The sequence below is a fragment of the Numenius arquata genome, chromosome 6 (assembly GCF_964106895.1).
Source record: "Numenius arquata chromosome 6, bNumArq3.hap1.1, whole genome shotgun sequence".
NCBI lineage: Eukaryota > Metazoa > Chordata > Aves > Charadriiformes > Scolopacidae > Numenius > Numenius arquata.
In genome coordinates, this window is record NC_133581.1 from 14,758,147 (window position 1) to 15,043,562 (window position 285,416).

A 285,416-nucleotide genomic window follows, 5' to 3' on the forward strand; every position below is an offset into this window, starting at 1 on the left:
ATTGAAATTACTGTGACTTCGAACTGCATAAGGAAGGTACTAACATGAAAAAATCAAACAGCTAACAACATAGCTTGTCATTGCTTAATTTTCTACCAGCTTCAGGGAAAGATATCTTACTGGTCTCTCCCCTGACATTTTATATTGACTTACCTTCTCAGAGGACAGCAAGATGCAGAGGGTCCAGCAATATTAAATTTGCTGGACATAATCTGATGGATTTCTTTATTCTCTTTGGTTACAATCAGCAGTTGTTTGAGAGGTCTCTGTCTTAAACTTTGATCAGATGGCATCAACTTGTCCATTTTATTTCTTGTCGAAAAAATTTCAGAAAATATTTTCAAATCTAACAGCATCCCAGCTATGTTGGTCTATTTTCAATGACTCTGAATTCAGGAGCTTTAAAAGAAATTTCTGTGGTTTTATTTTTCTCTGAATTTTATCAGATACCAACAATCACGTCTGTACGGCAAATCAGAAAAGGTTCTTTATTGGGAAAAAAATGCAAGTTTAATACAGATATGATATAAATTACAAAAAAGGTTGTAAAAATCACCTCTCCGGGATACCCAAATTAATTGAAGGTGGAGTCTCAGTGAAGCAAATAAAGTCTTTCCCAGATCATCTCTTATTTTAAAGCAGGTCATAAAAATAATCCAGGCCTTGTCCCAGTTCCCAGATGGATATTCCAGTGCCCAATTCTTTTGCAAGATCTAAGCGCAACTGGATGGACTAAGACAAAGACACATAAAGCAATTACCTTTTAGTCAGAGACATTTGACACTCCGTGCTGCCAACTCTTCATCCTACTATCAGACTTTTTAAAAGCATCTATCCTTGAATCAAATACTGAAAAATTTAGTCTGTATTTCAAATACTCTCTGGTTAGCAAGCAATCATTCAGTAAGAGACAGTTAATTGCAATAGTTAATTCAATGACCTAATAAAAGATAACCAGCTAAATAGACAAAATGCCACAGAAATAAATCAGATTTATGAACTATGCAAAGGACTACTCTAATATAGGCTATCATTTCACAATGTACAGAAATTCTAACTCTTCCCAGAAATGTCTCAGGGGTAAAGTAAAACTGTATCACTGAAGACAATTAGAACAACTTGTCAAATACCATCAAGATTTCTTAGCTACCCTTGCCTTCTCCCAGGACAGATTCACAATTCTCATTATCATATTCTATTGTAAAGAGATTCTGGAAGATTAATATTTAAAAGTATCCTTATGCTCAATGAGCTCCAGCCATTGATTTAATTTTGTCATTGGTTTACAAGGGAAGCAATGCCACAATTTGTGCTCTGCACTTCTTTAAGTCAGACAATAAAAATAATTATTTTTCAATCTTTTAGTTTCAGGTTTTCTTACTTTGAAGTGCAGTACTGCAGTGTTGTGCAGTCACATGGGGGATGTGTCTAAAACTCATTTCCATAGAAAACAGAACAAAGTATCAAAGCATCCATTAGGCGTGGCATTCATGACTGCTTTTAACTAATCATAAACAAACCAATGTTGAGCAACCTGCCAATGATTATAACATTAAAAAGGGGAAGAAACACATTTGTCATCGGGTAATAAAATTAAGTGCTCCCCGACCATCTTGATCCCCATTACGTGACCAACTCTTTGATTTGCCCTGGCATACAAATCTCAAAATATTTCATTACTAGCTTGTTGAAATTGGAAAGAAACTGTTTCCATAAATTCACCAACCACCACAGTTGAGTATCTGTTAGAGAAGAATTAATGAAAGAAATGTATAGGAATGAGTGTTCTTAACCTGGTTAGTACTGACAATAGAAGGGTGAAATCCTTCCACAAGGCCAAAGAGAATGTAGCATAACAACCTGCAGCACAATCGATCTTTTCTCTGACAGGTTTTCAATGAAACTTTCTAACATTCTAAGACAGGTACTACTAGCAAGAACACGGTAAGATGTGGTAATTAATATCCCATATGTGCTAGTACTTCCACCAATATTAGATTAATGAAGGAAATATCCTTATATGAGTGGAGCTTAAGATAACAATTCTGTTCAGAAAAATAGAGCCTTGGTTAACCATACAAAATGCCTCTGTTCTCTGTAAACATGATATAATTTCACTACAGATGCAATTCCGTTCCAATATTAAAAGCCAGCAGAGGCTAACATACTACCTTTAGCTTAATCTGAGAAAATATAAAGAAAGCTTCCAAGGAACTAAAGCTGCAAGTAACCATTTTATCCTGTATTCTGGTATATTGCAGACTATTGTGTGGACAGAAATTCTATATCCTGCCAAAGGACAAATGCTTAAGTTTTCAAAACACTAAAATATGTTCCAGGGAAATGGAACTGAAGAAAACCGGGTGATGCAGGCTGACAGAAAGAATCAGGACCTCATTACAGAGGAAGGCAAAAGTTCCCCAAGCTTCCAGCCAACATGATCAGAAGCAAAATTTCTTCGGTCTCTTGTCTGACAATCAGCATGTCTGTTAGCACGTGAACTCTGCACTTGAACAGATCCTCTCAGAGCACTGGTTTGCCCTGGTGAGTCTTATCTCTAGACATGGCTAATCTTCAAAGATTCCAAGACCCCAATCTTCTTGTACAGGCAGTTGAAGCTTTGAATCGTAACAACTACATCAGGGTAAACTGCTTTCACAAAAGCCTAAACCCAGTTCAAGATTTTCTGAAGTGTCTCAATAATGCAACAAGTTGAGTAAACATCTTTCCTTTTACAGCCCTCTGACCTGAAAAAGTGGCACCTACCTTCAGTGTTGGGTAAAAGATGGCATGTTTTCCTCCTTTATTCCTGCAAAACAGGAAAATCAAAGTCACAATAGCTGTGATTGATTCCCATAGGATTTTTAGCTGATATTAGAATTCAAAACCAGTTTTATTCCTTCCCACTAAAAGGAAACAAAGACAGTGCTGAAGAAAACAGCCAATTTTATTTTGAAGAACTTATTGCTATTAAAAATAAGATATGCTAGTATGTTCAGCACATGAGCATTAATATGCCCATATAAAAGACAGAGACTACTTTCCATTTAGTGGCTTGTGTCTTTCAGACTTTTTACCCAGTGTCCGTTCCACTCCAGAAGCTGAGGCACTCTGTCTCTGAAATCAGACACTTTTGCGACCAACTTCCATTCATTCCATACTTGCAGTCTGGCTACTCTATCTACTGACAGCAGGGTAGGGCCAAAATCTTCTCTACTTCTCTTCCTTTTCTACTGCAGGTAAGAACTTCTACTCCTGCCCCTTTTCTACTGTAGATACAAACATATCACAGCACATAAATCCGAAGTGGTGGGGAAAGAAAAGCCATTAAGAGAAGGTACACAACATACCTAAAAGTCAAGTATGCAACTGTGTCACTGTCCTACAGATATCAGTTACAGGAATCTCTGTCAGAAAGGTCCTCCTGACAAAATCATCCAGCTTAAGTGGGCTTTGACTACTCTAGCAGCTCAAAAGTTAGAAAGTTCAAAACATGACTATATAGAGTCAAAGACCTGCTAGAGGAATCTTTTCATAGCAATTGCATCATGCCACAACTACAACAAGAATCCCTGGTTATCTAAAATGATTCCTTAAAAGGCTTCAGGATAAGGCCTTTGAAAACATCTATAGAACAGAGCAGAGTTTCCTAATAACTAACACAACTTCTGGGAAAAAATCAGGTAACTTTTATGATTAAGATGAAAGTTCCAAACTTCTTTGGGCATAACACTTTGTCCAAGAACTGGTTACAATGAAATACAATGCGGGCAGTCAGACAGGATACTTAATTTACCCAGTACTAGTGGCCTTTAAGGAAAACAACTCTTAAAAGAGGTGAAAACGCTGACAGCAAAGATAGAGGATCCAAGAAGAGATCTCACAAGAGGGATGGTCTGATACTAGATCTAAGTAAACAAACTGAGATACCTTGTTGCAACTGGATTATAAAACTGTGATAGTAGGCACAACTGCCTTTTACTAAATGCACATCTGAAAAAGATGAAGACATTTAGTTGTCAGATGCAGACTGTGAAAGATTTTCCCCAGTTCCCAAAATTACTGTCTTTCAGGTTAAATTAAATGCTAGCAGTATAAAATATACGGACAGAACAAGCTACACTGGGCACAGATAACAAGGCTGCATTTTAAACCACTAATAATGAGAAGGATAAGTTACAAGTGGTCTCACAGCACCACTTAACCAGTTAGGCTAGGAGGAAATGCAGAGCACGTGGACTGACCAAGTAGGCATTGCTCCTAAAATCTCCCAACTGACGTAAATGAATACTTACCTGTGAAGTGCACTGGGACAAGCACTCAGAGACAACAGATTTCTGTAACTATTTGTAATATTTAGTCTCTGCCTGCTACAAAGCTGTGCTTTGCTTAAAGATTCATGATTTGATTTCCTAGCAACTGCAGACACGCAAGATTTCCAGGCAAGATGTGAACCAGTGAAGCATATTTCAGGCCTGGCTGCCATCCCCATCAGTGTAACTGAACCTTTGCAAACCAAAGTGGTAACGGAAAAAAAGTTCCCTTAAAATAACCCTCCCCTGCAACCGATGGAACCACTGCAGCCATGCTGAGCTACATGGCTGCCTGCGAAGCACAGCGCAGCAAGCGAAGTTTTGATTGATTTTCAGATCCAGTGCGCTTTATGCATCAAAAATTCCTCCAGGAAGCCCACAAACAAGGATCTCCAAAGATTGGCTTTCAAAGGCAAATGATGTAGTACTACTGACAAGCTATCCCTTTCCCACATGTTCAGTTTGCAAGGAGATGTTTAGGAAATATTTTTCTGAAGCATGCCATTCAAACTGAGCCCTCAGATCTACTCTTTTAAGAGCAAGTTTTCATCCAGTGGTCATTGTGTCTCCAATTGGATTGTGCATTAAAGATCACTAAAACAAAGCTTCTGATTTTGATTTATTCCTCTTTAGTTAATACAAAAAACATTGGAATTGTTAGGCACAAAGCAATTTTGCAACAGAATACCAAAGAATTAAATATGAAGGAACAAAGATCCCAGTCCTTTCATACAGAAAATAAATTAAAACACTGCTAATCAACAGGTAAATATTTTTTTTATGATAAGAAATACATGTTGCTGAGAAGTCAGGAGAAAATTACAGGCTGAAAGAAACCCTGAAAATTAAACTAAAAATATAAAAGTAGGAAAGTAGGACTTTTTCTTTTTTTTTTTTTTACATTTAAAAATATTTAAACCAAGAAGGTATTTTGGAAATAACAAACAAGTTCTGATTTTTTTTTTCTTAAAGCACCCTAGAATGTGATTTCCTCGTTTTCAGTGATGTACCTCCTTCACATTACCAATGCATTGACTAATATACAAGACACAGTTTTATAGAACTAGTAGGATTTTGTTTGCATAATTTTACCGTATTTTTGTATATTTACATACAAAAATAGCAAATTATCACTGAGGCTTAATAAGATGTTGCTCGGATTTTTTTTTTAAAACCTGTTTTAATTGGACTTTTCCTACCATCAGGACTTCTCTTGTCATTTCATGATGAAAAAGGGAGGACAAAGAAAGTTATTACCCTTTCCCTTCATGCTCTCAGTCCTTTAAAACACTTTATCTGGAAGTCACTTGTTATTATTCTCATTACACTTCTCTTGAGTCCATTCCATTTAGTGGAAGGGTGTTGCTTGACCAATAGGACTAGTAAAACCAGGCTCTTGTACCAGAACTATTTTTGGCCAAGTTATTGGTAATCACCCAACAGCTCACAGTACTAACCTCAGAGCACCTGATTAACAGACACTCAGCAGATAACTTTGATGAATAACTTGTAAAGATATGACTCATCAGAGTTCCCTTCTAAAGATATTTTTAGCTTATGTTATTTCATTAAACCTTCTCTGATTTACTTTTCTCACCTGAAGCACTCTTTTATGCTGCAGTTCAGTGTTGATGTACAGATCACGAACAGCAGAATTTCCATTTGCTGAATTCAGTTGCATACTATAGTTAACTAGTAATTCATTGTGTACTGGACCATGCCCAAAAATACTTGCAGAATGGTAAGTTAATAAATGTAACTCACTTTTTGTATTCAAAGTAGTGTTCAGCAATTTGTTCATCCCAGACAATTTTTGGTTTGTGCTCCTTCAAGGTTTCAATGTACCTACAAATTAAAAACATAGATAAGGAATTAACTTTTCTAAAAAAGCAGTTGTGAAATTACATTGCATAAATTTCTGAAAAAAGGCAGTTTTACCATGTTTAGGTGTTGAATACCATATCAAAAATATCTTCTTGCTGACAACTGATTTCCTCAGCCACTTTAAAATTTGCCGTGTTTGCATTTTTAGGCTTTTTTTTTAATGCAATGAATTAATTAACATTCATCAATTGACAAATCCATGAAGGCATATGAAGGCAGTGCTTCAGTATTTCTACAGTCTAACTCCTATATGCTGAAAAAGAGGAACTAAAGTAAACCCTAGGCTGTACTTAATTGTGTCCTTTGAGGCTAATCAATGCGATTCTTAATTATAAGCCACTATTATGTGATCAGAAAAGTTTTTCAATAAAAGGGGCTTAGGTAATCTTCTAAAAGTGAAATTTGAAAAGAGCTTGTTCTCAAGAAAAAGTTACTGCTAAATAATTCTGTATATGAATTTTCTCCACCGCTAGCTTCTTGGCCTTACTCTCTTGCATGGACATTTTGAATGTGGGATGACTTACCTCCTACCTACTTGTCACAAAGTGAGGACAGAATACTACTTGCACCCAAAAAACTGCATAGGGAACTGGTATGGAAGAGTTAATGTGCTGTAAATTCATGTCCTTGGTTAGCTCGCTATCCTCTCAGTGTAGAGACAGTGTCTCCTTGTGTTTGCATTTCTGACTGCACAACAGAAACAAAGCTGCTTTGCTGCCTCAGGTAGCAAGACCAGAAGATGGCAAGCTACTGCCAATGACAGAGGCCACACAGGTGTCACAGAAATGAGAGAAGTCTCTATCACATGTCTCTGTATCTTCTGCATCTTTGGCCAGCAAGAAGGCTGAACTTAACTCTGCTGAAAACCTTCCTGACTAGACATTAGGGGATTTCTCCAGCCACAGGGCAAGCACTATCAGTTTCTTTTTTTTTCCTTGGGGATTGTATTGAGAATTTGAATTCAAAGTCCCATTACTCTATCATGATTATATAAAGCTACCACAGGCACACACATAGGGTAGCATTAAAATTATTTTTGTGGTTTTGCAATATCTATCAAAACCATCTCTTCCACAATATGTCTCATTCTTGTAATAAAGTCTCTGCTCATGACAGGATTTGCATGGAGAAATTTGCCTTCAAATTATCTTATTTTTAAATAAGAAATTTCCATCTCCTATGCAAAAGATTTTATAACTGATTTCCATCAGCCACTATCCTGACTCCATCAGTGCTGAAATTCCACCTCACAATATACTTCCAAAAAAAGAGAGAAGTTTGTATTTCTTAGTTTGAAAAGATTTATTTTCTCCTTTGGTATTACTCTAAATGCACTTACAACATTCAGCATTGCAGGGAATATCTTCTCTCTTTTGCTGTGCAAAGGGATCTAGTTTTGTATACCTAAAATTTAAGGATAGTTTTTAACACCTTGCCCCATTCCAGAATGGCAACTTCAGTAATGACAGGAGACAAGACTCATGTAGAACATGGGACAAAAATGTTACAGCCCAGAAAACAAGAATTACAAGCCAAGACATCCTGGCACGCAGTTTTATTTCTGAATGTATGTTTTTAGATGAGAAATCCTAATTTTGCTTGCTAAAAATCCCAAAACAATTAAAGAGTGTTCAACATACATACAAACAAGCTTTAAAATTAGAAATGCAACTTGAAGCAATTATTATAGCCTTTTATATATAAGGTATATTATTATTTTAAAGCTGTTCAGGTATGGAGTGTATTTAATGAGAACTCGTCTTCACCAGGCACAGAAAATTTATTTCCCTTTCTCCTGCCTATACGCATTTATCACCACGGCACATAACAGCAAAAATGAACAAGTTCATCTTCAAATCACATCTATAATGATAAGACTAGTTCCAACCTTGAGTTGGGAAAAAAAAAAAATTAGGTTCAAAATTGTCACTACTATCCATTAATTTTGGAGGACCTATTTGAAATGTATTAACTCAGTTTTCGCATTGTCTCTATTAAGGACAACAAAAATTCAAAGTACAATGTTCAAAACAATAAGCTCCCATTTACTACAATTGCAACTGCGTACTCAATGCTTCTGAAAGGCAAGTTTTATGTTTTTCAACCAGACAACAAGTTTGCTGTGAAGGGTTTGGAAGAAGTGCAGCAACAAACCAGAGCTGTTTCACATAGGCTTTCCATTGCCCTAACCTGGGATCAATCCATTCCCTTCCTGTAGTCATGTGCCCCCATCACTATTCATTTTCTTGCAGTAAAACATACAGGGGCTTTACAGGCAACATCTCCCAGATACGCCACATTTCCTATTATCTCTGAGCTATCTTACTACGTGCATCAGAAACAGAAGGGTTCCTGTGTAAAACTGTAGCACCTGTAACACAACAAACTTGTTGTGTTGACTCAACACAATACATTAGCTTGACTCAAACTAATGCTTATCCAGACATTCTTAACATATTATCTCCTAGCCTAGGCAGTACTTGACTCAACAAATACTTGATACGTAGTTATTAAAAAAAAAAAAAATAAAATTGAGAAGAGAAATTTTCCATCACACTGAACCAGACAAGCATGGGATACCAGTATGCCTGGGGTACAAGAAATCTAGATTCATTTCCAGGTTCTCAAAGAGGAAGAGGGATGGGCAGGGAGCTCATCACAGCCAGCCTTCATTCTTCTTTCCACCTTTCACCTCACTTGTCTCCTTTCAGCTCATGCTTATTGCTATTTTTCTCTCCTCTCTTTCTAATTTATCCCTCTTTCTACTGCCATTGTCCCAGTTCACATCTGCTTTTATATTCCTATCCAGACTAATTTATTTGCTTCTTCATCTGTCAGCTCCTAACGTACTAGCCTTCTTTTTTTACCAAGCTGCCTCAGCAGTTAAGAGTATGATAAACACTGAAAACTCAGCTTCACTGCCTTCCAATACATATTTCCTGGGACGTTTGTGACCATTTGCAGAGAAAGTCATGCTGTTTCTCTGGTCCTAGCCTGAAAGGAGGTCCGCACAATGAAGACGGGAGTGTTGATGCTAGTCTCTATCTAATGAAGCACCAATGCAGCATGCATAAATGATAAATTTGCATGGATTATCAGGAATAGTAAAAAAAGGCAGATGTCACCTGCATGTCCATCTTGCAAATACTTGTTCTCAAGCAGAACTGCCATTCTGGTTCATTTAAATAAGTCTTGTTTTAACTTACCTAAAGCAACATTTTTATTCTCCAAAACATTCCTTCTTGATAATAGCTAAGCAGCTAAAGTACAAATTCTGCTGTCACAGCTGGGTTTTGAAAGTTTAAAAGTTACGATGTAGTAAAAACATGGCTACAGAGCACAAAAGTCTCTGGAAATTATTTTAAGTCTGCTGGCCACCTTTCATACAAGACTTCAAATCTGCAGTGTTTCACTGCAATTTACTGCCATAACTCTGTCAAAAAGGACGCTTCTTGGTCTACAGACACTGACTGTTACTCTTATGACTCTGATACTCCTGGTTACAAACCCACTGGACAGGGTTGGACTAAAACAAGCACTTCCTTCCACAGAGTAAATGAGAACCCAAAATGTACATATGATGGAGTACCTGTAAAGTCAGTCCTGCCAAAGATGCGTACCTAGGAACAACACTAATATGGCTACACCTAGACACTATTGCACTTTGCTGCACATTCAACTAATAACTAAAGGATCCAGAAGAAACCTTCTCAGGATTTATGACTGATGTTCCTTTTCTAAGATACTTTTCTTCCAAACCATGAAAAATGATATGGCAGTGTAAAATGCTAGGGTAAAACCCACGATCTATAGTCTCCCTGAAGAAGGTATTTATCTTCATGGATAGTGCTTTTTCAGCAAAAATATAAAGAAACAATCTCTAGTAAATCTTTTGCAACAAGAATATACATTCTAGGAAAACATGTAGCTTCATATATAATTTTTGGGCTACAGTTTATTTTCGAAGGTTAACTTTTTTAATCCTCTGGTGCTTTGCTTTACTAGTCCTTAGTCGCTCTTCAACAGAAAAGCTTTATTGAAAAGGAAACTGCTACTGAGTATACATCCCATTTTGATGCTCTTTCCTAACACTACATTTTCTCCTCAATTCTCACATGAACAAAACTGTGACTAGAAGCAACAGGTCTCTAATCAGAAGGAAGGATAATTTGCTCCTGCTGCAGCAAACTAAGCTTATCTTCCACTATAGCAAATTTGAGTGATTCAGTCAAAGGATAAAAAATACTATTCAGGTTGAAAATCTATACCACACGTTTTCTTTTCAGTCTGCTTCAGTCACAATAAACTTAACTTAGTTATTAAACCCTGAACCTACCAGGAATTTCATCTCCATAACTGTGACCATCATCAGTGCCTACACATGGCAACAGATGTTTGAGACTCAACTAGATAGGGTAAATCTTCCCCCTTTTCAGGAAGCTGTATCTCTTAATAAAAGTAAGAGAAATCAGATAAAAAGGCCATATTCTAAAGCTCAGGAGTTTAGTTTTCTGATGCAAACCAAATACACAGAAATACCTCCAAAACAGTTTTCACAGTAGTACTCCTAAGGACATTCCCTGTCTTGGTACATTTGACCAGTGGAACCATTGCTACTCCTACCATACTAAGGTTGCCTCCACTGTAATCCAGGATAAGAATCATCTCAACACCAAAGAATTTAGCACATGAATTTCCACTGGATAATAAATAAATAATCGTGCTGTCAAAATTAAATATACATAATGTATAAGTTACATAACAAGTATCTACTATGTGGAAGAGAAGAAGCTTAGTCACAGAAATGTTATCCTTACAGAATTCTGAAATACTTAAAAGTGCTGCCAGGCTTCTACGAGAATGACTATGTCTAAAAGAGATTTGAAAATATGCATTGTTGATAGCCAGTAGGTGACTCTTTCCTCAGTCAGGGTCAAACCACCACGCTGACATTACTGCACCTCAATGTCCATCCTTCGTAGAAGAAACACAGGTCCTAATAAATTCTTATAAGGCGATTTATCATCATGTAACAGTAGAAGTATTAGTCTTTCATAAATCGCACACCATAAAAGCTTAAATTCTGCTCCAACTTCCCCAATAATCTGGTTACTTAGAGTCTGAGACCAGACATAGTCTCTCTGCTTAAAACAACTTTTCAATATGATGAAAACTAATGCTTGTTTATGTCTACAGGCTTGTTTCAAGAATCAGCAGGTTCATCCTAAAAAATATCTTTGAACATATAACTGCTGGTTTAAGGGTACGTTTTCTGAAATGCTTAAGTAACACTCAATTGAGGTTGAAGCATTTTCAAATATATTACTCTAAGCACAATGTACTGATGCAATTGCCAAGCCACTCTACATGACATTTAAAAAGTCATGGCAGTCAGGTGAAGTCCCTGAAAAAAGCAAAACAGAAACATTGCACCCATTGTTAAAAAGGGTAGAAAGGAGGGGCCTGGGAACTACCGAGCTGTCAGCCTCACCTCTGTGCCTGGGAAGATCATGGAACAGATCCTCCTAGAAGCTATGTTAAGGCACATGGAGAACAGGGAGGTGATTCAAGACAGCCAGCATGGCTTCACCAAGAACAAGTCCTGCCTGACCAACCTCGTGGCCTTCTGTGATGGAGCGACTACATCAGTAGACAAGGGAAGAGCTAAGGTTATCATTTATCTGGACTTCTGTAAGGCCTTTGACATGGTCCCCCACAACATCCTTCTCTTCAAATTGGAGAGAGATGGATTTGATGGGTGGACTGTTTAGTGGATGAGGAATTGGTTGGATGATTGCATCCAGAGGGTAGTGGTCAACAGCTCGATGTCCAGATGGAGATCAGTGACAAGTGGTGTCCCTCAGGGTTCCGGTATTGGGCCCAGTACTGTTTAATATCTTCAATGACATAGACAGTGGGATCAAGTGCACCCTCAGCAAGTTTGTGGACAACAAGCTGAGTGGTGTGGTTGACATGCCTGAGGGCCAGGAGGCTGTCCAGCAGGACCTGGACAAGCTCAAGAAGTGGGCCCATGTGAACCCTGGGAGGCCCAACAAGGCCAAGTGCGGAGTCTGGATCAGGGCAATCCCCAGTATCAATACAGGTTTGGGGAAGAAGGGATTGAGAGCAGCCCTGCTGAGAAGGACTTGGGGGTACTGGTGGGTTAAAAGCTGGACATGACCCGGCAACATGTGCTTGCAGCCCAGAAGGCCAGTTGTATCCTGGACTGCATCAAAAGAAGTGTGGTCAATGGAGGTGATTCTGCCTCTCTGGTGAGACCCCACCTGGGGTATTGCATCCAGCTCTGGAGTCCTCAGCACAGGAAAGACATGGAAGTGTTGGAGCAAGTCCAGAAGAAGGCCACAAAAATGGCCAGAGGGAAGAACACCTCTCCTCTGAGGGAAGGCTGTAAGAGTTGGGGTTGTTCAACCTGGAGAAGGCTCCAGGGAGACCTTATTGCAGCCTTTCAGTACTTGAAGGGGTCTTAAAAGAAAGATGGGGACAGACTTTTTAGTAGGGCCTGTAGCGATAGGGTAAGGGGTAATGGTTTTAGACTAAAAGAAGGTAGATTTAAACTAGATACAAGGAAGAAATTTTTTATGCTGAGGGTGGTGAAACACTGGAAGAGGTTACCCAGAGAGGTGGTAGATGTGCTATCCCTGGAAACATTCAAGGTCAGGTTGGACAGGGCTTTGAGCAACCTCCTCTAGTTGAAGATGTGTCTGCTCATTGCATGGTGGTTGGACTAGTGACCTTTAAAGGTCCATTCCAATCCAAACTATTCTATGATTCTACATTACAGTTCTCCATTCTTTCAAGGACTGACTTAATAGGCAACGCATATGAAAAAATAAGGCTGTGTCTTTGTATGTAAGGCTCAACAAAGTTCAGATACACTCATATATCTGCTGTTCAGCTTCAGCTCTAAATAACAAAACCTAAAACATTGCTAGTTCTGTTGCATGTCAGGTTGGGTTTGTTGGGTTTTTTTTACGCGCATCATAAAAGCTTTCCAGACTTTCTTCTTGTTCAAAATATACAAATCAACTATATTCATGCAATGCTTCACAGATTAGCTATGAAAACTGTGTTATACTGGATTTGGAGCCTGATCAGATTTTGATTATCTTAATTCAGCGTATAGGAGATGAAATTTGACCCACTCCGGCTATGAAAAAGAAGGTTGAGTGCACAGTCACCTACTTTGATATTAATTGTTCTGTACCTACTTCATTAGAACAGATAGATATAAAAAAATTACATTTCTTTTCCATCCTTGCCTAAAAGATCAGATGATCTTAATGCCAGTGAACATCACTACTAGCTCTTCCAGTTGCTTCTTGCATCTGTCTTCAACCACTCCTGAATTAAAATCATCCCAATACAAACACAAGGTCAATATCAATATCACCCATAAGATTTAACAGCCACAAAAGCCAGCAGGAACATCTTCTCCTCACCCTGTGTCAGGAAAGGAGTAGCACAGTTCTTCCAAGCTCCTCACCTCAGCCTTGTCTGACCTGGGTCTGGGGTAAAGGAGGACAACCATTGTGCTTGCTGGGAGGCCTGTGCCAGGTAGGTGCTCAAGCCCACTATTTCCGTACGGTTTCTAGGAGGCCCGTGCTGAGACAGATGGGCAGGGGCCAAGCCCCATGAAGGGCATGGTTATGGAAAGGTTGCACTTGGTAGCAAAGGAGAATGAAAGGGAACATATGTTGGGTGCAAGCAGCTGAAGGCACCAAGGATTGGAGAAGGATGCTCCCAGATGACCTTCTCTGGTCAGGCAGAGCACAAAACCTGTAGGCTGCAGGACTCTGGGTATCTAAAATTAACCCACGTCAGCAACAGCCTTGGGGGAGAAATTCTGGCTCTGTTCTCTCTCCAGAAATAGGAGAAATAGTTTAGGCTAGACAGAAGCAGTACTGACTGCAAGGAACCAGAACTTGAGGTGATGAACAAAAGCAACTACAGTAGGAGATTGTAGCCTCAGAAAGCTGACTGCTATTTGGATTCCATCTGCTCCACAAAATGCTGAGAATGAGACACAGAAATAGATCTCCACTTCCAAGTAGCCTCAGAAGAGTGTTCAGATTCAATGATGCAATGTCCACTACCAGTATCTCTGCCTGCTTCTCCCTCGCCGCATGACTAGTGGATTTTCAGTAAAACATGACCTGTGAAAGCAAAGTTGATACAAAATACTACACTGTAACAGTGATCCAGTTGTTGAACAGCCCCTCTCCCTTCCAAGCAGTGGGAATATCCATATCCTTCAAATCTCTTTAAGGCAGACTCTGCTACAGTGGCCCTGCATTTCGGTGTATAAGACATTAATTCTTAAACTACAGGAAGAACAGTTCAAGAAGCAAGGAGGCAGCATTCACCACTGTCTTGTGCAGCTCTGCTGCAGATCCTTAAGATCCCAAGCATCCTGCTGAATGCATCAAATCAAATGCCTTTGACAATGGTCTTAATGTCAGCACAACAAACAAATTCATGGTATTATCTCCTCCACCTAGGACACTGGCATACTCCCAGCTATCAGAGCCCTAGGATTGTAATTTTAAGTGCTGCTATGACAAACAAGGACAAAATATTCACTACGTAATTGTACCTATTTCTGTTCACTTGAAAAATCATAGTAAAATGCCTTCAAAATGCAAGAATTCTTATTAAAATAGTAGTAGCTAAGTAATTCCTTACCAAAAAAAAAAAAAAAAAGATTCCATAAGAGCAACTGTGATAAACTATCTCAAAGAAGCGATGAAATTATAGAGTTGTGCAAGTTTTGTGTATCTTACTGCGTTGCTCTAGTTTGCTGATAAATGTTACCCGTGGTCTCCTAAAAGTAATGCATTCAAAAAACTATTTCAGGTTATGTTCCTAAATAAAAGCATATTGTAGTATTCTCTGACATTTAGAGGCAGCAAAGACCAAAACCCAGCAAGTTTTGCTATTACAACTGAGCTTAATCTGCCAAATTCTCATTGCTCAGAAATCTGACTAAAATAGGACTTCCAGGTTAACACACATATAGTTTTTGAAAATTTTCAGGGTTCTTTTGTTCCAATTTTTACTGTAATTACCTGGCATGTCAATTAAATTTTGGTATTTCAACCTAGCTCTCACAAAGCAGAAAAACATTTCAAAGCTACTCCATGTCTTTTAATTATCATCTGTCCTGTCTCAAGTTCAACCTCTGAAGACCGGAATACCAAACATTTTCTATAAAATAAAAGAAACACAGTTCAAGGATATTTTTTTGGCATGAAGTAGTTACAGATGTGCAGTAATAAATTTAAATGAACTATCTGCTGCAATAGAGCAGATAGTTTCACCTTCATGTGAAAGAAGTCATAAATTCAATCCCTGACTGGGAGGATTATAACTAAAGAAGGTGAGTACACTAAAGGAAAATCTATGGCAGATCAGTAAACTCTACAAACCTCCAGTGTCCTATGAAGTTATGAACTATATACTCCTTTGCATCTTTTGGGGCCAAGTTAAGAACGAAGAACATTTCTGCTGACTTTCAAGTTCATTTTTCATACTTGGCAGAGGGATTTTTCTCCTCTCAATTGACCATGTTTTAGTCACAGTTATATAGATTTATTCTGGATTTACACCAATAGAACTAATACAAGACTTTCAGCTTTGTTTTTTGAAAAGATAGAGTGACGACAAACTCATGCAAATGACTATTAATCTCTCATAAATAATGCAAATCTTCAAGGGTTAGTACTTTTTTAACATGCCTTAGAATAATCTAGATGGCATATAATTCCTCCATTTTTGGTATGACTTGAATTGAAGATGGGCTATTAAGTAATAAACTATATTTTATCCAATGAGAATGGATTTATGCCCTTGTAAGAAACTATCTTCATCAGGGCAGTTAAGTAAATACTTGAGAACATGGATTTTAAATCTTTTGATATTTAGTTAAACTAATACATATTCATGTGGCAGTGGTCAGTTTTAAAGAAAAGTCTGGCAATTTTAATCATGAAAAACAGCAGAACATCTGTATCTTTGCTGTAACTGATAAATATTTCTGTATTTTTATCTGTTTAGTTTCTGCTGAACAAACATATCAGAGCATGCTGCTAAAATTTGTTAAGACTAGATTTTAAAGCAAAAAAAAAATGCATATATTTATTAAAAATGGCTTCCAAAAGAACTGTTACTTAAATCAAATGGTAATACTTGAAGTGCAAATCAAGGGATAAAATGATGGCCACTACATTTTTTTCCCTTTAAATTGACTGGAAATTTCAAAATGGAATACTATTTTACTTCTAACAGGTATGTATATACATTTTTTTAATCTTTAAATAAAACAGCACTACTAATATTAACCATAACTACAGCCCTCTACCAGGTATACAGCACTCTGTCAACAAAGTATCTTTGTTTTGCTGAAGAAATTGTTGATTCAAAGGAACAGTGTAAAGGGGAATTATACTCACAGCATATGCAGGATCTGTGTACATTCTATAATTTTGTTAACATCTGGGGAAGTTAGAAAATAAATCCTTTTGCTGTGTTGAAATGATAGAAGTTTGCCTTTTGCAATTATTTGAGCAAATTCAGACAGTAAATGTTCACAATTTATCGTAGTACACTGTCAAAGGTAAAACAGTAGGGCATTTATGTATCTAAAGTGGTTCCATATGCAAACATATTAAATTGCAATAACACTTTCAAAATACTACCACTTTGCATTCCCTACACAAGTCATCCAACACATGGAGTAATCACCAGTACAGCTGTGTAATTAATAGAAGAAGAATGTCCTTTAAACACTTACTAAATGTAAATCTAAACAAGTTAAACATTAACAAACTCTATGATATGCATGTAACAGAAGGTGAATCCAGAAAGCCCAAAGCAAAGTTAAAGAGCAGAAATCCCACAAGCCATCAATTACTAAAAGCATTGTGGAAGAGAGACTCATACAATATGAAATAAAGAAGCAATGTCTTTTTTTTTGGTTTTGGTGGCTTTGTTTGTTTGTTTGTTTGCTTTTTGTTTGTTTAGGTTTTTTTGTTGTTTTTTTTTTTAAAGTACAATTTAGAAACAACTGTTGGGGAAAAAACGTTATCATCTCCTTTTTTCTCCTGATTTTATCAGAGATTATTGCTTTTTGCAAAGACTCAAGAAAAGCATTTGCTTGTTTTAATTAAAAAAATGGATTCCATTCAATTAAGGCTGGCAAAATACTGAATAGGTTCATTGCCACAAGTGAGTCAACTTTTTTACCTTAAGGAAAGCCTGAGGGGAGTAGTAAAGCTTTACCTCTCATTCCAAAGAGCCATTTCAAAGCCATATGGCAGAGGTGCCACCTGGGAATAGTTCCCTGTGCCCCACATCCCTAATTATCACAAGCTTCTGCTACAGTTGTACGCACAGAGATGAGGTATGAATGACCTTGTTAAGTAAAGAAAACATAACAGGATGATAGTGAAGCTAGAAGAGAAACAGATGGGACTGTCAACTGTATAATGCAAAGCCCTACAATGCAAGAACATAAATAACATGGAGAATAGTGCTTGGATTAGATGAAAAAGTTCCATCTGCAGTCACTGAAGGATTTACTGAGCTGTTCGGGATTGGAAGGCCTTTGCTGGGTATTATTTTAATTGTATTTACTTTCACAAAAGGTGGAGGGCTGTAATCCTTTCCTCTTAATATTCCATTGCAGCTATTGCAATAAACCTCAGTACTGCTTTATACACATTGTAGTCTACTACACAGCTATTGCACCACTTCAGAAGCTCTTCTATTTCAGCCCCTCCCTTCAGGATGGCAGTTTTTTCTTTAAACTGTCATTATTACCAGACGACGATTCTGTACTCAGCATCAAGAAACGGTTAGTGAACCAAATCCAGAAATTCTGAAGAGAAATAAAAATTACCTGCTCAGACCATGAAAAAAGTGCAGGTTCTTGACTTTTCAGTAAGCTCTGATTCCATAACTGGTTGAACTAGTTTTTCTGACTGATCTTGGCACTTGCTGACTTGAAATCCCAGATATTATGTTGTGAGAAATCTTTTTTCCCCGCAAAGCTCTACATTTGTGGATTATGATGATTACTCTCTTTGATCAAATGCTCAGAAAGTTTCCATGAAGAGGACCAAACTAGGAGGAAAAACAAAAGAACCTGCAGCAACACACAACTGACAGCCCAAATACAGAGAAACACACTGAAAAGGCCAAAACAGATTTTATTGGGCCATTTGTTTATGTGGATATCACATCAGGGACATTCTAAATATGTCACACACGTTATAGATTTGTTTAGCTGACAAGAGACAAAGGGGGGAAAAAAAAGAAGAGTAGGGCCAAGAGATAATTTTTACCAGTAATGTTTCTGAGCAAGCAACAGCAATTCAAATATGCTGGATACTTTTTTTGAATGAGGAATGAAGAGACAGATTATTAGACCTATTAATTCATATTCACGAAATATATTCTGATTACAAGTAGTTTCTGAGCCTTTCTGGCCCCATAGCCATTGCAAGAACCTCTTTAATTACTTGCCTCTTTTGCAATAAAATACAATTAGGCAGTACTAATTATTTGACACAAGATATTTTAAGTATGGAACAGGCTAGCCAGTTGCTATAACAACATAATTTAATGAACTTGTCTGGCAGTACTACAGATTCTTCTCCCATGGCAAAACAGTTTTGAACTGCATCCCCGCTTTCAAACCTATCACCTTTGTTGCAATTTGGTATCCACAATACAGTAAGAACATATTGAAAAGTAGAGTGCTGAAAGAATTCATAAAACCATCAACTTGTCACAGGATTTCACACTTAAGGATGATGTGTAAACATTAAGCAGTTAAGATAGAGGTGGGAAGGCTACTGATAAAAATAAAGAATCTATTTGGAAACAAGTTCTTTCTCTGAAAGACAGAAGTCTGCGATAATGTTATAAATTAAACGAGACAAAAACAATACCAATTTAGTCAGTAATTGTGGGGATTTTGTATAATAGAACAGTGACTTCTCCCTACAAGGGCAGCAATGAACTATTCCACGATATGTAAATATTTCTTCAGAAATATTGCAACGGCAATAGCAGATATAGAGAAAAATATAATTTAAGACAGATATCAGAAAATTATAAAAGCTCTTGAAATTTCTTTACATGATTCCAGATAATCTCCATTGTGTCCCCAAAAGGAAGCCTGGTCACAGAGGGAAAGTGGAAGCTAAAATGTTACCAAGTTAACAGAAGAGCAGTTTAAGGGAAGTTTATTATAAGGCAAGATTGTGTGACTTCAGGAGCACTTTGCTGTAGCTTATAGCTAATTCAAATGATACTGTTCACCATTTGAATTTGGTCAATCAGATTAAAATTTTATTTTTAACACAATGAAAGCATGAGTAATTCAAAAGGAATTCAGAAAGGTGCTCAATTTTTACAGATACAGAAACATCATTCTGTAAAGAATTGGTTCTATAATTTTGAGTGCAGAACAACAGTACACAAATTTCACAGAACCACAGATACTGTTTCATTCCAGCAAATATATCTATACTGTTTACAATAAAATTCAAGTAACATATCCAAGTTTTCTTACCTTTATATTTGAGTTACTGGATACTCTAAATGTAAAGCTAACACAGGATATTCGTGTTTGCTTTTACCCAGTGGCTAAATCATTTCTTGAAAAGGTTGAGCTCTAATAATTAAAATTGATGGAAATCACTAGAATTTTTTAACCGTATTAACTGTCACTAATGACAACCTCAAACGTAACAGAAGAAAAAAATTCTTGACTGATTTCTGATATTCACCTTCACCACCAAACCTTCCTTCTTGACCTTATATGACTTCCTTAGCAAGTTAAATCAACTTGTGACTCAAACCAAGACTCACAAGTGCTTTAGAAAGCCACCATTTTGCCAGCATCAAATCAATCACATTTCTCCTTCCTCGAACAAATATGCAAAACATACCTCTGCTCCTCTGCTAGTCAGTGTTAGCTGAACAGAAATGCTTGCATTTAGTTCCACAAATATTTCCAAAAGAATTTAGCTAAGTCATAAATTAAGAAATTACTCAAAACATTAAGATATTTCAGTAACATTAAACACAAAAATATAGGAATAAACCCAAAAAGTTTATTTAGCTGTCAAAATTAGTTATTTTTCACTGTGTAAACAGCAACAGCGGGGGTTTTTTTGCTGTTTAATTTGATTTTCAGATGCATCCCAGTGAATTTACAAGTAAAATGGTGTGACTACTATTAAGCATAATATTCTGATTTTATAACAAAAAACACGTTCACAGTTTTGCTTTGTTTTCAAAACATTTTAACCTTACATAAATTTAAGTGTATTTTATTCTTAAAATGTATTTGGAGTTTTAAAGATTCATATCTTAAAGTCTATGAAATATTTCAGTAAAACAGACTTGAATATTTTTGCTTGAAAGCTCTTAGGAGGACATATAGTATGAACTTCCGGGGATAAAAAATAGAACAGTATCACCATCTTTATCACCCCAGCATTAATATGACAATAGCTGATACAAGAAGTGCATCAGAATTAATCACAGGATTCATACACATATATCATATTTAAAGAAAGGAAAAGAAATTAAAATAATCAAAGTAGTGTTTTAAAAGGACAGAAATACATTATGGTTATAAACAACTTATATGCACAAAACAGATTTTGCTAGAAACAGATGTATATGGGACACTACATTTTACCTCCAACGTTACTGCCATTCTACTGAAAGGTAAGACAGTATAATACAAATACTATATACTGCATGTAATAGAAACATCTTCAATTTTTCCACACAGTACTGAAGTCTACTGGCTTAGGAATTCCATGACTATTTAAACAAGCATCAACTACTATTTGACTTGCCTCTTAAAGTATATTCAAAGGGGAGTAGAAGACTATGTGGTCTGCTGTTTCGTTTGATTTTCACAGCTACTAAAGAAACAGTACATTCATTAGTCAAGAATGGAAAGTCACATCTCAGAGGTGAGATCTGTTAGACTGTAAGATGCTACTATTAATAGTATTCCACTCCACCCCCACATACACTAAACATTTGTTTCTTATGTATGGGACAAATCTTTCTGCATGGGCCAGTACTGAAAAAATTGAAACTGGAGCTTTACATCTTTTTCTGAAAATAGCTAAGATGATGATTTTCATTAACCAAGTAAACACAGAATAATATAACTTCAGCACCTCTTAAACTTGACTAATTGGCTGCTTAACTTTGACTCCACTGAAAGTGTATTTTAATATATCTATGCAATCACTGTATGCAAAACATACTAATAACTTCCATAATTTATGTATTCCAAAGCATTACAGAGGCTAATGAACCTTGCTGTTTTGATTTATCATGCAAGAAAACTTAGTTAGACAGTTAGTCATTAAGAAGTTGCTTTCTCATAACACAAAATAGAAGAAGTCTTTGCAAATGGAGAAAATACTATAAAATACATCTTACAGGTACATAAAGACTACTTCACCCATTCCAGAATTTTCCATAAAATTATGAAAAATTCAGAAGCATGAACAATTATTTCTCAAAAATCTCCTCAGATTTTTTCAAAAACAGATAGAATAACTGTTATTTTCATAATGCTCTGGCATCATCCAATTAATCTTCTGAGCATCTCACCTTCCATATGGAGGAAAAGGCAGAGATGCTAACTTATGTCACCAGCAAAAGCTATGTTTTCAAAATCATCATAGGAACAGAATTCTGCCAATTTGGTAAAAATTGGTGGGTCTGTATTGGTAAATGACTGATTATTATCAAAATAGTTTTCTGAAGCAGATTTAATTGAAAATTTTAATACAATTTTCAAAAAAAAAAAGTAACCACCCACTTGATTAAGATTTTCCCTTCTCAATATGAGTAAACAATGTGCTGCTGTGGCAAAGAAAGTCAATAGGATGCTAGGTTGCATCAACAAGGGCATCACCAACAGAGATAAAGAAGTCATTATCCCACTCTACTCAGTGCTTTTCAGGCCACACCTGGAATGCTGTGTTCCGTTTTGGTCCCCGGTATGCAACAAAAAATGTGGACAGGCGTAAGAGGGTCCAGAGAAGGGCCACAAAGCTGATCAAAGGACTGGGAAGCCTGACATATGAGGAAAGACTGAGAGAACTGGGTCAGTTCAGCCTTGAGAAAAGAAGGTGGTGGGGCGGGGGGGGCAGGGGCAGAACTTATCACCTTTTTCCAGTATTTAAAGGTTCGTTATAAAGAAGACGGAGTCACATGGAAAAGATGAGGGATAATGGGTGCAAGTTACTCCAGGGCAGATTCCGATTGGATTCAAGAGGAAAATTTTTCACAATGAGAACAGCCATTGGAATAAGCTCCCCATGGAAGTGGTGGATTCCTCAACATCAGACACTTTTAAGATTCAGCTGGACAGGGTGCTGGGCCATCTTGTCTAGACCATGCTTTTGCCAAGAAAAGTTGGACCAGATGATCCTTGAGGTCCCTTTCAACCTGGTATTCTATGATTCTATAAATAGAAGCACAACTCTTGATAAACCCTCTGTTTGCTTACCAGTTTGAGTATCACATCAGAAGCCAAGGTTGTAACTAGGTTCCACCTTAGAGAACAAGTTTAATTCCTTCAGTTGAAACTACATGAAGATGAAATTTAGTTGGTGCCATGAAAATTTCAAGAGTCTGTAGTTAGGTTGGCATGTTCTATAGATAAAGTTACAGGTGGATTTCAATTTAAACAACAAAGTTGCTTTGTCTTGTGTAAGTTTGAGAGCGTTGATGATAACTTGTAAATACATTTAGTAAAAATAAATAGACATTGTGAGGCAAATTTGCTGCAGAAGCCAAAACTAGAAAGCATTTGGAGTTTTTGCTTTATAGGTAGAGAGGGCTCTAAATTTGAAGTCAGTTATTTGAGCCATATTTTACTTTTCTTTGGAATCCTGTTTTAAGGGGAGGGAGGGGAATAAGACATACAAATCTTCAAATTACTTGGAATCTGTGAGCCTCAAATGGCTAACTTGCTTTGATATATATAGAAGATTACTGTGAAGTAATTTGGTATTTTATCTACCATGTTCCAGAGCACAGCTGTGATAGATGCCAAGTGCCTTGCAACCTTGTTGCTGTCATGAATTCAGAGGCAAAGAGCCTCAGACCAGAGCTCTGGCCTTGTATCCACGCACACTCCCAGAAATTGAAGGCAATTTCTAGGAAACTTAAAACATCCAGGGCAGGGGTGGTAGTATATATTTTAGATATGCTCTATTGTAAAATAAATGAGTGCGTACCCCACTGATTTAGAAATTAAGTTTACCCGCTCATGGATAGAACTAATGTGGCCTAAATGTATTAGTTACTAACTTCATTCTGTAAATTAACTTCATTTGATAAAGGCCTTAACACAGGCTTGCTTTCATGCATCTTTCTTTAATATACCTTGCGTTCTTAAGATTCCTGCAGTTTCCAGTTACCCAGTTCTACCTTTGCAATGCTTAAATATTTTTGCTGAATTTAGAACTCCTGTTTATTTCTGCAAATCAACTGGGTATTTAGATGAGTTGCTATTTTCTGGTACTTAGTCTGAGTCTTCTGCAAAAAAACAAAGTGAAATATGGCAGGGTACAGATGTTACTGTAATGGTACACTCCTCTATCTCTCCCGATCCTTCTGCCTGTTTTTAAACAAAATCACAGAATCATACAGAACCACAGAATATATGGGGATGGAAGGAACCCCTGGAAATCATCTAGTCCAAACCCCCTGCCAAAGCAGGTCCACCTAAAGCAGGTTGCACACTAACATGTCCAGGTGGGTTTTGAATGTCTTCAGAGAGAGAGACTCCACCACCTCTCTGGCAGCCAATCAAGTTTGATTCTCACAATTCCAGCTACATTTTAAAGTATTCTGTTAAATTTTAGCTTCTTCTCATAAGAATTTTGTTAAATCTCTTAAGGATTTTTCTCAAAGTGTTTTTCTAGTCTTAAAGAAAACATATTTTCTAGTTCTAAGAATGTGTGTGATATTTCAACTTTATGCTTTAAATGATTGTATTTTTAATGCTAAAATTCACAAATCACTAAGCATGTCCTGAGAAACCTCTGGAAGAATTTCAGAAATGAAGTAAACCAAGCATGTATTAGAAAACAGTGTAATTTTGAAAAAAATGTGTACTCTTAGAAACAAACACAGAGAAAAGCACAGTACAAACCCAAGGTCATTACATTTGCAGTAATCTAGGAGGGATTGCTAGCCTGTGATCAAGGAGAAAAGAAACGCATGGAGGTAGATTATGTACAGCAGAAGAAGGAGGGAAAAGAGATCAGGAAAGGATAGAACTGGGAGATTCAAAATTGTAAGAATCTTCAGAACTCATAATAGATACAGGAAAGATGAACTGTATATAAGACTTAAGGACCAACATAGAAACATTAGGATTGAAAAATAATTAAAATACCAGTAAGCATGGTTATTAAAATATCAGAACTAAAAAAGGCAATATTCATACCTGCATGTATCAAAAATAGAATACAAACCAAAATCATCACTCTTCAAATTCTGTTTCATATCAGATGTGAACAAAAAGGACTCAATTTACATTGTGGATTATGTGTGTAGAGATAGAAGAATAAAATGTCTTTTTCACTGTACTACTCATAAAAAACTTTAATACTTAGTTTGTTTGCTGAAACTTGCTGAAGTTCCTGTTGATTGTGCAATGCTGAACTAGATGTTGAAAGCAAGTTTTGCTCAAATCAATTTAGTAAATCTTGAGGGACCAGTACTTAGGAGTTAGCACATAGGACAGCCATCAGAGTTAAACACTTTGTTGCTGGTTTGCTACTCCTATCTCTCTTTTATGGTTACAGGCAATTCATTTATGAACATGGAATATCCCCATCATAAAACAAGGTTATACCTGCTTTTACTAGACATGCTGAAACTTCAGACTGAATGTCATACCCATATGAAGTCCTTCCAAAGTTCTTGAAGAAGCTTACATAAAAAGACTCAGGTCTAACTTGTATGTACATATATAACCTGTTCATAATGAAATTCTGGAACTGTTTTAATGTAGAAAAGGACTACGAATGATTCAGCAGCAATCCTTGATTGCAGAAGTCTGATTTCACCCTCTTCTTCTATACGTATAAGCCCAATAATTTAAAAATCCTTGGAGTATGTAAATAGCAAGCGGGCAACCATTAGAAAATACTCTTAACTATAAAAGCAATGTGACTGATACTGATCTTTATACCAAGGGTTTGGTTGTTTGGGTTTTTTTGTTACATTGTTGCAGGTGTTCATTGATATTTACATTTCAATAAATCTATGACTTAGTATCTTGAAATACCAGCTACCTCCTTGAAACTTGGGAAAAATTCCAAAGGTAAAATAAGGCATTGGAAAAGTTAACAGTCAGGAAAGTCATGCTGTTGAATGAACATCAGCACTGCCATCTCCCGTTAGAAAGAACTGAGCACACAAACATTTGGAAGACAAAGATCAACACCGGACACAGCAGTACTAAGATCAGTCTTCCCAGTTATAAGCACATTATAATATTACTCTGAAGTCTAGTTGAGCCAATAACTGAGATATAGGAATTATTTTTGGCTAAAATTCTGAAACAGAATCCCAGTGTAGAGGGTTTAACAGAAAATAAAAATTAAATCTAACAATTTATCTGCTTGCACTGTGCTACTTCTATCTTCTTTTCAAAGGCATTAGGAATAGGTTAAATACCCTATCTAAGGGCAAAAAAGAGCAAAAATTCTGAGGCACCTTAGGTAATGCCTAAGAGTAAAATACTTGATGGTCGTAAAGTTTTTCTGTTTTTCTTTGGCCACAAATAGCCAACTAGAGAATCTCTAAAATTAGCATTCAAGAAAAAGCTACCAGTTGTTGATCAAGCCTTTCACAGCTGGAGTTGAACAGGAAAGGGATCTCGTTTAGCACACTTTCACAGCTGAGGGAAGGAAGTCTGATCCTCAGCAAGCCTCCTAGATAATACAAAATATTTGAACAGCAAGAGCCTTGTTACAGAACCTCAAAGTCGCCCCCAAGATGTTCATTATGCACTGAATGTCAAACTCAGCTTTAATTCACTAACAGAACATTAAATACATCCAAAAAACACTAAGTGACATTCTGGGATTGGCTGTCCCAGTGAGGCATGTGAACAAAGAGAATTAATTAATTTGTGGAACACTCTCTAGCTGAACCAGGTCAAATGCAGAAGAGGACCTTGTAAAAGTAAATATGTGGTCTGTTAAGAGTGATGTGTCAGACAGGACAATGGTTGAATTTAAATATGATTTCAGGGGAAATAAGAAACTACTTGGGAAGGCACATCATAGCCTAGTGGTTACACTGTGTTAAACACTCGTTCCATGACAGCATCAGTTGCTGCATTTGTACTATCTGCTCATCAAAATACTGGGCAGCTCCCTCCCTACAGTGACATCCCTACAGTACACTGAGTTAAAGGAACATCACTGAAATTTTTAACAAGAGAAAAAGAAAGATTTTGTTTTATATTTCTTTGCGTCATAAAATCAGATGTACAGGGGTAAGTGAACAAAGAAATCCACAACTGTATGGGTTCACAAAGCCCAGAGAGCAGTCCCACAGAGCAGAGGAAGGAACCTAAGCATGCTAGAACAGTCTTGGTAACTGAGGAGTGCACAGTCGCAACTTTGAATCAGAAAACAATATAACCTTGTTAATACCAGTAAGTAACAATGTTAAAGGACAGTCTTATCCCTCTAAATCCCGCAAAATGTCTTGCTAAGTTATTTCAGGCAGATGTACTGTAATCATCATGGATAAGTCTCAGATGAGTGGTTGTTAGAAGTGTATGCATGGTCAAGCTGCTTCATTTTAGGAAAAAGAGAGCAGGCCTCAAGAGTTCCAAATCTATCATATTTTATTTGAAGTGTAGGTAAGGAACAGGGTGGACATCTATCATGTCATTTAAATATACCTACAAACTTAAAAAACCCATTGACATGAATAATTAAGAAGATCATAAATTTTGCACTACCTACAAAATGAATGTACTTTACATTTTTCAAATATAAAAGAAATGCATATTTCATTACAAAACAACATGGATTGTCGGTGGCAGTAAGAGCTGGATTTATGCATTATTCACTCATGAAAAAATTAATTAATTCAAAGATTGCCTGATGCTGTTCATGCCCTTCTGCAATGCTAAGCCTGAGGAGGAGTGAAGGTGTTCCCAACTCAAAACTTGCACTTGCTTTTGTCGGCAGTGGAACACTGGGAAATACCTGCACACCATCCAGTTACTTCCAGCTACACACTGGTCTGCAGTCTACACAGAGAGATCAAGAGGAAGAGTATGGCAAAGCTACGACTGGTGGGCAGTGTTTCTCCAAGGCTGTCAGCCTGGCTCATACACAGGAAAGAGCTGCATAACCATTTTGCAAGATCTGAGAATTCCCAGGTTCAGCACCCAGGCGGGTACGCAATGTCACTTGCAAAGAACCGTAACGCGTGGGTCCGTCAACCTGCAATTTTCTGCTATTCATTGTCTGTCAGCAGGTAAATGGGAGCAGAGCATGGTGTGTAGATTTAATACAGAATTGGAAGGCAACAACTGCTTTGGCATAAGGAGGCTAATCTGTGTGACCAAAGGACATAGGCATACATCTCCTACTAAGGGCAGTGGAAAGGCAGACTGCAAGTAATATTGGGCATACTGAGGCATTGCCGAAGAGAGAACATCTGTTGTATGAACTTTTGCCATAATTTTATATTCCTGACATCTCAGAAGCCCAGGTTTTTCTGACTTCAAACCCTGTCAAGATGGAAAGAAGGTACCAGTAGGAATCCATAGCTCTGCTCTGAATAGGCTTTTTCATCACATTAGTAGACATACGGACTTTTTATCTGGCAATAGTAAGTGGTTGATTTTACAACAGAGAGAAGTAAGCTACAGCATTTCACAAATATCTGTGTTGTGACCTTTGCTGTTCAATCTATATTCATAAAAATCTCAAAAAGGAGTGCAAAATTTTTCAGTAAGAAAGACAGTAGGAGTGCAAAATTTGCTGATGATACAAAAATATTCAGTCAATTAAAACCAAGTTTGACTGAAATAAGTTGCAGAAGTTCACATCAATGAATTATGTGGCAGTAAAATGGCACCCAAAATCTCATGCCAATAAACACAAAATAATAACTATGAGAAAAGTAAAGTACTGGTTCTGGATATGTTGCTAACACCCAGAAAAATGACCTTAGTGTTTCTATAGGTGTTTCTTTGTTAGCATCAGTCTAACACAGAAAAGTTGTCAAGAGGTCAAACAGAATATTAGAAATTGGTAAGAAAGGACTGCAGAAACATGAACTACAAGTGATAAACTGTTTCGCTCACTTTATAAAGCATTCTGAATGTAGTTCCCAGTTCTGGTACTTGGAAGCCTACGAATAGTATCAAGTACATTATAATAAATTACACAGCAACATTCATCTAAGGGCCACATTCAACCAGACTCTGACCAATCTCCAGCCAATGCCATTGTCTGCTACACATCCCCTTGAACTAAGTAACAAACCAGAAATCATTTGTATTTCCTTGCCCATACATGCCGCAATCAGTTAGGTGAATGTAAAAGCCTATCTTGGTTTGAGCACCTATTTCAGTTTTGTTTTTCCATGGGGCAAGTAGGTGCCATTGCAGCAGATGAGGGAGACATCTAGGAAATGAAAACGTTTGGGGCATAGTTCCATTAGTCATGATTTAATCTTCATATGGGAACAAGCACTAATAGAACCTGTCAATCACCAGAAAAGTTTGTGGGCCAGGAAAAATTAGAAAAGAGGAGATGAGATACTGAACTATTTCAACAAGTGCTGATTTGGTGCATAAACCATGCCAGGAGACATCCAAGGTAAATCTAAGGAAGCATGTTAACTATACAGTATTTTACAGAGCATTAGAAATAGAACCAGGTTCTGAATTTTAATTACAGCAGACCTGGAATCTTAATGATACAATCTGCCAACTTGATTGTACGATATACTTGAAGGATCAAGGATTTTGAAATTTTGTATAACATTTGCTTTTTAGAAACACACACCATGCAGATATGCTCAGAAACACCTTAAAAGAGAATATTTTTTATGCTATTTTTTTCACTTCTCCCATTGTGAGCATTACCAAGTTTCAAAATAGACTGGTTACCACTGAAAACTGACTCTAAAAAAGTTGTGCCAATGTAATGTCAGTTAATACATAAATAGGTTCGATACAACGATTTAAACTTCTCTCTTCTTCATTAAAATGAAACAGCAACATCAAAATTATTTTCTAATTGGTATGACAAAGAAGCAGCAAATACATTATTTGCAAAACTCCAAACATAGTTTGAAGAATGTAACTGTAGCACACTAAAACTTTATTTTGCAACCCAATATCATAAATGGAGGCAGTATTATGATGGTACCATGGTGGAACATTATGGCTGTAACTTCATTGTGATATGCTTCAGAGATTTCACATTTGCAAGACCATGAGCATGAGTGATAATACGTAAGATGATGCTGTGAAATCTGAGGTTTCAAAAAAGATGTTAGACTGATCAAAATTCTGGAAATTTGCAAGAGAGACTGAAAGATGGGAAATCTTTACTTTTGAAATGAAAATAACAGAAACTCCATAAATTACAAGCACTTTAGAGATCACAAAGCACACATATTTCTTGCTTCTTTGAAGTTTTGGAGTGTAGCATAGGATAATCATGATGTTTCTGTAAATGTACAGTCCCATGAAGTTTCAGCTCACTGTAACTCTTAATGCCAGCAACATTTCTGGATGAGACATAAAACCATAGAGTATTGTGTTCTCCTTGTCATGACAACCAGGCTAATCTATCAAATGGTACATGGCTAAATACTCAAAGTAACTAACATGTCATGATTTAACCCCACTTTGTCACTCCTCCAAAATGAAAACACACCTGTAGGACTGACAGTTTTTACTGGCAGTACCTAAATCAGTTACTCATTTAGAATAAGTAAAATAAGCAAAACCATAAAGGAATCTGCACTACAGGTCTGTCAGCATAAAGCTTTGCTGGTTAAGAGCATAATTTTCATCACTCTTCTTCCTAATATTTTAGGCAAATACCAGCCCAAACATTCTACATCTTAAACTTCACCTGGAGTAACAATTTTTGCATCAGTGCTATCTAACTTGTGTAGATTGCACAACATAGAATAGGAAAAAGAACAAACTCAAACTATGTCTTATCTGTAAAACTGAAAGATTTCGATGCAATTATTTTCTCCATTTCACTGGAGAGGTGTAAAAAACCCCCAGAGTTTTGAAACTACTTGTCATTTTGTGCAAGGGAAAAGAATAACAAAATAGTTAACTACGTAAACATAGAAAATGAAGATTTTTTTTGAAGTTGGAGAATCCAGTGCGCTTCATATTTCTTTTTTGCTTTTGAAAGCACATTTTTTGCAGCTTAATAGCAATTTAAAAACTATGATGCATGCAGTCTATCTCCACATAATGGAGTGCAATATTTATAGACTTAAATAGAAATGGATTCCAGAATTCTTGCATTGACAAACATTTTTTTGTGAAAGTAATCAACAGACATGTCTTCATTTGTTTCTTTCACATCCACGCCTTTACAAATACCATATTACTTTCACTTGCATTAACAAGCCTTTGCATTGCCATTCCATCCATATTCTATCCAAAAGCAACATCACAATAAGCTTTTCAGAACATTCTCTCATTACTTCTGCAGGTCACAGAATGTACCCCCCAGTAAATCTTTTAAATTTCATTTCTTCAAGACGCATTTCCATCAACTACCTCTGACAATTCAGAGAATGTCACTAAGTTATGAATTTTGCTTAAGGTTATGCAACTGTTGCATCACTTACGGTCTCAGGGCATACACACTCTGCAGTTTTCTGTCAGAGCGGCATCTAGTCTCCCAGGTCAGATGCAATAAAGAATCGTTTCCTGACCAGCTATTCAGGGGGAGCAACCTTGGAGGAGGGCTTGCTACACAAGACAAAAATAATTTTATGTTTAAATTCTAACAAGCTTTAAACATACAAATGAACTTTGATCCACAGACAAGGCTGACTGGGAAAGAGACACGAAGAGACAAGGGATTATAAAAGGAAGGGTTGCGTAATGGCTCTTTATGGAGAAAATAACAAAGGAACAATTATTTTTTTCTGAGCAGAAGAGCAAAAACTATGTGCAGGAGGGGAATAATAAACTCTTAGAGGCTCTAATGTTAACTTCAAATAATACTTAATGAGGAAAGAAAAAGATATGAAATGCATTGAAGTTTAATTATTTTGCCCGCTGTGTATTTCTTTTTCTAGTTAAAGTGAAGAGTGTTTGTTTTCTTGGACCCATTAGCAAGTCCCAGTGGGTATTTGTATTTCCTGTAAGTATCACAAATCTCTTATAAGACAAACTGCAAAATGAAACTGTACAATACGAGCTGACAGAAAGCGTGTGCTAACAGTGAATTTGCAGGATCCATGCTCATCTGGGAATTTAGAGAAGCCAGTCACAAAAGTACAGTCCGTTACCGGGGAACAAACAAGGATCTGCCTCCAAGAAAACTATCAGGGAGGCAAGAAAAATGACAGCTCTGTAACCAACTGAGACCTAGCAAAGGGATGAGCACGAGGATAATGGTGAACTTCAAACCCAGCAATACCAACACATGCAGCAACAGAACCACGTGGTGTCTGTGCCATCATTTCCATTGCTTGCCAAGCTTTTTGTTTCCAGCTCCTGCAAAAAGTTTCCTAGGTAAGTCTGAACTGTAGAAACATATTTTTTCTGTCAAATCCCTGAGGAAATCTCACCACATTAACAGCATTAATTACATTAATTAGAACTGCTGCATGTGGAAAATAAACATCTCAACTTATCTGAAACAGTTCAGTGAGCTGTTCTGGAGAACTTATCTGTATACTCATTCTATTTCATAGGAACAGGCGACTGCAGATGTATTTTTCATTTGCTCCACCTAGTCACTCATTCCAGTACTTCTTGGAACACATGCACCAGATAAAAGATTTGGTTATGGCTCACGTCAAAAAGTTTAATTACTTGACTGCACAGCAGATGGAACTATAATTACCACCAAGTGTAATTTTACATGCTTTACTGTTTTGAATTTAGACTGCATTTATTATGACTTCGGAAAGACCTGCTGGTCAACTGAAGCCAACACTTCATTGGTTTACATACAGCCTCTGTATTGGTTCTGTTCTTCCTGCAGATAAGTCTTAAGTTGCTTTTATTTTACATTTATACCTTCAATTAACTCTTAAAGTATGGGTTTGATGTTACATTGAGGTGAGTGCTTCTCATAATAGAGCTGAAAAGAGGAGATGAATTAAGCAAATTATTTTCCTTCTTTAAGTGCATAATCGGACATACAAACATGCCCACACATTTCCCTGAAAAACAATTTGAATTTTCAGCTGAAATTACATTTCCATAATAGTATCACTGAAGTTACAGTGCTGGACGAACCACAAGTACATGTGACATCAGAAATTAAAAAATGTGAACTATTAAAATTGACACTGTTCAGAAATTTGAAAAGTACCTCCCAAGAATTCACAGTTACATCTTGTATCAGTCACCCACTTGGAATTCTAGGAATCCCTATAACAGTAAGACTGATGGAATACTTCTTGAGCTTTTTACTACATATGGTGTTTTTAAACTTTAAGCAATATCTTATCTATTAACACTATACTTTCTACAATTTCTTAATCCTCACATATCTCCCCATTAGACTTCAATTTAATTATACTTAAAAAACCTAAAAGTCATTGTGTAACATCAAATAACTATTTTGGTTGAGAAAAATAACATTCAGCCAATCAGATAAAAATATATCACCAGGCAAGTAGTTACTAAAGTTACTTAAGCCCTGAGTTTTTGAATGGTTTTTCTCCTAAAGATAGTTTTGTGTCATATAGAACTATAGAAAACACACACACTCTCCCACTCCCCTCAAACTTGTCTGGTTTTCTTTATCAGCTTTTCTGTGATTGTGCTGTGACTCCATGGCTGGAAGTCTCATCCTGGGCTTAATGACACAGAAAGCTAAAAAGATGCCCCCAAACCCTGCTTTTCAAAGATTGCTTTATCTATTGAAGTAAATTATAAAAATTCCCTGATCTACCAGAATTTATTTGGAATGATGTCTCCACTCTTACTTTTGGCATACAGTCCACTTACTCGTTCCATTTCCAAACAATAATGTTAGTTAGAATTAATAAGTATTGGTTATGATCCAGCCTCTTACTAGCAAGATTGATCCATGGGGTGTTTTCTAGCTTGTTAAAAGTTTATTATCTATTGCAGAGCATCACTAAAAACTGTTTAACTGGCTAATTGCTACAGCTGCTGCTGTCAGTAGTGCTTGTGATTCTTCCCATGTCTACAGCAGTATCTACTCCTGGACACCACCTGTCTGATATTCCTTTTACAGGAGACTCTTATTGCAGTTTTGTACTCTGTGATAACACAGCAGTTTTTACCTCTTAACAGTTCCTGTGAGAAACAATAGATTAGGTTACAGCTGCAGTCAGAAGAATCTTTTTAAAATGTGTGGAAAAATTTAAAAATTAAAAGCCTTTATCAAGTACCTTTGATAAATAGTAACTTCAGAAAGTCAGTGCTCTGGTGGGCTGGCTAGCAATTACTACAGCATCTTTGTTCAAGCCTTCATTGCAGCTGTTTCACAATCTCACATGGCTAAGCAAGCATTTGCACTGAAAAACATCTAGCAATCAAACATTTGGCCAGCTGGAATTATAAGAATGATGATATTTCAGAATTTTTATTAGATATGATGTCATTTTATTTGAATTATATTTCAAAAGATCAAATTATTATGTTTGATGTGCAGAAAATTTTCATTTTCTCAGTAAAGAACTTATTCTAATTGCTTGTAATATGAAAATTGTGTTTAAATACATCAAGAGTGTATTTTTGCTCACTAAAATGGCTCTTAACTGTTCCATATGAACAGCTGACTGCCATGCTGTACTGCAGATGTCTGTATAAGATTATCAACTCTTTCAGGGCTCTCAGAGCAGCCCAGGAAGTCAAAATGACGTAAGGAATATCATCAAGATTTTGCTTGTTATAATCTGTTAAATACTGTATACATTCCAGGATTTCAAACCTACACTAACCAAGTACAGCTATTTTATCATTCTGGGCATTCTGCATTCTGGGCAGCAGTGCCAAGGCTTTCACCAGTGAAGAGCACAGGCCAAGTATTTTTCTGAAACAGGGTTATAGTTGCAGAAATTCCTAAGCAGCAAATGCATATAGTGTTTATTTATTTACTTATTTATTCATCTATTCCTTCTGTAGCCATTCAAACACTATATGCCCTCAAATACTGCTCTAAAGCAGGTATTTCTACAGTACTCTTCCTTAAAGGTTCTGAGTGAAGAGCAGTAGCACAGCAGCTGAGAACAGCTTGCTATGCCTGCAAATCTATTTGTTAATAAATTTGCAAGCTGAATAAAGGGAGGGGGGATGTTTCTAGCAACAAGTCCCTCTAGACTTTCCAATTATCCTGCTACGGAAGGGTATTGTAAGACAGCAAATTACACACACAGGCAAAAGAGGGATCTAAATTCAGTTATTTTTATAGATCATCTAAGGTTCATTTTAAAACTATATGTCCCTTATGCAGCACAGCTATGCATTCCTGACATTCAAATCCTAAAGTCAGTGTTATACATAGCATATTCCATTTTACTTTGCCTTCCAGTACCAACTTGAAATTGATAACAAATACTACACTCTGAAATTCAGCAACACATTATCTTCGCTTGTTGAACAAGAACAGTGCAGTTAAGACAATATTTCTCTTGTGGCCTCTCTCTGCCCTGGATTTTGTGAGATATGAGCACAATAGTTATGCAACAGAGAGTATTGTCCTAGCAGATTGTTAAATCTGCTTGCTAATTATACATTAAGCGTTGATCAATGCTGAAAGTGAATTAATGCATCACAAATACATGACATGTATCTTAAGTTACTATTAAGTCTACAGTCTTCTGAATAATGAATGAAGTAACAAAGAATTTTAACCACAGTTCAGCAGGATAATCATATTTCAGAATAATAGTTTATGGTACGAAAGCCTGAGTGATTTCAAAGCCAGTATGAGCTTATCAAGTTGTGAAAAACTAGGTCATCTGCAATTTGTATTACTGTTTCAGTCTTACACATACTACTTTAGATCATCTCTACCAATAAACATAAGTACTCAATTTTTAATAGTGTTCAAACATTTCTTACCCTTCAAAAAGGCATCTTTTAAAGCCTACTTACATAGAAGGGCAAGGGAAGAGGAAGAAAAGATGTAATAATTAGATGTATGATTAGCACTGCCACCTATAAGTTGTAGTTAAAAAAAATAGATTAATTTCTCAGTGCTGAGCTGCTGCTTCTACTCCAGGCCCTCTTATACTTTCACTTGTTTTCTGACAATTTCCTAGAATACCACCAGTGTACAAATTCAGAAAGATCCTTACAAAACTAATTCTACATAGAGACAATGTATCATAGTCTGGGAAGAAAACATTGTCTACAGTTCTGCCTCTCTGAGATTTGAGAGAATTCCCATTCCTGGATTTCAATTCCATGTTTGAGATAAACAGAAACTCTCGAAGCTCCTAGAAGCTGCGTGCAGTGGCTAGATGTAATTCATCCCATGCATGGTACCAATGTCATGAGGCACTTCTAGACAGCTTTTCGGATATTCCAGCCAATCGACATCCTCTGTTCTACCCAACTAAAATAACTGATGTTATATAAGAGAATTTAAAACAGTATACAAAATAAATATTAAGATAAGACTTATCCTCAAGTTTCCTTTCAACATATGCTTTGTTTTGAAGCCTCAGAAGTCTCCTGAATATTCAGAAATATGCAAAGCTTCAAAAAAAAAAAAAAAAAAAAAAAATTGAGTCTTAGCTCCTGACTATAGTACATCAGTAATGGGATGCAAATAATAAATAAACTCCAAAGCAATGTGATGGTCAACAGAGCATTCCTAAAGCCAAAGGAAAGGTCACAGGAGATATACAGCTATACAACAAGGGTGAATTCAGAAAACATCTAATTGCTTTCTGGGGAAAACTGAAGGAGAACAAAATTTGAGAAAAAGATGTAACATCTATTGGAAGTTTTTCTTCTAAGACAGAATCAAGAAGACATGCCTGCTGTGCATCCAAGACTATGGGTAAGCTCAGAGCAGAGCAGCCACTGACTGTGTTGGTTACATTGCAGTCTATCACCTGTCCTTTTAGGGCAAAACCCCCAGAAAGCTTTGTGATTTCCAAAATCTTCTACCAGGGAACAGAAATCTAAAAACAAGAATCCTGGCAGATGGCATCTTGAGGCAGAATAGACAGCCTTATGGTATGTGTCAGAATCATGGTTTTGTCAGACTTCAATTTCTAAGTCAAATTTCTTAAGAACAAGTTTTGCCAAATAGGAAACTAAGCAGGGAAAATTTTCTTCTAAAATAGAGTTAGCAAGTCTTATGGAAGACCATACTGAAGCCATTCTAATATCATGTTAATATCAGATGAAGATCTGAGTGCTGGGTTTACGCTGGCAATCATTAGTATGTTTTCAGTTGTACCTTGATAAACCCCGCTTGTTAGTTAATGATACAGACTATCTGCAGAGTACTGAGTAAGTTCAGCTGGACTGATTTAGAAAAACGAGATGGTTTGTACCATTATAGGTTTTAAAAGGCTACCATTTTCCCTTAATGCAAAAACTAAAAGACCTAACACAATTGGAAACATAAGCAAACCCACAAGCCAGTATGGAGCAAAGATGCAATCAAATGCATCAAGGTTTTGCTCTGATTCACTGAAAGACAGTTCTCATCTAAACCACAAGATGGCTGTTCATACAGTCTTTTACCAAGAACTTGACCCATTATTAAGGTAATAAACAGCAGCTCTTCCTGGTGACTATCTGAACTGGGAAATAGTATCTCTCTCTCAAATTTAATGAATATAGCACTGTTGGCTGGTAGAAAAAGTAACAATGCATCCAGTATGACTAGACAAGAAGTAGAATCCATGGGTTTTGGAATAACTTTTAAACTATTAACTCCTGATACAAGAAGTTACTTGCTAATACCAACCTTTATCTAGTGAAAGAGAATAAACTGTTACCCACTGTGGGACTGTCAGTGTTCTTCCTGTAAAATGCTTATCATGCTACTGAAGATAATCATTAACCTCACTGGCACCTTTACAACTTCTCAACATCGTGACAAATGGAGCCTAGGACATACAATTCATTCAACCCCTTGTGAACAATCCTTTTGGCAATGACAGTAGATCTGATACCAACCATTCAGTTAGAAATGTTAATGCAATATGAAAATTGAGTATAGTTATAATGAATAGTGATTTTGTGAGCAAATTCTCCATGTATCAGTCTAGTAGCATTTAAAACAAAAGTTTAAGGTATGATACTTAGGTGCTGAATATTAAGTAATTAAAAAAAGATTACAGTGTGAGATGACCACTGTCATCCTTGACTATCAACATAAAATGTGTATAGGCTACAAAAAGTTCATTGAGGCACTGTATAAACTTCCAAATTAACCAGAACTTTATTATATAGCCTCAGGATAGAATCAGCACAAATCATTTAATCACCTTGATCTAAAACACAGATGAACTTGCATGATCTGCTCATAAAACCAACCAACCTCATATGAATCAAGTTTGAATCCGTATTTTTTAGTCTGTAGTACTGCAACGGTTTTTGTTAGAATGCAAAACTATACTTTTGCTTAACCGAAAACAGTCAAGCTGATATTTTTCAGTTCATCAATCAAAGAGGTTGGGTAAGAGATGAAATTACATTATACCAGTCATTATCTGCACCCCAAACGTTTTTATTTGTCGTACTCTTAACTTTGGCATTTCTGAAACCCTTCCACCTTAAAAAGCCTTGACATCCTACATAGTAGGACACTACCATCACTGCTAAATGGTCATTGTGCAACAGTGCTGCCAGCAGCTTTGCGATACCCTTGCATGATAGAATGTCAAAGTCTTCACATCTAAACAAACATTTCAGGGTGCTGGTTTTTCTTGGTTTTGTTTTTGCACTGAGGGAGTGATGGGGAACTCAACTTCATGTTCAGATGTCAAGTTCATAGCTGGAGCATGAATTTCACAAATTAAAGTAATTTGAGTTGGTTACAATTCCCTGTGCAAGCATATAATTAATAAAATGGGAATAAACCTTGCTGTACAATTCATGCCAGCACTTGCTCTAATTTCCCAGACAGCCACAGCCTCATTACCTCCAGATTTGTGCATCTCATTATGATGCTGACACTCACACGCTTGTGTGATTAGTGCTGAAATTACAGATTCATCCTGATTTAGTGTAGCCTTTATTGCTGTTAATTAGGCAACAAAATGTGAAAACTGTTACGGCATTTTAATTACCTGAATGCAATGAGATTTGTATACTAAGACAAAAAAGAAAAACAGAGAGAATGTAATCTTTTTCTTCGAAATGGTTGCTGGTTTTGATGGAAACAGCTGATTGACAGAAATTGGACAAGTTATTTTGCTGCTAGTTGATGTGACCCCTCCTGTCTGTATCTGCCATGTACAGTTTTATTTTTTGCAAAAAGACAGATCAAAAATGCCCTCTTAATAAAAGGGCATCAAAATGTGCAGTAATAAAAACTGGAAATAAATACAGACAGATGAATTGCTTAATCTAGGTAAAATTTTTGTATTATTTTGGCCAAGATCCTTCCAAAAAGAACTGGAGGAACACCCACCAGTAGGCACAACTTATGAGCAGAAACACAGCCTCAAGGGATACAGTATCAAAACCCCAAGGGAAGAAGCACTGGAGTCTCACCCTTGTCACTGGACCTAGGTCGAAGTAATTTTATACACACTGTGCCCTGAGTGGTCAACATGACCCCATCCTTACCAGTTATCTCTACCAAGATGGGTGGTCTCCTGCAGTCAGCTGTCATGGAAGGTGCATGGGAGGACAAATTCTCTAGTGTAGCCATGGCATGGGCTATACACAGCACATCACTGTAATAAGTCATGTGGGAGTGAGGTTATGTGCCTTATCGTGTCTCCTACTGTTTGATCTTCTCACTGTTTAAATAAATATTTCATTGAGCATTATTGATTTGCTTCACTAGTTTTAGTTATTACCGGTTTATTAATTTTTGCTAACATACAGTAAGTGATTGTAGCACATTGTGAAAGAATTTGGTTCATGAGCACAAGGCGGCATTAAAGAGATGAAGAGCCACATATGCTTGCTTACTGGCACCATGGCTGCCCTATAACAGCTTGCTGGAGAAGGTAGGTAGCAGAAGGCTGCCCCTCAGACAGAGGACTATCTCACTAGTAATCCTCCAGTAGCTGCGTACCTCCAGGCTTCACTTAATAAAGTGGTATTTTAGGTGCACAGATCACATACAGACACCCATACATGTACAAGTCTGAATCCTGAACTATACCGCACCTCGTGTGTCTATTTCGGTAAATACTCCGTTACATCAGAGTCTGTCTTTATAGGCCCTTATAAGAATGCAGAGCCTGGCAAGCCTGCAGACAGCTGTTGCTAACACACATGTGGAAGCTGTAGAAAAGCAGTGTCATCCCAAACTTTTTATCACAGACTCAAAGTTGTAGGGTATTATTCTCTCTATACCTATTTGAATCATTCTTCAACATTGTAATCTATGTAAGTGTAAACTTACCTGATTATAAATAACTTTCTATATGTAATACTTTCATTTTGATAATTCTGATTAAGGTCTCTTAAACCTGTCCACTCCTTTCATCATATATTGCACAGAATTTTGTAGTTTTACAAGATCACATGCATACAAAATATTTGTATTATGTTTATTTGTGAAAAGGAAATTGAATTGGTGTTCCAGCTTTTCAATAGACATGAGATTTCAAATAGGTTTTAAACACACAAGCATCAGGAAATTTGAAAAGGAAGGCTTTCAAAGAAATGTTAAATTTAATAGATTTTATGCATATATATAGCACATATGCATCTATCAGTAGTCCATAACACTAAAATATAATTGGCATGGTGCTGCACTGGGAACTTCTCTGATCTCTCACTTAAATTCTCATCACAGTTTATGCACATTATACATTTTTAGTTTGGTAATTTTTTAATGAAATAGTCAAGGAAAATATTCTCAAGTAAGACTATATTTTACTGTTCTGTGTACCTCTAGTGAAACTAAATTCATAACACTATAGTGAAAATACTGAAGTACTTGCATTATTACTACTACAGACCCACTAACTTTCATGATGCAAAAACCCAGCATGCCTTTATGCAGGTATTTATTGTTGAGAAAGCATAGAAAACTGAGTGTTTCAGAGATATTTCATCCATTGTTTCTCTTATGTACATAAAATGACCCGTGTCTTTTTCAGCAAAGAAGTCAGTTGCTTTCCAGGAATGCTGATTAGGCAAGGGGACTGAATTGTACTTCAATTAAAAATCAAAAGCCATTACTTCAATATTTTGTTTCAAATCCTCCTTGAAAAATGGTATTCTCTTACTTTCAAGCCAATATATTGCCCAGTGTATTTCTGGAGTCATAACACACGATCTTTTCCTTCCATTGCCACATGCCTGTCTGGACATTCTGATATAAAACAGAAGTACCACTGTATTTAGAAATAAATTCTGCTCTAATGGAGGTCAAAGTATGAATATGTGGAAAAAATAGGCAATTCCAAGTCTTCTACCTCCTCTCTACTTTCAATACCACAATCAGTCCCCTGAAAATCATTCTGTACCAGAAAGAAGATATTATTGAATTGAGCATCTGCCTGAGGAATTAAATATGGAACAAAACCTAGACTGATGGCTTTAATATATAGAAATAAACATGAGTTTATCCAGCAATTTTTCAATCTAAAGCTAGCTTCCCCCAGAAGCATTATACAAGAATATGTACCAACATTTTTCAAATACTAGAAATGCAAGTATTAGGCAATTTGCCAAAGGCTACACAAGTCAATAAGAGAATCATGAGTCCAGTTCCTCTCTGAATTCATTAAACTGCTAATCAGTAAAGTCCATAAAGTCAGAGCAAGCAAAACATATTACTAATATAAGCACAGAAAATATGTTGACAGAACACACATAAATACATGCACACAGTGTGACAGTACTGCAGCCCCTTAAGCTTCTTGAAAAAGCAGACATCAAAACCCATAAAAGTAGATCTTTCTCTTATTTTTTACTCAAAGATACTGCATAGTCTCCTGTTCCACTTAAGAATAGTTTCATAGGATTTATCTTCCAAATATCTTCTCAAGGGGTGGTATTGGGACTGGTGCTGTTTGGTGACATGGACAGTGGGATTCAGTGCACCCTCTGCAAGTTTGCCAGTGACACCAAACTGTGTCTTTGGAGGGATGCCACTCTGGAGGGATGCCATTCAGAGGGACCTGAACAAGGTTGAAAGGGGGCCTGTGCAAACCCCAGGAAGTTCAACAAGGCCGAATGCAAGGTTCTGCACCTGGGAAAGGGCAGTCCCAAGCACAAATACAGGCTGTGCAGAGAATAGACTGAGAACAGCCCTGAGGAGAAGGACTTCGGGGCATTGGTGGACGAGAAGCTCACATGAGCCATCAATGTGCACTTGCAGGCCAAAAGGCCAACTGCATCCTGGGCTGCATCAAAAGAATTGGGGCCAGCAGGTCAAGGGGAGATGATTCTGCCCCCTTACTCTGCTCTTGTGAGACCCCACCTGGAGTACTGAATCCAGCTCTGAGGCCCCCAACATAAGAAGGACATGGACGTGCTGGAGCAAGTCCAGAGGAAGACCACGAAGATGATGAGAGGGCTGGAGCACCTCTCCTATGACGACAGCATAAGAGAGTTGGGGTTGTTCAGCCTGGAGAGGAGAGGGCTCCGGGGAGACCTTATAGCAGGCTGCCAGTACCTAAAAGGGGCCTACAGGAAAGGTGGAGAGGGACTTTATCAGGGAGTGCAGTGATAGGACGATGGGTAACTGTTTTAAGCTGAAAGAGGGGAGATTTAGATTAGATATTAGGAAGAAATTCTTTACTGTGAGGGTGGTGAGACACTGGAACAGGTTGCCCAGAGAAGTTGTTGATGCCCCATCCCTGGAAGTGTTCAAGGCCAGGTTAGATGGGGCTTTGAGTAACCTGGTCTAATGGGAGGTGTCCCTGCCCATGGCAAAGGCCCTTCCAACCAAAACCATCTCAAGATTCTATGAATCCCAGAAAGTAGACAAACTTGGTGCATGCAGTCTTAATAAACATCTTTTTCCCCTTGCCCTTTAAGCATTACTACCTTGGAATTATTTTACTTGTCAGCCGACCCTTCCTTTTTTTTTTGACGATTCATTGCCACACAAATAATGAAAAATCTCCAGCTGGAGAAAGGGAAAATTTTACAACTGTCACAGTACAGTAGAAGGGATGATACTGGCTCCAGTAGGCCAGCTGACTGTCCCAGCTCAGTGCACATGTTCCCAGTAAAAAGGATACCTCTTCCTGTGCATATGATCTCGGCACAGAAGGAGGAGTGCAGCCAATGAGTGTAAAGTAGTAAGACAGACTCCCAAATGGGAAGTCAAACATATCAGGAGGTCCACCCTGACCAGTTTCATTAAACCAGCTCAGAATAATGGAAATCTTTAAACCAAAAGACAAATTAACACTAAATAATTAATAAAGTATATTTTACCCGTAACTTCATACAGCCTTTTTCAATGGCATCTAAAGAGAAAAAGCAATAAAGTTATTCCTGCCCATCCCCTAATTTTTTGGCGCTGTGTGGAGAATGAGGCAGTGAGCTGTTATTTTTCTGGCTTAAAATCAAAAGGTTGATGTGTTACACTGAAGTCTAGAAGATGCTTCCCTCAATAAATTTGCAAGTTAATGGCCTACATTTCGTAATCCAGCAGACTACTATACAAGCATATTTTCCATACAATAGTATCTAACTGGTACAAAACGGGTCATTTCATTAAAATTTTTAAGTGATGCAAAAATGGGGGCACACACATGAATTCTAAAATAAGCACAGTGAAATATTGAACACTTGGAAAAAAAAAACCAACCCACTGCACTACCTGGCAAAATTACACATATTATCATAAAAATGTATTCAGCACCTTAAATGTCTCAGTCACACCTGAAACAGACATTTGCTATACGAACATTCAACTTACCTCTTTCACAAATTCTGTCTTTGCACTGAAAATATGCAATATTTCAGGTACAGAATATACACAAAGTTCTCATCTAATACACACATAATAAACAATTCAATAATATCTTTTGGCAAGAAAATCATTTTGTGAAGCAATTTTCCAGTAAGGGTTCCAGAGGGTTCATGACAGCCAGCTTGGGTTAATAATGTAAGAGTGGATTGTCACTAATGAACACTCCCTTCATGAGCTGTATTTCTTATATTAACCGATATGAGGTCTCCTCCATATTCTTTGCTTGTTCAGACTCACTGATTATGACAGTATTTGGTTTAAAGGAAGATGGACAAGAGAGATGTTGTACAGGAAATTTGTATGATAGAAAAAGTCAACTTTGCTAAAGAAACATCATGAAGTATTTAACTACAGTCTTCCGCTTAGTAAGAGGGACTGTGTCTGTCTTTTGCAATAGCTCACAGAACTACAAGACAGTGGAACACTAACTTGACCCGAGAGTACAAAAAGCTCTGCAGATAGCTGAAATACAGCAATGTCACAGCACTCCAACAGAAGTATTAAAAAAGGGAAGGAAGCTACGTGCACTACACTCCCCTGATACTGCAACTGAACACTGAAACAGTTCAAATTTAGTGTAGAGCAGTGCACTTTTAAGAATGGCTGTAAAAAGATGGTGTATACCTCTCTCCCTTCCCTCAGCCCTTCAACATTATGGTTCAGCATCATCAGTAGAGCACACTCATGCATGGCTAACAGAGTACGTATCATTCCAGCATCCCTGTACCCAGCTTACATTTCCTCAGAGAGGAAGGCTGCTTAAGAATCTGTTTAAATCCTAGGCATACATTTTCTGCCACTTGTCCTCAGCCCCAAGACGACTGCTACATCTTTCATTGGATCTATGAAACTGAAAAGAAAAGGAAAGAGAGGAAGGAAAGAGAGGAAGGAAAGAGAGGAAGGAAAGAGAGGAAGGAAAGAGAGGAAGGAAAGAGAGGAAGGAAAGAGAGGAAGGAAAGAGAGGAAGGAAAGAGAGGAAGGAAAGAGAGGAAGGAAAGAGAGGAAGGAAAGAGAGGAAGGAAAGAGAGGAAAGGCATTAAAGCCTGTGATATAAAAAGAAAACACCCAGGAGCAGAAGAGATGGGGATGCTGGTGAAGCGTAGTCAAGCATCAGTGCATTCTGCAATAGTTGCCAAAGCAGCCGAGAGGGCCCTGAGAATACTGATAGACCACAACAACTACAGGGATGTAGTACACATGAATTCTTTGTAGGTGGTAAGCATCGCCCTTAGATCATAAAGCAATGGATAATTGTCTCCTGACTCTTTTTATGAGCACACTAAGTTACAAAGATTGACTTCCAGAAATCACCGTGTGACCACATAAAACACTTTGAATACCTAACAAGCATCTCAGATACATGAACAATGAAAGTCAAAACATCCTAACACATACAAAGTTTACATAAAATTTTGTGGCCAACGTTATTCAAGATGGTGGTTCAGATACAAGAACTTGCTGTCTTCTGTAAAGCACTTGTCATGTGAAAGCAAGCTAATTCTTGCTTTACTAAAGTCAAAATATTATGCCTTAATAATATGTCTCGGCTCTTGAAATACTCTCTTGATGTGAGACAGTTTTGCTTCTGTTGGTTCATGAGAAGGATTATGCCTTTCCATCTAGTACTGGCTCTTTGGCACCACTCAAGGACCATCTGCTTAACGTCATTTAAGAAATGTTGACCCACCTTTCCCTGGAAACCACTTCCAAAATTGCATTATCTTGGAATAACACATAAAATGCCAAGTATACTCTCTGCTAATAGCCACTGTTAAAGAAAGTACAAGCTTCTGAATGTCAATTCACCACACAAGGAAGAATGACAGGAGAGGAACAGTCAGCTTGACCACTAAGGTCTTTATGAATTACAGACATTAGCAAATCTCAGTAAGAAAATGCCCCGAAGTGTGCATTTGCAATTTCACTGCTATTAGAGGGTATTAAAAAGTTATTCATATGCCACAGTTAGAATGAGACAAAAATAGAAATCTTACATAAGCTTCTATTATGAAGAATGAGTATTGGATGTAAAAGTAATTGAAAATGGGGTTGTAGGTAGCCACTGGAAGGCTAGACATAGCTCTAAAAATGCACAATAATGTATTTGCTGGTTAGTGACTGTAAAGGACACACAGATGATCCGCATCAATTTATAAACACTGCACGTGACCTGGTTACTGAGATAGTTACTGTATGCATATATGAATTTGGCTTAGTAAAAGAGCTCTTCAGAAACTATACAGAACCATGAGATGAGCAACAATTGCCAGGTTATGAATCAATCACCCAGTAAACATCACTGGTGGAAATACTGGATGTCTTAAAGCTCCAAAGTTGCAAGACTTATTTTGCCAAAGTTGGAAAGCAAAGATCTAAAGGACAGTAAACAACAAGGAAGTATTTTTCAACCTTCAGCTTGACAAAAGACATTGCAGGGGCCTGCTAAGCAATCACAGTACTCAGCACTCGCTTTAAAAGCAAGTTCTCCTGCAGGTGAAGGAAGCAAGACTAAATTTAGCAGAATCACTCAGTAAGACCAGAAATGGAAACAGGAAAGCAGCTCACACACAAGTCCTTACTGTTATTTCAGGTAGAATGTTAAGTAACCTGAAGTTTCCCTTAGGAAACCTCTTTGCTCTAGCATTAAGTACTTCCAATGTCCAGTACAGTATATGGATTCACTAGCATAGATCACTCACAAAGTGACTTGAAATGTTTTGTGCAACTGTCATGCCTGTTAAGATCAACATGTTCTAGGCTTGCCTAATACTTACGAGAGTATGTATGTAAAGAAAACATTCATCTAACAATTGCTTAAACTAAAATAGTATTTCCAGAGGACAACTCTTCTTTCTCAAACCTTTCAAAATAATTGTTATATAAGGGGTTGTGATGCCCACTCACATGTATGTAAAGCAGACACAGCTCTCACGGAAATTAATAACAGCAGATACAATGTATGATCAGCAACCTACACTTTCACCAAATTACGCTGCTCATCGTTTCACTATCATCAGTTAAAAAAACTTCCTAGCTGCAACTAAATGCCAGTAAAAGAATGGGGTGCTAGAAGGAGAAAGAAAATTATGTGGCCCTGTGATATTCAGAGGTCATGGCAAATTTAATCAGCATGTGTTGTCATCAGTGCTATATCCAGGAGTCCAAGCTATCTGGAGGTGGGAGGATATAAAATTAAAGCTGAACTGTGACTGAGCAGAGAGGTCAGGAACAGCCTCCTTTCATCTTCAACCGGCCTCTTAGGCAATTTTTAATATATATATTTTTTTTTTTTTCTTTTTTTACAGAATACATTAAGGAACCCAGTCATTTACTGCATCTTTTTAAGTGTAACACTAGTAGACACTGCCCCTTGTGAGAATACTTATTGCAATTTAGGAAACAAGTTATGTATTAATCAGTGATGGGTTTGTTTCGTATGAAAAAGGAAAAACCCTAAGCCTCTAAAATACAACAGAGAAGACCACCAACTTCCAAAATATCTCTTCAGTGCCAAAAAAGCAGAAGTAGAGCACCAGCAGGTGTTTACGGTTACAGACTTTTGAGGCTTAAGGTCCTTAAAACCATATTAGTGATAATGTCATTCAACATCAACTCTCAAGGAGCTTTAAAAAATATTACTCTGAAATGGCAGCAAATGAACATCTCTGCAAATGAACACATTCAGAATAATATATATGATGTCAACCCTGGGGAAAAACCACTGTCTACATAATGCCACAGGATACTCTGTATGAGTGGAAAGCAGCTCTGCTTTTCAGGTCCTATGGAAGCTCCTGGTAAACTACATATACTAGAAAGTTACAAAATAAACCAAAGTTTCTATTTGTACATAAAAGTAGACCAGTATTATTATAGTGTAGACAAGGATTTTAGATTTTAAAATTTATTTAATTAGTTTTAGTCATTAGTTTTAACCAGTATACTACATTACCTCTGGTATTTAGCACAAGAGAAAGCAAAAATATTTTTAATTAAAACACATCACAAATGTTTTGGTAGTTCCACTTGGGCCTACAAAGGCACATCTCACAGGTGACTGAAATTGTGCAGGTCAGGAATCCAACAAACTGAAAGGCATACATGCAATTAAGAACCACCAGCAGACAGAAGAGAGCTGTTCCTTTATAGCTATTCTACCAAACAGCTACTCTTCAGTTTAATATTCTAGGAAAAACTTTCTTGACTTTTTGTAAAGAATAATACTAAAGTTACCCTTAAAAAACACAAGCCAAAACAAACCCACCCCAAAAAAACCCAAAACACCAAACCACAAGAAACCCCAAAGTACTGAACAAAGAATTCTATAGGTTGTTCACAATAGAACCCAAGTGTGTCTCAACAACCAAGGCAACTGAGACGCATTTTCATACTTTGCTTCACTGGGACAAGTGCAACTTCCTGTTGCAGAAATCAACTCTGTGTTGCTTGATGAAATCTTTAAAACAAAATGAATCCTTACCCTGTATTTTCTTTGGAGAAAGCTTTTCTAATATTTTAACTCTAAACATAGCCCAAACTTCTAATATTCTAACATCCACCTCTTCAAAATTAAATATTAATTTATTTAGACAACAAAAACCTAAAATTATACTGACAACAATGTGTAACTGAAAGACACACACAAAAAACGTTTTTTCTCTGAATGTGACTCTTGAATCACTCAAACTTTTTAAAAAAGTATTTTCAAGAAATCACGCTGCTGATAACTTCTTAGTTCATACATGGATCATTTTGTTCTTATTACATGAGTGACTGCCATTATACATAACAAGGACAGTTGAACTTCTCTACCACTATGTTTCTTTATTGATACTTTGAGGCAATTTGTCAGATACTTTCTAAAAGAACAAAAAAAAAATTCAAATACATACCAAATTGTTACTTGTAACATACCCCTTTCAAACACTCCAGCAGGCAATAGGTCACCGCTTACTCTTACAGAAACCCTTTTGTATTTTGCAAATCTATTTTTCTGGTGATGCTGATACATTTAATTACCATGGAAAACACTTTCATAAATCCACTACTCTTATGTTTTCCATTCAGGTGGTTGATTCAGTCTTGCCCGTCCAAAGATATACCCTACTCTGTAATCTCACTGAAATATACCGGCTATATTGCCAGTAACTGAAGATAAAACTTCCTCAGAGCAAACCGCAGTGGTCTTGTTCTGATGTGACTAAACCACACACTATCACAAGACTGACATCCAGAAGGAGACCAACACAACCTCTGGGATCAAGTACCAGAGGCCAAAAGACTTATTGAAATACAATGATACAACACACTAGAAAGAGCCTATGTGCCATCAGTTGTACCAATGCTTGATAAACAGCACCCCATAAATTCTACTAACGGATACTGAAGTACTGACATAATCTCGTATTGTTCCCTTTTGTTGTCCATTCTTCATCCTCTTCTATATTCAGTGCCTGTTGGTTTGCTCCCATTTACTCCATAACCTCAAGAAGACACACCAAGACTCTCAGCTGCCTCAGAGCTGACAGTCACAGGGAAGTTAAGCATTACCAGCACACAAGACGTGCCCATCCCAATAACATCTGATTCTCCTAAACAGTATTTACAAATATGATGAATATGAGGCACTGAAAGAGTCATGGAGAGCTCTTTATTTGAATATGAACACAAAAAGAAAAGGCTATCTTGAGACAGAAATTTATGGTGATGTCACATTTCTCTAGAAAACCAGGGAAAAAACCAGTGCTCATGGATGTGCAAAAATACATCTGTTTATGAAAAGGTGTGAATGAAAATAATTGCAAATCAGTAGTGTTTAATTACCTTAGTCAAAACTTTGAAAGTCTACATTGTCCTACAACTCTTCACCATATTTCAAAGATGACATCTGTTAGAAGTTTAATTTTCTAAGTTAACAGGAATGTCAAAAATACTTCCTGGTATGGTGAAATCCTGGTAAGTAATGCTGAAATCTCTAGGGCAGTCTGATGAGCTTGCTTACAGGCAAAAACCCCAAAACTTTCAGAAAAACCTTCAGTGCCTTTAAAATATTGTTCTGCCATCTCATTCATGTTTAAATTGACAAATTATAGATTCTGAGTCAAAAAAAATATATATATACCTCCATACCTAATGGTTAATTAAATACATCAATCATGTAGATGTGGTGCTTAGGGACATGGTTTAGTGGTGGCCTTGGCAGTGTCAGGTTTATGGTTGGATCTTAAGGGTCTGTTCCAACCTAAATGATTCTATGTTTCTACATACCCACATACCAGTTACTTCAAAGAAGCGAAGAACCCCAAGGATCTGAGCATGTCTTTAAAACTAAAAGTTTCACTTCATTCACTTCATTTTGCAACTAAGACAAGAGGCCCTAATTGATTAAAATATTAACCGGATTTGATTCTTATCAGGGTTTTGGTGTTTATTATTTTATTTCTTAATGACTCTGAAAAATCCCAGGAACCCCAAATACAAAAATCAGTCTTAACACCTAAACTTGACAGCACAGAAATACATCTGCTTATTTTATAAAACAGACTTCGAGAGTGATATAAGCAAATAAATGCAAATTCAAGGTTCCTCAGCCATTTTATAAATGACTTATTAAACAAATTTCACAGGTGTTTTTTTAAGAATACTACTTTTCATGTCTTAGTTTGAACTATGAAAACAATACACTTCCAGTTTGATATACGGTCTCTTTTGCTCTGTGGCCCTCTGCAATAAAGTTTGTTAACAGAAAACATAAAACGGTATTTAAGGTTGTTTAGCAACTTCAGTGGAAACAAAACATCCAGGGGTGCAACTTTCATTTGCCCTTCTGTTTTACAGGGGATGTGAAAAGGCTACATCACCAGTCAAATATAACTTTACTATATCCTGCCTAAAGAGGGTGGTGGAAATTGTCTGAAGTGCTACAGACTAGAAAAAAGGATGTCGTGGGGGACTGTGTCAAAAGCGTTACAGAAGTCCAGAGAGATGACATCCATAGCTCTTCCCTCATCCACTAATGTATTCACCCCATCATAGAAGACCACAAGGTTGGTCAGACAGGACTTGCCCTTGGTGAAGCCATGCTGGCTGTCTCAAATCACCTCCCTGTCCTCCATATTCCCTTAACATAGCTTCTGGGAGGTTCTGTTCCATGATCTACCCACGCCCAGAGGTGAGGCTGGAAGGTCAGTAGTTCCCAGGGTCCTCATTTCCATCCTCTTTAAAAATGGGTGCAACGTTTCCCTTTTTCCACTCACCAGGCACTTAACCTGACTGCCATGACTTTTCAAATATCATGGAGAGTGGCTTGGCAACTACAGTCAACTCCCTCAGGACTCTGGGATGCATCTCATCAACTCCCATAGATTGCTACGTCTCAGAGCAATAGGCTGAGGGCTCTCGCTAGCACCCTAACCCTCTTAAACTTGCCGTCCCATAGCTTGTTCCCCTCCCCCTTCAAATCTGGTTTCAAGGTCCATCAATCAGCCCTGCTAGCTCATAAGCAAAGACCCTCTCTTTGAGAAACATGAATCCCATCTGACACCAGTAGTCCATCCCATTATCAAAAAATCCAAAATTGTAGTGGTGACACCAGCCACAGAGACATGTATTTTTAGACTGGGTCTGTCTGTTTCTTCAAACATTGCTGCCTGCAACTAGAAGGACAGAGGAAAAATCTATCTGTGCTCTGGATTCCCTTACCAATCATCCCAAGGCCCCAAAGTCTCTTTTAACTGCCCCTGGGCTACATGTCGTGGCTTCATCGCCACCCACATGGAAAGGTAATAATGGATAATAACCCAAGGGCTATACCAGGAAGTTTTCTAGTGATGTCATAAACCTGGGCTCCAGGGAGGCAGCAGACTTCCCTAAGAGAAGGGTCTGTCTAGCATATTGGGAGAAGGGAGTCACCTAACTCTATAACCTGTCTTTTCTTCCTCGTGATATGGGGGCTAGTCCTTTTTGACCTTGGGAACACCTCTGGTGTAAATGGGCCATCATCCACATCATCCATTGACTCACCTTCCGCATCCAGAGACTCATACCTGTTGTACAGAAGAACCTGGGAAGGCAACGGGGGCAAAAAGGGGGCTCACCTGCCGCTCCAAGCATGGACTTGCCTCCATTCACTCCTTTCCTTTAAGTTACTGCCTTCTGTCTGGTGAGAGGAGGATATAGGATCCCCTTGATCTTGTGTTTTTTTTCTGGTGGCTGTTCCCATTTCTGTCTCAGGGAGGGCAGAGTATAGTTCTGCCACTCTCTTTCTCATTTCCCTACTAATGACCCTGTGTTCAACTCCTACCTGCTTTGAAATAGCAGCAAAATGTCCTAACAACAGTGACTGTTATGCAGAGCCACACTTATCACAGTACAATGTCTTTGAAAATACTGTTTTCCATTACAAGCAATGACATGAACTGATTCAAAAGCATTATTTCATGCTGCTTATAACCACCACACAAAATGGAAATTTCTTTTTTTGCTCACAGTAGCAGGTGAATACACACAAAAATGTATTGCTAGTAAAAGGTCATTTGCTATTTGCTTTATGGATTTTAACTGGCACTCGCATCAAGCTTGAGCAGAAGCTATGTAATATGACTGATGAAGAATGAATTCCATTTTACTCTAATTATTTTGCAGTGCTTATTCTCATTAGAGGAGAAAGCTCCCTAGGTCAAAAGGCAATGTAAAAGATGTTTCATTCCACTTCATATTCTGAACTCTACCTGGAATTAAACACAGTGCTTTAATATCTGGATGCATTTGGATCTACTCAAATAGGATTTAATATCCTTTTATAAATAGCAAGTTCTGTCTAAGTTAAGATATGACCGGTACAGAGATAACTCTTGCAAGTGTTATTATAAGTAAAATACATACCATATTCTATACACATATGTAGAAAATGTAATAATGAAATAAACATTTTTATACTGCAAATGCTTGTATTTCCACTATGATAAAAGCTTTTTTATCAATCAGTTCTCTCTGGCTTAATAAAATTGCTGCTAATTCTAATGAAAAAAGCACCTAGCAAGTTTTCGTATCAATTAAATGGAACAGAGCCAAATAAGGAATCTACTATTAACTTCTGGAATAAGAAATGTTAATTCTTTTATGTTAACTGGCCTTTTGGGATTTCTAATAGGCTGAAGCTAGCATAATGTGGGATTTTAGCATTGACATGTTTCTAATGAGAGGTTAATGAATCTAATCTCTCATACCATGGTAAAACACAAGACTGGGATTCAGGGAGCCAGTTCTGATAGCGTTTGGCTGTGTTCCAGTTGAGTTCACTTATTTATGAAGAAGTTTCCATCAGATGCTCCACTTCTTACCAAAACATGAAGTAAGTTTGTAAAGAAAGGTCCCCATGGTGTAGAAGGAACTGTCAGCAACCCAAGGAAAAGGCCAAATTAAAATTAAAATCCATTAACCTTAGCATCTGTCAAACAGTTTTGAAAGGAAGATGGAAAAAAGCAAAAAAGAAGGGTGAATACAGTAGCCCGAGACAAACAGGATTACCACTTTTTACCTGTTTCCCAGAAAACTACCTACATAATAGCCTTAATTATCTGAGAACAGTATATTTGATACACAGAAATTGTGTAATCTGGCTAAGTACTATTTTTCATTGACAACCCTTTTTGATGAGGGGAAACCTCATCACTCTCTACAACTACTTGAAAGGACATTGTAGAGAGGTTGGTGCTGGTCTCTTCTCACAGGTTATTAGCAATAGAACGAGAGGGAATGGCTTCAAGCTGCAACAGGGTAGGCTTAGACTGGACATTAGGAAACAATTCTTCACAGATAGAGTGGTCAGACACTGGAACAGGCTGCCCAGGGAGGTGGTTGAGTTACCATCCCTGAATGTGTTTAAGTCATTTAGATGCAGTGTTGGGGGATATGGTGTAGGGGAGAACTTTGTAGAGTAGGGTTGATGGTTGGACTCGATGATCCCAAGCATCTTTTCCAACCTGAATGATTCTATGATTCTGTGATCTACCTGGCATTTGAATGTGAGAAGAACATCTTTTTCAGTCTTCCTTTCCCTGTTTTCTTGCTTCCTCAAAAACCTGCTTTTTCCAAATCCTTTATTTAAAGAATGTAAAATCCAGTAATAGCTTACAGTCATGCAAGATAGAGACCTTGTGGGAAAAACCATGGAAAAAACCTGAAAGATTACTTCGGGCTAATGAAGCATCTATACAGGACCAAAATCTCTACAGGTGAGACAGTGCATTTCTAATTTGTACCATGCTTATGGAGTCCACATGTGGATTTCCTACATGCTACTGCAGTGCAAAAAATGTATGATAGGAGTCTGGCAAAAAAAAATATCTTTTGCTCTGTTCAGAAATAATTTTTTTTAAGTTTTTGTGGGCTTTAAAGATGAAAGACTATGAGGAAAAAAGCAAGACTTGGTGCTTGTTGAGAGAAAAATGAAATAAGACCAGCGCTACCAATGCAAGAGAAAAACAAAAGGCAGGCATAAACATAAAATGTTTCCTCTGAAATACACTGTTTATTAGATATCTACCTAATATTAGATCTGTATCTGTCAAATACATCTGTATCTATGAAATAAGCCATTTTAAAGACCTAGTTCCCAAATGTGAGAGTAATAGTACATGAACAACAAGCTTTATAATTTAAAAACAGCTTTGTAAAATTACTTGGCTTGTTTTGAGCAGAATTGTTAATACTGAATAAAATTTTATTTTCATTCCCTATTGAAACTTTCATGTGGATAAACTAATTCTGCTCTGCTTTTGTACCAGGAACAGCCAACAGAAGTAACATACAGGAACTTTCTTCCTCAGGAGGCAGAACAAGTTAGTGATAGACATTGAAAGATGAAATATCTGATACAGCAGCTAATACAGGAGGTTTCTGAAGTCATCTTAAATGTGATTACTGACACCAGTTACCATTTAGACAGGCTTGCAGATTTGGGTATCATTCCTGTCAGTTTAAATAGTATTAAGAAAATAAAAGTTTACATATCTTGTTTCCAGCAGAATATTGCTTGCTGTGCAAATTGACAGCAAATAATGCTTTTATCACCTTTTTGTGTCTCAGATCAGTGTAAAGAAAATAAGGGTTTTTTTCCCAAATTTATATATGGTCAAGCAGAACGCATCTCATCAGCCAAGTCTACCCATCAAAATCCACATCCAAAGAATCACAGTGTGAAATGCACAGACATAAACCTACTCTAGCTCGACCAAGTACACAGTTCATAACATACAGCAGGAGACCCTAAGACCCTACTGAAAACAGTGAAGTTTCCTACAACTTTTCCATGCACAGCACAACTCATGAAATCTGATTTCCCATCTCTAGCTGGATTTCTGTCTACCTAATCCAGTGCAAACTTTTCCCAGTTGAGCTTTACATGGATTGTCTGTCAACCAGCAACCAGTTTATAGTAGAGAGGCTTACTCTCTTCACAGCCATAATTTATAATTTACAGCTCCACTAAACCACCTATATTCAGAAAAGTTTTCATATCTTTGAGAACTTCAGTCTTTGTCAACTTTGGTTTAAAGTAGTTCATATATCCAAAAAGCACTGCAGAGAACAACTGTATGGAAAAGCTGACCAACAGAGACAACATGAGTCATGAAACTTATTTCTTAAGACATTAAGAAAAATAATAATAATCTGGATGACAGCATAGAATATTCAAGGTACGAAGTTTATCAAAGAAAACCAACCAATGCTTTGAACACTAATATATATGGCACATGTATAAAAACCTCAAAAGCAAATAGAACTCAGTGAAACTTCAAGAAGTTTGTAAAGAGATATTTTTCATTGCTAGTTCAAAAATCACTCCTTGGCATCAATACATAATTTACTTCTTTTGCAGACTACTCTAATGAATACTTGGAAATTTTTTAGTATGTTTTACATTTCCTAGCAATCAGAAGCACAACTCTGCAATTTAACAGTGCCATAACATGGGTAAATGAATAAATACATTTTATGCAAGTTATTCAGACAGTTTTACCGCTTTTCAAATGTTGTTATATTTCTACTATGCAACTGTGAATGATTAGCATCCCTCCCTCACCCCTCTCTACTTAGCTTCCTTTTAAGTTTGTTCTTGCCTAAAATAAAGGTTTTTATCAATATAAGCAGGTCAAGGTGATCTAAAGCCCTGTGATACTTCAAATATTTGATTTATATTTACAATTTATTTTAAGATTAACACACTCTTTTGCTCCCCTCACCAGATCTTGAGTTGAATTTCAGATATTAATCTAATTAACTTTCTTTGGGAACTCTGATTCCTTATTTGAGTTAGGTAAATTCCAACTCTGGCACCAGGCATGTTCCTTTTTGGTGCTGAAACAACGGGAGAAGGTTTAAGCTGCTCTGAAAGCAACACACTCAATATACCAGCTTGAAACATACTTATCTGAGAATGTTTTATTTTAATATGTCAAAGTTTGTAAAATACATTGAATTTGGAATTATAAACAGAATCATTTTTTAAAAAATATGCTTCAGCACGGTGTAGGATAAGACATCATGTGTGGGTATGGCGAACTTGCCATGATGTGAACATATAAATTAAAAATATGTAGTAGAAGAATTAAAGATTTGGAATAAATAGCTGAAAAACTGCACATCAAATAACAAGCTTAAATAGAACAACATGGCAAGTATAATGAGATTTACAGCACTGGTAATGCTATTGGACTGTTAATTGTTTCTGGCATAGAAGAAACACACTACAATGGGCCTCCAGTACTGCTACAAGACAGTATTACATATCCTTCTCTGACAAAGATTATTCTTTCTTGAACGGACAACATTCAAAACTTTTACTTTGTACGCTAACATAGAGAGGGAAAAAAACCCAACAAAACAAAACAATTTGGAATCTCCTCAAAATAATTTCAAAGTAGGTGAAGAAATTATAACATCCTCAGACTATCCTTGAACATACAGTTTCAAGACAGTCTTCTCCTTCTACTACAAAGAGGACATTATAAAATTACCTTCCTTGTTTAGCTATAAGGAAGGAAAACGTTGCCAGTTAATATTGTGAAGGAAGAGAAAATATCAAATGTCAACATTTTCAAAAACATGTTTTCAAAATCCAAACCAACCAAGTTCCTTTGTTGCACAATATGCCAGGTTTATTCTTAGTAGAGGACAAAAAACTCCCCACCACAAGGCAATGCACTTGTCAACCTCTAAACTTATTTCATCTTTTAAAGACTGTAAAAAATGTAAACCCTTCACCAGGCCATTAAATAAGGCAGAATATTCTATAACTTCCCGATATTTATTCTCTCCCAGTAGCTCTGGCAACCATAAAAAGAAGGGAATGGAGGGCAGAATCGTTATCCACTGGAGGGCTGAGGAAGGCTGAGTTTTCTGGCTCATTTCATTAGGTGATTCTTGCACTGTCACTTGCACGATAAAATTATTTACTTGAACCATTGTTAGTATGAAACATGTTTAGGAAACAAAAGTTCAGCTTATTTTCCATGACAGTGAATTTTTTTTCCCCCAACTTTACAGCAATCCTGGAGGAGGTTTTTCTTGTTTAATAGACTCCCCATTTACCATTTACCATTGTCTGGATAGAAAAGGCAAAGTGACCCCATTCATGAAGATTATATTTACCAATAAACTAAGACAAACAACTAGCAAGAGTTTGAAGGTGCAGGATACGAGGCAGTAAGTGATGGTAACGGGAAGAGCCTTTCAGAGAAATCAGAAGAATAAGGAATCAAGAAGAAAAAGACATAATACCTAAGACTCATTAAATAACTGATTAAATTTGTATAATTAATGCAATTTAAAAAACCGGAAAATATGAAAAGCTATTATTGAGTAAGGCAAAAAACATCTTTGCTTTCATTGAAAAGATCAGGTCTTCCTTCTAACACCTCAAAAAACCCCAAAACAAAACACAAGCATAGCCCAGTTAAGGTCTCTAGCTGATACCCAAATCTTTATTATGCTATTACCGCCTAGTGTTGTTGAATTTTACGTTACCTAAATTCACCATTACTCTGAAAAAATGTACCACAGTCTTTTTATATTAAGTGGTATCTTTCCAGTTTTACATACAGAATTGCTACAAAACTAGAAACTGCATATTGAAATTAATTCCAAGGTGTTTCATCTATACTAAAAATCTCAATTATTTGCCAAAGTTCAAATACAGATCTCTTACCAGCAATACTCCTAGAATTAAAATACATAGTTGTTTGCTTTTCTGATAGTTCAAATAAAGGGGTAGAGGTTAAATAAACTGCTAAGGTTTCACAGCAAAGTCAACAGCATAACTGAGAAAGAAAATGAAGCTGTATTAAAACATCACATCCCTTTCCTTTCTGTTCAAAAATATAACCTTGAATTTTTGTCTTGCTAGCCAAAAGAAAGAGGGTCTCTCTCCACGGACGCCTGAGTGTTTTGAATAAGCTTTCCTATCATTTGCCTTCCAAACTCCACAACAGTTCTAATCTTATATTACAGTTTGCTTTGGAGAGGGTGGGGGGGCTTTGTTCCCCCCAGTATACCATAGTTAGTAACGAGGCATGGTGACTAGCAAAAATACAGACAAAGGAAAGGAAAACATTTACACAGCGCTCTTCTCCTCAGATATCATGTTGGCAGTAGTCAGTAGTAGAAAATGCGGGCCTCAGTCTGACAGTCCCAGCAAAAAAACATTCTGAAGGTGGAAAGTCCTAAGTCACAAGGCCAGGCTGTTTAAACGGCTTGAACTTAGAATAACAGAAGCTGTATTTAAACAAAAAGAGAAACCGTTCAATGCAGGTGCAAAAGGCAAGGCAGGTCATCCAGCTAAAAGCATGGCTGTAGATGACGGGATTCGAAAGGTCTGGGTGAAGGTCACAAATGCATCCCTTAAATTAGATGGCTACTTCAGGACAAACTGACTATTTGAATCTGTTCGTTTTTGTTAAAACAGTGGAACAATAATTCCAGATAAAGATTCCATTGACCGATGATTGTTTTATTGTTGTATTAAATCTGGAATGTGGCTACAGAAAAGCAGTCAGTACATTATAATGATTAAAATGGGAAAACACTAAGGGAAAGAGAACAAGGGAAACCAAGAACATTTTGTGCACTAGAGCATTAAAACATGGTCAGCCATGATGCATGTTACACTTAATAAGCTAATACAAAAACTACTTGGGTTTTATGCAGCCTTAAAAAGAAAATCGCATTAAATGGCAAGATGTTCCAACCTCTAACAGCTATGAAAGAGGTTACATACAGAGACTCTTTGCTCCACATACTGAAACGAGCAGCTTTATAAAGAAGTTAAATTCAGAATTTGAGCATTTTCCAGTAAATAAGTATGTAATTCTATCACCTATGCCACAATTTTATCATTTTTATTTCTTTCTTCAAGGCCCCACACCTGCATTGAAACAGTCAACCTACTTTTTTTTTTTTAATTATTATTATTTTTTAAAAATATAGAATAATAGAATGGTTTGGGTTGGAAGGGACCTGAAAGATCATCTAGTTCCAGCCCCGCTGACATTTCCAGGGACACCTTCCAGGCTGCTCAAAGCCCCATTCAACCTGTTACCATTACCCCCTGTCCTATCGCTACACTCCTTGGTAAAGAGTTCATCCCCATCTCTCCTGTAGGCCCCCTTCAGGTACTGAAAGGCTGCTATAAGGTCTCCCTGGAGCCTCCTCTTCCCCAGGCTGAACAATCCCAACTCTCTCAGCCTGTCTTCATAGGAGAGGTGCTCCAGCCCTCTGATCATCTTCATGGCCCTCCCTGGACCCATTCCAACAGGTCCATGTCCTTCTTATGCTGGGGGCCCCAGAGCTGGTTGCTGTACTCCAGGGGGGGTCTCACGAGATATGACTCATATTGCTTCTGCAAGGATTTTTGTCCCATATTTCTATAAATATTGCTAGTTCAACTTATCTATTACTGGCTACCAGAGAATACAATTAGACTGTGGAAAGTAAAATCAGCTTTAAAACTGTCATAAAAGTAATTAACAAATAAATATACCAACATTTTTCATATTATGCATTTACATCAATGAGGGAAAGCTGGTTTCCAAAGCCCTCTCTCTACCATAACTCTTCTTGCCTTTATGCCTGTTTTTGTGCCAGCTCGGGACTCATTTTGCAGTAGTCTTTCCATGGATATGGATTATTTGAGCTGCAGGCTTTATGTGTAGAACACGCTAAAATAGATAAATGTTAAAATGTGTTTCTCATTCCTAATAACAACCAAAACAAAGATTTCAAGCTGAAAATTTAATGTGAAAATAAGCTCTAAAATAAATTTATTATCCTGTGAACAGAAAGTTTTTATTGTATGTATCAGCAGCTTTTTTAAAATTTTCAGCTCAACAAACATCCTATTACTAAAATTCAGATACCAATGAAATTAAAGCTGCCAAAATATTTTAATTGCAGGTATTTCCAAACTCATGCAAGGAGGAACAGAAACATTTAAACAGTAGATAAATAAATGTCAGGATCCAAGCAAGATTCAGAAGAGCGGTCAAAACCTAAACAGCCAAGGAGAAGATATGACCTAGCTAATACTACTCTAGTAGTCTGCAAGCACATTTTGGAATACAGGATATTAAGGAGGTAGAAAAAAAGATATTTTGGAAATAACTCATTTTTAAAATTTTAAACCCTCTGTAAGTATCAGAATGAATTACACTAGACTGCTTCTTTGCTTTTTCTACACAGAATGTACAGGAACAACAGTGTTAAAGCTCCAAAAATAACTTCCTATCAGACCCATGTGAATAGAAATACTCTAATTTCAAATGAGAAGCTGTCAACATGGAGTAGAGCAGAGTGGGTGATCTTAAATTGTGCCTATTGCTAAAAAGGGAAATCTAGTAACTAACTGCAGTGAACTTTGAGAAAGTGAATGGAAAAAAAGTTATTTAGAATGTAATTCTGAACAGCACATGTCAAAATATACACATTAATGTCATTTGAAACAAATGGTTCCATGTCAGCTCTAGAAAACCAATTTTTTTCCATGCTCCAAAACTATTTTTGAAGACATTTACTTTTCCATACTGCATCTAAAAGATCACTTTTTTTCCTATTCAAGTACAAGATTACTGAAGAGTCCTTCAGAACAAATTGTTTCACCTGTTGCCACAGACTTCCTACTGCTTAAATCTATCTACTAATGAATTTGAAGATTTTAAGTTTATGTTCCTAATACACTCCTATTTATACATCTCTTTTTCATAATACCATGAAACAGATTCTAAAAAAATATTACTTATCCTGCAAGATATAACTGGACATAGTAAGACGTAATCACTCCTTTATTACACAGCTTGATAATGACCATTTCACAAAAGACTAATGGCAAATTTTTTTTTTTCAAATTATCAGCTCATGATTCAATATTACATTTTTGCTTTAAAAACCCACAGATTTTCAATTATTCTTAATACTGTTGCTAAATAAATGGTGCCAAGTCAACTATACGGTTATAGGCATCTTATGCTTAATATTCCTTTTATGGATTTCCTCAAGGAAAATTCTAGGGCTAAGGAGCAGGAAGAAAACTCTTCATTTTCAGAGAGGTTTTCAGACTTGATTGAAATTTATTGATGGGACTTCTCTGTAAGCTTGACATATTACCACCAGTGGTATGGGGCTTGGTTTCTCTGGGGAGAGACTAAATTTACTTTACGCTTATTAAGCACCGTAGTTTCTCTTGACTTAAATTTTAATTGATTTTCTTTAGACAAAGCTGGTTTTGGTTGACAATTTCCATCATCAGACTGATGAGTTTTCTTTCATTATTAGATTTGTATGGAAGAATAAAAGAACAGCTAAAATATTGTTGAGTATAATTTTTTCTAAATCAGAAAAAGTATCACACAGATACTGCAATACTTGGCTATGCTTTTAAATAGAAGCCCTGTGTCTGCTGCCCTTATGAACTCATAGTTCTAAAAATCTTAAAATTCGCATCTTCAAGAAAGGCTTAGGGAGACACTGACACTTAAGATTTAAACCTTTGCGACATGATAGCCGTTTTACACACACGGATACTTATAATATTGGTTTCCGGCATCAAACATAAGAGCAATTAAAAATGACAAACAATTTACCATTCATCTTTAACTATTCTACCCATTCTTCTAATTCATTTTCCCAAGGATACATACACCAGCAAAAAAAGAATTGTTCAGGAGGCCTTCAATATGCAAACTCAAGTTCACACTGGGTTTGCTTCTGTACAACACTTCAGAATGCCCAGACCCAGCTAAGACTTAATGTCCAAACAAACAAAAAAAATTAAAAACTGCAATCCCGATACAGAAGAAACTACCTTTTTAATTTGTAAGCAAAGTGATGAGAGACAAGCACCTATATTTATAACTCAAAATTTCAGGCAACTACAGACACATTACGCTCCCCATGATGTTTTCATCATGTATTCACTGGGTAACGAGGGCTCAGCAATGCCAGTTTGCAATCATCATAGTGCTTTCCCAAGTTTGGAACATAAAGGTCTCCCTAAGGATGCATGTCTCATTGATTTCTCTCCATATACTTATAGTCCACAAATGCTAAAATCTAGGACCAATTCTATAGATTATTATTCCCAATAGCAATCATAACTTTTCACTTGCACTGTCAATACTAAAATATATTCCACTTCTATATTGAGTTCTCTCAAACGGACTAGTGCCTCATTACTATAAAATGTAGAATCCAGTGAAATGTAACTATATCTAAGGCCACTAAAACTAATTCAAAGCAGTGCAAGAATACAGAAAGTGACAGCTTTATTGACTTTTACCTTTCCAGGTTTACGGCTCCAAGTGATCAGCATATTAAGCACAGACCTCTAACCCAGAACTACTCCTCAGCTGGAAACACCTTAAGAAAATAAGTTTCTGGTACACAAAGCCCAGGACTCAGGGAAATTTTGCTTTCACTCAAACAGGAAAAAATTAATCTGTAAAAGACTAATGTCTCTAAATTTTGGTAAATATAAGGAAACATTGATGATAAGATGACCTCCTCTGGGTTTAAACCATTGTAGCAGGTAATTTTATATTCAAGATCACAAGCACCGCCTGCCATCTACACACCCATCCTGTATTTTAGATTAGCAGTAGGACTATCCCCAATCCTAGAGAAACTGGGTTGCAGAATTTACAGGCTCCATTTGAACCCTCTCACCCTGCTCAACATCCTCACTCACAAACAGAGAAGTGCATGTACCTGCTCTAAGCCTGGCAATGCAGCTACCTTGAACTTTACATGACATAGTGTTCTAGAGGAGTCTTCTTCCCCTTCCTCAACCTTAAGGGCATGTAAATAACAAAAGGCAGAAGCTATTTGCAAAAGGTTTACAAAGATGTGGCATATGGAGAGATTTTTAGTTTTTTTCAAAGAGGTAACAATTTAGGATATATGGATATATTTTGGGCATAATCTTGTACATTTCATTCAGTTTCCAAATAATTAATTTGTAGTAATTTTCATAATATTGTGTTTTTTCCTAAAAGTAGATTAATTATCACAGTTTGTCTTGATTTCCATTTTAGCCATAAACAACACTACATTCCAGTAACGTTCTGAAATGCAACTCTCCTATTTTTAGAGCACGAAATCAAAAAATTATTTTAGCTAAAATTTATTACTCAACATTTCTAGATTCATTTTCCTAAAATAGGAATTAACTAATTGGGGGGGAGGGGGAGGGAGGGGACACCCCACCTCCATTTACTTCCTGGTGTTAATAATGTACTGAAATATCTCATAAAAATGTAAAGAAAAAAAACCTTATTGGACCTTATACTGCTACTGAATGTTATCAGCAGAAACCTCATTCAATCAGTCACTGTATAACTCCAAGTGTAAATAAGCTGTTTGCACAAATCAAAATCTGTTAATGTTGTGGAACACACTTGCACTTCTATTACTTCAAAGACTGTGTAGCTATACGCTCCATTACTATTTTCTGTAAGTATTACTTCAATGCTTCAAGCCTGTTCCTAAGTCTTACATATTTCCATGCTGGCTCTTGCCTCGGTTATCAAGTCCTTCCCTCTGGAATTATATCACTCTGCCTACTTTGTTGCTGCGATTGCTACTTTTCTTGAGAATTGCAACAAACATGCACATTTATTCTTGCCCTCTGAAATGACTGTGCACAAAAAAACAGTCTTGAGACATGTTGAAATATTTTTACACCATTTTTTCCACTGCCTTATACAAAGAGTAATCAATGTGTTTTGTAACTTATCCTTTTCTTTTTTTTTTTTCAATTATATTGTTTAAAAGCTTTGTGTCAAAATGAAAAGAGGCATTTAGATTGTATGATTCTGTCTACATGAAACTTCTAGTTCACATTAAGTCTGAGCTTTTACAAGAAAAAGTAACATCATACTTTGGTCTGCATCATGGAGCAGTCTCAAGAGTGCATGAAATGGATGCCTTTTTTGGATGACAGAACAGCAGAAGAGGCACTCTAACTGCCAATGAGTTTCAGTCCATAGGACCAGACTAGAGTCATCCCAAAGAAAAAAGCCCCGAAGACTCATTGTGTAAGCACTGGGTCCCCAGCAACACTTGTGCCAGCCTGCTTGACAGCATACACATAGCCAAGCAATGAAGACATCACTTTAGCAGATCAGAAAAAAATGTAAAGAACTGTGCTTTACCAGGATTTACCCTAAGTTTCACTTTGCTAAATAAAGCTTTGAAAGTGGTTCTCTTTAGCAAATGAGGGAGTATATAATTGCCTTCCTATAAATTCAACCAGCTGAACTTATATTTGAGTTACCAAGAAAGTTCATTCAAACTTCAAAATCTATACTTGCGACATTCAGATTAGTTTCAACAGGCCTAAAGAAAGTCGTATCTTGGTTCTAATTCTGACTGCTTCCCCAACAAACAAGGCAATTCCATTCACTGAATGGACTAATGTACAAATTAGGTAATGAGGATTGCAAAATCAGTTTAAGATTAGAAAAACTCCAAGCTGCTTTCTTTTAAGACTTAAAAGAAAAGCCTGCCTGTTAAAAAAACAAGCATACACTACACATCAAACAATGGTCCTCTTTCACAAAATACAAATGATCTCATTACTGTCAATTTACTAGTGAAGAGAATAGACAATCAGAATCTGACTCTATTCAAGTTGCAAGATAAACAAGCCCTGTCTTACAGTATCTGTATTCAGGAACATATATTCCATTATTTTTCAAGCCAGCCCAATTTTTCAATCATCAGACACACTAATCAACCAAAAAAAGTGTTCCACCTCATCAAAACCAATGGGGGAAGTAACTTAGACATGAAACAGTCAGGGGTGGAGGCTGGCCAGACAACAAGAAAAACTAAACAACAAATCAACCACAAATCAAACAACCAAAAAAACCCCCGGATGCATTTTTCTCAGGAAAAGGCCAAAAACTCTCCCATGTTAGAAACACAAGAAAAATATACAGCTACCTGGAACCAACACTTTAGTCCATAAATCCCTGACAGTGGTGGCTAGGTTCCAGGGTGACTGATAAACAACACCTAGAATCCTGCCTTTTGGCTCAAAAAGAGGAGGACTTCCTGCCTTCAGAATTACAAGCTTCCCAGAGGAACCTACACTGCACACGATCCAACAAGTTAGCACAGTGTACTTAGCCAGCTCTAGGCTAACTCATATATAGACACCAAGCATTTTCAGGAGGTCCTTTTCACCCTCATCCCCAATTGATTTGCAATGGAACTGGACAGAACAAGTATCTTGTGGGAGACTGTCAACACCAGGCAAAAATTAGTCACTATCTTTTCAGCCCTGAGCATGCAAGAGGATAGGGCAATGGGAGCTAAGCGATTGATAGCAGAGGAATCTGGATACACACATAGTGTTACCTGTTCTATGCTGCTTGTTAATCACCATATATCTGAAGAGATTAAATCAGGACTAGAAGTGGTTTTAGGTGATCTCACAAGCCCAAATAAGGGTTTCAAAGCAATGAGCTTTTTTCCCTTTACAGTGGGTACAGACACTCACATGCAAATCTATGAACGTAAGTAAAATTAACTTAAAGTAAAACTTTCTGGCTCTTCCCTTTGTTTTAAGCCACAGAAGCATTTTTCCCAATTCCATTATGCTATCTTCTAATGGTTAGAGTACAACGAGACAGTAAAGAACTCTATCATTATTATTTTGTCAACATTTGTCTTCCTAAATATTGCCTGTAGCAAATTCAGTATTAAAAAAGATCCTGAGAGACAGAGAAGAGCACATTTCACAGCAATATGGCCACCATTTAAAGTGTACACCACAACTGACTACATTTTTTTTAAAACAGATGCACTGAGATATAGACAGTCACCCACAGCCAATATGCCACTGTACAACCGAACTTCAGAACCAATCATTTGCCTAATAAACACAAGACACTTTTCCCTCATTTCGAAAGAAGGAAGGGATGTGTTTTACATAAAAAACAATTATAACAGCTTTACATTTAACATCATATTTACAATTTGGGCAAGCTGAGATATGACAATAATTTTACTTCATAAGACGTTTTATCTACTTTATATGAATTAACTGGTCTTTCACTTTCAGTGAACAGCTAATGCTCACCGTATACTCCAAAAGGGAGGGAGGGACAGATACACCACAGAAGCCACACAGAACATCCCAGAGGGAATTTAATAGAATAAGCCTCTCAAAAAAACCTGAATTATTTAGATATTTGTAATATAGAAATAACTTCTTTCTGATTCCAGGTCCAATTGTAACTTTGTCCTTTCACTGCCATGATTTTACCATCTGACCCAGCAGTACAATTTAAGAAGAAAGAGCTTAACAGTTTCTCCAATGAAGCAAAGAGGTGGACACAGATCAAAAGAACGTTCAGTTCTACAGACCTATTGGTCCATCCATTTATTTTAAATATTAGTATCTCCCCAATGTTACACAAACTATGAGCAATCAAGATACAGAATCCTGTACACATGGAAATAATGGAAATCCAGAGGGAATTACAGCATGAAGAGCAATGTGGCAAAAGCCTTGAAGCTTGAAGAAGAAAAGACTCCCTTGCACAAGTTCTTTGCTACATTCTGTAAGACAAAATCATGAGTCACAGTTAGTAGCAATTTAAGAAGACTTGAGCCAATAAAGACCTGGAGCACTGAGTCCAGTTCTGGGGCCCCCAGCATAAGAAGGACATGGACCTGTTGGAAGAGGTCCAGAGGAGGGCCACAAAGATCATTGGGGGGCTGGAGCACCTATGCTATAAGGAAAAGCTGAGAGAGCTGGGGTTGTTCAACCTGGAAAAGAGAAGGCTCCAGGGAGACCTCAAAGCAGCCTTTCAGTATCTAAACGGTGCACACAGGAAAGATGGGGAGGGACTCTTTATCAGGGAGTGTAGCAATAGGATAAAGGGCAAAGGTTTTAAACTGAAAGAGGGTAGATTTAATGTTAGAAAGAAATTCTTTACTGTGAGGGTGGTGAGACACCAGAACAGGTTGCCCAGAGAAGTTCTGGATGCCCCACCCCTGGAGGTGTTCAAGGGCACGTTGGATGGGCCTTTGAGCAACCTGGTCTAGTGGGACATGTCCCTGCCCATGGAAAGGGGATTGGAACTAGATGATCTTTAAGGTCCCTTTCAATTCTAACCATTCTATGATTCTAATTCAGAGAAAAAACTCACCTCTAACTGTTTAAGTACCACGTTTTATTACCTGCTATTTACAGAATGGCAGGCAGCCAATAAAATTCTCAGTAGAATTCTGCATCCTCACATAGTTTGCAAATCATCTTATTTTCTATCTCTGAATAGTACAATGCATTGTCAAATTAGTTTCTCCCTTCCTTCAACTGGAAATTTATTATATCAATCCTCTTAAGTGTTTAAAAATTAACATAAAAATCCCTATTTGGATTCCTTTAAATAAAAGGTAAGCACACACAGCATTGTCTCACAACAATGGAGTTAATCACATATCTATTTTCAACAGCTACATTTGGAACAAAAGCAGCTTTGATGCAGAATATATTCAAAAGTTATATACAGTCAGGTGGAATATCAGAGATGTATCTTCACTCTTTCAGCACCACATAAAAAAAAGACAAAATGTCTTTAACACATTAAACTTTGCAGGAATTTGCTCAATAAAGAACACTGACTTATTAAACGTAAGCGGCACCATTGCCACTTGGTAGCCTTTGATTTACATTGCTTTTAATTCACAGCTAGCAATGAAATATATCAGTTCCCTTTTGGCCCAGATCATAAACGCTACAGATTTTTGATGGTATGGTATGGAAAACACCAGTGCACTGCTGTCTAACCTCCCATGAGAAGGCAAAAAAATCCCAATGGGTATTACTGCAACTGAAATATAATGTCCCAATGATTAAGGGAGATTCTGAAGAGCAGATAGCTAGAGGCAAAAAAAGTACATCGGAAGTAAGAACCTCTTGAGATTGAGGGGCTTGCTGATCTACTACACGTCTCAAAAAGGACTCAAAGGTAAAGACTGCAGCAAGTCAGCAACAGCAGATGGTTATATTCTGACAGGATTTTAATACAGTGGTAAGTTTTAATCACTGCATCTTAGCAGTTCACACACCTGATTCTTGACAGCCAGAGGGCAGAAAACATTGCCAGAAGCACTAGAGGTGATTTGGGGAACCATAGGCACACCAGCTTTATTTCAGGCTTAGCATTTCATACAAATTACATCAGAACTAAATATACACTGGAATGTAGCTTCCCTGCAGCTAAACAACAATGGTACTCGGTTGATTAAAGCACCAGAATGTGCTATAATCTTTGAGATTGACTCGTATTAAAAAATACTACTTGTGAGGGAGCTGCAAGATGAACACACTGTTACTGTAAATATAAGCTGCAGTTCCTACTGCAACAACACCCAAAAACTAACTACATTGTGCTGTAAAAGAAAAGTTGGTTTTGTTTCATTTTATCCTGATATATATACATACAGAAGTACAAACACACATATATATTACTTTTTATGGAGTGTATGAAGGAAAGGTTGTATATTTTTTCAGCAAAATGGTAACCAAACACTTCTAGCTTTAGATTGCATTCTGCAATAAAAAAAAAACACAGGCAGATAATATTTTATGCAAATAGGAATTCTATTACATATTATTTTATGAACTTCTGGATTGAAAAAATATTCAGTGAATAAAATATACCTATGTTCAGAAACTCTTTCCATCACATAATTCCTATCCTAAAGAAAAACACAAACATGAGACCAGCAAAGGTTTATGCACTATGCATGTAATCCTATGTATAAGATACGCTAATAATCAATTTAAGTGCAGACTAAATATACATCAAAACCTGAGAATATACAGTTTGCCACTGAAGCTTACAATTCTCCAGCTCTCTAATGAAAGATGATCAGATTCTAATGAATATGCTTCAACAAGACAGTGTGCACTTTACAGTGTGACAAGGAGCACTGGCATGTTGGAGACCTGTACATGCAGTAAATTTCAGATGCAAAAACCTGAAGAGAAACATACAACAAAAAAGTTGATACCCACCATACTGCTCTTAACTGAGTAGATTTTGAATTCATTTTAATACCAGTATGTTCGCTTAACAGCACTATCACTACAACGTATGGAGAGTGCCTTAAAGGAGCCATGACTCAAACCTTCAACACTTTTTACTGGTCATGAGTAACACTGGATTACAGTCACCAAAAAACAGGAAGCTCAAATTCACTAAGGAGCCAAGGTGAGAAAAATAAATAATCAAGCCATCCACTTCTAGGCTGGACACAGCTTCTGAGCAGTCTTTTTATGTAGTATGAAGCAGATACTAAAAAGGGGAAGGAATAGGATCAGCCTCAGTCATGTGTTGCCTTAGAGAATGAAAAAAACGTATGTAGCCAGAGTATTAATAATGGAATAAGAGGGAAGCGGAAAAAGTATCTCTGAACAAGCTGTGCCCATTGTGGTATTCAATTGGATGTGACAGTGATAGTTTTCAGAAACTCACAGATGCTAGGAACTAGAACTTCCTTACAAACAGCATGTCACCAATTAAATGGCAGAAAGCTTATTTTACACTAATAACCTTTTTTCTGCTTTCTTTATGCCAGAAGATTGGCCTATTTTGAAGTTGGTTTACATTGAACCTATTTTAGTTTTACATTACTACACATGAAATATACAGCAAAGACTAACACGTAACTATGCACACTCAAAAATATACTTCTGGGAAAATAAACTTAATCATTGACCAATGTTTAATAGATAAGGCAGCAAAGTGGAAATTAATATGTTTCATGTATAAACGCAATGTTTCTTAAAGTCTAGAATCTAGCTTCTGGTAGATATCTGGAAAAATTACAATATTATGGTCTGTCAATGAAGAATATGTTAACAGGACCATTCTCTGTATAAAACATATTATCCCATACTGTGTGCCACTGCCCTACACACAGGTAAACATAGCCTCTTTCAGTAAACCTTATATTAATCATACATGACTCTTAGCTAGGATATCTTTGCCATTAGTTAAAAAGCAACATGAATTAATACTATAATATAGTCCAGAAGAAGCTATGAAAAGTAAAAGTAGATGCCATCCTAGTGTGCAGTATGCTTTCAAGTGGAAACTTCATTACAAAACTTGCAGTTCAGAAAAAAGCAAGATCCTTTTGTTCTGCTAGATAATGCAATACTCCTGCCTGCAAAAGGAACTGTAAATATTACAGTGGAGCTACATTAATTGTGCTGAACTTATATAATTAGGTTTGTAAATCAAAAATGCTTTGACTATTTAGTATTTTTTGTGCCTAACCACTACAACTAACTTTACAGAAGATACTCTGATACACTCACTATATACCTTTCATTGTAGGCAATAGCCTTATTTTCTTCACCCTGTGTTTTCTGTTATTCATCAAGATTCAGACGCAATTCAGCTCTGGGAGAAAACTGTGTCTACATTATTATACTCCTGCAAACAGCCAAGGTGAAGCAGGAAGACAGTAGAGGCAAGTGCAATGATGACAAAGTATTTGTGTAACTGAAGGCACAGACAAAAAAAGTTCAGGCCATTACCTTATACAATCCATCTCAGATAATATTTCAATGCCTAACAAGCAATCTGTTACTATATTGAAATATCCTGGTGTAATGAACTTAGCAACCTGTGAAAGTGAGAACAGTCACCTCTTGTGCTTTAGGTTTGTTTCCACTTGGCTTGGTTCTATTTTATAAAGTAATTACAAACTTCTGAACAAACCTGATTTTTCTGCCAAATTCACCCTCTTTTTATTGTTTTGGGTTTGGGTTTTTTTTTTGTTTGTTTGTTTGGTTTTTTTCTGGCTTGATGTACTATACTCTGACTGCATTTCTACAATATGAACTGTAAATATTACAGTAAACATTGCAGTTATTATAGGTCATTATTACTGAAAACTAAAACAACCATTTTCCTCTGAGAATCAATAAAAAATTTCTGGCTGCCTTTGGAATACTTCCCTTTATCTTGTTATAGATTTTTGTCTCCAGGTGAGCTTATTGCAGCTTTTTATACTCTAAAGGAACTTGGTGGCATATTGCTGTTTGAAACTAATATCAAATTTCAAAGTAACAGGTAACAACTTCAGGGGTTGAGAGAAACAATCTTTAGGTCAACTGCATGAACCCCCAAAATGATACACAACATAAGAGAATACTGTAGAACATTTTCACCCAAGGATGGCAAACTGCACGTACAAACATGGATAGAGGAAAGAGGGAAAATTACATAAACTGTTTTTCCACAGGAGTTCTGACAGGATAACTGTGCCATCTCTCCGCACTTCTGTACAGCAAAGAGAAGTTACAGGTCTTAATCTAACTGTTAACCTACTATTCCACGTGCAGATTTATCACTTTTGCCATTTCTACGTTACCATCACATCCACATGTTATTTCTAATCAAGAATACTTGTTAATTTCTGAGTTTTGTGGGACTACATAATACATAAGCACTTACTATCCAGAGAAGTCTTACCTGCTACCAAGGATTGGCTCCCCAGAGGCTCCCAAAGCAGAATAGTCCATGCCATAGAAATTCAGCCCTAGAAGTATTTTATTCCTCCATTTTGAATCAGGATCCAGTACTTGAACACAGGCTCGTACCCAGGGAAGAGGGGAATTCGGACCGGGTCTGTCAAGTTAACAAAAATCAAACAGGTTGTCAGAAACAGTAGACAATCATTCTCAACCTTCTCTTTTTGACTAGTGTAATTGTAAAGAGGAAAATATAGCACACAAAAATCAGTGGTTAACCTACAATCCTATGAAGGTTCAATGCACATTCTTCAGTGACTTTAAGTACTGATGCACAAAACATACTTGCTCCACTCTTAACTTGTGATTCATTTCTAAGGTAAAGGGACACAAAACTACTTATAGTTGGTAAGAAAAGGTTTTGACCTAGCACATTTTCTCTGTCAATAGGCCTGGCAGAATGCCCACACAGTAATTCAAAACTCTGTATAACTTCAGTTCTTTTTCAATACTTTCCTCAATGTTTTTACCATAAATTGGCACAACATACTAGGACAAAATCCACCATTTACTTATAGAAAGAACTATAAAACCAGTGACTGGGTAAGCAATATGGGTTTCAGTGATTGTTTAACATTTATGGATAAAACCCTAAATAGGCTATTACCTAACAAAAAGCTACATTAAGAAAAAGAGTAGAGCCTTAATACACAGAGTAACTGAATAATCATATATACAGTATCAGTATATCATGTTATATCATTCCATTCCTATCTCATCAGAGAGGAGAGCACATTTTATCGCAAGAATAAGGAAAAGCATATTCTAATCTTACAAATATGAACATCTACTCCCTACTAATTACCTGCCTCAAAGCATTTGGGATATGTGCGCCGTTAAAACTCAATATGCTGATACAGTATAGAAATGTTGCTGGAAATTGTATTCATATTTAAAGGCAAAAAAATTGTGAGAAAACATACGTATTATCTTGATTTTCATATACTCAGACCAATCAATGCAAATTCAAGCAAAAATGATTTGAATTTTTTTATCAAGTCCCTTCTCAGACTAAAAGTATAACATCTCAGAAACCACACTTATTCCAAATACAATGGGTGTGTTAACTTCCTTCCTTCTTTCAAGTAAAAAAGATTAACAGGTCCAAGTCAGACCTAAGTAACTTAAAGTGCCAGTGAAAGCATAAAGATGTGACTGTACCATAACACATCCTGTGTGGTGTAGTTTCGCCACACAGGAGAGATGCAGCCTACAGCACAGTATTTCAAAATTCCAGATGGGTTTGTATAGCCTGTACAAAAGCCCTTAGCACCTCATCTTCATAGATGTCAGATTTACCTAGAGGAAAGCTAAACTTAATACACCTATGCTGCATATTCCAGCAGAGAGTAATAAAAATAACCTGTTCTAACTTCAGTGCGCATTACTGCCTATGTTCGTTCTCACCTAGGGTATTAGGCTTGAAGATGTAGAGACAGGCCTGGGGAGAGATAGGAAGGAAGTATATAAATTCTTTTCACAAGAGACAAAAGTTCCTTTCTTTTAAATCTGTCTAGATGTTATCAAAATGCTAATATACTACAGGTGAGGAAGGTTTTAGTGATGTAATAAACACAAAAACAATAGCATTACTAAATCTGCCAGTTTACCACAAATATTAACTGTGGACAGCCACCTTGAAGCAAGATACACAGAATCTCCCAGGAATTCCAAAAGCATATCCTTAAATGCAATTTGGAGGTGAAATGAACCACTCTTTTGGAGAACAGTAACATAAAGAGACTCTGTAGAGTTCACGGACATCTCAACTACACTGCTGTTCCACTTTCACACAGTTAAAAACACTAAGTTTCTGAAAATCAATATTCATGTACAAAAGTGGGATTTTGTGTTATTTTTCAGTCAGATCAGCTCCCTGGTCTGGTTTGATGAGCTGCTGCACAAGCAGCTGTATCAGTACAAGGGAGGGAGTAGTGGAAGAATGGAAAGACATGTTTAAGCATGTCCACATTAGCAGTGTTGCCAAAAGGCAGTCTGCTGCCTCAGGTTGAAGCAAATAAGTTGTCCATTTTGCTTTAAAGCTAACCTTTTCGACAATGATATGTACTAGATTATTAGTGTACCGATCCTGCAGAACTGTGCTAAATAACTAAAAAAAAAAGAACCTGGCCTGGAAAAGAAGAAGCTTCACAGTACTAGTAAAAGGATAACCTTTCAGTTTGAGTACAAAGCCTTTCACAATATCTGGGTGCCAATTCTACACTGCTGTTAAACAATGTCCTGAGATATTGGGTTGTTCAAAAATCAACTATCCTAATTACTAATTCAAAACTTCAGTAGCCAATGCAGTTAAAACACACTGTCCACTTTACTAAAAAAAAATGAACTCATGCTGTAGATTTAATAGTGACTTAACTGGGAATCAGTTCCTTCAGCAATCTTTTCCTAATGTTAGACCGCGTCTTACCGTTGTGGTGTTGAATAGTCATATGTCATGAGACTGAAGCTGTCTATTGCTGAGGCCAACTGATCAAATTCTTTCTTTGTGAACATTCCCGGCTGGTTAGTCCTTTTAAAAAAAGAGCAAAACAAAAATAACACAAAGAGATAAATTACTACAGTAACCTGGCTTAGTCTCTCTTTCGAGTTTCATTGCATTTGATCAGGTAAGAAAAATCTTTCATTCTGAGGTGGCAAAAGAAGATATTTCCATGGCATTCTTAAATGCCTAAGAGAAACAAATATTCAATGCTACTTATGCTGCCAGTGGGAAGAATCAGACTTCCACAGCATACTTACCAAAAAAAGTATTTCCATCATGGCTACAGTAGTGATTATAAGGGCTGTGGACTAATCAAATTGCCTTAGGTAGCAATTAACTGAGCTCTAAAAGCTTTTACAAAACCTTCAATTGCTTGGCCTGTCAAACTGTTTTTGGTATTTATAAAACTAAGTTATCTGAGCCATACTTAAATAAATGGATGGGTGCAGCTGTTGATACAAAAACATAAACCAAAGGTAATTTTTTTATTAATCTCAAAATGAGTGGTAATTTCAGCTTGTACTGTACTTAAGATATTTTCTCTCACTGGTGAGAAACACTTTAGTGTCTTTTCATTCCCTTACAAAAAAAGTCCTAAAAAGCAGAAAGCCTATGCAACTGCCTGATTTTAGCAAAAGACTATACAAACCTTTTTTCTTTCTCTCTTCTTTTGGGGAGAAGAAGAAATACATTCTATGACCTTCTCTAGACAAAAGTCTAGTTACACCTTCAGCATATCTTTGTATGAAATATATAACACAATTGTTACTTCCACCTTTTCTTGCTTATTCTTCATTTACAAAATCTAGCACTGGGTTAATATCTACCACGCATCATGGATGAGGCACATTAATGCACATTAAGATGAGACAGAGAGATAGGGAAATAGCGTATTGTCCTAAATAGCCTGGGAGAGCAGGGTTCATAGGTGAACATTACAAAAGAAAAGAAAAAGGAAAAAAAAAAATTCTTTAACAGATACAAACTCTGTGGTACGACTCTGCCATTCAAGAGCTGGACTTAGAGGATTGTACAAGACTCCTTTAGAGAGTGGGGGAGATAGACTAAAGAAACCAGACCTTCCCATTAATATCAGAAACTGCTACTTGACTAGAAATCAGTAGGCAACTCCTGTCCAAATAGGATACACATTAAACCCACTCATGTTCCATCTAAAAAGTAAAAACAAAAAGATGCTCAGTGACAGATGCAAGTAATAAACTGAAAAATCACTTCTTTTGACCTTTATCACTTTTGGATCAGTGTGCAAATTCTCCATCCAACAATATGCGCCAAGTGGATCACCAGAGCATAACAGTGTTCATTCATCAGTTTACAAGGACACTGTCTGCTCCATCACATTAGGATAGAGGTTAACAGAATACAGGTTACAAAGTGAGGCAAAATAAATCATTTAGCACGCCTGTCATGTTACAAGGGAGCAAAGCATAAATGGTATTTGCAAGTCAGGTCAATGAACTTGACCAAACATACACTGGATTATGTAGCTGTAATTTGTATGAAGCGTAGTGGTGTTCTGGAAGTTTCAGGTTTTCAGAATCAGTGATATACTTGTCATATTAGGGAGAAATCCCATCCCTTTCCTTTTGGGGCTTTAACAAATTAAAACAAATCTTCACTTTTGGAACCTATTGCTGGACCTCAGTTTTTTTGAGAGTTATCTGCTTGTCATTTACTGCAATTGCAAACTCTAGTTTTTCCACAAGAATACAGAAAATGAAAGACACCTTTGAAACAATGTCACGGCAACTTGGATGTCTGTAGGGAACACAATTCCCCAACGCAAACTCCTGCAAAACACAATTTCAGTAAATTGATTTTGATTACTCATGAAGGGAAAAGCATAACAAGTAATTATAATGTGTATTAGACATTAGGGCAAGTTGGATTGCTTTATAGATTAAGCTGAGTAGTACTTTAGTGAAACTTGTATATGTAACTTGTCCTCTACATCCATTCTTCATATATACTGTCAAGGAATACGGAGGGGAAAAAAAAAAAAAAAAGAGAGAAAAAAAAAAACCCCACAACCAAAACTAAAGACAAATAAACCCCCCCAAGTTAAAATGGATATTGTCATAATTTTCTCCAAAGCAAACTTGTAACTGAACTCCTTCAGCTACAGAGGAATGCCACCTGAGGAGCAAAGTCATAAATTTCCGACTTGGAACAAACCCAGCAGCAACGAATACATTTTTTCATTCATAGATAGCGTTAAAACACCACCATCCTTCAACAGAAAGCACCACACACCAGCTCAATCAGCACAACCAGTCAATTCTGCTCTAGTCAAGCACTTTGGGAAACTGTCCACTGGAGCAAAAACAAGACTATTTGATTCACGCCTTGAGAATTGTTCTGACTCAAGAAAATTCGCTCTCAAGGATAAAACCTAAATATTTTTCAATAGCTATTATGCTTCTCATTTGAGGTTTCCCAATCATTCTGATATTTAATCGTAAACTTAACTCAAGGGCAGGTATGTTTACTGCCTACATCGTTGAGAAAACCAGCACAGAGAAAGTCAAAAGGAGGCACAGAATATGCAAAGTCCATGAGAATAAAAGTTTCCAACTCTAAGCAAAAAGCCTCTCATTCCTCTAAGCCTTGAATAGTGTTTGCAAAATATTCAGTAAAGTGGCAGAAACTTCATCGTAATTTATCAGCACTGTAAAATATACATACTGAAGACAGCTTTTTATTAAATCGTCAGATAACTCAAACCTTGATGATTTTTTCTGCTCACTACGAACATGACAAATGTGAAGGAGCAGAAGCCAGGTGTATGAACATGAATAATAGAAAAGGCAAATTATTTGATATATCTGAAAAGTTTCTTTACGTGGAATTAAACCTGAACTCTGAACTGCTTCATTTGCTTTGAGTTCACCTTAAGACACAGTTCAAGAATTACATCTCATTTGGTGTCTAACAAATGTACTTCCTAGAAGAGTGAAGTTGAACACTGAATACAAGAGAAATCTGCTGTTTAAAGAAACCTGCTCCTACTAGCCTGAAAATATACTGAAATTATGCAAAATGCACTATAAATATGAAATAATTTGGATTGAAGAAGTAAAATTAAGCAGAAAAGGGTATTCTTTTTATGTTAGCTTATACTACATTCTCTTTATTGCTGTTCTAAGAGCCAGACACTTCATATGATATTTGCATTTGTATTTTTCTATCTCAATACCTTAAGCAAATGTCATTCAGTTTCCTTAACATTCTGCTCAAATGCACTAGTGTTCTTATGTGATTCTTATATCACTGTTCAACATAGTTAACTCTGAAACTTATTAAATATGAGCAAACCCCCCAACTATTCAGATTTGGAAACAGCCACCCAATCTCAGCCAAATTTGCATCTATATGGACTGTAGAAGTTGCTCCATGAGGAGAAATTCACCACAGAGATGAAATTTATGGCACTTTAACTGCAGTAAAAACCACCTCTGATACTATATATACAACAAATCATTTGTTTCATCTGAGGTCTTGATATAATGGCCATCATGATGTGTATAGGACATTATCCCCGGTGCTTATGCTGGTCAACAGCAGATTCAACGTGAGTCAGCAGTGTGCCCTGGCAGCCAAGAGGGCAAGCAACATCCCGGGCTGTATCAAACACAGTACGGCCAGCTGGTCAAAAGAGATGATTATCCCACTCACCTTGAGTACTGTGTGCAGTTATGGGGTCCACAATTTAATGCATCCAGAGGAGGGCAATGAAGCTGATAAAAGGGCTGGAAAGAATGTCATGGGAGGAGCAGCTGCAGACTTTGGGTTTGTCTAGTTTGGAGGACAGGAGGCTGGGTCGTGCCCTCATTGCTCTCTACAGCTTCCTGAAGAGGGGAAGTGGAGAGGGAGGTGCTGATGTCTTCTCCCTGGTATCCAGTGATAGGATGCATTGGAATGGTTCAAAGCTGCACCAGGGGAGGTTTAGAGGACATTAGGAACCATTTCTTTACCAAGAGAGTGATCAAACAGTGATCAAAACCTGGAACAGGTTTCCTAGAGAAGTGGTTGATGCCCAATGACTGTCAGCATTTAAGAGGCATTTGAGCAATGCCCTTAATAATACGCTTTAACTTTTGGTCCACCTTGAAGTGATCAGGCAGTTATACCAGATGATCGTCATAGGTCCTTTCCAATGGAAAAATACTCTATTCTATCTTTTCTGTTCTTTTGCAGGGAACCACTGAGTTACTGAGAGAAAAATCACTCTACTTTTTGAACATAATGTTCAAGACACAGAAATATTTCTAGTAAGTGACAGTCCTTTTCTTATACAGACAACAGCTGTCCCTGAGACACATCAATATTTTTGCTTTAGGCCATCCTTGAGAGGTGATGAGGCTTCCCCCACACGCTTTTAAGAGATGCATTTTCTTGGATAAAATACTGACTTTCCTACTGAAACTTTGTTTACATGGCCCAGTATTCATTTCTTCCCATTCTTAGTTATGTCACTTTTGACATGACTAGGAAGCTCCTTTACTTTGTTGAGAGATTTGCTGTTTCCATTTATAGGCTCCTGACTCAACTTTCTGCTAGAAAACACAGCAAGAGAGGAACAACTATTCCCCTGAGAGCATAGGTCTTATTTGCACATATTCCCGACAATTTGTCAGTATTTCTCAATGGCACACTGCTATATGTATATACAGAAACAATTACAGGGGCAACATCACAGACTTAAAAGAAGAAATCACCTGTTTTCCTTGGTATTTCTGTATACACAGTTTAAAATTTTACAGTCTCTTTTTACCATTCCATACTTCCAAATCTAAAATAAGTGCAGGGGAGTTAGTTTCATAGTCTAGAATGTCTATTACCTGACTCTTCCAAATAGCATATGGCCATATTCCCATTAGTGCTTTACTTGTAAGTATTCCTCTAAGGTTTTGACTTTGTAGCCTTTCATACTAAAAGACTGGAAAAAATACTTCAACCATGCAAGCCACTTTTATTTACTTTCAAATGAATCTACATTCTCAATTACTTCTTGTCTCACTATGATTACTCTCAAGATGAAAAAAGATAAGAAAAAAAAAGTCTTGTAACTGGCTACTACTCCCTGGAAGTTCAAACTGCATTCTCATTTGTTACCTCACCTTCTCCCTCCCTTATAAAAGACGAGTTTTCTATATCCTCACGTCTTTGAATAGTCCTTCATAATGGAAAACTGATTGATTTTCTGTTTCCTGTGTATTTCTATTTCAGAAGTCATCTTCTCAGTAATGACTTTATTTTCTTGTTGTGTATAATTCTGTTTTCTCTGTAAAGCAACAGTTTGCGAATCTTCCCTTCTCCTATCTTTCTTCACCATCAGATATTATTGGTTTTCATAGCTCCTTGCAGTTAGCTGCACTAAAGTATAATGCTATTGCATTTTATGAACAGAGACTCCTGAATTTAGTTAATGCACAATCACTCAATAAAAATACACCATTTCTTCCTGCATCCAGTCTGTTCTACAGCAAATAGGAGAAAGAGTTAAAATCTACCCTGTGCATCAGACAATTATAGGCATTGATAATGAAGTAGTCAAATCCATAAACAAGTTAAAATTCGAAACCATTTTCTTTTCAGGAAAAAACCTCTTGGCAGTTTTGTAACTACCCTATCTCTTTTTAGGTTCTCCAAAACTCTATAAGGATGACAGCTCACTGAAGTAATCCTCCACCATCAGTATGTAGAAAACAGTTTTATATGGATCTTAGTTTCCGTGGATGCTTTGTGACTAGATTCTCTGGTGTCTTACAGATGTTCCATTTATAATGACCTCTCACTCCTGGGTCTTGGGAAAAAAAGATGGGTCATCTTCATCTGTCCACCTGCCTACTTTCATGAAGTGGCAGGGACTTGACTATTAAAACTCTATGTCTACATCAATTTTGTTTGAAACTGGTCAAATGCTAAAACACCTTCTGAAGAGAGATGAAGAATGGAAGAGAGAAAGCTTACAGACACCTTGCTTCCTCAGTAATCATGCTAAAAATAAAGTTCTGTTTGCAATAGTATTGGATGAAGCAGACAAGTCAACAACAGGACCTTGACACAATATCACTGTTCAACGCCATGAATGATAATTACAGATCTAATCCTTGCTGTCAGAAAAAGAACGTGACGAAACTGAATGATCAACCAAAAAAAAGAGAGATTCTGAGTCAGATGAAAATAGACTCAAGACATAGCGGGGACTGAATTCCATGCAGTTTATTGGAGATTTTAAAAAGCACAGTACGATCTCCATCTTTGACCTTTCTCCCTCAGTCAGCACATCCTTGCAAACAACATATCAAGGCTTTTACAGGGATGCATGTTACTCATTAAGCATTTCGGAAAATGCACATGCTTAGTATTCAAATACTTTCACAGGCATTTGTAATACAGCATTCTTTTCCTCTATTTCCTTTTTAAGGACAAAAAGTTGCAAGAGCTGAAGAACTGTGTGTAACGATACAATCTAAATCTCAGTTAAATCAGAGCTTAAACACAGTATCTGATTTTGCGGCCTACAAATCCAAATCAATATGACAAATCAGGGACTATACATTGCAAAACCAAAAATGTCAGTCCATTGAACCATAGTATTGAGGTCAGTCCATTGCAGGAGAAAAAAGTAACACAAATTTCAAGTTAGTATAAATTTCTTCCTTTTTTTTTTTTTTATAATCTGTATGAAAGTCCCAAATAAAAATCAAAGCGAAAGGTAACTCCATAAAACCAGTGCAATCACCACTGCTTTCCTCCAGTCGTGACTTTTCATCTGGTTCTACTCTTAGAACACTCTCCCAATTTCACACACTAAAAGTGTTGGGACAGATAGAGGCAGAGACAAAACCAAGAGGTTCCTCCCTCTCCCAACTGACCCCCATCTTCGTGATATCTCCAAAACACGTCTCGCTCATGTAATATGAAAGACTACCTTACTGTTAATAAGTCAGAAAAGCATCATCCCAAGAGATAAAAATTGTGAAAGAATGAGCAAATGAAAAAAGAGGAATTTTAATGGAAACATGACAATTTAGCACTTTATTTCTAATGAGTTGGAACAGCTTGAATATCCCAAGATAATTACTTTAGCAAGTCTAGGCTAGGCATCAGGGAGAACCTTCTAATGGTGCAGGTAGCCTGGGAGCATTGAAATAACATTCATTCAATTCAATGGTAGATTTTAACTATTTGTTAGATAAACTTCTATCAAAAGTCACATAATTATAGTTTGTTGTGCCTTAGGATAGTGCACCTTCCAATACTATTTTCTACTATTCAGCACAGTAACTAAAATTCCAAAATAAAAACCTGCAACCCTCTTGTGCACTGTCTTTGGCTGCTGCACTGATTTCATGATAGCAATGGTAAAATTCAGATGCCTTCAAAGAACGTAAGGGATATCTGTCAGTTGTGCACAAAAAAATCACAATTCAAAATAAAAAATATCTCTACCAAGTGCATCCTAAAAACACAAACCTGACTTTCCCTGATTTTATTAGCATTATGTTCAAGTTTTCTTAATGGCAAGAACATCTTTACTGATTTCTCAGATTAAATTAGGGTAGGCATTTAAAAACAACAACAAAACCTAGCCAGCTTGACAACCAAGAAGATTGTAACTGAGTGCTATAGATCCACAAAACAAAAGAGCTGGGAGTGGTTACTTCACATAATGTAAGTGCTTCACATCACTAGGGGACTGTAAAGCATAACAGACTGACAAGTAAAAACTTGCTGTATTTTCATCAGGAAACAAAATGGTATTTATGTACCAAATGAAATTTTTGCAGAACACTGAGGGCTGGCACTCTTCCTTAATGTACATATCCCATCCCAGCTGTTGCTTTTGCAGTACTTGCTCTTCAATAGCGAAAAAAACAAGATCTGCTCTTGTCATGGAGTAGCCTACACAGTTTTCATGAAGCCAAACTAATTACCTGTGGCCCATCTGGTTTAAACCAGTACAGAAGTCAAGAAGGAGAAACATGACAACAATTATATGACCTGAAAAGAATGCATGAAATCCCAGCAGACACCTAGAGACAAATGAGCCTGAAAACTGCTGTCCTCAGAGCTGAAGCATACCGGCAGACTAGTCTGCATCACTTACACCGTGTTTTTCAAGTAACTTAAGAATTTTTATCTGAAACTCTTAAGCCAACATAAGAAATACATCTGTTTGACAAAAACAGATGATCTGAATACCAAAGAAGAAAAAGTTTCTTTCGATACTTGTATTTAGTGTTTCCATTTTTGGGGAGGTTAACTGTTCTCCTTTAATGCTGTTTCTGTTATGTTGCTTCAGCTTCTTCAGAGGAGTCATTTAAGCAAGACTATGCATAAATGAACATCCACTACATCACCATTTGGTTCTCCTAATTGCCAAACTATTCTAGTACCTTCCATGCCAGGGCTTAATGCCCAGGCAAGCCATGCTCCAATAACAGAACATCATGCAAAACAAGCTTGTACCCTGAAGCATATGAGCCCAATTTAAAAGCTCTAACACATCAAATGTAGGCTTAATTCCTCCTTGCAAAGATTAAAATGCTTACCATTTTTTTTTTTCTTTTTTTCTGGGTTGGGGTTTTTGGTTTTTTTTTTGGAAAGTTTTCCAACTTCACACTGAAACTTATGCAGTAATTGCTCTACACCAGCTGGCTCAGAATTGGTAGAGCTACAAGTGTCGGGCATGGTGAGGAATACATTTCACTCTTTCTTCTCTTTGACCATCATTAGTTGACCTACAGATTATTTTAATGATTCTCGCTAGTGGAAATACAAAAACTGATGTGTACACCTGCTTCAACACACGTCACAGTGCAGTCAGACCTTGGCTGCATTAATTTTATACAGTGAGGCATGGTCTTTAAAAAGCCACTTCTAAGGAAAGATTTATTCCTCTCAAGTCCTTTCTGAACCTGTACAAAATGCATTGAACCTTTCATGGTTGCAGTTGGAGCCATGCTGTGCTGAGCTGGCAGCCCAACAAACAGCAGCAAAAACAGGGGAGTCATCAGTGAAGGAAACAGATGTAGTTTAGAGTTGTTAACAAGCATCCAGATTTACTGCAGCTAATAGAATTCAGTTTAAAAAGAGATGTGACTGAGACACCTATACTTAAGCCTTTATACAGGGAAGAAACAAAACCCATGAGCCCAACGGCATGCCTCTAAGTATGATTCAAAAGTATTACTATAATCTGAAGAGGTTATTAAAGTTTCTCCAATAACTGTTACCCACAAGTAGTCAGGAATTGTCTCCTACCTGGTTTTCTGCTCCCCTCATTATAAACTCATATCTCAAGCTGTATCTTGCAATCCAAGTCACACATATTTTATAGGTTCTCTCATATGCAATGAAAACTATCGTGCCAGTCAGCTAGCCTTGACAGCCCACTGAAGAGTCATTTCTATGCCTTCTTAAATGCTGAAATTTATGTACAGAGCCCAATTTCAAAATCTCTTCATAGGCAACCGTACTCTCCATATTCCTGACAGTGCCTTTTTTTAATTTTAGGATACTCAGAGGAAGATTGACGACTACAGGAACGATGGAGGGCAATGTGTTATTATCAACCAGGCACAACAAATGGGGAAGAAAATCTGAAAACTATGAACAGTTTTCTAATTCCCACTTCTGTATATTGCTTGTCCAAAGAGATTGTCTTTCAGCATCAAATTTCTTTGTTAGCAACAGCAAGCATGGTGCTTGGTGTATACGCTAGCTAATTCTACGATGAATACACACTGATCATTTTTAGACTTGCTTGCTACGCTTTTATGACCTCGTTTGTCAAATTGGAAGGAAAAGTAAGAAAGATAATCAGACATGTAGAAAGATCAGAAAAGTGCAGCAAGAGTATTATTGATTCCAACAAAATAAGATTATAAGGACCAAGTTTCTCACAAACATTTTAACCTTTCACACTGTTAAATGTAAGTATTGGTAAAACAGAATTCTCCTTAATAAACACTACTCTACAAAGTTATTTTTCTAATATGTTGCTACTTTACATAATCCGGTAATTTAAAACTCCGTCTGAAACAAGCGATAGGTTTCCTGCTGTTTTGATCCCTGGCATTATTTACTTACCAAAATTTCAAGGCTTTACATTCTGGCCTGCAAAGTCCTACCCGAGAATGATTTTAAAAGTAAGTGATGATACGTATTTCACTCTAAAACAGAGACATCTTATAATTTAATTGAATTTATTTACCATACATTATTACAAAAATTACCCTGTCATTTACTTGCGTATTCTGCATCAGAATTACGACTTGCTAGAAAAGCTTCTAAGGAAAACATTGCATATCCTGGAATAGTGAAGCCAAAAACATATCATTCTGTATACACAAATCTATGGCAAGGCAATTGAATTTTTATCTTCTAAAGATGACAGACTCCTAGTGAAAAACACATATTACTTTATTAATTAAAAATATCCGTTCATAATCAACTTCTAAGAGACTAAAACAACTGTTTCCTTTATCACATCTGCAAAACAGTGATCAATTGTGGCATCATTGAGCTGAACAACTGTGAGGGCAACCAGCAATTTTCATCATGTACTCTTCCCACTTTTCAGCCAAGTATGTACGTATGTATATATAGGAGAAAGGAGGAAAAGAGCATGACAGCACAAAGCAAAAGGAGGGACAAGTTGGCTGCCATGCTGCCAATCCTTCCCAAGAGGCAGCGCAGCAAAACTAAGCTGATATCCATTGCTACTGGATAGCAGTAATGAAGAATACATAGATTCTGCTAATTTTCATTGCACAGCAGCTCTGGAAAGAAAGACCTGAAGCTACTTTAGACAGTCCTTCATATCTGCAAGGTTTTTGCAGCAGAATAAACTGAGTAGCTAAAACCTTAACTTTGGAGAAGTGAGTCTCCACTTCTCCAAAATTATGTGGAAAATTATTAGGTGGAAAATACTGACAGTATGTACATAGAGAAGCTTCAACTAACAGGGGGAGAGGCTGTCGATTTTTTTTTTTTTTTTCATTCTTAAATATTCAAATATGAACATCCGAAGTTAGGGATGCTTATCGTATTTTGAATGAGAAGCATATATTATATTCAAATCTTTGATGAGAGAAGTGGGTTGGGTTCCTGCAGCTTTGAAATGAATGCAGCTGCACTACTGCTGTGCAGCTCAAGAAGCCAATAAAGACAGACATATTTTATATAGATTATTTGCCAAGACTGCAGTAGCTTTAATATGCTCTTTTCAAAGCCTAGAACCTAAAAAAGTGAAAAACTAAAGACATGCTCAATTACAGATTTAACTGCACATGTTTCACTAGCAAGTAACAAGTTGTGAGCAGAACTTCTGCATGGCAGAGAAGTATTTTGCAAGATACTGTTATAAGACCAAAGTGGTATTAACACAGCATTACTGTGCATTAAGCTGAAGAAGCTAAATATCAAAACTGTGGTTTGCAGGCTGTTTTGGCACAAATTTGAAATCCTGCTTTTCAGCCATCTCTGGTTCCAGCTGCTTAACAAGTAACTTTCATTAATTCAGTTGCCTGGCTTTCTTTTAAAGTTCAGAGAGCAAATGTATATTGTTTGAGCATTTTCTTCTTGTATTTCTCTTAAGAGATTATATTAAGCTTAGCATAACAAAGGTAGTAATAACTTGAACTTTAGCAATAACATTTTAAAGAGATAAATCACTTCAAAATGCTGAGGGGTGTCCATCCCCTAAATCCATCATTACATACCTTGCTGACAGCATACACAACAATTCTAGGATTTCTCCTAATACAATGGTGGATCTTGATCTATAAAACTTATTGTGAGGTCTAAGAGACAGCTGATTCTCACAACAAATGAAAAACACAATGAAACATCCACCTATTCTGAACAATGGCCTAAAGGTGGAAAACTCTGTTACATAAATATTTCTTCGTAAATGGCAGTGACACTAGAAAAAGCTTCCCAACTTCTCCAGAAAAGTTTTCACTTTCTACTCCACCAAAAGAACTGCTTTTAACAAGATAACATCTTGTTTTCCTGGAAATACAATTTCTTCCTTCCTAAAGAAAGGATCAGTATACTCTAACTTTTACAGTCCCCATACAGTCCTGGAAGGATTTCAGCTATATGTTTTTAGAAAAATATTTTCACAAATTACTATCAATCTTGGAACAATTCTGCCTAAACAGCATGATACTAAATAGGAATCTGTGTTAACTCTCTTTTTTTTTTTCTTTTTCCCCACGAATCTCCTAAAAGAAGATTCTCTTCTTTTTTTACATCTCACCGTAGCAAAACTTACTGTTCAATGAGTGAAGAATGCCGTTTCAAAGCTACCAAACAAGATAGCTAGTCTTTTTATGACAAAAATACTTCATTTAGAATCAGTCTTGCCTACCCTCTGCCCCCACTACTGCAAAACCAGTACAGAACATTCCCCCTGATCTTGTTCAGGAATGTCAACAGATCCATCTCCTAGAACAATGAAGATTTTCAAAATAGTACTAAGCGCCATTTGAACATAAAATGCTTTCTCTTCAATGGCTTAAGTCAAAAGCACTTTGAGGCTGAAAAGAGGAAAATTGCTGAATCACAGTAAAACACTGTCAAGGCTTTATAATCTCCATACTCTAAAACCAATGATACAGTAATGGCTCTTAAGATACTAATAATGTATAAGTAAACCAAAAATACCCTCTGCCAGCAACTTCTCATTGCTTCTTAAAAGATGTAGTGTCACTTAACCTTAACATAAACTAAATCAGTTACAAATCTTAAGACTTCAGACTGTTTGAAATGTAAGAAGTGCTATGAATTTCAACTTTTTTTCCAATCAAATGATGTCAGCCACAGTAAGAAGCAGCAGTTAAAAATGACGGTTGGGATATAACTGCATTTAGCTGAGAATGAATGGGAAGCAGAAATACACTTTGAGATGTTGTGCTTGACATATAGATGTGGCAAACTCTTCAGAACAATGAGAAAACAGCCAGCACAGTACCTGACAGGAAGTGTTTTGTCATAGACTTGTTTCGTCAATTTTAAACAACTCATGAAAATTCACATCAGGTCACAGTATGAGCCTCTTCAGTGTTTTAGACATTATTTTGGAAATGTTTACCTGTCATTTTAATTCACTGAGACTAAAAGAAAGCCTATAAAGTCTCAGTTTAAGAACAGATGGCCAAAATCTGACTTACGTTATTTTCAGCTCTCTCTATTCCTTTACTGGGTCTGCCCCATCCACTCTTTTTTAATCACAACTAAAAGAAAAAAACATTCTAGACTTCTAACTTACCTAAAACTTTAGCAGGAAGGCTTAACAAAGAAAGCCTTCAAAAGTATCTATTCAAAAAGAATAAGGCTAGCTTGAGTCCCAGATGTATCCCCTGCACAGCTCTTCAAAAGAAACAGAGGGAAGGTGTATTTGTGAATGTTTGCTTTGTTCCTGGGATAGAGGAAGAAAGTTTCACAACAGAGCATACTCTTTTTCTTTTTTCTTCCACTGGCTCAGCTCTGCTTCCTTTCACTTTTCTGCCAAACAGACACATATGGAGCATTAATTCTGCCACCCAAAGAAATTAATAAAGGTGCTGCCCTCCCTTTTTTCTTCATACAGCTGCACATAACCTGCTGCCTAGATATATCATCAAGTTCAAAATGCATATGAACATTCCAAAATTTTCCTACTGTGTTTCTACAGTGTTTCGCCGTCTGATGTTATTTTTTTTAGTGTTCAACGTGAGAATTCTTTATCATGAACTAAAAGCATTTTTGTCCTTTTCTTCCAAGCTGATGTAAAAACTAATGTATCACTGTCACTTATACAGCCCCTGTTGACATATTTGAAGACGTATTATATCTCTCGACACTCTTCTCTTTTTAATATACTAAATACAGTTCTTCAAACTTTCCTCAAAGGAGACATTACCTATATCTCTAGCCATTTTTCTTGCTTTTCTCTAAACACTCTCATATTTTTACATCCTCCTACATGTACCCCAGACTCAGTTTTCCATGAGACCTGCCTAGCACTGAGGGCAGAATAATTACTTTTTGTCACCCTAAAAGCTCCCTGCCAATCATCTCAAACTGAAAAGTGTCCCTTTCCCTACATCTCCCAGCGCTGTTGCCTCAGCATTTTGAAATTGCCCAATTCTCTTCCAAGACCGGTCTGCCCAGAAAGTTTCCATGCATTTCCATGTTTTACTTCTCCCTCCTTAAAATAGTATTTTATTTCCATCTTTACTTAATCCCAGATAATTTTATATGTTTCTGGAATAACTGGTTAAATGTTTACCTACCAATCTGGTATCTTCTGCAAACTTAAAAACAATCCACTGGCCTCACTGGTTTAGGAAAATGCTTTAGGTCACTTTCATACGGCATATATTGCCCTACCACTTCTTTGGCCCAGATTTTACAGAGGTCCAGCAGCCTTTGCAGAAGACCAGCAAGACTGATTTTTATACTGCATATATAACAGGTCTAATGTATCCAGAACATTACTAGATTTGCTAGGCTTGTGCCACACAGTTGATCTGTGCTGTTCTATACATTCTGCTCTACGCCATATGGATACATATTTCTTCCTGGAAATCTGAGGGCCCCAGCTTAAAATATATGGTTTGGGGAACCATATATTAAGGAAAATGTAGGAGATTTAGAGAGTCTGGAGAAGAATGATCCATGGTCTAGAAAATATAACCCCTGCTAAAATATAGCAGACTTTGGTTTATTTATTCCATACAAAGTGTGCTGACAGGTCCCACCTGAAATGTCATCTCAGTCTGACAGTCATACATCTGCAGAGTGGACTATTTTAAGAAAGCTGGCACTTACATCAAATTCATACCAAGAGTTTTTGTTTTAGAGACAAGGAGCCATACTTCATATTTCTACTAATGTCTCCCAGTCCTTCTGCTAGATGTGAAAGTAAGGTTAAGTGCACCTTTCATTGGAGACAAACATCCTTGTTTTTAATTTTAAATACTACTTTGACAGACACTGTCAGAAACTTGCCAGAAGATAACAATTTATTCTAGCTAAACTGTATGCATTTACCAGTAGTAGCATTTTTGAGAACTTCATGAGGTGAAGTGATAGCTCCAATGATTTGTTTACAATATGCTTCATTTTTGCTATTAAACCCAAACACCATTCTCATAAGGTTAAATGAAAACATACCCTCTGCTTTGTACTGGTAAGCATGTTATTAAGACATGGGTAAGATCAGCAGCTATTTTGCATACTGTTACTTAAACCAAGGATCAGGGTCTGATATATATCTAGTATTATCATGCTAGACTTGATAAAATTACTAAGGTATAAAGCTGCCTCGTGTTACCTGGGGTTTCTTAAACAATTGAAACAATCTGTTTTTAAATGTCTTCCATACATTTTAATTATGATTGATACATACAAAACTCCAAAGTTTTGGAGGTTTTCAGCAGATTTTTTTTTTCAGAAATGCAGCAGGCTTTTCATTTGTAATTCTAAAACTCTTAATAGCAACAAAGTAACCAGTACTTTTTTGTAGCTTCATCATATACTCAGGGTATGACAAACCAAGCTCTTATATCTTAAATGTGATCTGCCTCTAAAAAAGACCCCAAAAGACTTCTTAATGGCATGTCAAATAAATCAGGATACTTCACTTGTTTACTTGAGATTTTACTGTTTCTCATTTACAGATTCCATACAACTTCAAGAGATAAAGAATCTGCTATGCAAGGAGCACCTACTGTCTTGTAACCTAAAGACAGGTGTTTTAAAAGGATATCCATCACACAGGACAAACTTATTGGTGCATACCCTAACTGTACATGCATATCCTAACCATGCATATCAAAATGCAAGTAAAGAGCACAGTGTTATATTAAAAAGTGACACAGCCAATGCAGTGTTTTATTGCTACTTTGTGCAAAGGATTATACTTCAGGGGACAATGAAAGTCCAAGAAAAGTGACCACTAACAACCTGTCTGTAGATATGGAACTATTTAACACTGTGTTTAGCAAAACTAGCAGCTTTTAATGACCAAGCTGATCCTTAAAACAGTTATACCATATGTCTAATGTCTGTAATAAACATTAAACATAAATATAATAATAAACAATAAACATAAAGGCCATGGTTATGCAACCATGGCTAGATTCAGAATCCCTGTGAAGGCAGCATCTTATCTACAGCTCCTGAGAGCTTTTTGTCTACCTTTGCTCTTTCTCAAGACAGCAGGAAACAGGAGTATTACTGATACTCTATCTGGTGATAGCTCATCTAAATAAACTTAAGAATTTTCTTTACTCATGGTTTTCTTTACAGTAAATGGGAAAAACCATGGATAAAAATGGTTGCTGGAGCTGGACAAAATATGTAATAATCTAGTCAGATTAAATTCAATTTTCTTGCAGACAGGAAAGAGTTACTATGCAAATTCAAAGCCTCACTTTTTGCCTTTGAAAAAGCATCCCTAACATATCATAAGGCATGTAAGTATAGAGAAAAAAAAATCAACTTAGTCCCTGTGATTTACAGACTTAAGAGAACAGTTACAACCAAATTTTGCCATTTTTTTTTTCCAACAGCATATTTAGGCATAAAGGTAGTTCACTATGGCACAGCTCTCCTATTTAGAAAGAGGCTTGTGATATCCATATAAAACATCCACACAGCTTTCACCAGCATGATTTCTGCAGTACAATAATGACTGAAGTGCACATATTTAAGCCAGGAATTTAACCAAGCCCAGGATTAGTCAGCACAAATGGAATTACCCACGATCACCAACGGGTAGAATATGCCTGGCTACCCATTGCCATTTTAGAAATGGTACTCATATAGTTTATACATGCATCTATACCCATGCATGTTAAAAGCAGTAACACTAACATTTTGAGACAATCTGTTGAAAGACAGGCTGCAAGTCTTCAGCAAGCCATCTGCTCTAGCAGCCATTTACATAACACAGCAATCCTAGTGCCTCGCTTCGGACACAGACAACCGCAAGTTTCCCATTCCAAAGGACAGTCACAGTATAACACATACACTTTTTAGAGCATGGCTTTGGTTCCTGCTGTTCCTCTCTCTTGCAAATCACTTATGTTTGCAGGAAAATCATGCAATTCCTGCACATCAGGTGGATGGAAATACTACCTTAATCTGTGTTTGCCACAATAATACCTCTACATGCATTCTCTGTGACAGCAAAGCTTGCTAGAGATTTCTGTCTCCCAATCAGCCTCCACACACATTCCAACCCCTTGGTTATGCCAGTGCAACTGTCTCTGAACAATGCTGTAAACAGATACAAAAAAATGTTATAAAGGAGTATATATATTGTCTGGATTTAAAAAAAAAAAAATAAAGAAAAATTCAAGTGAAGTTTTCTTTTTGCCCAGAACATTTCACAAGCAAACCAAACCCCAAAAGCTTCACTGGATCCTTTAGTTATGAAAGCAAGATTCAGCTAGAGGATCAGTCTCACTTAGTCTTTGCAAAAGCTGAATTTGAGAAGTTAAACAGATGACCCAATGTTTCCTTCCTGCATCATGCACTTGATCTCATGTGCGATGCTGCATTTTCCAGAGTGTTTGTCCCTAAGCAAACCAGTATTTTTAGCTCTTAAAAGTGTCTCCTTTCAGATAGCATTTGCTGCCAGACTGCTTTGATCTTAATGCATATCAAAGAAGTCTAAATTACGAATTCCTAAATAAACTGCTTACATTTAACTATGCTCTCTCTTTAAATGTTAATCAGGGTAGAACACAAAAGGAACAATGTTTCAGCTCCTAGCATCCCAGCTAGTTAGGGTATTCCACGTACAGCTCATGTCTCCTTTATCAGTCTTTTGCCAGCTGCTGAACTCTAAAATATTATTTGATTCTTGATGTTACTTATTTCCATGCCTTTTGCTGTATTTTTGATGATCAGTCAACAGCGATTCCAACAAACAAAGACTATAAGATGCATTAAAGCACACTTTCAACCATGTGTAAGTTCTGAAACCCAAAGTGAGTTTCAAGACACAAAGGATTTGATAACAGGAGGTATTTAATACACAACGGTAAGCACTTTTCAGTTGAAGCCTTGTTATCCTATAAATGAAAAATTTTCAAGTACAGCTACTATCTAAGAAGTCAAGCAGGGCAGAAAGAAAATTTCAGGATTCTGCTTATTGATATCATTAAATCCAATGTACTTCTAAGCTTTAAAGCATGCATGGACGTTGTGAATGTTTTAGGATGGTTCCTTAACTGGTGAACATAGTTTCAGCTACCTGTTTACTCAGGGAGTTAAAAGTGTTTTTTCTAGTTAAAGCAATAGGAAGACACAGACAGGTGGCTTATATAACAGTATTAATTGAAAAGAATGTGACTAATGCATTCTCCTCGGCAATATAGGTCTATGAATAAATCCTAGAAACCTTAGGAAAACATAAAAGAAACAAAATAATTGGCTTAGAGGAATGAGACTTTTGGATTCTTTCATACAAACTGTGGGTGTTATTTCCCACAGCTAGAAAACAGCTACACCGCTCCTCTACAGATGAGGCCATTTAGGGACAAGGATGTAATACATATTTCAGGTTAAAAATTGCACTTCAGATAGACAGCTCTTCCCAGCTCTAATAGGGCATCTCTATCCCAGTTCAGAAAGATTTTTGAACTATGAACCCACTACCCTGTCAATATGCAGGACAGCAGCAGGAGGGGCAATGACAATACAAGGTCCAAACCTCAGTGTGGTGTTTGACTGCAAAGAGTCCTGAAAGATACAGTTAACCATAACAAAGCAAACTCTGGTCAAGGCAAAATGCGTTTAAGAATCCAGAGGGCTTATAGTGGCTTCAACTCTTATTTCAGGAGTTAGAAAAAACAGACTGTAGAGCCCCATGTGCTTGTATATAAACAAAACAGATTTGGGGCCCTCTGGCTATGAGACTGAATGTGGTAATGTCAATAGGCATCACGATGCATAAGAATCTTAAGGTTTGTACTACTCTCCACTTTCTCTGTACCACCAAAAGGAGCAAATGCACTTTAATGTGAACACTGTTTACAGCAATTACTTAAATTCTACCAGAGCATGCATTAGCATTTTAAAAAGCATCTGTGTGATGAACTGACTGATAAAGCATTTTAGAAAAATGTTTTAAAGTGTTCGCCTTTGCTTTATCTGTACTAGACTACAATTAATAGCAATGGAAAATTGCTTTAAAAAGGAGCTATCAATTGGGATGAAATGTAGATCATAAGAGGGCAAAATGAAAGATTGGAATAAATGACAGACAGGAGAGAAGACATAGTAATTTCTCATTATTTTTGATAACCAAAGCATGAGAATCCCAAAGTATTTGTTATCACCACTGAACATCTATGCAACATAAAGGCATACCAGCCCACAATTTTCCAGAGAAGTCTGCAAGAAATGAGAGTATTAATGGTCTGTGAATGTGGCAAAGGTTATCTCATGAGCCAGAAATACATTTTTAAGCACTTAGTTTCCATGTCTTTAATTTTAAAGAAGTACTGCAGTTATTGGTTTTTGGTGCAATGAGTTAATACAACAAGGCATATAACACTTCAGCTTACTGGGAACCACGTAAGAGGACAATAGCCAAAAGCATAGCTCAGCTCCTGAAACCTTCTCTATAGCAGAAAGTTTTACCAGCAAAGCCATCCATTCATCAGGAGAAGCTCCTAAGCATTTATATTCTGAAGCAAATCTGAATGACTCTCAACCTTCATTTGACAGAGAGCTGGCTTCCTAAGACAAATATTACCAACCACAAAAGCAGCTTTCAACAGCCACGCAGACATCCATGACAGTAAGGAACAACATACGTGCCCTGTACGTCTGATTACTTACAACACATGGGATGCCTCATCCTGAAAAACAGTGCTGATTAAAAGCTGCTTCTTTTTTAAAATCCTCTGTATCTTATGGCTTGAACTTTCTTTCAAATAATTGTGTGGTGGTCAAGTGACCACTGCCTCCAGCTCTGGGAATACCACATACAGAAAGGAAGGCTCTGCATAACAGTTGTAGCTGTAATGTTAATGAGGCTTTTCTGTATCAGCTAGATAATTTGGACTATCAGACCATTAAAACATTAAGTGGATGAAAAATAAATTCTTGAGCCCATTTATATAGTGCATTCCTTTTTGCACATTACAAGATTTGGAGTGCAGCAGCGTGTCAAACTGCCTTGGTATTATAGGGTGTGTGTTCTGACATGGGAAGACCAGGGAACAAGCCACATCACATCTAGAGAAAAAGAAACAACAGCGTAAGTCTAGTGCTGTCCTGAGACTTGGATCTACTTTCTTAATGCTGTAATGCACTAGAAACTAATACTGTTTTACAAATAAAGTGTCTCACAAAACATGATGCAAAAACCACCAGAACTGAGGTAGAAACATAAGGGCCTGAGTGATAGGAAGGAATCTCCTCAAAATGCAGCAAGACTGCCAGAGCCCTTCAGTCCCAAACGAAAAGGCTCTGCGCAGGTATTATTTTACAGGAATGTCTATTTTACCGGTTTACATGGAATTTATTTTGTTTGCTTTTCTCCTAGTCTTCAATGCATTGCTTCTCCCTCTCTGCCTATCAAAATTTGGTGGCCAGCCACACACAGAAGCACAGGGATTTTTGCATTAAACTAGCTACTTCATTTTAAGGATATAAACCAGTTATATTGTGCAACAGAGGAAAATATAAAGCAACAAAAACCATCCTGAAGAACATAGTTTTACAGAAAACAAACTGCAATCAGATTTCATGCAGCTATTAAAGAACAAAATCAGAGGTAGATATTATTCCAGGCTTACGGTCTTATGATGGTAGAAAGTACATATCCTATATTCAGGAATCGATTTGAACAGAGTTACATCACTAACCTACAGAGGAGGTGACATCACAGTTACAGTGCAGATGCTAACTGATCTCAGCACATAGACAACTTTTTAGTCACCTACTACAGAGTCCCTGAACCTTTTCAGCAGGCAGCATTTAAGCTGAAGATATGTGTAGGCAGAAATGCTTTGTTTCTCCCTGGTGTTATTGGACCTCCGCACAAAACTCAACAAAAACTTGACACTATTGCGGAGAGAAGTCCAGCAGCAGAAGAGACATTTACAAATCTGCTCAGGCATTCAATTTTCTAAGCCTTTTTCGTACCTTGAAAAGGAATATACACTGAAAGATTGTGACAGCCTACAAGAAATTTAGGAGGTTGTACAACACCATCCTGAAACTGTGCTGTTAAACTGTCATAAACTGTAGTGGCTGTGAGCCTGTCCATACTGTTACACACCCCAAGGTGAGAGAAATAAGACACTGTAATATTTTTCTTCAGCTGTCTCCTCTCATATGAAAAATACCTAATCATGGCTCTATATTTAAGAGTGACTGACATCATTGAATCTTCACGTGCAGGCATAAGGTTGCTGAACAGACTGAAGAAAAAACAAAACCTGGAAAAAAATAATCTTGCATTGCCAACTATGGAAATATCACAAGTCTTCCCCAGGTATCATGATCAGCAAGGCAAGCCCAGTAAGCCAAAAATATCTGCATAACCAGGAGGAGGTACCTCCTGGTAAAATTCAGAGATAAGGAACAAGCACAACGTAGGATTAGCATGTGCCTCCCGTATGTCACCTATTCTGCAGTTAGTAGAACACACTGGAACATACTCAATTACTTTATGAAGGCAGTTTCTTGTATGTAATCCTCTACAACAGGTTACGCTTCATTATACTGCAGTCCCATATGACGAGAGCCCCCACCAAACCTCTTAAAAACAACTAATAGGGATTTGGAGTTTCTCACTCTGACAGTACCAATGACTTGTACATAACTTTAACATTTCGCCTATCCACAGTGTAACAGGACAAGCCTAGGGTCCTGCACCTAGGGAGGAATAACCCCATGCACCAGTACAGGTTAGGGGCTGAGCTGCTGGAAAGCAGCTCTGCAGAGAGGGACCTGGGAGTCCTGGTGGACAAAAAGTTGACCATGAGTCAGCAATGTGCCCTTATGGCCAAGATGACCAACAGTCTCCTGGGGTACATGAAAAAGAGCACAGCCAGCAGGTTGAGGGACATCATCCTCCCCCTCTACTCTGCCCTGGTGAGGCCACATCTGGAATACTGTGTCCAGTTCTGGGCTCCCCATTTCAAGAAAGACAAGGAACTACTGCAGAAAGTCCAGCAGAAGGCTATGAAGATGATCAAGGGAATGGAGCACCTCTCTTATGAGGAAAGGCTGAGAGACCTGAGCCTTTTTAGCCTGGAGAAGACTGAGAGGGGTTCTCATCAATGCTTATAAATATCTAAAGGGTGGGTGTCAAGAGGATCGGGTCAGGCTCATCTCAGTGGTGCCCAGTGACAGGAAAAGAGGCAACAAGCACAAACTGGAACACAGGAAATTCTGTCTGAACATGAGGAAAAATTCTTTACTTTTAGGGTGCCAGAGCACTGGAAGAGGCTGCCCAGAGAGGTTGTGGGGTCTCCTTCCTTGAAGATATTCAAAACCTGCCTGTATGTGTTCCTGTCCAACCTGCTCTAGGTGAACCTGCTTTGGCAGGGGGCTTGGACTAGATGATCTCCAAAGGTACCTTCCAATCCCTACCATTCTGTGATCACCTTTGAGAAGCAAGGAAAGGCAAGAGTGGAATACAGAGATTCAGAACCTGGTAGTTTTTAGGATAAGATAACCCTTATTACCACAAGTCTCTGAAAGGCATGATGTATTCCTTGCATATCCTTGTAGCACTATTGTATACCATAAACAGTCTTCCACAAGGTAGCAGAGCAGATAGCTGTGCTAATGATTCAAGAATACCATGCATCTTTTTTTAATCTGGAAGGGCATCCAAATGTGAACTAATGTTACGAAATGGCAGATGGATACTGGCAACACTCTTGCTAATAAAGCTTTATAGCATTGGCATAGCCCACATTTCAATTTGAAATCACAATAACGAAGTCACATCACTCTGCTGATATTCTGAATCACCTTCCACCCTTGACTTCAGTTCTGTCTGCTCACTCTCACATGGATGTACTCACTGATTGATCACACAAAACCATGAAGGACCAGGTACAATCTCCCTGAAATACCAAAATACTGGAGTGCCATTTTCTTTCCAGAGACTAGAGATATTGTAAAACTGTGATTTTTCAGTTTTACTATAGATCACCTGGAGACAATACAGAATCTTTTCCTAAAAGTGTAAAAACTTTAAGAGGATTCAAATTCCTTCCACATATAATGAAATTACATTCTCATTTTCCACATGGGTTTTGTTTTTTCAACAAATACAATCTTAGGAAGTAAGTATCTCTCTGCTATAAACACTGAAAGATAAGAATTGCTTACTGCTGTTGAGCCAGAAGAGCATATAAACTGTTACATTCATCAGATTCAAATCATTGCACAAATAAACAGAATCATTAACAATTCTAAATATTATCCTCTTACTAAATGCATTTTCTGTACATATGAACTACCAAGTCAAAATAAATAATTTTAAAACCCCACAGCCCTATTATAGATACAATTCCTTCCCGTAGCTCTGTTTTTCTTACTTGAAGAATAAGTGCTGTCTATCATAGCTGAAATCGTGCCCAGAAGCTCAGAAAGATTTTTTTATATGCTACCTCTATGATACCCTTTTCACTCCTTGGCAACAAGTCAGTAAGTTCCACAACTGTTCCTGCTCTTGCTCTCCTGGAAGTTCTTACCATTCATTTTGGTTTAACACCACAATAGCAGGCCCCTCTGCAAGTTATCTCAACATCAAAAGTTATGAGGTATATATGAATGCACACAGTTGTTAAGACTATTCAGTGCAACATGCATGAAGACATGACTACCAATCAAATTCAAATAATTTCTTACTCATTTAGGCTGCACAGCTACACACAAAGCTTTGAATTTATTGTGTTTCGGACAAGAAAGTATCTCCTCTGGAACCTGACACCTAAACAGGAATACTTACCCTGCTGCAACTGCAGGAGGGATGACCAATATGAGTTTAAGCTGTGCTTCATGTAGAGCTTCAGAAAGGTGAATGAGCAAGTGAATCAACTCCCTGAAATATAAATATATTGTTAGAGCAAAAGGCAGTAAAACTGGTGCTATATATTGGCAAGAGCAAGCTAACAAGTAACTGTAGAAATAATTGAAAATATGCAGCTGGCAAGAGAGCAAAACATACTTTGTCGTGAATAACCATAGCAGAGAAAAAAATGAGGAAGACTGATCAGAGGTTTACCCTCTTCCAGGACTAAGAACGCTGAACTGCTGGAGATGGTCTTAGTTTTATTGGAACTGGTGATCACCTTGGGGCTCAAACACTTCCTAGCTGTATTTTAATCTAATTATGCATTGTTAGCATGTAAAACCAGCATATATTATCAGAGCAGGTTACCTCTTGAGGTCATATTCAGTAAAAAGAATTAAATCAATAGAAGAATCAAACACAGTTCTGAGACACGCAGCTATTGAATAGATTCAAGTTGTCAATCTATTACTACACACGAGGTCTGAGAACTTGTAAAGATGCTTTTACAGCAAGACATGCAATCTTCAAAGGATATTTCTGAAGCCTGTATTTAGAAACATTTCTGCTGCTGTTTTTTTCTGTATAAATAATCCTCTTGTTTCTCAATACATTATAGCTACAAAATAAATGTTTGACAATGTCATATCTGGAAGTATCACCTTCCATATGCATCATTTAAAGGCTTTCACAAAAGCTGATTTTCATATCCAAATTCTAAACATTTCAATGGGAAAATAAACTCCAAAATTCTCAAACTGTTTTTGGTCTTCCTGATTTGAAGGGTGATATTAATAGAAAATCCTTCAGAGACAGACTGCAGATACAAAAAAGTTTAATGACTATTGTTATCTTAAGAAGAGTCCAATATTACCTTCAATTTGCAATATAAATATGGCCCTTCTGTGTGCCTTCCTTAAGTGATTAGATTTTTCAGAACAAAGTCAAGTTTTGTACTTATCCACTGACAGGTTGGATACACAAAGGCAGTCAGACATGATATCAGCACAGAATTCTAGATCTGTTCAGAACTATGCTTAAACCTGAACTGAATAGAAAGCAACTTTGCGACCCATTACAGTAGGCTTAAAGTGCTAAAGCAGGAAAGGCAAAATATACATAAGCGATCATCCAAGTTGTTTGCCCCACTTAAACTGAATTAGACCTGAACTCTCAGAAACAACTTTTGGTACTGTCATGCCTTTCAAGGCAGTATCATCCTCGAGATATTCTTCTGAAATCATTGATCTTCAATATAATTATCCATCACAGTAATGATGCTTGACTTGCACAATGTAGAAACTATTCAAAGGTAACAAAGTATTTTAATTCTCTCTGAAATGGTTTGATGCCTGATGAAAACTTCCTAAGGACGGTACGAAAGCCATTACTCTCAAAATCCTGGCAAAGCAAGTTTTATCACTTTCTCAATACTATCAGTATTTTGTGCTTACAATTTGAGAGCTGGCAGTGCTGAATAGCTTTTGACAATGAACTGTCACACTGCCACCTATGTTTCTCTTTTGGGGGGAGACATGAGATTACAGGAATCAGCTTTTGGTCTGTCTGCAACACGTACTTCTACCATTCTTGCTCTGGGAAAGTAACAGCTTTCCCTCCCATTTCCTTATCATATGCATTCCACATCAAGAGTGTCATGATTCAGACAAATCAATTATAGCAAAGAAGAATCCTTTTCTATAGGAACACTTTAAAAAATTACAGCACTAAACTAAACAGACATTTATTGATTCCAACATACACATCACAGCTCCCACATGACACAGTCTGATCAAAAACTATAATCAGTATTAGAACAAGCTAAGCCTTCTTTCCCACTGATTTGTGTCTCATGGCTAAGTGACCTTTTTAACAAATTATGCCCAAACCGCAGTATGAGTGCACCCTTTATTAGATGTCAGAGATGCTACATACAAGATAAATTTCACCAAGATTCAATTCCTCTGGCTCTGAGATGATTCTACACTGTTTATCAGCAGGGATCTCTATTCTCTGCCAGCCTGCCTTTTCCAGCTGTAGGAACTTTGAGACTTCTACAGCACGCAAAACACTTGCTGACTTTAAATTTAATGCTTTATAAGGTGAAGGGACAGAAGGAGGGGCAGAATAGGATAAAAGAACCTAACATAAGTGCAAAGCAAGATAACGTCTTTTCTCTTCATTTAGAAACAAGGCCAACACCCCCACACCCACTCTGCATCTTCACATATCTGCCCCAGCTCCTAAAACTTTGCTATCCAGGTAGAAATGCTTTGAAGCATAAGAAGAAAAGCAGTTGGGATTATTTTGAACAAGATGCAGAGAAAAAAATAATCACGTGAATATTGAATTCAAGGTTTCCCCTTTCTTGGCAATGTCAGACACTGGTGATTAGCCAGCAGAGGTAAAAATGTATCCACAAAAGCAGTGATGTGCACATAAAAACAGTGACTGCACAAAAGCAGTCATATTTTAAAACTAGAAAGGCATAGAGCGTAGAACCACAACCTACACCTGTAAATGAAGGACAGAGATTTTTGGCCTGATAAAGGGGCAGGAGTGCAGTTTGGATTGCTGGTTTTATTTTGTAGCTAACAGACAGGACTCAAACTAAAACCAGACTCTATCAAAACAGCCACTTCTCTCCTCCCACCACCAAATCTGTGCAGAATAGCTCTGGCCAAAAAATAACTAGTTTCAACTTGAAGGAGGTCAGGAGGAAAAGGGGTAGCTGGACAACTGCAGATTCTTGCTCAAGAAACCCAGATTAACATCTGCTCACTAACCTGTCAAACCAGGTCTCTGGGCTCTTAAAACTTTTTAGCAAATCAGACAGGATTAATGGTTGAAGACTTAATTTAGGCTCCCTTCCATTTGTCAGCCAAGACAGATTATGTAAATCAAATGTACACTCTTCCCCTCTCCCCCAAACAGCAAGAGCAGAATGCTCATTTATCTTGTGCTACAAATTAAAACTTTACTGTGTTGCAACAGTGCTTTCCAGTGTTTGAAGCACAATATTCTCCCATATTACCACTGGTAATTTTGAAAGAAAAGTTACTGACATTTTAAACATTATAATGAGGTGCAGAAAAGTGGGAATAGAATCAGTCTTCCTGAAAAGGCTTCATTAAATATTTACCAGAGACTTCACCATTGTCAAATTTAACTTCAGAGTAGCTACTAAAACATTGGCAGCTTTAAGGCTGTATCTTGAGTTAATTAAGGTCTACTTCATTCCTACTATTTCAGGCCTTCTGTTATCACTACTATATGGTAGGTCAATTTTCCAAGTGTTCATGATTTCAAAGTATCTTGTTCCCTATAAAGTATTGCAGGCCTCCAAATTTTCATCACCCAAAGCGTGAAGGAAGCTTATTTTTTCAGAAGTCGCTTCTTCCAGCGTTGCTGGTCTATTTCGTTTGGGACACCTTGTACTACAGTTTACTTTATGCACAAGAGTGTGTGTAGGTGTATTCGAAAAGTCTTGTAAAAGACATGTAAAGCTGTTGTAGCCTTCCCTTCAGTCACATGACCCTTCAGAACTCTGCAATTTTCCAACTTCAGCCGCTTTTTTGCACAAGTTGGTAGTCAATACTCCCTAAAATTTATGCCTTGTCAAGAAAATTGGACAGAATAAAGCTGTCTATTTCAAGAAGAAATTGCCCTTTTGTGCTATTTCATTGCCTAGTTAATACTAAGAAACTGGAGTGAATTATGGCAAATCTTTGATTAATAGATTAATTTTTCAGGGACTAACATGAAGGATAGAACTGCCAGAAGAGCTTTTTGCTCCTATACTCCTACCAACATTAATAAGATGTCTGAAGGTCATCTTCTGCATGATACCAAGTGCCTGCAGCACGTGATGACAAAAAAAATTAAAAAATCATTTTTTCAGATTGAGTCTGTGTGATGGCAGTGCCATCTGTCAGCTAATGCCAGACTGATCAGAATAATGCGTGCACTTTTATGTACGCTGTGAGATTCTGATGGGTACATTCATGTCTTTTTCACAACATGACCCACGTCTCTGGAGAAAAAAACCACTTGATAAACCCCCAAGTAAGATTAACAGGAGAGACATGGTCCTGTCTAGCTGTTAACTGAGAAAGCAAGCAAAGGTTTGCCTGCTTATTTAGTTATCTCAATATTTCTGCCATGTACATTTCTAAACTTAAATCAGAATCACAAAATCCTCATGGTTGGAAGGGACTTTTGAGATCGAGTCCAACCACCAAAAAAAACCCAACAAAAAAACACCACACAAACAAACCACAAACTGACAGAAACCAACAATCTCAGGCACTAGAGCATTCCCTGAAGTGCCATGTCTACACGTTTCTTAAATACCTCCAGGGATGGCGACTCCACCACCTCCCTGGGCAGGCTGGTCCAGTGCCTGACCACTCTCTCAGTAAAGTAATTCTTCCTAGTATCTAATCTAAACTTCCCCTGCTGCAACTTCAGACCAGACCATTTCTTCTGGTCCTGTTATTATTCCACAGGATTAATAACTTGGAATATTTTATTGCAAAATTAATCAATAAAGTTCTAGATAAAAGACAGTTACTTACTTAAGAAGCAGGTTTAAACTACAGGAAGCAGCAAAACACGTTAGAATTGAGCTATCGTCTGCAAAGGATATCTTGGCTAATTTCGATTTTTGTTAGGAGACTGATTTCTTATGTGTTAAAATAAAAGATGGAAAGCTGAATCCTTTTTCACTGTGCAATGACTGTCAGCACGAGAGGAGGCAGCATCAGTTAGCTGCAGTCTTTCACCTCACATTAAATTTGACCACATTGCGATTTGTATATCAGTAATTCTATTCCCAGAAATCATAGGAAAGATGTACCAGTACTATAGAGGGTACTGTATTAGAGGTCTACAGGAGCCCAAACTGGTCAGTATAACCCCCCTAAAACCTAGGTCCACGCACACATCAAGACAATTCAGTTTCTTGGGAGAGAACAGGTGGTATTTCAGCATCTAAATATAAGAACCTAATGCCATTTTATACATCCGGAGGTATATAAAGCATGCATACATTACACATGCTGTGTAAGACTCAAGGCATCTAGGACCCTACATGAACAGCCAGAGACCAGGCTGCTTAGGATATCTAACATGAAACAAGGCTGCTATATTTAGGCAAATAATTATCTTAAATAAAATTTATACTGTTGGTAAAAATCAATATTTAAATGAATATGCAAAAGAAAGCAGTACAACGGATAGATATAATTTTAGATAATAATATAATTTAACACTTTAGTATGCTAAGCATTACAGAGCAATTCAAACCCCAAACCAGAATGAATTGGAAATTTTTCGTTCTTGAAAACAAGCAAAACCAGATTACGTTAGTTCTGCTTAAGATGTAAAACAAAAGATATTGGTGAGCCTTAAACCACAGAATTTCACGTCTTAGCGGATGCCAGCAACATAACATCTTAGCAACATTTTACCTCATCTGTAATGCCAGCTAGGATAGACAGGAAACTGAAGGCTCTTTTTAGATAACTTAGGCCTTGCAGGAAGAATTTTCATTCATTTCTAATGTTGAAGTGAGTACACAAAAACTCAAGATCTTCTAGAAACATGCACAGTGCTGACAGAGAAGTGTCTGAATTTGACTCATTTTAAAAATACTCAGTGATTATAGGTTCTTGAAGAGGCTGGTCACAGGATTTATGGGTTACAAAAGCTTTGCACAGTTAACCCTGTTACCTGGTTGCAAGTATCTCCATACAAAATTTAATTGTCAAAAGGTCTTTAGACAATTCAGTGTTTCAAGCCACAACATCAAGACAATGAGGAGAGCTTGTGTTATGAAGATGTCATCATGCCTCTCTAACCCAACCAAAATTCATGTTCAGCTATTGGAAAAAAGGTATCTCATGGAGACACTTGCTGAGCTGAGATCTACTGAGAAGAGAGCTTCACCTGCAATTAATCCAGCTTTCTGATACATGTAGTGCTTAAATCATAACCCAATTTATTAGTGAGTTAGGACACTAATTTGCAGGTTTTGAGATTCTTTTGCAGACTCACTTGACTCAAGAAATATTGGTGTACTCTGCTAAAAAGTATCACTTATGAGAGTGGACATATTAAGCACAAATGTTCCATAAGCAAATCCCACTCTGATAATTTTAAGTCTGATAAAGAAATTTTGTGCTATATTAAGTGTTCCTGCACCACTAAGGTAGCACACTGGATCGGATCATGGATCTTTTCCATAAGACCATTAAAAAAATAACAGGAATCATTTCCTCAGCTTTCCCCTCAACACAGATACACAAAAGGATGCACTAGAATAACTGAGTGCCATTTTATTATTTATCAATTTAATAGCTAGGTATACACCTACTTTATGTTTTGAAGAATGAAAACCATAATGATTCTAAGTGAAATATTTTTTACCTAGATCCACACCACTGCTCTGTCATTTCATAAGGCAAGCTGGCAGCTGCAGCATACCCCCAGGTATTTTTTATGCACCTGTGTTGTGTCTCAATAACATGTTGCTAACTGCTTACGTGAGACCACTCCTTGCATTTCAGAAAAAAAAAAAACAACGCAACTTTTTTTAAATTTTCTTTTTAAACTAAAACATTTTCACACTAAATAATAGGAATGAAATGTATTAGCTAGGCAAGTCTACTTGTATTGTCAGACAGCTCTGAAAGTAATTTGAAGGCAGACTGTGAGCATCATTATGATCTTTTGTTCCTTTACCTAGAAGTAGGTTAAGCTAATTTCAGGTGTTTGACCTTGAAGGATCTGAATCAGGAAAGCCTAGACTATATACCTAAGAGTTCATACAGATGCTTTATATGGAGCATACACAATTGCTGTTCTATGAATGCTTCACATCTCCGAAGGATTTGGGTTCATCTCTGTGTTGACATCTACCTGTCAACTGACCCCCACCCTTCCAAGACTAAGAACACCGTTTACTACTGGTGTTTGTCACTTTCGAAAGACGCAATGTGACAAGGAAGATCAGGTTTGACTCACGTTACAATACTGCCACTCTGTGGGCTAAAGAGGTCATGGGCTGCTCTAATACTTTTCTGGCAGGGACAAGCGGAGCAAAAGATTGTCTGTGCTTACCCATTTATCATTAATAACTCCACTTTGCTATTCCAGAGGAAATTACAAGATCCCAAAGTAACAGCACCCAATGTGCAATAAAAATACAGGCTTGCCAAGCTGCTATGTTCACTTAATTCTGCCCCTCAAGATCTATTCAAAGCACCTATACACTCCAAAAAACATTGGTAGGGAAAACCCCTTGGAGCACTGGATACACAAGCCATCCAGTTTTACAGCAAGTGATAGACAAACCAACTTAATCTCAAAATGAAGTCACTGGTCCCATAACTTATAAGCATCATGAGATAAAATTTTAATGTAATGATGTGCTTTTACTTTCACAAAACAACCGTAATTCCACACACAAGCCTAGCTTCAGCTTGCTGCCTAGATTAGCCTTATTCAGAAAGCCTAACACAAGGTATTTTGCAACTTAAACACTCTAACCATTTCTAAGAGAGTGGCAATAAAGGGAGGAAAAAAAAACAGAGATGAGTTTAAAATGAAGCACTTAAATCAAAACTGGTATTGAAGAGGAGGAAAATCTGCAGTTCATAACTTTTGTTTCTGTTCACGTTTTTCTGCCAAACACCATCTTTCACATTTTTAGTTAGAATAATCCTAAAGTCTTTTCCACAGGTGGCCACATATGATCAAACATTACTGACTCAGAGCAAAGGAGGCAGTTACCATTCTACTCTATGAGAATAGCCTTTCCTTCTCTGAAGTTATGGAAAATACTTCCCACTCCTGTCTATCCAAACAGACGGACAGTGAATGTGTAAGTGGGGCTGCTATTACTTCACCTAAATAACACTCAGACACTGAAGGCTACAGCAACCAAAGAGCAGCACCTCCTCTAGTACAAACAGATCTTATCACACAAGATGGGACAAGCAATGCTGTTTTGAACCAGTGTTACACCTGGCAAAGCATAACATTTGTACCATGCCACAAGTAAACTCCCCTTGGAGCTAATAGAAAAGCATGCTTTGTTCATGTGTGTCATTTACAATACAGCACTTTGGGGCTAGCGTGCTTAAACTGGTGTTCAGTGAGTCTTAAAATCACAGTAATACGCTCTGTCTTACATTCATGTAAGTTAACTAATAGGAAAAGCATCAATAAGCACAGTAGATAAACTGTCCACTACAGCCAACTTCTGTTTGGCAGTTACTATTGCTCAAATGACCTTGTTGGTTGTCTTACTAAGATATTGCCACAGCTTCAGATCTCAGTATAGAGATCAAATCTTAGGAACAACCTGGCAAATCACCTAGTTATGTGCAAGAGCATCTAAGGATCATTAGCTTAAGGATTATTTGTTTCAGTGCAAATGGTGGAGCCACTGACAAGGCTACAAAGATTCTGCAGTTTCAATTCTTTGTTCCCAAGTGTTGATTTTATAGGGAAAACACAGAACTCCGTTAATAGTTATTTCTAGAACTGTGTGTACTATTATATGCCATCAGTCAATAACATTTGCCCTAAACAGAATAACCTGAAATAACCCTTTTTGAAAGGTGAAAGTCTTCCATAATGAAGTGTTCATTCTGTGGAGCTCTCTTTTAAGCTATTTTCCCCCCAGACATTTTAGGCAGTAGAGAGATGGTCGGAATATTGTGCTTTAGGAAATGGACGCCTGAATTTCCTGAGAGAACTAACACAAAATCTTAAGATTGCTGCACTGAATTATTCATTTCAACACACGTTCTGTTCTGCCTTTTCCTCCTGAAGCAGCAGTTTGGAACTTGCCTTACTTTGACTCTGTCCAAGATGTTAAGACAGCCAAGGGGCTTTTGCTCAAGGATTATTTTTTTTTGCAATGGATTAGAACATGTCAGGAAACAGCTTAATATGGGTAAGCCCTTTAGTCTTAGCAGCTACAATAAATTCAGACTCACTGAAACTTCATAGTGAACCTACCAAAAGGTAGATCAACTACCCCAAAGTTTCAAATATACTGTGCTTGCATGAACTGGAAGGCAGTTTTTCCCTAGATTTGCTTCAGGTTGGGGATTTTGGTTTTAGTTTCAATACGTCTAGAAGAACTTTATATAAAGAGTCCAGTCCTGGTCCAGTCCTGTTCAACATATTCATCAGCAACCTGGACGAGGGGACCGAATGTATCCTCAGCAAGTTTGCTGATGATACCAAACTGGGAGGAGTGGCTGACACCCCAGAGGGCCGTGCTGCCATCCAGCAAGACCTGGACAGGCTGGAGAGCTGGGCAAGGAAGAACCTCATGAGGTTCAACAGGGAAAAGTGTAGGGTCCTGCACCTGGGGAAGAAGAACGTTAGGCACCAATACAGGTTAGGTGTGGACCTGTTGGAGTCAAGTTCTGAAGAGAAAGATCTGAGGGTCCTGGTAGACAGCAAAATGACAATGAGCAAGCAGTGTGCTCTTGTGGCCAGGAAGGCCAATGGAATCCTGGGCTGCATAGGGAGGAGTGTGGCTAGTAGGTCGAGGGAAGTCATTCTCCCCCTCTACTCTGCACTGGTGAGGCCACAACTGGAATACTGCATCCAGTTCTGGGCTCCCCAATTCAAGAGGGATAGGGAACTACTGGAAAGAGTCCAGCAAAGGGCAACGAGGATGATTCAAGGATTGGAGCATCTCCCTTATGAAGAAAGGCTGAGAGAGCTGGGACTCTTCAGCCTGGAGAAGAGAAGGCTGAGGGGAGACCTTATCAATGCTTATAAGTATCTCAAGGGTGGGTTGAAGGAGGAGGGAGCCAGACTCTTTTCAGTGGTTGCCAGTGAGAGGACGAGGGACAATGGGCACAAGTTGGAACATAGGAGGTTCCACTCAAATATGAGAAAAAACTTCTTCACAGTGAGGGTGACAGAGCCCTGGAACAGGCTGCCCAGGGAGGTTGTGGAGTCCCCTTCTCTGGAGATTTTCGAGACCCGCCTGAATGCAATCCTGAGTAACATGCTCTAACATGCTCTGGGCAATCCTGCTTCAGCAGAGGAGTTGGACTAGATGATCTTTATGGTCCCTTCCAACTCTAAAAATTCAGTGAATTCAGTGAATGAGTTTGGAAGGTTTCCTTACTCACTCAAATTTGGTGGTCTTGAAAGCATCCCATGATTCCAAGCTTCACCCAGTAACCCAAAACAATGTTATAATAAAGGCCAGGGCCAACGTCTGAATAAGCATGCAACTGAGGTATCCTCTTAACCCGTGTACAACATCTTCCAGAACTCAAGTATGAAAGGCTAATGTCTGTCAGGCCCACTATGAAGATTATTATGTAATCTTGGAGCTCATGTAGAGTTCTCAAGGAGAACTCAGAGAGAACTTCATTCTACAGTAAGTGGAACAATCTTCAGTTGTCCTAGAATGTGCATTTATTTATAATGACAAAATCAAATCAAGATGGGCAAATTAAAAAGATGCTTTAAAAGTGCTGATTTTTAGGAATTGCATCCTAAAGATTTATACTCACGTTTGCTTTTGATTTCCCAGCTGACTCCAAACTTCAACTACAAAACCATCAAAATTTTCATTCTAAATAAATGGAATTGACAACAACATACAGTTAATCACCATGCTTATTCATTAGGCTTGTGCCACAGATGATAGTACAGTATTAAAGCACACAATTACTGAAGTTTTACTTGTCCTAGTGCACATTGAACATGCTTTGTATTCTTTTACCAGCTTTGTCTTTAACATAGCATTTCATTAAGAAGTCAAAGAAAAGTACAAATCATTTAACAAACATGCAAAAGATGAAAACCTCATATTAGTTGTCCATGACTTCTACTCTTACAGGATAAACCAGTATTGGATTGGGAAAATGCAGCTATTAATGGAAGTTGGTTGTTAAGCAAATTATTTGACACACATTTACATGTATATTGGGAAAAAACTCATGAGCTCTCGAGTCTAAAGATGTAAATGCTAGCTTGGCATATGCATGACTCCAAACATCTCCCACAATTAATCTCACTTGTGATAATTTATGTTTAGCATGATCAAGGATACTGTCGTACTTGAGTACCCTTTCCTTAAGAGGCCAACTGTTACTGAGGACCTAGAACTGATGTATCAGTTACAAATTTTAAGAAACTATTCAGTTTACCTCTACTTATGATCCATCTTTCTCTAGAGGACACTAAGATTTCTTTACATCATGTAGCAAGTGAGAAAACTTATTCTGACAATAATTAAGCAGGCTGTCATGAATCAACCACTGAAAGCTGAATGTCTTTTGGGTGCAACTTGTCTACTCCTACAGATGCATAGCTCTGAAGTCATTAGCTAAAGGGCTGCCCAGAAAACCTTAGCAAACAGTAGCCATTCCTTAACGGAAATCCTCTTCTCTTCTACCCAGCCTCTTAACATTTTAGGGAAACTGGTTTTTCAGACCTAAACAAAACTGTACAGCAACAGACATCCAGTGAGTTATTCTTGGTATTAAAAGTGGCTCATCAGCTTTAGCACGCTGAGCCTGAAGGTACTCCTGTAACACAGAAAACAGCACTGATTGCACTCATGATCCTTCTTCTGCCTATCAAAAAATGCCACTAATTAGTATAGTCCATGCTTAACAGATTTATTTTTTTAATAGAAATTAAAAAGAAAGCAGTCTTCTCACTAGGCAAGCTCCATGAGAAGTTTATCAGGTATCCACTATTGCCTATATAACATTCAGCCTGTCAGCTGTTTGGAACAGGTTTTATCAATCAGAGTTTATAGCAGGCAAAAGTCACCAGTGTCGCTGCCAACGATAACTTAACAAGGCTATGTCGATCAGACTTACATAGTCTCACTTTAGACTTGTAGTTAACTGCACTTAAGTGTTGCTATACTTCATATTTACAGGAATTGGGCACATACTAGGACACACTCTTAAGAATCCTGCCTCATTATTGTTTGGAGCAAAATTTTATTTTGTAGAAAAACTCTTTTTACCTTGGCTAGTAGAGCCATGCTCTTGGAAAGTTCCTCTATCTCATCCTCGCTGCCAAACACACTCTCGAAGTCCTGATAAGTCCAGCCATCAAACAAAATTCGAGGCACTATCAAGCAAAGTCAACGATCAGTACTGAAAATTAAGAATTTATTATCTACACTGGAATATTTCTGCAGAAACAGAATACATCAGATACAAGCACAGTCCAGCATGGTATTATCTCTATAGCAATATTTGCGATTTTCCCTAGAGACAAACACTGTAGCACATCCCTTGAATTTCCAGCTTCAAGGGGAGAAGAGCCAAAGGAGGACTTTCTACTATCATGGAGGAAAGTCTGACTGACTCAGATTTGGATATTTATTTATTTTTTTCAACTAGCAGAACCCCTGAGCAACAAGTTTGGAAACTGCTCACCCAGGTAAGCATATAGTGCTGTATACAAAGCACCCTTCCAGAGAGGGCCCTGTGACCCAGGATTTATTCAGAGACAGGAGGTTTATGCAAAACATTAGGGCACCAACCGAATCAACACTTCAGTTACTTAGCTATCTATAGATAACAGCTTTTATTTTTCTTCTCTGACTTCTTCCTTCATACAGCTATGCTAAGGTAACCTCCTTTTCTCCCATAAACACCTGGAACAAAGCTAGCAGTTAAAGAAGATGAAAAACAAACAAACATAAAACAGAGGCTCACCTATTTTGATGGTTTTGGAGGTTTTTCTGACATCTTTCATCCAGCCTGTCAAACAGTATTATCAAGTAAGAGAACAACTGTTAAAATATAAATGATGTTGACAACGACAACATTTTTTCATGCATTCTTCAAATAATGTGGGACAATTTCATTATATCTGTCTTCCTGCCACAGGCTACTAGTCCACAACCAACACAGATAAAACATCCTCTGATACACAGAATTTGAAGCTATTCACCTACACCACAGCATAATGAGCATTTACTACAATCTTACAATAGTCCCTAAGCAGCCCCTCCCTGCTGCTTCCAGTTCTGCCTCATCAGGGAAACTATCTTACTGCCTACTCAGAACAACAATTCTGTAGTCACCAAGCATCACTTGATCACTTGGGAGGAACCTTTTTTTTTTTGGGGGGTGGGGGGGGCAGGGCATGGTAAGATGGTACTTTCAAATGTCCCATCCACTCTTCTCAGTGGTCACTGCGCTAGAATTAATTTGTGAGCAGGTATTAACATGGTAAGAATCATAGCTGTTTGAAATGAGATTCCACAGACAAATGTTTCAATCAAGTTCAAAACCATAAACTACTTAGCTATTATTTAAAAACACATTAGCTGAAATCTGAACTTGTTGCCAGTTTCTTGACAGCAAAGGAAAAAATTCTCTGAAATTATCTTCTATTCCCAAAACATATTCACCCACATGTTTTTGCAGAGGGAAAAACACCACAACAGGTAAACAACTGCACACTGCAAACACCAAAGACAGATGGTCTCTATGCCTGTACAGATTCTTTGTCCCTTCCTTTAAGAGGGGCTTTGCAGACAGCCTGTTTGAAGAGCCAATCTTTCACTTATTCTTTGGACAGATCAACTATGTACACATGTGGAAGGAGGTGGGGACAGAAAAAAGCTCACTCTGAAGAAAATTCCCCAAAAAACGTAACAGATGAAAGTACTTCACCACGAGGCAGAGCCAGAAAAACCCACATGCATATATTGCCAAAGCTACCAGACAAATAATCAACAAGACCAAATCTTACTTGCAAAGCATATTCAAAGAAAAAGGAAATAACACCTTTATCAGCATCATGGAGCCCAGTGAACTGGAACCTTTCCTTCCCTCTCCTTTTCACTTGTAACCAGACTGGTGAGATTAGTGTAAATTTGTTTCCAAATATCTTAGCAATGTCATAGCCATGGCTGTTCCACTTGCAAAAGAAAGGAGAAAAAAAAGTGAGAGGCTGAAAAGCAAGATACACAGTTCAGTTTACTTATGACCAATACAAATTCTTTAACATAAATGTAATCATTTTCTAGACCCCTATTTGTTAGTTTGAGGAAACCTTCTGAGATGTTATTTTTATAGCTGATATCTACATGAAGGGCAATCTTCAAATTGTGCAAATTCACCTGAACTACAGGAATTTGTGTGTAGATTCCAACACAGTTTTGAATTTACAGACTCTGCAATTATGTTCAAGAGAATTTGAGAAAGGTGAAAATTTATAGGGCACCTATTTCTCTTTTGAGCAGCGTAAGACTGAAAAACGTGAAAAGCATCCTCTAAACAAAAGGAAGAAACATTTATTATTCAAGAAAAGGTGCTTTGAATAATAGTAAGACTGGATAGCAAAAGAGATCAGTTTGACAGCAGCAAAAATTTTTTACTGTTTATTTAGAAAGTTCAAGGTGGTAGCTGCATGGTATAAGGACACTTAGTAGCCCTCCTGGTCTTTACTGTAACTTCACATGACTCAAAGACAAGCGAATACTATCATCTCTGTTTTACCAACAAGCTAGATGGATGGGAGAACAAGGGTTTGAGACCACCTGAATTCCAATCCAGCTATCAAACAATCCTCTGATTATTTGACTGTATTTGACCAGAAGTTCCCATTATTATAAAAATACTTTTAAAGCAGTAATGCAAGATTGCAGGTTTTATTAACTTTATTATTAATTTTACATTAACTTATATTAATTATATTAACTTATTGTTAATTTTTTAAATAAAATATTAATTTTATTAACTTACAGGAGTAATGTATCCCAGAACATCTCCCAAGAAATGTCTTTCCTTCGTCTCCTTGGAGCAATAACTTCTGTGTTCCAGTATAATATCCTTTGCCTTTGGATCCACAACTACAAGTCCCCGGTCTTGCACATTTTTATCAGAATGCAGCATCTCGGGGGAGAAGACAGTTTTTAGAACCAGCTATATAAAGCAGCTACTTTAAATAGCAACAGACTTCAAAAAGAAAAAATCATAATAAAAAAATCACATCATTAAACTGAGTACTTTTAAATGATGCAGAGCGGTTTGATTTAAAACTGAAACAGGAAAGTGCTCAGAAATGATTTTTCATCATCAGTAAACTCACTTTGTTTGGAAGGCAAAAAGCATATAAACAAAAAAATAAATCAAGAAGTGATAATCAGAAAGAACATCATTCATCAGAGCTGATGGTATTTTGCTCTCTAGTCAATGCTTTCTGGCATGTTACCCCAGAAATGATAAAAAGGGGTTAGAAGTTCTTAACAAATAACTTGAAGACGACTTTTAAACTGGATATATCTTAGACTGAGTATGCTGCATTGTGGTTACTGAAGGCCAAGGTTCTGAACAGCTTCCTTCAAGGAAGATCTGCTTCAACTAAAACAGCACAGATAGTTTTAGCAGACAGAAATAGAGTGAGAAGGCCTATCAAAGTGTGCATGGTGAGTACACAGAAACCATCTATTGATTCAGCATAAGGACTTTAAAGATAAGGCCTGTCTTAACATTTTGTATTATCCTCACTACCTGCAGACTAGATCTTCTTCCTGGTAGACGTTGAGCAAGCAAGCAATTCAATGAGAGATGTATCTGCATAATGAAGGATTAACTAGACTTCTAATTTAAGGAGAGGATTTTGAACATGCCTGGCTTTTTACCTAATGTGCTTAGCAACACTAAGTACATATACTTGGTACATGCACTGGTAAATACATTTCCTCTCCATACACACCCTTTCTCTTGCATTGCTGTGCCCTCTTGCAGTTTTGAAAGAAAACAGGTGGGAAACAAGAACATGCTCAGCAGGTTAAGACAGACTTCAGCATGTTGGCTTCGCTTGCTCAGATTATTACAGGACTCTCAACCATTTCTGCCTGCAAAGAAACTGCTGGTTAGAAGGCTCTTCAGACTCTTCTGTAAGGATACATTGGCAAGGCTGAGAACAACTTCCCCTCCACCAGTAAATGACCTAGCGCTCTTGGTCCAAACTACTGCTCCTTACCGCTCCTTGCCAAAGGGATGGAAGCATATCTCCATTCACTATGCAAGAGGGACAAAACCCTCCTGCTTCTGTACATGGGGGATAAAGCTCCAGAAGTCTAGATCACATTTGTTCAAGGAGTGAACCATTTGTGACACTCATAAAGGTGAAGGAAAGGACAGTTTCAGGTAGTCTTATGTGTGAGCATAAGCTTCAATGGAAATGCATGGTTGCTTTTAAGATTGTTTTGACAGAATGAGAGTTCCTTTTTACCAAAGTTCAATTAGTTCACTGGACATGTTAGATAAGATAAGCATTTCATTTATTTCTCTTACTTTTTCTTCCAGGTTTTTTGTAGAACTTTTCTTTGCATCTGTTTTTGACAAGGTACCTTCAGCTAGCCAGCAAATCATGGCAAGAGAAAGTGAAGTACAGAGAAGCCGCATGGTGTTCTTTCCCATGTCAAGATTCTTCTGCCCAGAAAACATTAGGGCTCAAATCTCTGTAAACAGAAGAACATTACAGTTTAATTCAGTTTTCTTGTCTAAGAAAAGTCAAGCAATTGTCTTGTCTTCTGTCCCTTAGAATCAGACTTATTAAGGCAGTACTGTTTTAATAGTGTTTTTGCTCTGGTAGCAAAATAGCACAGTATTTTAAGAGACTCCTAGGGTTGAACATGTTTTATTTGTCCCTTGTTTTAGGAGACGTATCACAGAGAAAGTGGGTTGGGCACTTGCAGCTTCCCATTTAAAGAATCCTAGAGCAGTGTTACAGTTTCGACCTGAAATTGAAATAAATTTCTGCTGCGCAGAACAATTATAGTATCACCTTACGTTTTCTATAGCAAATAGAGATACTATTTGGTTTTGCTCCTGCCTAACCCAGTCAGAAAGTGACAAATTAATTGAGACAGAAAGAATTATAACTATATGCCTTTACTCTAAAAGGTAAAAACTTTGCTTTCAATTCCTTGCCAAGTCAGTGATACACACAGAATTGAAAAAAATAAAAAAAATAAAAAATAGGGGTCCTTTTGCTCTAGAAGAATGACTTTGACATTTTGTCCCAGCTCCAGATGGAAAGAATTGAGAATTAATAGAGAACAGTTCTGTTCAGTGCTATTTATCTATCACACCTTAGTCCTGCCAGAGGAAAGACTTTACAAAAAAATTTCAAATACAGCCAGAGACTGTTTTTCACCCTCTACCCATTCGTGAGTCACATTGGTTTTCCAGCCTAGTTCCCAGAAGTGGGTAAGAAGAAAACAGAGAAAAAATATTTAGCCTTAGGGGAACCAGGGTGAAAGGAAGTAAAATACCAGAATGAAGAAAAGCAACTGGAAGTCCTAATTATCAAGCTGGGGGCCTAGCTTTCATCTATAATAAACTAGTGGCTCCAGATGTGCATCAGGCTGCTTCTTATAATTATGAGATCCTAATGGAGAAGAAAAAAAGGTTACCTTTCCCATAATTTTCTGAAGTTTTGTCAAACTTAAAAAAATTATTGTGCTTCCTGTGTTACTCTGAAGAATTAACATTTCTACCATTCATTTTAAGTTACCACTCATTATGAGCTCATTTCTTCAAGTCATATTTACAAAACTTGTTGTTCTGTTGGCACTGGTAACAAGTGCTGCTCAATATTTTGCTTCTGTACAAAACATCAGGTGAGGGAACCCACAGGAGCAGTTTGAGCACTCTAAAGGAGTGCTGTGGCAGTAACACAGTGGCAGAAAGAACCTTAAAGGTTAAATGGAAGTGTACTCAATGGAACAGCAGCTATTTGAGACCAACAGTGGTAATGCAGAGATGAGATCAACAACAATATTTAAGCATATATGGATGTGGCTGACTGTGAGGTTTTAAAAAGCAGAGATATTTATTGCAGGAGTTATGAATTCTGCAGGAAAGCAGAGAGAAGTACATGACTGGGGAACACAGCAGAAGGACGATGGCAGCGGAAGTACTTGAAAAACAGAATGCCACCAAAGAACATAGAGAACCTCATGTACAAAGTGATTTGAAGGCTTTAGTCACATCTTATAAAGACTGCAAAAGAAAAGCAGAAAGCCTTCTAATACTTCTTGGATCCAGAGGGCAGGATAAAAGCTAAATTGCACACCATTTGAAATTCACTATTATTAGTAGTTAAGGAGGTATGCTTGTACTTTGTCTTGAAGGTCACTGGTAACCCCTTTGTTTTCCACATCCTAAGAAATTAGACAATGCAGGTTGCTCTTGATAGCATCTATGCTTTTCCATCTAGCTTGGCAAGATCTATAAAATACTGCAGAGAGGAACAACTGAGAGCCTGAATAGTCAATACAAGTCTTAACTATTTAGACAGGTTATCAATTCTTCCAGAAGCTGGTATGTATTGATTTGGAGGTGTTTTATTTCACTTTCATTAACAATTAGCAACAGCATCCTCTGCCCTGAAGAGAAGTTAACATTTAACAGCTGAAGCACAGAAGTTTAAAAAAAAAAATCACTGAACTTCAATTAGACATCAAAATGTGCTCATTTCCTTGACATGATCATATCCATTTGCCAATTATTGTTGTCGCATTCACTCCTAGATCTATAGGAAGCACTGAACCTCTGGCAAAATGGTTTCTGCCAGTGACAGTCCAATAACAACTCTTGGTTGGAACCGTATTTTAAAAATTTGCTCTTTAACAACATTGGTTTATTGAAAATTAAGCAGACAGCACTCCTCTACTACATAAAGATGAATTAGTCAAGCTTTAAATGCTCTTTATGGAAACTATAAGCACGAATTTTGCAAGCTTTACAAAACCATATCCCCATCAAGTTTTTCTTCTGCGTTACCATTCTTTCATTGTTTTTTAAATCTCCTCAAACTAACTAAACTGAGTAGAACTGTAGGAGCTTGGCACTCTTGTTTATTTCCTGTATCACTGCAAAATGTAAACAAAAATATTGACTCCGTTTGTGCCCTTGTTCAACTGATACTGTGGACACTTTAAAGTTTAAAACATCTTTTGACAAATTGATCTGAAGCCCGAGTTTCTCTCTAAGCCAGGTCACAAACATTATTTAACCTGAGTCTCCACATAAGGCAACATACTTTTAGTCAGCTGTTTTAAGTGCATCTTTATATTTAAAAGAGATAAAAGCTGGCATAAGTTTAGGCTGTCCAAAAGAAGCAACCAAAGAAACTAAATAATATTAGAGGGTGACACAGTAACTATTTGGAAATAAAGAGTTAACGTTTATACTTTATTTCTACAGAAGAAACTAGATTCTAACTACTGCTGCAGAAGAAGTCTGCATCACTCAGTAAAGGAAGCCCGGAAGCATACTGCTGATGCGTTTTTAAATTAAATCAATAATAGCTAGATTCAGGAGTGAAAAGTGAAAACAAACGCGGTTTTAACACGTGTAAACATTACTCCCTTTCTTCTTGTAAGGTGCTCCGCTTCGACAGTAAGAATTTCCTCCCATATTCGCCTCTTTGCCAGCAGGCTGCCTCACAGCAAGCCCCCCGCCGCGAGCTAGTACTCCCTGGGGCCACCCTCAACTGCCATGTCGCTCCCCCCCCCCCAACTCCGGCGCAGGCCAAGGGGGCCACGCACCGCCGGAGCACAGCCAGCCAGCCAGCCAGCCCGCCCGCCCTCTTTATTCCCTTCCCTTCCCTTCCCTTCCCTTCCCTTCCCTTCCCTTCCCTTCCCTTCCCTTCCCTTCCCATCCCATCCCATCCCATCCCATCCCTCCCCTGACAGCCCTCAGCCGCCCGCTGCCTCACAGCGCCGGCCCGCTGCCACCACCTACCGCCCACCGCCTCTTACGGAAGTAGAAGCGCAGGGCACCGCCCCGCCGGCTGACGGGGCAGCGCTGAGGCAGGGAGGCGGGCGCCGTATGTGGGTTGAGCTGGTTGCGCCAAGATGGCGGCGATGGGGAGGGTGGCGGTGACAGGCTAGAGGATGTGGCCGGCTCTGGGTACCGGCTCTCCGGGGCGAAGCGGGGCGGGAGCGGCTGCCTGGCCCGGCCGAGCCGAGCCGAGCCGAGCCGCAGGTGATGAGGTGCCGGCTGGGCTGTCCCTGAGTGTGGGTTGCATTGGTGCTCATCAATACCTGAATAAAGCAAATGGTAGTCACAGTCTGACCGTAAATTCCCTCGGGGAGCCTCCTGGTTTATTCCAAGCTGTAGCAATGGCGTAGCTACGTACAGAGTTTGCGGTAAAATACACCCACTGGCCTGGAGACAAAATGACAGTTACAGTCAAGGCTGTGGAGGGTCAGCAAGCAATTTTGCTAACCCCAGGTGTGCAGAAAGGAGTTGTCAGATGGCCATTACCAGGCGTTAAAGTTTATGTTTTAAATTGAGCTTTTTATTATCTTCTGTTTTGACCTTCTACAGTTTGTGTTTTTACATACAACATGGCTGTGCTACTACTATTTTTGCTGCAGCAGAAGTTTTGATGCAACACTGTTTTTTCATGGGCTGCTTGCGGGGACTAAATACTGTATCAAAAGGCTTGATAAAAATGGATGTGTTATGTTGTGATGTAGTGGCAAGCCTAGCGTATCCTGGCAGCGCAATTCCCAACAGAAGCCTTTCCTTGACCTCCTTTCTGTCGTCGTTATATCTTGGTGCAACCTCCCAGAAGCTGAACTGGATGACTACCTTATTTTCTCCCGATGCATCCTTCTCTGTCGTTCCCTCTTGTGTAATGAAGATCTTCATGAACATTCTTTAGCACTGAGAAGAAAAACAGAAATGTTTTTTTACTCTGAGCAAAAGTCTTGCCGGTGAACTGGATGTATGGTCTCTCTGGCAAGTGCTAAGATCGTGTACACTTTGAGCACTAAATCACCCAGATTTAAATTCTAGCAAGGGCTTCAGAAAGGAAACTGGCAATCACTACCACATTTGGACCACATGTTTACAGACTAAAGAGCAGGAAAAAAGAAGCTTTCATCCCACTTTTTTAGTGTTACAAAAGCACCTCTGAATCCTTCAGCTTTCACTTAAGAAGTGGTGATTTTTTTCAAGGACTGCTTGATACGTGTTTGAAACACAGTACCTTCTCATAATTTAAAAGGTGCACAACTACAGTACCTAAAGTAATTTACAATTGATGCGGTACCAGATTTTCTTTTGTTTCATAACATGCTGTTCATCTCACAAACTTTAAATGCTACCATGTTACACTAAATAGCAGCAACAACAGAGATAAGGCATGAGGGCATGAAAAATCAGTTTTGTTTCCAGTCTCTATAGTGAAATCTATCATTTCCTGTGTTGCATTCCCATCATATTCTCCTATTGACTCTCTTTCTTCTAGCTTTAGCAGGACTGATCCGAAGGTTTGCTGCAAGTAGTTGACAGGGTGCATGCTGCCATTGAGGAGACCTGTAGCTACCTGTAAGTGAGTCACAGATCTTATCTCTTATATGTAAGGATGCACCCAAATTTTTAACACATCTACAAGGTATTGGGCAGTCCCCACCAAAGGCTGACATTCCACTAAGCAAGACTAAAACTCTGCTTCTACATTTTCAGTGTTCTCCAAAGAGACAAGAATCCATACCTGTTCTGGGAATCATAAATGAAAAAAAACCCCTCCTATGAACCAGAAGGAATTATACAGTTTATTGCAGCTCACAAAGCCAGCCAGCTGGCTGACATTACTCTGCCAGCATGCAGGTGAGGACACAAACAAGGAGGCCTTGTTTGTGAAACCTTTATTCATCCTTATTTTATCTCATCTACTCTCTTACAGTTTATTTTAAAGTTTAAGTATTATATTCTACATTTTAATATAAACTTGGTGTTTTGAGTGTAAACTGTTTCTGGTCATTGAGGAGCTCACTGTAAAGAAAAGATCTAGGCAGATCTGTCCAAATTTCTGGAAGTTTAGGGTTTCATAATAGTGGTATTATCCTAACTTTGTGTTTCTTAGTCTTGAAAGGGAGCACATCTGACACTGGCATGGCAGAAGGCATTGCTGATAAACCTGTGCTCTCTGTTAACGGATAATGAATGTTAGATGTCAAATAGAGAAACATGATTGAGTGTACATGTGGAGGAGCTGTTTTCTCCTTATTCTGTTTTCTCCTTAGCTTTTTTTTGCTTCCAGTAATCGCTAGAATGACCATGAGGGCAGAAGAAAGCAATAACTGATGGGGTGAGGAACAAATCTGACAGAAGTAACAAAGGGAAAGGAACAATTCGGTTTTTGTAGTTCCCACAAATGGATACTCAACAGCTGAATCCATTCAGTTTAATGGTAATACTTTTACAGAAGTCGGTGTAATTATTCAAGTCTTTGTACCAGTGCAATGAAATTCTGAAATGATTAGAGCAACTAATGTATGACATGGGAAAGAAGGGATAGACATTGTGGATTTGTTGGCAAACAAATGTGCTGCAAAACATTTTGTGTAATAGGAAAGCATTTTTTGAGACTATTTCCCCTTTAATGCTAATTTTACAGTAATTAGAAATCTCTTTAAAAATCATGACATTTTGGGATGGATGGAACTAATGAAGTCTGTTTTTTTCACACTGGTGTTTTACAGAGGTTAAGCCCAAACCAAAAGTTTACATTACTATGTTTCTTTCAGTCAGGACACACCTATAGATTATTAGGGGCTCTCTTTCCTCTAGCTAAGTATTTATTCACATAAGATTTTTGCCTTTTCCCTACCAAAACTCTCTGAAATGGGCTAATAAGTTCTAAATTATGAAGCAGTAAGGGCAGACACATGCTTACACATTTGCCATAATTGCATAAGCCTTTGTTAAGGCAAAAAGAAGCAGAGAGCAAGGATGAATAGTCAGTCAAAGGAGATTGACATAAAATAACCGGGGTATGTGTACTGCATACTGAGCCACTTCAAATGAAATACTTAGCAGTATAATTACAAAAATAGCACCACATGGGTTAACTACTTGAATATTTACCCCAGTTCTCAAGCAGAATTTGCAGCCTGTGCTTAGCTTGGTACTGCCACAGCTAGCAGTATTTAAGCCACCACTTGAAAGGCAGTTTTAGTGTACCTGCATGACTTGCAGTTACAGTACTGACTGGAGTACAGCCAGACAGGACTGATATGCTTAGCCTGTAGGTGTCATTGTGCTTTTAAGAGTAGAAATTAGTTCAAAGTTTTGGCTAGCTGAAAAAAAGATGGCTTTTTTTTCTGAAACAGAAACTCCTACGTAGCATAGAAACATCTTAAGTTTTTAGCTCCAAAGGTAAATCGAAATTATTGTTAATCATCAAAATCTGTTTGTGAAGCTATGAAAAAGGAGACTTTTCTTCATGTAGGCCTATGGATGCAGAGAATCTGAGTTGAATATAAAATGGGTTGTGCACAACTGCCTGTAGTTACACTTGGTCTACAAAATGGATCCAGGGAGAAACACATATATGCATCACTACCACATACTGTCATCTTGACTTTCTAATAGATACTTTCACAACTGAAAAGCACTCACGTTAACAATGTATCCTGAAAACATGCAGAACAGACACTTGACAGGTGACCTGAGGTATACAGCCACTATCAGATAGTATCAAGTATTATGTAGTTCTTTATCTACAAGAGAAAAATGTATCATTAACTTAAAGGCACTGGAGCTTGATAAATTTAAATAAGATGCAAGCTCGAAATGAGGAAGATTAACCATGGGAACAAACTACCCCAGAAAACAGTGAATTTGATGATGTCAGATCGAGTGCCTTTCTGGAAGATAGGCTGTAGCTAAAAGCTAGATACTGGGCTCAATTCAGGGGAAAAGAAAGAAAAAAGGTGAAATGAAATGGCTTGAAGTATACAGGAAAACAGATGAAATGACTGATTGATCTCCAGTAGCCCTGAACCCCATGATTCTACAGGTCAGTATATTCCATTAAGAATACTAATCACTTGCATTATGACTGAAACTCTTGGCATACTTTCGCTTAGGCAGACTAGGCCGGTTTTGACACCCTTTCAATCTATTTTCAGCTGATGAGATTAAATGCTCTGTGCAGTCCTACCTCTTTGGCATGTTTAAGGCAGTTTAACCTTGAAATGTCTTCAATCTCAGGAGTAGATGTGGTGTGGGACTGTGTTGCTCTGCATGTTCATAGCTTTCATGAGAAAGATGTGGCCCTGGATTTGAACACCTGCATGCCCAGGGAGGCAGAGGTGTGTGAATTGCCATGTGTAATGCAGAACAACTGTGTCACTTGCACAACTGAAGGCAGGCTCCCAAGGGGTATGTGACAAAGGATGGCTCTGCATGTAGTAGCTCTTGGGCTTGCAAATGTTCACAGTAACTATGCAGGGTATGTAAGGTAGATCCCATGCACTGTTTTGGGGCCCCTTTCGAGCTGGAGGAGAGAGGCGCTGCCTCCATCAGTCCATCCTGTGGAAAGCATGATCTTGCATACTGTACCACATAGGGTTGGTACCCTGCTCTCCGCATTTTAGAAATATATTAGATTAACAGACTGATCAAAATTTACAGATTAAGTGAAATTTTCTTGTCTCCTAATCTGTCATCCATCTCCTCCCTCAGAAATTACATCCTCTGAGACACCTGCAAAGCCCGATATTTCTCCTTCAGAAACCATAAAACTTCTCGATCATTAGGGGCACGAGTGAGGAAGGAATTAAGCCATTCCTGAGCAGGTAGCATGTGGATTCACCCACGGACCCAGCGGTTGAAGCCGCTCTGCCGACCCTCACGGGGAAGGCCCGCCACCCCTGACGTCGGCCTAAGCCTGTTTGCCCTGAAGGCGGTGACTGCTAGTCGCGTCCCCCGCCCGATCTCCGGGGCCCAGCCTCTAATGAGCCAGCCCTCCTGGGCCGCACCACCGCCCGGACTCCTGCGGGGGATACCCCGGCGGCGCCAGGAGCCGGTGCTGCGGCGGGGGCCCTGCGGCGGAGGGGCGGCCCGGAGCGGCCCGGAGCGGCCCGCGGCATCCCCGCCTCCGCGCGACAGGTGGCGCCAGAGGCTCGCGCGGCCGCCGCCCGCGGGGGCGCGGGAGCCATCCCTGCGCCTGCGCTCTGCAGAGGTGGGGGCGGCAGCGGCCTGAAGAGCCCCGCGGGGAGAGCGGGCGGCGGTGGTGGTGGTACTTGCGGCGGTTTGGTGTGGTGCAGGGCGGCCGTGATCGCGCGCCACGATGCCTGCGGTGTCGAAGGGTGACGGGATGCGGGGCCTGGCGGTCTTCATCTCCGATATCCGGAACTGTGAGTGGTGGCTAGGGCGCGGTGGGGCCGGGGCCGAGGCCTGGGCCGGCCGTTGCTATGGGCCGTTGCCCCGTGGGGCTGGGGCTTCTTTCTCTCAGTCCCTTCCTTAATGCTCTCTTTTTTCTCCTACCCCCTGCAGCGAGCTGGTCGGAGCGCTTCTGCATCACGAAATGGCGACGCGCTCCGGGGGGCGGCGGGGGAGGCGGCGCGGAGGGGGGGAGGGCGGCGGCAGCCCAAGGCTTTCGGCTGTGGGTGTGGGTTTGGGTTGGTTTGTGTGTTTTGGGTGGATTGGTTGGGGTTTTTCCTTCCCCCCACACCCTTGTGGAGGGGCACTGGGTGTTGTGGTCGCTGCCCCGGCGGAAGGCGGTGCCGGGAGGTCGGTTCCCGGCGTCGTCCTTGTTCATAAGGCGCTGAAGTGAAGCCGGCCTGTGTTCGGGGTGCGGGTGGGCTTGTGGCGGGGCAGAGAGAGGCATCTCTGGTCTCCTTCCAAATCCGTGAACGGCTTTCAATTCAAAACGTCACTGATGGAAAGCAGGCCTCTGTAAGGCTGCCTGTGAGCTGGGCCTTCTGTGGGTATGCTTAGGCTTGGCTAAAATAGGCTTTAAAATTCTGCTTTGACAGAAATCAGCTCTTAAGATCTGTGTAATTAAAAATGGGGTGTAGGGGGTGCGAGTAAGTGCCCCCCTGAGGGAAGAGGGTGGAGCCTGTGAGTGTGTAGCGCAGAAGGAGCACAAATCTGCTGCTGCTTGGTGGTGTGTGTGTGGAAGGTATATGTCTGGGGGCACACCTCAGTGCTCAGCTTTCCTTTTTGACTGAGAATTGTATGTGATAGCAGTTTAATATTAATCTGAGTCAGAGATCTAGGTGTATGATGTGGCAGGAATTGCCTGGGGAAGGGCTAAGGTCACTGTGGTTGGTGTGATGAAACAGCTCTATTTTGTCCACCTGTGTGTCTCTGTAGATTACTTGAGGCTACTTTAAAGGTACTGGTAGTAAGGTTTCCTCTCTAACAGATGAAACGTGATTTGGAGATTTTTTTTTTTTAAATGCAAGTTATGATGATCTGACTAAGCTTGTGTTGGGATATCCATGCTGGCTTGAAAAACTCTTTATGTTGATGACTTCTAACACAAAAAGCTGGGGAGAAAATTACACCGATAAAATGAGACTGTCTAAATGCAGAGTTTTGGTAAACTAAGTTCAGGTGATTTGGAGTTCTACTCATGTAAGTAGAGGCCTTCTATGTAAAATTCAATATTGTTTTACAAAAAACACTGAGACAGCTTTTGCTGTAAAGAAGATTAACAGAGTTGCAGGTTTCTTCAGACTTCACTCGTATATGTAGAAGAAGGCTTATAAAATGTGTTGTGTATCAGTTCAGGGTTATGTGAATGCTCTTGTGCTTTGTCTGGTTGGCCCAACTATTTATTGAAAATTTTCCAGTGCCCTGGTATTCTATGCAAGCTGCATGTATAACATAGTTTCACCTGGTGTTATAGCATTTGAGACTTGCTGTTGTATCTACGTGCTGTTTTTTAATTGTTTTCATTCATTTAGCTAGAGGTAGTATTATTTTATTTTTCAGTGTCACTTTTGTCTTGCATTTCGTTAATGTGTTTGTCTACTCTTGTTTTCAGTAGAATCCAGTAGAAGGGAATACAAGAGAAACATTCAAGCTTTTAGGTTCCTAACCTATGTTTAGAGATGTGGAATAACAAGATTTAAGGTAGTAGGATAGAAGAAATTACTGATTTCCCCACAAGCTTGCTAGTGCGTAGGCAGTGTGGGAACTCTGATGGAACAACCACCTTTGTGTCCAGATTGGACAACAAACCTCTCAAGGACTCAGCGGCTGCAAAAGTGACAAAGATGTAACTCGCTTGTGACACAAAATGTTAATGCTTTCGCTGTTTAAACAAATACTGATATTTCTCAAATGTTTTGTCCCTGTCCAGACAGCTATTAGGAGCTGTTATTATTTTTGTATCTTTTTCATCTTCATAATGAAGAAAGTAGCTACATCTTCCAAATAGCTTTGAAAGAGCTGATAGTTCCCACTAATTGGTGATCTATGCAGTTTCCAAATAGCTGCCTAATGGCATTTGAATCTTTTTTCCTTTAAGGGAGCTTCGAGTGTTGCCAGCTAACTGTGAGCTGGTGTACGGTGACTTAAGTCCCAAAAATACTTGAGAGCACTCCCTAGGGACTGTGCTTTGCAGGCATGGGCATTGGCGTAAGTTCCATCTTTCCCCCTTCAGAGTAGGGAGCTAGGTATTTGTCAAGAACAAAAAGAAACAGCTGTTTAGGTGAACAGAATATCTGACTTGTAAATCTAAGAAAATGTTCCTATTCTGAGATGAGAGGGAAGGTAGATACCAAGTGAAGCTCTTAACCTCTATTACTAGCCTTAAAGTTGGACTATATATCTGACAGTTGCACCAAGGTGCAAAATGTCTACTGGTATTCTGAATTTCAGTCTTAATTTTGGCTTTGTTCAACTACTTTATCTCTGTAATACTACCATAAGGGCCTGATGGTTTTAGTTTGCCCTTCCACATTATGGGTAATGTTGAAACATGTGCAACATGGTGGGTGTTTTTTTTTCTGAAAGATTTTGCACAGAAAACAGATCTGCATTATAGATGTTGCTGAAGAATGAAAATGCAGTTGTGTGTTAACTGTGCTCAGGTGAATGCACGGCATATGATTTCAAAGTGATAAAATAACCTAAACTTCAGGGGGATACTTAAGTAAACTTAGACTGCCTACCTTTGGAACTGCTTGATATTCTATCAAGTCTTATTTCTTGGGCATTTGTACCTGCAACATCTGCAGCACTAAATAATGCATCATCCTCTTACGAGTTTATTATTACTGATTTGCTAGTGATGCTTGTCTTGCCTGTCTGGTTTTACCAGTCTGTTACAGGCTTCAAAAAATTCTTACTTGATAGCAATTTTCAGTGCTTACAACTGTAGTGGATTCTGAGTGGACAGCTGACACTGCCAGTCTGTCTTTAATAGTTAAAAGGTTGGTTGGTTGTCACTTCTGTGTCAGTTAGGCATATTTTTGGCACTTTTGGTTATCTGTTAAATTTCTTGATCTGTGTATTAAATGCTTCTATGCCACATATGACTTTAAACATAAGAATTACTTTCTACATGACCAGTGACCTACATTACCTCTTAAACCAGTTAATAGATGGCTCTACCAAAAGGGATGTGATACTGGACTTGCTGCTTGCCAACAGAAGTGAGCTAATCTGTGACATCAAGACTGGAGGCAGTCTGGGCTGCAGTGATTGTGCATTGGTGGAGTTAACAGTCCTGAGGGATGTGGGTCAGGTGAAGAGTAAAGTCAGGACCATACATTTTAGAAAAGCAAACTCCAAGCTGTTCGAGAAGTTGGTCAATAGGACCTATAGGAAACTGCCCTAAGGGACGAGGGAGCAGAACTGAGCTGGAAGATTTTAAGGACACTTTCTATAGAGCACAAGAGCTCTCGATCCCCAGGGGTAAGAAATCAGGAAAGGAAGGCAGGACACCAGCATGGATGAGTTAAGATCTGCCGGTCAAACTAAAGGTCAAGAAGGAAATGCAGAATGAGTGGAAGCAGGGACAGGTATCCTGGGAAAGAGTATAGGGACGCTGCCCGATTGTGTAGGGATGGGGTCAGGAAGGCCAGGTCACAGCTGGAGCTGAACTTGGCAAGGGATGCAAAGAAGAATAAGAAGGGCTTCTACAGGTATGTCAGCCAGAAAAGGATCGTCAAAGAAGGCGTTAACCCCCCTGATGAGCAAGACTGGCAACCTGGTAACAACAGATGAGGAGAAAGCTGAGGTACTCAAAAAACTTTTTTGCCTCAGTCTTCACTTGCAACCTCTCTTCCCACACCTCTTGAGTGGATGGACCTCAAGGCAGGGACTGGGGAAGAAGAGTCCCTCCCACTGTAAGAGAAAAACAGATTCTTCAGGTGATCTTGAGTCTGATCATGGGACTCAATGATATGCATCCCAGAGTCCTGAAGGAACAGGCTGATGTAGTTGCCAAGCCCCTCTCCATGATCTTTGAAAAGTCATGGCAGTCAGGTGAAGTCCCTGGTGTTCCTGGAAAAGGGAAACGTTGCACCCGTTTTTGAAGAGGATGGAAAGGAGGACCCTGGGAACTACTGACCGGCAAGCCTCACCTCTGGTCCTGGGAAGATCACGGGACAGAACTTCCTAGAAGCTGTGTTAAGGCACATGGGGGACAGGGAGGTGATTTGAGACAGCCGGCATGGCTTCACCAAGGACAAGTCCTGCCTGACCAACCCTATGGCCTTCTGTGATGGAGTAACTACATGAGTGGACAAGGGAAGAGCTATGGATGTCATCTCTCTGAATTTCTGCGAGACCTTTGACAGTCTCCTTCAACATCCTTCTCCTCAAATTGGAGAGGGATGGATTTGATGGGTGGACTGTTTGGTGAATGAGGAATTGGTTGGATGGTTGCACCCAGAGGGTAGCGGTCAACAGCTCAATGTCCAGATGGAGGTCAGTGACAAATGGTGTCCCTCAGGGTTCCGGTATTGGGCCCAGTACTGTTTAATATTTTCACCAATGATGTAGTGGGATCAAGTGCACCCTCAGCAAGTTTGCAGATGACACCAAGTGGAGTGGTGTCGCTGACATGCCTGAGGGATGGGATGCCATCCAGAGGGACCTGGACAAGCTCAAGAAGTGGGCCCATGAGAACCTGATGAGGTTCAACAAGGCTAAGTGCGGAGTCCTGCACCTGGGTCAGGGCAATCCCAAATATCAGTACAGGCTGGGGCATGAAGGGATTGAGAGCATCTCTGCTGAGAAGGACTTGGGGGTACTGGTGGATGAAAAAGCTGGACATAAGCCGACAATGTACACTTGCAGCCCAGAAAGCCAGCTGTATGCTGGGCTGCATCAAAAGAAGTATGGCCAGCGGATTGAGGGAGGTGAATTTACTGCTCTGCTCTGGTGAGATCCCACCTGGAGTACTGTGTCCAGCTCTGGAGCTGTCAGCACAGGAAAGACATGGATGTGTTGGACTGGGTTCAGAGGAGGTTGACAAAAATGATCAGCAGGATGGAACATTTCTCCTCTGAGGACAGACTGAGAGCATTCAGCTGTCTTAGCTGCCAGATACATCATCAGGAGTCTGTGGTTTGTTTTTTTTTTTTTTTTGAGAATAACTTTATTTTTATCTAGTGATGAAATACTTCAAGTCATTTGTCACTCAGGCTGTTGCAACAACAATGTTATCTGCCATACACCCTGAAAACTAGGAAAGCTTCCTTTTCTTTCTTTTGGAGGTTGTAGTGTAGCAATGATTTGTATTACAGTATTAAGTGTACTACTAGTAACCTGCTCCTCTGCTGTAAAATTGGGATTTCATCTACTCCTGGGTGGATGAAATGGGCTACATAGAGGCAAAAGCTGCTTGTTCTGCAGGCTTGGAGGACAAGTCGGGTCTTAATATCCCTCGCTGCTTTAGATAATTGCCTTACCTTTTCGGTGTCATCTTGAAAGTTGGACAGAGGGAGGAAGGATTTCTTTAGGTTTTTTTTTTTCTCCAAATGTTTCTGTATATGTTCTGTTCTAAGATACTGTTCCTTTCTCATCAGGCTATATTTTTTCCTTAAATAAAACCCAAAAGATACATTAAACAGAGGTCTGTCTATTCTCATAGAACTGAACGCATTAATTCTTTGTACTGGGCAGGGAGAGCGTTCAGCCTCTTGAAGTCTGACTTCAGTAGATTTACTTCACTGAATTGGGACTGATGCATCAGGCTACGGATAAGCAAGTGGGGATTAAAAAAGGCTGGTTCATGAAATTCATCATATGATGATCATCCTTTTGACTGGGTGGTAAATAATGGAGTGTACTACCTGTGTGTGTAGGAGGAGCATGCATGTAAATTAAATGACCACGTGAGTGTATATAGATTTACTTGTTCTCAGTGAAAACAGCCACACAGTGAAACAAACTTCACATAGGGTGAGTTGGGCACATACAGCTTTTTTTAGTGTCATATGTCAGTAATACAACTTTCAGTGTGTAGGCTAAGGCTACTGCATTGCTCCTCAGAGGTGTAGATTGTTATTTGCATTTGGTATAGTTTTAAAGAAGGACTTGTCTTACTTCTGTAGACAGTCAATGACTCTTCTTTATTTGTATTCTTGGCTTACTTACCTCTCTGAAAAAATCTGAAGGCAAGGCATCTGGATTTGCTCTCCTATTTCTCTTGCAAGGCTATGACCACTTATCTAATATGGACAGTTTCTGGCCTGAAAAAACCCTAAGAGTGTGCTGCTTAGAGCTATAATAAGCACTAAGTCTTGTATCACTTGCTACTATTTGCAGGAGAGTGATTTAAGGAAAACAAAATTAGTATGAGATTAATCTGAGGAGGATGTGTTCTGACCATGGCTTCTCTGTCTTGGCTTTCTTCTGGTCATTTCATGGAAGTCTGAGGGGCTGGGGGGAGTTGATTTTTTTGGAGGGTTCAGTGTTTGTTGTTTTTTTTTTTTACAGTTTTTGAATTTGTGCATGTTTGGCTAAGAAAAGAGGAGAGTAGGCAAAGGTAATAACAGATGAGACAGGTAGTAAAGAGCTAGAATCCTTCATGTGACATCTAGCCTCTCCATTAGAGACACTGGAAAATACATAATCTGCTGAATTTTAAATCCTTTGGATAAAGGCTGCCCATCAGGACTTGTAAGAGGAAGTTAAGGACTATTGCAGAAACTAATACAACTAATACATATCTGCATCAGTTAATGAGCTCATGTAGGATTTTTTTTTAAGGCCCCTGAAACAGTAGAGTGATAATTAAACTAGGAAACTTTGGATAAGCTTCAAACTGTTCTATTATTTGAATGTGATCTGAGGTATAAAGGAGTCTATAGGGACTTGTACTAAAACAGTGCAAATACTGCCTTGCCCTGTTGAAGGGAGCGTGACTGCACGGTGTGAAAATACTGTTCAAGGAAATGACTACTTAAATGCTGCTCAGTCAAGGAAGGAGGAAGAGCTGCTTTATATAGTAGCCTAACCTTGCACTTCTGGTTTTACATATCTTCATAGCTTAAAGCTTCTCTTTGGACAGTAATCAGTATCATTTTGTCAACTAACTGCCAAAATAGATGTTCTGTGTGTCATAAAGTCACTTGTATATGAGCTTCCAGTAAGCTTTCAGTTTATTTGGGGAAAGATCTGGTCTTAAACTAGAATCTATTACCTAGTTACTCCTCAAACTCTTTCATAGTTTGAGCTGTGTTTTTCTTAACTTTTGGTGCCAAGTTAGAAGAAAAAAAAATTATCCACGATAGGCACCTAAAATTATTAAACTTGTATTAAATAGCTGCAATTAGAGTATCCGAATTGTGATAGGATTTGGAAGTCTCTGTGTACTCCTTTGCATGTATTTCCCTTCCCTTATGAGGACGTGGAGTTAATGGATTACTGGATTACAGTAAAGCCTCTGACTCCCTGCTGTTTCATGTGAAGTGTTGTTACAGGGGCAAATCTTCCTCCAGTATATTGCTAGAGAAGTCAGTCCTGTGCATAGTAGTTCACTTACTGTGCAGACTATTGGAAAATGTATGCTACAAAGTTCTTAAATGTGATCAGTAGGTCACTGATCTCTTTATCTGTAGTAGGATATCTAATCACAACAGGATGTCCCAAGGCAAAACCTTCAACATGACAGACAGGCACTCTTTTCCTCTGATCAAACATACCTTGTGGAAGAACAGCATGCACTCATGTTTTCATTCATAACAGGATGTTAATACATCATTAAGCAAAAAGCTTCTTGTTTTGCAGTCTTGAACTGGTTAATTTCTGAATAAAACTGAAGCCATACTAACATCTTGTGAAGCTACAGTATTTTATAGTGGGCTCTCTGGATTAGTTGCACAGTGAGTTTGTAAACAATAGCATCAGTATCCTCCTTCAGACATACTCAGGTGGACCTGGAACTTGCACCTCTATTGTAGTACTCTAGATAGTTTTGCCAAATGAGGGAATTTATGCAAACACGCATAATATGAGGGCAGGCATACAGAAAACAGACCACTCTAATGTATTGCTGTGTAACCTGCCTCCCTTTTGGCCCTCTTCCCTGCTGTGCTAAATAACAAGCTGTCTGAGAGATTAGGAAGAGGTGGAGGATGGATTTGGTGTTTTACTTCATAAAGCTAATGATCTGCATAGCAAATGACTAATCTATACTCTAGGGCTGTAATATGAGTATCTGCTCTGCTGGCAGGTTAAAGTAGTGGCTTAATTTACTGATATGGGACGTAAGTGCTATAAAAGCTGTTTCACAAAAGCAAGAATGGATGCACTGATTATTTTTACTTGAATATTTTCCTATAAGTATTTGCACTGTTTTCACTGTAGAGATGCTAGAGTTTGTTTTGATTTGGGCCCTCTCTTTCAACCAGTTTCTTTCTCTGTCCCCTGACAGCAGGGTTCAAGAATTCAGTGTAGTCTTAGTGTCATGCTTGCAAGCTGTTTTAGCAATAGGGAAGGCAAGTGGGTAATTTGATTGTTTTATGCCAACTAAAGTGTGTTTGGGTGGGGAATGCGGTGAACTTGTTCTCTACCTGGTCATGTATTCTGCTGGCATTATTACTTGTAGTAAAGCTGATATAAATTATCCTTGGATATTAAATAAACTGATTTTGCTTTCAGCTCTTTGGGTCCCTAACTCATCTGTTAGCAGTACAAGGTAGTAGCTGGAATGTGTATGCCTGGAGGAGAGCAGTGCTAAAAAACAATTTAGAATTGTTGTCTTCAAAGAAGTATAGCCTTGAATCAAACTGATTATGAAACTGTATCAACATGTTTTGCTGAAGGGAAGCTAGTAGCAGTTTGACTGTGGTGTGTCTCTAACTTGCCAATCAGCTTAAATGCTCCTTATGTAGAGACTGATGGATACATAACAAAATAGGAAAATGCTTCTTTGGAAAACAATGGCTCACAGCTCTCAAGGAAAATGTGTACAATATCTTTAAAACGGAGAATTTATCTTTTGTGTAAGAACTGTGTTCTTCCTGAGTAGATGTTCCTAGACACTACAGAGTTCGGAGGAGAAGCTGCTGCTCTTAGCTTTGGCAGTTTGAATTGCTGCTCTTCGAAACAGAAAACTAGAGTTGTCCTGTTATCGAGGCCTGTTTGATAATTGAATGTGAACAGAGGCCTGTTCTGTTAGACAAATGGTATGGCAACAGATAGTAACTGACACTACTACTTGCCTTCAAGAAGCATGAGAAAATACTGACAAGCTTTTTGTTATGCTAATAGAGCCTCCTACCCTACAAGCTTTATAGTTCTTTACACTAATGGCCAATCCATAATCATAGGCTTGTCAGATGGCCAGAGGGCAAGTAAGGGTAAGAGGTAACACGATGTTAACTGTTCTGACATGTGCGTAAATTCAAAATAAATGAATTGTTGTATGGGCTTAATTACACTGGCTGCTGGCTATAAGCAGACTGGAGCCAGGTGAGTATTGGGAACATCTAAAGTTTTGTGGAGCAATTCTTTTTTTTTTTTTTTTTTTTGGCTTTAAATGTTGTCAATGTACCTGTCTCAAGAACTTGCCTGCAGAATTCTACTCTGCTCAGTATTTTTGTAGAGACCTGTGTAGAGCAAGTTCTTCTCTGTTCCTTTGGAAAATAAATATGTAGGCTTGGCCAGAAGTATACTGGACTCAGAATGATTTGTACGAAAGCTAAGAACTTGTAGAAGTTCTAGTTAATCAGCACAGATGCACTTTCTGCCTCAAACTTGGCTTAGGTAATATCTACAGTTAGTATAGCAATCAGATAATCCTGATGGAGCAGGTCACTGTTTAAGCAAGCCACAAGCAACCCTCTAATTTCAACCTTGAAGCACGTTTAGTCCTGCAGCCCTGCTGCCAAGCTAGTATTAAGGTGTGTCGAATGTTCTCTTCACGTGAACAAGCTCAAAAAAATCCCTTTCCTGTAACTTGTTCTCTCATTCTTCTGTAGGTTGTAATGGAAAACTCCAAACTGAGATATGGAGGTGGTGATCCTGCAGTACTGAAGCTCTGACTGTAGCCTGGATTACTAGATTGAAGAATAGTAATTGGCTCTCTGAAGAGCTGGATGACTTTTGGTGTTCACTAGCCTGTCTTTAATTGCCATCTTGTTTAACAAAGATAGCAGTGCACTGCAGACTAAATTTACCTTGCCTAATGAAGGCAGTAGGAAGCACAGCGGAGTGTGAAACCAATTACAAATTTGGTTTGTACAAATTGCCAAATATGACGTAATTGCTTGTAAGTCCCTCAGAGGATGTTGTGACTGGGCATCTGTTTGCTCAGGTGGCCTGAACTGATGTGGAATGTAGTCTTTGAGCTCTGGCTTAAATACTGTCCTACCCATCAGTTTCTATACATGACATGACGTTTATTAACCCTCTCCAAGTTGAATAGCTTGGATACAGCATGGTTTGTTGGAATACACCTCTGATAATTTCTTGAAACTAGGAGCTGTGTAACAGCTTGGAAGTGAGGCAGTGTATTTGCCTTTGCAAGCTTTGAAATGCAAGCCTCTAGTTCTGCAGCACAGCACTCCTTCAGCTGTCATCAGTAGTGGTCTTACCTGCCTTTTTAACCATCCTTAAGGTTACTTATGTGTTTCTAGTGATGGTAAAACTCCCATACGCTTGTAGAAATTCATCAGTGAGTGTTACCATGGCCAAGTAATGTGATGAAAACTGCTCAGTTAATCAAACGCATTTTAACAGCCGCTGCTGCTCCCCCCCACTCCACCCCCTGCCTAGTGGGACAGAAGATCTAGTTAAAAAATGGCCCTTATTTTTTTTTGATACTTTTATTTTCTTTTTTACCCTGTACATGGAACAAACTGAAGCTACCTGCCACTGAGAGTTTTTGCTTTGTTTACATTAGAGGATGACAAAGCAAATTAAGTTTGAATAAGGTTACTATGCAATATAACTGCTGGAGTTCAGGAAATTTTGGTTTTGGATACTTCAGCTTGGTTTTAACTCATGAGTTATCCTAAGCATTGTTATGTGACTATCCTCAGTGATTTTTAACACCCAATGTGCTAGTGCTGCTCTCTAAAATTGCTATTTTGGGCATGTGTAGACTGTAATAGGTAATAAGGAGACAACTTAATCATTCAACTTAATTTCCAATGTATGGAGTTAAACTTCCGTCACCAGCTAGTTGCTATGCTATTTGTGTTTGGTCAAGGTCTAGATGAAATTGTATACTGCATTCAAAATAGAATAGCCTGAAAGAATTATTCAAAACAAGCTTTTGTTCATATGCTATGCAAGTTTTTAACTTTGAGAGAATAAACTTTCAAATGTGAATTTGCTGTTTAATATGACAGTTCCTGACAACTCACTGCTACAGCTGTGTGCACGGAGGATGGGATTTTGATTTTTGCGTTGCTGAGGTTGCAGTCCATTTCTACCAAAGGTGCTGACTTCACAAATTCCTGAAGTATTTTAGTCAGACTTCCCTTAATGCTCTGTTGCTTGCTTAGGACACAAAGAACCCGGTTTCTGCCAGGAACTGATAATCTGTGAGCATAATGCATAGATAATGCTGCTTGGAGGGTTTGCCTACGGGTTTTGGTGATTTATTTTTTTTTTTTTTAAATAAAATTACAGCCTTGATTTCATCTTGAGCTAAGGAAAACTGGCTGAGATATACTTATTCCTGTTCCCCATTTCTCCCCCATTTATAACATCCGTGATTATTGCCAGGCTTGTTGAGGTTAGAGGAAACAATTGCTAATTATGCAAAGTAAATATTGCAATGTACTTTCCTTACAAACAGAACCTGAAGATATAGAGCAAGGACCTAGCTTTCAAACTTAGGTAACTAAATATCCTGTTCAGGTTAGCAGCCTCCCAGACTGAGGTCAATGTTCTCTGCCCCAGTAATTTAAATGAAGTACAAAATATCCAGACTCAGTGGTAATATTTTAATGAGATGTACTCTTCACTTGGTAAAGGCAAAAGAAATTAATAGTTTTAGAAATTAACATTTTCATCTGGAGCCACCGAATTGCTGAAAATAAGGGAAGTGTTTTCAAGTACTAACACTAAGCTAAGCAAAATTGGAGTGTTTATTTAAATAAAAACTTGTACCCTCCTGGGATATGTTACTCTGGCCCTCGGTTCATAGAGTATGGGCCCAGGAGCAAAAGACTTGCTTCAGTCTAGTAGTGAATTCCTAATGCTGGCAGGTATCTTAGACATGAACACTTGAGTATCTCTGCCATGTGTGCAGGACAAATAATCTAATCCAATTAAGACAAAACTAAAGTCTGTAGAAGATGATAATGCATACCTGAGCAGCCTGCTCTAGGTGAACCTGCTTTGGCAGGGAGTGGACTAGATAATCTCTGAAGATCCCTTCCAACTTCTGCAATTCTGTGATTCTACAGTGAATAGTGTAAATGCTTTAAAACCAGCTTACTTTAGGTTGGCAAGTTAAATTGGAAGAAAACCCATGTGTTGCATGAAATCCACAGGCAGTGGAAGCAGGGACAGGTATCCTGGGAGGAGTATTGGGACGCTGCCCGGTTGTGTAGGGATGGGGTCAGGAAGGCCAGGTCACAGCTGGAGCTGAACTTGGCAAGGGATGCAAAGAAGAATAATAAGGGCTTCTACAGCCCAGGGCTTCTACAAGTATGTCAGCCAGAAAAGGATGGTCAAAGAAAGCATTAACCCCCCTGATGAGCAAGACTGGTAACCTGGTAACAACAGATGAGGAGAAAGCTGAGGTACTCAAAAAACTTTTTTGCCTCAGTCTTCACTTGCAACCTCTCTTCCCACACCTCTTGAGTGGATGGACCTCAAGGCAGGGACTGGGGAAGAAGAGTCCCTCCCACTGTAAGAGAAGATCAGGTTTGAGACCACCTGAGGAATCTGTTTATGGGACCCAATGATATGCATCCCAGAGTCCTGAGGGAACAGGCTGATGTAGTTGCCAAGCCCCTCTCCATGATCTTTGAAAAGTCATGGCAGTCAGGTGAAGTCCCTGGTGTTCCTGGAAAAGGGAAATGTTGCACCCGTTTTTGAAGAGGATGGAAAGGAGGACCCTGGGAACTACTGACCGGCAAGCCTCACCTCTGGTCCTGGGAAGATCACGGGACAGAACTTCCTAGAAGCTGTGTTAAGGCACATGGGGGACAGGGAGGTGATTTGAGACAGCCGGCATGGCTTCACCAAGGACAAGTCCTGCCTGACCAACCCTATGGCCTTCTGTGATGGAGTAACTACATGAGTGGACAAGGGAAGAGCTATGGATGTCATCTCTCTGAATTTCTGCGAGACCTTTGACAGTCTCCTTCAACATCCTTCTCCTCAAATTGGAGAGGGATGGATTTGATGGGTGGACTGTTTGGTGAATGAGGAATTGGTTGGATGGTTGCACCCAGAGGGTAGCGGTCAACAGCTCAATGTCCAGATGGAGGTCAGTGACTACTGACTACTGAGGGAAGTATACTGTGATTTCTAGCCTTGCCGTTCTAAAGTTAATTGATGGACACTGGAGTTTCTAGGTCACATGAAAACCGTGGACATCTCTCCTGCTTTTTCTGCAAACCAAGATGCATACACATAGCAGCCCGTTTCAGAACAGGTTCTGTGAATTCTTGAGCTCTGAAAATGTCTATCTTAAAAGCAGTAAGTAGACAAGTAGGTACAAGTAGTTTTTCAGGGTTGGGTATGGGGGAAGTTGGGGTTTTTTTTCCATGCAGCATGCCTGCCAAGGCACCCTGCATTTCAGTATTCTGAGCAGTGCCCCTTTTTAAAACAGTGTTGTAGAATGGAAAATTTCCATTTTAAGCAAATCTGTAGCTATTTTGTTAAAATGACAAGGCAAACTGAAGTAATTGCTTCTATTTTGGGCCTAACTTGTTTCCATTTGTACACTCTGCTAGTCTTTCTATGTCTGTATTTTTGTGGCCATTATTATAGGAATATTAATATAAGCCAGTTCTCTGCATCTTATCCAAGAGTTGGTTTTGGAAGTGCGTAACTTCAGCTTCTGTCCGAGTCTAAATCAAGAAATGACAATCTGAATTAATTTGTATTTAGCATGGGATATACTTCTACTTTAAATACTTTGCTATTAACCTATCCTAAGGCACTTTTTTTTTTTTGAGCTACTTAATCACCTTTCATCTGGTCTGCTGTCAGATCATCTTTGGAATGGTAAAGGGATGATTAACAGTCATTGTATGACAGAGGAGGTTTGGACATGCAGATGTAGTAGTATGTTTAAATGCTGCATTTCTTATGTGGAAGAAAAAGGTGAGATTGGAGTTGCTTTGGCATGCTGGTCCTGATCTTCTCTTCAAGCCTTGCCCTGCATTGGCCGTAATCAGAGTGGTGTGAAAGCAGGGCATCTGATCCCAAACTACTCATAAGGTTGGAACATTTTCAAACAGGGCCAGGGAACTTCTATTCATAATACTGTGGCCAGATATATGTGATGAAGAGTAAATGAACCTGTCTTTTTTTGCTGCTAGTTAATGTTTTGGAAACTGCTTGAAAGTTTGAGTAGGTACAGGTCGGAATGTCCAGCACAACTAGATAACCAGTTATACGTTGCTGAAGTGGACTTTGCTTCCCTTGGACTTCAAGCAGCTGAGTTGGATATTTTACCCTACCATACTCACCTAAGTAGGAGATAATGGACCCAGATCTCTATAGAATCCCAGTCACCAAAAACTAAAACGCTAAAGAGCAATAAGCTGCTTTAGTTTGGACAATGCAAGTATTACTTGAATAAGCTTACATTACCAGAAATTAAACTGCACCTTATTTCTACAATAATACCTAACTTGAATTGGCACTGGATATCCTAATACCTATTCTTGGAATCAAAAGTTGATATGAAATATAAACTGTGCTGAGAGACCTAAAGTGGTAAAGTCACCTAATAATAATGTCAATTTTAAACGCTTCTGTTTTTTTTCAAGTGACTTTCATGGGGCATATTGAAAGTCTAAACTTATGCATGTATCCTGTCTGTCTGAGGTCTTTGGGCTACTCATAAGTTTACTGCTTTTCCTTTTCGGTGTTGGTTAAGAATGTTTTTAAAGCTGTTGAACTGAATGACCATTCAATAGAGAAACAGTAAATTGGCTTGCCCTTAAGATGGGGAAGATTGTGCTTAGGAGACTGTTTCCTTCAGAGCACTGTTAACCTTGTAATCAAATTGGAAGTAAAATTCATTTTTTTTCTCTTGCCAGTTTAAGGAATAAAAAAACTGAAGCATTTGTGAAAGTCATTAATAAAGTCATCTTAGAGTAAGTGAATGTGACTGATACTGTCTGAAGTCTGCAAAGCTTCTTGAAACAGGGAGGTCCTTTTAGCTTCTCAAATTCCCCTATAAAGCAATGGTTAAGTTACTTCTGTGATGTTTGCCTTCGTTTGGTCCTACTACTGGAAAGGGAGAATAATAACTCCATGCTGTGTGAACATACAAACATCAGAAGGTTTGTGGAAACCAGCTTAGGGTGTCAGAGGGCTGTCGGAAGCACCGTATCCTGATGTCTGTTCTTTTGATTTCAGGCAAAAGTAAAGAAGCGGAGATAAAAAGGATAAATAAAGAACTAGCAAACATTCGATCAAAATTTAAAGGTAAGTAACTTGATCATATTAAACTATACATGTTTCTTCATATGAAATTCTTCTATGGATTTTTGTTTTGTTTTTGCATGTTTAGACATTTTTATCAACTGCTGATGGAAGCAAGATGCTAGAGCAGGCTGTTAGAATATCTGTTGAAAATGTTCTCTTAACTAAAGAACTTCTTGAGAGTCCTATGACTCTTGGCCATAACAGAGGAAAATTCCCTGCTATATCAAAGAATTGTGCTACTGTTAACAAGCTTTTTTAATGCTTTGCCTCCTAACCATGTGACTGCTCAACCTGTTTTCTTCCAGAAGGCCATGAACTAGTGTGAAGAAACATGTATGTATATTACATTATATATATTACATTACAAATAATTACATACTGTAATTATTTCCTGCATACTGTAGTTATTTCCAGTAAAACAGAATCTGTTTAAACTTCTCCTTCCCCACCTGTGCACCTCCCCTCCCCCCACGACCCCTTTAGGGAAGTAATGGGTTAGGCTGTCTTCTAGTAGAATTAAGATCAAAATGTGTAGTTGGTGAAGCCATGTATCTTGACCACTCCCATAAGCAATGGCAATGCAACTTATTCATATGAAACAAAGGATATGCAATGACTAATACCATCCTTGTGAGTTTCAAGAGGCAGCAATTCACTTTAAACAACACATTTTAAAACTCATGCTGTAACTGTATTCAAGTTGTGTGTGTGGCTTCAAATTTTAAAGGTTCTGAGAGGTAGTTGCGATGCTTTTGAATGGAGTTCTACCAGTCATGGCTGTGGTAAACATTGTGTGTAATTAGATACAAGGGCTGTGGTAAACATTGTGTGTAATTAGATACAAGGCTCTGTGTGTAGCTAGATAAGGTGTTGCAGTGTGGAGGTCATATATATGGCTTCAGAACTTGCTCTTTACCAGTTTGCCTTAATTATCTATCCTGACTTAAACCAGTGTATCTATTTGGAATATTCAATGGATTAGCAAAGCCTGAAATAACTTTCCTGAACTTCATAGTGATCTGTTGCTACTTTTCAAGTGGTATGTCTCTTGAAGGCATATGAAGACCTGCAAAAACTTGAGTGTCAACAACAGCTTGGAAGGAAAAGTTGACCACAGTGCATGACACTCAAGAAAAGAAACTCTTCTAAGAAAATAGAAGCCATCATGTGCTTCTGTGCTAGTGTTTTTCTCTTAGAAATTTCAGCATACTTTATCGAGTTTGGTAACTTCAGTTGTAGGGCAACGAAGGAAATCTTAATGGCTATTTTTTCTAGGGTAAATAGAAAAAGGAACTTTCATTTAGTCACCCCCCTATGATGTCACATTGTTTGTTTTTTTTTAATTCCTTTTCATTGCAGAGCTTCCATCTAAAGCTGATGTTAGTCTTTTTTTTTTTTTTTGCTATAAGTAGTAGGCTTTGCATAGTCTGTTCTACAGACAGTGCAAGGGGCTACTAGAAACCTGCAAACAAGAGTAACAGCCATTTTTCTTTAGTTCCAGCTGTATGATTAAAGCAAATCATCTTATTGTCTAGTAAACTTAAAGCATTAAATTGTAACTTTTAAATAAAGCAGTTTAATCTCCAAGCAAGATCAGTACTAGACACATTAAGTATATCTTTGAGGTAAAGAGACTGAGTTTAATCAAAAAGTGTTTAAGAAGTTTCTGCACACTGAAGAAGTTGAAGTTTCATGTTACTTTATCTTTCAACTAATTGTACTAAGTTCATTAACCTGGAAGATAACTGCCACAAAGACTGGTTGTTTTCTCTTGGTCTGCATTTATAAAACTACTTGCTGTCAGTTAGCAGCATTGTTGATTATCGGCTGTTGCTGAAATTCATTTCAGCACCTAAGTAAGTTCTTTACTTAACTGTTTAAACAGGACAGGTTGTTCTAGAAAGCCAGGTGTCACTTTCCCTGTATATATATTAAGTTACTCCACCTATGCCTTCTATCATCAAGAACGACTGGAGTTAACACCTAGCTGGAAACCTTGCTGCAGTCACCAACATGGAAATCTAGTTCTTCAGCAAATTAACTTCAGGCTGCACCACTAGTTAGTATCTCACTTGCTGCTTACTAGTCCAATTTCTTATGTTTGCACCTGACGTGAAAAATTTACAAACTGAAATGGGGAAGCTAGATTCAAACCTCTATTCCATATGAAAGCTAAGCATTCTAGAAAAAATGATGGCTTACATGTTTTGAGTAACACAAGTTATACTCCATTTGAGTCCATCTGCACCCGCTAAGCTGCATACTTCTGTAAACTTGTGAGTGTGGAAGAAGTCAATTGGAATTGTTTGGGTACCACAGCAATTAATGCAGCCTTTAAAATTAATGCTAGTAATAATTATGCCTTCTGAGTGCACTTACTGATAAAGTGCAGTTAATTCTATGTGAGGATCATGGAATGAACACTGACACACAGTTCAGTATTTTGTAAATGTCAGTCATCCTAAGTCTTGCCCTGTGAAGAGTCAAAGAAACATGTATTCAGAAGGTTGCTAATATCACCTCTGCTGAAAGGTTACCTAACGCAATAGAGCTAGTCTTCATGGTTCTTTTCTGTGAATGTCTTTATAAAAGCCACTGCATTTACTAACTATAATAAAAATTCGCAATAATGAAACTTCAAGTGAATTGAATTCTGTCAGAATAGCATTCACTGGTTAACATAGGGAGTTTGGTAGCTGTGTTGTATCTCTGAGTAATCGTAGGTTAAAGAGCTGCTGATCGCACAGTTCATAACAAATCTGTTCCGTCTGTTCCTTGGTTTTGCGAGGTATTTTGTGGCTTAAGTACAAAAATAGTTAAAAGTACATGCACAGTAAATTCTTCTCTGGTTAATTGTGATACATGGGAGAAATGATGATAGGAACCTTTGTCTGTGTAGAACGATGGATCAGGCAATGATCAGACAGTAGAGGTGCTTTCAGCAAAGTGGTGCAATAACTTTAGCCTGCATGCCTTGTGTGGCATCCTTTAAGCACAGTTGAAATAGTTTTGAATAAATATCAGTGTATGCTTATTCAGAAGCTTGAGTGACAGATGACTAAACCTTCCTATAACCTTCGTTATGGCTACTTTATTACCAAATTTGTATAGATTTCAAGTGAAAAATCTTACTGAACTGAAGATAACTTGATATAGCCTGAATGGAAGCTAGACATAAATGTCACAATTTGAAAGAAGCTGAGTTTGGACAACTTGTTGTGTAACTGCTTAAGGTCTTGAGAGTGTGAGGAGGTGATAGCTCTATCTTTCTGCTGCAGAAGTTCTACATGGCCTTTGTGCTGCCTGGTTCTTCCTTGCAGAAGGGCAGTATAAAAGCAAACAGACCTCCATAATGCATTTTCTTCTTGGTTTAAGGGGAGATCATTCAGTTTAACCCAGTTTCTTTGTATGTAGCTCTGACTTTTGTCTTGGTCCAAACTATTTAAAAACATTTTAAAATGTGTGACTCAAGATGGAGTCCCTTGTTAAATAACTATGGGGAATACTGGGGCCTTGGGTTAATTACCTGTCTGAAGATGCAGCTGTTGGACTGGCTGCATTGCTATAACCAGGGAAAGGTCTGACTGTAAGAAGCAAGGCTGACGGTAATGCCTGTTGATAAAGATACGGTCTTGCTTGAGACTAGCATAAGAGATTGGAATATCGCAAGTATCCTTTCCTTCCTCCGGACCTTTATACTCTTTGGCATACTCTGTTGCAGTATACAGACACCCACCCCATGTAACTTGGAAGATAAATTCTTAAACTGTTGCAGAGGCTAAGTATTCCTGCTTTTTTGTTCTATTCATCAAGTAGCTGGCAAGCCTGTTACCCACCTTATGTTGGGCAACCTGCTATTTGAAATACCCTTGTACTTAACAGACTGGGATGAGGCTGCACATCTCTGGAAAAAGCCGTGTTTTTCTTGAACTGATGGAATGTATGCCATTGGGACTGAGTTCTGGTCCAGCTTCTGCGCCCTAAGCTCAGAAGGAACATAGTGTCTCTGTACTTAAGGTGACTTTGTCTCTTGTTTCAGCATGAGGAAGCTCCATAGCTAAGGTCAGTGTGCCCTTGATGGTTGCTTTAAATGCTTCTGCATTAACTGAGATAAGATGCATGTAATAGGGAGAAACTACACTAGTGTAATAAAGCAGAAGTTGTAGGAGTTAAGTATGAAGTAGACAAATACTATTCTTTGTTTTACATGTTCAGACTATAACTGATTTTGCTCTCGCTTGAGCTAAACTAGAAGTCTGGCTGTCAGAGTAGTAACTGCTTTGTAAATGAGTGAAAAAATACTTGGTTTATTAATTTGTTGTATCATTTTGATCTCTGAGTAGAATCTGTGTACTGATGTAACTAAGCTGTTTCTGCAGTCAAAGGAACTTCCTCTGCTTGATTCAGGCATGTTCTTTTCTCCAGATCTGGCAGTAGCTCCTATTTTAGTTTCGTTCTGACTGCTTAATAGGGTTTGTGTTAAAAGAGTAGCTGCTGGATTTCAGACGTACTAGTGTATTTTAATTTTGTCTTGTGCAGAAGTGCCCCAATGTCAGTTGATAATCTGCCTTTTTTTTTTTTTTTGCTTCAGCTCACTTGTTTTCACAAATTCAAGCAAGTCTTCTCTATTGTCCCAACCTACACAGTAACCCTTTGTGGGAAGTTCAAGATAAGCCTCTAAATACCTGTTTTAAGCAGAAGCTGCACAACAGTAAATTGTTTTCCTGGCAGGCTGTGAAAGTGTAGTCTTCATATTTAAGATGGGTGTGGTTAAAAAGGTCTCACTGTCCAAGTCCAGCTGTCTTCTGATCATCTAAGAGATGTATGAATGCAATCACGCAGAAAAATAATAAAGTGTCTTCACTGACAAAGTAAATTGTTGGAAGTAAAACCGTGCTTCAAATATCACCCGAGTTGTAGGGTTGCTCTAGTAATATTCTATTGTGGTGGTAGTAGTATGGCAACTAAATACCATCTTATGGATATGTACGGGTTGTCTGCTGCAAATACTCATCCTTTCACTTAGAGGGTTTGGACTGTCACTCTTATGGAAAGACAAATCTTGTCTCAAATTGTAGATACTTTCATAAAAACCAACTTCATTTTTCTTAGCCTCTAAGCCAGTAGTAGGCTTTCTGATACAGTATAGCGTTGGATTGCTGTTGACTGCATGAACATAGGTCAGCGTCAACCTAGGAAGGAAGCACACTGAATGCACAAAAAACTCTCAAGGGTGCTGTCCATTCTGTTTTGCGTAAGCCATTACTGCAGTTTTAAAAGCTCAGACTGTCTTGTCTTTGAGATAGCAATCAACTATCTGGATGCTGGTGAGACTAGACTTGTCAGGCTTCCTTATGCTCTACCCCCCCAGCAAACAACCCATACTTGCAAACAACTGCATTCTTGCCTTCTCTGGCTGGTAGCAAGCTCTGTAACAGTGCAGCAGGCTGGTTTTTAAGTACACTGAATTTGAATCAAAAGCAGGTGCTGTGTTTTTAACTCATGGTCCAAATTAGAGATAGAAGGTGCTATCTGGAAACCAAAGGGTTGCATAATGCATTTGTGCCTTACTTCTTCCTCTTTGGAAGTCTGTGTGAAAGAGATCTATGAGCAATGAAAACCAGAACTTCCCTGTTGCAGTGGTAGAGAGGTGATGCACAGAAATATGAAAGTAGTAATTATTTCTTAATAGTAGTACTATTTGCTGATCAGCTATGAATAGCTTCTTTCTTAGAAAAATGACTAATAAACTTCCCAGGGAAAGCAAGTAGCCCTTGAAATGCCCACTGTGCTCAAAACCTGCTGACGTGTGTTCTGAATCCTTCCTGTTTCTGCTGACTTGATTTGCAGTACTTGCAAATATTCCTGAAAGCATTTAAAAATGAGCTGAGTTAAAAGAAATGATTGTATATTGCAATAAAGATAACAACTTGTGAGATTTCCTTCTGTTCTTGTTTGGATGTTTGCTTGAGGCTAAGGGAAGCTGTGCATCTTAGCACATACTTAAGCAATGAGACTTGTTAGTAATGTTTAAAATAGAACCTTTTTAACTCTTTGTAAATGCTACCTGGGAAGGAGAGGAATTGAAGAGAAGCTTTTGAAAGCAAGTCCGTGAACTTTTTTCTGTCTTAAGAAAAAGCGATTCAGTTATTGATTTTTACAGTACTGTTCTTTGATAGCATGTATGGAGAAGGAAGCTGCTTTTTCTTTGTTGGTAGTATGGTGATATGTTTTGAGCTTGATTGCATGGCATAGTTTCCATCAGAAGTGCTTCAAATACCCCAAGATCCTATGGCACCTTGCCAATCTGAGCTCTTAAAATACTGGTTTCTTGGAAGGATGTAAGCTTTAAATAGCTCGGTCCTAAACTTGAAAAAAGGAATTGCCAAACCATGACAAAAACTTTGTTGTGAAAATTGATGTGATTCAGAGTATACATACTTTTATCTGCTTGTATTCTTCATTAAGCAATTGTGCTGCAGTATTCTATACTCCCTCTTTTGATCTCACAAAGTCAATGCCAGTGTCATTTGAGAAGATGGGGTTTATACTTTTGTGTGGTGCTGATGGATTGCATGCTAACAAGCAGCTGCAGTTCAATTTCCTGGACTCCTTGGACCTCCAAACCACCTTCTGTGCCCAACTCCCCATCCTTCCTCACCTTCAGTCTGGATGTTTTGCTCCGGTTTTTCTAATATTAGTTCAGATGTCTAATAAAGCAAACTGCCCTGGATTCACTTGCTGACTCAGCAGGAAAATAGCCTTATGGCAGCAAACTGTAAATGTGACTTGAAGAAAACATGTCTTTGGGCAGCTTTCTGCTGTGTTGGATGTTGCCAGAGAATCTTGACAGGATCCAATATAGCAGGATTTCACTGTCTTGAGTATATTCAGTAACACTACCTCATGTATCTAAGTGAAATGTGACATGTATTGGCATCTGTAGTACAGACCTGAAGGCAACTTTTCTTTGTGCAGCATAAAAATAGCCTCAAGGTAAAGCTTTTTCCTAGCAACTGATATGCTGTGCCAGTTTAAAAATAAAATAAAATTTAAAAATATCAATGGATGTCTAAAGACTCAGAATTGAAGGGTATCACTGTATTAAAATGGCAGTTGTGTGCTTAAGTTTTTCTCAGTTGAAATAAAACAAAAAAAAAAAGTTTCTAGAGTAAAAATAGAAAGCAACCTCCAAAATTTATAGTTGCAGCCTCTAGAAATAACCTTATATCATTGTCTACTTCAGTGTGCCAGCATACTTTCTCTTGATTCACTAACATTACGTAGCTTCACACCTTGATTCACTCCTTCACAAACTATAAATTTAGTTTACAGTGGTAAGGTTTCTGTTGGTTTTATACAGTCAGTGGATTTAGTGTAAAATCTGAGAGCTGTAGATGCATGTGGCATGGGAAATCTAACCTGCTTCTGCATCAGTGGATGAGAAGGAAGGAGGAGAAACTTCTATACTATTAAGATTCTTTATTGTATGTTTAGCTGCCTGTTACACAAATCGGAAATTTAAAAAAAAAAATGCAACTTGGAGCTTTTTTTGGTAAGGGCAATGAGTTAGGAATATCTTATTTAAGCTTTACTTTATGTGGTGCTATTCCGGCTGAACTTGCCCATCACTAAGGAACACATACTGATCTGACGGACTTGTTATTCTGGGCCCAGAATGCAGAGGCTAAGGAGCTAATATAGCCTTCTAAGCAGCAGCATCTATCAAAATTTTGCTACTCTGACTGAACTTCTTGCTAGCATTTAGGCTTGCCTGATTTAGTGCATACTCCTTTATCTCCCGATTTGGGGTAGGGAGAAGAATGTTCTGCAAAAAGCGTATGTTCATATGTAGCCCTTTTCTTCAGGAAAGCAAGTGGTCTGCCTGATGAGCTATAAACTACTGTACTGTTCCGTGTAGCTTTTACAAGCTTCCAAAATACAGCAATACTGCAACATAAGGCCAAACCTATTTAGGATGCATTTTTCTTCTAAAATTGAAACACTTGTGAATGCTTTCATCTTACAAACCTTTAAAGCTCTCATGGTAATCTCATTTCATGTATTTCTTTTTCAAGGCTTTGGGATATACTTCTATCATTGTATCTTTCTAAAAAGACTGTTTTTATTTTGTTATGGAGTTCTTTACTGTGGTGTACTTCAGGAAGCGTGTGAAGATTTTTTTACAGTGATAAAGGTTTGATAATTGATTTAATGAAAGAACACATACAGAAGACATATAGCTGCTCTTAACAGAAACAGGAAAATAAAAATTGAATAGACACGTATATATTGCCTCTTAGCAAGAAAATACCTTAAGGACATAGCAGGATAATTTGGGGACTAGTGATAGCATTATCTCATGACTATCCTTCAGGATAGATAATGGTAAATGGAATTAAACTAAAATCTTCAGCTTTTGTGGTTTTTTTTTTTCCCTCAATGAATTTCAGATTTAGATAAATATTTAAAACTGGGATCATGTGAATGTCTTGTTGATTCAGTGACAGCTTCGCTTTTTTGGAGTTACACATCTTTCTGTCTCGGACCATTAGGAAGAGCTACAAGCCACCAGCTCTATGACTGGGAATATTTTTTTTAAAAACACACGAGTTGGTTGATTGTGTGACATCTGTTGATAATGGTTTATGATAACATTCATGTGTTTAACACAAAATGATGTAAATACTTGTAGTCCTTTAAGTCATATAAGTGGATATATTTAGCATTTTGCTCACTGTAGAGTGAATAAAAGCTGAAATAGTATGTTTAAAACTTGTGAAATCTAAGTACTGCAATAGCTGAACCCTAAGTTTCTCCCTCTTTTGTAGAGTGATACATAGTTAATCACATGTCAATCTTAATTGCTATGTACAACTCTAAGTCTTGTTACTGTAAGATATGATGAGGTACCTCAGTGCAACTGAGGAGGGGAGAACCAGATATAGGAACAACATAGGCTTAATTGCTGTTTCTTGCTTTCCAGGTGACAAGGCTCTGGATGGTTACAGTAAGAAAAAATATGTCTGCAAACTGCTTTTCATCTTTCTCTTGGGGCATGACATTGACTTTGGTCATATGGAGGCTGTGAACCTGCTCAGTTCCAATAGATATACAGAGAAACAGATCGTGAGTAACTGAGTTCTATAAAAGATACGCTGTTCTGTCTGATATCCTGCCTTAGCTGTATAGTCTGTAAAGGACTTTGCTTCATTCACACACCCACCCCCCCACCCAGTTTAAAGCCTGATTTTTGGATTTAGCAGTGATTCTGAGATTTAAACCTACCTTTGTGTACAGGGAATCTTGTACTAATTGTAACAGCTAGAATGTGTACTCTGTGTAAAATTATTAGTCTTGTTAAGAAACTGCCTTGAGTCTTGTGTAAAAAGGTAAGTAACCTTTAAATTTTCAGAGTATCTCTTTAAATCTTCCTAGGTAAGGTTGTGTATATCAGGTATATGTAACTTACTAGTGTCTGAATAACAAACCAAATTCTTGATTTGCTCCCATTCATCTAAAATGATCTTTTCACTATATGCTGAAATAGATTGGTGAAATACTTAATTATTGATTAGGCTAACACTAAGCTTATTCATTTGTTTACTTCACTTAATCTTTCTAGCTTCTACTATCTAAATATCTATTTCTGCCTAGATGTTTGGTATTGGAGGAGAACTGTATGTCTGAAGGAATTACTTGTGGCATTAACAGAAAAATAACTTTAAGTCAACTAAAATAAATTTTCATTTTCCTTTTTCTGACTCACAGGGATATCTCTTCATCTCCGTACTAGTGAACTCTAATAGTGAGCTGATTCGCTTAATAAACAATGCAATCAAGAATGACCTGGCCAGCCGCAATCCCACCTTCATGGGGCTTGCTCTGCATTGTATTGCTAATGTGGGTAGTCGGGAGATGGCAGAAGCATTTGCTGGAGAAATTCCAAAAATACTTGTAGCTGGGTAGGTATGACATGCCACCTTCAAATACACCACCAATAAACCTTTTCAGCAACTCAGTTCCATTGCAGCAGCTTAATCCATGCTTAGAGCTATACAGCCCTGGGCTTGCAGTACAAATAGTGGAAATTTCCAGTAACTCCGGATACAGAAGTAATACCATGCTCAGGTATATCAAAGTAAGTGTACAAATACAACATGGAAATTAACATTATGTCAATATCTTGAATAGGCTTTTACAGCTTTGTGTTGTGATCAAGTTTGTTCTGTATAAATGTGTGGCAGTGAACATCCCTGAAGTATATGTTTTACTTTTCCTTATCTCTCCTGATGAAAAGAAGAAACAAATGAACCTAAATAGATGTTTATACTACAAATTTTGTTATAAACTGAGGCTCTAACTTAAACAGTTCTGACTTCATAAGGAATGTGAGAATATTCTGTTGTGTGAGCTCTCTTGCTGCTTCTGCTAGCCATGTAAACAGCAACTCCTGTAAATGGCAAATAGTCACTGACAACTTTCTGACTTTCCCTTTGGAGTGCGAGAAGTCTCTAAATGGACCTGGCAAGTGTCTGGAACTGTAGTTAAGTAGATCTAAAATGAAACTTGAGATTGTAGGGCTAATTTATTTTGAAACTTACAATGTCCAAGTGCAAATAGTGCCTTCATACTCTTTTATGGATATGAAATGTTTTGGAATATGCACGGTTCTTTTTTTATAAAACACTGTCTTACATTAATATAACATGTTGTGTAAGAACTGTATTAATACTCTAAATGTCGAGCACTGGAGTTTGCAAATGTTGGAAATGTGCTTGCTTATGCAACACTAATTCTGACTCTGTCAATTATGTGTATTGTCTGAGCTGGTGACAAGAAGAAGGATATAATGTGTGATATCTAGTTGTGGCCAAAATCTTAGGAATACTTTTGAGGTCTTGAAATAGTGTCTGTAAAATGCCACACTTGAACACTATTTTGCAGAGCTGAAATGTAGTACATGCCAAAAAGAGAAGAATAAGCAGCTAGCACCTGATGCTCAGTATGGGTCTTGTCTAGTGGAGGAAATGGGGGAGAATCTATCCCGTAATTCCACCTTTCTCAGACATGGAATTCTCTGTGTAAGGGCTCATGTTTAGAGATGGCGCGTTCTGGGGCCCTGTCAGGCTTCTTGCTGTCCTGTCCTGTGCTGCCCTTGCCAGGTGCTATTCCCCATGTAGCATAGTGGAGACGATACTGCAATGATGAGTCATGGATTTTAATAAGATAACCTTAAATTCCAAAAACTTCACTTAGGGTGAAGTTCCATCACAGAGCACAGCATCTTCAGTTCAGACTTGTTTGAACTTTGAGCTGCATTTACGTTCTGAGATCAGTCTTCAGGGTTTCATTCCTCTAGTGTTCCAAGAGAATATATATAAAATGCATATGTGTCATATCTACATGATCTATGCAGAGTGAGCAGTCAGTTAGAAATGTAACTTCGTGTAGCTCCCTTGGCTTGAATATAAGTTGGAGGGAGGGAGTAACACAGGAAGAATTTAGTGAACTTCTGTTGACAGGATGCTACCTGGCTAGGCATGCTAAGTCAGTACAAAGACTAGCATAATGCTGGCCAGTAAGTGTTGCTGTGACTTAACCACTGTGTTTTAAATGCAGAGATACTATGGATAGTGTGAAGCAGAGCGCTGCCTTGTGCTTACTGCGTTTATATAGAACTTCTCCTGATCTTGTTCCCATGGGAGACTGGACGTCTAGAGTGGTGCATCTTCTCAATGACCAGCACTTGGTAAATCAGCTTCATTATGCTTCCTGGGCCTACTCTGTAGAGACAATGATGTCCCTTCTGCTGTTTAAATACACCATTAGTTTATTTCTTCTTGAGTCTTTCAAGCAAGTGGGTTGCTGTTCTCTTCAGACTTGGAAAGAAACAAGAGTTGTCCTCTTTTAGTTGCTATAAATTTTTAATAAAGCTTTGCTTACCATTTTCTTAGAGATATAAGAATGGTATGCACAAGTTTTTCTTTCCTCTGGCTGCAAATAAATTAATCTGGTGCCTTGTGATTCTAAGTCACGTTGCATAGGTGTAATACTAATTTTCCTAGGCCGTTTAGGATTAAACCTACACTAAAAATGCAAGGCCTGATTTGTCAGTCCTTGGACTTCCTTGTCCTGTGGTGTCCCTGTTGTTGTTATCTTGCTGGTTCAGAAAAACCTATTGTTCCAGATAAGAGACTCTATTTTTCCTTCAATCTAGTTACTTTGAAATTAAGGCTACTAAGACCTATGCTTCAGCAGTGTATATATAAAATGTGTTATACAAAGCTCTCTCTTCATATTGTGTTGCCAGAATTCTTTTCTGGGTGATCTGCTGCATCCTATTTCTTCTACTCATGCTTCTCTTGTGTAGGAAGACAATTTGCACCCAGACTTTATTTTAATACAGCTTGCTGTTATTTTAGATGTACTATCCAAACATGAGACAAAGCCAATACAAAAATAGCATGAAATGCTCTGCATGCATGGCAGTTATCAAGTTGTTGAAAATCATGTTGGATTTTGAAGATGTACAATTAGTCTAGCTGGTAGCTAAAGAAAGGGTTTCTTAATGTGGGACTTTGTCATGAGGGTAAACTTAAGTATTTTTTAATATACAACAAAATTAAGTGAAAGGTGTTAATGGGCAGCATCTTAAACTATTACAAAATTGAATGTATTTCTTTTTTTTTCTAGGGGGTGGTTACAGCAGCTACAAGTCTGATCACGACTTTGGCACAGAAGAACCCAGAAGAGTTTAAAACTTCAGTCTCCTTGGCAGTGTCAAGATTAAGCAGAGTGAGTCCAGTGATAACCCTGATAATACTTCACTGTTGCTTAATTTACTCGGCTTTCTAGGTCAGGTTAGCTTACTGTTGCTTATTTATTCAGCTTTCTAGGTCAGATTAGTTTAGTGTACCATTAAAAGCGAAGATGATTCGGTTTCACTTCATGTAGCTGGTTCAGCTAATCTCTTATAACACTTGTTGCTTATCAGGGCAGAAAACTGTTAGCTAACCCAAATTTTCTTGGTGCGATCCTTGCTATGCTCCAAGCCTATGTAGCAGAAAGGTCTCTTAGTTATGATATTCTGTAAATGGGTGTGGGGGGTTAAGCTGGTGCAGGGAGGAGTGGAAAGACACTTCTGTAAGTTAGCATCTTCATGCTGGAAAACTTTATTACTGATTTGTTTGACTTGCCTTTTGGAAAGTATACAAGACATGGGAGGATATTACTTGACAAATGTGTGTCAGACCCAGATTTATGTGGTGTTATATCCAAAATTACATGTAAAGAAACTTAATTTCTTTTCAAATATAAAGATTTTGTTTAATACTTAAAAAGCAAGGGAGTGCTGAGGGAAGTGCAAAGCTGTTCTGTAATGGAGCAGCAAGAATGAGATAGAATTTCTTTGAGCAAAGCCAGTGCCGAACTCATGCTTACCCTAGAATTAGAGGGGGAAAAGAAATACATGAATACTCTGAAACCTAATCTAATCCTTATCACATTTCACTGTGCATATAAATTTCTTTGAGAGCTATCTGTTCTTTGCTCTGGAGTATGAATACTACTGAAGGTGTTAGTTGGTCCTTCTGCTTTAGTTCAGTCTGTTACAGCATCTTGTACTTGAATTCCAAGTTCACCTATCAGCAATCAACTATAACACTATAGTTGGCTGAATCTATGAATTGCTGAACCAAAGAAAGTCAGTCTTCTAGTAAAATGTTTTGGCATTACAAGATGATCATCTTCATTCTTACGAAAAGCAAGAAAATACTTCCTGGACTACTGTATCTGTAAAACTGAATTTCTATTACTAGGGAGCCTGATGTCATAGTATGACAACTTGCACCTAACTAGTGTACTGAATTAAACATTGTTAGTGACATAGTTTTGTAAGCCTCTACCAAAAGTGATCCATGGTGTTCTTTGGGTCCTTCTCATGACTGTGCATCGCTTACATTTGGTAGCTGACATGCGGTCTGCTTACTTTACAGATTGTAACTTCTGCATCAACAGATCTTCAGGACTATACGTACTACTTTGTTCCTGCTCCTTGGTTATCTGTAAAACTTCTGAGGCTGTTACAATGCTATCCACCTCCAGGTAATGCACAAATCACAGCAGTGGTCATCTCTCTTATTCAGTACACTAGCTCCAAAGAGCTACTGTGCTGTAGTGTTACCACAAGTGTTGCAAGCTTGTTGTCTTAAGACAAGGACACTGAGTCTGAACTCTTAAGTGTTTCAGATTGCTCTAAGTAATAGGGCCTTTTGAATTACATCGTGTTTAATTTTAACGAAGTGTCAAATCAGTGTGCATTTTATAAGCCAGTCGCAACTGCCATTTTAAACATTCTTTAATGTTATCAACTGTATTAAAGCTGTCAAATATATTATAGTGGAGATTGCGTTTGGCTTTTTTTCTCAACCAGACAGAACTGTGGCTTAGAATTCTTTTGCCAACTGTATATTGGGGGAGGGTGAACTGTTTTTAATGTATCAGAGTACTTCCAGTTTATTCAGATTTAGCAAGGTGGAAGGTCTAAGACAGGGATTAGGGTGTTGAGCAAAATGAAGTTGTCCAACGGCTCATTCTTCTCCAGAAGACCCTGCGGTACGTGGTCGTCTAACAGAATGCCTGGAAACTATTCTTAACAAAGCGCAGGAGCCACCAAAGTCAAAAAAAGTACAACACTCAAATGCAAAGAATGCTGTGCTGTTTGAGGCAATAAGCTTAATTATACATCATGACAGGTGAGCTGTGAACACTTCTATTATGAGAGGGTTTTTTTAAAGTATAAAGCTGTGCCTTTGTCTTGAACACTAAATGGAATTTTACTGGCGAGGGGAAGTGGGGAGAAGGAAACACAACCACAGCAATGGAATTGAACAGTATTAATGAACTGTGGTGCTGTCGGCATATTTATTTTATTGCTTTGTTCTTGCTGCTTCTTTTTTTGTTTTTCTGGTGTTTTGTGTTGATCCCACCACTTTAATCCAACAGAGATTATTTGCTCACAGTATCTCAATTTTTATTTCACCATCAGGGCATTCTAGCAGACACTTTAAAGCATTTTAAGAAACTTGCACTGCAGAAATAGTATTCTGTATTGGGTGTTCTCAAACCTGTTGCTTTTAACCCTTTCACTTTCTCTCCTGTTCTGTGCAGTGAGCCAAATCTACTAGTCCGTGCCTGTAACCAGCTAGGTCAGTTCTTGCAGCACCGAGAAACTAATTTGCGTTACCTAGCACTGGAAAGCATGTGCACGCTTGCCAGCTCTGAATTCTCACATGAGGCTGTGAAAACACACATAGAAACAGTTATCAATGCATTGAAGGTAAATATTTAAGTGTGCAATCTGTTTTTGAGTGTTGTCTTCTCCCCTGCCTCAATGTCCTTTCCCCCACTGTCCCAAGCCTCTTCCCCCCCCCCCCCCATTAAGTTGATAATACTTGGGAACCAAATGAGTTATTCTCAAAAGTCTGCTTTAGGTTTTTTCCTTAACCCTGCAAAAATCTTGCTGTGCTGGCAACGATGGAGGTCAGCTTCAGTTTATTTCTGCAGCTTACTAATAAATCTGATACTTTTAGCTGTGGCCCATGTAATACTTCGGTGTAGGCTAAAGATGAATAATTCTTTCAAAGCGGTGAATGCTGGAGAGACTTTGTTTTATTACTGTCTTGCTGCTCTCAGACACTATTCCTTCACTGCAATAGCTTATGGGTAGCAGTAGAGCAGATCAACTTCCACTGCAGAATCAGAAAGTCAAGAAACCAGAAAGGCATATTCAGAGGCTGTGGTTATGTGAAAAAGCAGAAGTCAAAAGAGGAAGACTGATTGGCATGTAAATTTATTTGCACACTTCAGTGTTTTCGTGTATGGTTTTCTTCCAAGCTCATGCTGTAGCATATTAATATATTTGTCAAACTTTGAAGTATGTATCTGTTCTAGCTGGACTTCTGTTGATACAAGGCAAACCCAGTACTAAACCTGCAGGTAGCTAATTGTTCATCAGCCTGGTGACAATTTGACAATTTCAGCCAGTTAATAGTGCATTTGTGGCCAGTGGTACCAGTTACCCAGTGCACAGTGGATCGCAAACTCATTCACCCTAGTTAAGGTAGTAGTGGAATACTCTCTACAAAGTCCTCCATCCTTTCAGCACTTGTACAGATTTGGATATGTATACTAGAGAAATAAAACCTGATGATTTGAAATTTCATAATATTATCTAAGAACAGGAAGCTGTCTTAGTCTCCAGTGACCTTTTTCTAGGTGACTGAAAGTGAGAATAATATGAGAAACTCATAGTTTATGTGAAGGATATTCTGCATCTGAAAGATTATGAAAATGCATTTGTTTCAAACTTGACTGTGGATTATAGTAAGTTTCATCTCTTCAGTAAGTTGCATGTGCTTTCCAAATAAAGATGAAATCATCTTGACTTTTTGCTGTGTGTCCTTTTGCAGACTGAAAGAGATGTAAGTGTGCGACAAAGAGCTGTAGATCTCCTGTACGCGATGTGTGACCGAAGCAATGCCCAACAGATTGTGGCTGAAATGCTCAATTACTTGGAGACTGCTGATTATTCCATTAGAGAAGAAATTGTGAGATATTTGTGGTTTCTTATTTTTTTCTGGTTTGGCAGATGATGTGAATTTCATTCTGTTAATTTACTACTCTTAAAAGAATAGGTCAATCAGTATAAATGCAACTGATAACAAATTATGTGGAGGTTTCTTCCTATGCATATTGTATTGATTGTTTGGTTTGGGTTATAGGAATCTTAGTATGACCTGAAGAAGACAACTATACTTTTGACTCTGGTCTGTCTCTGCTAGTTTGATTTTTTTCCACTTTCTTTTTTTTTTTAGAGATCTCCCTTTTCCTAGTTGGTCCTGTCTTGGTGATGGTGTTTTTATAGGAAACAAAAATGTTCAATAAATAGCTCTTAATCACTTAAGTACACAGTTGAAAAGCCACAGATGCAACATACTTGAATGAATTATGCGGAAAGCATTATGTAGCTGGCAACTAGTGTGTGTTGGCACAGAATTTCAATGTTCATCTTTCACCTTAGCTGTGGGAACAAGTAGGCAAGCTGATGCGTCTGAAACTGAGACTTCTGGGCTACCATGGGGTATCACTAGGTGTATATGAAAGTGAATCTTGATATGTAGCTTATAGTAGAAGCTAGTCAACCTTCTTTATTCTATTATGTGTGTTCAGGTTCTGAAAGTTGCAATTCTAGCTGAGAAGTATGCAGTGGATTATACCTGGTATGTGGATACAATTTTGAATCTGATTCGCATTGCTGGTGACTATGTCAGTGAAGAGGTGTGGTATCGAGTTATTCAGATTGTCATCAACAGGGATGATGTTCAAGGGTATGCAGCAAAGACTGTTTTTGAGGTGAGAATTAACTGTTTTTAATTCACTTTCAAAATAGGTAGGAATTAGGTAAACACCACATGATCTAGCAGGTGTGCGTGCTTCCCCATAATAGGGAGGAGTAAAAATATGATCCTGAATGTTTCAACAAAACACTGCTGAAGCACTTAGTAAAACTAGCACCATAGATTTTCAGAGCCGGTGACTGTATTAAGTTGATAAGAACGTTCTCTGGCTTAAGTAATGTTAGAATACTCCTGGTACAGTTCTGATTTTGGTGAGGGAGGGCAAGGGGGATCATGCTGGGTTTTTTGTTGTTTTGCTGGGTGGCATTGAATGGCTGGCTTAGTAAGGAAATTACATTACGTGGAAAATTACTGAAATGTAGTAAAAATAGAAGCCTTTTACAGGGCAGCTTGCTGCTTTTTTTTTTTTTTTTTTCAGTTTTCTGCATGCAGGAATCCAAAACACTCAAAATGATAACTTGATCCTTCTGGAAGCATATATCCATTTCTTCTGTCCATGATCTGATAAAACTGGAATTTGAGCTATTAAAGGACAGCACTTTCAAATGTTTGGCCTTGTTGCTCTGACTTCATTTGGGTTCTTTTACATGGGCTTTTCACTTTTTTATTTCCTTTCCTGAATGTTTAAGCTGACTTTCAGAACTCATCCCTGCTATATGTTTCTTCATACTCAAAAAAGACAGTATTTTCATTTTGGACAACTTCAGCATGTTCTTGCAAGGTTTAAATTAAGTATATTAACATCCTTCTGACACCCCTAAAGAAGTAAGGGGAGACTTAAACAAGTCTAGCTGTATCTGTCCTCAAAAGTCCACAGTGCTGTCAGATGGGCCTAAGAGTTCTCTTAAGTAATATTTATGTTAGAGAATCTTCTGTAAAGTCATACTACCTATCATGCTTTTCTCATAAGTGCTCTGTAGTGCCTAGACTTATGATCTGCTCTTACAGGAAAGAGGACTAGGAAACTGGACATGGAAGTGACAGAAAAGATCTTTTTTGATATGCTACAGATCATTGACTATCAGTGTGTTCTTACAGGCCCTTCAAGCTCCAGCATGCCATGAGAATCTTGTAAAAGTAGGTGGCTACATTTTGGGAGAATTTGGAAATCTGATAGCAGGTGATCCAAGATCAAGGTAAAACACCTTCTAAAATACTAAAGTGAAGTAGTAACACTTTCTGTAAAGAATCTAATGTCTACTTAATATTCCTAAAGGCTGGTTAACAAATGATTCAACTCTTGCTAGTAATGCATTAATAAGAATTATCATGTCTACGAAACTGAACTAATTCTCTCTTCTCATGTTTTAAGTCCCCTCATCCAGTTCAACTTGCTACATTCCAAGTTTCACCTGTGTAGTGTTCCTACCCGAGCTCTCCTTCTGTCTACCTACATCAAGTTTGTGAACCTGTTTCCAGAAATCAAAACTACAATTCAAGATGTATTGCGCAGTGACAGTCAGCTAAAGAATGCTGATGTAGAGCTGCAGCAGAGAGCTGTTGAGTATTTGAGGCTCAGTACTATTGCAAGTACTGATATATTGGTAGGTATAAAGTTTGGGTTTTTTTATTATGCAGAACTCTTTAGCTGTGTCTTCTGTCAAAAAGTAAACTCCACTTAATCTTACCTGATTGCTCAGAAATGTTAATGTAGAATTAAGGAGCAACAATGTAGGTGCTGATTCTTTTAGTCTACCAAATTCAGTTGCAATCATCTTTAAATTAAAGTTGTTACTGCTTTAGTGGGACGAAAGACCATTAAAGCATGTTAATCTGGAGCTGGGAAGCCAGAGAAAGCTGACTTAGTACAGGGTCCTACAGTATTTGGATATCAAAAGGCTGGTGCTTTGTTTTTGAGGACTTACTTGATGGCAGGCCGGAAACTTCTAATTGTGCTGTGGGGTTTTTTTTTTTGTCTGTAGAAGTTCACAGTTCTAACCTGATGCTCTCAGGTCTGACCAGAGCTTGGCACACTTGACAAGTCTTGACAGCTAATAAATGCTTAGGTCTGACTAGATCCTTGGGTAATTTTCTGTGGTTTCATTGTAGGTCTGCTTGACTTAAGAACCATTAGGTCTGCTGTGATCTAATTTTTAACTTTTTTTTTAATAGGCCTGTACCAGAGAAGTGATATGCTCCTGTTCTCTTAAAGAACTGCTTTGGGAGGAAAGTTTTAAATAACTTTTTCAAAGCAAGTCTACTCCATCACTGTACAATAAACTACGTAGTCATTTTCTATGTGGATAATTACTTCTGCTTTTGCCCCATGTAATCTATAAGGATGTATATCTTCAAAGACTCAGAAACTGGTTTGGCTTTTTCTGTAAGTTTAATTTTTTTTTTTTTCTTTTTTGTGATAAGGCTACAGTGCTGGAGGAGATGCCCCCTTTTCCAGAGAGGGAGTCTTCTATTTTGGCTAAACTCAAGAAGAAGAAAGGGCCAGGCACAGTTACTGACCTGGAAGAAATTAAAAAGGAGAGGAGCTCTGATATGAATGGAAGTGCTGAACCTGCCTCTGTTAATGCCAGTGCTGTTGTGAGTTCAAAAGCTGTTACTTCACTAATTTAGATGGTGTACAAGTGAGGAAAGAATGGTTTCCTTGAAGTGGCTTCTTAGGGGGTTTAAAACTTCTTATCTCAAATTAAGACACTGGGCGTATGCTGTAAAGTAGCAAGGGAACATATAGCTGCTTTTACCCCACTGTGCACTTGGATGCAGTTGTCTTTTGGAAATATTATGTAAATGGAGACAAACTGTCTGCAGCCTAAAAAAGTCTCTTCTACATTGTTACTTTGAAAAATATTGCTGTAAACTTAGGGGAATCTCTTTGGTGAAATTGCTGTGAAGGTGAGATAATAGAATTAACATTTAAAAGGAGTAACTTGAATTTCAGAGTATCAGCTGTTCTTCTGCTTAGTCTAACATGGTAGATAGTTTATGTTACTGTTTTTACTAGAAGTGGACAACACGGACTTAACATGAATGTCCTGAAATCAGTATAATGGTGTTACTGTCTATTTGACAGTACTATTTCAGTTCAGTAACGGTAGACTAGGCCACAGTCTTGTTTTTTCCTCAGCGGAAACTTCTCATTTTATTGTCAATTAAAGCTGGTAGGGTGAATCATTCCCATAATGTAATACTTGTTTCTGGTTTTAATGACTAGCATAACTTGTAATTACATTTGAGATGTAGTAGTAGATTACCTAAGAGAAGGAAATACTGAGCACACTCCCTCCTCCGTTTTTTTAAAGCATAATTCTTTAACTCTTAGTCATTGCAGCATGTATGAGTAGATGTTCCAAGTGCAGCATCTTTGAATGGACACAAATACCTTTCCAGCAGAAAAGTTGCTGAATTTTCTTTGCATGCCAAATTGACTGATGTGACTGGCAGTTAAAATTGCATTGTGCTTTGAGCTTCATTTTATGCCTTGCAGCCATGAAGAAATTCTGTTGTGTTACCTTCATCAGTGGCTTTGGTGTGACTCTGGCTTAGATGCTGAGTATATGTTCCAAATTGGAGTTCAGCTGGTCATTTTCAGTAGTTCTTATTGATTGGCTTCTGAAAATTTTTTGCCAAGGAATTTTTTGTTATATTGCATCAAATTCAGTCTCTGGAGAATACGATAACTTTGAGTTGGGTTTCAAAAACAAGATTTCAGACTCAATCCAAGCGAATCTCATGACTCATCTTCAGCATATCTGCCATATCATAGGCTGCTAATGTCTGATACATGAACATTTTGTTTAACAGTCTGTGCTTTGTTCTTGCATGTGACTTGGGCACATATATGTAGCCTCTGTTGTAAAGGCAAGACCTTATCTTTAGTGTTTGCAGCTTGAACTAGCTACAGACTGCTTTTGTGCTGGTTAGGCTTTACATTATTTCTAAGGTTTGCCAAGGTTTGAAAACACAGGACTAAACTGAAAGTCAATTTTAAAGATGCTGTGATGTTTTTAATTTAGGTTTGTGTAAAAGCCACTGCCTGCCTTGCTGGATTCTTCATGAAAGAAAACCAACACACTTGAATCTTATTCCCTACAGTACTTAAATTCCCTTGAAATTAGGAGGGGAGAAAAGGAGGAAAAACGTTGTCATCTTTCTTCTACAGAATCAGATTCTGGACAGATGAATTTTGTTTTTTTATTTAATGGTTAGATGGGCATAACTCTTGAAAAAGAAAATCACGTCTGTAAATGACATTCAGTTGAAGTGCAAGGTGATAACTACGTCCATGAAGCCTCCTACATCTATTCAAAGCTTGATTTGGGGTGGGGAGAGGCACTATGTCATAGCTTAGTTGTCTATGCAGAAGAGACGACTTTGTTTTAGTTTTGCTGTAGTGTAACACTAAAATGTCTTGTCTTCCCTAGTCTACTCCTTCTCCATCTGCAGATCTGCTGGGTCTGGGTGCTGCCCCTCTTGCCAATTCAGCTCCCCCACCGTCCTCTAGTGGTAGTCTGCTGGTGGATGTATTTTCAGATTCCCCTTCTGCAGTTGCACCTCTTGCTCCTGGTTCTGATGACAACTTTGCGAGGTAATTAAGTCACCTTGTAAGGAATCTGAAAAAGAATTTGCCTGTTAAAACAGGATTAGAGGAAAAAAAATGTGCAATAACTTATGATTTTATTCCAGCTTATTGAATGCATTCCTGGGTGGTAGTTGTGCAGCAAGAGAGGTGTTCTTGAACTGTGTGCTGGATTGTGCTTGAATACATCTGCTCATGGGAAAACCAAGATTGTAGTAATCGACCTGAGGATATTAGCCACACAGTATTGCCTAGTTCTCATGCTGGATTTGCTTCTTTGTTAAACTAAGCTGCTTGTGCATCTCAATACATCTTGAATTTTGGGGCTATCTTGGCCTGATACGAATATGTTTACTTATTTCCATGAAGTATTCTTGTGTCTCTCCACTTATGGCAAGCTGATACTGGAGCAGTGAGATGGATTATATCCAGAGATTCACAGAATTTCAAATATACTTATATTGTTCTGCTACTGTCTGACAAACAGGTGTGAAAAGGGGGGGGGGGGGAAGTGCTTTTCTTATTTTTTCTTTAGGGGATTTGATACAGATATCTTCCTAATTACATAATCTAGTATAGATGAAGTGTGTTGCTGATCCCTTTAATATTAAAAGCTGCTGTGGCTACACTTAAATGCTCCTTGGCTAAAATTTTGAAAATAAATAGTACAAGATGACAGATTTTTAAAGACATTCTGTAATCTCATTGGCCAAAGAATGTGCTACTATTGCCAAGGACCAAATTTTGAATGATGTCATGACAAATTTGTGGTGCATCTTAATATAAAAGACGTAATTAGTGAAAATAATCTGTCTGGATCACTGAGACTTTCATCAAAATTTTATACTAGGCAATGCATTGTTGTGGGTTTAGAGTGACTAAGACTTGATCCTGTGTTTCTCTTGGAAGGCAATAAGCAATGTTTAATCACGCTACACAATACCAAGACTTTAAGAGGATACACAAGCTTGTTAAAGCTTATCTTTTTTTTTTAAAAGGGGGGAAAAAAAAATCAATACTAGTAGCTTCATAAACAAAAGTTACCTAAAAAGAGTTTTCTCTTTCTGCAGAAGAAAGTATAGCATTGCCCAACCCCTTGGTCCATCTGTAGATGATGAAACACTTCTCTAATGATACTGAGAAGTTGCCTTTTACAGTTTCCTGTTTCTTTTTAGTGCTGTTGTCACTTTTATTTCTAATCTGTTACTTGGGTAAGTCATTCTCTGTGTGCCCTGTATTCTTGCCTACACTTAATACTTGTGTGTTTTTAAGAACTGATCTTGCAGCTATAGTTAGAAGTGCCACTAAGGTTGGTGAGGCCTCTGCTTCAAAGCACACATTTGTAGTAATTAAAATACATCTACATATATGGTTTTGAACTAAAACTTTTTTGCTGTTGCAGTTAAGCCTAAAAGGACTTAGCTCTTTAAGAGGTATAAATTTAAGCTACTGAACACCTTCAGCTGTCTCCTGTATTTGGGAAGAATTGCTGGTTCCTAACAATCAGGGAGGGGCGGGGTGGGAGAGAGAAATGTGGGAAAACCTTGCCTAATACCGTTCTAAGTGTACTGAGCTAGGGCAGCTAATAAATTTTTCATGCATTAAACTTAACAGTGCCTTTTTTGAGGAAGGAGGTGAAAGAAAGAACTAAGCACTAAGCTGTCTTTACTAACTCCTGCTATCTCTGTCGCTACTGCCTTTCTTCCTTTGTGCTGCCTGAACTAGCCCTGACCTGGCTTCATCTGAGGTAGTTTCTGAGGAACCAGCTGATACTGTGCATGATGCTGATGAGCTTTTTCACAAGTAAGCAATACTAAAACCTTGCAAGGCTGGGCAACTTCCAGAATATAGTTATAAAGCAAAACTATATTGTTCATTAACTTAATACCAGCAAAACTAGAGAAACAAGTACTGTCAGACTTGTGACTAGAACACATCTGTAGATGCTGTGGATTTTGACAAGCTCATGAATACCCAGGTTAGAGTTGCCTTTATGAGTCAGTGCTGGGCCACTGCTCTAAAATGAGGCAATGCCAGTTGTGTATTGTTTTGCAACTATTCACAAAAAAAGGAAAAACATAAGAGTAAATTGTCAAAAATACTGATATTTGGGAGTATGTTTTAAATGCATTTTATGCAAAAGGTTGATGTTTGCTGACCACCTCTTCTACTTTTAAGTGAAGAGTGACAAAAAGGACTGAAATCACTGCAGAATGGGCTTCCTCTCTCAAAATGGGAAAAAAAATACAACTCTCAGTTGACTTACGTGATACAGAACTGATAAAACAAGGGATTCTTTTTTCTTTCAGGTTTAAACAGTCAAAGCTTCAAACTTTTCAATTCTACACCAACCTAATGAGTTTCAGAAGTTGTCAAGAGTATGAATAAGAAATCCTAGTCTGTTGCCTGGTCCTTTGTAGACTGTGTGTATATAGCATATTGTTGCTTCCTTCATAGTTTCTCAGACTTCCTGTCAAATAAGAATTTCAGTTCTTTTAATGTCCTACAAATGGTGGTTTTGGTTGTAAAATTGTCGTTTCTAACTGCAGTTTTCTGCAAAGGCCTCTCTCACAGACTGATGCTCTCTAGGTTAACCACAATCTTCATCCTCTGTGTAGACCCTGAATATTGGGGTTCTAAATATTGTTTAATATGGCTCAATTTACAACGTGTTTTCCTTCTCTTCCCCTAGGTTTGTTTGTAAAAATAATGGAGTCTTATTTGAAAATCAGTTGCTACAAATTGGATTGAAGTCTGAATTTCGACAGAACCTGGGTAAGAGCGTTCAGGCCAAGTGGTTAGCTGTCCGCATTATCAACCCAGTGCCAGCACGCTATTGTGGATAGGATTTACTTTTTGGCTGCTTAGAGGGAAATGTGATTTCAGGCCTAGCCTGTCTTAGGATCTTCACTGTTTGTGTGTCCCTGGCTTCTGTGTGGGTTCTAGTTTCCTTAAATTTTTCGGTTGTCTTGGTAGCTGAGATGAAGTGGGAGTGTTAAGTGGTACTGTAAGCTCCAGCTCTTGCTGCCTAGTTGTAAGTCTGGTACAGCCAAGGTAATAAAGGACCATTCTCCTCAATTTCCATATCTTGAAGTATAGCTTATTGTAATAATATGATACACAATGCATTTCAGACATGTCTATCATAATACATCAATGCACAAGTTAACAAAAACCTCTAGAAAGGAGCTGGGAATCAAATACAGGCCAGCCTTAGAATTGTTTGCTTCTCCCCTTCTGCATAATTTTTGGTACCATAATAGCTTCTTTATATAAAAAAATAACCTTCTCTGGCAACTGAAGGACTTCCACTGATTATTTAACTGCCTGTGTGACAGCTACTGTGGGAGAGATCTGATGGTTTAATTATTTCATGTTGAACTGTGAATGTCTTGGTAGGATAAACCATGTAAATTTATGTTTGTTTTCAAAAGCTGTTTTAAAGAAAGGTAGAAAACAGTGTATTAGATGCTTGAAGGACAAATAGTTCCATATGATTACATGTGATGTACCTAAAAATTCTAATGTCTTTTATCCTTTTCTTTCTAGGACGTATGTTCATATTCTATGGAAATAAGACATCAACACAGTTCTTGAATTTTACTCCAACAGTAATCTGCTCAGATGATCTACAGTCAAATATCCTTAAGTGCAGTAGCGTGTGTCTGTTCTTATTTGGGTTTTGTGTTTTATACCTCACAAAATTATAATAAAGCTGCTGGATCAAGGCATGGTGTCCTTGAACATGAAGAAATTAGAAACTTGCTGATAACCTTCTAAAGTAAACTTTCTATAGAAAGAACAAGTCTTGCGCAGAGATGGAAGATTCTTTCCTTAAAGCTCTGGTTATAAACACAAATTTTACTATTGGATATAAGACTGAATAAATATGTAATGTAACTCTGTAGCTTTCTCCAGTGTCATGAAGTAGCAGGGGTATAGATGTGGTGTCCTTCAAGTCCTGTGTTAGCAGATAACCTCAGACTTGAGGTGGAGGTAGAAGAAAACCCATACATGATGATGATACTTTAAAATAAGCTCTTAATTTACGGTTTATCCTTAACACTTGGTAGTGCAAATTTAGGATTTCTTGGAGACTATGTAATCAAACTTGTTTGACTCAAAGCATCACTGCAATGTTCACATCAAAATGAGATGTGGGTCCAGTGGGTTTTATTGTGAAGTCTGTCTGTGTCTTCATACCTTTTTGAGAGCATCTTGCTTTAAGAATATCCATGTAACTGAGAATTGTAGGGGTTGTTGCTTCTAGGTGTGTCAGTATGGAGAGAAAAAAAAATTAAAATTCTTGCTGTACAAGAATTGATCTTTGAATATTCATTAGCATGAGCAGACACAATGCTAATTCCTCATGTAGCTTATTGGAGGATTTGCTAAATTTTCAAGTTACCAATTCATTGATCAGTTTCCTTAACCACTTCTTATGCCTGAATCTTCAGACAAAGCCTGTTGACCCCACAGTGGATGGAGGTGCACAGGTTCAACAGGTTGTGAACATCGAATGTGTGTCAGACTTTATGGAAGCTCCAATTCTGAACATTCAATTCAGGTAAAACACAGGATTCAAATGCTAGTGAATTAATTGAAAGATGTTAAATTTCTCCTGTTCTTTTGACTGAATTATAAATATGGACATACAAAGTTATCTTGGGTAGACAACTTACTTGAAAAATTGATCTAACAAAGCTTTAAGCTATTAGGGGAGGTAGGGAATCCACTTGGAACAATGTGGTTAAAAAACCAAACGCCTAATCAAGAAAGCAGCTACTGATAAAATGTCTCCATGACTTCTTTCCACTATCTGTATAAAACAGTCTTCCTGTTTGCTTAAGGAATCTCAACAGGAATATACACAGTAACTTCTCCCTTCTGGAAACCAAGAACACTTCTGCAAACAACTTGAACTGGAAATGCATGCAGCCAGAAATAGAATCTTGTTATGTCCACTCAACATCAGTCTCTGGCTACATTCTGTTATTCTAGTCTAAACTGGTTCTTACTGGTATGTTTTCACAGGGATATATTTTTGCTCCTTTGGGTGCTATCTACAAAGGTAACAACCTACGCTGACACTGAGAGATCCTTACTACAAGTTCTGCCAATTCACTTTCATCTGAGCAGAGCAAATAAATATATTTAACAGTGGATTAAAGCTGGTATCTTAGAAATAACATTATCTGCAGTTGATGGATTTTAGTGCTAAACAGTTGCACTTCAGTGTTCATCCTCAGTTGTTTGGTTGATTTAGGCTGAGAGACTGCTGACACTGTGCTGCATACACTGTGTTCTTTCTATTCCATATGCAGATACGGTGGAACATTTCAAAATCTTTCGGTAAAATTACCCATCACACTGAATAAATTTTTCCAGCCGACAGAGATGTCTTCTCAAGACTTCTTTCAGCGTTGGAAGCAACTGAGCAAGTAAGAATTTGTCTGTACTTGGGCTTGGGATTCTTGTGGGGGCCAAGGGGAAAAAACTAGTATATTGTGAATGTAGCTGGTGCAGTGCCCCATCCTGTACTTAATCCTGGGAGTTATAAACTGTCCCAATATAATTAATTGCTGCTGAGCAGTGCTGTACATAATACGTGTGTTATACTATGCATTCGTCTTGTCTTGCAGTCCGAAACAAGAAGTACAGAATATCTTCAAAGCAAAACACCCGATGGATGCAGAGATCACAAAAGCGAAGGTGGGTGGTAGTGTGGTATTTTTAATTTGTAGTGTAAGCCCAGTGGTATAAGCAAACTCTGTTCATCTTGGTTTATATGGCAATTGGATCATCCTTTCAAAGTGGAGAGTCCACATTGTGTAATGGATCCTTGGCAGTGCTGGGTTGAATGGACTGTTTCTCCGTGTAGCTTGAATCAGCTGGAAACTTGAAGCTTTTTAAGAAAACACCAATTCAGTGCTTAAAACTGAATTGGAAGATACTTCCAGCCTTAATTTATATTAGAGTTATCAGTTACAAAAGAAAACAACTGACTTTTTGTAGAACTGGCTGCCTTAGGCAAAACAGAAATGACTAGTGTGAGAACAGAATGGCTTTATGAAAAACAAGAGAAACTTATGTTGAGTCTAACTTATTTCTCAGTTGCTCTTGAACTTTTTTTTTTAGGAACAGCTCATTATCAGGGGTACTCTGTAACTTCAAAAATTTATTGTAATAAAATTGGTATCAGAGAATTCTTTAATGTCTTGAACACTTTGAATAAAAATTACTCCTCCTTTTGCTAGTTGGTGGTGGCTGGGCTTGAGTAGGCTTGATACTGGCATCCTGCTGTCCCAACATATAAATCTTCTGGGTTTCTTTCATAGATAATTGGCTTTGGATCAGCCCTACTTGAGGAGGTAGATCCCAATCCTGCTAACTTTGTTGGTGCTGGTATCATACATACAAAAACTACTCAGATTGGATGCTTACTGCGCCTTGAACCCAACCTCCAGGCACAGGTATCTGTTTAAGTGTCTACAGCTTGTATTCAAGTTACTGTGTGCACTAAATAACTGTGTGTACCTGAAACTCCTTAAGGTATTTATTTAAAATCACCGTTGCAATACCTAATTGTGACTGCACACTCCAGCCAGAAACGAAATTGTAGCAGCTGGTCCTGGCCCAGTTTGGTAAGCTGCTGCTTTGTAGCAATTCTTTCCTGTTGGAAGAGATCACTGTATTATTCTAGACTGTCTGTGGAGTCCCACATTCTCTTGAAAGTTGGAAACACAAAATGTTTCTTTTGTGCGCCCTGAAAAAGATTAAGTATAATTCCCTTGGCCATTTTAAATTAATAAAATAATGATTGGCTAAAAGAAAATAAGGAAATGAACATAATGTTAAGAATATACTTCCTCAAGCATTTTGATAGAGGTTCTATCGAAGTTAACTGAGGACTAAAAGCAAGTTTTGGGTGCTAAGTTGCCCATTTTCTGAAGAAGTGGTGGTAGAGAGTCTTTAGACTTTTCCGCACAACATTTACTCCTCTTATAGAAAAATTTTGCTGCTAAAGCCTAAAAATATTAGAACAATGGTGACTCTCAACAAGGGTTTGAAGATGTGCTCCAGCCTATGGTTTGAAAAAACTGTATCATTCAGTGGCTGACTGACCCTGAATGTTTTAACTTGAGGTCTTTTTCCTACCAAGTCTGAGAAAACAAGAGGTACCTGCTGGCTTTCACTAGTTGACTGTGCATTCATTTGATGCCAAACTGTGTTTAAAAAATAAATAATATTTTATGTTCTTTTTCAGATGTATAGGCTCACACTACGAACAAGTAAAGAAGCTGTATCTCAGAGATTATGTGAATTGCTGTCAGAACAGTTTTAATATTAACCATGTCAGCTTGGGTTTTTCCATTTATATCGCTGTCATCATACTGCAAATAAATGTCTTGTACATCACTGTCTGAGTACTGCAATGTTAACCAATACCAGCTCCCTGCCTTAATAGGACTTGACCCTTGTTTGAAATTAAGACTTTGAAATGTACAGTACAGGGAAGTGACTTTTTACATTAAAAATGGCTTTTAGTGTGTTACACAAAGGGTGGGAGGACTGTCTTGTGCTCCTTTTTTTTGCAGAGGTCAGGCTTTTAAACTTGTTAAAGGGAAATCAATGTAGATGTCTTAATCAAGGATTTCAACTGAAATGGCTAGTAATATTCTGCCTTTAACAGGTGCCCCCTCTGCTCTGAGCTGACAGAACGCAATGGAATGCTGCTCAGTAAGATTAATTCAGATGTTAACATAGAGTCAAAACTTTGTGTAGTTGATCATTGCTGCAAGTCTTGTACTGGGTGGAAGGGCAGATTCCAAGATGTATTTGAATCTGATTCAAATGAATGTTTATGTTGAGTGTCACCAATCTTTGTATTTGAAAAATGCAAAGGACCAGAGTCTTAAAGTATTAATCTTGTAATACTTTACATCTTAATGTTTTCTGATCTTTGGAAAGTGGATTGAACACAAAAGCTATTCTTCATCCTTCTGCTTATCTCAATAATGAGGTGAGCTTCTCTGGTAGGTGGTGAATGAGTACATGCTTGTTCATTGTTAGTCAAACTGAAGTTAAATATTCTGTTTTGTGTTTTTTCTGTTTCCCATCAGACCTAGCAAGTAATAGTGCTAATGATGTGATATAACTAACTGCAGAGTCTGGTATTGTATAAAGAAGGGGGAAGAAATGGGCCCTTGAAGGGCTGTAAGGCATGCACTCTTAGATGAAAACGTAATTTTAAACAATATTTTTTTTCCCAGTGTACAGGAATGTTAAAACTTGAGAGGTTGAATAACTGATAGCTGAACAGTTTCCTGTCTGTCAGTCATGGTAAAAATATCCAACACGCTGTAGAAGACTTGTGTTGAAACCAAGAGTAGAAGGCCCCCAAAAGTTCAGCTTTTATAGTGGTTTTCACAACCAAAGCCTTGGTAACTTGTTCCACATCAGCAAACTCTTTGCAGCTTCTCTGCAAAAGTAAGTGGACACAACTCTGGCTTACACTCTTCAAGCCTTGAGGTGCAACAAGGCTACTAAAACAAAGCAGGTGAGGTAGTGTAGTTAGAAACTGCCGGCAGCTGTCAGTGAGTACTACAGGTCACAGTGCATGTCAGCTGCTTCTGACATGAGAAGTGAACCTCAGACCAAGATTTCCTTAAGGTTACTTAAAGGAAGGCTGGGACTGGTGTCTCACAACATGTACAGCCAAGTATGCCCATGAAATAAAGGTTTTGAGTGATAGTGATGACATTGAGAATGCATTTAAATAAGGCTCCTGTCATGCTGCCCAGTGCACAGCAGGGGACAGCATTCTACATGATTGAGTGTGCCTTTTTTTTTTTTTCTTCAGTGCTTTGAGTTAAATGATGGAACTGGGTAATTATAATTTGGTGTGAGTGCAAGTGAAAAATGAGGAACAAAGGTTTGGCTGTGGTGGGTGGATTTGGGGAGATTTTTTTGTGTGGGGTTTTTTTTTTTTTTCCAGAAATGGCTGTTTAACTATGGATGTTATGAGTGAAAACTTGGCTATAGACCTGGTCTTTCTGCAAAAGTTCTCTTGAAAATTTGGTCCCTTCTATGGCCTTTCAAGTGTCTAATCAAGCTTCTTTGATCACAAACATTGTCTTTGAAAATCTTCACGAGCAGTTCCTGCAGTCAGGTTGGGCAGTTGGCAAAATACTAATGGACTACCTTATGTTTTGTCCTTTGGATGGTATATGTCTCTTTAATAGTCCTGTTATCTTAACCATGCTCTTGGCTGCTATGTTAAAACTCTGATGTGCTGAACTAAAGGGAGTCTTAGCAAAGACAGGGGAGGAGCTTCTATTTCATTTTTTCCAAATTATGTTGTATATCTACCCCTGAAAATGTTCTGTGCCCTCATTAAAGGACACCTTGAGACACTGCACTACTTCGTTTGCTTTGCTTTGATTCAAGCTGTGCTAAAATGTGGGAAGGAGAGGGGTGTCTTTTCAGTGGTGACTGTGTTAAGCTTATGACTGTTCACACTCTGTGTTAAATGTCAGCTCAATGAAGCCATGAGCAGAAACATGAAAACAATTAAGGACAACTACTTGATTATTTTTTTTGTGAATGATGGTTAACTTACCAAAGTGATGTATCCTGTCAAGCAGACAAAGTAATTTCTGCAGTAAACAGTGTTATTGTTTTTACGTACAGTATTTTCAGGCATTGACATGTGAAAATAACTGAATAGCAAAACAGGTAGCGCATGTTCATTCTTGACCTACACTCCAGTATGTAACATTTATGGTGATTGTCTTATTTGTATAAAACAAAGTTCTGTCAAATTAAGTGGAGAATTTTCATATAGAAGACTATATATTAGACTATATTCATCAGAAGAACGTATTAAGATTAAATAAATGATTAGAACAGTAATAAAACTGTCCTTTTTTGTCTGGGGGCATGGAAATGTAAAGAAGAATTGCATGGAATGGTGGTTCTGGAACAACAGTTGATGTGTAATAGTAAATTCTTTCCTGCAAACTACTGGTGGGTTGTGTTCAGATGAGTTGTACCCGGCCTGCAGGTCTCTGCTGCCCCAGTGAGGTGTGTTTATGGCTTTTTTTGTTGGTGTGTTTGATAACATGTTGCAAATACTCTGCTGTAACACAAAACAAAACAAAAACCACCAAAAAAACCCTTGATGTAAAAATCTTTCGTCTTATAGTGTTTAACAACAGTAAGTATATTAACAGTACAGTAAACTGGTGTAACAGTGGGGTATGGTTGAAGCTATGAAACACACCTGTGTTACACACAGGCAGGTCTTGTAAAAAAGTTGATGTTGCTGTAAAAGAAGAGTATCTGAACTGCTGAATAACCTCACAAACTTTAAATGTATGCTTCAGATTCCTAGTACTTCTTTAAAACTTATTAAAAGGAAGAAACCTAAACCTGGGCCCTATGAGCTTTTGTGCATGCATACATTTTCTTAAATGAATTGCAAACAAAATAGTAAAAAATATTCTCTACCAGCAGCAAGTAGAAATTGCTTGTAAGTGAACTGTGTCCTGTTAGAAATGCTGTTTCTTGATTTCTTGCAGAGAAATGACCTGCAAATTTCTGCTTTGTCCAAAAGACACTACGTGTCTGTGTTAATGATGTTTCTAGAAATGCCCCACCACATTAAGCGTTCATGTAGCACCTTGTTCTCTGACAACAGCTGTGTATGGATGACAGCACAAGTCTGCTGTGGACAAGTCCACTTTCAAAGGAATGGGATCAGGTCACCTCAGCTGTCTCCTCTCCCATTGGAGTAATGGGCTCTTCCACAGGTCCTAGTTCAACTGTAGTGAACCTAACAGTATTTTCAGTTAAAATAACTGGTCAAAGAATGAGAAATAAGTTAAATTTGATTCCTTCTACTTTATTTGAAAGGTAAATTTCTGTTATTGCACAGTCCGTAGGCTGGTTTTTAGCCTTGGGTTAAGTATCACCCTGAGCATAGCCAGGCAGTCTCTGATGTGGTCTTTCCTCCCAACCCTCACCTGGCCCACTCTTTTTTTTTTTTTTTTTTTCACCTGCACCTAGCACCCCTTCCCCCCTCTCGGCTCCCTTCTGATCAGGAATAATTTATCAATTAACTTCGTTGACACTCCAGGGAGCTGCTCAGGAAGCCTCACTGCAAGGCTTTCCTGTGTAATCAATACAAGAGAGCTTCCAGCAATGAGCAGTCACTGTGGAAGTGTTAAATTGCGATCAGTGTTTAATTAAAAAAAAAAAAAGTATCTGAGGCCATCCGGCTAATGTATGCAACTGTCAAAGTTACAAACACAGCCACTAAATACAACTATTTCTGTAGTGAGCCTTTTTCCAGGGTTGTCTGGGTCTTGACATGGTAGTTGGAATTCCTTCTTAAGAAGCTGAAGTGGCCTACAGCAGCCACATGCTGTGGTGACCATCATGTTCTCAACATTCAACCTGTTTGGAAGAGAGGGAGGATCAGTTAGGATCTGTATATACTATTTTAAGCTTCCACCTATTCAGATGTTTGAACTTTTTTTTTTCCTTACAGTGGAACATTTAGAGGAAAGAGCACAACCCTTAGAGTCCAACGGTTCTGTCAACTACAGAACTACAAACAGGGCAGCGATTGACTCTTAAGTTCTCATGACCACCGTGGGAGTTTGGGTGTCCTGAGTTTCTGCCTTCCTATTTGACTGAATTTTCAAAAGGTTTATTGCTATTAAGCCTCAGGCCTCACTGCAGAACTAATAGGATTTGATTCCACCATTCTCCTTTTGCACTTTCAAAAATAATACAGTAACTATGTATATAATTTTTTTTAAGCTGTACACTGGACTGCTTAACAGTTTACAGAATGTCTCTGGTGTGATCTGTTAACAAAGATGCTGAATGGTACATGTTCCATTTGCACAGTTCATGGAGGAGGGAAAATCCCTTTGTTCCTCTAAATTGTTAGCACTAGAATTTAAGCTGATGACTGCATAAAGTCAGTTCTGGGCTGTGAAGTCCCTTAACACAGTAGTTAATAGTAGACAAGAGTGTTACAGAAAAAAATATTTTTGTAAAAATCTCTTTAAAGGGGAGAAAAGTCTGCCTGGTTTCAATTCAAACAAAACTGGTTTTTAACCACAACTTTCTTAGTGATTGTGATGAACGTTAATAACTAAAAATCTTTGTCCAGGCTTAACTGCCCTTTTGAAAACTCAAGATACAAAGTCACTCAGTTTTCAAAATGCTGGGGCTGAACTCACTTTGAAGGGGATAGCTTTAGGATTACTTTAGTTACTGCAAAAGGAAAACCACTCATTGCTTTCCTATTCTTGAACATTTTATTCGCTTGTATTGTTGGGATTATAACAACTTTCTTTTTTTTTTTCCCCAAATAACTGAACTCTAATACTGCTGCAGTTAACTTTTATTGAAGCCTCGATTCCCTGTCTGAATAGTCTCCTAATGAGCAAGCAGAACTGCATGGACTGAGACAGACACTGAGAACTGTAAAATATGTCTGAATTACACTATTAGGAGAATATTATGAAACAACTGAAGTGACATCACGTATTTAGGTGAGATAAATTTCTTATTTTGCTGTCTTAGCTATTTGAAAACAGCTATTTGTAGTCTAACTGACCTTTTCCATCTTCAAAAAAAAAAAAAAAAAAACCTACCCCAAAACAAACCAAAGAAAAAAACCAAAAAAGTCCCCAGAACATGCAGTGTTGATGTCTGTTTTTTTAAAAAAAAAAAAAACTTAGGGAAGTGAGACACCATTCAGTGTTTAAATTGTAAACCCTACATATGAAATGACCTTATTAGCATTGTTTCTAGTCAGCTGGCTTATACTGCAACATTGTATTGCTGGGTAGATACAACCACATTTTTCTCCCTGAATTGTAAAGGAGTGGTAGTTAACAAATAGCACTACTTACAGATGGCCAAATAAGAGACATAAACAACTTCACAATTACACAATCTCTCAATTATCCTTACTTTGTTGAAGATGGACATGATCCTTCACATCGGCTTAAAGAGACATTTGTAGAACAGCCTTTGTAAGTTATTTTTTCTTCATACTGGAGTTCTCTACAATGCACTGTCAAATGTAAAAAGAAAAAAAAAAGTAGCAGAAATCTTAGTCTTCTCGAGTGACCTTTGCTGGATGCCAAAAGCCTCCACACTCTGTTTCATGCACAACCATTCCTATTGCATGAGACAATTGACAAGTCACAACTGAGTAATACAGCAAGAGAAGGTTTTAAATTGGGCACTGAAGATGCATGAGAGAGTTACACTGGAGGACAACTGAGAAAGTGCAAGTCACTGGAATTAGAAATGAGCAAAATAATTCCTGTTAAGAATATAGTGCAAATTCAGGCTAGGAGTTAAAAATTAATCCACTGATGAGAACACAAAGATGCAAATAAACCAGCTGGCTAATTCTGATGGAATTATTTCTGGTTCACAAACTTTGTAATAGATTTTACTTATTTGAAAAATACTTAATTTACTTATTTTAAGGATTCATTTACTTACAGGCAGCCAGAAGTTCATAACTGAAATGCCTGCCTGAAGTCTGCCTTTCCTTACTACATAGAGTGCATAATGATACATAGCAGGTACTGATTGTATTGATCTTGCATTTTCTCCTGACTTGAAGCAAAATACTAAGCAGTTTATGATGTAAAAAGCTGACTGAAAACAGGTATTCTAACGAGTTTGAAGATTTAATTTGAAGTTTATATTGAGAACAAAGAGATTGAATACTATGAAGGCAACTTATGCACCTCTTGCACTGCTTCTGTGCAATGCACTTTTGAGCACATTCGGGTTCCCCACTTGAAGAAAGGTTATGAATGAAACCTGAACATTGTTGTGGGAAAGGTTCAGCTAATACTGTAGCAGGAATGTAGGAATTTGTCATTGGAAAACAAGGCAACTAGTAATTGGATACTAGACTAAGGTACTATACTTGTATCTCATAAATCAAGAGCTGGGAGGTAAGCCGGCATTTAACTTTTCTTTCCGGACTGGAAAGCATTGTTAATATTCTGCAAGACTGAAAAGTACCAGAATTGCTCAGTTTAGGGCTGAACAATGTGCAGAGAAAGGAGAAGACTTGTTCGCAATTTTCTGAACTCATGAAATAAATACTGGGAGGTACTGCCTGTTAACTGCAAGACACAAACCCAATAATAGTATGGTTGGGAAGATACTGTTCTGAAGCACTTGTCTTAGAAAAAGTATGTGAACAGAATCTAAAGTGGGCACCAAAATCATAATTATACTGGGGAAAAGTCCTTCTGCTTATGAGAGTTCCTACTTGAGTTCCCATTCTGTGACGTGAAAAGTACGAGGATGCAGGGAGAGCAAGGTCAATGGGAATGGGGTGATAGAAAGAATCCCATCTCCTTGTGTCAAACTGTCATTTTCCAATGCTTATGAAGTCAGTCAATTTGAGCCTCCTTTCTGGTAAGGAAAATGAAACCAGCCTCTTTGGTACTGCATTACTTGTGTAACAGTGGGAGGAAGGACAGACTGTGCATTTAATCATTTGCTCTGCAGGCAGCTAATTCTGCCATGCCTTGTGGCTGAGTTGCCTGACCTGTACAAGCTGCACTCTGCTGACAATGTTAACAGTGAAAACATGAAAGGTTCTGCTACAGGTGACTGTATCTGCTGTTATATATTGATTCTCATATCACTGTTTGAGAATAGTAGTTAACCACAGTTTCCTTATTTGACTATTTGGGATAATTTGTGTAAATCAGTCTTCTGGAGTAAGACTCAGTAGGTGATATCTTGGGTGACTTGAGCATGGTGTTCCACTTCCTTCATTTTTGTTGCTGTTGGAGATAAATTTCTGGTTCAGATCTGATTATAACAATGGAAGGGAGGAATTTGCGTGAATATTCACGACAGCTAAGGAAATAGCATGTAGCTCTGCTTCAAAGATAAGAAGATGTAAATACTTACAATCTCATTAAGCAGGGTAGAAAAAGGCAGGCCTATGAGGATGCTGCATATCCCTCCTAACTCTTGAAAAAGATAAGTAAAGCAAGTGGCGGCTTTAACTTGTTGGAGGTGAGGTTGCACGTTCTTTAGGAATTAAACTCACGGAAAAGGAGAACAAACAGTGAAAGTGGTATATGACAGTGGAGAAGGCAATAGAAAAGTAACTGAAATTGAGATGTTAACTCTTTTCTGCGTCCTCAAACAGTGGTTTAAAAAAAATACATAAAAGAACCACAAAGGAAATATATTTTCCAGTCACACATTGAGCAGTGCGTATGTCATTTTGGTTTATTCTTAGAAGGGTTAATCCACATCCTAGGAAGCATTGAATAAAGATTGTCTGCCTGTTTCTAAATAGGACTAGAAGTTAGGCTTCTGCTACCTATACAGAATACAGTTTAAAACGTATAGATATCTCTTGTGCATCCACACCAGTGTTCCTGACACCTATACTGGAGATCCTAAAATAGGACAGTTCCATTTAAAACCAGGAGAGAGGATGTTACTTTGTGTGCCTCCGTTCACGTGAAATTGTACAGAAATTGTATAATGTGGTATTCGATCATCTGACACATTAGGTTTTAATTATGCACAGGAACCAAAAAACATCACTATACCTTGAAAACTGAGAAAATAGTATCCTGCAGAAGAGATACTAAAAAATACTCAAGTGTGCAGAATGAGTACAAGAGCTAAAAGGAGGACTGCAGGGTAAGTCAAGAAGTAGCCTGTCCAAATAAAAGGTAACTTTCTTACACTGCTTAATTAGGATTTTGAGATTAAAAAACAAATTATACTGTCAGTCTCCTGATAAGCCTTATGTCAGCCTCCTTAACTCAGTTTTCAATGTTTACATCTGTATATAACAAAGGATCTATTGTTATGAAATCAAAGAATTCAGACAACTACTCCAAAAAAAGAACTGCAAAAAGGAGAAAAAGAAAAGATGGAGCCAATGTATAGAAATGGTATCGCAGCCAAAGAGAATGTAATGTGAGAATTCATACACAAATAGAAGAAAAGATGAGCTAAAAACAGAAGCAAGATATAGCAAAGGATAATCATTTACCTTGTGGCACAGTTAATGGTACAACAGAAGACAAGGATGTTGAAAGTCTAGAGGTGAAAGGAGACGACGTAGTGCGGGTAGTAGTTAACGTTGTTGTTTGCAAAGAAGTCCTTTCAACTGACTCTGTCGAAGCTGCAGTAATAACACTGGGAGCAAAAGTACTTGTAGATAAAGGAGTTGGGATCAAAACTGGAGTGGACATGGCAGAGATACTGGTAGGAACTACCAATGAAGATGTTTTGACATGTGGAGTAAATGTGGTATTCGGGGAAGAAAAATATGTAGTGCTCTCAGCAGCCCTAAATGAGGATGTACTGAGAGACACAGGCGTAGGTTTTGGGGTGGTGGCTGAGGCTGATGTGGAGGAGACTGTGGAAGTGGTGGCAGGTGGCAGCCGGGTGCTGAGCGGGCTGCTGGGGGCAGGCGGAGAGCTGGGACTTGGAGAGGTGCTTGTCGGAGGGAGCTCTGTGCTGCTAGCGGGGCTGGCCTCTCTGGAGACAGAGGTCTTGGAGGTGCTGCTGGCAGAGGTGGTGGCGGTCGTCTTCTGGGTGGTCAGGGGCGGCACGATGTGTGGCACGGTTGTCTTTTTGCGGGTGAAGGCTGCCGGGAGGAAAACAGAGGTCAGTGGAGGACAAGGTCAGGACGGGAAGGCAAAGGAGGCGGGCAGAAGGCCCGGTCTGGGGGGTCGTGGTTTCAGCTGGGATAGAGTTGACTTTCTTGCTAGCGCTGGCATAGCGCTACGTGTTGGATTTGGGGTGAAAACGGTGTTGGTAAAACACTGACGTATGGGGTCGTTGCTGAGCAGCCAAGGCCTTTTCTGCTCCTCACGCCGCCCCGTCAGCGCGTGGGCTGGGAGTGTGCAGAAAGCCGGGAGGAGGCAAAGCCGACAGGTGACCCCAACGGACCAAAGGAATATTGTCTGCCGTATGGTGTCACGCTCGGCATCGAAAGCTGGGGGAAGAGAAGGAGGGGGCAGCCGTTTGGAGTTACGGCGTTTGTCTTCCCGTGTAACTGTCAGGCGCGACGGAGCGCTGCTTTTCCTGGAGATGGCTGAACACCTGCCTGCCAATGGGAAGGAGTGAATGAGTTCCTTGTTTGGCTTCGCTGGCGTGCATGGCTTCTTCTTTACTTGCTAAGCTGTCTTTCTCTCAAGCCGTGAGTTTTCTCACTTTTACCCTTCCGATTCTCTCCCCCATCCTGCCGTGGGGGGAGTGAGCGAGCGGCTGCATGGCCCTAGTCGCCAGCTGGGGTTAAACCACGACACCGGGGCACGTGGAGGAAAGGCAGCGCGGTGCTGCACTGAGCCTTGCTGGGAAAGAGAGAGGAGCGGGTCCCTGGCTCCTGCCCTCAGCCTCCCTGTCGTGTTGCTCCCCCAAGCAGGGGGGACAAGGACAGCACCTTCAGGGTGCCTTCCAGCGGGCAAGCACCCTCTGCCTCTCCCTGGAAGAGGAGCCTCTGCGCACGTGCGTGTCTCCCTCCAAGGAACAGGCACGGCGTCCCATCTGCCCCCTCCCAGACTTGCAGGCCGGGCTCTGTCGGAGAGACCTGTGCCCAGGGCCACAGCACAGGCAGGCCGTACCAAGGTGTCGACGCCGAAGGAAGTGGGATCGGAGGGCAAGTACTAAAACAACAGGCCGAGCGGCGTGCGCTGCTAGAAAGGAGAAAAGGAACGAAGGATGGCAGGGCGAGAGCTGGGAAGAGCAGGCAGAGCGGTGGGAAGGGCGGGAGGGAGCCTTACCGGGCTGCGAGGAACTCAGCCATGTTGAGGACGCGGTTGAGGACACGGTTGAGGAGGGAGAAGAAGCAGGCAATGGCAGCGGGCTGGTTTTGGCTGTGGAGGGCGCAGGTGACTCCGAGGCAGGCACCTCTGTTGGAGCACTGGTCCTCAGGGAGGAGGGCTTGGGCCTCAGGGTGGTTGGCGTAGGTTTTGGGGTGGTGGCTGAGGCTGATGTGGAGGAGACTGTGGAAGTGGTGGCAGGTGGCAGCCGGGTGCTGAGCAGGCTGCTGGGGGCAGGCGGAGAGCTGGGACTTGGAGAGGTGCTTGTCGGAGGGAGCTCTGTGCTGCTAGCGGGGCTGGCCTCTCTGGAGACAGAGGTCTTGGAGGTGCTGCTGGCAGAGGTGGTGGCGGTCGTCTTCTGGGTGGTCAGGGGCGGCACGATGTGTGGCACGGTTGTCTTTTTGCGGGTGAAGGCTGCCGGGAGGAAAACAGAGGTCAGTGGAGGACAAGGTCAGGACGGGAAGGCAAAGGAGGCGGGCAGAAGGCCTGGTCTGGGGGGTCGTGGTTTCAGCTGGGATAGAGTTGACTTTCTTGCTAGCGCTGGCATAGCGCTACGTGTTGGATTTGGGGTGAAAACGGTGTTGGTAAAACACTGACGTATGGGGTCGTTGCTGAGCAGCCAAGGCCTTTTCTGCTCCTCACGCCGCCCCGTCAGCGCGTGGGCTGGGAGTGTGCAGAAAGCCGGGAGGAGGCAAAGCCGACAGGTGACCCCAACGGACCAAAGGAATATTGTCTGCCGTATGGTGTCACGCTCGGCATCGAAAGCTGGGGGAAGAGAAGGAGGGGGCAGCCGTTTGGAGTTACGGCGTTTGCCTTCCCGTGTAACTGTCAGGCGCGACGGAGCGCTGCTTTTCCTGGAGATGGCTGAACACCTGCCTGCCAATGGGAAGGAGTGAATGAGTTCCTTGTTTGGCTTCGCTGGCGTGCATGGCTTCTTCTTTACTTGCTAAGCTGTCTTTCTCTCAAGCCGCGAGTTTTCTCACTTTTACCCTTCCGATTCTCTCCCCCATCCTGCCGTGGGGGGAGTGAGCGAGCGGCTGCATGGCCCTAGTCGCCAGCTGGGGTTAAACCACGACACCGGGGCACGTGGAGGAAAGGCAGCGCGGTGCTGCACTGAGCCTTGCTGGGAAAGAGAGAGGAGCGGGTCCCTGGCTCCTGCCCTCAGCCTCCCTGTCGTGTTGCTCCCCCAAGCAGGGGGGACAAGGACAGCACCTTCAGGGTGCCTTCCAGCGGGCAAGCACCCTCTGCCTCTCCCTGGAAGAGGAGCCTCTGCGCACGTGCGTGTCTCCCTCCAAGGAACAGGCACGGCGTCCCATCTGCCCCCTCCCAGACTTGCAGGCCGGGCTCTGTCGGAGAGACCTGTGCCCAGGGCCACAGCACAGGCAGGCCGTACCAAGGTGTCGACGCCGAAGGAAGTGGGATCGGAGGGCAAGTACTAAAACAACAGGCCGAGCGGCGTGCGCTGCTAGAAAGGAGAAAAGGAACGAAGGATGGCAGGGCGAGAGCTGGGAAGAGCAGGCAGAGCGGTGGGAAGGGCGGGAGGGAGCCTTACCGGGCTGCGAGGAACTCAGCCATGTTGAGGACGCGGTTGAGGACACGGTTGAGGAGGGAGAAGAAGCAGGCGATGGCAGCGGGCTGGTTTTGGCTGTGGAGGGCGCAGGTGACTCCGAGGCAGGCACCTCTGTTGGAGCACTGGTCCTCAGGGAGGAGGGCTTGGGCCTCAGGGTGGTTGGCGTAGGTTTTGGGGTGGTGGCTGAGGCTGATGTGGAGGAGACTGTGGAAGTGGTGGCAGGTGGCAGCCGGGTGCTGAGCGGGCTGCTGGGGGCAGGCGGAGAGCTGGGACTTGGAGAGGTGCTTGTCGGAGGGAGCTCTGTGCTGCTAGCGGGGCTGGCCTCTCTGGAGACAGAGGTCTTGGAGGTGCTGCTGGCAGAGGTGGTGGCGGTCGTCTTCTGGGTGGTCAGGGGCGGCACGATGTGTGGCACGGTTGTCTTTTTGCGGGTGAAGGCTGCCGGGAGGAAAACAGAGGTCAGTGGAGGACAAGGTCAGGATGGGAAGGCAAAGGAGGCGGGCAGAAGGCCCGGTCTGGGGGGTCGTGGTTTCAGCTGGGATAGAGTTGACTTTCTTGCTAGCGCTGGCATAGCGCTACGTGTTGGATTTGGGGTGAAAACGGTGTTGGTAAAACACGGACGTATGGGGTCGTTGCTGAGCAGCCAAGGCCTTTTCTGCTCCTCACGCCGCCCCGTCAGCGCGTGGGCTGGGAGTGTGCAGAAAGCCGGGAGGAGGCAAAGCCGACAGGTGACCCCAACGGACCAAAGGAATATTGTCTGCCGTATGGTGTCACGCTCGGCATCGAAAGCTGGGGGAAGAGAAGGAGGGGGCAGCCGTTTGGAGTTACGGCGTTTGCCTTCCCGTGTAACTGTCAGGCACGACGGAGCGCTGCTTTTCCTGGAGATGGCTGAACACCTGCCTGCCAATGGGAAGGAGTGAATGAGTTCCTTGTTTGGCTTCGCTGGCGTGCATGGCTTCTTCTTTACTTGCTAAGCTGTCTTTCTCTCAAGCCGCGAGTTTTCTCACTTTTACCCTTCCGATTCTCTCCCCCATCCTGCCGTGGGGGGAGTGAGCGAGCGGCTGCATGGCCCTAGTCGCCAGCTGGGGTTAAACCACGACACCGGGGCACGTGGAGGAAAGGCAGCGCGGTGCTGCACTGAGCCTTGCTGGGAAAGAGAGAGGAGCGGGTCCCTGGCTCCTGCCCTCAGCCTCCCTGTCGTGTTGCTCCCCCAAGCAGGGGGGACAAGGACAGCACCTTCAGGGTGCCTTCCAGCGGGCAAGCACCCTCTGCCTCTCCCTGGAAGAGGAGCCTCTGCGCACGTGCGTGTCTCCCTCCAAGGAACAGGCACGGCGTCCCATCTGCCCCCTCCCAGACTTGCAGGCCGGGCTCTGTCGGAGAGACCTGTGCCCAGGGCCACAGCACAGGCAGGCTGTACCAAGGTGTCGACGCCGAAGGAAGTGGGATCGGAGGGCAAGTACTAAAACAACAGGCTGAGCGGCGTGCGCTGCTAGAAAGGAGAAAAGGAACGAAGGATGGCAGGGCGAGAGCTGGGAAGAGCAGGCAGAGCGGTGGGAAGGGCGGGAGGGAGCCTTACCGGGCTGCGAGGAACTCAGCCATGTTGAGGACGCGGTTGAGGACACGGTTGAGGAGGGAGAAGAAGCAGGCGATGGCAGCGGGCTGGTTTTGGCTGTGGAGGGCGCAGGTGACTCCGAGGCAGGCACCTCTGTTGGAGCACTGGTCCTCAGGGAGGAGGGCTTGGGCCTCAGGGTGGTTGGCGTAGGTTTTGGGGTGGTGGCTGAGGCTGATGTGGAGGAGACTGTGGAAGTGGTGGCAGGTGGCAGCCGGGTGCTGAGTGGGCTGCTGGGGGCAGGCGGAGAGCTGGGACTTGGAGAGGTGCTTGTCGGAGGGAGCTCTGTGCTGCTAGCGGGGCTGGCCTCTCTGGAGACAGAGGTCTTGGAGGTGCTGCTGGCAGAGGTGGTGGCGGTCGTCTTCTGGGTGGTCAGGGGCGGCACGATGTGTGGCACGGTTGTCTTTTTGCGGGTGAAGGCTGCCGGGAGGAAAACAGAGGTCAGTGGAGGACAAGGTCAGGACGGGAAGGCAAAGGAGGCGGGCAGAAGGCCCGGTCTGGGGGGTCGTGGTTTCAGCTGGGATAGAGTTGACTTTCTTGCTAGCGCTGGCATAGCGCTACGTGTTGGATTTGGGGTGAAAACGGTGTTGGTAAAACACGGACGTATGGGGTCGTTGCTGAGCAGCCAAGGCCTTTTCTGCTCCTCACGCCGCCCCGTCAGCGCGTGGGCTGGGAGTGTGCAGAAAGCCGGGAGGAGGCGAAGCCGACAGGTGACCCCAACGGACCAAAGGAATATTGTCTGCCGTATGGTGTCACGCTCGGCATCGAAAGCTGGGGGAAGAGAAGGAGGGGGCAGCCGTTTGGAGTTACGGCGTTTGCCTTCCCGTGTAACTGTCAGGCGCGACGGAGCGCTGCTTTTCCTGGAGATGGCTGAACACCTGCCTGCCAATGGGAAGGAGTGAATGAGTTCCTTGTTTGGCTTCGCTGGCGTGCATGGCTTCTTCTTTACTTGCTAAGCTGTCTTTCTCTCAAGCCGCGAGTTTTCTCACTTTTACCCTTCCGATTCTCTCCCCCATCCTGCCGTGGGGGGAGTGAGCGAGCGGCTGCATGGCCCTAGTCGCCAGCTGGGGTTAAACCACGACACCGGGGCACGTGGAGGAAAGGCAGCGCGGTGCTGCACTGAGCCTTGCTGGGAAAGAGAGAGGAGCGGGTCCCTGGCTCCTGCCCTCAGCCTCCCTGTCGTGTTGCTCCCCCAAGCAGGGGGGACAAGGACAGCACCTTCAGGGTGCCTTCCAGCGGGCAAGCACCCTCTGCCTCTCCCTGGAAGAGGAGCCTCTGCGCACGTGCGTGTCTCCCTCCAAGGAACAGGCACGGCGTCCCATCTGCCCCCTCCCAGACTTGCAGGCCGGGCTCTGTCGGAGAGACCTGTGCCCAGGGCCACAGCACAGGCAGGCCGTACCAAGGTGTCGACGCCGAAGGAAGTGGGATCGGAGGGCAAGTACTAAAACAACAGGCCGAGCGGCGTGCGCTGCTAGAAAGGAGAAAAGGAACGAAGGATGGCAGGGCGAGAGCTGGGAAGAGCAGGCAGAGCGGTGGGAAGGGCGGGAGGGAGCCTTACCGGGCTGCGAGGAACTCAGCCATGTTGAGGACGCGGTTGAGGACACGGTTGAGGAGGGAGAAGAAGCAGGCGATGGCAGCGGGCTGGTTTTGGCTGTGGAGGGCGCAGGTGACTCCGAGGCAGGCACCTCTGTTGGAGCACTGGTCCTCAGGGAGGAGGGCTTGGGCCTCAGGGTGGTTGGCGTAGGTTTTGGGGTGGTGGCTGAGGCTGATGTGGAGGAGACTGTGGAAGTGGTGGCAGGTGGCAGCCGGGTGCTGAGCGGGCTGCTGGGGGCAGGCGGAGAGCTGGGACTTGGAGAGGTGCTTGTCGGAGGGAGCTCTGTGCTGCTAGCGGGGCTGGCCTCTCTGGAGACAGAGGTCTTGGAGGTGCTGCTGGCAGAGGTGGTGGCGGTCGTCTTCTGGGTGGTCAGGGGCGGCACGATGTGTGGCACGGTTGTCTTTTTGCGGGTGAAGGCTGCCGGGAGGAAAACAGAGGTCAGTGGAGGACAAGGTCAGGACGGGAAGGCAAAGGAGGCGGGCAGAAGGCCCGGTCTGGGGGGTCGTGGTTTCAGCTGGGATAGAGTTGACTTTCTTGCTAGCGCTGGCATAGCGCTACGTGTTGGATTTGGGGTGAAAACGGTGTTGGTAAAACACGGACGTATGGGGTCGTTGCTGAGCAGCCAAGGCCTTTTCTGCTCCTCACGCCGCCCCGTCAGCGCGTGGGCTGGGAGTGTGCAGAAAGCCGGGAGGAGGTGAAGCCGACAGGTGACCCCAACGGACCAAAGGAATATTGTCTGCCGTATGGTGTCACGCTCGGCATCGAAAGCTGGGGGAAGAGAAGGAGGGGGCAGCCGTTTGGAGTTACGGCGTTTGCTTTCCCGTGTAACTGTCAGGCGCGACGGAGTGCTGCTTTTCCTGGAGATGGCTGAACACCTGCCTGCCAATGGGAAGGAGTGAATGAGTTCCTTGTTTGGCTTCGCTGGCGTGCATGGCTTCTTCTTTACTTGCTAAGCTGTCTTTCTCTCAAGCCGCGAGTTTTCTCACTTTTACCCTTCCGATTCTCTCCCCCATCCTGCCGTGGGGGGAGTGAGCGAGCGGCTGCATGGCCCTAGTCGCCAGCTGGGGTTAAACCACGACACCGGGGCACGTGGAGGAAAGGCAGCGCGGTGCTGCACTGAGCCTTGCTGGGAAAGAGAGAGGAGCGGGTCCCTGGCTCCTGCCCTCAGCCTCCCTGTCGTGTTGCTCCCCCAAGCAGGGGGGACAAGGACAGCACCTTCAGGGTGCCTTCCAGCGGGCAAGCACCCTCTGCCTCTCCCTGGAAGAGGAGCCTCTGCGCACGTGCGTGTCTCCCTCCAAGGAACAGGCACGGCGTCCCATCTGCCCCCTCCCAGACTTGCAGGCCGGGCTCTGTCGGAGAGACCTGTGCCCAGGGCCACAGCACAGGCAGGCCGTACCAAGGTGTCGACGCCGAAGGAAGTGGGATCGGAGGGCAAGTACTAAAACAACAGGCCGAGCGGCGTGCGCTGCTAGAAAGGAGAAAAGGAACGAAGGATGGCAGGGCGAGAGCTGGGAAGAGCAGGCAGAGCGGTGGGAAGGGCGGGAGGGAGCCTTACCGGGCTGCGAGGAACTCAGCCATGTTGAGGACGCGGTTGAGGACACGGTTGAGGAGGGAGAAGAAGCAGGCGATGGCAGCGGGCTGGTTTTGGCTGTGGAGGGCGCAGGTGACTCCGAGGCAGGCACCTCTGTTGGAGCACTGGTCCTCAGGGAGGAGGGCTTGGGCCTCAGGGTGGTTGGCGTAGGTTTTGGGGTGGTGGCTGAGGCTGATGTGGAGGAGACTGTGGAAGTGGTGGCAGGTGGCAGCCGGGTGCTGAGCGGGCTGCTGGGGGCAGGCGGAGAGCTGGGACTTGGAGAGGTGCTTGTCGGAGGGAGCTCTGTGCTGCTAGCGGGGCTGGCCTCTCTGGAGACAGAGGTCTTGGAGGTGCTGCTGGCAGAGGTGGTGGCGGTCGTCTTCTGGGTGGTCAGGGGCGGCACGATGTGTGGCACGGTTGTCTTTTTGCGGGTGAAGGCTGCCGGGAGGAAAACAGAGGTCAGTGGAGGACAAGGTCAGGACGGGAAGGCAAAGGAGGCGGGCAGAAGGCCCGGTCTGGGGGGTCGTGGTTTCAGCTGGGATAGAGTTGATTTTCTTGCTAGCGCTGGCATAGCGCTACGTGTTGGATTTGGGGTGAAAACGGTGTTGGTAAAACACGGACGTATGGGGTCGTTGCTGAGCAGCCAAGGCCTTTTCTGCTCCTCACGCCGCCCCGTCAGCGCGTGGGCTGGGAGTGTGCAGAAAGCCGGGAGGAGGCAAAGCCGACAGGTGACCCCAACGGACCAAAGGAATATTGTCTGCCGTATGGTGTCACGCTCGGCATCGAAAGCTGGGGGAAGAGAAGGAGGGGGCAGCCGTTTGGAGTTACGGCGTTTGCCTTCCCGTGTAACTGTCAGGCACGACGGAGCGCTGCTTTTCCTGGAGATGGCTGAACACCTGCCTGCCAATGGGAAGGAGTGAATGAGTTCCTTGTTTGGCTTCGCTGGCGTGCATGGCTTCTTCTTTACTTGCTAAGCTGTCTTTCTCTCAAGCCGCGAGTTTTCTCACTTTTACCCTTCCGATTCTCTCCCCCATCCTGCCGTGGGGGGAGTGAGCGAGCGGCTGCATGGCCCTAGTCGCCAGCTGGGGTTAAACCATGACACCGGGGCATGTGGAGGAAAGGCAGCGCGGTGCTGCACTGAGCCTTGCTGGGAAAGAGAGAGGAGCGGGTCCCTGGCTCCTGCCCTCAGCCTCCCTGTCGTGTTGCTCCCCCAAGCAGGGGGGACAAGGACAGCACCTTCAGGGTGCCTTCCAGCGGGCAAGCACCCTCTGCCTCTCCCTGGAAGAGGAGCCTCTGCGCACGTGCGTGTCTCCCTCCAAGGAACAGGCACGGCGTCCCATCTGCCCCCTCCCAGACTTGCAGGCCGGGCTCTGTCGGAGAGACCTGTGCCCAGGGCCACAGCACAGGCAGGCCGTACCAAGGTGTCGACGCTGAAGGAAGTGGGATCGGAGGGCAAGTACTAAAACAACAGGCCGAGCGGCGTGCGCTGCTAGAAAGGAGAAAAGGAACGAAGGATGGCAGGGCGAGAGCTGGGAAGAGCAGGCAGAGCGGTGGGAAGGGCGGGAGGGAGCCTTACCGGGCTGCGAGGAACTCAGCCATGTTGAGGACGCGGTTGAGGACACGGTTGAGGAGGGAGAAGAAGCAGGCGATGGCAGCGGGCTGGTTTTGGCTGTGGAGGGCGCAGGTGACTCCGAGGCAGGCACCTCTGTTGGAGCACTGGTCCTCAGGGAGGAGGGCTTGGGCCTCAGGGTGGTTGGCGTAGGTTTTGGGGTGGTGGCTGAGGCTGATGTGGAGGAGACTGTGGAAGTGGTGGCAGGTGGCAGCCGGGTGCTGAGCGGGCTGCTGGGGGCAGGCGGAGAGCTGGGACTTGGAGAGGTGCTTGTCGGAGGGAGCTCTGTGCTGCTAGCGGGGCTGGCCTCTCTGGAGACAGAGGTCTTGGAGGTGCTGCTGGCAGAGGTGGTGGCGGTCGTCTTCTGGGTGGTCAGGGGCGGCACGATGTGTGGCACGGTTGTCTTTTTGCGGGTGAAGGCTGCCGGGAGGAAAACAGAGGTCAGTGGAGGACAAGGTCAGGACGGGAAGGCAAAGGAGGCGGGCAGAAGGCCCGGTCTGGGGGGTCGTGGTTTCAGCTGGGATAGAGTTGACTTTCTTGCTAGCGCTGGCATAGCGCTACGTGTTGGATTTGGGGTGAAAACGGTGTTGGTAAAACACGGACGTATGGGGTCGTTGCTGAGCAGCCAAGGCCTTTTCTGCTCCTCACGCCGCCCCGTCAGCGCGTGGGCTGGGAGTGTGCAGAAAGCCGGGAGGAGGCAAAGCCGACAGGTGACCCCAACGGACCAAAGGAATATTGTCTGCCGTATGGTGTCACGCTCGGCATCGAAAGCTGGGGGAAGAGAAGGAGGGGGCAGCCGTTTGGAGTTACGGCGTTTGCCTTCCCGTGTAACTGTCAGGCGCGACGGAGTGCTGCTTTTCCTGGAGATGGCTGAACACCTGCCTGCCAATGGGAAGGAGTGAATGAGTTCCTTGTTTGGCTTCGCTGGCGTGCATGGCTTCTTCTTTACTTGCTAAGCTGTCTTTCTCTCAAGCCGCGAGTTTTCTCACTTTTACCCTTCCGATTCTCTCCCCCATCCTGCCGTGGGGGGAGTGAGAGAGCGGCTGCATGGCCCTAGTCGCCAGCTGGGGTTAAACCACGACATGGGGGCACGTGGAGGAAAGGCAGCGCGGTGCTGCACTGAGCCTTGCTGGGAAAGAGAGAGGAGCGGGTCCCTGGCTCCTGCCCTCAGCCTCCCTGTCGTGTTGCTCCCCCAAGCAGGGGGGACAAGGACAGCACCTTCAGGGTGCCTTCCAGCGGGCAAGCACCCTCTGCCTCTCCCTGGAAGAGGAGCCTCTGCGCACGTGCGTGTCTCCCTCCAAGGAACAGGCACGGCGTCCCATCTGCCCCCTCCCAGACTTGCAGGCCGGGCTCTGTCGGAGAGACCTGTGCCCAGGGCCACAGCACAGGCAGGCCGTACCAAGGTGTCGACGCCGAAGGAAGTGGGATCGGAGGGCAAGTACTAAAACAACAGGCCGAGCGGCGTGCGCTGCTAGAAAGGAGAAAAGGAACGAAGGATGGCAGGGCGAGAGCTGGGAAGAGCAGGCAGAGCGGTGGGAAGGGCGGGAGGGAGCCTTACCGGGCTGCGAGGAACTCAGCCATGTTGAGGACGCGGTTGAGGACACGGTTGAGGAGGGAGAAGAAGCAGGCGATGGCAGCGGGCTGGTTTTGGCTGTGGAGGGCGCAGGTGACTCCGAGGCAGGCACCTCTGTTGGAGCACTGGTCCTCAGGGAGGAGGGCTTGGGCCTCAGGGTGGTTGGCGTAGGTTTTGGGGTGGTGGCTGAGGCTGATGTGGAGGAGACTGTGGAAGTGGTGGCAGGTGGCAGCCGGGTGCTGAGCAGGCTGCTGGGGGCAGGCGGAGAGCTGGGACTTGGAGAGGTGCTTGTCGGAGGGAGCTCTGTGCTGCTAGCGGGGCTGGCCTCTCTGGAGACAGAGGTCTTGGAGGTGCTGCTGGCAGAGGTGGTGGCGGTCGTCTTCTGGGTGGTCAGGGGCGGCACGATGTGTGGCACGGTTGTGTTTTTGCGGGTGAAGGCTGCCGGGAGGAAAACAGAGGTCAGTGGAGGACAAGGTCAGGACGGGAAGGCAAAGGAGGCGGGCAGAAGGCCCGGTCTGGGGGGTCGTGGTTTCAGCTGGGATAGAGTTGACTTTCTTGCTAGCGCTGGCATAGCGCTACGTGTTGGATTTGGGGTGAAAACGGTGTTGGTAAAACACGGACGTATGGGGTTGTTGCTGAGCAGCCAAGGCCTTTTCTGCTCCTCACGCCGCCCCGTCAGCGCGTGGGCTGGGAATGTGCAGAAAGCCGGGAGGAGGCAAAGCCGACAGGTGACCCCAACGGACCAAAGGAATATTGTCTGCCGTATGGTGTCACGCTCGGCATCGAAAGCTGGGGGAAGAGAAGGAGGGGGCAGCCGTTTGGAGTTACGGCGTTTGTCTTCCCGTGTAACTGTCAGGCGCGACGGAGCGCTGCTTTTCCTGGAGATGGCTGAACACCTGCCTGCCAATGGGAAGGAGTGAATGAGTTCCTTGTTTGGCTTCGCTGGCGTGCATGGCTTCTTCTTTACTTGCTAAGCTGTCTTTCTCTCAAGCCGCGAGTTTTCTCACTTTTACCCTTCCGATTCTCTCCCCCATCCTGCCGTGGGGGGAGTGAGCGAGCGGCTGCATGGCCCTAGTCGCCAGCTGGGGTTAAACCACGACACGGGGGCACGTGGAGGAAAGGCAGCGCGGTGCTGCACTGAGCCTTGCTGGGAAAGAGAGAGGAGCGGGTCCCTGGCTCCTGCCTTCAGCCTCCCTGTCGTGTTGCTCCCCCAAGCAGGGGGGACAAGGACAGCACCTTCAGGGTGCCTTCCAGCGGGCAAGCACCCTCTGCCTCTCCCTGGAAGAGGAGCCTCTGCGCACGTGCGTGTCTCCCTCCAAGGAACAGGCACGGCGTCCCATCTGCCCCCTCCCAGACTTGCAGGCCGGGCTCTGTCGGAGAGACCTGTGCCCAGGGCCACAGCACAGGCAGGCCGTACCAAGGTGTCGACGCCGAAGGAAGTGGGATCGGAGGGCAAGTACTAAAACAACAGGCCGAGCGGCGTGCGCTGCTAGAAAGGAGAAAAGGAACGAAGGATGGCAGGGCGAGAGCTGGGAAGAGCAGGCAGAGCGGTGGGAAGGGCGGGAGGGAGCCTTACCGGGCTGCGAGGAACTCAGCCATGTTGAGGACGCGGTTGAGGACACGGTTGAGGAGGGAGAAGAAGCAGGCGATGGCAGCGGGCTGGTTTTGGCTGTGGAGGGCACAGGTGACTCCGAGGCAGGCACCTCTGTTGGAGCACTGGTCCTCAGGGAGGAGGGCTTGGGCCTCAGGGTGGTTGGCGTAGGTTTTGGGGTGGTGGCTGAGGCTGATGTGGAGGAGACTGTGGAAGTGGTGGCAGGTGGCAGCCGGGTGCTGAGCGGGCTGCTGGGGGCAGGCGGAGAGCTGGGACTTGGAGAGGTGCTTGTCGGAGGGAGCTCTGTGCTGCTAGCGGGGCTGGCCTCTCTGGAGACAGAGGTCTTGGAGGTGCTGCTGGCAGAGGTGGTGGCGGTCGTCTTCTGGGTGGTCAGGGGCGGCACGATGTGTGGCACGGTTGTCTTTTTGCGGGTGAAGGCTGCCGGGAAGAAAACAGAGGTTAATTGATGGTCACTTGATGGTAAGTTCAAAAGGCAGCTTATGCGAGTAGTGCTGGCTGGAACTTTTTGATAGGATATGCAGAAAGATATCAGGACCGTATATCACTAATTCTAGTATTTCTAAAGAGGAATAACTGGGGACATGATCCCCACTGTTCCCAATGTCGCCCTGCTTTTTCTGAGAATTGCTGGCTTATGATCCTTTTGAAGGATGTTTTCTAGTAATTTATCTCCTTCTTTTTCCTGGAGCTTTTGAGAGGGGAAGAGTTACCACTACTTTCATGTGAGATTCCATTTGTTGACAAGTAGTCTACCATTTGCCTGTTGGAGAGAGTGCTGGAAAAGATCCATGGAAGAGCTGAAGATACTGAAAGGACAGGCATAGGTCATGGATGACTCTTATCTCTCTCCTGACTAGAGCACTCACCTGTTACTACTTTACTAGTTGGAGTCTTAGCTCTGGTTGGCTCCCTTGCTACAAAGAAAGGGACGAGAGAAAAGAATGGTTGAGTCTTGGGAAGTATTCTAGGCAAAGCATGTTTTGGTATCCCGTTAAGGGAGCCTGTCCTGCTCAACACTAAGACAACCCACGCATGTTGAGCCCAATTGGTCTAAGTGGGAGAACTTTAGACTGGAGTTGAGCGTACACCTTACCCACCCTCCACTGTTGTCTCTTTTGCACCCAGGGTCAGCATTGGCTAAGGAGGTGGCATTTGTTGATCAACATTGTAAGGGTTGTGCCAGGGCCTGGGCGTCCATTGGATGGAGAGCATGCCTTGTGTTCTGTGTCTCACCCCAAACTGTCCTGAGGTGTAAACTAGAGATAAGTTTCCAGTTTCACTGCCTTCTGTTCCCCACACTGTGGATTCTCAGGGTACCACTGTAAAGGAAGGGTCTGTGTGTTAGCTCGTTTCTGTTTGCTAGCTATAGGACAGGAAGTCACGGATGTCTGTACCCTAACGAAGGCCTGTGCCCCAGAGCCAAACCCCTGAAGTGGCAAGGGAGGAGGATGCAGTCAGGGTCATGTGCAGGGTCATGTCCCAGGAACTGCCTGGGTCCCAGGAGTCCCATGTCGAGGGCAGTGGGAATTGAGAATGAATAATAAAACTGAAGCCTGTGTGGGATGTGCTGCTTAGGAGAGAATGGTGGGAGCTGGAAGGGGCAGGCAGAGCAGCAGGAAGGGCAGGAGGGACCCTTACCAGGATGTGATGGTGTCAAGGACACAGTGGAGGAGGGAGAAGAAACAGATGAAGCTGAGGTGGCAGGTAAAGAGCTGGGACTTGGAGATATCCTTGTCAGTGGAACTTCTGGGCTGCTGGCAGGGCTGGCCTCTCTCAGGACAGAAGTGCTGCTGGTGGATGTGGCAGGGGTGCTCTCCTGTGTGACCAGACGCTGCACAGCCTGTGACTTCGTTGGCCTTCCGTGGGTGACAACTACAGAGTGAAAAGCACAGGATGATCAAGGGTGGCAGGGCAAGAGGGGAAGGCAAAGGAGCTGGGCAATTCCCAGGCAGAAGCCCCAGTGTATGAGTCGGGGCAAGAAATGCAGGACTGGACCCACTGAGTCTTACTGGGCAAGAGGGAAAAATGGGCCAATGGCGGCTCCCAAAAAAGTATGGGGCAAGAACTGGGCCTGAACTGTGCCCTCTGACAATTCAGCACCCCCCACCTCTTCCTAGAGCTCCTGAGGGAAGAAGACCCTCTCTGGATGTGCCTCCAAGTTGTTTCAGACTGGGCAGGAACATCCTCTGGGAGAGCTTGGGTGAGTGGAGCAGAGTCTTAGGCCAAGGCAATCTTTCAGCTCCCTCTTACTCACCTAGTGGGACTTCGTGGTGCAAAGTGATTGCTTGGCTTCCCTCACTCTCTGTAATAGATATTAGTAATCATTGGGAACTGGTAAGGTTCCTGGTTAAAGTGGGTTGTGGTACTTCCTCAGAGGAAGCTGTAATTGCCATCACAAGAAGACACAGATGCGTACAGCCCAACAGTACTTTGTGGGAGATGCATGGATTGGGAAAGACTCTACACCTGCCCTCCTACTACACTAGACTTTACCCCACACACTGTCCCAGCCTCTGGTTTTTGTTGCTAACCTAGCAAATCATGTTGTCATACAGCCTCAACGGAGACTGTCCTTGCTGGCATATGGAGTACCTGACATCCCGAAGTGTAATTCCTGTTTTTCAATATTTTTCAGGGGGAAAATTTGTTACAATGGCTAGAGGGGACACATTATGTGCCATGTTTTCAAGAACTCATGCAGAAGCATAGAGAGATTTTGCTTAAATTTGAAGGAAGAGTAGAGTATGGCCTTGAAGAGAAATGTTAGGTTTAAGATGGTATTTAGATGTCAGATGCTTGCTCCTTTGGCAAAAAACATAAATTTCCATTTTTATCATACTTCTTTAGTTATCTATTCCTTTCCTGTATATTTGCAGTGTTAAGACAACTAGTAAGGATGCTTGGGGTTTTTATAAGGAATACATTGACATATGTCTTGTGAGTGGTGGCTTCACTTGGCAGATATCAAAAAGTGATATTTACCTACTGTTGTTAATTCAGGCTCGCCGAAAGTTGTGATCTGAGATGTGGTTTGAGTAGGTATCGAGGTGGTTGTCATTTCCTTTTTGGTAGTGGTCTTGAAGGGTGGTATGGTGAACCTTACTTTTTCCGTCTCTGTTGAAGTAGCAGTTGATGAGGCAACAGGTGTAGGCGTTGGTTTAGTGGTCATGGGTCTTTTTCTTGTGGTAGTTATGGAAGGGGTAGTGATGGCTGTAGTCATGCTTGGTGTGGTAAAAATTGATGTTGTATGTTCTTTTGGAGTAAAGGTAAATAAATAATGTAATCAATTAATTGAATAATTAAAAATAGAAAAATTATGAAGATACCCATATTCCAGAGACCTAGTTATCACCCTTGATCTTTTGAATATTTTCTGTGTAATTGTTTGTATTCCTATTCTCATAAGCTTGCCAAATCTTTCTCTACTCGTATTTGTTTTCTATTGTCTCATATCTTTCTTTGTTCTGATTTTCTGTATTTTTTCCTGTATTAGATTGTTTTTTATATAACTTTAAAAAGAAGTTAGCTTTGTTGTCACTTACTGGCTAAAGTCTGTATAGACTTTGCCCAAATGCCAATTTCATTGGCTATTCTTATGTTCCAAATCAACCACAGTTTCAGCTTTCCATAATTTGTATTACCAAGCTAAATAACATCATACTATAGGATTTCCCTTGTTCCAGTGCATAAATCATCTGTCACAATGGCAGCCCTTGAAGTTGTGTTTTGACTCCTGTGGGATGTCTTTTTAACTTCGCTTTCCCTGATAGCCTGGGTCAAGGATGGCTTATTAGTTGAAGTGCATGTTGGTGGGAAGCTACATGTTTTTGTGAGTCACCATAAGCAATAGAATCAGAAAGTAATTTATGTTGGAGTCAGCCGCGTGAGAGCAGGACTTCAGAATCCTAGACAAATCTGCTGTATTGATCCCTGTGTGTTTCTGCTTTGGAACCTGCTTACATTATTTGGAGTTAACAGACTGGGCGCTCCTTGAATATGACTGTATAACTAAACCAGTTGTAGAAAAGAGGTTGAAGCTGAGCTAATAAATCCAACTGGAGCTGAGCTGGCTCACTACTTGTAGAATTTCTAATGTGCTCTCAGATTAGTTACACAAGTGATTTTTTGTTGTATTTTTAACCTATAGACTTTCTCTTTCCACGCACTTCCAATCTACACTTCAGAACATTTTTGGTTTACAAACTCCTTTCTGGAAGCCTGCTTTGCCTACTTTATGTTTTGGAGTCATGTTCTTGTTGTTGAGACAGCTTGCAATGCTTTTCTAATAGAGTGATATCTCAACTATGTATAGAGTGGATTTGCTATAATTTATTTTAGACAGTAGCACTAAAAACCTACCAGTTGTTAACTTTATGGAGACAAGAGGTGATGCTGATGAAGTTCTTGGAACTGTGATTTTTGAGGTTATTGTTGGATTTGTAGTCTCACTTGATACAGTAGCTGCAGGTACTGTTGGTAGGGTACTTGTGGTAGAGCTTCTCGTTACTTTAGGCTGCACTGTTGTTACTAAGAGAAAAAAAGTTAAAGGATAAGGAATAGTTCTTGATAATCTATCTACAATATACCTATACAAATTGAAAATTATTTTTTGAAGTAAAAACATTGTCTTAATAAATATTAGTAGTAACTATTATTAAAAACCATTGCCTTTTAGAGGAAACATTTGACAGAATTTATCTATCTACTCCTTTGCTATTATGTGAAGTGAATACATTAAACAGGAATTCTTGCAGAAACTTATACATTTTTCTTCATCACTTTAAAGTGAATTTGGCATAAATACTTATGCATAGCAGCAGAGATGGAATTGTATCTTATTATTTACACAGTTTCACAACCCTGACCATAAATAATTTCTTCCTTATATCTAGTCTGAATCTACCCACTACAGGCCCTACTAAAACGTCTGTCTCCATCTTTGTTATAAGACCCCTTCTAGTATTGAAAGGGGGCTATAAGATCTCCCCTTTTTGCAGGGGGAGCCTTCTCTTCTCCAGGCTGAACAAACCCAACTCTCTCAGCCTGTCCTTATAGGAGAGGTGTTCCATTCCTCTGATTATTTTCATGGCCCTCTGGATCCACTCCAATGGGTCCATATCTTTCCTGTACTGAGGGCTCCAGAGCTGGACACAGTACTCCAGGTGGGATCCCACCAGACCAGAGTAGAGGGACAGAATCACCTCCCTTGACCTGCTGGCCACACTTCTTTTGATGCAACCCAGCATACAGTTGGCTTTCTGGGCTTCTAGTGCACATTGCCATGTCATGTTCAACTTTTCATCCACCACTATCCCCAAGTCTTTCTTGGTAGGCCTGCTCTCAATCCCTTCATCCCCCAGCCTGTATTGATACCGAGGATTGCCCTGACCCAGCTTCAGGGACCTTGCACTTGGTGCAAGGTTCAGTCTCCTGAGGTTCACATGGGCCCACTTCTTGAGCTTGTCCAGGTCCCTCTAAATGGCATCTTGTCCTTCAGGTGTGTCAACTGCACCACTCAGCCTGTTGTCACCTGCAAATTTGCTGGGGATGCACTCGATCCCACTGTCCATCAGAGACAGGGCAGAAGTCCTTGTTCACTAACAGAGGTATTTCATTACTGGTATGTGGAAGTGCCTAAGTATACTCAGGAAACACTGTTCTCTCAATTTTTTTTTCTTAAGGTGTCTAACAAATATTTCTGGGGAAATTTTTGTGATAATTAAGACACCAAATTATTTGTCATCATTGCACCTTATGTATGTGAAACTGGCAATGCCACTGTATCACAAAAAAAAAGTATATTTCTTGCCTCATAACCACATATCAAGACATATATCAGTGTGTAAGTACTAGTTTGGTCAACTACAGAAACTGACCTGTTGAAGGTGAAGACGTTTCAGGTGTGGTACTAGTGCTTTCATGTCCTGTTGTGTAAAGGTAGAACAGGTCAAGTTTGTGAATGAAAGCATTTTAAAATATTCCAAGTAAGGCAAGTTTCATATTGGATTCTAGGGATTGTGTCAATTAGTTAGATATTCCTGAAAATGCTTAATATTATATATTTCAGTGGAAAACTTCACATCAAAGGACTTAACCAATGACAATCAAGATATCTCATCATAATAATGAACATGAGTAGGTTTTTACTACCTTTCTTATGATTTTTCTGCTTAAGGGCACCTCACTTTTCAGGGATAACGGAAACATGCGTTTTGTATGTAAATGAGATCACTAGCTGAGATCCTAGTTACACAGGTTAGGATTCTGTAATCTGACAAAAACTGTCCTTGACTTTTTTTACATCTGCATGAAAATCCAGACTGTGCAGATAAAGTCTATCCAAAACATTATTTAATAAGATTTTCATTAATATTTAATGAGGTTTTCATTGAAGTAAACCATATAGTAATAAATCTTAAGTTAAAATAAGTAAAAAAAAAAAATCTCTAAAAAAAGATTTGCTAAATAGAGTCTATTAGCTAGGTCTGAGCCTATTCTATATGTTCTCTTTTTTTATGAAAGGTGTTGAATATATCTGAGACCCATGGCTCCGCTGGGCCAGTTCCACATGCAGATCAGAACACCAATATACTTTCAGGAAGATCCACATTTTGAAAAATACTCACATTTACAATGGACATAACTTTTCATGTTACTAACTAACATCCATCAGGTTCATCCAGCTTCTGTATTATAACATTTCCCACCCTACACTAACCTAATCCTCCTTTTAATTAGTTCTTTTGATTCCTATATTTACCAACTCAAGTTTTACATACTAGCAGTACAGTAATAGGTTTATTTTGAAAGAGAATTATGTTTGGATGAACACTATTATTATCATAGAACCATAGAATAGTTCGGGTTGGAAGGGACCTTTCAAAGTCCAACCTTCCTGCAATAAGTAGGGACATCTTCAATTAGAGCAGGTTGCTCAGAGCCCCATCCAGCCTGACCTTGAATGTTTCCAGGGATGAGGCATCTACCACCTCTCTGGGAAATCTCTTCCAGTGTTTCACCACTAATTGAGAGGTACCAGGAAAAACACCTTATTTGAGAATATGCAAATGTTTTAGTATTTTTTTCCAGTTACTGTAGAGAAAGAGAATGAGTATGTAGGTTGCTGCTTACCACATGGCATGCATCTTTCCATCTCATGGTCAAAGTACTCATCATGAGAGCAGTTGTAACAGCCTAAAAAAGGGGAAGAGAAGTTTGTTTTATATTTCTCACAGAACACCATTTAACTTATACTATATATAATCTAATATTTTACATTTCTTTTCTTAAAAAATTGTATTGATTGCAACATCATCTATTCAAGCAAGCATTTCCAGTGTCATTCTCAGAAGAAGGGTCTTCCTATGTAGTATTTTTTTTGGTTTCTCCAACTATATCCATTTGCCTAATAAGAATATTAACTGGTCTCTCCATATGTTTTCTTACCTAAGTATAGCATATTCTTTTCATTTGGTGCAAGTCAGAAAATTTCTCCTCAAGATAGGCTGAGCTCAATATAAAGCTAAATGTAGTACAGGTACTGAATTGATTATGTATTTAAAGCAGCAGTAGTAAGGTAAAGATCAACAAAACTGCTTCAAAAATAGCATAAATTAGAATACCATTATTTTACTGTGGTAAGACTGATTTTAAAACAGCATTGAAAATAATTACTACGCTACTGTTTCCTGGTTTACACTAGTATAGCTTATTACCTTCAATGTTGACATATTTGTAGTTTTGATTTGGACAATTACAAGGCCTGTAATGCCAGGTGCAGTTGTTATTGTTGTAGCCATAGGAATAAGCATCACCACTTCCTGTTTTTTTATGAGAATTGTAATACTCACAGTAGACAGCTAAAAAAAGTAAAAGCAAGAGAGAAATGAGAATTTTTCAAATTAATGGCATACTATTTTCAAAGGACTAAAGGGAAGGCAAAATTAATAAACAGTTTGAATCAAAAATTTTGTCATTGAAGTTATTAGCTTCTGATGTAAATTGAAATTTAAGTTCCAGTGAAGTCAGTTTCCTTTTTGCAAATGCACTATGCAGGCATTTCCACAATTTTTAATGCATAGTGTAGTGAAATGTTGAAAAGAAACCATCAAATCTGACAATTCTAGCATTGATTTATAACACATCCTCCTTTTTTCCTCCATATATGGTGTTCTGTAACACCTTGATATGTTTTTCCTGTTTTACAGTGTTCTAGCCAACACAGTTGTCTCTATTTCCTTGACATCCACACAGAAGGTGATTTAACCACAAATTAAATAGGATTTACGTTTTTTTTTTTTTACAGCTTCATACTCCCTCTGCTGACAAACAGTTCACTATACAGTGGTAGCAGAAGAAACAGTTTGCCCTCTGTGACAACATTATTTTCTCTCTCATTACTCCATGGTAAAAAGAGATACAGTAGTTTGGTTTATTTAGCACAAATGAAAACTACAGATTTCATACCCCAGGTGACTGAAGCCAATGATTCTTCCATAAACAAAATGCATTTTAGGAGGTGCTGTTTATATGCTGCCGTATTAATAATACTTACAGTAACAATAATAATTTCTTAAATCTGTTTAAAGAGAGCTTAAAGAAACTTACGACAGAACTCAGGGGTCCTCCAGTCAATGCAGATACCTTTATCTAAGCATGCCATGGCATATACTGCAATGGCATCACACATACATTCACAGTCCCCTCCAATGTCACAACCACAAGAGTCTCGAACACAGGCCTCATAATAGGGCATACGATTCACCTGCATTGGAAAAAGAAGTAATGAATTTTCTAGGATTCTTTTGTGCCTATTTGTTAGGAAGATGTTTTTCCCGGGGCTAAACAATGCGTGTTCTGTTAAGGGAGAGTAACTAGTATTTCCTCTGAACATTTGTCAAAGCAATTGCAGTCCCACTTCATACAAATCCTTTTAGCAAGAATGTAGGTGTCTCCACATGCACAATAGAAACTGATGACATTTTGCCAGATATGTATTTCTAAATTCATACTAGTCCTGAACATATTATGTACAGTCAGCTAAAAAAAAAGGAACCCCCCACATTCATTCAGGCACAAATGTCTAAGTTTGTCAGTCATACACCTTCCATGGGTATGCATGAGCACTGCAACATTATCTACATTTCCCACTTGTTTTTACCTCCTGAAAATGGATATTTTCCTTTAGAAGGCCTGGTTCTGATGAACCTTGTGATTGATACTTTCTTTTCAACAAAGTGGGCAATTTAAAACAAATAGGGGGGTTGATGATATCTTGCTCTTGGACTGATCTGCATGTTCTAAGTAACGCTGTTCTACTGATGAGAAAAAGTGTTTTCAGGGTTTTCTTAAGTTTGGTTTTCTAACAAAAACTCAATGGTTTCAAAAGAGTAAACAGAACATTGATCAGTAGCACACATCATCAACAGGCTGACTAATTTCTACTATCTTTTCACTCAGAAATTTTTAACTTGTCAGTTAATGCCATACTTAGCTTTTGTGCTTACAAAAGGGCTCATGAAGTGCAAATAGGAAAGAATGAAGATTAACATAAATGAGAGCCACAAAACATTTTATATATATATACTTTATTAAAACATAACCATAAAACATTTTTTATATAAATATTATTAAAACATTTTGGGGAAGAGAAAAATCAAGTGTTGGATGTGAGCATTTTGGTAGACTACAAATTGTGCCTATGAATAAAAAGAAAGCCAGATCAATTTTTACCTTATTGTGACAGGCAGAAAAGACTTCGCTGTTGATGATGGAACACGTCTTTTCTGCCCATGCTTTACGATAAGGGTTCTTGCTACAGGGATCCACTACAAAGTAGACATCCCCACAGAGAGGATTCTCTTTCCAAGAATTGACAAATTCCAATTCATTTGATGCCACATATTTGCTTCGAGTTTCAAAATCATCCTTCATATTGCCATTATAGTTCCCACACAAACCACATATAGTTTCCTATATTGAATGAAAGCAGTGATGTCAGTTCAGCGACTTAAAACTACTTGCCTTCCCTTTCAATTACTGACAGTTTCCTGTGCTTTAGTAGTGAATGTGATCTACAAATACTCTCTCATACATTCTTAGCATCTTGTGTGTGAGGTTCTGTTCATCAGTGAATGACTGTATTTCTCCTCTAAACTGCAAACTGTCGTCATTTAGAGATCAAAGTCAACCATGCAGTTGTATAAAATACAAGCATTTCGCTAAAAAATTTCCCAATGCAGTAGGGTAATCACTTAAAAATCAGCCTCTAGTGAAGATCTCTGCCTTTTTGGAGATAATGATGAAAATTAGTTGCTAGTAGCATCTCTGAAAAACCTTTGCCATCAAGGCAACTGTCATCAAATGTGCAGTTCAATCTGAATTGAAGGACAGTTTACTGAGGAAGTTATTCTGCAATACCTGTGTTTCTCTTGAGATCTTGATGAAGAAGTTCATGTGCTTATTCCAGATAAGGGTCATGTTGTATTTTCTGGGGATAATGATATCAAACATCAGGTGAAGGGCGTTCTTTTTCACATTATAACGTACTCCAGGGTTTTCTCCAGAAATAGTGAAGGTTTCATCTCGCAGTATGAATGTCAAATTCTGCAGTAAAATATATCTGGATGTTATAACATAGCAAGTTTCAGTATTTTCCTTAGCCTGTGTCACATTGGATTTGATCAGATGCTGTGCTATTACAGCCTGTATTGATATTCCCACTTATTTTTAAAAAGTCATGGCAGTGAAGTGAAGTCCCTGGAGATTGGAAAAAGGGAAACATTACACCCATTTGTAAAAAAGGTTAAAAAAAAGGACAAGGAGGTGATTCAAGACAGCCAGTAGCCGGTAGCCAAGGGCAAGTCCTGCCTGACCAACCCTAGTTGGATCCTAAGCAAACAACTGGATCCTAAGCAAGCAAACTTTTTCACCATGGCACTGAGTAGTTGAAACTGCCAGTATTTAGTGAGTAATGTGGCAAATGTGTACTGCTTGTAGTGACTGTTCCTTGGGATAAAATCTCATCTGTTCATACTCTTCCCTCTGTCAAATAATGAAGGACTCTAAGACGATCTGATACCATTGGGCATTACTGTCCCGTTGAACTGACAACAGTGAAACCTACCCAGTTCTGGAAGCTGTTACACAGCAGTGGAAATGAGGTAACTGCTCATTGTTGTAGATTTACGAATATATCTCAGGTAAGACCTGGATATATTTTGAATTGCAGATATTATCTGGACTTGGAGAGATTTTGCTAATCATCCATGATGAGAATTCCTCAATTTTATACTATTGTTTTCATAACTTTGGCAGGGGGAGGAAATTGGTATCTTTTGACCAAGCAATTCAATTCTGAGTCAGTAAACTTCAAAATTTTACAGCTTCTACATAAGCAAGACATTTGGGGACTGAAACATTGACATGAAAACAACTGATGGCAATTCCTACTAAAACTGAAGCTCTAGGTTTAGCATATAATTTCACTTACAAGACATCACTTGAAAGACACAGCTAAAACTTCCCAAAGGGAAGCAAACATGGGCTTAAAATAGCTACTCAGCTGGATAACAGCAGGATGAAGATCTTACCCCAAGGTAAATGCTGATAGATCTGGAGCATGTAACCCCTGATTTCCCACAGATGACATTCTCAGTAACAATTTTGAAAGAGGAAACAGGTCGATTAACCCTGCAGCCATCCTAAAAAAAACCCCAAAACAAACCATGAAAAGTACAAAGACCCAATGGGCTCTGTGTCTGGAGTCTTGCAACTTAAAACATAAAAGCATAAAAAAGTAAAGAAAGCTTAAACATGTCATGACTCAGATTCTGCCTGTTTTGGGAGGTGATGACCTCTGATTTCATAGTCAAATTGACATCACTTCCCTAAAAGATATAGTTGACTGGTACAGAATACACAGAATGACTATTTAAACATGTTATTAAGTCTAAAATTGGTTGTAATTGCATGAAAAAACTGTGTTTTGAGAAGTATTTAATCTTCTGTATTGAAATAAGCAGAAAATATAAAAACACATTTGTAAAGATTCAAAGTGCTCTATTGGTTATAGATGCATCCCAGGATATTTTCATTAGCCATGTAAATCAAGCTATTTCTTGTTGCTAAGATAATTTCAAAATAAGCAGTAAGAGGCAGATTACCATAGCTAATATGTATTCACAGTTGCCATCAAACACAAAACGTTGTCCATCAAAAGTAGTGATGTGTCCTTCTCCATACAGATTACACGTTGAGGAACACTTTGATTTCTGAACACATTTCCATTTGCCTTTTGTGCACGTGCTGAGATTGAGAAGAGAAACCATATTCAGATTTCAAAGAAAATGCCACCTTTTTATATACGTGCACTTGTACAGACAAAATGTTCATTTAATTGACTTGTGTACACTGTGACCAAGTTACAATTAATGTAAGGACCATAACTAAAGCTTATGGACTGCCTAGAAAATTAATTCATGATAAAGAAAAATCTTAAGTCATTTTTGCTTTCTTTTTTAACGGAAAAAAGAATATAAAACTCCTTTATTTATGCTCTTAATGAGAACAGGTGCCACTGGTCTGTGTAGTTTGGGTGGCGGTGGTGTTTTTTTAATACTAGATTAGTAACTGGAAAAGGAATAAAGTACTTTGAGAATGCTGATGAAGAGATAGAAACAATATTCTTTTTGGAAGGGGGAGGGAGGAGGGATTGTTTATATCTACAGAAAAGAAGGAAAATTGTACCCTCATCTTTGTTTGGGTGAAGCTGTTAATCCTTGACTTTATGTAGTTTACAGTTACAGACTTTACTAGATGCCCTTATTCCTGTATATGCGTATGACAGAAATTATCCCTGAAGTCAGTACCATGGCTCTTTTATCTATACATATCTATTGTCAAATGTTAAGTTTCTCTTTATCACCTCTGCACTTTGTCAATGCATTCCTTCCATTTAGCTGTTGCCGTTTCCAGCTCTCCTGTCAAATAAATGCTTTTGTAATGTAGTTGTACAGTTTAGTGAAATAGAGATTCCGCAATGGAAAACTGTGATTCTTACCAGATCTCACATTCAGTTTGGATCTGTTCACCTTTTCCATAAGCAAGACCACCATATTCACATGGACAGTCCTCAGCTGGAACACACCTGCCGTCGAGATTTTCATATAGTCCATCAGCACAGACACAGCCTGATTCACATTTAGTGGGTATCTGGTAAAGATTAACAGGTTGCAAAATGAAATGAAACATGAGATGCATTTTAACTTGCATGTGGATGGTGTCAAGAGTAAACCTGTGCTAAATTCTAGTTTTGACTTGATTTCAATTTTGTAATTTTCTTTGTACTAATATACTAGTCAATTGAACTATTTTCACTGAAGTTGTAAGATATAACTGTTGTGTGAGGTATTAAACATACTTGAAGACTCTGAAAAATTTATCTTCCATTGCTACCAATCTTTCAGACAAAGTACAACAGAAGTTTCTTTATATCAAGGAAGCTTATTATAATTCTTCCAATTAATCTGTTTCCTTAATATAAAGACATAAGATAAACCTATTAGGACAGACCAGAAGTCCACCAAATCTGAGTCTCCTGCATCCTATGACTATCAGCAGCAGAGAGCAGGGAAAGAATAGAACAGGAATTATAAACGACATGTTCTATAGGTTTCCAGTGACATGCAGCTTATAGACTACCTGAGCCAGAGGTGATAGCTGTGTAGTTAGGAACCCTTAATGGATTTTTATTCTATTTTATTTTTATTCTATTTTATTTCTATTTCTATTTTATTCTATTTTATTTAATTTAATGAATTTAATTCATTAATTAATGCAATTTAATTCCTTTAATCACTTCTTGAATATATGTAAATTTTTAGTGTCCATAGTCTGTGCAAAGAAATTGGATGTTTAACTGTATCATATTAGAAGAAATATCACCTTTCATTTCACTAGAAGGAACGTAGTGAAGTTCTAAGTAACAACTAAACCATTCCTCTCTCAAGAGGGTAAATATCCCAGGGCTGCGAAACTCACACATTCAATTCCAGTAGCCAACATCTGGCAGGTAGGGGCACATGCAGCTCCATACTTGTTTTCTAAAGCATCAGAACACGATACATATTTCTTAGGAGCTTTGCAGCTTTCTAGGGAAAAGGAGGAAAACCAAACAATGGAGAGATTGTGAGGTAGCAATTTTACAACATAGGGGAAAGGAATACGTTTCTAAGTAAACCATTTGAGACCCATACCTGCAGGGTTTTGAGGTTTGCCTGTGCAACTTAGCCTCCCATTAACACAGTAGCTAGGGTGGGGAAAGAAAAAAAAAAGGAATTTCAATGCAGTTCTCTCCTAAGAAAGAAATTTTAATTTTTTTGCAAAATGTCTTCACGTTTCTCACCATTGCAAATATTTCCTTTATGTTACTAGTTCCTCCCTGATGTACTTTAAGAAGGTAGAATGCACTTTTAAAAAGGTAAAACATATTTTAGAAGCTAGAATCTCTCACTAGGTAAGAATAAAGAGCAGTAAAGATGTCACAAGGCCCTGTGAAACCAGACACTTGGTATAAACAATAAATGCCTTAATAATGAGTATACCCTTGAAGAAGAACAGAAAGCTGATAATAAGGAACATCCTACCACAAAAATGGCTGAAAATCAGACAGCTTCTGAATAAGGCATAAAGTCAACAAAAATTTGTAGTAACTGGGGGAAAGGTAAAGGTGGCAGAGGGAGATTGTGACCATCAACTCAATTGGATACCAAATTGGACTACCCGCCACCCCCACCCCCCCCCCCGGTGCTGGAGCATGCGCACATTAATTAAAAGACCTTGTAACTTTAAATGAAAGTGAGAGACTGTACTAACCAATAGAAATTCTTAAGATAAGGTACTAACCAATAATTACAATTAAGGGTGTGTATTTCTGTGTTTTGAACCGTATAAATATTCCTAAGAGTTTTCAGGCTGGGGCACTAGCTTTGTGGATTACCACCTAGCACCCATCTCTGCAGAAATGAAATAAATAGATAATACCTCTACTCTGTGTGTGTATTGGCGTCTGCACACTGGGTAAACAACCTCACTTTGGGACAACATCGCCATCCCTTAAAATGGAATGTGAATCAACTTGCCTCTCTTTACTTTTTGTAGTACACAGCAGTAACATTGGTTTTGAAAGTGACTATTACGGTGACATGTCAAGTCAATCTTGAGGTTTGTATATAGCTCTCCAGATGTTGTTGACAAATCTCCTACTAAGAATAATCAGATCTTACCTATTTCTAATTTTTTCCTTAACATTTCCAAGTTTAAGGTAAGTCAAATGCTTTTTGTTCATTTAAGAATATTTGTATTTTAGAAAAGGACAAAAAGGATGTCTTAAAAAATTAACTTTTGCTATTAAAAGCGAAGGAGACTCTACTGATTTTGGCTGGAATGGAAGTGATTTTCTTTGTAGCAGCTCAATGGTGCTATGTTTTGGGTTTGTGACCAAAACAGTGGTGATAACACGATGTTGTTTTAGCTGTTGCTGAACAATGTCAAGGCTGTCTCTGCTTCTCATGCTGCCCCTCCCAGTAAGCTGGGAGTGCACAAGAAGCTGGGAGGGAACACAGCCAGTACAGCTGACCCATACTGCCCAAAGAGATATTCCATACTACACAACATCATGCTCAGCAATGAAAGCTCAGGTAAAGAAGGAAGAAGAAGGGATGTTCGGAGTTATGGTGCTTGTAAATAATAAAATAAGTAATAAAAAATAAAATAAAATAATTAAAAATAAGTAACCATTATGCATGATAAAGTCATGCTTTCCTGGAAATGTCTAAACATATGCCTGCTGATGGGATGTAGCAAATTAATTCCTTACTTTGATTGTGCTTGCCGCTTTGCTTATTAAATAAGCTTCATTTTGCTTATTAATAATAAAGAAAGTTATTAAACTGTCTTTATCTCAACCCACAAATTTTCTTGCTTTTGCCTTTCTGATTGTCTTCTGCATCTGGCTGAAGTGGAGTGAGAAAGTAGCTGTATGGTGTTTAGCTGCTTACTGCCGTTAACCCCCAAAAGAGATACATGAAGACCCCTCGTCTCCATTTTCAGTTTGTTAATCTTTAAACTTGACACACTTACCAGGTAATCCCACTAGTTATTGTCGATTGGTCAGGTAAGATATACTTTCTATCTTCTAAATAGCAAGGACAATGAGATTTACGAACACACTCATTCTTGTGGTTCAAGTACATCCCTTCAGGACAATGGCAGCCTTCAATAGGGATGTCAGTTGGATGACATTCCAGGGCTCGGTTGGAAAGTGACAAGCATGTCCTGTCACATGCCTGAGTGTTGTAGCTGAAGGTTTGATTGCCAGTACAAGTAATGGCTGTAAAACAAGACAAGAGTGTATGTTAAGCTTCATTTACTCTTCCTTGTGAAAGATAACTGCTCATAATGTGCTGCATATATTGTGTCAACAGCTTCAGTGCTTAATGCTTTCTAGTGCTTCTCTTCCCGTGGATGTGGAGCTCTAGCAAAAGATATTGCAGAGCAGGGCTTAAGACCAACCATGTAGCTATTTGGAAGTTTTATGAAGGTTAAATATCTTATTGTTTCTTTGTGTACCTTGGAATAAAATAATGCAAATAGAACCTTTGCAGAAATAACAACGTATCTTTGAGTAAATGTGAAACCTGTGCCTGTGTCTAAATAGCATAATAGCAAAATCACATCTGCAACCAGAGTTTTTCCTAGGTCTTTTTCATCTTACAGTACAGTATAGTTTTATCTGTCTATTCCTTCACTTAATTATCAAGTCCTGGAAGCATCCACATGCTCACCTTAAAGCATATGAGTATTCTTTTTCATGTAGTCTTGGAATAACAATCCTTTTCTGAAGCAGACTACAAGGGTATTCAGAGGTTGGATATCTGTTATCCCATTTCTGCTTTCCTCTTCATGTTCACTACTTTCCTCATTACTCTTAAGATGATTTGGACACTGTTTAGAATACTGCTTTACCATTTATATTTTTTGTTACGATGCATCTGTGAAGTCAACAAATCCCGGGAATATAGGTTTTATACCTGTTGGTTGGTCTACCTGAACAATAAGTAGTTATTTTCTAATGACTGACAAGTAGTTTTAAAATATGTTCTTGCTCTTACTCAGTTTTGTCATAGGTGAATCAAACATGGGAATATTCTAAATGGAAACAGATAGACCTGTATGCATGCATTCATCTGATGGCAGACTATTAGGAGCTGGTACAGGTACTTACTACAATTGTCCATACTGTTTCTCCAGTTCTCAAGGATTAACCCCATTGAGCTGCAAGTTCGTGCATATGATCCCAGAGCAGAACAAATATAAGGAAAGGTCTCTTCATAATTACAGGCTTGGTAGACACATCTCTGAAACCCAAGACAGGGAGAGTACTCTGTTATTGGGGAGCAGACATTTGGAAGTGCTAAACCCTGGAGGTATTTAAAAGACATGTGGATGTGCTGCTGATGGACGTGGTTTAGTGGTGGACTTGGCAGTGTTAGGTTTACGGTTGGACTTGATGATCTTACAGTTCTTTTCCAACCTAAATGATTCTATGATTCTGTGCTGAATCACAGAGGTAAGTCATTCAAAATACATATAGTTGAATAGCTAAAACTGGTGAAAAAGATCAGATTAATTGCCTGATTGACATGAATAAAATATACTTATTACCCCAAAATGTCTTTGTTTACTCACTGCTTTTCTTCTTTAATTTTCAAACTGTTTTGTGAAGATTGGAAAATATAATGAGCTAAATTATGCACATGTGAAAATCAATACTTTGTATAGTTAAAGTTGTCAACATGGAGAACTGCAACACGAGCAAAAATAAGCTCTGATTCATAGGAATGGTACTGGTGGCTATGAACAAACAGACTTTAAGTGTAGTGGAAATATAACTTTCAAAAACGAACGTTTTCCTTCGCTTCCATGCATTCCTGATTGAAATTAGTAGAATACTGTATATGAGTAAATTCTGGTCCATATTTGGACTCCCTCTGTACACCGTCTATCATAATTTCCTACCTTGTAGAAAGGAATAGGGTTCACCACAGCATGGCATTTCTCGAACACTGTACCCTTCTTGGTAAGAATGGAGCAATGAGTCTCAGCAGACATTTCTAATGAAAGAGATTATGTACATTAAACAGAGAAAGTTAGGAAAAAGAAATGAAAAAATGAAAAAGAAACAAAAAAAAGCTGAAACTGGAACTGAAAAAACCTAGTTGAACAAAAGGACAACTTAGCTTGTTAGCTTGCAGACTATACTTTTGTTCAATCAGCTCTGTAGAGCTTTTTTTTTTCTTTCTTTCTTTGTTGTTTTTTGTTTGGTTTTGTTTTGTTTTGTTTTGTTTTTGTTTTTGTTTTTTTTACGACCAATAGCTATAGAGACTTGAGAACGCAAAGCCTGGATTTCAGTCACAGCACTGCTGAGCAAGTCTAACACATCCATGGACACTGCAATTTCATTGGAAATATCACCCAAAAACTCTCATTCATCATCTCAATCCCAGATCTCTAGAATGGGATCTGATAAGCTTTTACTAGATATGTATTCTAGAAATCAGAAATGTCTTGTTGGTGACAGAATTTGTGATGTTCACTTGTCTCAGTCTCTGCTTCTCTCAAACTCTCTCATTTCCCTGGTATGGGCTTATGGAAGTGTCAGACAAAGCTAGCTGAAGAGATCAGTTACAACAGGATCATCTACTTACTGTTCAGTTGACTCAAAGCGCAAGGGTCAGTATCTCTCTCTAAAGCAGGATGGCAATTTCCTGCCCTCCAGGAGTCTACAAACAGGGAGGCTGTCCCTTCAGTGATATCCATGCTAGTCATGAAGTCATCTGTAGTGTCTCCATTGTAATTGCCACACAAACCTAGTAACATTAGAAATACAGGGGATGGCTAAAAATTAAAGAATGTGTACACAATTATCTGTGTTTCATTCTATAATAGTGAGAAAATTGATTCAAAACTTCTACATGGAGTGTCAATGAATAGTCAAGTAGCCAGAGAATCTTGATTATGTACACATTCAACCCCTGAGCCTATGCCTTCTCAAGTTAAGATTGTTCATGTCTATTCAATGACAAATTCATACAGAAGTTTTCATCTTGTTTTTAGAAGCCTTTTAGAAAAAAGTTTTTTCAGTGGTTTTAAATCATGTAAAAGAGAAAGCCCATGATATACGTTTGCACTTACACGTTTTCTTATGTATCTAAAATCTGTAATCACAAAGAATATACATTTAGACTTTTATAAAGGCTAAAGCCTCTTCCTATAGATAATTAGAATGCATGATATCCCTTTGTGGTTAATGTTGCTGTGCAATAAACATAAACATCTCCATCTGGTGCTTATCAGCTGAGAAGCTTTTAGATTCTTAGGCTCATTGCGTTTACAGTGATCGTGCACTGTGTTCAAGGAACATGTGCTCCAAGATGTAGAGACCACACAGACTAATGTGTTGCCCCTTCATTGTGTAGTAAAGAACGTACTGAAAAAGGCACACATTAAATCGCGAAGAACAGTATTATATTACACATGAAAAATGTCACCCATCTAATTTCTTTGATTAATTTTAAATTTGTCAGCACAAACCAAATTCTTAGCATGTTGTTTTTCCAATGCAGGTATTTTTGTTGTTTGTTCTTTGAATCTAGAGAAGAAAGTTAATTCCTTAAAGAATGATTACTAAGCTTTCAACATTACACTCCCTACATTTTCTCCTTCACATGGGGACTAGATTTCTTACCTAAAGTTTTGCCTTTGAATTGTGATCCAACTTTCACATAGGCCTGGAACACAGGTGATGTTTGAACTACAACTTCCAGCCCAAAGTTTGTGAACATTTGAATGTACATTGAGGACTGTCTGAAAATAGTGACATCTCCTAAAAGAACAAGGATATTTAGAAATAAAGATTTTGATGCATAGGATATTGTAGAGTAATCATTGTAATGCATATACCAGTGTTCTAGCATTCTGTCTACAAGTCTTCTCCTTCCACACACAACTCTCAACGCAGGGAGAGACGCAATTGGAAAGATTCTAAGGTTCCTCTAAAACCTCTGCTATTGTCAATTGCAAGAGAAAAGATGCTGTGTTTGTGTAAAACAGACATTTAATGTAATTTGGATTTTATACATATTTTCTTTACCTGATCTGTAAGGTAGCCGCTTAAGTTCATCATCGTCAGTAAGGAGTTCATTCTGAGAAATCACAATTTTGTCCTGTAAGAAAAGAACATGGAATCAGAAACAATTATTTGTAGTGATGGTTTTCGTATGTTCTTTAACTTAATAGTACTGTCAATGACCTATATCATAGGAAAGGATTGTTACAAGCTTTTTCTCACGTTATTCCATACTGCTTTCAGTTTTCACCTTGAAAATACTCTAACTTCCTGAGTTGATGTGGCAACTGAGATCTTTACTGTGTGTGCATGAACTGGAACGTATCTTGAGTATCTATCCCCCATAATTTTTCAGTTCAGGCTACTGCCAATGAGTTTAAGTGTTTATTTTCCCAATCGGGTTACTGAAATACTGAATAGAACCTGAGGAGGGAATACTTACCTTTGTAGATAGGTAAATTACAGCACTAAGTGACGTCTCAGAATTAGAATAACCAGACTTTTCATATACAGCCATTAAGGTTCCATTGTGTGGCAGGCTGGAACTCTGGAGGAAAACAGTGAAAAGGGAAATCTGTGAATAACAATGATTTGTAGAATAAACGTCTATCATAGGAAGACCTCAGTTTGTGTTCCAACAGGAAACCAAAGACAGACTAAAATATATCTATTTGACGTTTTGTGTTTCTAGACTGCTAGAAATTACCTTCATAAGAACGTAAGTGCAAACCCCATGGAACCTGTATGATCTAGAATCAAATGTGGTAACAAAGGAGCCTCCTTCCAGTGAACACCTTCCAGGGCAGGGCAAGTCTTTGCAGTTCCACTGGCCCATTGTGCATTTACTGAGGAAAACAAGAAATTCTGTGTAAGGTTATTCTCCTAAGGCACTATTTACCAGCAGAGGATTTGATCCTCCTGTCTGGAGGTTTTGCTGTAGCTGATCAACATGCAAAATTGGTTAGTGAACACAGTGTAATACACACATACATTCTGAACTTTCATTTCCACTGTTTTGAAATTTCTTTTCTTTACACTCTAAAAACTCAGCCACTTCCTAGTAGTGGAAGATGTCATTTGTATCACTTTTCTCCTTATGCTTTCATTTTCTTTGTCTATGTATATCAGTTGAATTACTTCAACTTAACTCAAAGTTGCTGAACTCTTGTATAAATTGTCAGTAAACTTTCCTATATTGATTAATCATAAAAAGTGCATTCATTGTTGCAAATCTGAGCACCAAATTCCATTATTTATCCTTTATTTTATTTATTAGAACTATGAGAACAAGAGAAGTAACACACACAAAAATTATTCCTCGTTTTTTTGGGAAAAATTTCCAAATTTACAAAAATATCATCTTACGTAATTATTTTCTGTTGCAAAACAGAAATTCAGTTTTAAGTGCTGATTTGGTCATCAGAAATGTTGAGATTGCCAGAAAGAAATTGTAAATACTGAATATTTGTTTTGTACTAATTTTACCTCTACTTTCACAGAGTAGATAAAAATGTTACTGTTTTGTGTGGCCTGAAAGAGCATTTATATTTGTACAGATTAATCAGGAAATGAGATGTGTACATCTTCAGTTACAAATGTATGATTTGGGGCACTTAAAGAAGGTGGTCTCAGAGATGGTATGACACATTTGCAGCTGTCCCCCAAAAAGTTAGGCTAAATTTTCCAATCAATTGGTCAGGATACTCTCCATCCTCTCATGAAAGTACTGGTTGCTACTCACCAGATCCTACACGCTGCTTTCATTGTCTCACCAGGAGCGTATGTTTTCCCATTCAGTGTACATGGACATTGTTTAATGTGAACACATGTTCGATTCTTTGAGATATCATCAAGAACAGTTCCTGCCAAAGAAAATACACAAAATAAGTACTTTTCCAAATCTTTACTCAGCACTACAGATATTATAGCTTGAGTGCCTTCCAAAATTAGCTTGAGAAAGATATTATTGCACAGCCAGTGCCTGTACTTAGAGATACAACATGAAGGACATTTTTCTCTTAATTAAAATAAAACTGACTCTTTATAAATGATAACACCATTTGGCTACTTTGTTATATGAAAGTGCAGACAATTGTCTTCATTTGAAATTTGAACTTCATTTGAAATAGCAGTGACCTTGAATGTTATTTTTTCAATTTTTTTTTAATTTTTTTTTTTTTAATACTATGACACTAATTCAGTTGGGAATTTTGAAGAATGGATACATTGTATTTCATAAACTACTAAGTCTAGCTTTAAACATGTAACTCACGACAAATTACTTTTGACTAATATAAAATGGTGATGATATTGACATAAATGTCTACATCATAGTAACCCTGGAGGATATTTCTGTTCTGAAACGTCAAGAAATTGTGCAAATGATAGTCATAATCACAATTTTTGTAGGAAGTTCATCTTGGACTAGTTTAAAGGGATTTTACAAAATATATAATATTGCAGAACTTCTCTGAGGTATGCTACCTTTTGCTGGTGCCCTGGAAGGCTAGATACCTGTTTGGGATAGGAAATTAATGAAGTTCAGTCAATGTATATTATAGTACAGAACTCTAAGCTGGCCGCGTAAAATTATCCTGTCGTATATCGTGATCTTCTGAGGAAAATGCTTTCACAGGTCTGTTCTTTCAAATAGTGACCAAGGATCTTTAAGGACCATGACAGTTCAAGACTCCAGCTATACTATGGTACCTGAGAAATGGCAGTTCTAGCAGCACAATGCCCTGAAATGCACTGCTAGTTCATTATTAAGAAGTCTATTCCACTTGACTGGACATATGCCAAAAGCATTTGTATGGGCCATTTAGGATATGATGAATACAGAAATGATACCTTCTGGACAAAAGCAACCATAGGTACAGTGACTGGAACAGCTGTACTCTGGGTTGGAACAGGTTTTAATACATGGAGAACCACATTCCTCATAGATTTGGTTAGCAGAACATTTTCCCACAGCTGCAACAAACAGTGAAAGTGTTAAGATTTTCAAAGTGTAAACATAGAAGAATCTCTCATCTACCACCTAGGGTGGAGAAGATGTGATTTCTGGCACTAACGTTCTTTTATTGTGCCTCAGTACTGAGTTCATCATCTGAGTATTCAGCATTACCATCATATTCACTCTAGCTTGTATTCATTTTTCATGCCCTATTTAATAGAAACTCATTTCAGAAGCTTGAAGAATGTCAAACAGACTATGTTGTAGCCTAATAAACTACCACAAATCAGATTTGCTGTAATACTTCAAGGATTTAAAGAATGTAACTCTTGATGTTCTGTATAGTTCCTGCTTCTCAGACATTATCTGCTTTTCAGACTGTATCTACCTAGCAATTCTAATATATAGAACTCAGCACATGTTTTATTATGTGATAAATTCAAGCAGAGATTTTTCCTTACCTGGAACAGTAAAAATAAGTGAGGTAAGGAAATAGAGGTAGTTAGAGATAAGGCAGACAAAGAAACAAAAAAGATTAAAAAGTTCATTACCCTTGTATATTTGGCATTTATTTGCAAATTCTTAGATTCTCAGCTTTGGCTTTTTGGGAAACAAGGGAACAAGGGTTACTGTTCTTTTTTTTTTTTTAAGCTTTGCCTTTTATTGCTTTATTACCACTCCTAGTAATGGTCTACTGGGAACATGAAAACTGCTATGTCTGGGAGAAAACCAGGCTATTATTTCACTGTGATTAGTAAGAATTACTGTACAACTCTGTGAATGCACACAGTGTCTTACTAATATTTATATGAATCTATAAAATGCCATGAGGAGTTTACAATTTTGAAGGATTAAAACTAATTGCAGACCACAGAAAAAAATGGGTTATCAATTTATGTAAGACAGATAACCTTGGGAAAAATTATTTTAAAAGAAATGCAATTTTAAAGAGTTGAGGATAATAATGGAGCTTAATAGGGAATATTTTCAGTAAGTATGAAGAGAGAATGAAAGAAAAGTCAGTGTGAAGATCAAGAGGAGAACAGAAGAATATGACACCAGAGCTTCTCTCTTTAATAGTCACTGATCAAGGTGTTGGAGGTACATTTCATCCTTCCTCCTTCTCCTTTGAGGTTTCCATGCTCTTCTTTGGTAAAGCCGAAGATCACTGTTGTTTTCTTAAGAAAATAGTTTGATTCAAAATGATAGAGACTTTTCTATAAGTTGATTTAAATTCCAGTTAATCATCATTCTCCATCTATATAAGATATAGCAAGGTTAAGTACCATCTCCTATGAATAAAACATTTGAACTCACAGCAAAAGCTTTCACTTCTCCAGTTGAACACCATTTGATGGGACATAGCACATTGCCTTGAATATTCTGACAGAGTAGAGCAAGTGCAATTGTTTTGTCCTGGCTCACTGCAGTCCTGCATATCAAGCTGGCAACGAATGACAAATCCATCCTTTGGCACACTGCATGTTGGTGACACCAAATTAAGTAGCTGAGAGCAGATCATGGCCTAAATAAAAAGACAAAGAAAATTGTTCCTAGTAGTGTTTCTGCCATGTGAAAACCACAATAGAATATCACTGTTAGTTTTGATTTTCTTGTTGGTTTGTTTGTTCTTTACCCTTATAGCTTAGTAATATGTATTTTACTTAAAATGCATAAGCAAATCACAAATAGAAGGGAATATAAATCCATTGTAGAACAGAAGGATCTCGATATGTTGAATTAGTTCCACTTCTCATTAAGTTGAAAATCAATCCCCCTAAAAATGGCTGAAAACACTCCAGGCAGGGATGTTGTCTCATGGAGATTCAATTCCAGGACAAACACCCGTGATGTGAAGATAGCAACATTCATTCCCCTTTGAACAAATGTTTGATAGGTTTTTATCACCTACCACCTTGCCTACTGTAGTATAAAGTCTCAAAGAGAAACAATGTAAAAAGATTAAACCTCCCAGCCAACAGAAGTTCTCCACCAGATCGAAGTAATTTTTCAGTGTGAATACAAGTATTAATTGGAACAAGGAATATTTGGAACTACTATTTGTAGTAATATTTCAGAAAAGTATCTTCCTCACAGGACCCATACAAACTCCTGTTCTTTATTCCTGCTTTTCTTGTTAAAGACATGGTATAAAACTAGTGTTTCTCTGTTTTTCTCTTCTGGGAAAAGATCCCCCTACTAGTTTAATGCAAAGAACTCTTTTTCTTTCTCGTATCATGCTATACAAATTTTGACTTTGTCCATTTTCATGGAAGTCATTTTTATGAAACCACTGCCTTTCTGTTGTTAGTTTCTATCTATCTTTCCACCTCTGTTAAGAATAATGCTGCAGAAAAGTCAAGATCTTTCTTACGTATTTTTCGTGAGGAATAGAGGAAACTGGTATCTCCTCAGATAGGCAGATCTCTGATGGATCATCCATTTTTTGTAATGCAGCAAATTTGTAGGTATCCAGCAATTTACCTGTAAATTGAAGGGTTATAATTTGTCAGGAAAAAGCCATCGTGGATTTGTTTAATTGTTGCAGTGATGTAGCAAAACTCAGATTCTACTCTTTGTGAAAGGTCCTACTGATCAATCTTCCTGATGATAACTATTACTTCTTTTGCCGTTTACCTGGAGTCTATTCAGTAAAGCATACTTTTTTTCACCTTGATCATTTCTCTGAGCTATTTCCTAATCTATCACTTCTATTATCTGACATGATACCAGCTGCTACTGTTTATCTGCCAGCTGTGTTATCTTTTGCCAACTGCTAATTCATGCCTCTTCTCCTCACGCTGCATTCTTATACTTTTCCCCTACATGTGAGTTTAAACTCATGTCCCTTGTGGAGTGGTCTTGGCATCCAGAGTTCCTTTAAGATTAAACCAAGCCAGAAAATGCTCTCCAAGAGCATGTGTAATGAGCTCTAACTACTAATGGGCATTAGCTCAACAGACCAGATTAGAGTAACTCTGAAGTCAACTCCCTAAACCACATATAGTGCAGGTATCAAGTCCTCAGCACTGACTATTTTGTTCTAAAGATCCACCCTTACTGGGACACATTACTTGTTAATATTCTTGTCCACTATGTTTTTTTTTTATTATAGCCTCATTCTTTCTTCTGCCTAACATAATAATTTCCCTCACTGTGCCTTGCCATGAACCTAGACTGTTCTGAAAGTTAGGTGAGAGAGAGTGTAATCCTTACTGCCTGTTTCTAAAATATGAGTCCTTATCACTTGTCTGAGGAACCCACAATATTATAACAACAGCAAATAATAGTGTGTAGTATAATCATGTGATATGTATATTGGTGACCTACGAAAATGCTTTACTCAATTCTGAAACTGAGTGAGCAGCCAGAGCAATGTTAATATAGTATTAAATTTCCTATTTGATTAAGTTTAACTAGTTCTCCTTCCATCCAATCTGTCCTCAGATCTTACCTTCACTCACAAATTCATTCCATTCATAACCATCATAATTTCCACACATTCCACAGGTTTTCCCCATATATTTTTTTTCAGTCAAAACCTAAAATAAAATAAAACATTTAAAAGGATCACCCTAAGCAAAATTATCTATACAGCATTACCTTTCTCAAACAAACTCAGTTCAAGGATCCAATTAAAGGTGATCCTTCTCATTAATTTCAGTGACTTGATTGGAGGAAAAGTTTTGGAAGCATTAACTTCTTTTCCCAATAGACAAACAGGGAGTGTTGTGATTTTTTGATTTAATAAAAGAATAAGATTCTAAGACATTTTCAGAGAATTAAGGGGACTAATATTCTAAGGAGCCAGAAAAAATAGATAAGGAAATGATGCTGCTTCCTTGCTCATTTCTTTGTTGACAGAGCATTTTTTTATCTTAAGAAATTGAAAGTTACAGGAAGAAAATCTGTTTTCAGAAGAAGGTTATTCAGTTATCTATTGCTCTGGAGAGTAAAGAGCTGGCTTCAATCAATGAATTATTATGAAAACCTTGGATCAGAGGAAATAATCTGACTATACGTAGAATATAGTGTCTAACCATCACAGTAGCATTTCCTGTTATATCTGTGATAGTAATGTTGGTAAATCTCCCAAACAAGTTATTACATAAAATCACCCTTAGCAGACTTAACAATATACAATTAATTCAGTGTCTTTTGTGGTATTACTATCACAGGTCATGCTGAGAAAATGTATCTATCTCCTCATCTGAAATATATAAGGGAATTTGGAGGGAAAACATTAAAAGATTCAGAAAAAAGAAAGAAACAAAGGAGCTGGTAGGAGCACCATATTTCTGAAAAGATGCCCAGGAGAAGCACAGTAGAAACGACAAAACTATGGCATACACTATTAAATTCTAACAGCTTTAAACAACGTCAGCATCCCTTTAACAAAACTTTGTAGCTCCTGGAATATCCTAAGGAAAGTTTAAAATCTGTGAAAGCATCCTCAAGTCTCAACATCGGTGGCTTTTTTAATGGTGGCATTGCCAATGATAGAAATGAAAGGAACATGCAGGTATAAAAAGCAAAGTTGTTTATTTAAAGAGGAGTGGAGGAAGCAGGAAAAGAATAAATATCCAAGTAGTAAGCACATGCAAAAAGAATCCATTAAGTCTAAAGAGGTCTTGTCATTCCCGTAAGTCTGTGAGAATTTTCTCTTCTGCTTTATGAGAACATTTTACTAACCATGAGATAGTCATCATTGTTCCACATGACAACTAGCTCCATCTCCATCAGCTTGGCCACCAGACGGATGTTGCGTCCATAAGGTGCTATTTGAATTCCATTGCTGGTGTAAGGCAACTTAACGACACTGTAATATGATGAGAAGAGAAACTGACCTTCTCATACCAATATTATGCAGGTATTAGTTATATTCTTTAGATATAATACACATACAATGTGAGTAATGTAGTAGTAGCAGTAGCATGAAATATATATTTTTTTCCTTTGTAACTGTAACATTTTAGTATACATTAAAACTTCTGTTGATTGAAAATCATTGTCAGCAGTTTCATAAAAGAATCACCAGGAGATGATTGCATACTAATTATGCTAGTGAAAATGTTTGCATGGGACTTGGCATCTTCACTTGGTTTGGTTTCATTAGGGTATAGTTATATGTTTCAAGAACTTGTAACAGTACAGTATGTGTGGTAGAACTATTGTTGATTATCCTGAAGAGCTTCTATGGACTATAGCTTGTTAATATAGGAGTTACTACTAAGACTAAAAACTGACAAGGTTAGAGAAACTCAAAATGGGGATGTTGTAGCAGAATTATGTTTTCATTGTTGTGGCTGAATTCTAATGCTACAAACTAAGAAAGAAAGAACAAATATATTTTGCTAAGTATTCAGTAAGTATGGGATACAACCATAGGAAAGTTGCTTGGAAGGGACTTGGTTTGGAAGTTTCTTCCAAGGTCCCTTCCAAGCGAAGCCCAGACCAAGGCTTCCAAGGAAGCCCAGACCAGCCTTCCACCTGAAGCAGAGCTATGTGCAACACTAGACAAGGTCAATCATGGCATTTGGTTCTTGTGAACGTAAGGACAAAAATTTAAAATGCAGATCATTGGGTTAGGCCTGTAGATTCATATAGTTTTACTGGAACATAAACTAATAAAGGAGGTTTTTATAAATACAGTTTACTAAATTAAGGTATAGATGCAAGATGTCTTTTTGTCATGATGGTTATTGTACATAGGTAAGTGTAATAAGATACAGACAATCCACAGTCAATTATTTCCAGTAGCCGCATGTACTCACAGACAAAAACTCAGCACTGCCTATCTGATAAAAATGCTGAAAAATTCCATGGAGAAATGTCCTTGTATGGGAGCAATTTGTGTAGAAGAATGAATGATGCAGAATTCCTCAGTAACACAGATACTTTCTGGACACAGTAATCCTTGGAATAACATGAACAGTCAGTGCTCTCATAAAGAAGAACTTCTTTGTAAGGCCCTCCAAGATTTCTCTGTTGGTGGTATAGTTCAAAGTTTCTCTTGTATCCTGTGTATGTGCTATCTTTAGTACAGAGGGTTCACAGTTATCTCCATGTCAAATAAAATGAACTCTAAGCAAAACACAGGAATTTCAGCTAATGCCTACTAAAAGGTATAAGCTGTTTCATCCGTGCTTGTAGTAGAGATAAGCATAAGAAGACTGGTAGTATCTAGGAGACTGTAGTGTCGATGTGAGAACTGTTTTGGTCTGAGAATAGTTTATTATCCCTTTGCCTATACAAATGTACTCTAAGTTTGATTCAAATAACTGCAAATGAAACACTTATCTAGAGAGTGTGGATGCTTGATAGGAAGAAATAGGAGTAGAGTCCAGTTAGGTATGCTAACTTCTCTAATTTGTTAATTCATTTTTGATACAAAGTAGTTTTCTTTAGTCCAACTGCTTTATAACTCCTTGCTTTCTTTACATACTTTTCCCCCCAATTCATTGCAGAATCTTACCCAACACTCCTGACAGAAATGCTGCCTTTCTCAACAATGACAACAGAAGGTCCCAGCTCAATAATGATCCTTGCAATTTTTTTGTCCAGCCCACGGCGGAACTGAATGTTGAAGTCTGGGCTGGTTTCATCACATACAGTTGCAAAGATATAGTTGCAGGTCCCAGTGAAGTCATACTGGTATTTATCAAAGGTTGAAAAATGCCCTCCACCCCAGGTAGAACAGGAATCCTTGCTCAAAACTGTGTAAGTGAAAGAGGAAAATGGATTTAGGTTTCCTAACAGCATATTTGCTCATTCTGATTGCCATTTCAAATATAAATATCAGCAAAAACTAGTAAGTTTCTACTTAGATTAATTATGTAAACAATATCCTAGCTGTTTTTTTTTTGTAACCTCAAAATTTTATCTCAAGTCAGGAAGTGAAACAATCGATGAAATTAGAGCAATATTCTTATTTACTGTAAGCAGAGGAGAGGTCCCTAGCTTCCTAGCTCGGGAAACACTCTTCCATCTCCTTCATGGGTAATATGAAGACTTACCTTGTTATTTCAGTCTGCTTGATCTGTTTGCAAAGGTGACAACTTGCTACTGGAGAGATCTTTAACATCTCAGGCACAACATTTACGAAGTTATCTATCTATGGCATTACTCTGTCATGATTCATTGCACAGTCTTCAAAGCCCAACTTGTAAGTCCCCACTTTTTTGGTTCTGGGTTTGTGTGACAAAGTTCCAGCCAGCTTTGTAAATATATTGAATGTTTTAATCAGTACACCTTTTTAAAATGTAATCACTTTTCATCTGAATGGACAGATTTTAGGAGGTCAAAATGGAGGTCAAAAAAAGGAGGTCAATCATATTAAAAGAGATACAACTCCAGCGCTTGATGTTAGATATTTCTATACCTACTTAAAGCATTTGAACAGTCCCTCTGAAGTAGATAGAACTACTGAAGTAAGTAAAATCGTGTCCTTGGTTATGTATTTCCAGACTCAGATTGCTACTTTTAATTTTTTCATTATTTTTGGCTATGGAGTTATATGAAGCCCAGATATCTTAGAATATATTTTAGAAGCACAAAGTATCAGATAAGTTTAGCAAAGTCTACCTGCAATTTGTGTTCACTGCTTGAAAGCCAAAATGTTTTTTTACTCTTAAAGTGTGATCAAACTACTTTGCTACTTGTTTTACTCAGGTCATGTAGATAATACTGTTTCCCAATGAGCTGTTACCTGTTGGCAAAAAGTACTCCTCTTCCATACTTCTGTGCTGTCCCGAACGTCTGACTGGAAAATAGGAATTGGCTAATTGTTATCATTGATTCTTCATGCCCAATTCCAGCTAGTTTAATATACTGTACTTAAGTGACACTGACCAGCAAACCCCCAACTTTTTAAGAGCGTGCCAAGGAATGATCACCTGGGCTTGCACAATGGTCAGAGTGCAATAGGTGCCCTTTCTATAAATACAGGAGTGTCTTTAGTGTATTTGTTTTTATTTAAATATTATCAGAGAAAAACAACAAATGGGAATAGCAACAACTCAAGAAAGTTTAAAACTATAATATATAGTTCAGTTTTTACTAAGTTTTAAATTAAGTTTTTATTATTTGAGTTCAGTTTTTATTAAGTGATATCTAGGGATTTTCTTTTAATTTGTTTATATCCATGCCTTACTCTTCCTCTTGTTGTAAGAACAGACAGAAGATAGAGATGAGTTGCTGAAATTTTTTTTTTGGCTGATCACAAATGTTCAACTATTTTTACCATTAGGATGAACTCCATGTAGCTCTTACATGTTTATGCTAAATGGCAATTTACCTAATTCTAGGCACACTCTGCTGCTTCTGCCTAAAAAATTGCTTCTCATTATAGTAAATTTGCATTTCATATAATTCTTTTTCTTCTACACCTCTGCATTTTCCCCAAACTAGATTAAGAATTCTGTTGTCAACCACTGAAATACAGCAACTTTTGGAATACACAGAGCTGCTTTTTAACAGTATGCAACAGTAAAGGACAGTATTTTAATGTAAAACATTAAGATTATGGATTACTAGGAAGAATGTCTGTAAAAATATGATAGAAAAATTGTTCAGAACACCAGGTCTGGTATCCATATTTATTTTAGAAAGGATCTAGTGAAAATTGTGTATTTTTAGAAGGGTTAATGCCTTCTATATCCTATCTTAGTAGAGGAAGAGCACATCCTGTAAAATACAGTATATCATGTTAGCATGACGACCTTTATTCATTTGTGTCATGGATGTGAAAAACTAAATGTTTAATGACTGAAATTTAAATTGAAAAGTCAGTGCCTCACATTTCTTTAGAAAAGAATATGTGAAAAATTGTATTGGTTCTCAAAAAGGGTTGATGTAGCTTGGTTTTGAGTTTTTTTCCAGCAGTGATCATTGAGAGACTGCCCAAGATTAAGAAAGAGGGTAACATCAGGTTATACACATACGCTTCCTCAGATACTCTCACAGTCTCCAATTATTTTCAGTTGAGGGAATTTTGTGAGGCTATTGGGATTTGTCTGCTTATGCCTCTTGTGCTCTGGCTTCCAAGTACTTCTACAGCCTCCTTTTGAACCAAAGTGAAATTTCTTTGTAACAGAAAATACCACAATCACTGCTGTCAAAAGTTACCGTTTTAATTATGAGTTAGCATTTTAATGGCATCCATCTTTCTAACAGTACTTCTGATAGCTAATATGTTTAGTACTTTAAAGCTATAATATGCTAATTATCTTGTGCTTTGGCATGGCACACATTTTTAGTAAGTAAGATGGTAGTATCTGACTATCTTTTGTATTTCTTAGAGTCAGAAGGACTAGCACAAATTTGCAGTAAGTAGGTGGCTGGAGTTAATTTTGCTTACAGATTTGGGTGCATGCACACAAGCCATTCTTAAGAGTTAAGGGGAAACTTCCGGGAAACTACCAGATCTGTAACAACAATACCTTCAGCTGGCACAGATGGATGTTGAAGAAGAGATCTGTCCATACCCTGACTCCCCACAGGCTGCTGGCTATAAAGATGAGAAAGAACTATTCCATAGTCTGATCTTTCACTTGCACATAAATTTGTTTTAACCTGCAATTTTTAAAATAATCTCACAGACTTGGCCTACATGGAGAATCAGCTTTATTTCATTTCCTGGATTTTGCAGCATCAAAAGAATCTGTTTCCTAAATTCTTAGATAATATTAGGCAGTAATCTGCAGGAATGAAAATCAAACAGATCACACAAACTACCTCAATAGCAAATTTCTAAATGTGGAAGGCTACTAAACTGCTCACAGTTTCTATCCTTAGGCATTAAAACCTTAGCATGGCACACTAAAGCCCTTTCCAATTAGTGCAAAACCTACCAGAGTGAGACAACATATTTTAATGTCTTTTTATAAGCAAACTCTTCATTTGGAATGTCTAAAACTAGTGCGTTAAAACATATATGATCCTTGAGGCAAGGACTTATTATTATACATTTTGTGCAGTGTCTTATGCAGTATGGAACTGATGCTGAATGGAGATGTTACTCATGGTTGTTACTCATAGTTGCAAAGTGAATATTAAATACTAGGTCACACACTTACTTCTTTGCAGAGATTCCTTCTGGTTTTGGAGAAAAAAGTGGGGCAAATAATTTCCTTCCAAAGCTGTGAAGGGAAAAAGACAACAGGAAGATGTTATCCTCTGAGTACAAGGAAGTTGAACATTTGTATGCTTATTTATTTATTTTTAAACATGGTACAGGTCAAATCAAGGTCAGCACACATGAATTGTGTCTTGCCACACGAAACTGAACAGAAATTATAATGGAAAACCACATGGAAAATTCAGCTTGTAATAAAAAATTCTTCTACAGCTGGCAAAATGTTACCAAAAGCTGCTCGAAATCCTATGCTATACAGGATTTCCTGTACTTTCCCCTCAAATCCTATGTTCCTCATTAAAAGAATGTGGGATAAATCTTTCTACCATCTAGGTGGAAGTAGTGGAGGGAGATCCTTATTCTTATAACAAGGGTAGATTATTATTCCACCTTCTGGGTAGAAGTAGCGGAGGGAACAGCCAAAACTGGGAAAATATGGGAAAAGTAATGTCGCATGTGTTCTTCACAAGAATCATGGGATCTGTAGCTGAAGAGTGGGAAATTCCTGGGCCTAGTTGTTGCTTTTGCTGCTCATGTTAGGGCAGAATGATGAACACTGTTACCTACTCCCTTCCACACACTTCACAAAGCCTGTTCTGGTTATGAGAAGCCAAGGAATGTTTAGCAAATGTGGAGTCCAGAATGGTCACTTTTCTGTCACAGAACCAGACCTACTGCATGTGCACAACTGCACCATGTCCTCATATATACTCAAAGGTTCTTTTGCCTAGCAGCTTGCTTCCTGCCCAAAGTGTGAAAAGACTAAGGTAGGTGTTGAAAGGGGCCACCACAGCCAATGTACAAGCAGTAAGCCCTGTGCGGGGACAAAAGTGGTACATGCCTGGAGGGCGTTTTCATAGAACCAGTAGCTGAATGGTAACAACCAAAGCAAACTGTAAGAAAAATGACCCAGGGTGCTACTCATTTTTAAAATTTGTCAGATCCAGTATTTCTTAGATACTAGGAGGAAGTATCCTGTAGAAACCACATAATTCTCTATTACATGTTTAGGATCTTTTGCAACAGAGAAAATAGGAAGGTATGTTATGGCAGAAGGTTTCTATAATCGTATAAGCCAGGTCAAATCTACATACATATCTACCTATACACTACAGCTCTGCTGCCTTCTGTTGCTTCCTTATATACCGAAGACAATTAACTGTAATAGACTCTCTACTCAATTCCAACCTGTGCTGCTGAATGTGAGGTAATACTTATCACGTGGTATCTCAACGACTGTGGGAAAACAGATGGGGTTCTGCCTTGTATGTAAGGCTAGATTAAGGCACAAGAGGGCAGTTTGGAGAATAAGAGCGTCAGCACATGCCTTTGCTTTGAATCTGAGATCCAGACATAAACTTTCCCATTGGCTTATGCCTCAATTCTTTTCTGAAATAATACTTATTGAAAAAAAGACATTATTGGGATAAACTAATCTAAGCTTTTAAGAGCTAAAATACTATATTGGTGGAATTGCTTACAATTAATATCTAGACAGAGGGGAAATAAATCAAGGATGTAAATTCAGTGATAGAAGTGCTCCCATCCCAAATGCTCTTCGAGTAGCTTTAGATTCCATTCATCTCAGTCAGTTGTCTAGACTCTTTTCACAGGCTGTGAAAGTAGATACAGATTTGATGATTACAATTTGACTTGCAAAATATGTGTCTAAAATGGAACAAATGGACTATAAACAAAGGTTTTATTTTTCTCCATTGGTATAAAGGAATCCTTAGGTGACTATCTGTGGTTTAAATGCCAAGGCAGAAGTTCAGTGAGATGTATTCCCTCCATCCTTCTTTCTAGATATTGTGTCCATTTCAATGGCACAGTGCCCTGCAAATGAAAAATGAAACTCAAGAGTACAATGTAACAATTTTTCTAAGTTGGAGTAAGTTACCAGCATAATAACTTCTTGATAAACTAAAGAAGAACATTTCCACAAGAAAGAAACAGCACAAAGTGATCTTATCAGTTGTTGAGTTGCAAGTTGCTATACTCACTGCATGATATGCACTTCAACTTCCACAGTATTCTGAAATACTCATCAGAAAATCATTGTAGATCCTACTGATGCTGCCCTGTCCTCTATAATTAGTCAGCGCTGTCCAATAATAGTTTGAAATTTTGCCATTAAGTACATCCTCCATGGTTGGCCTGCAACTCAGCAGGCATCTCCAGAATACAGCATGCTTCTTCCTCTAGGAACTAGTTCCTCTAGGAACTTCCAGGTTCCTCGTGAGCCACGCATCATGGTAAGTACACCACAAAAAATTATAGAGTCAGTTTATGTGGCTATTGAGCTAAGACTCTTTACACCTAGAGTTGCTGCTGCCTTTTTTGAACTCCTTGATTTTGTTATCTCCATTTGTTCAGTAATCTATTATTGTTGGTTTAACAGTGTTCGAATCACTACAGTTTAATCCCAAACTACAAACACTACATGAATGGGATTTAATAGCATGTAACAGCTGCCCCCAGCTGCTACAAATACTCCATGTTCGATATGTAGATTAAAAAATTGAATGTAATAGTCATCCTGGATTACATGGAGCTGTGCAAGAGTTATATTGAAAATAACTAGGGATATGAAATCCACTTAAATATTTTGTTCAAAGAATGGCTAGTAAAATAAATACAGAGCCATTTGCTGGCTATCTGCCAATCAGTCTGTATCCTGTCAGAATGAACTATTAAACTAATCGCAGTATGGTAATTGTTCTCAGCATTTACATTCTTTTTCTCACACTCTGAAGAGATTAGTAAAATCCTCCCAGCAATGTTATTAACCGTTCACAACCACATGAAATGGTAGATTCTATAGCTGCAGCAAGTCCTATGGCCATATGCAGAACTTGTATCTAGGATCCATTTAGGAATTGTCCACTGAAAAGTTTGTCCTAGAAGTAAATAAGATTTCTAAACTACTGAAGTCTTCCTTACTGACATTTTACTACTACTGCTAGTATTCTTTTTTCTTTTGATAAATGGGATGATTTTGAGTTGAGGTGAAATAAATTTGAATTAACTCCATAGAACTTTAAACAGACACTCACTTTTCTTAGATAAAGGAAGTTTTACTTTCAATTCCTACTCTACACTAGTTGACACAACTTCCTTGAGAATTAGATCTGTCAAAGTGCAGTTTCTGTGCGGTCAGTCTGTCTAGCTCATGGCAGCAATACTAGGGAGTCAAGGAACATGACTTACCGTGAAGAAATATGTAATTTTGTTCCTATACTACAGTTTCTATGAGATATACCTGTGGGAAAGTACAATTTTATATTGTAATAACTTCAATCAAAGTATTTCACATCAGCTAAATGAATGAAAACAAAACATTTATGTTTGATGTAAAACACTGAAATAAAATCTTTTTTTGTACTTCCAAACAGAAATAATTTAGGATTTCTGTTTTGTAAAGGGTTTAGTTTTAATCTTCTCATGTGGGACAAAAAAAAAAAAATATGTTGAAATGTCAGAAGTTCTGGAAAAACAAGAGCTTTGAAATAAATTATATAAGCTGAAAATGAAATTCAACAGTAAGGGTAGTTCTAGTCATAGCTGTAATATTAGTAATCAGTTGCACACGTCCATAATGATTTCTCTTCATTATGAAATTATTAACTCCCTTTATCTCTTGCAAAAAAAGATGGCTGAACAGCATGAATCAAGGTAACTTCCTAGTTACATACTTAGTAAGGAAAAAAAAAATGTCACTGTACATAAACATCTCTTAAGGATCCATGCAGTTTTGACTATTGAAATAGCTGAAGTGGTGAAGCATCAATTTAATCAATGAATCAGCATCTCTTATTAAGTATAAACTAGAACTAACAGTTTTAATTTGGTTTTAAAATTCTGTAGGTTTTTTTAATCAGGCTAGTGCATGTTTACTGTTTTTCTTGAATTAGGAAAGGGGAAGTGGGTCTTCCAATTTCCATCTTCCAGACTTCATATCAAATATATGTTCTTACTATTAATATTTACATTTATAGTTACAGTCAGACTCAAGGTATGGAATTTGGATGAAGATCCATGAAGAGAAAAATTGGAATCCTTGCTTTGATTTAACTCATTCTGGAGAGACACGACTTGTGTCTAGAGTTCGAAACAATGAACATCTTGCATGTTGGCCAGTTTTAGAGCATATACATCAACCTCTTACGGTTCAGATATGCCTCCAAAAATTGTCCGATTTCAAAATCTTACTTGACAGAATGAAATCTCTATTTGTTTTCCCAGTCTCCAACCTCACATGACATTTCAAGGCCCCAAAATGTTGATACATCCCAAAGTGGTAAGACTGCTCTGTAAGAATTTCCTAGATCCTACTTCTAGGCTTTTATATTTAAATTCAACTGAAGTTCTGTCCTAGAAAACACAGTCCTTTATAAACGAGGCCCTGTTTGTAATTGCCAAGTTTACACATAAAGCTTGTGGCTGAGCAGGGGTCGACACTAATTTGCCATTTGATTGCGAATATTAGTATTTATAGTAATACATCTACTGATCTAATGTATGTAGTCACGTACATTAAGAAATTGTAGGCATCTGCATTTGGGGTTATGACCCACATTCAGGTACTTGACTTGATCTTGGTTACAATGGTGCTAATGTCTGATTTATAACAATATAGCAGAGATTAGAAATTGGCTCTGAGAGTTTGCCAAATGCTCGAGTTGCTTATATTTTACGGGTTTTTTAGTGCTACAGTTTATATCAGTGATTTAAGGCTAAAACATGTCCTTGTGCAATTTGAACTATATGGCTCATTAAATGTAGTAAACAATACAGCAGAAATAAATTTAACATTGTTCAAACTAAAGCAAGTGAAGTATGCTTTCTAGCAGCTTGCAACCTGTTCTTGAAATCAGAACTGTAACAATGGATAATTACAGAGAATATACATAACAGATAAAAAGAAACGATTTCTTGAGCAATGTCAAACCATGGCAAAAAAGGCTCAGTCCCAAAGAACCCATTGAAAACACTACGGGAAGAGGAATGAGTAAGAAAGCAGAGTAGCTACAGAGTCAATGAACTTACTTGTCAAGTCTTTTTAAAAAATTACACAGTCATCTGATATCCAGATGAGTTGGATCAAAAAAGTAAGACAGAGCCCTTTTAAAAGTTTGAAAAATTATATTGAATAATATATGGAGAAATAGTTTGAGTCATGTAAAATTTTTAGAATTGAATAATTTTCCTGTTTTCCAGCACAGGATTCTTTCTATTACATCATTCTTCCAAAAAAAATAATGCCATCATATAGCTCATACTTCAAATACTTTTTGCAGTTTGCATAACAAAGGAAAAAGGTTTTGATCATCACTCTATACAGAAGATATACAGCTTCCACAATGACATCTCTGGAGTACTGCATCATGAACATCTGAAAGATGAAGGCACTTGGCAGCTTGGAAACACAACCTAAGTCCATTAAAAAATATACCCTGTATCTAGGGAACCAGTTTTATGGAATGATCCAAGAAATCAGTAACCATGTTTCTAAATAAAGTTAAGAACAAATAGTTCTATTTCAGTGATGTGTTTATTAAATATGCAGTTGTGTTTTAAGATGCAGTGAGATAGAAGAAAATGTATAAACTTAATTCTCATGGTTGTGGGAAAGAGAGCAAGACTGGAACCTCATGTGTTGTAATATTACAATGGAGTCACCCACTTTGTTTCAATAAATGCGCATGTTCTTTCAAATCATATACCAAGAGGAAGACAGGCATATTAGACTTACCAGCAGATTGCAGAAAACTGCAGAAGATGAGCAGTATTACTGTCGGAAACATGATGCATGCCCTAATTGGAGAGGTTTTTTTCAGTACTCTCCTCTGTTCCCAGTGGGCAGTGCTGCTGCTGCCACTTTCTAGACTTACCTCTTCAAGCTTGGATGCTTTATATATATAGAATTGCAATGCCCTCCCTCATTCCCATGGCCTTCAGAAACTGCAACAGCAGAGTACCCGCCAAACAGGATCTGCTCTTTATCAGGTCCAACACACCTAAATGCTATTTAGAAAGAAAAGAAAATAGAAAACAAACCTCCTCCAGCTCATTATCATTCTTACAAGGTTTTTATAATGGCTTCTATTTGTAGCAGCTCAAACACATATTACTGCATTTACTGAACAAATTTGGTATTAAACCCAAAAGCCATATGCAAAACGACAAATAATACACAAATTATGTTCACTACTTGATAAGGAGAGGAATAATATTGGACCAGTATACAAGGTGGAAGAATGAAGTGCAGAAGTTTTGGAACTGCTGAAAAGAATGTGTGGATAAAAGATGGTAAGGCATGAATGAACATGGATACAGATCTCAGATTTTTTTATTATCTCATCTTTAATTAACTTTTATTCGCTCTCCTGAGTGATTGTGTTCATCTCTCCCTTGTGTGACTTTTAAGCAAAATTATAAACTTTGCCTTAGTAAAAAGGGCTGTCCATGGTACAAACTTCTTTCCTGAGTTTGCGAGGGAGCTTTTGCCTATCACCGTAGCGCTGCCAAGGGCAGAGGGCAATCTATGCTACAAAATGGGAAAGACAGTTGCACTGCAGTACTCTGGCAACTCTGACAAGTTCATTTCCACCTTCCCACCAGCATCCCAAAAGATCAGTTCCAGCTCTTTTACAACACTTGGATCTCTCCACGTCACAGTTGAAACATTGAATGCACTAGATATGTTCACTGTATCACTGCCACCACTGAACTGACACATACAGGAACTTTACTTGTTTGATCCTGTCCTTTTTCACTAGCACAGCAATTACTTCAGGAAAAAATAGTCTATTTAGAAGACAACTTTCCTCACAAAATATAAGAGGTGTATATTACCTCTCCGTATGAATCTCTTCAGTCTTTCCTGTTTCACCTACGTGGTATTTATTTTATGTAATTCATTACTCGTCTGGATTCCTTCTGTTTTGTCCTTCACTGGTATTGTTCCTTTGCTTAAAAAGTGGCTCGTCACCATGTCCTCAGAGTTATCCCTTCTGAGTGGTGGGAAGAAGCACAGGAGAGACAGTGACCATCCTTTAGTGTACTTTCATCCCTGGCTCAACCTGGTTGTAATTAAAATAAGAACATTAAGTTTTAATTGAAATGAAGGTCTGCCTTATTTTTTTTGCCTTTTCTTTCTCCCCTCCTGCTCCCAGCAACTGAATGGTAAAGTATATGGCTGTTGATAATAGAATTGTGACCCTAAATTCCAAAATTTCTGTTGAAAATTTTCTGCATCTGACTTATAACCGAACAAAGCAGATGAGCAAAATTAAAAAAAAAAAAATATTTTCGGTGAGAAAAAAAAATCTGTTTAGTTAAGACCCAGGCACTTAAGAAAGAATTTTACACCAAGTATTTGACCACATCTACATCATTAGCATATTGCATGGTTTCAACTGGATTGTGAACATTTAGTATTAAAATCCTCCACAACATAAGACAAGAACAATCTCATCACCTTTGACTCTATTGCCCTTGATGCATCATTCTTTTGTTTACAGATCCTTTTCACAGGTTTTACGTTAATGTATTTAAAATAACTGAAGTTTTAAAATGAAATGTAATGATCTGAGAATTACCATTTGACTATAATATTTAAATTTTATGCAGAGTTCATATACTTTAAAAGTGTATGGTAAGTGCTCAACACTTTCTGAATAAACAGGAATTTTTTCCAAAAGGTGTCAATATAAATCCCCGTATCACTTCTCACTTCTGAAAATCTTGATTAAAGTGCAACAGTCTGAATAATTAGACTGAAACTACAATAAATCTATAATTATTAAGGTTTCACAACTGTATGTATCACATAAATTTATGGCAAATCAGCTTTGAGTTCTTATTAATGAAATCCAAACCAGAATTTAATTTTTCACACTTTTATGAAATAACTGCTCTGTGAAGATCAGGAACTGAGGTGTTCCCTAACAACTCAATCTTGATCACTGATAGTGTCATAAAAATTTACCTTCCTCTGACTTTGTGCCTTGTGCCTTTATAATATGAATCTTAAGAAGAACTTGTGAAATGGAAATACTGGCAAAAATTATTACAAATACTTATCCAAAATATTGTTGTTTTCAGTCCCCCATATTTGTAGCAATGTTCTTAGCTGACACTCATTCTGTCTTTGAAGTCAGAATAAAGATTTTACCTTCTTCTATCCTGGAAGGAATTTCACTGAATCAGCCTAAATACTTATGATTCAGCAGTTTTATGTTGTTTTCTGAGAACATCCAATGATGACGTAAGTACAATTAATCAAAAATATCCATCTACAACCACATTTAAGTCAGGACTCTGGACTAAGAAAAAAGCATTTGTTGCAGGACTATGAGAAGTGACTAAGTCCACAGTACATACATAATTATTTTATGTGGAAGAGCTTGGTGAAAAATTGTCTGTCCAGCACTATGTAGTGAGAGGCTGACGCCTCTAATTAATGGGGTTTTGTCAATGTCATAATTATAACTGATTTAGTAACAACATTAACTGTCAGAAACTGGTGTCATATGGGCGAACATAGATTATTGTGGCCATATATATATTATCCATTGAGAGTTTCTAAGTATTTAGGTATAGTTTACTTTCCAGCATCGTGTATACTTCTGGGAGATTTTGAAATGTCAAAGAAATTTATGTTAAGCCAGAAATTATGCATAGTGAGAGGGTCATAACACTTGAACTAAGTAACAGACCATCTTGTACAGTCAAATTCATCTAGGAAATTATAGGTATATCAATTCTAGAATATTTTGATGCTTTTATGAAGATACCTAAGAAAACATGCCATGTCCAACAACATACTTCGTCTTTGTGTATGATTTCAGCAGCTTTGCATATATTTGGTTAAATAGCCACATAAATAGTCTCTTTATTAAAGAGTCAAACCAGAATACAGCATTTGATTAGCCCTAGGCCTTGTGGGTGTTCAAGTAATTTCCCACTTTTGAAGCTTGTAAGAATCTTTTGCACCTTCTGGTATGTAAAGATAATGGCTACAGCTTGATAAGCAATCTGACACAACAGCTGATCTGGTGGGATTTTTTTCTTTGAGCTCCAGTATTTGATTTTCTATCTTATTCAAATTTTAAATCATTGTAAGATATATTGGTTTAACATAAGACTATTAAAATCATACATACTTTAACTTCCAAATGATTGTAGATGACTGGCCTTCAAACAAATGTTTTAGAATATTAATGATAGCATCATTTATGTACAATGAACATAACATTTAATATCTTAGAAATGCTGTATCAGAATTAGGTAAAATAAGGCTCTTGAATACAACTGGGTTATCTTTATTTTTTGTAACCAAGACACTCACTATGACTAGCAGGGCAAGCTCAGTTTCTGTCTGCAATCAAATGGACTGTAGAATTTGAGTAGGAAAGTTTGACATTCCAGGGACAGTCGTGGGTTTGCTTTTTCTTTTTTTGGCATAGACTCTCTCAGGGTAACAGTATCTATTTTTTATTAGCATACCTGATCTATATGCATATTTGAACATATTTGGTATGAATACAGACTTGGAAAGAAGTTTGAAATCATGATAAACATGAAATTGGAATATGGGATTGCCACATGAAGGAGATTTCAGGTCAGTTTTTATCCAACGTCCTGTTGAAAAGAGCACTGCAAATTTGCCTCAGAAATTTCACAATAGGTATGACAGAATGTTTCCTTCAGTATCTAATACATTTTTAAATCTTGGTAAGATCACATTATGGAAAAATAAACACTGTGGAATAGTTACAATTGGGGAAGCTCCTCAGGAATATCTCACTTTCCTTAAGGAACTTTGCATTTGAAAAGAGCAGGAGCACATCCATATTACTTAAGATTTTGACTGAACAGTAGTGTCTCTGCCGTATAAGGCAGAAACACTAAATTCCTATAGGGACAATTGAATATATGCTGACTACATCTCTCATGCAAAATTTACAAAATATTAATATAAACGGAATTTAGCTACCAACTGAACAAAGCTTTCAACAATGAATGAACGAGAATTTTGCCCTGGACATGGAAAACCAAAACCAAACCTGAGTAACCTTTTCTTTCTACTATTGTGGAAAAAATGGAGTATTTTTGATTTCTCCACTACACTGGAAAGGAGTTAAAAGGAAATATTCTTATGCTGGAACACATACTGAATATTGTATGTCCTGGTCTTCTGTTCTCACAAAAAATAGCTTTAGTAAAAAATTAAAGAAAGAAAGGCAAGTAGTATTTTACATAAAACTCTTTAAATAAAGGCGAGAAAACTCAGTATTGTGAACACAGGAAGAAAAGAGGAATGCAATGGCTAGTCAAGTCAAAATGAAATGGGGAAGCATTAGTGTTTCACCTTACACAGGGTGATTTCATTACTATTCCATGATTTCAAAATAAACCAGAAGATCAACATAACTGGCATTACTATACTAAACATAAGAAAACAAGCTCACACTTTTTCTGCCTGTTTCTCATTGTTGTCTTTCAGGTAATTTAGCCAGGGAGTAAAGTACCACATACACTGCTGCTTCTCTAGGCTGAGCTTATTGTACACATCAGGGGCTCCTGTCTAGTAGCTGGCAGGCAATCAGGCAGGCAGGCAAAACATAGCCAGCTGGTTGCCTCTGCTGCCAGGATGCTTTCCAAAGAAACTGACATTAAAATAGATACATGTTCTGAGAATATTCCAATTGTGGTAAATAAGAAAATTTGGGCTTAGAAATATTCACCAAAAAAATCATAACCAGCTATGCCCCTATCCTCAGCATATGTCCAGCCTTCAGAATCCCCTGATATTTATGTCATTCTCTGTGTCTTTCTATCCACCTCTTTCCATGTTTTTTGTACACTTAAACTTCCCAAACAGTACCTAAAAGAAGCCCAGTGTGATTGTGCCATCAGACACTAAATAAACCACCTTATGGTTTTAGTAGCAATCTACACTTCCTGTTTTACTTTTCATCACCAAAATCAAGAGAATTTTCTTTCTTGGTACCTAGAAAATGGTCCATAATTCTAGAATTTATCAGATCCAGTCTTCAAAACAGATGAGATACCTCACACGCAAAGAGAACAAAATGCTAGTGAGTAGACTGTTAGGGATGTCATTCACTTGGAGCCAGCTCAGCTGTCCTTGGGTATCTGACTTCAGATATTTAAATGTAAAATTTCATCTAACAATGTAAATTATGTTTTGTTGCAATGTACAGAGACATGGTGCCCATAGGTGTTACGGAGGATTTAATTTCCTGTTTTACAGTGGATATAGACAAAAAGTGAATACAAACTAAGAAATAACTAACAGCACTCTTACACTGTTCCAAAAGTACTTTTGTACTTAAATGACTGTAAAGTCAAGTCTTTCCCATATACTTGTTAAAAAAAAAATGTAGAAAATAATTTAAAACTCATGCCTCTCAAGGTGGTAAAGACTTCATCAATTGGTTTTTAACTTTTAATTATAATTTGTTGGGGACAATGGCCTGAGACCTCCCTGTGTTGGCTTTATGCCTCTGGCATTCACTTTGATGAATATCTCAGATACTATAGCTGTGGGGACCTTGGTTGGTGTCATTCAGTCTTTGTGTCCTGCCAACATGAGAGGCTGAGAAAGCCTGCCACTCCCGCAGTTCTCTGAAGCATATCCGCTGCGCTGAAGACAAACTTGGACAAAATATTTGAAGTGTTTCTGGAGTAAAATGTGAGAGAAGAAGCCCCATACAAAACAAAGCAAGGCCTGCCACTGTAAGAATATGCTCTCACATGACACTGTGTTATCCTTTCTGGGCACAGGAACACGGGGAAGGCAAAGTCTGCTCTCATTCCCCAGTCTCTCTTCTCCTGCTTCTGAATTCTGTGTGGTTGATGCTGGACTTAAACTGGTTTGCATTCTGATCTCTGGAGCAGTCTGGGCTGCACAGTTTGTTCTATAACACGTAATCCTAAATTCTTGTCTTTTTAGCTGCAGTGCTGACAGAAAAGAACAGAATGGTACAACTGTGGAACAGAAACTATAGAGAGAATGTCTCCTTGATTCATGTCTGTCTCCTCTCTCTTGATACTTGTGTATGACTTTTTAATTAGAATTTCCATCAAACACTATGATTGTGAAAAAAATCTGTGCAGTATCTCTTAATGCCAAATTTGTCTGTAGACAAAGACATTGATTCTCTCATTTTCATTTGCTTTTAGTAGTGAGAATAAAAGTATTCCCTCTGGCTATTTCTTGGCTATTCATGATGACCTTATATCAAAGCCTAGAGACAGATTAGACTTTATGTTGAACTCAACACAAACTTGGTGTGCTCATTTTTTTCCCAAATAGAAAATGTTGATACCATTTTTATTTGGTGGGTTTTTTTGGTTTTAATTCGTAACATATTTTTTCCCCATGCTAAAACAATGTGTATTGTATTAGCATGACAACATTCATCCTATGAGAAAAAATTTAGGGAATTTAGGTAATTTTTTTTTTTTTTCAGATTTCAGGCTTAAACAATTAATCATTATTGTTTTTCTAAGGGAAATTCAGGAATTACTCTGAATTGTAAGTCAGCAGTTTTCCTGGCAGCATGTATTTTGACTCTATGCAATACAACAGAGAATTAGAAAGCATTATACATGAAAGCAGCTGTGGTCCAAATGCTTCTAGCTTCCTTAGAACTCAATTCATTAAGTAATATAAACAGGAAACGGTCTAAGTTCTCCTAATTGCTGTACTCATAATTGCCATGCAGCTGAGCTAAATCTATAGCTTGTAATTAATGTTCAAACTGGACAACTAAATAACTAAAGTTATTTACCTCTTGTTACATCACAGCTCTATTAATTTAATAATCAGAGAGATTTTATTACCAGATATAGAATGAAAAGCAAATACATTGTGTAAACAAGGAATCCATTAAGTACAATCTTTAACCTCTACTGGTAAGGAAGTAAAATAAAACCTGTATTTACACAAATATTAAGAGCCGGGAACAGGAAGTCAGTGGCAATCACTTGTTTGACTTGCCTTTTAATATGTGTGTATTTTAGAACAAATAGTCTCCAGTTGATGCTAATATAACGTATCTGCTAAGATAATATGGACCAAGCATATACTCTTGTATACCCTGTACTTGACACATACTGATCCTTTTTCTTTTTTATATATTTTGGTCATTTGGATTTAAAAAAAAAAAAAAAAAAGACAGATGTTGACTTTGCCAAAGCTTAGACTTCTGAATCATGATAGAACAGATTCCAAAAGCTTGACTTATAACTTGTTCCAGTTATAAAGAAATGAAGTTATTGGAAGAATGAAACAAAGTTGAGGGTTTAAAAAGCATGAAGGGATTAATGAAGGTAGTTTCCATGCATACAGGTTCAAGAACAAGGGACAGTATGGCATTTTTCCCATGACCAGAGAGCACTATGTATGGAGAAGCGCAAGAAGAATGCATTCATAGAAATCATACATTCTTTTGCAGCAAGAACAAACAGCTTGCACCACTTTTGCATATCTCTGCATTTGACTAGTACAAACATATGATGGAACTGCAGCTGCAACTTGCAGCTATTATTTAGAGCTCCTTGGCCTCTTAGTCCTGACAGCTGTGTTTCTGTCATGTCTCTTTCTGTCAGCTGATCCTTTAACACGTTAAGACTTTACTGAATGAAGAGACTGGCAGCCATTTTGTGTTTATTTTCATGCAGAATAAAGGCATCAGCACTATGTTTTCTCACAAATATTTTTTTGTCTTTGTTTTTCACCCTAACTACATGCTACAGATTCAACCTGAAAGCTCTTTGCTTCTCTGCATGATTAAATATAATTGAATCTATATGCTATTATCTGTCACACTGTTACAGTAAGAACAGTTTTTCTCATGGGCAAAAAACCCCACTATTTGAAAGTTCTGTGTAATTAAGTGCAGATGCACTCTTAATACTCTGAGGTTCCTACGGAAGATTAAACATAGTATAGCATGAAGAATCAGTTGGAAAATGAGAACTAAATATTAAATTGCCTTCATTTGGCAGTTTCACCTCTCAGTTTTTAAACTGAGCATAATATAGCACTGAATTGCTGCAGCAAGTATGTAGTTACATCTTCAGTATCTCAAGCTTGGATTTTCTCCCCTTGGGTCAGGTGGTGGGTGTCTCATATGTAAATATACAGGAAAAATATAAAGAACTATTTCACAGAGCTTAGGTAGGATCCAGACTTAATTTTACACTTGTGAGTATGACTACTCCCTTGTGCTCTTTGTTAAAATAATTGCTAAATTATTAGTAGGTACTCTCAGTGAGTTGTTCTCCACCTTTTTTTCTCAGACATTATTTGCTTTCAGGTACACGTTCCATTACTTTAATTATTGACTTGAAATCTCTAGTTTCTCATTGGTCAGTTTAAGAACAAGGAGAAACATGCAGGATATTATGCACCTACAATACAATATAAACAAGATATTTGACAAATGTGTTTTCTATCTAAGGTGCAATATGCTGATACTTCCCTAAGAAGACAGACCATACATTGGTAAATGCATCTAAGATCTTATCCAAATAAGCCAGATTACTTAACTATTATAATTAGACTCAACATATTTTCCACCTGTTAATACTTACTGTGTATATAAATGTATATACATATTGTATGGATATACATATACATACTGTTCTTTTGACCTTTTCTGGTGAGTTGGGAGAACTGTGCTGCTGTCAGTTTTGCGTACAACTCTACACAGAACTGAAAAATTTGACCAAAGTGCTTAATGTGGCCCAAAGCATGTGAAAAAATGCAGGGCCAGGCTTTGTTCCACTGGTGTAATTCTGCTATGTGTCAGTAATTCCATTTGAGTTAATGTCACAGTTGTTCCCAGGCCTGTGATTGCCGAGCTGCGTATAGTATACTTATTTTAGTTTTGTCAACGGAGTATCAGTAGAGTACTTACCTGTTGAGAATATGAGGTATAACAGAACTTGAAATTGCCAGTGGGATATCTGGCAAGTTGAACTGCTCCTATGTTTACATATTTTTAATAAAACAAAACTAATGCACCCATGAATGCTGGCAGTTGCTGAACTCTCATGTACTTTAAAGGTAATATTCCCTAAGCCTCAAAAGCAATGGAAAATTCATATCTGAGAAGTACCAGAATGTAAAGACAATTAAAAAAAGAACCCGACCCAAAATGGAACTTTAGCTTTTCTTTTATCATCTTTATCTATCTTCCACACATTTCCAGACAGAACTCAATTTATTTGTGTTTCATTGATCTCACCTGAAAAGCTAGAGCCTTTACATATACTCTCAGTAATTACTACAACCCCTCACTATGTGGTGGAGTGGTGCCTGTGTAAATGTGCAGATTCAAGGAAATGTCATGTATTCCTTGCCCTTACTGAGGAAGCGTGTGGTTCTGGTTACTCTGGGGTTTGGTAGCCTCTGGATTTTCAATCAGAAGCAGACATTGTAAGGTCATATATTTCATACAGAGTCAGGAAAGAATGGGAGGACCTTCTTTGTGTTATCCTTTCTTCTCCTGCAAGAACTGCAAATACAAGGACAAGGGAGTTCGATTTTCAGAGCATCCTTACTGACTTCTGGTTTTCATCTAGGAAGGTGGGATTCCCACAGAGCTTTATTTTGAGAACTGAGTCAAATTCAGTTTCAAACAGCATATTGGATTCCTACTAATTACCACTGATATATCTATCTTCTGCTGTATCACATTTATGATCTTGCTTGGGTTTCTTTCAGTAACTCATTGAGAAACAAGGCTACATGTCTTCCAGGTATTGGTTCAATCTCTTATTCTTTCACGAAGGTGAGAAAGATGTATGCAGTGGGGCTCTTGTTTAAAGAGTTGGTGTTTTATAAATACCATTAAATATAATTGAAATGTTGAGATCAAATGCTGTGCACATGATGCATGACAAGTAGTGAGTATTATGGTAGTCTTCTCTGACTCTTGGGTAAGCTTATTCCTCTGACAGGTTAGCTTACTGAAAAGTCCAATTTACTAGAAGACCATTGCTGATGACTACAGCATTTATCTGGAGCTTTAGACAGACTTTTAAGAATACTGAATTCAGACAAGGGAATCTGCTGAAGATAAGGACTGGGACTGGATTTGGAATTGTATAGAAAGACAGCATAGATAACAAAGGACATGTATGATATACTTGTAATGGACTGCTGAGAGGGTGCTCTGCAGCATTTTTCATTGGCTGCCACTTCCCATACAGTGAAAACTTCATGTTCAGATATACCATGTTTCTTCTAGTCAAGCAATAAAAACACTGTGACATTGTTTGGAAAGATGTTTAGGAGCCTTATATCCAATGAGAGACAATGGAAAGGACTGTTCGTAGCCAATAGCTGCTATATGAGAATACCTACATATTACAGCCTATACTGACAAATGGAGGTAGTTTTTCTGCAGAAAGGAAAACTTCACGAGGGTGACAAGCTACAAACTGTTATATTAAAATGTTACTAAGCTGAAGAACATTAGTAAACATTGAAACACTTCTGCTGGTTTTGCCATTACTAGAAAAATAGCAGAAGATACAACTATGTTTGAAATGATGATGAATGCTGGTGAGAGAGAGGAAATGGTGTTTTTCAGTAGCTTTTATGGTGGCTAAACCTGAATACAGTTTTTTTAAGATCTCACTCCTCACATCCTATTTGGGGTGCAAGGACTGAGAGTAAGAAATAAGAATAGTGGAATGACTGCTGGTAGGAGATGGAGGCTTCCTACTGTTCTCTACAACTTCATCTGGCAGTGTTAGAATATGTCAAAGAACTCAGCTTAAGGCTATCTGTATCATGGGTTCTTACTTGGGAAGAGCTTTATCTTGGAGCAAAGAAGATGAACAATCTTGGCCATTCTTTTGACAATCTGTGCCAAGGACATTCGACATTTATATCATCATTCATATACAATTGCTTTCGTTAACACTATGGTTTCAGACAGGGAAACCCCTGGACTGCTGAATGCACATTTATTGCCTATACAGCCTGTCCCTGCATAAAAGTTCTTTCCAGTTCCACAGATAAAAGCAGCACAACACTTAGGACACTGCTATCTGTACTGCTACACTGAGTTGAATCACTGAGGCTATAATTCTCAAGATTATTTTTTTTTAGAAATATGTGAAAAATCACAGCATAAGAATTTGTGGAAAGGCTCTATTAACAAGGCAGTTACAAAGTGTCTGTGCCTTGTGATCTTAACAAATCAATTTCTTGTTACTTTTTGCCAGGATCTAGTGTCAAAATGTACCAGCAACTTACTGTCAGTAAAGGTATGGGAGATGCTCATGAAAGCATGAGTCTGAGACAGACACCTCCAAATAAAAATTCCCATTTTGGTTGTGATTTTTTTCCCAGTACTCCATGGAAACTGGTTTCCAAAATTCCATACAGTACCGTGCTTTGTTGATATCCTTACTTTGGGATCATCCAAGAAAGAAACTTCTGAGCAGCTTTCAGAAGTCTGGAGCTATATGGCATTCACCTGAGACTAGATCAGATAAACTCAACTCGTAATGCCCTGGAGCAAAAATCCAAACATTAGGCTTGTACGTTTTTTGATTCCTCAATTTTTACCAGGTTTATACTTCAAATTACAAAAACATGCTGAAATTCTCTCCTACTCTCTAACAATGGAGTTCTATGGATACCACTGCAAAAATAGGCAGAAGCATTCAAAAATAATAATAAGTTACTGAGATACGATTCTATCCTTTCTAATGACAAACCAAGACTTTCGGTGATTATCTGTGACATTTTGACATGTGACATTGGAGCTGTTCTCAGCCTCGCCCAACTTAGGCCTGAAGCACTGAAAGCCTACTATGCAATAGCATTGATGCTAAGTGAAAATATACAGAAGCATTCACCAGTGGAATAAAACAAACAAAAAATCAAAAAAACTAACCAGCCCTGTAATTATGGCTGTAGTAGCTTGTTTGTGGTTTGTGTGGAGTGAAATACAGTGCTAAAGAGTCTCTCTCTCCAATAGTTAACTCTTCCATTTGTTCCCCTCATGCTATTGAATGTTACACTAAATACTAATCATTTGTTACAGGCTTACTTTCAAGCCAAGAAAATCCATCATGAATGTGCTGTGCTGGTTGCTATGGCATATTCAGACAGACTCAAGTCTTAAAAATTACTCTCAAAGTTCCAATAGCAATGTAGGCTCATGCAGGCATGAAGGGGATGCCTGATTAGGGAAACCACCTGGTGAGCTCAACCATTTTAACCTATAAATTCCTAATGAAATGCCTTTACAGAGGGCTATCCTGAAATAGATTAGCCAATTGCTTTAGCTATGTTAAAAGCAGCACATCCAGCCACCTTAGCCAAAAGTTACGTCTAGCAACTCAGAACTACTGCAAACATAAAAAAAGTGATAAACAACAAAATTATTTCTCAAGATACAGTGAGTCACTTTATTCTCTAGAGAACAACTGAAAAATTATCTAAACCCTGTGATCTAAGTTCTCTATCAATTCTAAACTATTCATAGGCTTCTTTTAGGGGGGGAAAAAACCCCCAACTTCCTGGTAGTGGAAGTTACTTGAAATGACTTACAAATTTAATGTCATTGCAAACATCTTCTGTAACATTCCCTATCCTCCGGCAACTGTGACTCATAGGGTGGTGTATTTAGTAACTGGAGTGCTTTCACCTCTTGGATTCAGGAATGTAACCAAAACCAGCTGCATCTGAGCCTTCAACGTTGCCCTGTGGTAAGCAGAATCAGACCTTACCAAGGCCTTGAGGCCTTACCAATGGCCTTCCCAATAAAACTGAGATTTCCCAAAAAACAATTACCATTTTAAATGATAAGGTTCTGAATGCTTATGATAAAATAAAATTTAAAAAAACCCCAAACAAAAACAGACAAAAAACCCAACACATCAAACAAACAAAAGTAATAGGGGAAAAAAATAGGCAAAGATTGTAAACACATGTTTCCACCCACAGCATCCTCAGAGCACAGCCTTTTAACTTGGGACACATTTTTCCCTCAGCAAACCCCTATGGCCTCAGCCACCCTGTGCACAGTCCCTTGCAGTTTCTCAGGGCTCTCCCATCTGGGAAGGCATACCTGCTCCTCGCCCTTCTCTCCCAGGCTTTCAGCTCAACTTGGTCACACCTTCCCCTGACCCTACACTTCTGGAACCTTCCCTCACCTGTGTATGCTCAGGTGCTTGCAGGGAAACCTCGCCTCTCTTCAGGCCTGCAGCCTGTGCAAGAGGCAACTGCCATGAGGAAGGAGGAGGCAATTTTCCTTTCTACCACTCAGCTGCCCTCTTTTAAGTATTTAAGGTAAAATACTACAAAATGCACACTAAATTGCAGGCAAGTGGACAAAATGTATACTGTCTCTTGTACTGTGAAAAAACTGTGTGGGGAGATGGACTGACACAGCTTGCTAGATACTGTGTTTTGTGACATGTCACTTGTGCAAACGCAGTGAGAGCTTGGATGGAGAGTTTCATGGGGAAATGAGCTGAGGTACTATTAGTGTTAAAATCTGTCTCCTGTTCCTGTACATCAGGAGGATTTATGTTTTCTCAGAAGATAGGGAGCTGCCTGAACATGGGTTTCCTTCACCAGTTACTGGGGAAGTTCCTGATTCCTGAAGGCGAGTGGGGCTTTCCCATGTCAGCAGGCCAAAAAAACCCATGCTCTGAAACCTCCCGGCAGCCAAGGCTCTCTGGTTTATCTCTCAGATGCCTCCTTTGGATTCAGTGATCACTCTGTGATCTATAATGTGTGTGGTCAGTCTGCCAGAGCTCCCTGAAGCAGTGACTCAGAGTGGGTATTTGCTGTAAGTGATTCAAGGAGTGTGTGGTGGGACTGGGTGTACCCTGTCTGGCTGGTTATCACATGCAGTGAAGTGGGAATAGCATGCAAGCATTAAGCAATACCGAAGTTTTTTTATACCAAAGTATAAATGTCTGTCAGTGATGCTGGCCTGTGTGAACCTGATGGAGTTTGTTTCAGGCTTGGGTCTTTTTTCTGTCTCAGTGTTGTATATGTGCCACTGCCTGCAGCACTTTCGTTTGTTCTCCTCTAGGAACATGATAACCTGACTGATTTTTAGCACCAAATTTTACTACTGTAGTTTTAAAATCTGTTGTGAATAATGAGAATATTGAGATGTCTCAAAAAAAAAAAAACCCAAAACCCAAACAAACTTGGTAAACATTGGGTACCTGCTGGTAGAAAACAAACTATAACAGATATCAAAGATCATGTTGTCTTTACAGCTGTCCATACTTGCATGTGAATGAAAGTATGTCTCCCCCAGCCCTGTTTCCTCAGTTTAATTTGAACCTAAATCTTATTTACTTGTAGCATGTAGTTTTGAAACTTTTTGTTGAAGTACATAAAAATAATCAAAAAAATAATAAAACCCAAAGGTCATTTTTGTAGATACAGTGTATCAAACTGAACTCAGCTATGGGATTGATTTAGTTTGTTTTGATTATTCAAACTTTAGTCTTAATTTTCCTTAAATTCTTTGCTGTAACTTATTCAAAAGTATATATGCGCGGCTTTAAAATCCATTTACCAGTGAGGTGTCAATAAGCAGCATTGTCTTGATGTAATTTAAATCTAGCATGCTAAGAAGATACATTCAGTTGATATGTTCTAGGCCAATAGCTGGAAGTAAAATAATAGGGTTTATTTTCTGAAAATGTTTTTTTGTTTTGCAGATCAGTAATAATTCTGTGGGGTTGGAGTTTGTTTGGTTTTAATTTTTGTTAGCTGCAAGTATTGCTGATTTAAATCTTAGACGGTCAACAGGCACTTTACTGTCTCTGGAATCCAGGATTCTGAGTAGGTTAATAATCTCCAGCATCACTTTTGTATCAAGGAATCCAACAAAATTTAAAATGTTTACTCTTAGCTGAGTTTCCAGGACTTTAACTATGCAATAAATAGATAGAGTATGTTTACATACTGCTAGCAGTCAGTGAGTCACTATTTAATATTTGCATTCAGTGACGATGATGTTAATACCAGATTGTGATATCTCTGCGAGTTCCATACTGTTTTTTTTACACTGCAGGTCTAACAGCCAAGTATATCTCATCTTGTACCTATTGTATCTAAAAATCTTACAGGGTATTTGTATAGATTTTGCATAGATTTATATACATTTTTTTAAGGGACCAAAAGAATCGTTTGAAGCAAAGCAGACGTGGACAAAATGGCTGCTTTAAATCTTTTGTCAGTATTTCTTTGGGGCAACTGCTGAACTTAAAGGAGAGCTTTCAGAGTGAAGTGTTGCCTATCTGAAATAGGAACTAATTAAAAGGAGTTTTGACACTGTCCTACATAACATCCTTGTCTCTTAAATTGGAGAGACATGGATAGGAAAGATGCACCACTTGATGGATAAGGAATTGGCTGTATGGCCACACTGAGGGTTATGTCAATGGCTTGATGTCAAAGTGGCGATCAGCAACAAGTGGCATTCCTCAGAGGTCAGTACTGAGAGTGCTGTTGTCTAACATCTTTGTTGGCGACATGGACAGTGGGATTGAGTGCACCCTCAGCAAGTTTGCCAACAGCACCAAGCTGTCTGCTATGGTCAACACACTGGAGGGAAGGGATGCCATCCAGAGGGACCTGGACAGGCTTGAGAGATGGGCCCATGCCAACCTCATGAAATTCAACAAGGCCAATTGCAAGGTCCTCCATGTGGGTCAGGGCAACCCAACCACAAATACAGGCTGGGTGGAGAATGGATTGAGACCACCTCTGAGGAGAGGGACTTGTGTGTTGGTGGATGCGAAGCTCAACATGAGCCAGCAATATGCGCTTGCAGCCCAGAAAGCCAACCGCATCCTGAGCTGCATCAAAAGAAGCGTGACCAACAGGTTGAGGGAGGTGATTCTGCTCTGCTTTGCTCTGCTCTGGTGACCCCACGTGGAGTACTGCATCCAGCTTTGGGGCCCCCAACATGAGGACATAGACATATTGAAGCGAGTCCAGAGGAGGGCCACAAAGATGATCAGAGGGTTGGAGCACCTCTCCTATGAAGACAGGATGTGAAAGTTGAGGTTGTTCAGCCTAGAGAAGAGAAGACTCCAGGGAGACCTTATAGTGGGTGTTCAGTACCTAAAGGGGCCTACAGGAAATATGGGGAGGGATTCTTTATCAGGGAGTGTAGTGATAGGACAAGGGGTAATAACTTTAAACTGAAAGAGGGTAGATTTAGATTACATATTAGGAAGAAATTCTCTACTGTGAGGGTGGTGAGACACTGGAACAGGTTGCCCAGAGAAGTTGTTGATGCCCCATCCCTGGAAGTGTTCAAGGCCAGGCTGGATGGGACTTTGAGCAACCTGATCTAGTGGAATGTGTTCATACACGTGGCAGGGGGGATGGAACTAGATGATCTTTAAGGTCCCTTCCAACTCTAACCATTTTATGTTTCTATGAATTCTTTTGTTTTGGACACTTTTAATAGGCCTTGCAAGTTAATTCAGGCTCTTTGGATCCAAGCTAGTTCTCTCCTTCCATTTAAAAATAACTGGGGAAAAAAAGAATGCTGTTTTATATGTATATTACTAATTATCAGGCATTATCTAGTAACTGGTATGAGATTTGTGAGGATAGAAACTTAATTTTCTTCTGCAGCACAACAGGAAGTTTATATTCAGGGTTCATTCTCTGTAAGTGGGATTAAAAAAATCACTTTCTTTTTGGTGTGAGAATGATCTTCTGTTTTCTTCATAAAGTGCTATCCAAATAGATCTCAGTGAATGATCTTAAACAGTGTATCTTCAATATTTTTTTCTGAATTTCAGTCCATCATGTCTCTTACTCCTTCCTGCTTTCATATATTTCATTTGTATTTCCTTGCTATTACAAAGGCTATAAAAGTAACGCTAGAAGATGAATAAAAACATCTAAGAAACAAATAATTGCTAAGTTTGGAAGGTCTCTAACTCTCCTTCTCAGACAGGGTCATCTAGAGCTGGTTGCCCAGGACCGTGTCCAGATGGCTTCTGAATATGTCCAAGGATGGAAAGTCTACCACTTCTCTGGGCAACCTATTCCAGTGCTCACTCACCCTCATGGTAAAGAAGTGTTTCCTTACGTTTAGATGGACCCTCCTGTTCTTCAGTTTGTGCCTGTTGCCTCTTGTCCTGTCACTAGGCACCACTGAAAAGAGCCTGGCTCCAATCTTCTTAACACCCTCTCTTCAGGTATTTCTGTACATTGGTAAGATCTCCCCTTAGCTTTCTCTTCTCTAGGCTAAACAGTTCCGGCTTTCTTTATCTTTCCTTGTATGTGAGATGCTCCAGTACCTTAATTCTCTTTGTGGCCCATTGTTGAACTTTCTCCGATATGTCAATGTCTCTCTTGTACTGGGGAGCCCAGAACTGGACACAGCACTCCAGGTGTGACCTCACCAGTGCCGAATAGAGGACAATGAACACCTCCCTTGACCTGTTGGCAATATGCCTCCTTACACAGACCGGAATATCATTAGCCTTCTTTGCTGTAATAGTGCATCGCTGGCTCATGTTCATCTTGGCGTCCACCAGGACCTCCAGGTCCTTTTTGCAAAACTGCCTTCCAGCTGGGTGGCCACCACCACCTACTGGCACCTGGGGTTTTCCTCCCCAGGTACAGGACTTTGAACTTGCCCTTGTTGAACCGCATGAGGTTCCTATCAGTTCACTTCTCTAGGCTGTCCAGGTCCCTCTGGATGGCAGCACAACCCTCTGGCATATCAGCCATTTCTCCTAGTTTTTTGTCATCTGCCCCATCATTCAGATCATTAACGAAGATGTTAAACAGGACTGGACCTAGTACTGACCTATGGGGTAAACTGCTAGCTACTGGCCTCAAACTAGACTTTGTGCCAACTTCATCAGCTTGTCTATGAGAATCTTATGAGAGGTAGTGTGAAAAGCCTTACTGAAGTCTAGGTAGACAATACTCACTGTTCTCCCCTCTCCTACCAAGCCAGTAATTTAATCATAGATTGTTACCAAGTTGGTCAAGTATGGCTTCCCACTGATGAATCTATGCTGACTACTCCTGATGACTTCCTTGTCCTTCAAGTGCCTGGAAACCTTTTCCAGGATTGGTTGTTTCACCATCTTCCCAGGTACTGAGGTGAGGCTGACCAGCCTCTAGTTTCCTGGGAGTTTTCCTTAAAAGAAGTACCAAGATCTCATTTTTTATATTAAGTGTTCCAACTGGTTTTAAACCTTCAGTTTTCTACTGGAAAAGCCTAACCCCTAAAAATCTCTTTCTGTGGCTTAGTGGAGTAATTGTGTTTTGATTCCTTAAGTATTGCTTAAAATACTAGCATCTCCAACATTCAAAACATTTCAGGAATTATATTAAGTTTCTCTGATTTTCTTGCATGCCTCTCTCAATCGCCTGTGTATTCTTCAGTAAGATAATCAAAGTACTTCCTTAAAGAGAATCACTACCATTAGTTAGTAACCACTAGTTGTTCAAATAGCTAAAACTGATTGATTTTATTCTAGTGATCTTTCTTTCCTGCTCTCTGAGGACATGACTTCTGGATCAAGATCTCAGCAATCCTCCCTCAGTTCTCTCCTCTCCTCATCTCTTTTATGTGCTGAGGCCTCCCTTATTTCTGGACTGTTCAAAAATATTGGATGCTCTCTGCTACCGCCTACTGCGCAAGTGCTCTGCTCAAATGCCAGGCAGAAGGACTGTAATCATTGGGAGGCTCCAATTAGGAAAAAAGTTAATGTCTCTAGTCCAAGGCAGAGAAACTCTCAAGCCAGTCAGAGATAGTAAACAGCATTCTGTAGAAGGTTGAGACCTAGAGGTCTCCTTCAGAGCTTAGACTGGATTCTTGGCTCTGAAATCATGGGAGGCAGAGGTTCTTTCTTTTTTAACATGAGCTTTTCCTGCAAGGCCTAAAATACTATGACTAATTTGCAAGGTCTGCTTTTTCTGCCTTCCCCTGAGTTGCACAGCAAGCGGACTTCTACTTTAGGGTAGGGAGCATTTGATAACCTCTTCTTTTTCCCACTTATTAACTCCCACTACAACCAGCACTTCTATACTTCCCATGGTTAACACTGTTCTGCCAAGCAGAAAGAAACTTGTTTGTGCCAACTCAAAGATGAGAATATCAGTAGAGGAAAAGATAGCACTGGAGCTGTATCTGGTTTTACTGACTGTTTGACTGACAAAACTTTATGGCAGGACCTGTGTCTCTCAGGGTACCCCTAACAACCATTCACCAGCACAAACCCACTACTTCCTCTGCACCAGCATGTACTATTGAAAACTATGTATGGGTCTACGGTTTTATTAACTCTTAAAAATCTGTCACTCTGAGTGACTGGCTGCTTTACCAATGCCAAAAGCAAGCCCTAATCGAGCAGCCATCTTCTGTGGAATCAGTGGTCTGATTCTGTCACCTACTCCATGTAGCTTTGGATTGCCTCTGCTGTGTAGGCCTTTGTGTAGTCTGAAGAGGCGACACAGAGCTGCAGCCATTTTCCCTGAGAACAACTTTATGCTGGTAGAAAATAATTCCCACATCTTCACATGTGGTAACAACATCTATGAATGGTGGCCTATTATCGTGTTTCTTGGGGTTAGTTTATAACAAAAGGTTGGGGTTAATTTAGGGGGTTAGTTATAACAAAATACTTGTTATTTGGTTAGTTTATAACAAAAGGTTGACATCATTAGAGCATTGCGCAATTTATAAACCTGTAATGGATGGAAAGTAATTTGGTGTGCATTGCCCTCTCTGAAAAGCATCACCTCTGAAGAGTATGTAGTACTGTACAGCTGCTTCCTCTCTGTGAAAGGAAACCCCTAAAATTCCAGGACTAGGAGATCTGATACACGAAACAAGGAAGTAATTTGGAAAAAAAAAGTCCTTTCATTAAGCATAGCAAATACATACGATGTAAAGGGGCAAGATACATGTTTATTCTTCTGGTCTATGGAGTACAAGATAAATAGGTAATTAAAATGGCACTTAGTGACCCTTCAGATTCACATTAGCTAATGTGTTTGGGGGTCTTAATTTCTGCTTGAAAAGCTCAGACAGGACTTTCCCTTAACGAGCAGCCTAGGAGAGGAGTATCACTCTGTGTCATGGTAATTCATATGAAAATGCTGTCTTCAGAAATTTGGAGTGAAAATATGTAGATGACTGCCCACCTACCTAATCTTATATTTCTGTGAGCAAAAGTCAAAATGATTTGGTAAATGGTGTAACAGCATACAATAGATAAATTGTGTAATAGCAAAATTTTCTCTTATCTGGCTATAGGCAAAAGTTTCTCAGTTTCCCTCTGTGTGGGAAATCCGTTTTATCGTCCAGAGAATCCGTGTGCCTTGGCAGTTCTGCAGTTTAAACTTGATTGCCCACCCAGAACTCCCTATTGTAATCCTCAGGTAGACTTGGCTGCTTCTGCATGCACTCCACTGTCCCTTAATTGATTAATATTGCTTCATTTATAAAGTTCCATAAGCAGAGGTGACATTTGTATGGTTGCATTTGGATGGTGTTTGAAATATTGCTGAGTACAGAATGGCTGTCACATTTGACAGCACAGTAACAGCATTACCCATATTTTATATGCAATTGTGCAAAGTGATTTGGGCATTTCTGAGTTTGAAAGCCAAAAAATTCTTCTTCAATCCACATACAAATTAATTATTGAGGAAAAAAGGTTTGAAAATTTTCACTTGTGGCTTTACATATAACAGGAAAAAATTGGACCTGGCATATACAGACAGGGTCCACTGCTTCATGGGAATCATTCTCTGGATTTACACAGGTGTAGCACAACGACATTTATCTACTTGTTAATATATATTTATGCATATTGTTATATTATATTTGTTGATGTACACAAACATGACTGGTACATTCCTGATGAGTGTTAAGCAAGAGGTTACTGTGTACATTATTGGCAGTTAAAGAGCAGGTGTACCTAGTGACAGATGCTTGGATTTTATTGAATTCCTGCTTATACGTGAGCGATGAAGTTATTGTAGAAATCTCATCACCAGATCATTGAATCTGCCCACAGTGAATTTACCTTATTTAATTTAAATTTATCCACTACTAATCAGGTGGTAAAAGGAAACAAATAGCTGGGGAGGAAAATAAAATCTTTTTTTATTTTGCTTTAATTATTTTTTTAAGAAAAGAAAATATACAGTTTCAGTGAAAGTCATCTTTTCCTGTTTTTTAAATTTGAGATATTTAGTGTGGTCTATTATTTTGATTTTTGCAAATGTCTTCTTAATATTCTCATGTTTCTTTATCTGGCATTTTCAAAAGAAAACTTAAGAGCAACAAACCAAGGCTTGTTTTACACCCAAATTCAAGTTTTGGAGTCACTATCCCTTCACTATTGGACTCTTGGACTCAGACAGAACTTCAAAAGGAGGATGCAGCTTCTCAAGTCTGAGGCGCAGCATGGAGTGCCTGGGGTTGGGGCACTTGGTCTTCTGGCCTGCCAAGAGCTGTGATGTTATTGAGGAACTGTGCCTCCAAGTGGAAGAGCTATGGGAGGAGGTCAGTGAGCTGCAGAAACTGAAAGGTTGAGAAAGTGATCAGCTGGCACTGGGTGACCTGCAGCTTCATGAACCTCAACCTTCAACTGTAGCAAAGAGATGGGAAGAGCCTGTGCCTATGAATTTGGAAGGTGGAAACTCCCATCATGGCAAAGGCTAGAAGCTGGTGATGCCTCACACTGGGAGGAAGGCTCCAGCCTCCACCTCATGACTTGGTTACAGTATGGGTTCACTGCCCTCATAGCTGATGAGGAGCTGGGAGTGCCATCAAATGGAACATCTCCAGTAGTTGACCCTGAGCCACTTGGGACCACCAGAAGGAAGTGGCAAGCGATCATCGTTGGAGACTCCCTACTGCAGGGGACAAAGGTCTCCATCTGCTGGACTTATTTATCATTTAGGGAGGTTTGCTGCTCGCTGGATGCTCAAAACTGGGACATTGTAGAGAAGCTACCAAGGCTTGCCTCACACTCCACCTACTACGCCCTGCTGCTCCTCCATGTAGGTGCCAAAGATCCTGCCAGGGGTGACCTGGGAAGTATCAGGTGTGACTGAAGGGCACTGGGGCAGTGATCAAGTACATGGGGATGGATGTGGTATTCTTCTTGATTCTGTCACTGAAGGGAAAGGTCTCAGGAGGACTCGATGGATCCTGTGTGTTAACAACTAGTTGCACAGCTGGTGTCAGCAGAAGGACTTCAGTTTCTATGACTATGGGATCCTTTTTGAGGGTCCACAGCTCCTTGTAAGAGATGGGATCTAGCTGACTGAATGGGGCAAAACTATCTTTGCCAACAAGCTGGCGAATTTGGTAGGCAGAAATTTAAACTAGAAACAACGGAGGAGGAATTGATTCTTCAAAAATCAACTAAGGAAGTTAGGGAGAGAGTAGGCAAGCCAAGGTCCCAGGTGGTGGGAATTGAAGGGGCATAGCAATCAACAAAACAGAGCTGCAATGGAATCTCAAGCTTAGACACGTGAAGAAGAAAGTGCCTACGGAGGAGTCTTATGGTAAAAGATGTCTTGCCTGTTCTGAGGAATCAGTATACTTGGGCACTTCTCTGAAATGCCTCTACACTGATGGATGCAGTGTGGGGAACAAGCAGAAGTTAGAAGTCTGAGTGTAGTTACAGAGCTGTCACCTCATCAGGATAATGAAGACATGGTGGGTCATGTGGAGGAATCCATGAAGGCAAAATCCAGCTGTTGATGCACATAATTTATCTCATTAATCCAATACCTTCTCAAAATGAATATCATCCAGTGTGATTTCCCACTGCTGTAAAAGGAGAACTAAGGTTATAGCAAAGATAGGACAAATAGTGATGATAAAGGAGGAAGTGGCAAATTTAAGAAATAAAGTATCAGAATTTGCCAAAAGTAATGTAAAGAGAATGACCTTACTTAAACTTTTTTCCTCTGTTTACATTTAGATATTTCTATTTTTAAAAAGTTTAGCAAACCTCTTAAAAATACTATAATGAATGAGACAAAACAATTTAGAGTTTAATGAAAACTCTTCCAACCACACAGAAAAAAAACAACCAATAACAAACCAAAATTAAATGCCACCACAAGTAAGAGATGCTGAGGCTAGAATGCTAACAAACAATGGGGAAATAAGTACTCCAGAATATAAATTGTGTGCTTTGATATCTAGTAAATTTAAAAACAAAAACAGGAGTGGGATGCTTACTTCACTGCTGAGGTCTGATTGAATGAATCTGAAGCTAATATATACTTCTAGGCCATTAGTCAGATAGAAACAATACTATTTGAATTGCAGATGCAATTATGTTACTTCAGCAAACCATATTCGTTAACTGAGTTTCATGTTGGTTTTTTCAGTGCCTGGAAGATTTGTTGGAGAGTTCCAAAAGGATTTTTACAGAACTCAACTAAAACCTGCTTTTGAGCCACCATAGTAGTTGTTGAAACCAGTATATACTTTAAAAAGAAAGCCCTATTATCTTTTCCTTCTCACTTCTCACAAACTAGACTATAGAACTACTTTTGTTTTGGTTTGGTTTTGGTGTTTGGTGTTCTGGAATTTTGGGGATTTTTTTGTTTGTTTGTTTTTGGTGGGTGTTTGGTGGTTTTTGCTTTTTTTTTTTTGGTTGGACTTGATGATCTCAAAGGTCCCACCCAACCAAAAATATTCTGTGATTCTGTGAACTACCACAGACAATTTGTTAGATTCTTGGATAAAAATCAAAGAGGATAGTAGTGTAATGCTATCTAGATAGAATGAAGTTATGTTCTAGACGATTGGATAGTACTGAGTAATCAAGACCTGTACATCTATAATATGGTGTACACAACATCATGCAAGAGATAGGAAGTTTCTGTGTTAGGATTTTTCACAGTTTGAGCAAGTCTTTCATGATACCTGGCTAGATTCCAAACACCTCCTCTTAAATTTTTAATATTTGGTCTTATGTGGTTTTGTAATTGTTCATAAATTAAGGTTTTTCTTACAAGATCCAGACTGCATTAAGAATGTCAGCTAGAAATATGGCTTGGGTTTTTTAAAAAATTATGCTAGTAGTCTCATTGGTGAATCATCTCTTTTTGTGATTTCAAGAGCTTAAAAGCAACACTAGGTATCTGGAGCTGATATTGAGACAGGGTTTTAACCTCTCCCCCACGTGTTTATTGCTTTTACTGATAGCAACTGTTCTGTAATCTTGATTACAAGTTTCTTTAATTTTCCCTAACCAGCCTGGACATCTAGCCTGCAAAGCCTGATTTAGTGTACAGAGAAAATGAAAATATAAGAACTGTACTTGCTTTTATAGTGATAAGGTTTTATGGATAAACTCTTGCTGTGTGTAGAGTTTGAGTGAGCACTCTATGTGGCATGCTTTCATGGAAAATGGGAATGGGCCACCCCCTGCCAAGCAATACAGGAGATCAACAAATACTCTGCTCATTTATCAGAGCTAGAAATGCAGGAGAAAGAATTTACAACAAGAAACTCCCAAACATAGACCAATGAGCAGTCTTACTGCATCTAAAGAGACAGGTCGCGGAGGTCCGTTACCACTATTCTCAGTGTGTACTATGTGCGTGGAATAAATGGGGAAAGCTTAGTTTGAATCAAGTAAGATGCTCTGCATTCTTACTTAGCATTAAAGAAAAAAAAAAGGCAGTTTACAGCTTCTGAAAAATGTAGACTGTAGATTTCTTTCAGCTCGTAAGAATTGTGCTATTACCTATTGACTTGAAAGCATTTTGATGCTAACTTCAGCTCAGCTGAACAGGAGTTTAATTGTAAATAGTATTTCTAAATAATAAAAGTAACAATATTCTGCTATTCCTGTTTGTGGTTTAATAGGGCCAATAATCTACACCAGTATCTTATTTTCTGTGAGATGGCAGTTTGGGAATAATGAAAAGAATGCAGGAAAATATAGAAAAGATCATTTTATCCAAGTACTATAATTACCCCTAATAGACGAGCAGAGTGACTGTTCATAGTGTCAAGCAATGCCAGGCAATCTGTTCTGGGGCATGGAATAACTTGTTTTTTACTGATGGGAACATTTGTCATTTGCAATTGCCAGACTATACATATGTTGGCATTAGATAAATTCTCAGTATGCTTCTTGAATATTTTCTGCCTACCGAATGATTTGTGGCCAAAAGCTAACTTGAGGAACTCCAGTCTTCTCTAAGTTATTGAGAAAGAGAGTTTTGTTCCCTCCTCAGTCTGTGGGAATACAAATCCACATCTCTTACATTTCACCAGGGTGTACTGATCACCGTTAGACCGCCTCCTAGCCTGTGCAGCAATACTCCTATTTCCTGCCTAATTGGTGCTGTGACACTGTGCAGCAACACTCATGGAAACAGAAATAAATCAAAAGGAGCGCAGTCCTGTAGCTTCCTGGGATAGAGCACTCATATGGGAGGTGGAAAGACCTATATATTCAGCTCTGCAAAATTCTAGTTCAGGAATTTTATATTACGCTGCCGTTCAAAATCAGGAGTAATTCTGGAATTTGTATCTGTGTCATCAGCATTATTATAATTTCATACATACTCGGATGCAGTTTAAAAAGTATTAAAATGCTTGCTGATCTCAATGCTTAAAACCTGAAACAAATACCTTGAAAGATGTGGTTACAGGCATTTTTTTTTCACTGTGGATAATTCTGAATGGAGGCAGTGTTTACTTCTCTATGTGTATCTTTCTCACCGATACTTAGCTCAGGAAATTGGAACTTCAGATTTCTGAGAGCTACATTGTAAGAAATTACTTCTGTAATTAAATCAGTGTAGTTATGTTGGTGGTATTTCTGTCATAGCAGATTTTACTGACTAACAAAAACAAAGGGAAAACTTATTCCTGATAGTTATGTGTAATACATTATCTTGTTCTGTTATTTAAATAGTCCCTCTGTGATGTCTGTGACTTCTACTGTAACAAGTCAGGGCAGGCATCACACGCAAAAGTGTGGTAGGAAGTTGTCTTCCTGTCATTTTCTTTACCTCTTCATTCAAGATCAGCTATGTTGCTGCCTTCTACAGCTCACTCTCTGGGCTCTTTCTGCACACTCTCATAGCTTCTAATTTTTTCATGGTTTTTAATTGTAGCTTCATTGGGTGGCAGTAGAGTTCCTGCCCTTTTGGAATTGCCATTGCGTTGCTGCTCCAGGCATATCATGATTCTAGAAAGTAAACCCCCATGCTTGCTTCCCTCTGGGAGTAGAAGTTCTTTCCTATTTTGGAGCAAAGTCAGTATCACCTTTAACCAGTACAGTAGCATCACATGATTTTCATAACCAGCATTATTTGCTTTTACTGTCTGACTTTTGTTTTTGTTTTTGTTTTGGTTTGGTTTTTTGTTTGTTTGTTTTTTGTTTTGTTTTGTTTGCCTCTCCTGGGAAATGGTTATCCTGTATTTCTGCCTGCTATGTCAAGTAGAAGGAGAAATTTAAAACCTTCCAGTTGTCATTACTCTTCCATGTATCTGGGGCAAAAATGCACTGGATTAATTTAAATACTATAATCTAAAGAAAACACCCCAAATTAGACCATGCATTCTTAATGAATGCTAATCAGGTGTCTCATGGCACTAAATCTGAAAGATAAATCATTACATGGGGAAATGTCTGCAAAGCTTAATTCTGGATCCTTAATAGGCTGTATTTGAAGCCATCCTGTTACTCTTGTTTCAGAGAAATATGTGTAATATGTGAAATATGTTTTTCCTGCTGGTAGTACCCTGGAGTAACGTCCTCAGATAGGCTGGTTGCTGGTGATTGCAGCAGGCTCCCAGCAGTTCTGTGGCTGTAGAACTGTGAACAATGCCAGGAGTGAAAGTTGGTTAATATGTCACAGTGCCCTAAGGTTAGTTTATTGTGAGTGACCTGGATCATGGTGCATGCTTTACAATGCGGTAGTTCGCAGTGTCTTGTTTTGAGTGCTCACTTTGAAGTATGTTGGAATATATGTAGTGAAAAGCCAATGGGAAACCAGCAGCTCATGTACATTACTGCAGAAAAGTAAATAGTAAACTTTTTGAGGTCACAGACTGTTTTATTGCCTTTTTTTAATTTTTTTTTTTTTCAGGATTCTGGAATTTAGGCAGCACAATTGGCTGACAGAGGAGCAAATTAGAGGTCACACAGGGCATGAGACTGGCAACTGTCACCCTCCTATGGGAACAAGCTGGGGTCTGTGTTCTTTGGGCTTGCCCAGGAATAAAGGGAGCAAACATGATGGTGAAGAGAGACTGGTATTACTGTTCACAGACTCCCTTTCCTCTTTTCTTTGGTCAATGAATTCCTACCATGGGAAGGTCTTTCCTATTATTTTCCATTTCCTGTGCAAGTTCTCTATTTTTCCATCCACACCATATGTTGCCAGTGAATTTTGACAGGATACTACTGCTTAATGTTTATTCAAATAGTTTAATCTTTGGAACACAGTATAAAGCTTGCCTGCTGCTTGCACTTTCTCATAGTGCTAGGGAGGCAAGTGGTGGTAGTTTTGCTGTAAGAAATGGAGGAGTGATTCATCCAAGATTGCAAAGACCATTGGCATTATTGCTAAAGAGAGAGCTCTGTACAAAACTGTCTCTGAAAATTGTGTCTATAGGAAAGGAATTTACCTTTTCATTAGGAAAGTCATGGTCTTCTCATCAGAGTCACTTAGAGTAACCTTTTCAAGCTCCTCCTCTCCTCACTAATCAACTCCATCCCCAGGTGGCTGACACAGCTAATCCTCTGATGAAACTGTGGCTTCTGTCTACAGTGATGCTTTTGGTTTTTGTCTTCTTCCGATTAACCTTTTTATCCATCTTCACTTGCTCCATGTGCTCGCTTTCTTCATATCTATTGGGATGAAACATGTGCACCGCAGAATAGGTAGCTGCTAGATGTGAGTGCTGGAGTGTGCATCAGGCGACATTGCTGCTTGACCTGGGTTCTTGGAGATTGGGTGCCAAGCTGGGAGAACTTTCTTCTTCTTAATTTTACAGTTCAGAAATAAGGTTATAATTTCAGCAATTCAATGTATTTGCCCACATCAGCTGATCTTTGAAAATCATGTTCCTAGTTTGAGGCAATGCAAGGTAAAACAGATGAGTTTAAACTACTGCATAAACTGTAGAATTAACTGCGTAAATTATAATGCTGTAAAAATTCCTGTGTTTTACCTGCCCTTTCCATCAGTCAGTTATTGCAGCTCCACTAATTCGATTTATCCTGTCACCTAGCATCTGTTCGTTGTTTGCCGGTGGTGTGTGTGAGAGATGGAAGAGCATAATGGAAAAGTGGGGACTGAAAAGCTGCCTATGGAGTGAACGCTGCCGCAGCGAGAAGCTGGAAGCAGCTGCTGCAGCAACCACAGTGCTGCAGTGAATCAGTGAACCGAGCACAGCTAATCACAGCGAACCACCGTGTTTTTGGACGAAGATCCCTTCAGTCAGCCGCAGTTGTTTGAGTGACTTCTAGTCCTTACTTAGCAGAACTGGAGGCCCCAGCTCTTGCCTCTGTCTGCGCGGTGGGTCCTCTCAGTTTGCAGGGAGAAAACGGGGTGGCTGCGGGAGAGTTCGGTTTGCGAGTCAGGAGGCTGTGTGGGTTTTGAGAACCGTTCCTTTAAGTGGCTCGGCGCTGGAGCCGGGAAGTCTGGGGAGGAGCTGCAAATACTCCCGTTCTGGTATGCGGAGACAGATAGGACTGATTGCTCAAGTACCTTTGGCCTGGAACGATCTTTAAATATCACAAATAACATGTTTTCTCTCCGAGTAGTGAATTAGTGTCCCAGTGTAGTGAAAGATAGGCCTGATAGGGTTCTGTCTTCAGGGGTGTTACATTCTTCTGTCAAACATCCTGCAGATGACTGTATGTTTTCATGCTACTGCCAGAACTGTTTTGTGTTATTGCTCATTAGTAGCTTTTACACTTCATACCAGATATAATTATGTTTCAGTGGTAAGTAAATAATAATTTTAGATTACAGGAATTACTCCTAGCGTGAAGTATGTTTTTAATGTTTTCTGTTTACTTTCATGACAGTTATCCTAATATTTCGAAGCAAAATTTGTGGCTGTAGAACTACTGGAGGAATTCCAGATATCTGAATAAAAGATAGTATGTAAATGGATTTTGTTGAATGTCTTTGCAGGAATATGTGTGTGTGTATACACATACATACACACTTGTAAAGCAAAAAAAAGGCAATCTAGGAGCTAATCTGAAAAAGACTTACGTTTTCCCTTGTGTTAGCTTAATTTATTGGCCCGACCTAATGTTGAGGCATGGTAAGCAAAAAGGTTCACTGCAGCTGTGTGCACCCAGCTTTGGACGTACATTTCTTCAGCTGCACACGTGTGTGCAGACGACTTCTGTATTGTACAATTAGGAAATTATTTCGATGCTGAAAACCAGAAAGCCATCTGGTAGTTTGTATCAGATCAAGCTACGTGCAAGCATTAATATTAAACGTTTATCTGGAAAGTCTGACATAAAAGTATATTTCTCCCACCTCCTTTTTGTCCAGGCTGGCTTGCTGTTTTTATTTTTCCTATCTTTCAGGGAATTTGGCAGGCCCAGGTCTTCACACCTCTTAGCCAAGTATTTGAACAGATTCAGAACATTGTCAAACAGTCATTTTAGGATGGCTTTGTGTATTTTCACAGGCTCTGTTCCAGTAATTTTTCTGATCAATCTACGATAGGGGAAAATTAAATATAAAGTAGTAAAAGGTGTGCTGATCTCCAGGAGGAGAGTAAGAAGCAGCAATGTATGTTTGGTATTTAAGCAACGCCATGGAACAACTCCTGAATATTGCAGGAATACTGTGAGGCTACGTCCCTAGCAAGACATCAGTTATTCCCAGTGTTCAGCTTGGTTATCCTCTCTTGTCATTACTGAGATACAGGATAAAATGTCGGAACTCTAAGGACCTCAGGAAAAAATGTCAGCTCGTAGTCTGTAGATTCGGCAGTTGCTGAAAATAAATAAGTCGATTGAGACACTCAATTTTAAAATCAGCATGCAAAATTTGTGTGATTTTGAGCAATATGAGCAAAAAATGTGTGGTTTTTGGGTTTTTTTTTTTTTTAGGGGCGCTAACTTGCAGATAGTTTGTTTTTCTCTAACCATTGGTTATGAGGATAATTTAGGATTATTACCTCTACCAAATCAAGTGTATTTCTTACTCTTTCTCTGTTTGTCATTATGGACTGAATGTAGAAGTTGCTGTACAGAACATCACTAAAAGTTTGCTTAATTTTGTATAGTGAATAAAACAGGAAATAATAGACTGATGATTCTGCAATGGTGCAAAAAATATGGCTTTGTGTACAGTATGCCAACTTTAAACAGTCGTATTGTTGTAATGTAGAGGACAAGACCTAGAACATATTAAATAATCACTATCTATTAGGTATAAGAAATGTTTGAGTTTCAGATTGAGCAGCAAATACCTTTATCCTAAAATCTGCAGTTATACCTGATGTCCTGTAAAGTAGCAGAGAAAAAAAATTTAAAGTCAAAAGTTCCAAACAATGAGACAATGAAGTGCTTTATGCACTATAGCCATTTTTTTACCCAACTGATTCTGAGGTCTTATTTTATTTAATTGATGCATATGTATAAACTATTTCTATTGAAGTGTTGTTTCTATTTCCAAAAATACTTTTCTAGTGTGCATTTCTTTATAAAATATTGCTTTATGCAGACCCAAACCTAGACATTTCCAATTAAAATTAACCTATACTAGAGGATTTTAGCAACCCTCTTTATCTATAGAGAGCTGTAGTTGTTTAATGTGTTGTATTACATATTAAATAGATATTAATACATACTATAGAACCATAGACTAGAGTTGGAAGGGATCCGTTAAGGATCATCGAATCCCACTCCCTGTTGCTCGCAGGATTACCTAAAACTAAACCATATGACTAAGACCATCATCCAGGTGCTCCTTGAACTCTGACAGGCTTGGTGCTGTGACCACTTCCTTTGGGAGCCTGTTCCAGTGATTGACCACCTTCTCAGCGAGGTATCTTTACCTAATGTCCAATCTGAACTTCCCTTGATGCAGCTTCATAACATTATGTATTATGTATTCTGTCTAATAGGATTATTCAGGAATTACTGCATCATTTAACACCAATTTGTAGAACTAGAAGAATTGTTTAAAAATAGTGTGATTCAGGGCCCAAGTCCATCTGCATGAGAGGTTTAAAAGAAAAAAAGTGTACAAAATAGTTTTTGTATGTGAAAACATCATAACTAATTATTCAGTATTTAGATTTTTATGAGTTTTGAATTAGATGCAGGACTGTCTCCGTAAATTCTCTCTATGCACCTTTTTCACAGGCCTAAGGTACTAGATCTTTAGTCTGCCGTTACAGTGAGATTCAGTATTTTCGTTCTCTTTCAGCTTCCTGGTATATGGTCTTACTTTTCTCTGTGCTCTGGAATACAGAAAGAGTACATAAGGCAAAGAATTCTATTTTATGCGGAAAAGAGCAAGAATACCTACGTAATAGCCATAGCTTTTGCTGGTAACACAAGTATTTGTCCATGATCCCTTTTCGTAAAGAGAAGTAACGATGCCATCTACTGGCAGACGACAGACTGCCTTCTAGGATCTGGTGCTTTCATGATAAAGCTTACATCTTCCCCTAGTGAGTAACAAATCATTTTTTTCCTCCATGTTTAATTCATCTTGGTCATAAATACCGCACTGAGGCAATTATTTCTGTGTGAGGTCCATGAGTTGTGAAAAGCTGAATCAGTAAACCATGTTACAGAAACTTCCTTCCAAGTACCCGTTGACCTTGTCTTAATAAAGGTGTTTAACAAAACGCTAATAATATGATCCTCATTATAATTTAATTAATCAGTGAGAGTTAATAATTTTTCCTATGAAAAATTGAATAAATTTATGCCTTTGCTGTAAAGCCAGGAGGTGTTTTTCATTGCCACTTGGGTAGTAAGCTGAATTTCTAGACTTTTCTAACCTTAATCAGATGTCTCAGCAGTAGAGACAGCAGAAAAAGACAACAGGTCCCTCAGACCCTGCGAATCTTGCTTTTAATGCCTACTTTTTAAATGAATGTCGTAACATGCTCTCCAGGAAGGTGTGACTATGTTGCTGCTTTACAAGGACAGGGACACTGGAACAAGATACTTATTCAGTGGCAGTTGTCATGTTCTTCTTTGCTATTGAACTATGTACTCTTTTGATATGTCTGACCAGTGGCATTGTCTAGAAAGACACAGAAAAAAACCTTACTGTCACTCCGACACTACAATAGTCTGATGCTGTATCTGGCAGGTTAATCCTAGGGCTTCTCTTAGTTTAGCTTGGAAAAACAATTCACGTTTCTCTTCTCAACAAGTTTCCCTCAGACTGAGACAGACTTCACTCTAGTTCACAGAGGCTGTTAGATTTTGGATCTTTTCTCACAAGTCACTGGCCCTCTGCAAAATGTCTCTGGCTTTAACTGTCTTCATCATAAACTTGGATCCATTTTATAATCTAATTTTGCTTATTTCCCCCGATATTAACTGTTATCTCAGTACAACTCCTGGAATTACAGAAAAAGTAAAAAAACTCTGTGAATGCACCAGAGTACTGGGTCACCTGAGGACATCTGAAATTCTCTTCATAGTGCTGTACTCTGAGATGGCCAGCTGAAGTTGGGAAACATTAAAAGGAACATTTATAAGAACTATATTAAAAAGAAAAGGATTCACTAAAATTTATAAACAGCCTTTTGTCCTTATCTGAAATATATTTTGCTTTATTATAGTCCCATTTTTCTTCTTCGTTTTCCGCCTTCTGAACACTACATAAATGGTACTCTTCTTCCTATTTTCAGAAAACTGCTGATCCTGAGGTGACAGATGGAAGAAGTCTCCTGTTTTGACCTTGCCTAATTTAACAGATTTTATGTAGGTCACAGGATGTTGGTGGTTGAAATCCCAGGCCTTTTGAAGGCTATGGGAATGCTTTTTCATGAGTGACCACAGAGGGGCTCTGAAGGGTGCGTGATGTTACACTATTCTCTGAAAAAGAACAGTATTTCTGAGGTTGATCACCTTCACCAACGGCAGGATGAAGCAGGCTGTGTTTTGATTGGAAATGGAATGTTACAAATTTCTCCTCTGTGCAAATAAATGCTATGTCTCGTGGTAAGGCTATTAAGAAGTACTTTATTTGTTGTTGGATATCAAATGCTGTGGGCTAAAGGAATCAGTTGCTCTTCATAAGATAAAACTAATGTGATTTTTATGATAAGGTTGTCTTAAAGGATAGTGAATGAGAACAACACAGGTGTCTAGAGAGAAAAGATTCTGACTTCCTGGGGTTTTGGCAATCAAAGGCCAAGCTGCAGTAAACTCTGCTTAAGTTCAAGGAAGCAGGAGGAAGGAAACATGATGAGAATTTGCAAAGAGCTCTCTTTAGTTTAGGCCTATGCTGATGCCAGTGTGGCCAGATCTTCAGAGACCTCAAATCTCAGCCTTTGCGTGACTTGCAGGCATTGTTTGAATTGAGAGCTTTCCTCCTTCCCCATCTCCAGGGAGAAGCAACTGGTTAGGGTTGCTGCAGATGACAGAGCATATCTGACGTTCTGCTAATGAACAGACTAGTGTTTGGGCAAGTGTATACTGGAGAGAAAGTATTTGTCAAACCTCCTGTAGGAGAAAAGAGGATTAATGCAGAAACTGAAAGGTAATCCTCCTTGCCCCACATGGCTGAGACTGGATCAGACTTCCCATTGCTTCTCCTCCTTCTCAGGTTTGTAACAGCAGGAAAGGGAAGAGAGGACTCCCTGGATGTAGTTGAGGGACAAAGCTGTCTCTTGCCATTTCATACATAGGCCCAGGAGGAAGGTGGATGGTCTTTCAGGTTGGAGAAGGATAACGGGAGCATGCATCAGAGTTGAAGCAGCAAACTAAAGCATGTATAGTTAATTTGGAGGGATGAAGGAGTGTGGTGAGGTGAACACAAAAGGAATTAATTAGAACTTGGGGGATGGGAGGGAGGGGACTAGCAGGAAGTTGGATGCCCTGAATCCTAGGGCAGACTTTTCTGTAACCACTTCCTGTAACCTAATTTTATATTAAGAGCTCTTGTGTTAAAAACCAAATCACCTAATTTCTCCGTGTTTTGGAGAGTCAGTTGCTCTGCAGCCATGGTAAGTTTGAGGAAGGGAGTTGGGAAAAATAAAGATGGACTATCCATGAACTTTCTGTGGTTTGGGTTTTCAATAGGTTAGACTGACAATACCACATACCTCTGGTAACTGATACCACAGTTGAAATCTTTGCATAGCCAATACTTTTATTTTCTGGTGATTACTTTATGGTTACTCTTATTTTCTGTTGATTTTCTCACTGTCTCAGCTGGAGGCACAGCTGTTTCGGATTAGTGTTTTTCACTCAGGTTTATTCAGTTTGTTTTCCCGTTCAAGCAAAAATAAACTTTTAGAGACGTTTATTATTATTTACTGAAGAATGTGTGACCTTAATGTGAAGTCTAATGGGATTACTTTTATCTGTGTGTAGACAGGATCTTTCCAAAAGTTAGTAGTGGTAATATCTATTACAGTAGCAATAACATTAATGAGGTTGAGAACTACAAACTCAGTGAGTAGATTCTCTTCATGTGAGAAACAACCAAATGTCTTAATATGAATGAGTGACAGTTAAATCATATTATATATTTTCCTGTATTTTATTTTATACCTCATGCTGATGCTAACAAAACTAGGCTACATGCTTAAGCTTTTGGCTGGACTTTGTTCCTGTTTTGTCTGTGTTTTTCAGAATCGTAGAATTATAGAATCATTTAGGTTAGAAAAGACCTTTAAGATCATTGAGTCCAACCGTCAACCTAATGCTGCCCAGGCCACCACAAAACCATATCCCTGAGTGCCACGTCTACATGTCTTTTAAATACCTTCAGGAATGGTGACAACCAATTCACTGGACAGCCTGTTCCAATGCTTAATATCCCTTTCAGTGAAGAAAATTTTCCAAATATCCAATCTAAACCTTCCCTGGCACAACTTGAGGCCATTTCCTCTTGCCTTAGCACTTGTTACCTGGGAGAAGAGACTGACACAGAAGTGAATCCATAACTGACATCAGCAGAACATATTTAATATGTGGACTCTTCACCTACATTTAGAGGACACTATACTCAGTAAAGACATCCTTAGTATCACGTACTTTGCTAAAACAGTGTGGGAACTGGTTATCACTTAAGTACAACATTTTAAATTGTTCTTTCTTGGCGGGCCAGCAAATAGGCTTAATCTTTTCATTGGAAATAGTGTACTTGTTGGAGCGTAGTGCCTAAAGAGCTTACATGGTGAACTGCAACACCCAGTTATACTCTATTGAGGTTCATTGTGATGTTATAAAATGGCATTAGAAAGCAGAGGATGAACTCTAAAATAGCACAGAGGCCTCTAAATGAAATCAATAAAAAAAGTGCAGCCTGAAATGCTGTATTGTACCTGAGTTTTCCCAAGAATATTCCTGAAGGGCCTAAAGATATGTAAATGTACATGGTTCATAATCAGTGACTTTAAGCTGTCTTTGTGCCCCATCTCCTCCCTTGGCACTATAAATCGAGAAACAAAGTGACCTTGCATTTAAATTCCCTGAAAAGACCAGTATGTTTGGTGTACTCCAAACACACAGCTAACTGCATCTGACTGTGCTAAATTAGACTTAGGCCAACACTGACTCTGAAAATGTTGCTGCAGCCTGTGAAGGTTTAAATATAAATTTTCAGAGTGTCTTCACCACCAAAATTGAGGGAATGTGGTGGTGGATATCCCTCCGTTGTTGCTGAGGCTAAAGAACTGGGAGAAAGTCAGCTAGTAAATCAGAGGGAGCCCTGCTAGGAAAGAGGAAGCTGGGGAAAGACCCTGAACACAGAGCTTACCTTGTTTTTTGGATTTTACGCCTCCTGGTGGTCATAATATAATGCACAAAACCTGCAAGTGCCTAAGTGACTCTGTGAACCCATCAACATTGTGATTTAGAAAAACTAACCTAAACGGCTTTCTTAGTTTCTTGAATGCATTTATTAATCATATTAAATCATTATGTTTACCATTAAACTTCCCAGATGCTTAAAAGCAATTGTGTCCCACCTGAGTGGGACTTCAGTAGAAGCATAGATGTGGAACAGTAAGATTCACTTTACTCTGGCCCTTTTTATGGGTATTTAATTACATTGCATGCAAACATTCAGCACTTTATTTCTCTACTATGCTACCTCAAGCCAAATTCTATAGAAGAGTGATTTGAAATTGGCACTACCAGCTTTTTTTTTTTTTTTTAAAAAAAAAGAGTGTGGTGAAACAAAGTGGTAGAATCAATGTATGGCTTGTCAAGATAACTTTTTGTTGCCAAAATTGTTGCTCCTGCAAATGATAAATGTGGTTTTTTATGTAAGATGTGAAAAGTGCCAAAATACACTATATTTTTGTTAGGGAGATTTCTACCACAGCTCCTTACATGGCCTTGTATTTCCAGTTTTCTTCTCTTGCTGTATTCATCCTGAATCTTGTCAGTCTGGGCCACAACAGCTAAACTGCCTTAGATAGATCTAACCAGAATAGGCCACTCATTCCTACTTGAGCAAAATAGTTTGTTCTGAAAAGATAAGATTTTTGCTGTATTATTTGGAATGGACAAAATTTACTTTTTACTCAGTAGTGATAATTGCTGTAAGATTAATGAATTAACATTTATAACGAAAGTGTTAGCTCTGTGTGAATGCCATTAACTCCAACATTGAATTAAAAGATCTTTTGTTGAGGAATATAATTGAATGAGACAGTGCTTAGCACAACCAGTTCATGTCCAGGTGGACAGATCTATGCTACTGCTACAAAATGGGAGAGCTAGACCTTTAAAAGTTCTGTGTTTAAGTCTAAGTGTTTAAGTCTGTGTTTAAGTCTAAGTCTGCCCCCAGCAGATGCAGTTACAAAGCATTCATTAAAAATTAATGGCAAATTTCCCATAAACTTAATAATACAATTTTTAAAAAATTAATAGCAATAAGGCACATAGATTAAAATGTTGGAAAATAAAAATATACTTATAGAATCATAGAATGGTTTAGGTTGTAAGGGACCTTAAAGATCATCTAGTTCCAACCCCCCTGCCATGGGCAGGGACACCTCCCACTAGACCAGGTTGCTCAAAGCCCCATCCAGCCTGGCCTTAAACACTTCCAGGGATGGCGTCTTCGCAAGCTGTTCCAGTGCCTCACCACCCTGATAGTGAAACATTTCTTCCTGATAACTAATGTAAATCTACCCCCTTCCAGTTTGAAGCCATTACCCCTGGTCCTATCACTACATTCCCTTGGTAAATTAAGTAAAATGTATTTAAATGGCCAATATATTGTACTATTGAGCCTAAATGTAGGAACATGAACTGAATAATGTTGGGTTTTTTTTCACATTTTAAAGTTCTGTTTGTAGCCCTGTTTTCAATCCAGATGCTTTAACAGTCACTTCATTTCAGAAGGGTGATTGTAACAAAATACACTGCGCAACATAATATGTGGCATTTTAACATATGGTTACAGTCAAAACTCAATGACCTGCTGTGTTGCATACAAACATGACATAATATCACTATGTTATCATGTAGGACAACTGTCTATTTTTAAGTCACAGGAAGAGGCTAATTTTCTTAGGAAATGGTTAGTAGAATCCTGTATTCATACAGTTGTAAGAAGGGCATTTGTTTATAAAACCGGAACTCCGTTTCCTTGCACCAGGAACTTGCCATAAGTCAAGTCACAAACACAAAGATGGGTGCAAACTCCACACATATGCAATCTCATAATCATTATTTTTTTATCAGCTATGGCAAGCAGCTGTTGTTAATTCTTCAGCTCCTCCCAGAACGTTTGTTGTTTGTTCCCTTCGGAAACTGGGCAGAGGTTAAATAATGACTATAATTACTACATGTTTACCTTGGGCCAGGCAACTACTTTAATGAGAGAACTGTTCTTTCTCTATTGTAAAGTGAGTTTTCATTTTCGGTATCTCAGTGTTACTGCAGCATTTCTAGAATTTGAAACTAGTTCTTCAGAACCATCAGCTTCTCTTCAGTGTTCTTCCCCAGAGCCGCTCTGAATTTTTTGTCTACCAAAGTGATCCAATTTCTGAGATGGTTTCCTCCATGAAGAGCAATCACTGACTATTTATGGCCTAATCTTTTGATGGAGAATCCAGTTAATGAAATTTAAGTGTATTATGGCCAATAAATTGAAAGTGCATGTCTATGTCGTGATGAATGAAATATTCACTTGTTGAGCTGCATGTTAGTGCAACTTATTACAATATGATTCTGGAAGGCAGAAATCCTTTGTTGAGGACAGAGCCATGGAATTTGGTAAGATAGTTATATAAGTTATAGTTATATATAGTTAAGCAGCAGGCTGTATTTGTGGGACTGGAAGAACTCTCAGTGCACGGAGGTGGTAATTATTTTCTGTTTTTCACTGTTCTGAAAATCAATGCGTGCACTGAAACATGGTGTGACATATATATTTTTAAATTGGGAAATGTAGTTGTTTAGGCCGAATTGGCCTATGATGGCGACAGATGCCTCCCCCCACTTTCTCGCACCAGGAGAAAAAGGGGGAGACATAAAGAGATTTATGAGTTTAGAATGAGCTAAATTAATATTAATGAAATATTAATATTAAAATTAAAAAGGAAATAATGAAATAGATAAATATATACAAAACCCTATCAAGCTCCCAGGATGACATCACCTGCAGGCACTGGGCAAGTCCCAGACTGGACTCAGTGATGAATGGGAAGTGGATTCCAGCTCTGGAGTCAGGAACCCACGGATCAGGATCAAAGGCAGATGAACAGACAGGGTCCTCTTTGGATGTCGGCCACTGAAGAAAGAGAGCTAACCCTTTGATCCCTCAGCTTTTATACTGAGCATGGGGCAGATGGGATGGAATACCCCTGTTGGTCAGGTTTGGGTCACCTGTCCTGTCTGCTCCTCCGACAGGTGGGACCCCTCTACACTTTTCCGTTTCTAACCCTTCAACGGGGCAACTAACAAAACTAGCTGACCTTGGTTGTTATAGCAATGAGTATAAGCAAGAGCCTCTCTGCATACTGTTCCTTGAAATGCAGTAAAAACATTGGTCTTACCACTCTGAGAACGAACAGTTTTCTCCACAATATGCTGTTAATTTCAGAGAGTTAGAAGAGGCCTAGCTGAGATGTAAAATTACTGAACAGAAAGTGGGTTCTGTTTTAGCTTAAACTGGGACAAAAAACTACTTCAGTATTTAAGTAATAGAATAAATGTCTACACCTGGGGACATAAAGCACTTAACAGAACCACAGAGTTGATATAACAGAGTCATTACCATTACTAACAGAGTCAATACCAGTTTGTGCTTCTCCACCCTGTCTCATCATAGTTTTGCTGATGCAGAATGATCACTGGCAGCAATGAAAAATGTATGAATTATTGATGCATATGATTATGATTTGAGTCAGATGAATGCCTAGAAAGAAAACAGCACGTTCATACGTGTACTAGTAAAGCTATAGTGATGTAACCTCAGTACCATTATCTACGTTGGTATTCAGTTTCTGGCATAGAAATAAGAAGGCTTTAAATCCCATTAACAATTATTAAGAAGATTAGTGTTCTACAGTGTATAGTACTATGGAAATCATGATACCTGTTTCAGGCTTCATGCTTTTGCTTCTTATGTGCAACCTTCCTTGTTATTTCTCTTTTAACCTTTTTTCAAATCATGCTTACTTTTACGGGTGCCCATAGAAAAGTTGCCATACTTGTGAAGGTTTCTTTTCAAACTGGCTGTACAGTGACTTTAATGTGACTTTAAGGTGGCATATAAAAGGAAGAAGATAAGATGTAATGACATGCTCTTATTTATTATTCCTTAAACTCTGCTTCCCACTCAATTGTTGCTCTAAAAAGTTGAGGTCAGTATAACGTACTACAAGGCATGTGGTACTAATGATACCACATGTGAAGGGATTGGTCAATCTATGTCATATATGCTATAAATGCATATATAATGATTGCAGGATTTTTTTCTATTAATTACTACCCTGTTGAAGTTCAGTCAGCAATGTATCTCCTCTTTTTGCTGAAGAGCATTAAATTGTCCCCAACAATCTATTGCAATGCACGCATTAACAATATATTGTTTAGTTTTGCTACTGTCAAAATATGTGTGTTTATTACACAGTAAAGATGGCTGTACATTTAAGAAGGACATAACTATTCAGTCTACCAGCATGATTAACTCATGAATAAGGAAAAATTAGAACTGTAGATAGCTACCAAGGATAATTTAACACTTGTTCACACTTACTCAAAGCCTATAGATGTCAGGAAGTGGAATATAAATAATTTCTGGAATTCAAAAATAAGGGAAGGAAACTATACAGTGGAAGCTCCTGCAAATGCTGTTATTTGAGTAATTTACAGCTATGTTTAAGCAAATCAAAAGTATACTCCAGAAAGCAAGCATGTCTGCAAAGAGCAGAGACAATAAAAAGAAGTATTTGTCTCTGCATTCAAAGAAATTAGGCAATGTCTTTCAATCACACTTGTCTGTATTCTTTGACAGGAAAAAACAATATGTGCATGATTGATCTAATATAGTTTTATATTCGCTCTTTCTTATTGTGGCTTCTATTTTTCTGTCTTTTTTTTTTTTAAATAACTTGAAATAACTTTTATGACATAAGAAGGATCTAGCATCTCTCAAACTATTGCGTACATAAGCACTTTAGTTTGTAAAAAGGGTACATTTAAATAAAGTAGGTAAATAGAGGTGAAAAGGCAAGTCTTGTCTGAGAAATGAACCCTGTAAAAGAAGTCTACAAAGTATCCACATATTACATAAAATCTCACGGCAAAACTGATAGGAAGAGACAGTAATAAGGAGTCAAGCTCTCAGAGTGAGAGAAATAGTGGTTCTAATTGTGGGACAAAGTGGGGCTTTTATTTCTTAAGTCCAGTCTTGGCAGAAAGGTGCTGAATATTGGTGTCTTTTTCCCTTCCTACATAATTCATTTTTCTGATGATCACAAAGAGGAATTCAGAACTTTTTGTGCAGAGTGGTGTCCAAAACTGAGCAGAAATCACTGTACTAACATAAATTGCAGTACTACCTGTAGACATAGAATCCCATCCTACTTTAGGGAAGATGCTGATTACACTTAGGACTATGTTAATGCACTTTTTATTATGCATGCAACATTAGGAAGGGGTAGAAGTGAGGGAAGGAGCCAGAAGAAAGCAAGCAGATAAGACTGAGAGAACAGAGTATGTGTCTACTTATTAATGTACATGCATGGCAGTTATATTTTCAAAAGAACTGGCACTGTTTTTTCTCACACCTCTTTTTTTTTTCGTTTGTTTGGGTTTTTTTTGTTTTGTGTTTTTTTTTTTTTTTTTTGAAAGATGGTGAAAAAGGACTGTTAGACACATGCAGCTGGAAAAAAAACCAGCCAAGATAGGGTATTTAGAGCGTGTTGAAATATCTCTATTCTTGCAATATATTATTCTTTATAGGCAAGTGACTGTACATCATTCTGGAATCTTCCTTCAGAAGAATACTGACTAGAAATTAGTAACATGCTTAATATATGTTTTTAAGGCCTTTGAATGCACCGTGTTATGGAATGGTTTCGGCCAATGAACTTCACCATCTTACTTCAGTTGAGATTTTGGCCCCACACCTCCACAGGTGAGGAATTTGTCCTTCACTCTTGCAGTAAAGAAATTAACAAAAACATTTGCCTGAGCTAATTTTTGTTTTCAGCACCATGGCCAGGGCACAAGGTAGGGAATATGTGAGACCAGAATGTATAAATCATTTGTGATCAAAAATAATTTCACTATGGCTATGTTACTAACTGTACTTTCAGTGGATCATCACTACCATATGCTTAGCTAGATTTGCCAGGAATGAAACTGCCCGATTTCCTACTCCTCCTGTCAGCTGTTAACAGTATGGCTTTTTCTCCTGTAAGTCAGCACCGCCAAATTGCAGCATTATTTATAATTTCTTAATCAGAAGTGAAAGATGTTATTGATTTTTCCAGATTTTAAATCAGACACAAAGGGAACTACATTCATGTCCTCTTTAGTGTTGTCTTATTTGGTTTCTTCCTTAGTACCACAAGTCAGGAGTTCAGATGTTTATTCTAGGAAACATATGCCAAGTATGAAAAAACCACATTGAGCATAAGAAACTCAAAACAGAATCTAAAGGTGTAGTATAGTTTCAGGGAGTGAATAAAAATATGAAGGATGTGCAGGATCGTGCTTCTCTTTCTGCCTCTGAATTGCAAGCATAAAAATGGTCTTAACTCATGTGCCCCCTCAATCAGTTTGTAATCAGCAGCATATCACTCTGTAAGAAAATGTAAGTAATAAAATTAAATGTGTGATCTTGTGGAAAAAGAGAGTGATACGTATTTACAAAATCTCTAAATTATTTTATTTTATCCTCTTGCATTCCTTCTCTCCTGAATTCTACTCATTTGCCCTTGCACACCCACATAGTTACAAGCATCAAGCTTGGGATACCAAGTTTCACCAGATTTGGCCAGGACTTTTGGTTTGCAAAGTAGAGGACAAGAGACACTGCTGTCGAGTCCCCATTGCCTTTTTTTCTTTTTTTTCTTCTTGATTGGTGACAACAAACTGCTTTAGACAGATATGTATATCCTTTTGTAGTCATTGGTTGTTAAGCCATGGTCCTTTGCCACAGAATATGGTTTATTTCAGCCTTCTTAAGTCTTAGATCTGATTTCTGCTCATCATTTGTTTTTTCCATTTGAATTATGTCTTTAGTCTGTTTTTTCTTGGTGAACTAATGGGAAAAGGAATGGGAAAAGGAATGGTATATGTAACTTGCTGCTGCTTCATTGCCATCTTCCTGACATCAGGATGCATGATCTTCTGCTGTCAAGTCATTTGTGATATGGTCTTAGTAGAGTACAGGCATTTTTTTCTGGGTGTAAACAGCACTATTCCAATTTATCCCTGGGAGCAGTGCCTTTGGAACAGTGTTCTTCATTATAATTTTATGCTGTTTTTTCAACCCTTTGTATTTTCTTATCTATGCCTTTACTAACACTATATTAATGTTTTTTCTGTCAGTGATCACTTAGATGGTATTATTCTGATACTTGTCACTTGGTTTCCAGATATTTTTCCTAAGACCAGATGACTAAGATTGTGTACTTTGTGTGGGCATATGTGCAAGAAAGGAAGATGGTGTAGGCACACTGGAATTAATTTTTTTTTCATTTGCTGCTTTACACTGGTAGTCACTGACTTTCATCTATTGTTTTATTCCCTCTCAGTATTGCAGACTAATTCTGTAGTTCTCTTTCAGTTTAGTTTTGGCTCTCCTAGATAATCTACGATCTTAACAAACCATATAATTTCACATTTCACTGCTCTTAATCCTTAATGGAGCCCATCAGTTATTTCTGTCTATTGTGACGACTGACTTTCCTAGGGTTTGTTTAAATCTCTAAGAAAGCTACTAATACAGGAGGTGACCATCTAAGGGCACTTTTCCATTTAAAAGCTTTTGTTGAACTTTAGCAGTTGTATACTTGATCTTCTTTAGAACACTTAAGGAATGTGATGCAACCTTGGCAGTTTGTTTACTCTTAATTTTATCAATTTATTCTAAAATCTCCTGTTTTCATACCTTGAATTGCAAGAATACCTCCAACTCATACACCATAACAAGTGGCTGTTATGTAAGGACCATCTCTCCATAGTGAGTTATCACCTCTGTAGTGAACGGGGGTAGAAAAACATAATTTAACTCTTCAACTGTCAGACGTCCTTCCTTGAATGTTGTTTGTCATCTCCCACTTCATTATGTAACAGTTTTCCTGCTTCTAATAGAATTGAATACTATGTTATTGTTTTCTAATGATTCAAGGAGCTAGCTGTTCCTTGAAGCTTTTGTAAGGCTCTCTTGTTTGTAATAAGATGTTATTTTGCCTCTATTACTGTGTTGCTTGGCCATGCTGGCTTTTGTTCTTTTAGGTCTGTTTTGATGAGCTTCTAGTATGATGCCTTCAAATAGTGACCAGATCACTCCTTATTTTGACTGTTTCGCTCGTTCATGGGCATTTCCTTTTTTTAAAATTAAATATTAATCTGCTATTAATGGCTTTATTACTCCTATAAGTGTTGAATCATGTATATTAAAGCATTATTCTAGCATCTGGTATCTCCATTCCTACCTACAGAAGAGCTGAAGAGGGACTCTTTGTCAGGAAGAGTGGTGACAGGACAAGGGGCAATGGTTTTAAATTGGAAGAGAAGAGATTTAGATTAGATATAAGGAAGAAATTCTTTACAGTGAGGGTGGTGAGGCACTGGAACTGGTTGCCCAGGGAAGTTGTGGATGCCCCATCCCTGGAAGTGTTCAAGGCCAGGCTGGATGGGGCTTTGAGCAACCTGCTCTAGTGGAGGTGTCCCTGCCCATGGCAGGGGGGTTGGAACTAGATGATCTTTAAGGTCCTTTCCAACTCTAGCCATTCATTCTATACCTATAGTGGCCAAGTCCCCACATAGACAGATTGCAAACCCAGTTCTTTCTGTGCCTGAAAATCAGATTTCCAACACTGCAGCTCTGGTAGCCTCTGCCTTGTTGAAAATCTTGTTCCTAGGTAATATCCATTTGCAAGAAAACCAAACACTCCTCGTCCGTCCCCCCCCCCCCCCCCCCTCCACTACCCTGCCCCCTAACATTTAAAAGAAAATAAATATTATAAATGTGTCACAGTAGAATTTGTGAATCTACCCAGCAAAAAATGTCACCTTTAAAAAGACATCTTGATAATCTAGGAAAAATGACTCCTTGACTCAAATCTATTGCTGTTTTAGCAGTTGAACAATCTACATCCCACAAGGATAACCCATAAACCTGCAACAGAAAGAGGTTACTGTGTCAACTTCATGAAGTAAGTATGTAGCATATCGCTAGAGGTATTAGGCCTGTAGATGTTCAAGATCTAACTGTCTTTTCTAATACTGTCTATCTGTGACTTACGTTACAGTGGAGGTATGCAAACTAATTAGTTGTAGAACTGGGGAGGTATAGAAAGATCAGGCTGTGTCTCGTGGAAATATGTTTGCAACTAGCAATATGCAGGATCATTTGAATGTTTTCACTAGGTTTTCCCCAGAGTCAAGAAAAAGGTTCCTGGGAAATTGTGCTGGTTTTTTCTGGGTTAGAGTTAATTTTCTTCAAAGTAGCTAGTATGGGGCTGTGTTTTGCATTTGTGCTAAAAACAGTGTTGATAATACAGGGATGTTTTTGTTATTGCTGAGTGGTGCTTACACAGAGTCAAGGCCTTTTCTGCTCCTCACACCACTCCACTAGTGAGTAGGCTAGGAGTGCACAAGAAGTTGGTAGGGGACGAAGCCAGGACAGCTGACCTCAACTGACCAAAGGGAGATTCCATACCATACCATATAAAGCTGTGGGAAGAAGGACATGGAGGGGGGAGGGGGCACATTTGGAGTTATGGCATTTGTCTTTCCAAGTAACCATTATGCATGATTGAGATGCGTGATTTCCTGGATATAGCTGAACACCTGCCTGCCAATGGGAAGTAGTGAACTTTCTCACTTTTACCCTTCTGATTCTCTTCCCCATCCCACTGAGGCGGGGAGTGAGTGAGCGGCTGTGTGGTGTGTAGTTGCAAGCTGGGGTTAAACCACAAGAGAAATGTAACTTGCGTGATGTGTGGTTCATAGTATTACCTTATTTTTTTTCCTTTTTTCTTTTTTATTTTTTTTATTAAATAGCTCTTGGGTTTTTTACCAGTTTTTGGTGGTGGTTTTTTTTTTTTGTTTGTTTGGTTTGGGTTTTTTTGCAATTTTTGACTCTAATTTGTTTAGAGAATTTTTGTATTGAAGCAGTTCTGGACATGAAGTAGCTTTTTGGAGATGTACTTGCTTACTATATGGGGTAATAGGAAAGAAGATGGATAATGGCAATGAAAGATATAAGGAACTAACTAAAATCCAGTACATTCTTCTATCCAAAAGACAATATTTAGGCAATCATCATTCTGACATACCTGTCTTGGGTTGAATGCAAATATCTGCTTATGGACTGCGTAGAAAGTTAGAAACTGAAATTTTCTATTATTTTCATTTTCACTATGTACCCTTGTCTCTGTTTCATTTTCTTCTCTTCCAGCTAACCAAATAAGAAAGTTTTTTCCTAAGACTCATATAGACTGTGCATGTACTCTTACTTAACTTATACTTGGTGACTCAGTAGTATACACTAATCTTCTGTTCACATCAGCCTCCTTTTATATTTTTTAAATTTACTTTGTGAAGTGGGAGTTACCAGGTTGCATGGTAGTTTCTCAGGAGTCACACAAAGAGGATACACCTTCTTAGTCAATTAGAGAGCTTATTATCAAGGGCAAAGAAGCTGGTGAGGGGTCTGGAGTACAAGTCTTATGAGGAAGGGCTAAGGGAGCTGGGGTTGTTCAGCCTAGAGAAAAGGAGGCTGAGGGGGACCTTATTGCTCTCTACAACTACCTGAAAGGAGGTTGTAGAGAGGCGGGGGTTGGTCTCTTCTCCCATGTCACAGGAGACAGGACTAGACGAAACGGCCTCAAGTTGCACCAGGGGAGGTTCAAGGTTGGATATTAGGAAGAATTTTTACACTGAAAGGGTTATCAAGCATTGGAATGGGCTGCTGCATTAGAATGAAATGGTTGAGGCACCATCCCTGGAGGTGTTCAAAAGACAGGTTGACATGGTGCTGGGGGACATGGTTTAGTGATGGTAGGTTTTTTTTGTCAGAGTTAGGTTGATGGTTGGACTAGATGATCTTGAAGGTCCCTTCCAACCTAGATGATTCTATGATTCTAAATGCTATAAGTTAAACATCAATCACTTCCAACTTCATTCAGGTGTGCTTTGTTTACTGGCTTATTTTAACATTATTTATATAACAGGAGTCAACATACGGGGCTACACAAATACTGTTTATCTTTGTAAAACCAAACTCTCTTAGTTCAAAATTACTGCCTGTGATCTTCATGCAAATCTCATCTGTGCATCCCAGCTTAGGAGGAGGTGAATTGTGCTTTCCAAGTTCACTGAATTCCCCTCAGTTAAAAATGACTTTTTCTGTTCACAGTTTATTTTGGCTATGTTCCGCATACTAGCTTGCATGAGAGAAACCTGGTGAGTACAGGGTCACAATATGAAAATGGCAGTTTTGTCAAAAAAGGAAGTTATTCCTACCACAGCTACAAAGTAGCTCCTATTGAAACTCAGATAATCCATGTTTTGTCATCTGTATGTGTAATCAGTTCATTTTCTGTGAGTTTCACTTAGTTTTGTATATAATCAATACCATCCCTTGCATAGTTAGTAGCAAATAAAATCTCATGCATCCTCAGCCAATTCAGGGGGATGTTTTCTCTTTGATTTGAATGATCCAATCTGAAAAGATTCCTGTAATGACAAAATGAAAACAGTTTAGGACAAGAGATGGAAGAGTTGAAAAATAGCTTTTTTTTTGACATATCTGTATTCCCATAAATTTCTTGTAAAGAAAGTGAAAAGTTTACCCCCAAAAGCATTTACCATTAACAGAAAATAATAACTTTTCAGGTGATGGCTAGAAGTATGATTTACATTTTGTTTTATTATGATGGTCTTCTTCAAGAGCTCATGTGCCTCTTTCAATCTTTCCATTTCCATAACATCCTATTTTACTTCGAGAACTTTGTAATAAATCTTCATTAAAGTCTGACCATTTTTTACCAGTTTTGTTGTTTTAAACACCTTTTTTAATTGATGGATGATTTACAGAACATTCCCCTATTGTCAGACAGTGCTAATGCTTGGATTTAATAGCTGTAGAGTAAATATCTAATTTCATTGTTAGTTTATAGATACGTGTGTTCAGTCTTGTCTAAAATACTAGAAAAAGATCCTTTTTGAAACATGTGGCTCTCTGAGATGGTAAAGAGATATTTCTGTAATAATTTATGTACAGATTTAAGTGGCAATATTTTGGTAGCAGGGGAGCTGCAGGGGCCACCTCTGTAGGAAGAGACTGGAACTGCCCCATGCCAGACACACAGAGTGCCAACTGTCTCCAGCAGACCCACTACAGAACACAGCTGAGATAATCAGCAACCTCGTGGAACCTCTGTGGAAATATATTTAAGATGGGGTAAAATGCGTGTAGCAGTGAGAGAGAGGAGGGAAGAAGAAGTGTCCTATTAAGGAGGGGCTGTGAGAAAGCTGCTGGGTGAGGGTTTGCAGCCAGCCAAGGTTAACCCACCACAGCAGGAAAAATAAAGAATATTTTTATCTAATTACAGGTTTTCCTGACTAGAGCAACACTTAATACAGTATTGATGAAGCTCTGTTCTGAACTGGAAAATTTACTCTGGTTGCTATCTTGGGAAATTACAGAGAAGATATTATCATTTATCTCCTGGACCTGCTTTCAACTTAACCTTTTTATTAAGCTATTTGCTTACAGCAAACATCTCTTACAGAGTTGTTATGAAATAGTTTTTCTCTGTAATGTTTCTAATATATGGAAGCATTGCCGGAAAAATAACTGTTCTTCAGACCAGGCAGAGAAAGACAATTTTACTCTGTTATCCAGGTACTGTGTTCTCTTACAGATCAGCAATGTTCTGCTGTGATACATTCAACTAAGTCTTACTGTCCAGGTCAATCTAAGAATGTAACTTTTTTTTTTTCTTTCTTTCTCTTTGCATAACTTGAGAAACATCTCTGTAAATGACCTTAAACAATTTGGGCTTATATCCATACCAAATTTTCTATTCCCTCATCAGCAAGTCCCTAAGTTCTGCATTGTAGAGTCATGCTCGCTCCTGCTTTCCTTGTCTTTGGAACAATTAAACTCTTACGTATTCTGTGCGAAGCTGAAGAGTTTCAAAAGGAGGAGGGATCCTTAGATCCCAGGGATACAGGTATTAGAATAGAATTCTTCAGTTGGAAGGGACCTATAACAATCATCTAGTCCACCTATATTCTAACAGATGTGAGTCCCCAAGACAGATTTAGGTATGTCAGCCCACACTGAATGAGTAATCAGTGAACTGTAGATGAAAAGTCCTCCTCTGGCATAATTTTGAGAACAGACTGTTTTTTGAAAGGCATGAAGCATCCATGTTCATAAAGCAAGTCAAGTCTATGAAAGTATTAGTTATGATCCACAAAAAAGAGTTAAAATTTAGGCATAGTCCTTTTTTGGAGATTTTCCTCTTGCCTGGTCCAGGCAGCTTCTTGTTCAGAATAATGGTTGTGTACATCTCATTTTTAACCCCTGCTGTATATTGCCTAAGTATTTTTGTGGTTCTGTGTCTCTGACTGCGTGTTTAATTCTGCAGTTGTAAATATTGGGACAGGAGTTTTGTGGAGTCCAATACATCAAAACTCTGAGATATCCTGATACTCTGGGAAACTTTTCTTCTGGACATCAGCTACCTATAACTTGAAGTTCTAATCAGAGCTTTTTTTCCAAATTGTTTTTATCCAGCCCTTGCAAAATTTGAATGTAGGGAGTCCTAGAAGATGCAATACATCACTGGATGGCATGGACTGTCAGTCTCACTGCTGGCATTTTATAGTGCAGATAATCTTCTTCTGAGAATTGACATTAAAAAGTCAGTAACTGAAAAGGAGAAGTATTAAGGAATGCTCAAAATGTATTTTCTGTTTTTCATCCTGATTTTGTTCTCTATTTTTTCCCTTTCAAAAGGCACCTTAATGAGTGATCCGATTCAAATCTTGAAAATGCATGGAAAATAAGCACAAACAATGCAAAATATGGAAGTGTGTGAAGGGAAATATTTCTCAGGTTGTCTATTTCATTGTTCCCTCTGCTTTTCTGTGTGGGAGGTAACAGGTCTCAAAGTGTTCTTCTAAATACACTGTTATATTCACTATGTTGCCGTGATACAGTGCTCTGTATTGACAATGTTGTCTTTTTGATGATTCAAAAGTTAATTATAAAGTAATGTTGTTAGAAAATGTGCATGGCAGCTGGAAGACATGGATATGCGTCAGATGTATTCTTGCATTTGACGTAGTTTTTCCCTCTCATACACAACAGAAGGCACTATTAATTATATAACTGTTTATTTAAATAACAGAAAAAAATTAAAGCTTACCGTAACTACGGCAAATGTAGTAAATTGTACTAGCAGGATTGTAATTTTTGGTGGTAGGAAGACTAAGGATTCTTAGCTAAATGTTCATACAAATGAACTCAGGTTTCTATAGCGTCTTGTGGAACCATCAGTGTAGTTATAACATGGTTCAGAATATTGTTTAGCTCAGCTATTTGATAATAAATCTTAAATTTATGAAATTCTGTCAGGTCAATAGAAGTGTTGACTACATGCCATTAAGTAATGCATGAAGAGTTGAGCAAAATGGGAAAAGTTTAATCTATTACCTAAGTGACTAGATGGGACATTTTATAAAATAGAAGAACATACTGTATTAAGCAGGCATTCAGTGTAATATTTGGAGGGTCATTCAAAAATTGTGGTTTTGAAAGCTAAATAGTAACCCATAGTAAATGTTTACTTGGAGGCCATATCCATATACTGCTGAAAAAAGGAAGAGCGAAGGGTTTGCTCTCTAATTTTGTTTGTGGCAATAAGGTGAGTTTAATTTACCATATGGCACCAGAAAGTATTAAGCTAAATGCAAATTTACTTGAGTTCCACCATCAGTGTCAATAGAAATTTTGAGAAAAAGAGATAGTAGAAAATGTTAATGGAGAAAAATTGTAAGTAAAGCAAGTGCGCTCACTTTGTTTCTTGTTCAAAGGCTCTCTGGCACCTCCTTGATATGTGAACTCCATTGAGAGAACACAGGTTTGGGTGCACAAGCTTTGCCTAGAACATTTCCCAGCTTCTTAGTGAGCTGTATTTTCGGGAAAAAAGACTTCTCCAGAGGATAGAGGAAAAAATGCACATTTTGCTGGTATTTTTCTTCCCATTGTTTCCTAGGGAGAAAATAAAAGGTTTGGAAAATCCAACTCCACTGGGATAAATTGCCAGAGAGAAAGGAATGTAACTCCCTTGTTGTCTTTTCTACGTCATCTCTTCTTGGGTCTGCCCGTTTCCCTGTAGTAAATCCCATAGATGCTTGAGCGAAAGAGAACTGTTCTAATATTTTTTTAAAACATTAAATATTTTTCCACGTGTATTGATATAGACACTGTTGTGCTGAGTCTTTTTGAAGACATACCTTTTCTAGAAGATAAGTGTAAGTAGGAAAGTTTACTAGTTGAAGTTATTACTTGCTACATCCATTCCTAATCTCCAGTAATTGTGTGTCACATGTTTATCACCATTTGTACTTAACTGGAAGAGAAAGAAATATTTTGCAATCTTAGTCTCAGAGTATGAGCTACAGACAAAAAGAAGGCAGTATTGTGAGTGGAAAATGGATGCTAATCTTAAAATTTCTATGTCAAACCATTTAAGGAAGGGCATGTGAGAATGTTATACTCCAGTTAGCATCAGCAGATACCTTACAGTATTGTCTTTGTTTGAATAAAAAAGAATGCAAGTAACCCAAAGACTTGCTCAAGGTCACAGAGAGTAAATAGTGGTAGAGCTGAGATTAGTCCAATCAGAAATCTAATACCTTAGGGTAAAATGATAGGATAATTAATTACATGATATTAGCCCATTTCCAGAAGTGATTGAGGATCAATCAAAAGTATGTGAGTTTTTGTAACGCTTCCTTAAATAAATGTCTGCCTGTTGAATACATTTAAATGGACATTCTGTGAATTAAAGTTCTTTTCATAGAAATGGTAACTAGTTACTGCCCATTAGAAGGTCTCAGAGAGCAGTAAATTTGCTATAGCTATGGTTTTGGGCACTTGTTTCTAATTCTTTTAAAACATAAAACCCATAAAATAATAATTTCAGTAATTTATACCAGTTGTACACCCGTATAAATACTGGCTCCTTGTGTGTTGATAATTTTAGGTTAATCTATTAACAGCATATATATCAAAAGGAAATGCATCCCCATTACTTCTACATCATTTCTTTAGCACTTTCATGAGCTGTTCAGCCTTCTGCTGCTTATCTCTGTGCTTTCTTGAGTTTTTGTCAAGGTGGGTTATAGAGTACTTACTGGTGTCTTGGTCAAGCAATTACTGCTATTGTGTGTCAGACATCTCTTAATTCATAATCTGCCTATATTTTGCCAGAGCTATCTTAACAATGGCTGCCAAAAAGTTCAGACAACCCATCTCTGTGCTTGAGATAAAGGCAGTGATGTGTACATCGTGCAGTTCGATGATCGCGTGGAACACTTTGTATGCTCTGGTGAAATGCTGGCAGGTGGAAGAGTAGCAGAACAAAATCCCATGGCTACTTCTGCAGAGCAATGTCACTGATAGAACATTGCTCTTTGGTTTGACAGCCCGTAATCAGCAGCAAGTCAGGAATACAAAAGCAGATATGGAAAAAATTTCAGTCACCTGGTATAATTGTACTTTCTGAGGTATTTTTATAGTGGTCATTCTGGGATTACTGTGAAGAGACTGCAATATTTCCTCTTGATATGTTAACGGATAGAAACAGACCCCAAATTCTTGAAAAATTATTTATTCGTCTGCAAATAATGAGCCTAACCAGGTACCTGCTTAATTTTATCTTAAAGTAATATAAATTTTCCATATAGGTCATTTTGTTCTGCAGTGTGAGTCAGAACAAAGATAATCTTCTGTGTAGATTCTCTTTTTAACAGAAAGTATTCTGTAAAATATATTTACACTGTAATTAATATGAGCATTAAAAGTTAGCTATGCTGATGGAATGATTAGAAATAGTCTCATAAAAGTTTAAGGGTAGGGAAACATTCAATGCATTGACACAGCTATGACTCAAAAAGCATTTTATATCTCTCCTCCTGCATCTGCTGCTATAACAAATACACTTGTCATGCAATCAACTTTTTTTAAAAAAACTTTTAATTTGAGCATTGGCTGATGTAGCACTGGTGTTGGAGCTCCTAGGTCAGGCATACAGTAAAAGATTATGGGAACTTTTATTTCTACTCATGGACTTCAAGAATTTTTAAAAAACTTTCTCCATTAAGACTAAGCAGTGAGACCTAAATATGAAAGCACCTCTTCTCATCACTAGTTCTGGTGATGTCACTTGCACAGTGATAGCTTTTACCCAGTTAGGATTACATATGTTTTCAGTTGTAGTGTCCCTACTGAGAAAGGATACAAGTGCATGCAGAATTCTAAGAAGTATCATTGGTACTAAAGACAGATGAACACCTGGTATAGGAAAGAGGAAGATAACTTCTGATTAAGATGACCAGAAGCACAGAACAGCATGAACTTCCACAGACAGCTCAACTCAGATGTAGAGAACTGATGTAAGCTTAAAGCAAAAATGTTAATGCTAAAACAGAATTATCTTTGTTTCAAAATGGACTGATTGCTTTAGGTTGTCAAACAATTTATAGTAAATAAATTAATGCATACAAATGGATGCAGTTAGCTGTGCATTAACAGTAAGATTCTTCTGAATTAAAATGTGTAATCCAATAAACTGTAAGGTAGCATGAAATAAAACAGGCTATGATGTCTACCTCACAGAATGATTATTTCTGAAAGGCATATAAAGCAGCTGGTAGACAGGATAATTGTCCTTCTGGCAATAAGGAAACAGAGATGGTATAGGACAGTTTCTAATGCTAGCAGAAGTAAAAATGCTTATGAATTGTGAAGATAAAGATCTGTATTCACTTTTCTTCAGATCAGCACACCTATGTAAGCTTGAGTGCACATTCTGTAAGAGTGGTCTCAATGCACAAAGGCATGTTGCTTTCCCTTATTCTCCTGTTTGGGATGTCACAGCAAGTCACAGCTTCCTATATGTCAAAAGAAGGGACAATGAGAAGTTGTTGGTCACTCTGAGAAGACTGGAGAAGGAAAATATTTCTGTTTTAACTGTATGGCCCAAGAAAGAATCATGCCCCCTGTACAGGCAGGCCAGAGCTGGATCAGTCAGTAAAAATCTAGTGGTGCTTGGCTAAAAGTAGCTCTTCAAGGGGTTAACCTATCCATATCACCTTAAGAAAGGTGCATCTCTCACCTGCACAGGAAAAAAACACCAGCATATTAAACTGAGGGATAGTGCATACTTAGGTGAAGGGTGATTACCTTTCACAGTCCCAGCAAATTAATGAGGCTGGTTCTAGATCTAGACATTTCGTGGCAAAGAAACCTGAATGGAAAATATGTAAGTTTCCACTTACACCTGTGAAAATACACATCCAATTTAATCTAAAAAGGAGTTAGGTATGCTGTGTACATGGAGTTGCTGCTACAGTTTGCAAAGACTGTATATGAATTAAGGTCATGGAGACTCTTTTTTCTGGAGCAATACTAGTGCCAGACAGGAGACTATCTGGAAAAACACAGGGAGGAAAAGAAAAGCTCAAAATAAAGTCCTTCAGGAATCTCCTAAGTATTTTTAGAAAACACTTCTGAACTAAGAGTTTTGGTAGCATAAAAGACAGAAAATTCCAACACAGGAGATATCTCTGAGATGTCATAAGAAGTTAGGCCTGCTAAAGTAACCATCAACAGAAAGGTCTCTGTAGATAGTGCTGCTTCTTTTTCTCTAAATGGTTTGTTCTGACTGGTTATTACTGTTTTTATTTTCCAAGAAGGAAAATCAATTCTATATTCTTCTAGTGATAGACTCCCAAAGGAAGAAAGGGAAACTACTTAATTTCAGTCATGAGTGTGGAGTGAATTACACCCTATGTAAGGATGAGAGAAGTGCAGATCTGTATTCTTAAATGGGAAAAGCAGAAAGTCTAAAACCTTTTGAGATATTGACGAAAAGCAAAAAGGTGAGACTAGGCTGTACTTGAGATAAAAATAGCGAATAAAAGAAAACAACAGCTAAAGACCATGCCTTTATGACAAAAGTGTGTTTCTACTTGACTAGAGCAGCCATAGAGGCTAACTGAAGAGTTTCCTTGGCGTTTCACAAAATACAAAAGTTTACTTGTAATTTGAGCAATGAAAGTAAGGAGCACTGAACGATTAAGAGGATTAGGGATTCTTAGACACTGCATTGAGAAACTTTTGATGAGAAAATACAGAGCCTGGCTCTTTAAGAAGTAAACTTTGTTTGTGGTATGAAGCAGCCATGTTAAAAGATCTGTTGGAGTAAGTGTATTTTACCTCAAGGATCCTGTGTTTTATCTTCTGAATAGAGTTGAGAAACACCTCGTCAAAGGAATTTTTCAGAGTAAAATACAGTGCATGTAGAAATCTTGTATTTCTGAAGCAATGTTCTAAACTAGTTCTTTGTTCTGTTTTCTACTCTCTTCTCCCAAGGACCCTCTTCATTTTTCTCTGCACAAAACAAAGCTGACTCTATTGCCTTTGTAGGATCTGACATGGGGCATTAGACTGTAAATTTATCATTCATATAGAAGGTAAGCGAGATCAGGCTTTTTTAGGGGGGACTTTGTCTGAAAATAATAGTTATTCAGTCTGGATGGTAATGTTTTCCCCTTTTTCTTTTCTTTTCCCCCTCCATCCCCCTACCTTCCCACCCCCTTCTTTTTTCCCTAAAGCTTAATGTGTTGTGTGAGTCTCTACAACCTTTTTGATGGACCTTCTGTTGCATCAGGACAATGTTTGATGTAGCACCTCCTTTGCTGTGAATTCCTTGAACTTACCTTGTTAGTTCATCTCAGCTATGTTTTGGGCACAATATGCAGTATGGGCTATACCTTGTTTTAGATGCTCCCAAGAG

At 39.0% G+C, this 285,416-nt stretch overlaps 3 protein-coding genes across 7 annotated transcripts; 1 reads left to right on the top strand and 2 right to left on the bottom strand.

Moving 5' to 3' along the window:
- Positions 1-464: 464 nt before the first annotated feature.
- CHID1 (chitinase domain containing 1) lies at positions 465-114,861 on the bottom strand. Its single transcript, XM_074149330.1, has 12 exons — positions 114,625-114,861; positions 113,068-113,217; positions 112,108-112,240; positions 111,028-111,072; positions 110,328-110,434; positions 108,856-108,917; positions 98,237-98,329; positions 74,143-74,244; positions 71,656-71,811; positions 6,078-6,158; positions 2,767-2,809; positions 465-732 (listed from the first exon to the last, which is right to left on the bottom strand). Exons 1-12 carry the CDS (start codon positions 114,775-114,777, stop codon positions 634-636), a joined length of 1,224 nt encoding a protein of 407 aa, XP_074005431.1. The 5' UTR covers positions 114,778-114,861; the 3' UTR covers positions 465-633.
- Positions 114,862-123,430: 8,569 nt separating this feature from the next.
- On the top strand, positions 123,431-171,554 carry AP2A2 (adaptor related protein complex 2 subunit alpha 2). 5 transcript variants are annotated; one of them, XM_074148491.1, is made up of 24 exons: positions 123,431-123,497; positions 139,111-139,179; positions 148,166-148,308; positions 148,951-149,144; positions 150,802-150,931; positions 151,876-151,977; positions 153,177-153,285; positions 153,785-153,935; positions 154,351-154,519; positions 155,652-155,789; positions 156,412-156,594; positions 157,638-157,735; positions 157,912-158,143; positions 158,961-159,134; positions 160,976-161,139; positions 161,347-161,366; positions 162,897-162,933; positions 163,823-163,905; positions 164,680-164,778; positions 165,583-165,697; positions 166,455-166,571; positions 166,773-166,842; positions 167,469-167,603; positions 168,398-171,554. In XM_074148491.1, the coding sequence occupies exons 1-24, from the start codon at positions 123,431-123,433 to the stop codon at positions 168,473-168,475; spliced, it is 2,877 nt and encodes a 958-aa protein (XP_074004592.1). In that variant the 3' UTR covers positions 168,476-171,554. The 5 variants fall into 5 exon arrangements, with proteins under 5 accessions (XP_074004592.1, XP_074004590.1, XP_074004591.1 ...); XM_074148489.1 differs by lacking the exon at positions 161,347-161,366 and having other exon boundaries at positions 162,856-162,933; positions 164,680-164,769; positions 165,574-165,697; XM_074148490.1 differs by lacking the exon at positions 161,347-161,366 and having other exon boundaries at positions 153,788-153,935; positions 162,856-162,933; positions 164,680-164,769; positions 165,574-165,697.
- A 24,436-nt stretch (positions 171,555-195,990) lies between these two features.
- On the bottom strand, positions 195,991-221,008 carry MUC6 (mucin 6, oligomeric mucus/gel-forming). The gene is made up of 27 exons (XM_074148737.1): positions 220,981-221,008; positions 219,748-219,988; positions 217,965-218,091; positions 216,727-216,814; positions 215,647-215,756; positions 214,590-214,797; positions 213,167-213,289; positions 212,058-212,178; positions 211,023-211,161; positions 210,759-210,863; positions 210,341-210,413; positions 209,936-210,073; positions 208,896-209,057; positions 208,207-208,301; positions 207,413-207,545; positions 206,269-206,518; positions 204,384-204,436; positions 204,169-204,278; positions 203,189-203,340; positions 202,293-202,434; positions 201,720-201,830; positions 200,548-200,733; positions 199,861-200,100; positions 198,736-198,892; positions 197,844-197,987; positions 197,260-197,322; positions 195,991-196,052 (listed from the first exon to the last, which is right to left on the bottom strand). Exons 1-27 carry the CDS (start codon positions 221,006-221,008, stop codon positions 195,991-195,993), a joined length of 3,561 nt encoding a protein of 1,186 aa, XP_074004838.1.
- Positions 221,009-285,416: the final 64,408 nt, after the last annotated feature.

Excerpts from the sequence above, each read along its gene's own strand:
- CHID1 (XM_074149330.1), bottom strand. The coding sequence starts at position 114,777 with ATGTTTTCTGGGCAGAAGAATCTTGACATGGGAAAGAACACCATGCGG. Across the intron at positions 74,245-98,236 it reads CCTCCTGCAGTTGCAGCAGG|GACTAACCAGCCGGGAATGT; the intron begins GTAAGTATTCCT and ends TTTTTTTAAAAG. Across the intron at positions 71,812-74,142 it reads GACTATTCAACACCACAACG|ACCCGGTCCGAATTCCCCTC; the intron begins GTAAGACGCGGT and ends TTAACTTGACAG.
- AP2A2 (XM_074148489.1), top strand. The coding sequence starts at position 123,431 with ATGCCTGCGGTGTCGAAGGGTGACGGGATGCGGGGCCTGGCGGTCTTC. Across the intron at positions 150,932-151,875 it reads TTCTCAATGACCAGCACTTG|GGGGTGGTTACAGCAGCTAC; the intron begins GTAAATCAGCTT and ends TTTTTTTTCTAG. Across the intron at positions 165,698-166,454 it reads ATTCTGAACATTCAATTCAG|ATACGGTGGAACATTTCAAA; the intron begins GTAAAACACAGG and ends TTCCATATGCAG.
- MUC6 (XM_074148737.1), bottom strand. The coding sequence starts at position 221,008 with ATGGAAGAGGAGTACTTTTTGCCAACAG. Across the intron at positions 214,798-215,646 it reads CTATTCCTCACGAAAAATAC|GCCATGATCTGCTCTCAGCT; the intron begins GTAAGAAAGATC and ends CTTTTTATTTAG. Across the intron at positions 211,162-212,057 it reads AAAGCAGCGTGTAGGATCTG|TAAATGCACAATGGGCCAGT; the intron begins GTGAGTAGCAAC and ends TGTTTTCCTCAG.